Source organism: Bacillus rossius (genome assembly GCF_032445375.1).
Source record: "Bacillus rossius redtenbacheri isolate Brsri chromosome 9 unlocalized genomic scaffold, Brsri_v3 Brsri_v3_scf9_2, whole genome shotgun sequence".
Lineage (NCBI taxonomy): Eukaryota > Metazoa > Arthropoda > Insecta > Phasmatodea > Bacillidae > Bacillus > Bacillus rossius.
This window is the reverse complement of record NW_026962013.1, coordinates 7,111,269-7,399,626: the sequence shown is the minus strand read 5'-3', so window position 1 is coordinate 7,399,626 and position 288,358 is coordinate 7,111,269. Positions and strand designations below refer to the sequence as shown.

General features: G+C 39.9%; 8 protein-coding genes across 32 annotated transcripts in view; 4 read left to right on the top strand and 4 right to left on the bottom strand.

Annotated features, from left to right (window-relative positions):
- Positions 1-702, bottom strand: part of LOC134542783 (probable inactive peptidyl-prolyl cis-trans isomerase-like 6) — a 9,097-nt gene extending 8,395 nt beyond the window's left edge. Inside the window, exon 1 of the mRNA XM_063387301.1 lies at positions 362-702. Within this exon, the coding sequence (XP_063243371.1) occupies positions 362-448 (87 nt within the window). The 5' untranslated portion in view covers positions 449-702. The remainder of the gene's footprint in view (positions 1-361) is intronic.
- A 2,691-nt stretch (positions 703-3,393) lies between these two features.
- LOC134542782 (recQ-mediated genome instability protein 1-like) lies at positions 3,394-20,693 on the bottom strand. Of its 4 annotated transcripts, none has more exons than XM_063387297.1 (8): positions 20,398-20,693; positions 18,937-19,074; positions 16,929-17,153; positions 12,819-12,952; positions 10,561-10,702; positions 7,009-8,265; positions 5,444-5,539; positions 3,394-3,789 (listed from the first exon to the last, which is right to left on the bottom strand). In XM_063387297.1, exons 1-8 carry the CDS (start codon positions 20,509-20,511, stop codon positions 3,604-3,606), a joined length of 2,292 nt encoding a protein of 763 aa, XP_063243367.1. In that variant the 5' UTR covers positions 20,512-20,693; the 3' UTR covers positions 3,394-3,603. The 4 variants fall into 4 exon arrangements, with proteins under 4 accessions (XP_063243367.1, XP_063243368.1, XP_063243369.1 ...); XM_063387298.1 differs by lacking the exon at positions 20,398-20,693 and adding an exon at positions 19,923-20,391; XM_063387299.1 differs by lacking the exon at positions 16,929-17,153 and having other exon boundaries at positions 20,398-20,689.
- A 1,094-nt stretch (positions 20,694-21,787) lies between these two features.
- Positions 21,788-68,040, top strand: LOC134543110 (serine/arginine repetitive matrix protein 1-like). Of its 18 annotated transcripts, none has more exons than XM_063387922.1 (12): positions 21,788-21,873; positions 27,097-27,330; positions 28,116-28,277; positions 29,367-29,516; positions 32,121-32,323; positions 42,519-42,548; positions 61,082-61,225; positions 61,388-61,559; positions 61,872-61,991; positions 62,788-63,100; positions 64,845-65,022; positions 67,523-68,040. In XM_063387922.1, the coding sequence occupies exons 2-12, from the start codon at positions 27,107-27,109 to the stop codon at positions 67,612-67,614; spliced, it is 1,788 nt and encodes a 595-aa protein (XP_063243992.1). In that variant the 5' UTR covers positions 21,788-21,873; positions 27,097-27,106; the 3' UTR covers positions 67,615-68,040. The 18 variants fall into 18 exon arrangements, with proteins under 18 accessions (XP_063243992.1, XP_063243999.1, XP_063243984.1 ...); XM_063387929.1 differs by having other exon boundaries at positions 67,018-68,040; XM_063387914.1 differs by lacking the exon at positions 42,519-42,548 and adding an exon at positions 35,522-35,689 and having other exon boundaries at positions 21,789-21,873.
- A 6,291-nt stretch (positions 68,041-74,331) lies between these two features.
- On the top strand, positions 74,332-82,079 carry LOC134543163 (tRNA-splicing endonuclease subunit Sen2). 3 transcript variants are annotated; one of them, XM_063388032.1, is made up of 5 exons: positions 74,332-74,385; positions 75,420-75,613; positions 77,745-78,966; positions 80,683-80,843; positions 81,789-82,079. In XM_063388032.1, the coding sequence occupies exons 2-5, from the start codon at positions 75,425-75,427 to the stop codon at positions 81,954-81,956; spliced, it is 1,740 nt and encodes a 579-aa protein (XP_063244102.1). In that variant the 5' UTR covers positions 74,332-74,385; positions 75,420-75,424; the 3' UTR covers positions 81,957-82,079. The 3 variants fall into 3 exon arrangements, with proteins under 3 accessions (XP_063244102.1, XP_063244103.1, XP_063244104.1); XM_063388033.1 differs by having other exon boundaries at positions 74,342-74,583; XM_063388034.1 differs by having other exon boundaries at positions 74,350-74,587.
- Positions 82,080-83,065: 986 nt separating this feature from the next.
- Positions 83,066-88,709, bottom strand: LOC134543162 (COX assembly mitochondrial protein homolog). 3 transcript variants are annotated; one of them, XM_063388029.1, is made up of 3 exons: positions 88,537-88,678; positions 85,802-85,906; positions 83,066-83,435 (listed from the first exon to the last, which is right to left on the bottom strand). In XM_063388029.1, exons 1-3 carry the CDS (start codon positions 88,592-88,594, stop codon positions 83,236-83,238), a joined length of 363 nt encoding a protein of 120 aa, XP_063244099.1. In that variant the 5' UTR covers positions 88,595-88,678; the 3' UTR covers positions 83,066-83,235. The 3 variants fall into 3 exon arrangements, with proteins under 3 accessions (XP_063244099.1, XP_063244100.1, XP_063244101.1); XM_063388030.1 differs by lacking the exon at positions 88,537-88,678 and adding an exon at positions 88,275-88,296; XM_063388031.1 differs by lacking the exon at positions 85,802-85,906 and having other exon boundaries at positions 88,537-88,709.
- On the top strand, positions 88,614-100,546 carry LOC134543161 (26S proteasome non-ATPase regulatory subunit 14). Its single transcript, XM_063388028.1, has 6 exons — positions 88,614-88,769; positions 88,944-89,202; positions 92,271-92,487; positions 93,333-93,445; positions 95,812-96,012; positions 100,129-100,546. Exons 2-6 carry the CDS (start codon positions 88,960-88,962, stop codon positions 100,288-100,290), a joined length of 936 nt encoding a protein of 311 aa, XP_063244098.1. The 5' UTR covers positions 88,614-88,769; positions 88,944-88,959; the 3' UTR covers positions 100,291-100,546.
- Positions 100,547-113,256: 12,710 nt separating this feature from the next.
- LOC134542847 (nucleolar protein 58-like) lies at positions 113,257-284,939 on the top strand. Its single transcript, XM_063387415.1, has 6 exons — positions 113,257-113,498; positions 216,496-216,558; positions 257,163-257,535; positions 272,518-272,651; positions 277,404-277,549; positions 283,558-284,939. Exons 1-6 carry the CDS (start codon positions 113,334-113,336, stop codon positions 283,958-283,960), a joined length of 1,284 nt encoding a protein of 427 aa, XP_063243485.1. The 5' UTR covers positions 113,257-113,333; the 3' UTR covers positions 283,961-284,939.
- On the bottom strand, positions 178,528-197,751 carry LOC134542996 (lipase member H-A-like). The gene is made up of 7 exons (XM_063387650.1): positions 197,686-197,751; positions 196,778-196,877; positions 193,750-193,898; positions 191,150-191,398; positions 187,127-187,345; positions 180,456-180,612; positions 178,528-180,013 (listed from the first exon to the last, which is right to left on the bottom strand). Exons 1-7 carry the CDS (start codon positions 197,738-197,740, stop codon positions 179,869-179,871), a joined length of 1,074 nt encoding a protein of 357 aa, XP_063243720.1. The 5' UTR covers positions 197,741-197,751; the 3' UTR covers positions 178,528-179,868.
- Positions 284,940-288,358: the final 3,419 nt, after the last annotated feature.

Genomic DNA, 288,358 nt, shown 5'->3' with positions numbered 1-288,358 from the left:
AATAAAACGTCCATGCACAGGTACTGTAATGTAAGTTGAAAGGGTGATTTCTCATGAACTATTATATATTTATTAATACTGTTTTCGGGGTATATACTGAAACGTTTCTAGTGTTGGAAAATGGTATTTTCGTAATTTTATTTTAACTTTGCAGAAAAGCCACGACATAATATATTTATACAAGTGCTTATCACTAACTAACAGTATGTTGATACTATGTTAATTCTGTTCAGGCCTTTTGCAGAAATACTTTGTTTAGGCATTGCATTACTTTTATATTTTATACACTTTAATATGAATCATATTCATAGTAGCTTACCTTAAATAAGTATAGCACAATAAAATCACAAAAAATGTTTACCTGGAGATAGTATATTGCTTTTTGATATGCCACAGATGTGATTAAACCAACAATCTGAAGAGAGATTCTTTGTCCTGAATTTATCATTTTTAATGTAATGTAAATAAAAATATGTCTAAAAATCAAATCAAAAATTTGTTGTGCTATTAAAAAGACTATGGCTTAAGGAAGTTATTGAAATACAGTTATAAAAAACAATTAAAAGATTTTATTTTATTTAACAATAAAAGATTTCGAAAATACAATGATTAAATCACGGACATTACTATGGACTAAATAAACAACCAAAACCTAAAGTCCGTTTTCGGTTTTCCCCGTGCGTTTCCCGCTGATTTCTTTGTACCATAGAAAGCGAGTGAAGTAGACACATACTAATGCAAAAAATAATGTATTGTAGTTTAACCGTGCTCTAGACATTCCCTGCAAGAATTTCCGAAGAAACAATTTTGGAATTATATGTGCTATGCAATTAACTTTATTTATAAAAGAGCTATACAGAAGAAAACTTTAGATCTTAGAAACTAAAAGTTAGTTTGAGTAACGGATGAAACTGCATGTGATAAAGGTATTACTCGAGTTCTATAGTTATAGTACCAAAATTTGTTTGATTAGCAGTACTAGTTGCGCCCAGGCAAAAACCTATAAAGCAATTACTCTATGAAAATGTTTATCTTTCTTATAAGTATAACTACTGTCGAACCAATAGTAATTAAACACATAATATAATAATTGGTTGTAATGGATACACTTACGAGGTGCAATTCTCCCGGTCCCTTATACCTTTAAAACCACCCACCCTCAAAAATTATTTTAGTATTGAGTGGTGAATGATTGTTAACCAGATGGGCAGTATTTTAATAAAAAAAATCCCTTGATGAAGATCTGTCAAAAACAGGGGTTTAGAATTTTCAAAATATTTTTTCGCAGGGGTTCATTTTGGTCAAGACCTAACCAGTTGGCCACTTAATACATTACCTAGTACTACTCTGAGATGCTTTTTATTTTTCTGCAATTTAACTGCATGTTTTACTTGCTCCGGCCACGAACATAACACAGACTTTTCATATCGCAAAAACTTTGCCACTAGGATTTTCCAGCATTGCTCATGTGGGGCCACCTGCAGGCTAAATGTTTTGACAAACCTTTGTATAAGTCATTTGATTGGAACTTTGCAGTAAGGCATTACAACATCCATTTGGTGCACCACTTGTAGGGGCCCTCTGCACCTAGGTTTTACACCAGATTGTGTCAGAGTAGTGTAACTTCTTGCACTATATTTAACTTCCATTGTCACTCGTACAGCATACTTAAGGGCCCTCCACCCAGTTTTAACACCAGATGGTGTCCGCTCTAGAGAGCTCATGTACTTTCATGCATTTTGTAAGCACTGTGTACTTTTTGTGTAATTGCCGGTAATCTGTCATCCCACTTGTACAACCCGTACCACATCTCTAGTACGTCACGATGAGCACCTGCTCAAGCACACGACAGGCTAGGGATCTGGACAGCACCATATATGATTAAATATAGTAATTGCAAGTTTTCTTTAATTCTTGAATCAGGGCATCCTGAGCTGCCTTAACATCTCAAGAAGCCTGTACTGACTGCGAGCCATCGTTCCGGCCACATGGCCAACACCCACCCCATGAGAGACTTTTGTGTAGGTACCAGGGCATAGTAATTCTTTGTTTGGCGCTCTGGGCTAGCTCATTCAGCAAATCATTCCAGGAGGCAGCTGGACCGACATCAATCATTTCTGATAATAAAATAGGCACTTTTAATACACAGGTTGAGTTGTGCTTGTATAATTGAGAAAACTTAACTAAAACTTTTTCAAACAGTTCTGTTAATAAATTACCTGATTCATGCTGAATAGTCAAGTGAACGTGTTGAGTGTTTGTAGTCATAGTCAAATCTGACACAGTCTTGCCATCACCTAAGTCTCGTAGCTGAAACCCGGGGTGTGCTTAGAGGATGCTGACATGAATTTGAAGATAATATCCAAGCAGACTTACCATTTACTACGGGGAAAAAAAAATTCATAACAAAAATACACAGTAGATATGCCCTACATTATTTACGAGATAGTAAAAAAAAAAAAAAAAAAAATAACCATAGAATTTGTCCACTCTCTTACATTAATAATGTGTGGCGTTAGAATGAAGCACAGTCACGCAAATGCTTTATCATAAATAGTTCAGCTGGAGTGGTAATGGGGCTGAAGCTCCAAGACACCACGATGTTTGTCAGCAGTTTGTTTTTAACTCAACAAAAAGCATTGTATTACCATAATTCTAAAATCTATGCAGGAATTATGCATTGAATCAAACTAGACTGCGAATATTTTGCATACTTTTTTTTATACAGTTAAAATATTTAATGTGAACATTGTAAAAAATAATGTCCTCAAAACTGATCCAAATTATTCGGGGATCCGGATCGACGAGGACTGGATAAATGTCAGTTTACTGCGATATTAATTCATGTTAAGTAATAGGAATTTAAGTGATAGGGTTCGCTATGTTTCTACTGTCAAAACTGTGTCGGGGGCATATCGCTGGATGCAAGTTCTCCAGGAGCGAGATTCCTATATCAATCAGACTATTCATTGAATGGTTCAACAACGGCAGCTGAAATACCACGGCAGGTGAGTGACCAACTGGTGCTTGTTGGGCTCACGCAGAGGACAAGCCAAGGAAGAGTTTGAGACTATATAGATAGCTTCCTCTTGAGTGACCATGATACAACTAGTCAAAACAAGTTATAATTATGAATCCATACCTCACTTTTGACAAATTATCAGATAACCTGAACTGTATTAGCGAATACCTATCTAGCTACAATAATGTGCAAATTAATGACTTTGCGGTACTTATAAAGTGAAACTTCAGTAGGAATTGTCCTATAAGAAAAATTAATGACAGGCGATAGTCCAATTTGGTGGGAGAGGCCGTGCCGTAAGGTAAAAAATAAAATATATCAGGATCTTCAAAGGTAGATGGATGGAATGAATAAAAAACTGACAAAGTATATTCATTGGTTTCGAGTTAAGTGCCGTACTCATTTTCAATTTTACAGTACGTAAATTAAATAATTATCAAACAACTTACAAAACAAAATGATACAAAAAAGTACAAAAACATCTTCTTCTTCGCAGATGATGCGATCTGACAGGAACTGGCGCTCGACAAACACAGCAGTTGACAGTCCCTCTCGCGCTGACATGTCGCCTCATTCCCGCGTCACACCCTGTCTCTCCCCGCGCCAGCGGCGGCACTCAGCGCTGACAGCCGTCGGCCCAGCAGCTCGACGTGTTCCTGGCCGACTTCGCTGATGGCCGTGACCTCCGGCACGCTCGAGCCGCCCCGGAAAGTCAGATCCAGAAGACAGTTGAGGTTCACCAGCTTCTTCTGTGCGTCCGACAAGGCCTGGGCAACAGCGTTCATGTTCGATTAGTGGGGACAAGATTTTAATTTTTTATTTTCAGGACAATTACATTTTTGAAACAGGAGTTTTAGGTGTCATTGTATTTATTTTTACATATTCTTGGAAGTGTCATCAGTAGGAACAAGATTTTATGGTTTTATTTTTAGTCCAATTTCATTTTTAAAACAGGATTTCTGTGTTCTTGTTTTTATTTTTATAAAAGAGCTGTTTTGTAATACTTACTCCACCAAAATAAAGGTAAAATTTATATGCTGCTTTTTTTATGATAAAATATTTTGTAATAAAATGGTATAAAACAGATTGTCCGTAAATAAAAATAAATTAGATTTTTTTTCCTCATCCACACACTTTGGTACAATTTTTTCTTCTGGAAATAGTGACATTCCTTGAATTTAAAACACTTAAAGATTACTTTTTTTATGTGTTGAATCATGTTTTGTTTGAATGCTACTTAATTCCATGATATAACTTGCAATTCAGTGCTGTATGGTTTATTAACTTGCATTTTGGTGTACATCCTTTTCGGTGTTATTTCTGTTTTACCTCAATTCACCACATAATCTTGTTTCTATTCATAACTTATCATTTATCAGTATATTTGATATTACTGACTATTTTAAATCAAAATAATTTTTTACAAAATTAATTTTAATTTTATTTATGGCATAAACTTGCCAATTTCTTTTAATTTTCTTGAAAAAAAAAAAAACAACTTTATTTTCGCCAAGTTACAAACTTTTGTCTGAATGCCCATCATACAGGCAGCCCTAGACAGACGTATTATTTGCAACTGACATTAATTTTTATATGTATGAAGACTATTAAAACTTATCAATAAATATTTTCCTGTATATTTTACTTTAAGTTAAATACTGTTTAAGAAGTACATCTGTAGGTGTTTTCTCACCTTTAGTGCAAAGTTTAGAGTTTATGTTCTGTTCTATTACTACAACCCTAATTGAAAAAAAGTGTTAAGGTTTTATTGTGAACGGCACTCTGGTATTACTGAATATTTTTAACAGAAAAATTATTAACACTGATTGGTTAATTTTAAAACAGTTGTCAATAGAAAATAATTTTGAATGCAGGCAAGTTTTCAGAAATCCTGTGGGGTTTGTAGCAAGTATAAAATTAAAACAACTTTTGTTATTGCTTTTGTAAATAGTAGCAAGTTGTACCACAACTCTCTTTATGAATAAAAATAATATAAATAAAAATGATTATACTGAAATATTTTCTTTAAAAAATAAAATATATAAAAATAAAACTATCAAATCTTGTCTCTATTATAAATACCAATGGCATTTGATACATACTACAGGCCTAGAAACTTTAGCACATTACATCTAACTGAAACACTTTTGAATGGGTACTTGCTACACTTGCTACATACTTATTTACTTTTCAGAGTCAAGAAATTGTAAAAATTTAAAAATATGAAATGCACTACATACATATGCGATGAGTGTTCAATTACACCACAATGAGGAATGGAAGCACAATTTCACCAAAACATGTTACCTATTCATTATTTTCCATGCTTTGCTCACTCTTTCAGTAACATCTGCCAATCAGTGTTCACATTACTTAGTACAGCTACAGAAAGGGTTGCTTTCGTGTGTTTGTCAAACTCACCCCTTTTATCTTCTCTTTAACAGAAGGATTGGTTGCCATTTGCTGCCTAAGAACCCTAATTTCGGCTGGCGTGTATCCAATCAGCTTCTCCAGAACCTACAGTATATACATCTTTGATTAAATTCACACTTTGAATCTTTAGCCACTGAAAACTCATAAATAATAATAATAATAATAATAATAATAATAATAATAATACAAATTCTAGAAAAAATAACACAATTAAAACAATGCCAACAAAAAAACTGGGCTGTCTGTAAAATAAACATACCACTTTGAAGTCAGATCCTCACATAAGCTGGGGTGCCTAGTTGGTACTTCAAGTAGGACTTAGTATAACATTAAGTGTGACTGTTTTAACTTAGTAAATTTTCCAATGACTGATGATTAAAATAAATTGTAAAGGTCACCAAGTTTATCAGGAACAATAAAAAGAATTTTAAATTCCTGGTACATTACTTGAAGAATTTCGGTAAACTGAAATGCTTACGTTATTCTGGGTATAGCAGTATGCTTATCATAGGAGCGTATCCAGTCAAATGCACATTCTGTATTTTTTTTTATCACTAACGCAACTAAAATTTCTAAAAGTAAATTTTACTTCAGTGAAATTACAGAGACAAACTTGTTTTTTATTTGTGGGAATAAATGATGGTTTAAGCTGTCCAGTTGAAGCGAGACCTTCCTTCCCAAGATGTTACACTCATGTTCATTTAACCCCAGCTGCCTGCTGGTGGGAATGGAAGGAAAAAAGCAACAGATCAGGGCTACAAAAGTACACCCCTGATGAGCCAGGCAGTGAAAAGGTAGTGGTAAGGGAAAAAAAGAAGTACCTCACATGACATCATAGGTCTGCTTACTAATGACATCACTGCAAAAATGATATCGCAAAATCATGCAAAATGTTTTAATCACAGTTTTTTTGGTGACATTTTACCAATATCTTTATTATAAGTTAGCAAACCCCATTTTTCTTTAATTTTCCCAAGGGATTTCTTTATATTTTTTTCATAAAATTTTCTTTGAAATTTCTGTTTTTGCTAGGTCCAGGAAACCATAAATGTTGGATATAACTGAATAAATTAACTTTACCTTACAATCTCTATTCACATTCTCATATAAATAATATTAAAGTGTACTACACAATTAAGGCCTATTTCATAAAAAAAAACATGTGAAAAGCTGCAACTTCACGTCTACAGTTTTTTTTCAAGCCTAAACTGGTTAATCTTATTTCATAAATAAATTATCAGTAGCATTACAGACATTGCTGCTTAATTGTTTTCTCAGGATAAAACAATTTTATACCCGTAGTCACATCTAACCTTCCACATTTACCAGGTCAGCTGAGGTGTTTTAGCAGTAGTCAACTGGAACTAGGTACGTACCCTATTATTGCCTTAGTTTTAATACCATGACTTCAAACTGTATTGCTAACGTGAAAAGAGCGTGGCACAGAAGTTGCAATCTACCGGGTGTACCTGATGGGGCCCAGCTACCGGAGTAAAAGATAGTGACGCACATGGCGTCACCCGTCATGATGACGGAAAGCATGCATTACTCACTTCTGGCGAGAACGAAACCTCCATCAATGTTGAGCCATCGTTGATTTTGCATGTCATGTGCCAACCCTCCCTCTTGAGGACCAGTTGATTCACGAGCGTCAGGACGAAGGCTTTCACTGTGAAGGTGGCGACGCCAGTCCTCGCCTGACCCTCCAACTGACTCAAGTACACAAAAGGCTTGTGCTCCATGATCAGCGACGAACACAAAGCTTCGCTTGGGGCGCGGCACACAGCAGGAGCACCCAAATTCAAAACAGTTTCTTTCGCAACAACATCTGCAGTGCCATGCAAGTCCTGGGCATTTGACAAAATAAATGTTTTTTCAGGTCTTTTCGAGGCAGGTGTGCGACTGGTTTCGGCGTCGACAGATTTGTACTTTTTCTGTTCGGAAGACGCCTTCCCGCGCACTGCAGGAACCTTCTTCAAGGGACTCGAAGGTGGGCGTTTCACTGCAACCGGGGAAAAGGCCATCTTCTTCACACAACTATCTGCACTGCCAACACCAGTCGACCCTGTGTGGTTTTTGGTAATGAAGGATGTTATTTTCGACTGGTTTCGCTGGGCAGGTTTCTTACAAGGCTTCACGCTTTGCTTTGGGGATGATGGCTTGCTGACTGACAAAGTCTTTGTGTTGCTTGGAGGCGTGGTCTCAGTTTGGGCCGGCAGAATGGATGCATCCAGATCCTGCGATGAAATGTCGAGCAGTAACTCATCATCTTGTTCGAGCAAATCAACCGCGTGGACACTAGCGTCACCCGTAGCAACGCATGTTTTAGTCGAATAGCTGGACTTTTCGAAGAAATCATCAGTTTCAAATTCATCAAAGTCATTAAATGAGTTAGTTCTTGACTTCATTAAAGCAGTACCAGCATTAAGTAAATGTGGATTTTGATCAACACCACTATTTTTTCGAGCCACTGAAATTGTATTTTTTCTCATCACAGGCGACATTCTGTTACTGATGGAAGTATCACGATTGTCACCACGAAACTGTTCTAGTCCAGCAGAACTTCTGATGCCATTACAATGAGCAGTTGGCAACCTTACATTGCCAGTGCCACCATACGTTGCAGCCTGCCTACTACCAACATTCCACCCAGAGGGGGAATTAGCTTGGGGATTATCCACATCATCATTAAAAAACATGTCATCTGGAATATCATCCATCTCCTGTTGAAAACGCTTTTCAATTTCATCCAGCTCTGCACAGTGAAGAATGTCATCTTCGTTAAAATCATGAGCAGTCATAGGTAAAACCTGGAACAGACAATTTTCTGTAACTTTCCAAACTAACAAAATAATAATTAATTGTGAGCACCGCTGACAGCAATGCAATAAACCAAGCCAATTCTCTTTGAGTTAACTCATATATTCTACCACTATAATGAGGCAGAGGCAGTAGGAGATAATTATGGCCATACATGTGTATACCTAATAAACGTAAATAATAAACTGGCATTCAAGTCTAACATAAAAAGTGAGGAATTGTGAGCTGAAAACATAATATATAAAAAAAACTGACTTGCAACAATTGCAACATGTGTTAGCCTCAACTGTGAAAACAAGGCATCTCTTCTGCTGGAATAGCACAACTGTCATTTACGATCTTTTCTACCTGGAAATCACATGGCAGTGTTCAAATGAAGCACTAACCAGATTAATGTATACATCAGCAGATGGCTGGAGAGTACAACCTTATCCAGGGAATTTTAGAATAAAAACAAGAAATATTTCACATGTTCACAGACCAAGCACAGATTTCTGGAATTCTAAACGCAAAGAAGCACTTTTGAAGGTTTAGCTGCATTTTGTCACCAACTGACATCAGTGTTTTATTAAGAAAATTACAGACGTGTTTGGATAGTATGTAGTTGACGTTATGGTATTTAAATGAATTTATTTAAATACTGTATTTACCTGCACATTTTATGCTGATTTCTGTTTAAAACAATGTACTGCCACCCTGATACATATATATATTTTTTTTAATTTTGGGAAATAAACATTGCACTGTGTGGTTGAACATGTGCGTAAATAACAAGCCTGAGTTGGTTTATATAAATATTTTTGTAAAAATTGTTTGATTTAGTGGTGTTACGAATCCCAATGCAAGTGGCTCGATTCGTGCCAGACCACATACAGCGAAACCCCTTATTTACGTTACCGTTATTTACGTTTTCCCGTTATTTGCACTATATTCTTCAGGTCCCGTTTGGTTCCCATATAGTCCAATACAATACTTTCCCGCGAATTACGTCTCAAAAATCGAATCAATCCCGCTATTTACGTCACGTAACAACCATAAACAACCAGAAAATACCGTGGAGCTAGTAGGCAATGAACATTTTAAATAGCAAAATATACATATTTTATAACATGAAAAGTTGCTTTTATTTCTAAACATGTAATAATTTAAGCCTAGGCGTGTAAAAGTACGAGTAATTATAGCAGGAGACAATCTAAAATGCACGAGGGAAAAACGTAAACTCATGAATGTACAAACATGGCTGCTTGTAAGTTCTGATACTGTATTTATGTCACAACTTAGCCGAAATACTGGTACGAGACATAAACTTCACAAGATAAAATGAGCGGTGTCTTGGTAACTGTTTTATACGTCTTTTATAATTTGGGAAGTATTGTACAGTTGACGCCATATTTTTTAAACTAACCATTTATTTCTGGGGATCGTAAATAATTAATTATTGGTATCAAGACATCATGATAAACGTAAACTTGAACATGTCACGGCAGCGAGAAAACTGGTGCGTATACCAATAAATTGGTATTAGAACTGGATAAAATTGGTACACGGGAGGTGGAGCTTATATTTTTTTCCGCTAAGCTCGCATCTATTGGTTGGCGGCTGATGGCGTCATGAGTCTGGGCGGAGCATAGAGTGCGCATGCGCCGCCGCGTCGTTACAGCAGCTGACCAAGTACAATGACCTTTCTCCGCGTTTGGCGCGCTATTGACGGTAAATATTCATCAATTTGCGGCCTTTTCTTAAAAATTTTTTTACTGTGAGCAATGTGTATGTAGCCCGTATTTGTTATAAACCCTGCCGGTTGCAACTGTATTTATAATTTGGAGAGGCAAATAATCTCCTTGAACAGCTAAAAAAGCAAGCAGAAGAAAATTTCAAATTTATTTTTTAGGAAGTAATCAGAAAAACATTTTGGCTTTCATTCTTTTTTTATTTTTGTCAAATGTGGTAAATTAATAATTGATTAAATACTAAAGTAAAATTTGCTGTTAGTGTGTTTGTACCTGCATTGTAGTATGTGCTATTAAACAAAAGGAAAAAAATTCTAAATAAGGTAAACTGTACTCCTTTTTATACTTTTCCCTTTATTTACACTTTCCCGCTTTTTACACTTTTTTACTTTGTCCCCATGAAAAGTGCAAATAAGGGGTTTTGCTGTAATTATCCGAACGTTGAGTTTCTCGATTCGTGCCGGATTTACAGAATTCAAGACTTCTCCACCGTGCGTTGCAACGACATGCTAAATAGCAGGTAACAGGTAGTATCAGCTCGTGCACACACTGCACCTGAGCGACCGGCCTTCCAGAAGACACGGCGGCGGCGGCGGGATGATGGTGATGGTGATGCTGTCCCGTCACGTGGGGGGCAGCAGCCTCCTCCGGTGGAGGCAAGCCAGTCAGGTACGGCTGAGGGTTCTCCTCCAGGTTCCTGGAAGCCCCGTGCACCAGAGACGTGACACAGCGAGCTTCTGTTGTACATCCACGTGTATCGAATGAGTGAAGGATAGGCATATAGGCGACGACCATATGTGTGTGTGTATATATGCATCTGGAAACCATGGGCGTCGCAAGGATATATTTTTTGGGGGGGGGGGACTTCAATTGATTTAGTGGTTTGAGGAATATTCATCCCCTGGGAAAAAAAAGCGGGGGGTCCGGGGGTCCTCTCCCGGGAAAATCTAGGGTTTGAAGGTGCAAAAAGGTGGTTTTAAGGCATTTTCCTTTCCTAAATATTTTAACTATAGTTGGTTGCAATATATAATTCATTTTTTATAAAAAATATTTTCAGAGAACAAATTTGTAAAAACACAGTTAAAATATCTGCTGGTGCTATATTCACACAAAATCATTAATTTAAACAACAGGAGAAACTACGAAACTAAATATATTATTAGAGGGTCCCCCCCCCCCCCCCCCCCCATTGCGACGCCCATGTGGAAACCTTTACTTAACTTGGTTAAAATAAAGACTGCACGGATTGTTACGGGGAGTTCTGCATCCTTTTTTTCGTTTTCTTTTAACTCACACAACGTACATTACTTCTACTGTTTCCCGTGCAAGGCGACCACAAGCCACACAACTGGTCAAAGGCTTCAACTTATTATTAAACAAAATTAGTTTTTTCACCGCCCTTACAATTCTTGGGAGTTCTTTCTGCAAAGTGAAATCCATAGATATTGATCTGTATAGAAAACCTTATTCTCTCCAATTCCCTTTGCAGGAAAGTGTAAATTGAGGGAAAAACTCTTACTCTAATACATAAGTACCTCATTTCCTGTATGTATTCTTTCTTCAATAAATACCTATGTACTTTCACTTTATATTAAAGAAAAGTTGAATGTCTAATAGCCTTCTAATATACCATCAATACTCAAGCCATGGCCAAAATACATGACATAAAAAACAACAAAAAGTTAAAATTTATTTTTGATTAAATTATTCATCCTATTTTTGTATTATATGGTTAAATAAACATGTAGAAAAAATTTAGGCGTTTAAAAAGTTTTGAATGAAAATTTACACATAAAACCAATAACTCTACTTTTGTGTTTAATGTAAATTTTAGTTAACCCTTTATAACTAGTTTATAAATATTAAAAAAACAAAAATATTTTGTATCAACATAAAAAAAAAAAAAAAAAAGATGACCCAAATCCGAAACAACAAACATAGCGTACTGATAACTATTATTGTAGTACACACTAACCAAGAAAGGGTGAAGGCCTTTAAATTAATTCACTCGGCAAGAGACAGTCCGTGCGCTGAAAGCAATTGGTGAGCTATTAATATCTCAGCATTTTCAAAAGAAAGCCAAAACAAAAAAACAAAACAAAAAAAAAACATCATGCTTTCTCACACTCATGCTGAACCATAAAAATTATAACATCAAATAAATGAAGTCCAGCAAATCTCCACATCTGACTAGGACCTAACCACAGAAAGGGTATTTCCCCACAGGAAAAGTATTCTCCAAAGAATGGGTGTTTCCAACAGAATAAAGATTTACAGTCCAACATAACGGTAATTTTTTTTAATAATGAAAAATAATTAAAATATATTTATTTCCTCTTTTTTTTACACCTTGACTACAATTCACTAGTTCATTTAATTTTAGAGGAGAATTTAGCTTGGTATAATTTACAACTTTTTCAGATAATTTAAATGATAGTAATATCATGATCAGTACGTTATTTTTTTTTTGTTCCTGTAAATCACAAGAAATAATAATGAGCTAACATTTTTTTGCTAATAGACTAAATCAGCCCTCTCATTAAAAAAAAAAAAAGGGAATTCTATTTTAAAAAAAAAATGGGTGCGTGTACTTAGGTACGCACGTGAGAAGTTATACTTCTTTTGGCATCATTAAATAAAAAAAAGTTTTTAATTGCACGCAAATAATTCTCCGGTAGCGTTAAACGTTTAATGCAACCTTGTTGGAAGTCGCATTAGAACTTCAAAAACTCATTATATTTTTATATATAAACTTGGTTTAAATGATGTTTTGCCATCCGACTGCTAACAACTACAGGAACACACACACTCACAGCTTGCGGGCCAGCAGGTTCTCCAGGGCGTTGGGGACGAGCAGGGAGTCCACCTCCCCGCCCAGCAGCTGCAGACTGCGCTCCTGCAGCAGTGCCACGCCCCTGCGGCAATCCACCGGCCCGACCACCAGCACCTGCCACACACACACAGGGAGTACACCTCCCCGCCCAGCAGCTGCAGACTGCGCTCCTGCAGCAGTGCCACGCCCCTGCGGCACTCCACCGGGCCCACCACCAGCACCTGCCACACACACACAGGGAGTCCACCTCCCCGCCCAGCACTTACAGACTGCGCTCCTGCAGCAGTGCCACGCCCCTGCGGCACTCCACCGGGCCCACCACCAGCACCTGCCACACACACACAGGGAGTCCACCTCCCCGCCCAGCACTTACAGACTGCGCTCCTGCAGCAGTGCCACGCCCCTGCGGCACTCCACCGGGCCCACCACCAGCACCTGCCACACACACACAGGGAGTCCACCTCCCCGCCCAGCACTTACAGACTGCGCTCCTGCAGCAGTGCCACGCCCCTGCGGCACTCCACCGGGCCCACCACCAGCACCTGCCACACACACACAGGGAGTACACCTCCCCACCCAGCAGCTGCAGACTGCGCTCCTGCAGCAGCGCCACGCCCCTGCGGCACTCCACCGGGCCCACCACCAGCACCTGCCACACACACACAGGGAGTCCACCTCCCCGCCCAGCACTTACAGACTGCGCTCCTGCAGCAGTGCCACGCCCCTGCGGCACTCCACCGGGCCCACCACCAGCACCTGCCACACACACACAGGGAGTACACCTCCCCGCCCAGCACTTACAGACTGCGCTCCTGCAGCAGTGCCACGCCCCTGCGGCACTCCACCGGGCCCACCACCAGCACCTGCCACACACACACACAGGGAGTCCACCTCCCCGCCCAGCAGCTGCAGACTGCGCTCCTGCAGCAGTGCCACGCCCCTGCGGCACTCCACCGGGCCCACCACCAGCACCTGCCACACACACACAGGGAGTACACCTCCCCACCCAGCAGCTGCAGACTGTGCTCCTGCAGCAGCGCCACGCCCCTGCGGCACTCCACCGGGCCCACCACCAGCACCTGCCACACACACACAGGGAGTACACCTCCCCACCCAGCAGCTGCAGACTGCGCTCCTGCAGCAGCGCCACGCCCCTGCGGCACTCCACCGGGCCCACCACCAGCACCTGCCACACACACACAGGGAGTACACCTCCCCACCCAGCAGCTGCAGACTGCGCTCCTGCAGCAGCGCCACGCCCCTGCGGCACTCCACCGGGCCCACCACCAGCACCTGCCACACACACACAGGGAGTACACCTCCCCGCCCAGCAGCTGCAGACTGCGCTCCTGCAGCAGCGCCACGCCCCTGCGGCACTCCACCGGGCCCACCACCAGCACCTGCCACACACACACAGGGAGTACACCTCCCCACCCAGCAGCTGCAGACTGCGCTCCTGCAGCAGTGCCACGCCCCTGCGGCACTCCACCGGGCCCACCACCAGCACCTGCCACACACACACAGGGAGTACACCTCCCCACCCAGCAGCTGCAGACTGCGCTCCTGCAGCAGTGCCACGCCCCTGCGGCACTCCACCGGGCCCACCACCAGCACCTGCCACACACACACAGGGAGTACACCTCCCCACCCAGCAGCTGCAGACTGCGCTCCTGCAGCAGTGCCACGCCCCTGCGGCACTCCACCGGGCCCACCACCAGCACCTGCCACACACACACAGGGAGTACACCTCCCCGCCCAGCAGCTGCAGACTGCGCTCCTGCAGCAGTGCCACGCCCCTGCGGCACTCCACCGGGCCCACCACCAGCACCTGCCACACACACACAGGGAGTACACCTCCCCGCCCAGCAGCTGCAGACTGCGCTCCTGCAGCAGTGCCACGCCCCTGCGGCACTCCACCGGGCCCACCACCAGCACCTGCCACACACACACAGGGAGTACACCTCCCCACCCAGCAGCTGCAGACTGCGCTCCTGCAGCAGTGCCACGCCCCTGCGGCACTCCACCGGGCCCACCACCAGCACCTGCCACACACACACAGGGAGTACACCTCCCCACCCAGCAGCTGCAGACTGCGCTCCTGCAGCAGTGCCACGCCCCTGCGGCACTCCACCGGGCCCACCACCAGCACCTGCCACACACACACAGGGAGTACACCTCCCCGCCCAGCAGCTGCAGACTGCGCTCCTGCAGCAGTGCCACGCCCCTGCGGCACTCCACCGGGCCCACCACCAGCACCTGCCACACACACACACAGGGAGTCCACCTCCCCGCCCAGCAGCTGCAGACTGCGCTCCTGCAGCAGTGCCACGCCCCTGCGGCACTCCACCGGGCCCACCACCAGCACCTGCCACACACACACACAGGGAGTCCACCTCCCCGCCCAGCAGCTGCAGACTGCGCTCCTGCAGCAGTGCCACGCCCCTGCGGCACTCCACCGGGCCCACCACCAGCACCTGCCACACACACACACAGGGAGTCCACCTCCCCACCCAGCAGCTGCAGACTGCGCTCCTGCAGCAGTGCCACGCCCCTGCGGCACTCCACCGGGCCCACCACCAGCACCTGCCACACACACACACAGGGAGTCCACCTCCCCGCCCAGCAGCTGCAGACTGCGCTCCTGCAGCAGTGCCACGCCCCTGCGGCACTCCACCGGGCCCACCACCAGCACCTGCCACACACACACAGGGAGTACACCTCCCCACCCAGCAGCTGCAGACTGCGCTCCTGCAGCAGTGCCACGCCCCTGCGGCACTCCACCGGGCCCACCACCAGCACCTGCCACACGCCACAGCGACCTTCGAGACCGCGCCGTCGCACGCGGTCACGTGTAGAGCCGGGTAGGGACGGAGGCGACGCCCCTTTGGGAATTCAAACCTCGTCTCGTTAAGTGCTCTCTTTGTGTCTCTTTTGGCGTCTGAAACGTTTCCAAACAACATTTCACGGGAGAAGTTGCACTAAAACTCAGCCTTGAAACTGTAATTGAAATTTCACTCTCATCGCGCCCAAAGAAGTTTCACTTCAGAAATATTTGGTTACACCGCTGAAACAATACTCGTGTAAAACAGTTTAACAATCTTGATGTACACGAGTAGTTAAAATAACACAATTTTCTTGAGAACACGGCGAGTGATGTGGTGCACAACAGTAACCTCAAACCCTGCTGTGTTTGCTCTCTGCCCAAAGACTCCCTTGCCAGAAGCCAGCAAGTCTGGATGTCGTCAGGCGCAGGCGGGTCCCTACCGCCACAACACGCCTATCCCTGCAGCATGGCGGGGTTCAACCACGTGGAACACGCTCAAGGCATCAGGGCCCGACAATTTCTCTGCACCGTCCACAACCTATTCCCGTCCTTTTCGTGTCAGAAACGTTTCAGAACAACGTTTCACAAAAATGTTGCATTAAAATTTGACCTTGAAATTTTACTCCCATCGTCCCCACAGAAGTTTCACTTCAAAAACCAAAATTGTGGTCAAATCTGTATGCTGCATTTTTTTACAATAAAATAATTTGTAGTAAATTGGTCTAAAACAGAACAACAAAAAATAAATAGGAAAGCATTTGTGGTTTAGAAGTGATTCAATAAGGGATGCAGAGTAAAAAACAAATTTAAAATAATTTTTCTGATCAATGCAATTTGGTACAATATTGCGTATGGAAATGACATTCCTTGAATTTCAAACATTAAAAAATTACATTTCTTTTTTTAATGATTTGATTTAAGTTTTGGTTATACACTACTTTAATTCCACGTTGTAACTTGCACTTCGATGCTACGTGGTGTATTAACTTGTGTTTCGGCGTTATTCGGTGTTTTAACAGGCTTTTTGGAGTTATTTCGGTTTTATCGCAATTCGCTATTTAATCTTGTCTGTTGTTATTCCCCCCCTCCATCTCCACAATATAGTGCTCCACATTTTAACGTTGCATTCGTCGTTACGTTGCGATGAATCATTGTCTCATCTCACCCAGCTGGTTCTAAATAATTTTCACTTCAAAAAAAAAAACTCAGCAAAATACTTTGAAATTTCACACGATCAGTGAGTGGGTTCCCCGACTGAAACGTCACCTTGCAGCCTGGAACCAGAGGCAGGTCCAGCTTGCGGATTGGCCGGTACTCGATGCCTAGGATCTCCTGCACGCCGTCGCACAGCGACAGCCTGAGCATTCGGGTCGGCCGCGGCTCCCACGCCTGTGCCTTGGTCTCCGACACTTCCAGGTTCTCCGTCGCCTCCTTCCGTATCCTTTGCAGCTGGCCGTAGCACGGGGCCCCAATGTCCACCATCGACTCAACCTGCAACACGTTTCTCTTGAACCAGTCATTGACTCAACCTGCAACACGTTTCTCTTGAACCAATCATCGACTCAACCTGCAACACGTTTTTCTTGAATCAATCATCGACTCAACCTGCAACACGTTTCTCTTGAACCAATCATCGACTCAACCTGCAACACGTTTCTCTTGAACCAATCATCGACTCAACCTGCAACACGTTTCTCTTGAACCAATCATCGACTCAACCTGCAACACGTTTCTCTTGAACCAATCATCGACTCAACCTGCAACACGTTTCTCTCGAACCAATCATCGACTCAACCTGCAACACGTTTCTCTCGAACCAATCATCGACTCAACCTGCAACACGTTTCTCTCGAACCAATCATCGACTCAACCTGCAACACGTTTCTCTTGAACCAATCATCGACTCAACCTGCAACACGTTTCTCTCGAACCAATCATCGACTCAACTTGCAACACGTTTCTCTCGAACCAATCATCGACTCAACCTGCAACACGTTTCTCTCGAACCAATCATCGACTCAACTTGCAACACGTTTCTCTCGAACCAATCATCGACTCAACCTGCAACACGTTTCTCTCGAACCAATCATCGACTCAACCTGCAACACGTTTCTCTTGAACCAATCATCGACTCAACTTGCAACACGTTTCTCTCGAACCAATCATCGACTCAACCTGCAACACGTTTCTCTCGAACCAATCATCGACTCAACCTGCAACTCGTTTCTCTCGAACCAATCATCGACTCAACTTGCAACACGTTTCTCTCGAACCAATCATCGACTCAACCTGCAACACGTTTCTCTCGAACCAATCATTGACTCAACCTGCAACACGTTTCTCTTGAACCAATCATCAACTCAACGTGCAACACGTTTCTCTCGAACCAATCATCGACTCAACCTGCAACACGTTTCTCTCGAACCAATCATCGACTCAACCTGCAACACGTTTCTCTCGAACCAATCATCGACTCAACCTGCAACACGTTTCTCTCGAACCAATCATCGACTCAACCTGCAACACGTTTCTCTCGAACCAATCATCGACTCAACCTGCAACACGTTTCTCTCGAACCAATCATCGACTCAACCTGCAACACGTTTCTCTCGAACCAATCATCGACTCAACCTGCAACACGTTTCTCTCGAACCAATCATCGACTCAACCTGCAACACGTTTCTCTCGAACCAATCATCGACTCAACTTGCAACACGTTTCTCTCGAACCAATCATCGACTCAACCTGCAACACGTTTCTCTCGAACCAATCATCGACTCAACTTGCAACAAGTTTCTCTGGAACCAATCATCGACTCAACCTGCAACACGTTTCTCTGGAACCAATCATCGACTCAACCTGCAACACGTTTCTCTGGAACCAATCATCGACTCAACCTGCAACACGTTTCTCTGGAACCAATCATCGACTCAACCTGCAACACGTTTCTCTGGAACCAATCATCGACTCAACCTGCAACACGTTTCTCTGGAACCAATCATCGACTCAACCTGCAACACGTTTCTCTTGAACCAATCATAAAATAAAAAATAATAAGGATGATGATGACAAAAATACGAATTTTATATCTCTTTCCGCTATTTGAGAATAATTTAAAAAAATTAACTGTCATTGCTAATTATCAGCAGGAATTTTCAGACAAGATCAGGTGATTTCAGAGGAAATTATTTTCTTTCGATAGACTTGTGTGAGCAACCGGCATCTCGCTACAGCTTCGACGTGCCAGTTTAAAATGCCGGAGTTCGGAACCCACCTGCAGGCTGTACTTGCCCGGGAGTGTGACCCTCGTCTTGGCGGAGAGGTCGGGCGGCAGGCAGGCCTCGCCCATGTCCCGCAGGTCCGCCAACTTCCACTGCTCCAGCACAAACTCCTCCAGCTGGGCTCTGCCATACTGCGACAAGAAAACCTGCGCGCTGGTCGGAACTGCCACGTTCGCCCGACCGTCACCCTCTCCCACGCGTCTGCGTCAAACGACTTTAGAGCGAACACACCATGATGGTATGAAATTTTCTGTACTTTCGAACACACGTCACTATGTATGAGCTGCAAATCCAGCTTTAAATGCATAAATATGCTAACTTTATAACAAATAGTTAGGTTTCTTTACTTGCCACAAGTGTGCTGCAATATGCTGCTTTCCCGAGTGTAAAAAAAAACAAAAGCCCACAATATTCTGAAACTTGTATCATTTCCTTGGGTTAGGATAGCAAGGTTTCCTAACTCACTATGGTAAAATTTTAGCAGGTATGTGGGTGTGTAATTCATAATAACTCTGCCTGGCCTTGAAAAGCTAAAAAGTGCTTATTTGAGTTAAGGGTAAAAAAAAATTTACATTAGAAACTAAATTATGTAAAACAATGTTAATGGTTGGTTGGGTTAGGTCAGCTTTGTAAATTACAATTTTTGCTAACCTTAATAAGAATACAACCTATTTGTACAAAACCTTAACCAAACAAATCATTCAAAACATTTAACAGTATTATTAATGTTGCTAATCTCAGGGATTTATATGCCCACATAAAAAAATCCCTAAGAATTCCACCAAAAGTAAGAAATTGAAAGCAAAACAGCAAACAAAGTGAATCTGTACACCCCCTTCCCGCAGAAAATAAACTGTGCATACACTCCTGGCTAACATAACACAAATTAGATAAAAAAAATCACTTTTATTTATAATATACCTAACTTAACAAACCATAAACACAGTAAACTATTTGACATACTGAAAAAACCCCTTACAGAATGATAGGAAAACATGTCAGGAAGGAAGTAAATATACAAATCTATTCTGCTCCAGAATCACATTTTACAGTATTTTTAATGAAGCTAATTAAACTTAGTTAAATGGTAAAAATCTAGTAAACTAGTAGAAATATTGCAATGCCATTTTACACAAACATAGATAATATGACACGAAGACATAAAAGGTTTGTTTAAGTTTTAAATGTTTTTCTATGCATCCCTCACATAATTATTTACACAAGAGTACTTTAAATCTTACACCTTTGCTGTTAAAATTCCCCTTCCCCTTGCAAAAAAAAAAAAAAAGAAAAAAAATCATTAAGTTTGTGTACGATTAAAGAATGGAATAAGCTTCAAGCGAATGTATTTGTCGTCAGTGGGTGAGGAAACTAAGGAATAAGTATGGGAAAGGACTTCTTTCCACTGGGTGACAGTCCAATTGCCGGTTGAAGCATGTAACTAAACAACTTACACCGGTTGAGTTTTCCGATCGGAAGAAGTTGACACAACCCTCTAACCAATCATTTGAAACGTGCAAAAACCTAGATGATAAAAATAATTTAATTGCTGCGATTTCCTGAGCCATACTAGGTATTCCTCACAACATGGTTATAAGAGAATAAAATAACACGCTAAAAAATATAGATTTAGTTTTCTACTAATACGCATGCAAAACATTGTTAATTCCAAAATCTCTAAGCTCCGTTGAACTAACTACGAGAGATACAGATTGTGTACAACCATAATATAAAAACATAATTTTTTTTTGGGGGGGGGGGGGGGTATTTTTCGCGGGAAAAAAAGTTCTACCAACGTTCGAAAAATAAAATAAGGGATATATTTCGAGACATTCAAACAGGTGCTTAAAAGCAAAACTTTGTTAGGTTTCAACCGAAATTTAACTCGTAAACCTTACTCCTGAACGTGTCCATACCTAATCCCGATAGGTAACGAAAAACGTTCAAAATGTACTCCCGAATAGTTTTGCTAATATGAAGTTTCATTTGGCACACCAAAATATGTTGCTTAAAAATAACGAACTTACCTTGTCCTATCGTGGAATGGGAAAATGGTTAAAGTACAGGTGTATCATATTTCCTACTGAAACCCTTAATTTTTGTGGAATATCGAGCTTAAAATTTGAATATGAAGCTCAGATCAATAAATGGTTTTAGGCATGAAAAATGAAGTCCTGTATTCCAAGACACAAAATATTATGTCTATGTATGATATTTCAAGAAACTCTGGTAAGGTAACATATATATATTACCTTATTGGGATACAACCGCTACATAAATCGAGGACTGCACCCCAAAACCTGTCAAAAACCAAGCCATGTGAGGTACCTAACGAAAAAGCAACCGTTTTATTAAACTTTGCCATGCATGGGGTTAAAACTATCAGTGCATTCTAGCTGATATTTGGCAACAATATATGTTTTTTCTATGCCAAATATCCTACACATGGCTGTAAAATAACATATATATTACACTGAATCATATAACTCAGTTTACCTTGCTGGCTTAAGCATTAAACCAACATCTTTAAAATCAACACCTAACTGTTACTGTCAGTGTGCACTCAAAAAGCAACAGTTGGTACCTGGATTTAGGTTTCGCTTAGTGCTTTGGGGAGTACTTCGTCAATAACTCTTCTTCGAGAAGATGAACATCAAGAGCATTGGCATGACCTGAATGATCTTCAATTATCTTGTCTATACATGTAGAAAGACCTAATTCATACTTTTTTTTTTTTTATTTATTTATAAGCCTCCATTTCTCCAGGCAGCCTGCAATTAAAACGTGTAATGGCTTTCATAGAGTTTAAAAGTTTCAAAAGTGACTGCGAGTAAAACAAAATTCGTATGCCTTTAAGGTACTCTTATCGAAAAGCGATGTCATAGAATCTTAGAATCTTTATATGACTGGTGCAAAACTTTATAATTGTGGTAGGTTATCATTTGGGAGCTAACCATTTATTTGTTTTTAAATCTGTATTTTAGTTGCTTTTTAAATATGTTTCCTTTGTTCCCCGAAAAAACATTTTGTAACTGATAGAAGAATTTATCATACTTCCGGCAAGCTTCTATTGATTGTATGAAGACGCCATCTCGACATTGTGGTGCACGTCTGGTTATTCGTCTTGTGTAAAGGTGCCGAGCAAATATTCGTAATATTGTTTGATTGGCGAAGGAGGTTTATTTCTGTGTTTTGTAAGTTTTTATTATATTTTTTAATATATTTGGGTTAGGTATGTGTAAGTATTGCTTTGAAATAGGGCGGAATTTGTTCACCGGCCCTTCAAGGCCGCGTTATGATATTTGTAGATTAATGTACGTTATTGAGTTCGTGATATTTACATTAATGAATTTGTTTACCTATTATTTCGTGTAATAGGTTTATTAGAGAATGCGTTTCGTGCTTATGTTAAATTTTGCAACCCTGTACGTTTTCACACCGGCTTTGATGGCAAATAAAGTAATGATTCACAGGCTCAATATTTAGGTATTCCAATTTATTTTGATTTTTCTATCATACGTAGCGGTACTTTTGTTTTTTCGCTAAATATAGGATGCGGTTTTGGAACGAATTGCTGTTTTATGATGTGTTGCTGTTTTTATTACTGGAGATAAAATTGTGAATTTGCTAATTGAAACTGGTGCATGGTGGAAATAAGTTTTGTTTATAAGCACGGTAAATATGTAGTGTACGGATTAGCGCCAAAAAAAATTGTACAAATCTGAAATAACTTTCATTATATGCTCTTTTACGTCCTCTTTTCATAACCGCCTGCGGAGATAAGAAATTCCAATTACTTTTGGAGATATCGAATTTTTAAATTTTAATTATTGTAAAAAAAATTTTATAAAAATCTGAAATAACTTTTATTATATGCTCTTTTACGTCCTCTTTTCATTACAGCCTGCGGAGATAAGAAATTCCAATTACTTTTGGAGATATCGAATTTTTAAATTTTAATCACTATACCTGCACATTCACACGGCACCATTGTTTTTTGTTTACGAGTATCAATTTTGTTTTTTTTTTGGATAATGTTGTCACGTGATAGTTCGTGATAGGCCAATATTCAAATGAACCAATAGGCCGCCTTCAACTTAAGTGAGTTTTTAACGTTTCAAATTTTTATGCTTTAAAAAATTACGTTCGTTCCTACTGTTAATCATTTGTTCCGGTTTGTTAGGTTAGGTCAGCTACATTATAAATACTTTAAAACTAAACAACCATTAAAATTAATTTTATTATTTTTAATGTCCGGTTCACTTTCAAAGTATTTATAATGTAGCTGACCTGACCTAATCTACCTTTGTCCCGTTTTGTTAGTTCAGGTCAGTTACATCATAAATACTTAAAACTATACAACAAGTAAAATAAATTGATATTATTTTTAATTTCCATTTAATTTGAAGTATTTATAATATAACTAACCCTACCTAACGGAAAATTTCTGTTATTTAGGCATTCACGCGCACACGGCAAAATATAAAATGGCACCGGTCGAATTATTACATAGGTCTTGTATTGCAAAATAAGAACGGCGATATCTCCAAAAGTAATTGGAATTTTTTATCTCCGCAGGCGGTTATGAAAAGAGGACGTAAAAGAGCATATAATGAAAGTAATTCCAGATTTGTACGATTTTTTTTTGGTGCTAATCCGTACACTACATATTTACCCAGCTTTTTATAACGGAAGGAAAAAAATTGGATACCGTGGTATTTAATTTACACAATACACAGATCTTAATTTACTCCGAAGGTATGGTTTTGTAATTCCTACTAGTTTGTGATAAAATTAAATGGTAAATCTGTATTGTACGGATTAGCGCCAAAAAAAATCGTACAAATATGAAATAACTTTCATTATATGCTCTTTTACGTCCTCTTTTCAGAACCGCCTGCGGAGATTAAAAATTCCAATTACTTTTGGAGATATCGCCGTTCTTATTTTGCAATACAAGCCCTATGTAATCATTTAACAGACGCCATTTTATATTTTGCCGTGTGTGCGTGAATGCCTAAATAACAGAAATTTTCCATTAGGTAAGGTTAGTTACATGATAAATACTTCAAAATAAACGGAAATTAAAAATAATATCAAATAATTTTACTTGTATAGTTTTAAGTATTTATAATGTAACTGACCTGACCTAACAAAACGGGACAAAGGTAGATTAGGTCAGGTCAGCTACAGTATAAATACTTTGAAACTGAACGGACATTAAAAATAATAAAAATTAATTTTAATGGTTGTTTAGTTTTAAAGTATTTATAATGTAGCTGACCTGACCTAACAAACCGGGAAAAAGGATGAACAGTAGGAACTCACGTAATTTTCTTTTTACGTGATGTAGTCGTTCAACTACGTCGCGAAAAAAAAAAAATCATACTTGTAAACAAGCAACAATGGTGAACGCGGGAAGCCTACGATTCACTCATCCTTCTGGACATACCCGAATACTCACGTTGGCAAGCCTTCTTTCAACAGACGAGAGGCAAACGCCCGATCGTGCATCTTCGGTTGTTTTTTTTTTTGTTTATTGTAAATAAATATGCAACTAATGAAAACTAATGGTCAATTGATTATGTTAGCTACATTATAAATACTTCAAAACATTGTGGATGGTTGATTTGGTTAGGATAGCTACATTAAAAATACTGTGAACTCATGAAAACGGTTTCCTAGCGCTGGATAGCTACATATTAAAAAGTTACTTGCTTAGCAACCATAAAATGATTTTACAGTTTTTTTAATGTAGCTATACTTACCTTATATAACCAACCATCTACAATGTTTTAAAGTATTTTTAATTACTTCTTGCTAATTTTAAGAAAAGAAGGCTTGCCAACGTGAGTATTCGGGTATGTCCAGAAGGATGTGTGAATCGTAGGCTTCCCGCTGAAACGCCGCGTCAGTGCACAACGTGAAAATTAAAAAATTCCATATCTCCTAAAGTATTTGGAATTTCTGATCTCCGTCGGGTTTAATGAAATGAGGAAGTTAAAGAGCACAGAAAAAAGGTATTTTCGGATTTTTAATTTTTTTTTTTAAAAAAAATCACCAAAAAATGAATATTAAAAAATTCGATATCTCCAAAAGTAATTGGAATTTTTTATCTCCGCAGGCGGTTCTGAAAAGAGGACGTAAGATAGCATATAATGAAAGTTATTTCATATTTGTACGATTTTTTTTGGCGCTAATCCGTACAATACAGATTTACCAATTAAATTTTTATATAATACATTATGATACCTGTGCTTTTACGTTGTCACCGCAATTCATTGTTTACCCGTGATTATTAGGAATGTAAGTTTTCCATGTTCTTGAGAGACTTTACCGAATTGACCCTAGAGAAGGTTTCTTATTTCCTTCTGGTTTGTGAAAAGCTAATTAACAGCTTTCATTACAATACCACATTCACACAATCATCCAAATTTCTTGTCTACCTTTGTGGGTTTTTAAATTTTGTTTGTTGACTAGTCAATGTAGGTAGTGTTTCAATAATGAAATTTGTTAAAATGACTATTGCAATTGTAAAGAATATTTAATGTTTGTTTTATGAGAATAGGCAATTGTATTATGAAATGTTTGTTTTGTTAATGCAATTTAAAGTACATACTGTGTTGAGTCCCAAAATGGACGAGTCTTGATGGGAGGGAAAAATTTGTATTGTATTGTTAATGTCGTTTATTTTTTTTAAAAAGTTCATGCTGTGCACTGAAGTAGCTGACACATTGATTACAGCCATTATATATTCTGTGTTTGATATGGTCGGTGTTTCATGTATCCCAGTTTATCCCTGGGTCCTGATGGCATGATCCCGATGGCTTGATCCTGTGGTACATGATGCTTGCTGTTTCATTTCAGTACGTCAGAAGTTCTTGCACATGAAAGAAATTGCAAAATAAGAAAATTATGATTGTAGACGAAAAAAATCTTTTTATTCTACTTACAATCATAATTTGTTATTGGCTGACTTTAAATGTGTTTGAGAGCATAAACAAAAGGCTGCATTCGCATATTTTTCGCGTTTTTATTTTTAATTTTTTTTGTATTTAATTATCTTAGAATTTAGAGGTCTACCCATTAAAATTTTTTATTTTATAAATTGAAATGGCAATTTTATTAAAGCTTCTATTCACAAATAAAAATATGCAAGTATTTTGATGAGTGCATGAAAATGTACATAGACAATGTTTATTCACAAACTCGGGATCTGTATTAAGTAGAGCAGGAGTATATTAAATTTTTGCGTAGTTATCTTGAGTGGTTCTTGCCTACCATTGTTATCTTTGGTCTCAGCAATTATGTGTTATGGCAAACAACAAAATGTAAGATATAGTAGCTTAATTTCTAAATAAAACTATGAATCTTAATATATAATAATGCCTGCTAACACCATTTAAATATTTTCTGATAATTTAATGAGTATCTTATGTTTCAGTAATAAGCCAATAGAGGCACTTAAGAAATTTAACCTGCCACATGACTATCTATATAAATCATTTTTGGTTTGGTATATAGTTCGGGAACTATTTTATTATTGTATAATTTTTTTATTTTTTAAGTTCCAGCAGCTCAGAAACAATAATTAAATTGTTTATCCTGTCTTTTGTTGGAATAAAAGTATAGGACGTGTGTCGTTAGTACATAACTGATGTTGGGATGCTGACCAGACAGGAATTTATTGAGGTGTGGGAAAAAAAAATGTATATCATTGGGTGCGAGGTCCAGGTTGTAGGTGGAATGATAAACACCTCCTAGCTGAACTGCTATTAGAGACTTGCTGTCCTTTGAGCCATATGCGGTCCATGATTATCGTGCAGTAGAATAGTACCCTGCTGGTTCTAAAGAGTTTAGCTGTGATGATGCTATTGTGAGAATGCGGGGAGTACCGTTACTGCGTGCCCCAATCTTGTCATTTCTCTAGCCTGTGTGAAGTCGCTTTGGGCATTGTAAGGTTTTGTTAGTTGTGGGGTTAGTGGGACACTTACTTTGTGGACTGGTTTATCTGGATTTAAAAACACCTATTGGCTATTGATGAAAAAAAGGTTTCTGTTAGTCCTGAAATTGGATCACCAAATATTCGTAGACATCCTACGAATTGAATTCGATGTGTAGTGTAAGTTGGTTTTCAATGACGGTGTTGAAAGGTTACGTCTCATGCCAACTCGTTCACCGGCCAGAACTAGTCCGCCAGGAACTGGAAGGATGTCTTCTCGGCGGTCCCCTGGGTTCCGCCCCAGAGTCAGAGCCTCGCCGGAGAGGCGGCGGCGCATGCCACCCCCGCAGTCTGCGTCGCAGCCCAAGTACATCCCCGGGGGCCGCGGGGGCAGCCCTTCGAGGGGGCGAGAGCGAAGGGACTTCCGCAACTCTTCGCCGAGGCGGTAAGGAATTATCTGTTGCAGCGAACGCTGTTTAATCAGTCATGTTCGGGACCACTGCAATCCCGGATTAGTAGGGACAAGACTATACTGTGAATTGCGATAACACTGAAATAACACAGAAAAGCATGTCAACACATAGTGTCACTGCATCACACTGAAATGCAATTTGTGTACTGATTTAAGTTGCATTTAACTAAATCGTAATTCAAATTATAAAAAATAATCTCGTAATGTTTGAAATTCAAGGAATGTTATTCCTGGACCAAAAACTGTACAAAGTTCATGGATCAGGATAATTTAATAAATTTGTTTTTTATGCATCTCTTATTTGATCATTTTTAAGCCACAAATGCTTGCTACTTTATTTTATTTTTTGGGAATGTATCTATTTTATCAGTTTATTACAAATTATTTTATATCGATAACATGCAGCTTGTAAATTTTACTCCTATTCTGGTGGAGTAAGTATTACAAAACAGCTTTCATAAAAATTAAAACAATAACTTAATTTGGAGTAAAAGCCATGAAATCTTGTCTCTACAGATTATTTATTTTGCTGGATTATCAAAAATTAATTTGTATGGTACAACAATACCTGTTTATAACATGCATTGAAGGCTATTAACTGGTGCAGTCCCTTTCAGATATATTACATCTTATACTTGGGAATTTTCTTTAGAATGAAAGTGAAACTGCACTGATGATAATGGTAAGAAGTGGATATTGGAAGCTTGTAATTTAACTTTAATGCCAGCGGAAGTGTGTGTGGCCCGGGGTGTCTGCAGGAGCCGGTCTCCCCTGGCACGCCCGGTGGAGCCCAAGGGCAGAGGGTTCTCCCCGCCCAAGAGGAAGCTGTCGCCCAAAAGGGACCAGCCCCTCAGCCTGGAGCGGGAGCGGGAGAGGGACAGGATGGGCAGATCTGTGATGCCGTCCAGGAAGCGCTCCAGGTACTGTATAGCTCGTTCCAGCCGATGCAAGCTCTGCTGTCTTATTCTTACTCTGCCCTTACAGAGCAAGAACACTGTGGACGAAACTAATCACAGATTCGGCATGCTGTGTTTTTTCCACCCTTTGATCTCCTGATGGAAACTGTCAACCTTAACACCTGCATTGTGTGATTTTTTTTAGGGACACATAATTTATCCTTATCAGTATGCTGACAGTTGTAATCTATTTTCAAGGACCTGACTGACACTCTTCTCAGTCGAATATGTGGGTGTAATTAATGGTTTCCAGGGCCGGCGCGTCAATACAGGCGAAATAGGCAACTCCCTAGGGCGCCAAGTAGCTGGAGGCGGCGCAGCACGACACATAACAGCTGATATAATATGTCTAACAATTATTGAAACTAGATGAAAATGGATTTTTGTAACAGTTTGGAATGTTTATATTGATATAAGTAATTATTTAAAGTCCACGGTGAGCTGTTTATGATTTGTAATAAGTAAAAAAGTAAAAAAAAACACAAGCCTGCTTACATACGATTGTTGACAAAATCTTAGGCTTACGTGATGTATTTTAAGGCAAAAAAAAATTTTTGGGGTGTCCGGCTGGGTGGTGGGGGGGAATTGAGGTTTTTCGCCTAGGGCGCCAATTTACCTTGCACTGGCCCTGATGGTTTCATTACTGTATTAAATCAGGCTGTACTATATTAGTCTTCTCAGAATTTACATGGCCAAATGTAGTGAAAAAATTCCAAGTAAATAACCCAAAAACATTATGCATACGTTGTACTCTCTTGACAAGAAAAACCTTATCCTGATTTTTGGGATTCCACACAGCACTATTTGTAATTTACTGAATATTAATTTTTTCAAAGTGTAGGTAGTCATAATAGAATTGAATAAGAATTATAAATTATTCATTTTGATTTTAGAAAATCAAATATTTGCATGAGCCTAATATACTTGTATTGTATTATTTGTAAAGTTATTGAAGTTAAGTTGTAGCCAGGTGGGGTAGTTGATGAACATGTGAAACCAGACTTGGCTGGTTGCGGTCAGGAAAGTAGGGGAGGGTGGTGGTTGCGATTGCAGAAGCAAGAGCCCGCCGCTGGCGCCCGCGGGCAGAGAGGGCCACCTCAGCTACCTCGGGGGCTCGGTGGGGGGCGTGGACCTCTCGCCCGGGCGCTACCAGAACCCGTCGCAGGACATGGACATTCCCACCCGCAGGGTGCTCAGTGAAAGGTGAGAGACCTCCTCTTGATGCCTGCCATTACGTCCAGAGTGGTGGGTGGGGGAGTACCCGAGAAAACCCACCGGCTCACAGCAGAGTCATGAAGGTTGTGGGTTCAACCCCGTCTGGAATGGTGGGAGGGAAGTTATCCGTGCTATCACTAGACCTGGTAACTGGAGATGCAGTTTATTGATTAAAACTAATAATTTAATTTACTGATAACAGTTAAAACTATTGTAAATTTATCAAGGTTCAAATTTAATATAAATGTTAAAATTCCATTGTGTGAATAAAAATTTATAATCTTATATATAAAATTCTCGTGTCACAGTTTTCGTTGCCATACTCCTCTGAAACGGCTTGACCGATTTTTATCAAATTTTGTATGCATAATCAGTAGGTCTGAGAATCGGCTACTATCTATTTTTCATACCCCTAAGTGATAAGGGTTGTCCACCCCTAACATTTTTTTTTTAATTTTTGGACAAAAGATTTTTATAATTTTTTTTTATAATGTGGAATTAAAAAATACATACAACCCTAAATTTTCACCCTTCTATCACCAACCCCTAATTTTTAATAGAATTTTATATTTTTCAACCCCGGTCGATAGCTGATCAATTATCACTTACTTGATCAACCTTCCCCGCCTACAGCGAGCTCATTACCTGGATTAACACATAGTCCACATATTAATATGAAATTCCATCCCTAAGGGAGTGAAAAAGTGATAATTTCATTTTATAACAGAAAAATTCATAGGTCATAGACATACAAATAGTGAGTGAGTGTAATTTCTCTATGTCTGCCACACGATCATACACATAGTAAGGTCTGGCAAATTCATATTTTTCTCCTTGGTGAGACCAGCCCGCTTAGTGGAGCTCGCAGCGGCTAGCAAAATAAAGGCGCTCATAATAGTTTTGTTCTTAACTTCGTCAATAGATAGAGTTATTTGCCTTGAATTTTAAACGCACCATCGTTTTATGCGTTTGTCATGTCTTTAATTTTCGTTTGTTTGTTCCGTATGCGTTCCTATACCATTCATCCAATTGCAATGAAATTTTGGTGAGTTGTTATGCGCATGCCTGTGAAGGTTTCTGAGACGGTATAACTATTCTGCAATAGTTGGAGCACAAATCGTTTCAAAAAATGTGTTTATTTCATATCATATAGCGGCACTTCGTCTGTTTTGTTGTATAAGTGCGCACGCATGACACAATTTATTTAAATATAAAAGAGAGTCAGAGATAGAGTGATATATATAGAGTGAGATAGAGAGAGACAGAGAGATAAGTTGAGATGGAGCGAGGTATACAGAATGAAATGGGTTAGAAAAAGAGATATAGATGTATAGAGCTATATAGAGATTTATATATAGAAGAGATAGAGATAGTGTGAGGTATATATGTAAATATGTAGATATAAAGAGATAAATAGCGATAGAGATATACATAGATGTATAAAGATACAGATAGAGATAAATGTATGATTAGAGAGATGGATAGATGTTTTGTATACGTGTAACTACTTCAAACATATTACAAAACAAAACTGAATGAGGCATTACAATGCATGCCGAGCATTAGCTAGATAATGGAATCTTTTCAATGTTAGTAATCTCTTATTTTTAAGCTTTTTTCTATTGTGCTTTATAGAGTCTAGACCACATATAGGCCAACAATTTTGAGATATATACAGGTGAATAACTATACACTGGCAGAACGTGTCGGGATCTGAAAGTGATATAAATTATTTTGCACACTTGGCATTCAAATTAAGAAGACAATTACTAACTAAATCTGATTTCGAAAAAGGTACCCTTCACCCTGTGTTCAGCCCGGGCAACGCCGGGTACTGCAGCTAGAAATTTCCTAGAAATAATTGATATGGCAAAACAACGTTTGCCGGGTCAGCTAGTATGTGTATAAATATATTAAGTACAAATATATAGGACACTTGTAGACCAATTTTAACCAACTTTCCGAGTTAATATATTTTTTTTCCTCCCAGATATGAAGTTAGTGGAGTAATGTCCTTTGAATGACTCATTTAAGAGCAGGTTTTACTGTATATGATAATGAAGGATTTTTATTTTGTTTTTGTAATTAATTTAGGGTTTTCAATTTATTGAAGCTTTCATCTATTAATCAGTGTGCCAGGTCTATTTAATAAGATTTGTGTTTAATTGTATGATTTATATTAATGAGGGGGGAATTTTGGTGGTTGGAATAAGGATTGGCTTGTGGTTATTTTTTTTCTCAAAGCTGGGATCAGCTTGGCTAGAGTGTAGTGTAGGCTCACTAAGCTCCATAATTTACAACTGCAAAAATGTTTGGAAAAGTCTGCTGCTCTATCAGTTTTATTATTTTGCTGTTTGCTATGTTAATTAATGTTTCGTCCAGAGAACAACGTTGTTCTCAAGTCCTTTTCCGAAATATTACTCCAGAAATAACACCACATCTTGGTCTGCTGAAATTTTCTCTTGTTTTGGGTTTTAATTGCTCTTGATTTACGTTACTGTATATTTGTGTATTTTACTTTTTTTGTTATTTATTTTATAATATTTATGGTGGTAGGCCTGCACGTTCAGTTTCGCTGACTATTGTGTCTAGATTCCGTGGATCTAGATCCAGTTCTTTTGAGAAAGACCGTGGGGACCGCCCCGTGTTTCGGGGGCCGGAAGGTACGGCCTATGATATCAGTGAGTTGAAAAAGATATCGGTGGATATCCGGCGCACTCTGTCTGGTAACAGCAGTGCTGCTGTGGAGCGCTCTGCCATGAACCCAGACGAGCTGGTGATTGTTCGCCGTCCTGGTGAGTACCCGAGCGCCAACCGTGAAGTGCTGGTGTGCGTTTGTTGTGCGGAAAACACTTCTGGATGGCCCGAGGGCCAGGTCAAATCTCTTCTTGGATGCCCTTTGGTTGTTCTGAATTTAGTAATCAAAACTTTTCCCCGTTGGTCATTTGCACAAAATTTATGTATTGTCGTATTTTTTTCTTTCAATAATTTAATAATTGTATGGGACTCAAAAGAAATAAGTTGATAAATGTTGGAACAAGTAATTTGTGATAAGTTTTGCTTTACCATAGTTGCTAGAATTCTTTAAAAAAAATTGATTACTGGTTTTTGAAATAAAAAAATAACTTAACTTAGTCAGCCTTTTTAAAATTTGTTTATCTATTATTATGAAATGAACATAAATTTTTTTAAAACATGTCCAGAAGTATTTTCCATCTAGTTATTGAGTGAATGTAGGTTATATAGTGATAACGGTATGTTATGAGCCATGTTATTCTCTTAATGCAACACTTGAAGAAACTGGGTACGAGTGATGGCGTAGGTTTTGCTGGTAATATCATTGCTGTGAGGATCTGTAGCCAGGGTTTGCTGCAACAGCGTTCTTTTTTATTACCCGACCACTTTACACCGCAGAGATTTTGTGGGATACCTTTGGGTGGGTTTTACAGGATTGCATTTGCAAATCCTACTTCCAGAATATTTTCTGCATTATAAGTTTATAAAGGTTGGCACTTTACCCATAATCAATAAATACTTAAAATTTTAATCTTAATAAATTTTCCTTGTAAAAAAATTAAAATTTTTAAGAACTTTAACAAACTTCTTAACAGAATCAGAGTTTTATACTTATTTAATGGTCTAATGAACATTTGATTGTACCAAGTGTAGGGAGGTTGAGGTGAATTATTTTTATACACATTTACCACTTACCTTATTTACATTTACACACTTACCAGTTATAATATTTTAGTAGGCTTAATAAAGTTGTCCATAGTTTATTTTTGAACACTTGTATAGGGAACAGCAGAAGAGCTGAAGTTTTAGACTGGTGGGATTATCTGCAATCTGAAAAAATTTTTTTACGAGTTGCAAACAAAACACTGGGGAAAAAAACTTTAAAAAGTCATATTTGCAGTGGTTATTTTCTGATTAATATAATTAACTTGGAGTTTTGTTGTAAAATGAAGGGACATACATATTAATATTTAAATATAAAATGAAAAAAAAATTGTTAAAATAAATTGTATTTTATAATTGTACTCAAAAATATTTTTAAACTAAAAATAATATTTTCACGTGCTCAGTAATTAGGGATATGCTAGTATATACATATTAATTTTTTTTCTTGTTGTCACATGCCCACAAACAGCCGATGGCTTTAGCGGTGGGCACAGCATACACTTACAAGGATATTGGTCTCTGAAGGTACACACACACTCCCCTCGTGTCTGCCCCAAGAGCCAGCAAACACTTGCTGAGGAGAATCCGCAGTAGACCAGCATACGCAAGGAGAGAGCGTAACTAACGTACCTGCAGAGACGAGACTAACCAGAACAAAATACAAACACACATAATTTACGCAAAGTATACACACAAAAACACAGAAAAACAAACAAAGAACAATATACATAAAATAAAATAATCTGCTGATAAAATTATACAAAACTTTATATTATAGAAAGAAAGAATCTACCAATAAATTTAACACTAATTTTTCAATAGAAAAATTATTGCAATAATAATTAGACTGAGACAAGAAAGTATGGAATGATTCTTATAAGGACTTACCGAGATGTGTAATTTACTTCACAAGTTTGCTTGATAAGAGTTCAAGTATATTGAAATTTGAGATTAATCTATAAATGATATCCTTATTATGCAAAGTACATAATTTGGACATCAGACGGCTATGAAATTGAACTCTTAATTCCTGTATTATCAAGAATATATTGAGAAATAATTTTGGAGTTGTAGCAGTTGTTGATATAAATTGCATCAAGGTAGGCTTTACTATCTAAGAGAGAAATGTTTGAGCTTCAAGGAGAATCATGAATTTTGCAATGTTTGAAGAAAATCCTAGATGTGGTCCATTTCTGGTTATGAAAAGACAAGCCGTTTTAAATGCCAGTAAAATATCATTTGCAAAACATGCTTACAAGCCTTAATTTTTTTTTATGAATATCAACCCTATTTCTTGCCATGCTGACTGCTTTGTTAAGAAATTTGGTTTAATGGATTTCTGATTTTATCTTCCTGTATTTCACTATCTCTTTTTTCTTATGTCAAGATAAATACAATTAAATTATTGTAGCAGAGCTTGGAATGTAACTGACGAGCTGGCTCGACCCTGTGTTTGTTAATGGTTTTTTATTGCTCGACAGGGTTGCCATACAAAAGTTGAAAAGTCCGGAATTTTATAAATGGTTCGGGAAATCTGAAGGGAAAAAATTGTGGAAAATAATATATATCCTGTAATTTTTCGATTTAAATGTGTACATTATCTTTGAATGTGGTCCAAAGTGGTAAAACAGTCTCGTATCACTCTGTCAATCAGGGCTTTGTAATGTGCTAGGATTTATGTGAAATGGTTGCCAATGCACAGTAACAAAAAGTACTTTTGATGCACTAATTTCAGAACTTAATATACATTGTTTTATAGAGCAGTGTATTTTTCTTTGGTCAGGTCATATTTGTTAATTATAAGGATTGCTGTAGTATAACTTGCAGAAACTGCCTTGACGACAGCTAGATTGTCCCATAATGTTTCAATATATTTATTTTCTTGTTAAGCTTTAGTCAAGATCTGAAAAATATTTTTGAAAATATTTACTTCAACAATCCATTGATCTATTTGTAGTGAAGCCTGGCTTTAGCACACACATGATAGGTTTGAAGCTAGATTTTGTTGTATTACTCTATACATGTGGGCTTCTTATAAACTGTTTGAGGAGGGCTATGCTTCTGAAACAAGAGCTTTAATCATTTTCTTGAGAGTTGTTAAACATTTTTTGAAATCAAGTATCAATTTCAACATAAAATGTGATTTTCTCTTAGATGGCTTGCTTTTTAAATGACTCCCAACATACCTAAGTCATTTTCACGTGCTCTTTAATACTAGCCCAAAATTATCACAATTTGCCAGCCATCGTTTCTCATGGCATTGAAGTAGCAGTGGTGTTGAGTTGCAACGTTCAGGAATCCGTTACCTCTAGATTGCGGAGATCGCCCCGTGTTGCGGGGGACCGAGGGAAAGGACTTGAACATTGACGAGCCGAAAAAAGTTTCCGTGGATGTCCGTCGTAGTTTGCCGGGTAAAAGTAGCACCAAAATAGAGCGTAACTTAATCAACCCAGAGAAGCTGGTGATTGTCAGACGCCCTGGTGAGTATTCGAGGGTCGAAGTGAGTTGTTGCTGTTTGCACACTCTCAATATTTCTGGATGTCTAACTAATGCTCGGTCTTCCTTCAGTAGGTTCAGACTAGTGTTGTGTGAGTAATCAAACATCTTTATGCCAACATTAAGTTCTATAACTCCTTACCTGGAATCTTTTAAACCTCTGGAAAAGTGTTCCTTCTCACTCGTCCTTGCACCCCTTGAAAAAATTTTTTCTCTTGCTTGTATTTAACATTTTTTTTTATATGTGGACACACATACTACTATAGTTTTCGTATATTATAAAAAAAATTTTTACACTTGTCTGAATTTTGCAACATTTTCCTGGTCTTTTGAAAGATTTTTTGAAGTAGATAATGTATCCAAAGCTTGTATTGGGATATCGTTAATGGATCCAAGGGAAATAATTTGCTATCTGCTGAAAAATTTTAATGGAATTTAAGCTAGGCCACTGAAAAATGATGGAAAGTGCAGGAATGGAAAAAAAAAATTATTGTGTGATACAAGCCAAAGCCATTCTTATATATTTTTACCTTGATTTTTTTTTAATTTGTTACAAATAATTGAATAGTGTTAGTCCAGTTTCTCGTTCCCTTGTTTTGAGGTCTATCTTTGCAGCTGTAGGGAAGGTTTATTTTAACTCGATACTGTGTACATCCAGAAATGTTGCCTGTAGTGTGACACTCAGGAGATCCGTGTATCTGTGAGTGGCCGATATATTTGGGAATACAAATCCACAACTGTTGTTAATGCAACACTTGAAGTAACTGGGTACGAGTAGCTGTGATTCTGGCTGTTATTGCAGTAAATCCTGGCTTCAATTTTTGTGTGTGTTTCACTTCAATTATCAGCAAACTTTTTTTTTTTCATTGGTGTAGCTTTATGAAAAAATATATATTTTTTCCACCAAAGAAAGACCTATGCATTATTATAATTTTTTGGCAAGGCTCGCAAGTTTTTAATTTTTATTTTGTGGTTAGGTTCATTTGTGTGAATAAACTTTTCGTAGTAGTACAAATTAGTTTCTCATACTTTCTTTTGTACATACGTAAATACATTTTTTAATTTAATTAAGGGCAATAGTATGGAACCCTGAGGTAACAGCAATTGCTTAACTCTAAAAATTTATTTTCATTATTTTTTAAGAAAATAAGGTAATTAATTGTATTAATAATGACTGAAGTAAAGTTGTAATTTTTAAGTTCTACCATCCCTTTCCTTTGATTTACACTCTTGTAGAGAAATCATGGCACTGTATTTTTGGTGCATAGTTTAAAGAAAACCAGCTACATCTTACTTCTAACATGTATCTAAAATTTATCATATCAGAGATTAACCCAAAAGGTAAGTAAAACCACATTGACTATTTGACCATGAATGTACAGGGCAAAATTTGAGATTAAACCAATGACTTGTTTCTATGAACAAAGAAATCTAGAAAATTTTTTTGGTCCCCGTGATTTTAGAGGATGTTTTAACCTGATTTATGTATAATAGCATCAAACAATAATTCCTGTCACATTTATAGATTCTTATCAATACTTTTGGAAATCTTTTTAAAAAAAAATTTATTGGTTTTGATACACATGTGTGTATTTATATATGTTTGTAAGCTGTATGACAAAACATACAGATAACATGTTTTAACCACAACATTAAATAACCTGTCAAATGAGTTTTCAGTATTTGGGTGTGGTATATGGTCGCATAATAAACATGTACAGCGAAACCCCTTATTTACGTTACCGTTATTTACGTTTTCCCGTTATTTGCACTATATTCTTCAGGTCCCGTTTGGTTCCCATATAGTCCAATACAATACTTTCCCGCGAATTACGTCTCAAAAATCGAATCAATCCCGCTATTTACGTCACGTAACAACCATAAACAACCAGAAAATACCGTGGAGCTAGTAGGCAATGAACATTTTAAATAGCAAAATATACATATTTTATAACATGAAAAGTTGCTTTTATTTCTAAACATGTAATAATTTAAGCCTAGGCGTGTAAAAGTACGAGTAATTATAGCAGGAGACAATCTAAAATGCACGAGGGAAAAACGTAAACTCATGAATGTACAAACATGGCTGCTTGTAAGTTCTGATACTGTATTTATGTCACAACTTAGCCGAAATACTGGTACGAGACATAAACTTCACAAGATAAAATGAGCGGTGTCTTGGTAACTGTTTTATACGTCTTTTATAATTTGGGAAGTGTTGTACAGTTGACGCCATATTTTTTAAACTAACCATTTATTTCTGGGGATCGTAAATAATTAATTATTGGTATCAAGACATCATGATAAACGTAAACTTGAACATGTCACGGCAGCGAGAAAACTGGTGCGTATACCAATAAACTGGTATTAGAACTGGATAAAATTGGTACACGGGAGGTGGAGCTTATATTTTTTTCCGCTAAGCTCGCATCTATTGGTTGGCGGCTGATGGCGTCATGAGTCTGGGCGGAGCATAGAGTGCGCATGCGCCGCCGCGTCGTTACAGCAGCTGACCGAGTACAATGACCTTTCTCCGCGTTTGGCGCGCTATTGACGGTAAATATTCAACAATTTGCGGCCTTTTCTTAAAAAAATTTTTACTGTGAGCAATGTGTATGTAGCCCGTATTTGTTATAAACCCTGCCGGTTGCAACTGTATTTATAATTTGGAGAGGCAAATAATCTTGAACAGCCAAAAAAGCAAGCAGAAGAAAATTTCAAATTTATTTTTAGGAAGTAATCAGAAAAACATTTTGGCTTTCATTCTTTTTTTTTATTTTTGTCAAATGTGGTAAATTAATAATGGATTAAATACTAAAGTAAAATTTGTTGTTAGTGTGTTTGTACCTGCATTGTAGTATGTGCTATTAAACAAAAGGAAAAAAATTCTAAATAAGGTAAACTGTACTCCTTTTTATACTTTTCCCTTTATTTACACTTTCCCGCTTTTTACACTTTTTTACTTTGTCCCCATGAAAAGTGCAAATAAGGGGTTTTGCTGTATTTCAATTCTTGCCTTCTGAAGTACATACTTACATTTTTTTTATATAATACTGGCAGTAATTTAGTATCTAAACTTTTTCCTAAATTTTATTTTCTTTTTTACTTTTTATAAAAAATTTAATGTTTCAATTATAAAACTTAAGCTTCAAATAACGTGAACTTCGAACAGCCTTAAGTCCACTAATGCTCATAGGGTCTTTGTGGCCGTGATGGGTAGCGCATCATGATTACATAGTGAGACTCGACTCAAATTTACAAATACCAAGTTGGTGCCCGTGTAAGTCTTACAGTTTTAAGCTCCTATGCACAACTGGGCAATATAAAATTCTTGCCTGGTTATTTCCTAACACAGTTGCTGTCACGTTAAATTAAGTAGACTGGCAAAACTTTCATGTTTTTCATCAGGTAGGCTGAACGCACACGGAATTAGACATGATTCCTCGCAACAGCTTAAAATGGTATTTTCATCATTATTTCTTTTGACATCCTTGAAATTATCATTGTGATACTTCTACAAAAATGGATTATATAAAATGGTTCTTTCTTGTACTAAACTTACTAATTATTCTGCATCCAGATCAATATTGAGGAAAATTCAATTATAATACTTTACGAGTGATAATTTGCTCAAATTAAATCAACCATAGAAAACAGTCTTCAACGAGACAGCTATAAACACACTATATCATGCCTATGTTTAACAAATTTTTTTTATACTCGCGCATGCGCAGAATACTGCAGCCATCATACAGTCTGCTTGCGATCGAGTTGGAGCAGTCGTTCGATGTTGTCGCCTCGTGTCTGATCGAGACAGTTTTGTGGCGAGCTGCGTCTGATTCTGTTTGCATTGCTTGTATATAAATACAAGGAAGGCAACTACTATGAGAAAAAACAATGGGTCATGTTGTACCTCATGCTCATCTGAATTTCTATGATTTTGTGATTAAAATATATACAGTATATGTAATAATGCAACATTTATAAATTACATTTAAGAAAGAAGTTGCAGTTACCAGTAAATCATATTGCTCTTATGAAAGCTGGCAGATTGATCAAGAGTGCTGTGTAAAATTTCATTACCAAATTTGATTCGGCCACAATTTTGTTTCTTCTGGGTTTGTACACTACCTTAATTTCATTAAAAAGTTATTAATGTGTTGTTTATTGCTTTAGAGCCCCTTAAATGTCAAATTTCACCATGCATCCTATAAAACTCCGTGATGAACATGTTAATTGCATAAGAATTAAAAGTCCATTGTGTTTTGTGTTGTCTTCTATTATTTTGTTTTGTGCTTTGGCAGTAAAGGAATTTTTTTAACATGCCTTTGTGTGTTTCACAGTGGTATTAGCTCCTTAAATACTCTCTGCACCTGCATTTATCTTGTCAGTGGTAAAGCAGGGGAATTTTTTGGAATAGTATTTTATTCACATATGGTAAATTTTTATATACATTAAAGAGTTAAGATTTGAGTGACATAGATATGATTACATATTTGATACAGCTAAATTAAGTTTTTTTAAAAATCATTATTCCAGCATCACCTTAACAATTTCCCCACTTTTTCAAAAAAAAATAACATTCAATGAAGCTGGTAGTTACAGTGTTGAGCTGAACATACTAAACAAAAACTATTGAAACTGGGAAACCATGTAGTTTACCTGAATAGTTGGAATAAACATGTTACCACTGACAGTTCACCAGTAGAACTAATTTTGTGTTCTAACGTGTTACTGTCAAAAAAAAACTAAGAGTAAGGATTTGAAATTGTTTAGAATAGCAGGATATATTATTTTCTTAAAAGTGCTAATTGGAAAATGTTATAGTTAATTGTTCTAGTTTTCATGATAAAATTGGTTCTTTAGCTCACATTTTCTCGAAATTGAAATTTGCATAGGTCTTATAAAGGTTTTATACTTTTCATTTATTAAAATGTTGTTCTTAACTTCACTGGAAAAAAAATGATTACACCAATGGTGTGATTGTATTGAAAACAGCACTCGTGCCCAGGTTATATTTCTGTGTGTTTGTCCAGCGTCTAGGCGATTCATTCTGTGTGCAGAGTCCACAGTCGTGTTCATACCAGTTAATCTGTGCCAAAAGCTATGTTTAAACCTCTCTCATTTAAACCTCCAAATAAAATTTTTTGTACCACTTATGATTTGTTTACTTAATAAATTTAAGTCTTGAATACGTAGTTGTTAACTGTAGAGTCATAGGAATTATTGCTGCTACTTTAAAGAAACAATTTAAACTGTCCTCTATACAAAAAAATTAATCACTATTCAAAACACTATGGGGAAGAAAGTTTTTTTTTTTTCCCTTATTCACATTGATAATCATTGCAGTTGGCAATAATTTTTTTGGTTTCTACTTGCGGATTGAACATAGTTTTTTTTCTGTTGTGAACATGAATTCATTACCTTAACACTTATTTGGGTGTAGGCTGTTTTATTTCACTTGCCATGAACGCACATCATATATTTGCCTCGTGCAGGAAAATTGTAAAAAACTCAGTGTTGCAGAAATGAATATGAGGTATGATTATTTAGAAATACATCTTCAACGATTTGAGTTTCGCAGTTTCCTTGCATGTAACACTGTGCAAGTTTTTTTCTCCCATAATGTACTAATCAGCAAATGTTACTAGACAAAATCAAATGACAAAATTTGGCTGTAGCTAAAGAAGTAGTTTCCCTGGCAGTTTTTATAATTGCACATTCTATACTTGAGCAATTGTTGAAATGCAAAATTTGTAATGGAAAACATAATTACAACAGATTGTAGATTAAAAATTTACATAACTTCATAAAAAATGCTTCTGTAGTACAATAATTAGTTGCTTTCTAGAACAGTTAAAAATTGGGATTTCCTTTCTATCTAAATATGTACATGTTGGTAAGAAATTTTGTAGTGTGTAACATGTATGTGGTCTTTGATTTTTATATACATATGTAGCAGTAATTTTTGAGTACTGGTATTTAATATTGTTATTTCATTTTGTTAATTAATGTTATTACTAACCATTAGATATTTTTCAATTAATAAGATTAAAATCAGGTATATAAAACTACAGCAGTACGGTACATATATAGCATGGAATAGTGGTAGGCTCTAGATGTGGTTTTCCAACAAAAATTATTTTCTTTAATGTCACAACTTGTTAGAAAATGTTGTAGAACTTAACAGTAATGTATATGCTAACCTTTTAATTAAAACCTAATATAATTTAGGTTTTATGGAGGATAGAAAGCTTAATTTTAATATACACAAAGTGCGCTCATATTTGCACAAGTGTGCATGACAATATGATTTCTTAAGGATATTTAGTGGACTGTCACTTTGAAACTATTATGTGTTTTATTTCATGTAACTTATAGTTATTTTACCCCCTTCTATTTCTATCTTTTCATTTTGTAATTTTTTTCCTAAATTTTGATGTGCTAATTATGTATAAACACCTTCGAGGTCCCTGTCTTTTCGCCCTCTCACAGTTGAGTTATTACTTATTGAATACATAGCCAGATATTGTCACTGATGTTGCCTAGTATTTCCTGTGTCTTGCAGTGAAGAGTACATACCTGCCATTTGTTCTGTGCAATTCCATTTATGTACTTCCACTCATCAACTGTCTGGCTAATTATAGAATTTGCTTTCAAGTGTTGCATTTTATTTTCAGTTTTGGTCTTGGGCAAGTAATACTTGAGTGTTTATGTTCTGTGACTTAAAGGTTTTTTATTTTTATTTTGGTTCTGTGGTAATTATGTTTTATTGCAGCATAATGTTGTTGTTTATGTTTTTCTCCAAACTAGTGAAAGAAGATTACACATACATCAGAAAAGGTGATGAGACCAGAATTTTAAGGTGTTTTGCCTTATATGGTTTAGTTTAGAAATTGGAATGCATTAATTATGCTGAAAAACATAGCAATTGAAGAACTTATATCTCTGCGATTTATTACAACTGCAGCTTGATGAAATTTATGGGTTTTACCATTGACTTTTTTTATATAAAATTCACTGCATTATTATTACATGGCATTGCAGTAATATGCTGTAGTCAACTTTAACTTAATCGTACTCAAGAGAGTAGAATAATATATAATTTCACATGTTTTTTCATATAAGACCTTGAAAAGATATTTAAAAACGAAGTTATTGACAGTATTTAGTGTGAAAGCAATCTCGAGGTTTGATAAGTTTATTTATTGAAAAACTAAGAACTTTAACTACATGTACTGAAGAAAAATGTTGAGTATGCATACAAGAATATGATTTAAATTATACAAAGTTAGCAAAGTTTATTATTTCTGAAAAAGTTTTAGTACTGTTGACTGCAGAGCATGAAGAAGTGAAATTATGACCTGGAATAAAGCTGAAAAAAAAATGAACTATCAAGAGAAAAGCTTTCACTGTATAGTTTGCACTTCAAGATGGAATTATAATTACTTTGATTTAGGAATAATATCATTAATATTTTTAATTTTTGGTAAAAAAAAAATATTTTTATTAATGTTTCACATATTTGAAAAGGCTGAATTTGTCCATGCAAAGATTTAAAGTAAATAAACATTTTTTTGACCTTGGAACAGTTCTTAGTACTTTCAATATCATAAAAGTTTCAAAAATCAACATATTTTCTTAAAGTTTGCTTGTCACAGAAATCTTTTTTCATTTATTATTATTTGTATGTGAGTTACTAAGCAAATGAAATTTATGAAGAATTTACAGAAAAACTTAAGTATTCAGTAAACTATTAAGTGGTTGAAGTTAAAAATCTAATGATGTTCGGAGAAGAATAATAACCAAACAATTACATATATTTAATGTCATACCAGTCAAATATGAAAGTAACAATGGTGTTGCCATCGTATATATTGAATACAAAAAATAAATATTTGTTTAGAAGTATACAATAGTATATTTTTTGTTACAGTCAAATATGCAATTTAAAATTTTTCAGTTACAATATTTAGCCAGCTGTCCATAGTATATGTATTTTAAAACCCATGCAAAAAAAAATTATTTATTTATTTATTTGAAGCTTGAATATGCATGGCAAGAATAAATTATCCTGATTTTAGGTTCTGTTTTAAATATAAATACAAATAAAAAATAAAAATAAAAATTATCAGTATTTATACGCCATGGGAAAAAAAATTTTTTTGTTTGGTTGGAAAATTGACAGCAGCAAATGAGCTAAAATTTTAAATTGAAAGATTTCATGATAATTAAAAAAGCTGTTATTCAAGAGAGAAGACTATCAAAGAAGCTCATTTCAACGAAACAAAAAAAAAGCAGCCCACGTAGAGAACTTTTAAATATAACGTAAAACAAATTTAAAATAAAATTAGTATTGATTATTGAATGCTTTAATTACTCCTTAGTATTGAATCTCTCTTTGCTGACAGTGTGTTTTAAATTACCTGGTAAGATGTCACAGTGTATAATATACAAACTTATAAGTTCTTGTTGATGTTTTCATAATGCAGCCTTTCTCTCCGCTAGGTGAGTGGACTCTGGCGGAGTCTGTCGAACTTGTTGCGACGACCGTTCTTGTCTCAGGTGTATGTCTAATGATGGGAGGAGCTTGAAGAGTGTGAGGGGAGCGTCTGTGCTGCTACACCAGCTGTCAGTGTGATGGTATGTCAGCTCAGAGGCGCCACTGTAGGAGGGGCGGAACAGTCAGATGGCATGTTGGCTGTTTTGTGGAGGGCAGTCTTGTCTTTAGATTTTCTCCTATAGATATTTCATTTTCAATCCTATTAGCATCTTGTAAATTATTACTTCTATTCAATAAATACGTTTCCGCGCGGATAATTTCTAAACATATACTTTGAATGAAGGAAACTTTACGCTAGTTATTCTGTGAAATGTTTTGAAGATAATGGGTGTTGAGAGTTAAGGTTATATAAAATAATATTTTAGGTTTAAAATTTCACTTCAGCAGAGAAACAGCTTATAAGACGTTACTGTGAAGTTGTGGCTTGAAGAAAGAATAAAGAAAATGAGGTGGCTTTACGATTTCAGCATTGAATTAAAGCGTGGTGTTGCAAGTACACAAGTTTTATGTTTGCAAGTACATGTTTTTTTTTTTTTTTTTTTTCTGAAATGTAATTGATCAGGACAACGGTCAAAGTCGAAACCCTGCGGATACCTGCTGCAATTCAGAGTAGAACATTGTTACAATCTACCACTTCAGACCAGCTCAACCTTGATAGCCAAGATTGTCTACTGTCAACCAGACTTTTAATTTTCACTTGAAGATGTTCCTAATGTCAGCTAAATCTGCGTAAATACTGGACTGTCTTACCGTCAGATTTAATCTCCATTGAGTTTTTAAACAAGGAGATCTGGCTGGTGAAAAAACTGACATTCTAAATGAAGCATACTCGGCTGACGCCAGGAATGTCCATAGCAAATGATCTTTTTTAAGTGGCTGCTGTGAGAAGCAAGAATTAAACATGCATCACACATCTATTTGATATCATTACCTTATTAAAATGCAAATAGTGACATCATTCCAACAAAGTGCTTTCAGATTGTCTTGGATTGCAATCAAACAATGTTATCTAGTGAAAAAAACATTTTTGGTGGAAGGAATATTAAAAAAATAAAAATGTTATGCCTGTGGTTTTTTTTAATTTAGAAGTTTGTGTAAAAGTGAAAGTGATTTTTAGTGGTATTTTGGAGAGAGTGCACTTCAAGAATATAGTGAAATCTTTTTGTTTGTTAGTGTACTGAGAATTTTTTGGTAATTATTAAGTATTTGCTACAGTCTAAATATCGTCAAGAGAATAATACTGAAAAATGTTTTTATGTGGTGTTTAATATTTGATTTAAGGTTTTTTTTTATTCCTTAGCAAGAAAAATTATAAAAATAGATCTTTGTGGAAAACAGTGCGGTTTTTAAATTGCATATGTGATGTGAAAAAATTTGAAACTGCTTTACATTTACAGTTTGAAATTTGAAAGATAGAAATGTTGCTGTGATAATAATGAGAATTTGCTTATTTTCAACTTGTACTTTTTGTCCGTCCTAGAAACCCAACAGTATTATTACAAGATGCTCTACAAGTTCTAGAAGAACCTTGGCTGTGTAATTCACCTCAACTGCAAACAAATAATTGCTTCCAATATTTAGCATCATTTTATTTTATCTACTTGGAAATGTCTAAATTTCTTCACATGCATTTATCACGGCTGATGTGAGGTAACGTTTATATGCATTCTGTTTCTTTATCATTGAAGGAACGTTGTTAAGTTTTAACCATGTGTTTTAAGTAGGTGCTTTATGTAGGTTCATCTCGCCGGATTTTCCTGATGAAGATTCCAGCCGAAACTTGACGTGCAAAAAAAAATACTCTTTTTTCCCCCCACCCCTAGTTGGTGTGAACGTTAGTCTCACTGTTGCTGTTCCACAGACAGAAGAGAGGACGACGAAGAGGCTTTCGAAATGCACCAAGACACTCGTCGCTACGACATGCGCCCCAAGGAAGAGTGGGGCAACCACGTGGGGCACAGGCCCCGGAGGGGACGCGGGAGCATGGACGGGCCCCGGGTTATGAAAAGTTGGTATACCTTGTTCGCACTGCGTAGGGCATGGTTTTACCGCAGCATGAAGTGGCCGTTTTGACGTCGAGCTTTCCACAGATATCTTGCCACCTGGGGGTTTATGTTCTGCCAGTTTGGGTGTAATTATTTCGTTGCATGGTTAATGTGCGGTATTTCGCAAGTATCCAAGCCGAACGCCTGTTACTGCAGTAGCATAAATTCTGTGCTGGCAGCCACTCAAAAAAAGGTACAGACATCTCAAAAATATATAATGCTGCCCTATAATTTTTTTCCACCATTGACACATCTAGTATTGAATGTTGCAGAAAACTTTTCCGTTATTAAATTAGTGGGTCTCTTTTTTGAAGCAATGTTTGTGTGTCACGACAGTGTCAGAAATTGAGTATTGTACGTTTTTATTATACTCGAAGAATCCTCGGAACAGTAGTTCACTTTAAAGACGATCGTTGGTTACACATTTCACTTCTGGATCCTGTATGTGTGCGCAGACACTGATGTTAATCAGTAGTTTGTTTCCTGTCTGCAGGTAAATGATTAAACTTCAAGTAATCGAATGTGATTTTTGTGATTGCTGTACAAAAACATTAGCGTCAGTTTTCGGAGGATGTTGAGATTAGTTCTTATATGTTGATCAGTTAAACTTTCAGATCCGTATTTTTCCTGAAGCTTTACTTTCCATAAATAATGAAATCACCAGAATATGGACAGGTAGGCAGGCATGGATTCAGTTGGCGTAATTACTTTATTGTTAAAATGTTACGTTGCATTTATGCTGTACTAAAGAATTGGATCTCAGAACAGCTTGTTTTGCGGTATGCTGATGGTTGCTGTCTCAAGAGGAATGACATTAGAAAACTTATTTTTAGTGACAAAATTGCAGCATTGTAATTTCTTAGTTAAAAATAAAATTGGAAATATTCAAAATGTCCATGAAAAGAAGTGGCAAGAATCAAAGGAAAACTTTCCATTATTATTTTGTTAGTGCCGTTCTGGAGATATAATTATTATATTCAAACAAATATTAAATAAGTAGGGAATGGAAAATATTTTATACAATATACCTTATTTGGTGTACTTGCATTCATCTCGGAATTTCTTTATGCTGTAATGTACAGTTATCTATCAACAGAAGAATAATTACTTCAAAGAAATATTTCTCCTCTTGCTTTGGAACTTATCAATACTACTAAGAAGATATGAAACTAATATTTCTATTGCTCTAGTTTAGTAACTGCATTTTTCAATGTTTCATTCATCGTATATTTTTTTTTACGGCAGCAAAATGAAATATGTTTTATTATTTAAATATACCCCCCAGTCTGTAAAATAGAAGAGCAAGAAGATGCCATTTGGAATGAATTCCTTGTTACATTGTTCTTTGCATAAAGGAAACTGAAGAAAGTTTTGTTTCTGATATTTATACTACAAAGAAAATCTTATAAATTGGCAAATAAATAATTAATTTGGAAAGAGCAATGTTTTTCTCTTTTAAGAGTCAAAATGCAGACCAAACATTTTTCAATGCCTAGCTAACATGGATAATTTTCATTAATTTCTGTGGTTTGTAAAATTGGCAGTTAAGTCACAAGTTTCAATGCACACAAACAAAGGAAGTAAACCACACAATTAAAAGCATTGAAAAATAATTATCATTTATTTAAAGAAATAAATCAAGTTGATACAGCAAGAACATTCACAAAATATTTTTTTATGATTACTGCAAGTTTATGGTCTTCCTGTTGCTATAAAGAAAATAGAAGAAATTATAAAAAGAAACCTGATAAAATCATCTATATATCAGGAAATGCTTTAGCAACAGTATTTGTCATTTTTGTCAACTGTTGAAATAATTAAAACCCCACAAATAAACTATGAAAAATGTGTGGCTTAAAACATTTTTGAAGTAATCCACGATTGCTCTTCATGTCTTCGCCATCGCTGTATGTTTGAAAAGTGGTCATCAATATTGGACCGTGCTGAGGTCGTGATCAAGTGAGAAATCCTGGTTGAATCTGAAAAACTCAAGTCTGTCATGTTATCAATAAATAACATAAGACAAAATTATAACAAAAATAATACAATTAATATAATCTCGTAAATTAATGTGGAGGGCTTTAAAATATGACCTACGTCATAAATAGTCTCTCTGTCAACTGTATATGTCATTTATGAGACTAATATGTTCCTGTGCAAGAGTATTTTCGAAATTAAGTAATAGTGATTTATGAAACTAGCAAGAGTTGGAAATTCATAAGGTTGTCTTTGACCACAGTTAAACATTTGTATAATAACTTCTAGTTGGTTGTTTTGCAAGCAGTACGTCATATTTTTTCATGGTTTTCAAGTTTCATCCTAAGTACAAGAATCTTCATATGAAGCAATTGTTTCAAGTGCACTTTAATACAACTCCAGTAGCTGGTGGAAAGATTTTGTCAACACATGTACAAACACGGGTTCAGCCAACACTTCAGAGATGGTCATCTTTAATATATCAGCCCTTTTATGTCTTAACGAACCTGAAGACAAGGTACCCACACCATGTGGTCACAAGCAAATAGTATCCAGTATTAATTATTAAATTACATTTACTTGACAACTATTTAGAAAAATTCAATTTAAGATTTGTGTAAGTACGTGCAGACATACTCAGCAGTTTATTTTGATTAAAATTTGTACAGAAGTAAAGAAATGTATTTTGAACATATCAAAAAAAAAAAAACATTTTTGTGTAGGGTGCTACAGAGAAGAAGCTATAATTGCTATCCATTATCATCAAATGAAAACAATCTGAATGCATATTTTTGAACATACTGCGATACTGTAAAAAGGTTTGCCACTTCAAAACTCCAACTGAGAAAAGAAATTGGCTTTTAATGTCATAGGTAATGTCAAAGAGCAGAATGAAGTTGTTCTCAAGGGATTTCTCTGGTTTTCATTACAAGTTAAACTACGAACATAAATTAAATTTAGACCTGCAAGTAAATTATTTGCATGACTAAAAATTTACTATGGAAAAAATGTTGGATGTAAAAATTGTTCCAAAATAATTTTTCTACAATCTCCATTTTCATCCCAATGAAAAAACTAAGTATCATCAACAACAACACAAATGAAGAACTGATGCAAGTGTTTCTTTACACTTTATAATTAGTCATTGGTGTCTGAAGATTTTAATGGCCATTGTCAAGATGCCTAGTGTACAAAACTGCACGTTTGGCTTTTAAATTTTAGGTCAAGCCAAGATTCAAGAGAGTACATAATTACATAAGTCATAACATTTCAAATTTGTTTCAGACTGTTAATTGCCCAGACAAGCCTCAATTGCCAGACATAAGCCAACTTGTATTTTTTTACTACTATGAAGTTGGAAAATTAAGCATGTTTTGTAACCTGCCACTCCGAAGGTAAAGTAAAAATGTCTGGCACAGTGAGCAATAACTGAAGTTAGTGGCTGGACTAACTATTGAAACTGTGCTACCAAATAATTTTTTTTTTCCAGCGTGGCAAGCAAAATTTTGCTTGTGATATATTTGGGGATTTATTTTCAAACCAAGTCACTGCAAAGGAAATCGAGGTGTATTTGAGATAAATGTAATAGTTGAAGGGAGATTTTTTTTCCCCCGATTAGCAGGAAAGATTTTGCTGGTAATATATTTGGAAGGGAAATGTGTCAACCAAGCTTCTACAGAGAAATCAAAGGTGGATTTTGATGGATTGTCAAAAGTGGCTGGAGAGCAAAGGTAGGTTTTGCATTTTTTTTTTTGTGGAAAGCATTGACTGCAACACAAATGCATACTCCTTTCTGTTGCTTCGCAAGTCGCAGGTAAAGTACAAAATAATTTATTTTCAAGATGTTAAAAGAAATCATCTTGTGAGAGACCAAAGGATGTCAGAAGCAAATTATTTTGTTGTTTGTTGTTTTGTATGTTGGTTGTGGTGGCATGGTTAGTGTCTTGCTATTATTACTTCAAGTTTTTTTTTCAGCATATTTATATTTTCTGAAATGAAGAAAAGTTCCAGAACTTTTATGCGAAGTTATATGTGAACATTCTTTATTGCTCTAAATATACATTTACAGTAAACTTCTGACTACCTTGAAGAACAGAAGAATATTACAGGGAAATCTAACAAATATCGGAGAACTTGACATTAAACATGAACTTTTGATGAAACATGTAATAAGCATACTTTCCTGGCTACTTGGTACTGTGCGTAATTTTGTTTGGTTTTCATTTTCAATGTTGTTAAGGGTAATCTGTGCACATTTTTTGATTCTGTATCGGTTGAACGGAATAGCATCTGCATTTACAAACATTATTATTATTATTTTGAATAGTTTGGCAAACATATGTGAATTTTTAAGAAATAGTGATACATTAATGTTCAGCAGATTTTCACACTATTCTTATTATTTTATTAATATTCTAAGTAATTGAAATTCCCAATTGTTACAGAACAATGTTTTTTTATTTTTAAACAGTACATGAATAATTGTTCTAAGACAAACTTAATATTTTTTTTTTTTTTTAACTGCAGGGACTTTGAGTAAAATGATGTGTTACATGATTGTTTAGTAATGAAAGCATAATGTAATGAAATCCAGATATACCAAAAGATTGACATTCTCCTTTCAAGATGAAGTTATGCTTCAAAATCATTTGCGATGTCATGCTGTAGGCTTAAACTCTTAAAAAAATTTTCTAACAAAAATTTGGTAAAAATTATTATACATTCAATGCTCAGATACAGATCAAAGTATTCAATAATTTCTACTTTCTTTTACATCTGTTGCATGTAGCTTTCCCATTCAATACAGTAGCTCTCTCTGCTTGGTTTGTGTTGAGCAAATGAAAGTATGTATCACAAAAAATAAATAAATCAAAAAAGGAACAAACTTTCTTGGAATTTTATACATACATATTTTTTTCTTTATGAAAAAAAAATAATACAAAATGTTTTATATTTTGAATTGTATGTAATGAGTTTAAAGAAAAAACACCTATGTTATTTGAATATTTTTTTTTACATTAAATGGTGAGTAAATCATAACTAATGTCTGTAGTAATAATTACCAGTTTTGTAAAAAAAAAAAATACTAATTAATGGAAAGAAACAATATTAAAGCTCAAACTACATTTTATGCTTCAGCTGTCAGTCATGGGTAATGTACCTTTACCTGCTGTTGATTTGCATGGTAACGAGGTTACGACCTTTGTTCAGAGTTGCCGTCGACAGTCACTAGGACGCCACCTTCAGGCCTTTGATTGTGCTGCTGTTTCCTCCCCTGTTGTGTCGTCAGTGCCTGAGGTGGCTGGGTTGCTGCAAACTGTCAGGCTCACTTCAACATCCGTAGTCCTGCACTATTTCTATAGTCATACTGATTCAGTTTTACCATGCTTATTTTTTTGTTCATTAAATAATGTTCGTAAGTTGTAACAATTTAATAAGTTAGGTGTCATTAACCTTAGTGGGTTGGCAGTCATACGGTCTGAGGACTAAAATAATATAAATTGAAATTAATATATTCAAACATACATTTACTTACATGTTGATTTACAGTGTTAAGTCCTAATGGGGCCATTATCTGAACACCAAAACTATGAGATTAAATTATGAATATGAGATTTAAAAAAAAACCAAGATGGGCGGTGGCGAGTCTTCTCCGCTTTGAAGTTGAGAGAACATCGGATGGATCGGCACCAGTAATGGTGCCATCCGTGGTGGAGTTTCTTGTAAAGACAAAGATTCGTCGCACCATCCAGCCTCCTCGCATAACGTAACTCCGGTCCGGTGAAGACTGCCCGTCGACAGTTGAAGCACAGAAGCTACAATCCACTGCATTTATCGCTCTCCTGAAGTGGGTCTGTTAAAGGGGTGCAGGATTGAATCTAAACAGTCTGTACATAGGCAGAGTTGCTACTGGACGGTCTCTCGATATGGAGTAATACTGCTGGATTTTAAAGTGCTAGCAAAATATAGGGATGGAAAGTTCTGTTGTGGAATGCTGTAAGTCGACTGCCAGCAAATGTTGGCAAAATGTATGTGCAACTATGGTGGGGACGTTAAGTGATGTGACACTTGCTAATCTTATTAAGTTGCAGCTGAAGTTACTTTTCTTTCTCTACGCACTGTGGAGAGCTTTGCATAATTTTCTAGCCAGGTGGGCGGGAAAAAAACCCCTTGAAATATCATTAAGCTTTGTGGAATATGGATGGCTTTTTCCCATTGACCTTATCAAAGCATACTTTGTATCATGGTTTCAAGTTATTGCAACTTGGTTCATTTAAGGTGCAAGAATGGATGAAGTTAGTCAAGAGAATACAGTACACGGACAGAGCAGCTTAAGATGCGACTGTCTACCCTGAAGCTACAATGTGCAAGTTTGTGAAACCACGCAATAAACACAGCTATTCGTGAATGTTTGCAGGTTTAGGCTTCTGTTATTTTTTTTTTTGGCACATCAGGATAAATTCCCTAGGCTTTTAAGTTCATTGTCATGCTTTCATGTATTTCAATTACTGTGATTTTTTTTAAGCACCTATATAATTTTTCTTCTGATCATACAGTATTTGTTTCAGACATTAGAAGTCTGATGTTGCAATGTTGAAAATTTTTACGGAGTTATAAACATAAAGTTGTTTTAGTACAAGTAGCCAGGACTGTAACAATTCACTTTCCAGCTTTCTGGTTGTGAACACAACACACATCGAGAGATCAACACCTAAAACACAGCAGTACACTTTTTTCTTCTGCGCTAAATTTAATGCTGGAAGTTAAGTATGAAGAACATTTGAAGTAATGTTGGTGCATGCCTCAAACCTTTGAATATTCAGTCGCATACTGAGAAGATTTTCAATTTTATTGTGTTATAAACTCAAACAAATTGTTTGAGACAAGGTAAGGTGTTTCAGTCAGCTAGCTTGTGTATTACCAACCTTCAGAACCCTTCAGCAAGCCACAAAGCAGGGTGCACGTATCTTTTGTGTTGCATGTCGGCCGACTAAGGTAAGTGTGGATACGAGTAAGTACAGTAGTTACTCCACTCCGTGCTCCTAATGGTTAAGTGTTGTTGACTGCATACAGTTCCTCTGAGTGTCGTGTTAGTTTCGGAATTCACTGAAGAAACTTTTACAAGCTTGAGAGCGAACTACACTGCCTTCAGAATAGGACGTGAACTTAATTGCTATACTCAAGAACAAGCATTTCGCTATTTGTTTTATAATTCAAGCTTACTTAACCTGATTATTGTCATCGCAAAATTTTCGTTTTTACACTGTGTCCAAAAGATATGTTTTGAGGTTTTTTTTGGAAGGCTTGCTATCAGATAGAAAGCCAATATTTTCTAAACTAGAATTTTATATATTCCTCTTCCCTTCATTTCTGCAGTTTGCAACTGAGTAGATTTGAAACTGTTTCTTGTATTTGTATCTTTGTGTAATTTTTTTTTAAATTTAGGTGTGCTTGAAGAGAGTTTTTCAATGTTGTGGATTTTTTTGTGTTTGAAGGAAGAAAGTTAAAAAAAAATTTGGCACTTGAGAATTGCAAGACTTAACTGTCATTTGATAGGGAACGGTGAGAAGTTGCAAGAAAGATCTGTGGAATATTGCATTATTTTCAGCATCGTAACATTACGTTGAGAACATGATTAATGTTTAAGCCAAGCTTGTGTTTTAAATCCAACAAAATTAAGAAATAAAATGATTAAAATTAGAACAATCAATCCCAACAACTCAAGAACATAAAGTTTTCTCAATGATTTTTTGGTAATGTTTTATGGATGATGTAAGAATTGTGGTATGTTAACCATCAAGTTAATTTTGGAAGAAAATAATTGTAAATGCATTGAAGTTCAGAATTTTTTTTCTGGTACGAAGATGTGTTTAGTAATCATCAAACTACCACCAAGTATTAATGAAAATAACTTGTTTAAGTATATCCTGCAAATTGAATTGGCAATTATAGTATGATTATTTCATTTATCTCCATGTGGATAAATATTTGTATTGAAACACAATGAACTCATTTTTCAAATGGGTCAGAAGATGGACCTTACAAACATTAAACTACGAAGAAGACCAAACTATAATTGATTCTGAACCATGAGGTTCTAATTTGGCACCATGAAATTTTATTGATTTAAAAAAGAAGACCTTTAATTGAAGAAAGAATAGAAGAAACTTTTTAACTGAACGCTGGTAATTCAAATACGCAGTGGAAGTATACAAGATGTGGAAAATTTGTTGGTGTGTATGGGTTTGTGATGATGTGTTCTATTTTAGGAAAACAATATAACATTTTAAGTATCTTTAATACTGCTTTCATTTTCCAACTCTACTCTGTTTCTTCTTTTCCCGTGCTGCCTCTTTATTTTTTGGACACAGTGTTCAGTTATTTTTAATGATTTAAAAAAGTCTAGTGGGTAAATTTATATTTAATTTATTATGGTTGCAGGCTAACCAATGTTTTTAAGATCGAAAGTGATCAATGTGCAGTCTTTACAAGATTAGGTAGTCTCTGTGTAGTGCATTGTGCTGGGACATCAACAAAGTTCAGTTTTAATTTCATGCGGAGGGTGTGGTATTTTCTTCATTATGGTGTTTCATTGTTTTTTTTTTTTCTTTTTTTTTTTCCCCGGTTAGATGCGATAAAGCAGCTCATTGATACACTCATACTGTATGCCAATGTATAATTTGTTGAGAGAAGCATACATGTTTTTTGAAAACTCTTTACAAATTAGCCTTTACTGCTAATTTTTTTTTTTTGTTTTAGTTCATATATTTCATACTTGATAAATCTATAAAAAAAAATTGTGTATTTGCTAATGTTATAGAAGTTCTATTTTCAGTATGAGAGAATACATGAAAATAAAAATTTTGAATTTATCCTCTGTATGGATATTCTTAGCATGATTATTTTTAATTAGATCCATTCATATTGTTTTGAATAATATGAAGTGTTAAAATATGGCTAGTGTAAAAAAATGTACTTATGTTACAGTACTCAAAAACATCCTCAGCCTACTTGTAAAATATTTAATAGCTGCTGATAATAATGATTTAAAGCCAGAAGAATTACAAAATATGCAGCGGTGGTATTGAAATATTCATGATTCTTAATCCTCCAAACCTTTCGTCGGAGTCATTAATGCAATAAAACTTCTGAAATCAGCTTAGAACTATGCAAGTGTATTCTAAAGTATGAGGCAAAATGTGCTTAGTATTTACAAAACAAAAAACTGTTTAATTTGCTTCATAAGTGCCAGTGCATCAGTTAGTTTAAATGCTTAAAGTTCACATTTATTTTCGTGGTTATTGCATGTGTCGTCGGACTCCAGGTGGGCTTTATTAGTGCGTATTTTAATGGTTCATATGGTAATTATTACTTTATTTTTGCAGCCTTCTGATTTCTGTAGATTGCAGCTGTTAAAACTTGAAAAAGACAATGGTTAATGTCTGGGGGAATTTTAGAGTGCAACATGTTTACTTGAAAACAATTTTCTCTTCTGCATGCTCTTAGTGGAACTGTAATGAAGTGGGTTTGGCAAGAATGTGAGAGACGAGATGGAAAGGAAAATAACCTGTAAACATGGTTAATGGTCTGATGTTCAGGTGCCTGTTGCTTGTCGCTAGGATCTTGCGTGTGGGGCTCGTAATGAATAAGGAAGTGGCGTGATAGAATATCTGCTATGCCATCTTTGGAACGTGTTTTCCAGCCAACTCTTTATTATTTTCATTGGTCTCTGAAAAAAAAAAATTTAATTCTTAATGTATTACTTGGCTCGTGTTGGAAAATAAATAAAAATCTTTACCATTACTGTCTGGTCCAATCACCAAGGTATTGATTGCGTAGTTACAGAAAATATACATTTGCGTACACACTGATTCACCAAATCACCTGCAGCAAGATGCTAGGGAATAAAATATGTGGTTTACCCTACACTGTGAGTGAATTGTAAAGTTCAAATATTTTGTAATGCAAGCTTCGTTTTAAACCTTTATTTCACTTTCGTGATTGATACTTTCGCAAGCGCTTTACCCCGAAAAGCGCTGAAACACTGAACTTTCCCATCAAAGTCAAAACACATGTCTTGTAAAATAGAATATAAATAATAAAATAATATTTTTTTTTTTGTTAAATCTTAGTAAAATTATTTCTCCATGAATAGTTCTTTCTTGTGCAGGTTTTATATTAGGTTTTAGTGACATTATTTTCACATTGGTTTCTTTTTTAAATTTATTTGTACTGTAAAAATTGTTGACATTGGGGTAATTACCACCGGTTAGTTTGATATGAATGCCAAACTGTAGAGTTGGTTTTTCTGGGAACTGACACTGGTAGTCGTTTTTGGTTTGATAACTGTAAAATGTAGTGCTGACAATTTTTGTGTAGTAAATGTGCAGTGTAGCAGCTCAAAGGCAAGTCTTAAAAAAAATTAGTTTTTCTAGTAATATGGTTTACCACCTAAGGGAGAAAAATTGGTTGGCTGTAACAATTTTTTTTTTTTGCAAAGAAGCATCGTTTCTGCTTATACTGTGAAGCTGGATGTAATTTTTATAGCTGTGTCATTCATGGAAAATACCTCTTATTTGTGCTTCTTGTGCTCAGACTCAGGTTTTTCTTGTGCATGTCCATGATTCTGTATAAAATCAGTTAATGCAAGTTTGAAAACTCATCCGAAGCATGGATTAATCAAAGCAGCATGACTAAAGAGTTTCATGCCAATTTTTGGTTTTAAGGGACTCCCATACCTAGGCTCACAAACAGAAGAAACAATGCGATTTGTAAACTGCTCAAGGTATCCTAGTGGGGTCTGTTTAAGGAAAGCATTTAGGAATGTTTCTGTATTTTATCGACTGATTTCGAGGAGAATAAAAATTGCTAAAATGTGTGTGTTCAGAATAATGTTTAGGCATGACATATTCTTGAGAGCACATAAGGGACTTGTTTTACACCGTTATCTTAATTTCTCCGCCATATGATGTGGCAACAACCTTGAATCTCTTAGTTGTCGTATGCACGACAAGAAGACTGCCCACCAGTCCACAGCCTTGCACTCAGAGGCAACCGTGCTACCAACACGAGCATCCCGCCTCACTAACACAAATGCACCCAGGACTAGGCGATGCTGTAAGGAGTAACTTACAGCTGTCACATGATTGGACGAGCCAAAACTTCTTGTGTCTGAAATCCAGGCGTAAAGATACGTGATGTCGTTCGTCAAGACTTGCTTCAGTACATAACACCCCAGCAAGAAGTAAACAATCACTTGGCTTCTCTGCTGGAAATAAGACATAATGAAGTGATTCGTCATCATCATATTCAAATTTAGATATGCTGCAGAAGTGATTAATCAAACCGAAAATGGCAAGAAAGAAAATGCTTTCATCTTAGGATGAACAAAACATGTCTTCAAATACGTCGACAAAAGCAGAACTTATTGTGTGACTTGGGTTGGGGATTCGGAAACCCTTTTTCTGATAACTTGGAAAGGAATAGCTCGATTGGAAATTTTGAAAGAAAAATAAATATTTTAGTGGCAGTCCGGTTCATCTAATAGATGTTATTCTGCACATTTACTAGGAGCAGGATTTAAAAACAAATTGCCGCTTGAGTATTGGAGTGTTCTATGTCCACTTTTTAGGTTTTTTATGCTATGGACACGAAATTAATATTAGTATTCATTTGTACTATATCCACGCACGTCTACGCACATAAAAATGTTTGTTCTTAATTTAAGACCAATATTATTTTGTTCTATGTCATGATATTCATAGTTGTTTGAACTTTCAAATGCTTATATCTCAGTTCCGACTTCAATGGACATAGAACACTCCAATTCTCAGGCGATGAAATGCAGTCACATTTTTGGTGAAGGAAATGCATGTAAGAATCTTGAAAGTAAAATCTATACTTTGGTATACTTGAATGCAATATATTACTATGTAATTTCCAGTATTTTCTTGTTTTGGACTGTTGTGTTACTGACTGCTGTAGCTTATTTCTTACATTTTAATTGGATAACATGTATTAGGTGCTATCTTAGAAAATAGGGATATCTCCAAATAAATAATTGAAAAGATTGTGTTTTGTTGAAAAAGTTAGTTTGTGTCATCACTATTTACTAATTTTCATAACTTGCCTTTGAATATAATGTCAGCATTTTTCATTTTACCAAGATTATGGTTAAAATTATATTTTGAATATGATAACAGCACATTCCTATTTGATAAATTTATCCAAACTAAAAAATTAGACTTGGTATTAGATAAAAAAATGATTGGCCTGTAACACAAAAAATCAGTGCGTGTCTCATGAAAGTTGACAGCAAAATATGTTTTTGCAAGCTGCAGGTAGTGTGTTGATTGTGTTGCATCATTTTCTAAGTAACACTATTTATTTAATAAAACTTAAACACTTTATCCTTACGTTCAAATAGTCCAGAACAAGACCAGAACATCTTTTAATAACTTTTTAAACAGTACAATGTAAAAAAATGTAGTTACTATTTCATCTGGTCTTGTAAGTCTTGTGTGTGCTTGCTGGTGTTATTTCTCTTGTACAGTAACCAGTTTCTGTATGTTTTGGACCTTTTACTTAAATATTATGACTAATTAAAAGGGTAGGTAGTAAATGACTCAAATTTAGATTAATGTAATTTTAGTTTTGAGTCTATAACTAGTTTTTATTTATGTGAGACAGGTGGGACACACATTTCTGTGTCCTTATCCTGTGTACTATATTTCAATACATTTAATATTCAATGAATATGACTTATTTAGCATGAAGTTGGTAGCAAAATGCATATATTAACTAGATCTTGTATTTTCTGTTAGTAGCCTGCCTTTGACAGTGAAATTTTCAAACACACAAACATGCACATACATACTTGCCTATATTTATTGTTCTTAGTACTTCTTAGATATGCTTACTACATAATTTATTGTTTTTAAAGTACATATTTTATCAGTCAAAATAAGTAATTTTGGTGAAATTATCAATAAATATTAATGCATCATATTTTCTGAATAATACACTATACAAATTTAAAACCGTTTATGGAAATATACAAAAACTCTTGTATAAACAAAATTGGTCTTTAAATAGAACCCTAAAATCTTGTTTATACCCTTAAACTGTCACAGTATTAATATGTTATCGTTTGTTTTACTTTGGTTGTCATTTGAGATGCTCTTTCTTTATTTTCAGTTTTATTTCATTTTAGGGCTTTATCATATTTTGCCCAATTTTTTTTAACAGACCGCCATTCAGGATGATGGTAAGTTGGGGCAAGTTTCCTTTGATATGTTGCCTGTGTAAAGTGTTGAGAGGACGTGGTATTTTGTTTCTCTCTCGTAGTTGTGATCTGTTTGGTTGTCGCTGCATTGCCAGTGATCACTTTTGCGAAATGAAAATAAGCTGCTTCTGACATCTTTGGTTGTAAGACTTGTTTTACGAGTAGTTGTGGTGTCTGTGCGAAGCAACAGAAAGGACGCTCATCTGCGGATCGGGAACGACTTCTCTCGGGGTGAGTGTTGAAGGCAAGCCCTTCATTTCTCCAGCCACTCTTAGCAATAGTTACGATAATAGTAGCAAGGCACGTATCTTAAAATGTGGTAATGTCTGCTGCAGCACTTAACCTCATTGCTTTTATGCTTTTAGTTGTTTTTTTGGTTTGTGTGTATGGAGTATTGAATACGTGTGTGCACATCATATGTTGTGTGACACATTGTCTGGCCTGTTCGAACAGACCTAGTGCTTTTAGCTTGAAGCTTGATCTAACATGATTCCAGCTCTTCTGCAGTTCTGAAGTTTAGTTGTGCTTGCACAGGTATTTATTGCTTTTTATCAGCTTCGGTAAAAGAGTTCGGAGGGAGCTTGCATGAGGTTAACGTTATTTAACTTCTTGGGGAGGTGGAGGTATTGCTGATCGTCATCATTATAGGAGTTTTATTTTCCTCCCAGTTTTAATTATGCTATTGTCTGCATGTATAGTACAAAAATAATTTGGAATACAGGATAAAATGGTTCTCATTAATACTTTTTGTGCAGTTACAATTGTATATTTCAACTTACAAATGTGTCGTTTCTGTTTGCTTCTTAATGTTAAACATTTTTCTGCTCTGCATGAGTATTGAGTCAAATATTTCTTTTTCCTTTAATTTGGGAGTTTTACTTTTCTTTTGACTTACCTTCTTATTACTTTAATTATGGTGCTTATGCTTGTATTGGTGTACTTTTTATTTCCTTGTACCTTCTAATATACATGTTTGTTTTTTTCATATATTGTGAATACACTTTAGTTTGCAATATTTAAATTTCTGCAATTAACTGGTGCTGCTCATTTTAATTTTATATTTACTCTCTATCCAGTCAAAATTAGTTTTCTATATATCCAATTATTTGTATTAATTTACTTGCTGTACTCACAAATTTTATGGTTTTTGCAGCTTAAACGTCATAACATTTTTTTTTTTGTAAACTGAGTTCCATGAAAATTATAGTCTACAATATTTTTTTAGCTTAATAAAATGCAAAGCACAGTTAATTGGTGAATAAATGGGTTTCTGTTAACGCTCTCATGTGTAATGCTTGCTTGTTTGGTGTATTTTTTACACATTTCATTACCACATTTTATGTTATAAATGTATTTTAAAGCTAAAAAGCAATTGGGAATCTCGATTTTTCTGAAGTAATTTGAGTTCTAATGCTATAAAGATAAATCGATAAAGTAATGCATGCTAACATTAACAGATTTAAAACTTGTTATGGGAGGACTTGAATAACAAGTGTTGTGTGCATAGGTGAAGGTTCTCGGCCTATATTCGAGCGCGAGGAGATCGTGCAAGCTCGATCTGATCGAAGGAAGTACTCTCCGTCGTACGAGCGCCGCCCATCTGTGGAGGAACACCACCGCGTGGTTGCTATTGTGGGACGCTCGGGATCAGGTGAGGCAGTTACGTGTGTGAACCACATGGCTTCCAAAGTAATGTTACCTTAGTTATCCAGGGATATGCTATTGGCTGTGTGTGTGTGTGTGTGCAATAACCTGACTATCCGTGGCTGCAGCTCGATGCAGGTGTGTGTGAAGCGTCTGGTTCTGTGTCCAGGCCACCGCTACGCCTCCCCTCCGCCGCCGCCCCGCTACGCAGAGAGTCACAGGTCTCGCGAGACGTATCGCCCCCGCAGCCGCGAGCGTGAGCACTCCTCCAGAGAGTACGTCCACGAGTACGACAGGGGGTACGAGAGAGAGAAAGTGAGGGATGATTCACACTATGACAGGTTGGTCTCTTGTAATGTCGCTTGGCTGTTCCGTGCATTCATATCTGTGTGCAACGTATATGAAGTACGCTAATGTTGTAAAATCAGTCCCACAGGGGTCGGCAAGTAGTTTTAGGTGGGGTCCGGATACTGTAGGAAAATTTTAACTATGTCCAGGGGAAAAAAAAACTGATAATAATTAAGTGCTACCTATTTATTGTATGGTTTCAAATAAAATTCTGAATTATAGAAAAAAAGACTGAGGTTCGACCTTTTCCGGTCTGCCTGTTGCTGACGGTTTGTGTAGACGGTGAGCGAGGCTGGATGTTGCAGGCGTGGAGACGATGTTCGCCACGAAGTGGAGGTGCGTCACCACCGCGAGGAGCTCAAGTACTCGAGCCGGCGCGAGAGGTCTCGCAGCTACGAGCGACCGCGCGACTACGGCGATGACAGGTACGGCTAGTCGCTGTCGGTGCCCTCTTGTGGGGTTGTGTACTGTGCTGCGAGCCAGTTTTAGCTCGTGCACTCGACGTGAACAAGATCCTGTTCTTTTGGGTTGCCACTTTTTTTGTATTGCTAGATACGGTAATAATTGCATTTCTAGATTAACAAAAATATTATTGCTCTGGGGCATTATGTTGCTACTACTACAACATTGTTTAGCCATTTAGACAATTTATAAAATCTTTAAATGATTATCATTTGTGTAACTTTTTACAGACATTATATTAAACTAAACATTTGTGGCAGAACAACAAATCCAGGGGAGACAATGAGATAGAATGTTAAAACAATACTCCTCTAAAAAAATTAACTACCAAAAAAAATCAAGATGGCAATTGATAAGTAGTCTTGAGACTAAGGAACATCATGTCTTAAAGTTCAGACACACCAGTGTATTAATTTACTTTGAACGTGTAAATTTGTATCTTGTAGAGACTTTAACCCTTTGAGGCACACAAAAATATATTAAAAATTAATTATAATCTATTGTGTAACTTTTAGCAGACGTGGCGGAAGGAAAAATCAAATCAGCCAATGTGGCTCGTTCTTGTTTGGATCGCCAGATAGCAGCATGAGGCTTACTCACACTAGGTATTTCGGCAATACCACTGAAACATTGCGAATGGTAACATTTTTTTCAAAGTGGTACCATAGAACTACCACTACAAAACAAAGGGTTTTAAAAGGACGATGTCTGGACGGGACACGGGGAGTGTGGAGACTGAGGTAGTGTCGCCTGGCACAGGCTGGGCAGCGACCTGCGCATGCGCATCAACGAGAAGAAGGAGCGCCACGACGACCGGGACGGGCACCACCGCATGCTGGAGGAGCGGGACCACCGCGACCGGCACCACTCGATGGTGCAGCCGTCGCCCCCGGGCAGCGACCGGTACAAGCGGGACGACTCCCGCGTCATGCCCCCGGAGCGCTACTACCACAAGCAGCCCATGCCCCCGCCCCCCGAGTTCGCCTCCTCCACCCCTCGGCCCGACAAGTTCTACAAGTCCTGGGAGTCCTCCTCCCCGGAGTACGTGCCCAAAGGGAAGTTCTACTACGAGGTTGGTGGTGCAACGACATCCTTAAACTGATTGCTACCATTTCACAGAAACTGGGTGCTACAAACACACAGCTGTTGACAATAGCAATTTTTTTCTCAATTTGTGTTTTTTTGTCTTTTGGGTATTTTTATTTATTTATTTATTTTTATTTTAGTTTTTAGTTTCTCTTCGACAGAAAAAGTTCTTAGCAATGGCGTATGTCCAAAAACTTACATCAAGTCGAAGTTACAACACTCAGCTTTAAAAACTGATTATTCCCCCATTGTCACAAAAAATATGTTTGCAATAAAGACATAACCCCCAGAATTTTTGATGAAATCATTTTCCAACAGCTTTATAAAGTTGTTAATTGTATATAACTTTGGTTTAACGCTATCCAAACGCTGTGTGCCACCTCAAATATTTTCTCTATTATGCAATAATCCAGTTGTTAACTCAGACTTGAAAGGCATGCGTCAGCTTGTGAAGCTCTTTATATATCTTAAGTCCTATGTATAGTAAAATCTCGTACAAGAAACTCTTTTATAACCAAATATCCTCTGTATAATGACGTAGCTGTTAGGTCTCGCCAAAATGCTATATGATCTTATGTATTTGTGTCTTTAAATAATGAAGAATTTTTTCACAGTTCTGCCAAAAACACCTAAATGAAGGAATAATTTAAAATCTTTAAAATGTTTCTGTAGAATTGTCATATTTTTTTCCATTTGTTTTGTAACTATATTATGTTTCAGCACATACTGCCACCATCTTACAATTGATTGACCATATTGAAGTACTGAGACACACTTGGAAACTAGTAAAGTTTCACATGGTACCAACATTAAGTAAAAAAAAAGTGCACTTCAATTAATCATTGTTCCGAACATTGATTTGAAATTTCTCGCATATCCTACTTTCATACTTTACGTCTGTGTCCTGTGAAAATGCCCGATCGTTGTTATGAATGCCAATATGCAATCTAGATTCTGTGGAAGTGTTAAAAAACTTAACAAAAATTTGCAGGAGTTTTAGAGTTGTTTCCAAAATGTGGTTAAATATGCATTACTTAATTTGTTTTCTTGTTTGGAGTTCAATTTTTACGAATTAATTTTGTTTACTTACAAATTAGGTTATGGTTAGGTAAATCATGTGTGATAGTTTGTGAGGAGACGTAACTTTCGGTGATGTATTTTTCGTTTTCAGATAATTTATATATATATATATATATATATATATATATATATGTATGTATATATCTTTTACCACAAAGCTGAAAATTCTGTGTGCTGTTGATCAGGGAGGCTTTACTCAGTCATGACTTGAGGCAAAGTACCTAGATATTTCTCCATTTGATTGACCTGCAAAGTTTATGCTTAAGATTTTACTTACCTGACTCTGATGTCCGAATTCTACTCTATTAAGTATATTGCTATTTATTTTGTAGGTACAGATCACTTGTTGGATTTGAATCCACCTTGTTATAAAAAAAACCTCACTGTAACAAACGCACAGTTCCTTCAAGTTTGTTACACGGAGTTGTTGTATATATATATATATTAACAGCGTATTTTATCGTTTGGAACCTGCAGCCAAAGGAACTTACGAAAGAATTTTTATTTTATTTTTGGTAACCTTTTAAATTGGTTTCATTTCAATTCCTTTGCTGTTAAAAATCGTCAGTACGTAGGGGAAGTGCGTCGGTAGTGTTTTTGATCTGCGGCGTTGGTGTCTTGGGCACGTTGAAGCTATGCGATGTTTGCAGCATGACAACCGGGAGGACGGCTACATGCGCGGCGCGCCCCGCGGCAGGGGCATGATGAACCGCGGGATGCCTCGCGGCCGCGGCACCATGCGAGGGCGTCCCTTCCGAGGCATGGGCCCCACCCGGGGCGGCTTCATCCCCAACCGCGGGATGACTCGGCGTGGTGGATTCGCACCACGTAAGTGATTGCGGCGGGGTTGGTTTCCACCGCCCGGCCCGAGACGAAGCATGGTGAATGTGGGCCCGCGGTTTGTGGCTCCCGAGCAGATCGCAGCCTCCTGTGTTCTGCCGGGTCGCCGGTTGGTGTCGGGAGCGACGCATCCCACGGTGTCACGCACGTTTGCGAACCTGCGTCACACCGTGGGTGCGCTCGTCCCGACGCTGGTTGGCACGCCACCATTCCGTGCATTATTTTTTCCAGGACTTTTTATTTTTGACCGGCTCCTTCGCGGTGCATGCGTGTGTGAAGGGATTGAAAGAGGCAAATTTAGATTGTAACTGATCACACGTTTCATTTCATTGCATGCCTTGCTACAAATTGACGCTGCTCCAAATTTGTTATTTTGCTTCGGTCTGATGTTTCGAACCAATATTTTACAAATAGGAAGCTTCACTTTTACAAGTTTTGACTACATGTGGATGTGAAGTTGAAGACACTTGCAATACTAGCCAGATGGATGTCTAGTACAAATTTGCCTCTGCTCTGTCCCTAGTTATTTGTTATAATTTTATTTTTGCCAGGAGAATCTGTACAACATAATGTTTTGAAATTTTTGTTATTTGTGTATGAATCAGTTACTTTTTTTTTTTAATTTTGTTGAGAAGCCTCTAGGAGTATTTTTTAAATTATTGTTACCTTTAAGTGAGCACACTTGTGATAGACTGTATATAATTGTTAGTTATGTTTTAAGCATGTTATATAACATTAGAACATGTGATAGCAAGAATTATTTCTTTATTTGAAAGGAAATATATATACTTATGTCAGTACTTGTTAATATAATTGCTGTTATTATAATAATAAGTTAAGCAACTATAGCCAATTAATTATTATAAGGTAAAAAATGTAATTCAGTTTTTGTAACTAAAACTAGTTAATACATTCTGAAAGCTTTAAATTTGAATAACTTCAGTCAGATATACCGTATATACTCGTGTATAGTGCGCCCTTTTTTCCCTCAAGTAAAGGAAAAAAATCAAGGATGCGCGCTATACACGGAAAAAAAAAAGGGGTGGACGGGAAGGAGGAGTGGTAGTCGTTAACTGCCGGGTGTGTTTTTTTTCTGGCCAGCCCCCACGCATACACACAAGCAACAAGGCCTCTCTTTCACAAACACACACACACACACACACACGCGCGTGCGCGCACGAGGTGAGTCATCTAGTCGTCGGCGCCAGCTTAGCAACGGTGACGGGAGAGGTGGTGTTTAGTCCTGTCAACTGTCAAGTTACTTGATGGTTATAGTCCTGTTCCTGCCTGCCTCCCTCCCTTCCCACTCATCGTACCAGTTGTGACGATACAGCGCTTCATTATCTTTCGTCTACACAGCAGAGTTAGCTTGCCCTTGTCGTTTCAGATGGTACAGTATGCCACAAAAGTTTCGCTTTTTCAGGTGGAAGAGTATTTAATTTAAGTATTTTCCTGACACATCACCACACATCATTGTAAATAATCATTGTTTCATAAGTAATTACTTAACAGGTACCACAAAATTTTATTAAAATTTATTTATGGGGAAAAAAAAAATTTTTCTTTGGAATTTGTTCCAAAATTGTGGTGCGCGCTATACACGAGGGCGCGCTATACACGAGTAAATACGGTATATTTGTTGATGCTAAATAAGCTCACTTAAGTTTATGCGCTTCACGTTCATTTGTGTGTGGATAGTGCTGTTGTTTTTTGTTGGTTTTGGTTAATGTATTCTTGCCGTCATATGTGTCGAGTGTTTGCATAATAATTTTCCTATTTGTGTAGTTTAAGTTTCCTCATGTCCAACCCTATTTATTCCATCTAGCTGCAGTATCAGAATTAATTAATTCTCCCCCCTTCCTTTTTTTCCTCTTTTTTTTTTCCCCCTTTGCATTGTAATGTTGAGAATTTGGTGTTGTGGACGTTTGGATTGCTGGCTGGCTGTGATGTTTGTCTTAACGACGAAGTTTTCCGTTTTTTCAGGCGGCTTTTTCAATGCGTTCTGACGGGGATGGGATAGGGCCGTTTGCTAATTCCATCCTCCCATAACTCCTATTATTAGCAGACAGGTCTATCCTCGCGGTAGTGACATGCACACAGACTGAAGACTGGCTGGAAGAGAACTCCGTGAACATTTATCTGTATTTACGTTCCAAAGTGTGTTAGCAGTAATGTTGTATTATTATAATTATCATTATTTCTAAAGAAAATTTGCTTCTGTGTTTGTGACGAGTCCACTTACGGGGCTGCGGTTTGTGATGGAAAAATCTTGGGGTGATTTCTTTTGTTTCGCTTTTAAAATAGTTCTTGTTTTTGAGATTGATGGGGGATGACACACTAGGTTTTGTTTGCAACCATGAGAAAAGAAAAAGAAAAAAAAAATATTGTAGCTGTGATTTTTAATTATTTTAGGTAAACTCATTGTGTAGTGGCGGTGCAAGCGGACTCGACGCAGCGAGGCTGAAGTGGCAATGGGCTCTGGTTGCAGGGTTCCCTTCTGGGCGGGGGTCCCCTCCTTGGCAACATGATATGTTTAACAAGTTCTCGACAGATGACAACGTGGGGCGGCGCACCGACTAACTCGGCCGACTTCGTTCCGCCAGCGCTGGTGTCATTTGTCGCAGACTGTCAAACACATTGTGTTGCACCGGTACTGTGCAGTGGCCACATTCATTTTACATATTTTTATATAGTGGACGGGCGGGCGTGAGCTTGGCACCTCTTGGTTCAGGAGATGCCACTAATTCGGGGGTTCGGGCGGCCCAAGTATTTATAAGTTTTTGTACGTATGAAAATATGTAAAATAAAGTTTTAGTTGCCGTTTGTACAAAAAAAAATGTAAAAATATAAAATTGTAAAAAAAATTTATTTACAAGTATAAGGTAGGTTAAGAATGGGTTGTGCCCAGTACTCTAACGTACGTAACACTCTGATATGTTTGTCATAATATTTGTGTTTACAGATTGTAAATCAAGAAAACAAATAAAAAATATATATAGATATAAATTGTGTGTGTTTTATTCTCGTTGAGTTGTGACTGTTGGTTGCCATAGAAATTAAGAATTCTGTGATTTAGGGTAAATTTCTTCTGAAATTTAACATTTAGTGTAAGAGAGAGATTCTTTCAATTCCTTTGAATGTAAATTTCAATAGACTCAGTGTGATTTTTTGCCCTTTTTTTAAGGTATGAATTTTTTGCTCTATAAAATACTGAGAATTCCATTTTAAAAACTCTGTATACTGAGAATTTTATGTGTGAAAATATACTTAAATCAGTTTAAATGTTGGTGGGTAGGGACATTTTATGAATGCAGTGGAAAAAGTTGGAATGTTTTGTCAGTGCCGGCCTCGTGATAGAACTTCTACACACGCTTGCTGCCTAACCTGTTTGCGCGCAACGTCGGTGTGTTAAACCCACCATGTAGAGACGGTGTGACAGCAGACTCGGCCAGGGTTGGACCAGCATGTGTATCAAACGGTAATAAAGTGCAGTGTCTTTTCAGTCAGTTTCCTTTTATTTCAAGGTGTCCTCCTGGGTGGCCTGAACAGCCCAGGTAGTTCAAACTAACTACGCACTCCTGCCTGCAGCCACGAGGTCGAACAACCCCCCTCCACCACTCCTCGACCTTCCCCTCTCGGGCACTTCATTGAGATTTTCAATTCAACATTTATTCTAAACATAATCAGGCAGTGGGAGTGGCATCAAAGTCACTGACAAAGCTATTTTTTTTTTAATCACAAGTTATTGAATATAAATGTAGCTTTAAGAAAAAGTATTATTTTTTTTTTTGTTCATCTGATTGCTGTTAATATATTAAATTATAGTATAGCTAAGTCCATTGGTTTGATTATTTCATACTCGGTATGTCTGCTAACATGCATGTTTAACTTCTAATAAGATTAAATGATAGAAACACAATTAACTTAAACAAGAAAAATTAGCTAATAAGGAAATGAATGACCAATAAAATTGATAAATAAACTAACAATTAATGGGAGCTTAACTACACGACAGTTGGCCAAAATGGAAATATGAGATAGTGGTACATCACTTAGGATTTAAGTTTACTAAAAGAACTTGACCTTTCTTAAACAATGCTCGTTTCTTGATTATGCTTGGCAAAATATTTGTTAGATAAAATTTCTCAAAGTAGGAATTTTAAGTTGATAATTACTTATTTATGAAAGGTTACCTGCAAGCAATTTGAACACTTATGAAGAAGTTAGCATAATTATTGTTACTCCGAATTTCCACTGTGTGTTCATTAGTTAAGTATAAATGTATAAAAAAAATAAACTACATTAAAGCAAAACCGAATTCCCTTGAATTACTTCATTTTTATGTAAATAGAGTTTCAACTTCAATCTTGTTAAGCCTAAATCTACAAAAAAAAAAAAAATTGCATGTTGCATACAGAAGGTAAAAAAGTCAAAAATTATATATATTTTACATACTTTGTCGTCCCTCCGAAGGCTATAAAGCCCAGCCTCGACCCGCCAGTCTTAAACCCCGCTAATGGAAAGCACCCCTAGCACATTTCACGCAAGTCAAGCGAGCCGTCGATGCCGGTGAGTACCTACCCAGATACGTCCATATGCCAACACCGCCAACCAGTTCTCACGCATCATAAATTGCTGTGATTAAGTGATTTTTAATTAGCATAAAAACACATAATAGTGAAAGAGTGTTGTAGGGGTGCAGCGGTTTCCCCTGTGGGAAACCGCAATTAATAAATGTCCGGAATGTCCCTTGCAGCCTTCCACCAATAATTAACCACATTGTTGACCAACCTAATTTACTTCCTGTTTTTATTTTCAAATAGCCACTGGAGTAGTCAACAAGTGACAAGGCAGTCTCCAGCTTGACTTTTTATTTTAAGATATAATTAATCTAAATTTTTTTATGTACACTATTATTATTATTATTATTATAATAGGCCTTCCGCCAACTAATTCAGACAGATGTCATTGAGATACGAGTGTGCTATAAATAATAATGATTAATTATGATTATAAAATTGGAATAACGGCATATTAGAAAGTTTGGCGCGTCATGGCGCTTCCTCCCCTCCCACTTCGCGCCGGCACAAAGCAGGAGTAGAGTTTTACTCACGGGCCGGGGCGGACGTGTGATCCTGCGGGGAGACTTCAACCTTTGTGCTTCTGATTCGTCATGCTGGTAACTCTTTTAATTCGCTAAAACCTTTTCCTCTATTCTCTCCCCGCGTGTCCCCGCGACCTTTTCCGGTGCAGGGTTTATCCCGGCCGCTTTTATTTTTGCTCGTTGCGGAACAAAGGTTCGCGACGCAGTCATCTTACAGTCCGGGCCGACTCCCGCGAACAGAACTTCGCGTAATTCGGCGAACATACGCCCGCCGACTACAACCTTACAGACTTTGCCATGTAATATTATCTTCAGGGCCCCCACATGGCCGGTGCTACCGTTGCTATGGCAACGGGGCCCATGGGTCTAGGGGGTCTGCGAAGGAAAGAAAAAAAACTTAAAACAAAAAAAGTAGACAATTTTAAATAAATCATAGAAAAATTAAACAGTAAGGCCTAAATTTAGTTACCGATGAAATATCACACCCGAAAAATATTATTCGGAATATGCTGTGTGCGTACCGAATATGTCTGAATCTACAACTGTGAGTAACAAAACCACCACCAATTGACGTGACACCATGTTGACAGTGCAGAACACTTACACTCATTTATTTGCTATTATTCAAAATAAATTTACATTGACAATCGAAACACTGACTTAAAACTAGTTTTAATATGTTTTAAAAATAATTGTGAAAAGTTTTATATATATATATATATATATATATATATATATATATATATATATATATATATATATATATATATAAAACTAAAACAATGTACATAAAGGAAAAAAACACACTTTTTTTTTATCTCTGTTAGAAAAAAAGTGGGGGGAGGGGGCCATTATGACTTCTAGAAACGGGACCTACAGAATGATGTGGGGGGCTTGATTATCTTTGTGGTCCCGCGACTCACACAGGTGAGCCCAGGCACGAATCTATCTACAGCTTCTTAAGGGAGTGGCCGTTAATCCACCCAAACTCTTCGTCGACCCACAAATCAATGTAGGGACCTTGTTTGCGAGTGCCGCAACGTAACATCTATGAAGTACGTAATTAATTATAAGTGCGAGAGTATGTAGTGACGTGTTTTTGTCAAGTGTAATTGTGTAACTTGTGCCACCATCCACACTATGTGTAATACGAGATTAAAAACCAGCAACTAAATACAGTTTCTTTATTTCGTAAACGCCTCCTGGACAATTAGGAAACAGTCCTCTATACTGTTTAGGGCCAGTGCTTATTAGAAGAAGGGACTTCCTCCCACCATCAACAGCCGTCAAACACGCAGGAACACGCAGGGGCAAAAAACCCACGACCACCTCTGTTAATTCTCGAATTAACCTGGCGCCCACCGGAGATTTCCTTTAAAGCCACTGAAAACCACTAGGACCGCCCTGGGTCTCGATCCTAAGACCGCGGGTGACGGCAAATTTCATTATCATAAAGTTTCATTTGGCACACCAAATTCTTTATTACATTCTCCGATCATGACAAAAATTATTATATACAATTTAATTAAGCAGTGGTTTAACTATTTTGACGAAAACAATATTTTAAGTCCTGTGCATGCGATTAATTCGGGCAACAGAATGTCTTGGTATATTACATCAAAATTCTTTTCTTAAAACTATGGGACCAACGTTTCCTAAAGTTCACTAGGACGGTATTGTAAAACATTCTTTTGAAGAAGAGAATAAATACTACCTTATTGGGATACAACTGGCCCCTAATTCACAGAGAATTTTCTAGAAAGTGTCCAACCCAACCCCTGTGAGATAGCAAATAAAAAAAATCCTTGTTATGTATGACGTCGTACCGACCATGGCCGTTAAGTTCGTGCTCCGCACCGCCAGTACCGTATCCCGTTTTCGGAGCGCGCCCCTTGCCCACCCGGATTGAGTCAGGCGAGCGCCTCGGGCGTGACCCCAATAGACATAATGAAATTTAAAGGTACGGAACCCCAGAGGCTCGAACCCATAATTCAATTAAGGGAAAAGCCATTAGTACGAAATTACTAATTACCCGACATGTAATAAGTGCGTCGTAGCCACTCCGGGCGAGTACACCACGCACAGAGCAGACAACAAACCTCATTAACAGTCACCGCGGCCACTGGCCTTAATTAAAATGCCCGTTACTATGATCAAGTCAGAATAGGAGAAATCCCTCTAAAACAATTCACAGTGGGACAATATGTTAGTAAATTTACAGTCGCCAACTTGATGTCACAATTTAAATAATTAAATACATTAAAACCATTGTTAAGCCTTAAGCACCCAATTACCAGGTGCTACATTTTAATTGGGCACCTGGAACATGTTTTCACTGGTATTAGAGTAAATTCAATTAATATAAGTTTTTGACGCCGACTCACAAAGATGAGAAAGTTTCTCTTCCTTGCGAGGCGGCCATGTTCGGCAGTCTCCAACCACTCCGCGCCGGGAACAGACGTGTGTCCGTGGGCAGCATCCAAGTTTTCTTTCATTGATTATTTTCATTCTGTACTAAATCTTTAAATTGAAAACCTTTTGTTAATTCACCGCTGCCCACGTCGACTCGGCGCGTATTTTGCGGAGCCGGGTCTATCCCGACCGTCTTCAGTGTGATACCGCGCTACGTATCGCATCACAGAACGTACGGTACTGGCCGACTCCAGCGAAAGTTTTACTTAAGGACACTGTGCATATGCCTGCCGGCTGCACACACGTAAGTGTTTCGCCGAATTTAGCAGTCCGCTAATAGAGCCCCCCCTACACCCGTTAACTTTCGGCGCTGGCCGTCTCCAGCGAGTATCGACCCACGCCCCGCGAGACTGCCGCGGTAACCATTAGTGTGACGTAGTGTTATGTTTTTTCTTTTTGTGTTAATTGTGTAACGGCTAGACGTCGCCAAGTGTTGGTGAGAGTGTTTTGTAGCGGGACGAAATTAAAGGTAATTCTCACCAACTCGTGTACACTAATTTTCCGTAGTCTCCCGTCCTCTACGCGGCCGAGCGGCCTTCACAGTCAAGGTAGAACCATTCAGGTTACATTCAAGCCGTGTACCTGGCGGGGCACGCGGGGGCAGAGTTCCCACGACCCAACATCAACGGCCTAGCAGCCCGCTAGCCTGGCGCCCCTCCGGACAACAAGAGCATCGCGACGCCCGTAGCGCCCGTCAGGTACCCCCCGGGCCTTTCACAGAGGTCGGGTGACGGCATGTATTGTGTCTTGCATGAAACTCGTTACTGTTTTCAGTGCTTTCTGTTTGACTTTGGTAAACGCCAATGCATATGATAAACTATATATTTTACAGATAGCAGCACTATTGGGCTTTTCAAATTTTGTATCTAATTTTAATTTTTTCAAGTACTTTTGAAGTTGCGATTATTTATTTTTATGACTATAAAAGTTTAAAAAATGTATTCCAGAATATAATCGACAGCTTAAAATTAATTTGGGACACCAACCTGCTTTGTACATTCTACGTTGATACACACGAGTTAACTACGCTAGATTTGATTCAGTCCACTGGATGAAATCAACCAAAAAGTGAGCTCTGGGCTTGCGCGTAATTTGGAAAATAGAACAGCAAATTATAGGGCACAAATTGGCTGCCTAAAAATCAGGAATGGTACGAGTGATTTCGTGCACTAGGAATATGGTTATAGTTCAGGTGTAGCTAATTCAACATCCAAACCATTTTTTTATTGTATTTGAAATACAGGCCTAGGACAATGGTTAGGGTACAAGTATAGCACATTAATGCTAAAAGCCCTTTATTTTTAATTGGAATATTGGCATACGAAATGTTTATCTTAAATAGATTATTTATTTTTGAAATTCAATTTGTTATTTAACTAAGCTTAATTGTTTGAAAGTTTTTTTTTTAAATCTTATATGATATTATTGGCCATTAAGGAAAACACACAAACTAATAAAGTTTTGTTCGATTTGTAAATAATATTTAATAATATCCCATTACAGACTGGAAGCAGTTTGTCCTGTTTAATTTTTTTTTATCACTGTAGCTTACGCTTCTAGTTTAAAGTAAATTGACCTTAAATAACCGTCTTTAACCTAAGTAGCACAGTTGCTCTATTTATTTCTATCTTTTTGACCTTAAAATTTTTAAAACTATTTAAATTTTTTTAAATTTATATCTTTTACATTTGGATAATAGTTATTTTGTTAAGGTGATTCTACTTTATTCTTAACTCCATGGTTTCTCCAGTGTGAACTGTGTCTTTGAAAGCATGGTATTTGGTTTATTTGTGTTTTCATTCGTTGACAGGTCTTCCAAGTGTATCTTTTATAATATATTGAAATGTCATTGCCCATGCATATCGAATTACAAAATATTGGAAAAGTCTTTTTTAATCACTTACCTTTCACTGTGAAATTTGATTAAATATAGTAGCGTTAACTGGCTATCTTCAATTGCTACGCTGGGAGGCGTAAGTTAGTTAATTTTATATTAATGCTATATTATTAAACCATCGGTAAATGTTGAATGCTACTACCAGTTTTAAGCAAAATGTAAAAAAAAAAATTAAAAATTATTTTATAATTTTTATCAAGTTTTTAAATTATTCTCTAAAAGCCCATTTTCTTCAAACATGTAATGTTATTAATATCCATAGTAAGTAATGGTTAGGCAGGTTAAAAGAATATTGAAAAAAATTCACTTAAAATGGATAAGAAACATTTTATTAACTGTCTCGGATATGCCTTATTTCAAGGAATCTCTGGAGTACAATTCAACAATCAACAAATATCAAGTTGCGGTTAGAATCGAAAAAATTATTAGGGCCGCGAAAACAGGATCAGGACAAACTCTTGCGGGAATGCATTTGGCCACGCTATTAAAGCTCAACATAAAATTAGATAACTTTATTTTTAATTTACAGCTACCCGTAATCCTATCATTAACTATAACTGTAGTATACCATTAACGTGGAAATATTATTTTTCCCATAAGGGTAACCTAACCTAACCTATGCTTAAAATGGTTATTACCGAGGAACCATTTGTTCAAACGCAATGCTAGTTTATATAATGATTTTAAAGCTTGTTTGAAAGTAATGACATTTTTTAAACCGTCGACCATCTAAATGTTATCTACTTGAACATATAAATGTGAAATAAGCGAAATAATCTGAAACTATGCAAATGGTCATGAAAAAATTCCACATATACCCGAAATATGTCGGAAACCTAATACATCAAACTATATCACTCGATACATTACAAAAGAAGCAGTGCAAGTTGACGGCAATGGCGGGTGTTGCAGGAGCCATGAAGCTGCTGGAGCCCAGGCGGAAGCGGCGGGTGACCGCGGCGCCCCGCACGCCCTTCCCCGTGCAGATCGAGAGCGAGACGGGGATCCCGGCCAGCCGCGCCCTGTGGCAGGTCTACACCGGCGTCTTCAACGGCGACTGCGTCGTCGTGGACGACCCGGACGAGATGGACATTGTGTACAACATGGTCAGAGAGCTTTATCGTTGTATCCATGATCATGTTGGTTCATTCCGGCCAGTTCGAATTCATCCATGAAAAAAAAAAATGCATTTTTGAATGTTTTGAATTGATCATTGCCTGTTAACAGTTTCATTTCAATAACTAGCCAATAACTAAACGCAGTTTCATGTCTTTAAGCTGAACTCACAATTATCAGTTGTGTTTTGTCCGTTTCCCATCCGTCCGTAAATCTCGTGACCCCCAAGCCATTCAGAAGGCCCGTGAAACGCTGTCTCTCTGTACGTTCTTCTGTCTAAGAGCTGCCCAGTCTTTAACTTCAGATTGACTGATGGATGAAATTATAATTGTTTGCATGGTATTGCCGGGAAAGTTTGTTATTTTAAAAGGTTTTGAAGTTTGCTTAATTGTTAAACTGCTTCCATAAAATGGTTTTTGAACACTTTAAGTTTGATATTTGAAACAAAATATTGACTAATTCACATAAAGTTTAAAAAATAACACATGGTTACATTTAAAAAAAATTAAATAAATATCATAGGGGAAAAAAAAAGTGAGTGTAATGATTGAGTGCTTAGTTTACGTCTACCTTTAAAAGAAAAATTTTTAACCAAAATTTAAGAATTTTAGTCAGTTGGCATCATTTGGGTGGAAAAATCTTTTGGCGAATGTGCTGAGGTGTGTGAATTGGTCAGCCAGTTGATGGAAGGATGTGATGGATCATTTAGGTTGATAAGTTTTTAGTAATGTTTTCTTTTACTGCCGAAAAGAGTTCTTGAGCGATAAACAATTTTTTGAGATAGTGAGTGAGAGAGAAAGAGAGTGTGTGTGTGTGTGCATGCACGTGCATGTGTGTGTATGTTTGTTGGGGGAGGGGGGCTCTGCCTCAATGGCTGGGTCCTTAGCCATGCTATGCTGCTCCTAATACTGAAATATGGCTGGCCCATCAAAAAACTGATGTCACTTGGATCTGCTGTGACATGTCAGTCAAGATACCTAATTTTTTTAGTGTAGCCAGCAGTGTGTCAGTGGAAGCCTAGCAAGGAGTATGTGCTTTTTCACAGTTTGTCATCTGAGCCAATGTATATTATGACAGTAAAAATATTTTGCATACACACGAATACTTCTCAAAAATGATAAATAGCTGTTATTTAAATCATATCAGTAAACCTAGCTATAGTACAAAATATGACGAGACAACATAATAAAGTGTTTATAAAACTGTTTGACAAGTTGGTAGGTTAGTAATATGGGTTGTTGGATGTCATTTAAGTCAGTGCTAGTTAAAAAAAAAAATTTTAGCGGATTTTAATAAAATTTTGTACAGATTAAGTCATTTTAAATTGCCTGAATGAACAAGTTTGTACCTCTTTTCCCTTTATTTAATTGAATTAAATTTTTTGTTAGGATAATGTTAGCATTTTTAATAACGAACCCAGGGGAGATACAAATCTGAGATTCTAACCATGCATGTATACAACTTTTTTGATACCAAGATAAAGTTTTATGGTCACAAGTACAATAATTCTAATATAAAATAATTTAAATGTAACCCCCATTTAACATCAATGAGCAGTCTTATAGGGAAATTCATTAAAAAAAAAACTTAATGCTTCCAAAAAGATAATAATTAGACCATGATACACACAAATCATCATGGAATATTTGAATTTCCAACATCAATGTCTGCAATATCTGGGAATGCTGAAAGTTTTAAGTTAATAGCAACCAATTTTCATTTCCACTAAGTACAGAGTTCTGGAATATTGCTAATTTCGTAGCACGCGTACATGTTACATGACTGCTCATACAAATTAGTAACAGATGAAGTTATGCAAAAGTGTTTGAATCTTATCACACATCTGTGCAATTTCTGGAACTCTTAAACGTATTACAGAAAAAAGTCAAATTTTTTTTTTTCAAAGTCTTTCCTCTAGAGGAATTATTCTGACAGGCTGGAAATTTTTTAAATGCTAGTGATGTTAGCATGGGAATAAGAATTGTAAAATACAATGCTTTATCAACCTGTAAAACTTGTTGCTTCTCCATTGAAAATTTTTTCTATGTAAACTAAATTATTATTGTTTATTCTAAGTTAACATGCTCTTGCTATGTTAAGGAAATTTAATTTACTTTTCAGGGCTTCTTCGGCAAAGGTTCGCTGTCTCGGGGCAGCCCAGAGTTTGGCAAGGTGAAGAAAGGTTTGCCGCCATACCTCCGCAATCGCCAGTGGCTACGGAGGAAAGAGTGGGCGGAAGAGCAGGAGAAGTACGAAAGGGCAGCATTGAACAGCAAGTGCGATCAGAAGCACCAGATGGCGGTGGATGGTGGTGATGCCGATAAACCTACCGTAGAAATCGAAGAGCCGGCGGTGGAAATTGCCGAACCCGGCAACTCCGACATCACCGTATTAGCGACCGGCAAATCTGGTGAAAGTCCGCAGAGCACTAAAAACATGCCCGACAAGAAAGACAGCGTGCTAAGTGATGTTATAACTTTGGAGGCATCAGACACTGACAGCACGAGAACAAGTTCAGCTGGTCCCGTTTCTGATTCAGTTAAATCGGGTCTGAAAGAAGCTGATGTTGTAGTTTTGTCGGATGATGAAGCGCCGAAGAGGTATTTTAAGCAAAGATCTCAAGAGGAGATTGAGGTGATTGACGACAGTTCCTCGAACGATGTGGTCTGCAAGGCGGATGTGCACGCATCTGGAAGCGACGGAGGTCAGCAGTCCTCGACAGCACGCGGTGGGAATGTCACCAGCACCACAACCGACGTCCAGCAGATCGGAGAAGGCGAGCGTGACACTGAGCCGCGAGCGAAGAAGCGCCGTGTCGGCCCGGCAGAGGACGTCGTGGAGATAGAGGACGTCGAGAGGGAGGACGCTGAGGGCGGCGACAGCAGAGACAGCACGGCCGTGGTCACGCTGCAGGACGACAGCAGGAGCGGCAAGGACGACAGCAGGAGCGGCAAGGACGCGGGCGACGGCAGCGACGCGGAGGACAGCGACGCGGAAACGCCTGGTCCCAGACCGACGTCCCAAGTGCTCGTCCTCCCGGACTCGGACAGCGACGACGACGACCACCGGAACTACGCCAGGAACGTCAGCGCGAGGCTGGAGCAGGAGCAGTTTCCGGTGCGGGAGACGCTCCACTTGTCCTTGGAAGAGGCCTTCTTCCTCTCGTACGGACTGGGGTGTCTCCAGGTGCTGGATGTCTTCGGCAGCGCGCTCTCCCTGGTCGACCTGTGGAGGGCGTTTCGTGACTTGCAGAAGGACTTTGTACCCAAATACGTTGCGTATCACTACCTGCGAGCGAAGGGGTGGGTCGTCAGATCCGGCCTCAAGTACGGTGGTGATTTCAGTAAGTATAAAATTATTCTGCACTATAATGTGAATAGTGATTTATTTTTATTTTATTTGATAGTAAGTATAACATAATTCTGCACAGTAATGTGAATAGTGATATATTTTTATTTTATTTGATGAACATATTTAAAAACTTACTGAATAAATTGGGAACGCTAAACCAGATAACAGTCGTAAGGGGCCCGCCCAGTCAGGGGTTTGTGTTAATGTGGCGGGATGACAGATGCGACGACGCCCACTGGAGCTTCCAGCGCGGTGTCGCCTCTGAGCGGAAGGCTGTGGACCGGTGCAGTCTTCTTGTAATGCATGTAACTATGTAATTTGATTGGTAACCATAATGTCTTACAGTGGAGAAATGAAGATAAAAGTATGTTGCAGGTCTCGTCTGGAGTGCTTTCTATTATTTACAAACAACTAGTACTGGAAATTAAATAAATAAAAAGTTTGGCATTTTAATAAATTTAACAAGCCAGTTTCATTATTGATGTCAGTAATATATATTACACGCAAAACAACTTTAAGAATTCCTCTCTTGTTTTTAATGCTAGGAATGCTTTTTGTCACTATACATATTAATACGAAGGATGTACTGGATGTTTCATGCCTAGAAATTACTCTGAAAACATGCGTATTTATCCGTTTTCACCACCCTGAAAATAGTTTTAGTAAAAATATTGAAAGAGAACTAATCTTCAGCCTTCAGCGTATCCTTAAATGCTTTTCGTGAACAGACCCCATGCTGATATATTGAGCAGTTTTCAAATTGCTTGGTTTCTTCTGGAGCTCTGCACATCATGTGTGCCCTTAATTGTCACGCTGTGGTGAAGAGCCTAATGCAGGAGCACAGGATACTGAAGCTGTGTTAGCTACAATGCCTGTAATTCTGTAGTAGGTAACCTTTCCTGTACGTACTGTGGGATCAAGCAAGGAAGCACTTGGTAAAACATAAATTGAAAGCATGACAGGTTCAAGCCACATGTTTTATTTTAGAGTGACTGGTCGTAAACAGGGAGGGAAACATGCGATGATTTTCCGCGACCGGGAGAGGAACCAGCCCAGTAGGGGGTTGTCCATTAATCACATGATGTTCTTTTAGCAAATTTTTAACCTTCTCTCCCCCCTAGTGATTTGTGGTGAGGTTTTATACTTACCCCCCCCCCCCCCCCCCCCCCGCCCCTCCACCCATATAAATCACGTGTATTTTTTTGGTACAAAATATTTTTAAAAATTTCAGAATATTATCTTTAAATATAGGTATAATCTAATTTCATTCTGGAAAAATAATCACAGTGATAAAAATGTCCAGACACACATTAAGGTTGCAGGTTTATTCTCACTGGCATAAAAATAATAAAGGAAAGGCTTATATGTGATTTACGCATGTATTCGGCGCCAAAATCACAGTCTTACTGGCGACTGGCAAGCCGAGCCGGGTGGTTCATGTTGCGGCGGGCGGGGAATATTGTTGCCTGGCTACGGCGAGTCAAGGTCACGCGTCGCTTTTCGGTTTGGTAGAAATCGGGCGGAAAAAAAAATACATGTGATATCTCTCTACACCCCCGCCCCCCCCCCCCTCTTCCCTTGTGTTATTTCATGATTTTTCCCTCCCCCCTCCCCCCCTCCCTTTCGAGCCTCACGTGGTTAACGGACGATCCCTAGGTACTTGCGCGGGAGTGACCGGGGTGTGACAGTCGCACGCGTGTGGTTGCAGTGCTGTACAGGCAGGGACCGGTGTTCTACCATGCGTCGTACGTGGTGGTGGTGGAAGTGCTGCGAGCGGAGGACTGGTCGCGGCACCCTGCCCTCAACTCCCGCTCATTCTCCTGGGGCAGCATGACGACCCTCAACCGCGTCGTGACGGCAGCAGGGAAGGTGAGCGCGAGTGTGACGACTGTCCTTGTACAGTGTGTTGATTGGAATTCACCGTTATAGAATGGTATGATCGAGAGACGACTTGAGCTGCAACCAATGTAACCGGGGGGGGGGGGGGGGGGGGGGGGGGGGGTGTAAGTCACCAACTCATGTAGTACCTGTAGAAAAAGTTATCGCAAAAAATTTTTTTTTTTGTCGAGGACAAACGGTTTTGGGGTTGTGTTCTTTCGCCGGTTGGATCAGCTGCTTCGGTAGGTGAGGGACAAAGCAATAGACCTAGCGACGGACCATTGTCTTTCGCTGCAAGGTGCCTCGGTCCACTGACACAAAGTTTAACTACGTAGAGTACACCAGCCTAACAAAGTGTAAATCATCCTTTTAGTAACCAGATTATAAGAAAAATAAAATTTCCAAAAATAATTTAAAATTATAATAACAAATTAAAAACAGCGTGTCGAAATTCCTAATTTCCGGCACAAGGTTCATAAACGTATCAAAACATTTTTAGATTTGTTGTAAGAGGATAATAAAGTATCATTAATCACATGATTATTTGTTTGAATCCGTTGCACATCTTCAAAATTTGGTTTGCAAAAATAAGAATCCCATTACTGTGTGCAAGTGCATCCCCTCACACAGGAACACGGGCACAAGGGACATGAGTACCTTGACACAGGGGTTTCCCCTTCCTTTTCTTTTTCGACCCGGCGCTCTTAGCCGAGGCCCTGCCGCCCCGGGGCCCCCACGGGCGTGGATGCGGATCACGGGAAGGGCGTTAGAGCTTCTGGCTGTACACAGGGGCTGAGGCTACCCATCCCAGCATGTGTACCACCTTCGGCCCCCTTCCCCACTCGGCTGACCAGAGAGTTGGATGCTCCCTTAGCCCTCCGGAGTTGTCGCCACTCCTGGCGCATGGGCAGTGCTCCGAGCGTGTTGTTGCCGCAGGAGCTGCTGGCGTGCCAGGTGGTGTGGCCGGCGGGAGTCCCCGACGACGGGCCGGCCTCGCCCGCGTCGCTCCCCCAGTTCGCCGTCAACGAGGTGCTCACCAGGCGGTGGGTCCCTTCCGAGGAGCGCGAGAAGGACCGCGAGGGTGCGGACTGGGACGGCCAGTGAACTCCTCTGTGTCGCTCGTTGCTCGTTACAGAACTCCCACAACTGTTTTTGTGAGGACTTGAGTAAAGTGTGTAAGTTCAATGTGTTGAAAAATCTCAATAAATAATTTTGATTATAAAATTATCAATGAATAATGCTGAAAAGGGAAATCATGGAAATTTTCCCAAATTCCTTTAAGTACAGTGACACTGATTTTAAAACTTATATGTTCTTTCCCTTTGTACATGTCTTTCCTTATTTTTTTTTAAATTATTTTTTTTTTTTAAACCAGATATATAATTCCCTTAAAATACAATTGTTCAGATATCAACCCATTATAGTATATCACATTACGTTTTAAAATGCTCACGATAGACTGTTCCTGAGTGCAAGTTACAATGTATTTTTTTCTTCATTAAAATTGTGTTATACAGAATTGTAGTTCATTTTATTGCTGTTGAACAAATTACTTAAATTTAAAGATTATTTTTTACTTTTTAGTTCATATTGAAATACATTTTTTTATAAATTCCTTGAAATGCACCATAAAATAAATTTTCAAGGTCTCAAAAATTTCAAGGGCAATTGTCACCTCTCCTACCCCGAATGGTCCAATGGTGCCTGAAGGCCTCAGAGGCACACCGAAATCAACATACTTTAATTTTCCAGACTTTAAAAATATCGGAAGCAAATAACCTCCCCCCTGAGGGGGAGGGAGGTCGAGATCCTCGAATGAACAGGAAACACTCCAAATTAAAAGAAAATTGCTTTTCGAAATTTTTAAATTTTTGGGTGTTACTCTTCAAAGGTTGGAAAGAGGGGGTGGGGGGGGGGGGGGGCATTCCACCCCTGGGAAAATTTCCCACCATGGCCTCATGGATAGACTAAAAGTGAAGTTATTGCCCATAGCTTGAAATTAGTGGTTTTTTGTCCCTATGGTCCCCCCCCCCCCCTCTTTCTACAAGTCATAGTCATGAAATCATTGTATTGTCTTCTGGATTACATATATTGAAAAGTTTCAAATCAATACGGCAAATAATAAATAGTTGAAAATAGATTTCCTAGTTACAAGTAAAGCTAATAAAATCATGTTAAAAGAGTGAAGTGATGTTAACGACAAGGAACAAAAATGGACTAATGAAATGCATTTATGTTCAACTGTACATGGAATATACACACTGTTAATTTAATAATGTACAACAAAATAACTTTTAACTATCCCAAATGAAATCTTAGTTTTAATAACATTCAACATTTATAGCAAGCTACATACATAAATTATTAGATTCTACAAATTTTTTCAGTGCGCCTGTTGTATTTTTTTCCTGCTCACGCCGGTCCTGCGAAACTCATTGCGCTCGTTCAAGTACTCTTCTGTGCACTGTATTTTCAAGTCTTCGTCGTGGTACCACCTGCTGAGGCAGGCTTTCATCGCGTCGTTCTCCCGGCGACACTTCACCACCACCAGCAACCCGGCAGCTTTGCCGCACTCCGTGAACGCTGGAACAAATCGCAGAAGCTGCAGTGTACGGTTTAAACCCTCAACGTTCGAGAATACTGCAGAGAGCAGAATTAGCGATTTTGCCAGATTATCGAATGTCATCGTAGCTTGAATGGAAATGAATAATTAATACACAGTACATGGGTTTTCAAAACCAAGTTGTAATTAGCTGCTTTATAAAAAAAAAAATCATCATGGAAATGAACTTGTGAAATGTAACCAACCAGAAACAGGAAACACAGTACTGAAATGAAAACCGACAGTAACGATAAACTCAGAGCGGACTACAGAAAAAAGGAGCAGGCAGGGCAGTAGCGCGACCTGGTGTCAAGGCCAAAGACTGGAATCTGAACTCGAGCGACTTGATTGGGGCTAGCTTCAGAATGTGCTGCACCATGTCTTAACTGAAGACCTTTCACTATACTGCTTTGAGTGTTAGGTTTTGGGAGCTGTCTCGTGACAGTGAACGCGTCTCGATGTCAAATACTTGTGGACTGTATTCAAACATGCTCTTTAACTAATGACAGCCAATTTAACTGAATGAGAGACTTCAGTTATTTTTAGCAAATTTTTCAAAATCAAGATAATGGTATTTACTGTTTCACTATTTTTAAATTATTGTTGATTAATGATGATCATATTAGAAGTGGAATTAATAGTACAAATACAAATAAAATGTCTGAAGCAAGTACTTTCTCAAGAAAACATTTTTTGCAAGTAACTGTTAAAGAATATGGTTAATGCACTTAATACTTCCATTATGGTATAAGTACTAAAATTTAAACATTTATCAAATTGAAGATGTTTTTGGATAACATTTTGCAATATGAGTTCGTTTTTAAAAAAATATTTTTGGTGAATGATTTTAAATTTGGTTTCTATTCGTGCTTCATTATGCTTTATGGCATTTTGTTCCTTTCATTGTATCACATTTAAACATGAAATTTATCCTTGTGAATAAATAAGTCATGAACATTTAGAAGGGAGTATAAAATAAACATTTTACAGACATAAAAATTATATTTGTTTTCATCCAAATTATTTACCCTCCTTCCCTTCTTTTTTACGCACCCGGTACTTATCTCCCACTAGGGGTTCTATTCCCAGCAGAGTCAAAACTGAATTTCTCGCAAGTAGGAAACATGGCAGAGTTTGCTTCAAGCAGTGGGTTTGCTTAGGGTGTTCCCGATTCCCCCACCAATGCACTATCTATAGCACAATTCATTCATTCATTCTCTCCACTTGAGAGATCTTATAAAAACATTTCTCTTTGACTACTTCTAGAATAAAGCAGTGATGGTTAACTTCACTCATTGTGAGGGCCAAATAAAGGCCAGTAACATATGAGTAGAGACAAGATTTTTACGGTTTTATTTTCAGGCCAATTTCATTTTTGAAACGGGCAGTTTCAGTGTTAATGTTTTTATTTTATTATGAAATCTATTTATTAAAAAAATAGCATATTTTTTTCAGTAATATGTTAACTTCTCCAAAAGAGTTTAATTCTGACTGGTACATGCACTTTTTCAATAACCATGCATGCTTTTGTAATGAGCGTGTCTAACTTTTCGGAACAAATAAAAATGTTAAGTGTTTTTGTGTTTGATAAATATTTTAAGGTTGTAATGTAAAAATGAGTAACTAATAACGTTTGCAAGATTAGTAACAGGAAACTTTTACTAATCTTTTTTTAAAAATTAAATTGTGGTACAAACATCATCATAAATAAATTACTTCCATTGAATTTAATATTTCAAAGATTAGGTATTTGTCATTAGAATTAAGTTTTGATTAAAAATGCTGTTGATTTTAGTAGCTTTTCGGGGTTATTTGTTTTATTGCAATTCACCATTATCTTGTCCCTACTTGTGAGTTGAATTTGAATTTTTACATTTGGTGTATTTTTTGTTCTGTATAGTAACTAATAACAAAAGTAGCAAGTGATGAAATAACGAAAAATAAAACCTTAGAAAAAACTGTTTTTAGAAAGAAAAAACTCAATAGAAAAATCATTTTGACTGAACAATATATAGGTTACAGGAATTGAGTATTTCTGTATAAATACTGTGTCATAACACTTTCAGTTTACAACTGTAATTATACATTTATGCAAAATAAAAAGTACAGGCCAGATGTCACCATTCAGCCACCACTAGATAAAGCATTTCTGAAAATATTTTTTTTATGCCATGGTTTTCAAAAATTAAATTAAATGAAAATAAAATTTTAAGTATTTAATAGCACTCAACTTAAAACTGCTATGCCTCAGTTGTGTCACACATTTCATTATTCCACACAAAGATGAACTTGTACCGAATGAAATGACTTTTTGTAGTAAAAGCTTTACATAATACTACAGAATTACCTTTCACTACTTCCGTACATTTTTCAGTCCTTGATTTCTGTCTAATTTTCTCTGGTATCAACACCTCAAGTTCCACTTTCCTCAATGTCCTGTCATCTGGATCACCTGAAACCCTTCCATAAGGATTAATGTAGTAGTGTGAACATTTTCAAGATCACAGTACTATTTACACAGCTACTGCACAGGGAAATTTAGGAATGCAATGAAAAAAACAAAACAAGAATGGCTGGATCAAAATTTGTATCAGGGTTTTCTGAAGTATTGGTATATACCTACTCTCAGGGGTGCCACAAGGCAGTGTCATGGGACCCCTGCTCTTCCTGATCATGATGAATGATGTAGGGGAGGGGTTGAAAAGTAGACTGCGGTTGTTTGCGGACGATTGTGTGCTCTATGAAACTGTGGGGGAAGGGGCGCACCTGGCAGAGGACTTGCAGAAACTGGAGTGCTGGTCGAGGGAAAAGGAAATGGGTATAAATGTAGGGAAAACAAAGGTGGTGAGGTTCACGAGGAAGAGAAGGGTGGAGGGAAAAGTGTACTGCTGGAAGGGACAGGTGATCCAGGAAGCTGAGGAGTATAAGTACCTGGGAGTGATCTTGCAGAACGACTTGGGGTGGGGAAAGCAGGTCAAGAAGGTGGTGAAGAAGGGCAGAATGGGGTTAGGGCTGCTTAGCAGGACACTGAAAGGGACAGGTAGGAATGTAAAGGAAAAGGCGTACGTGACATTGGTACGGCCAGTGTTGGAGTATGCCGCGGCGGTGTGGGACCCCTATGTGGAGAAGGAAATTGAGGAGTTGGAGAGGGTGCAGCGCAAGGCAGCGAGATGGGTGATGAATATGTGGAGGAGAAGGGAAGGCGAAGGCAGGATGGGGGAAACACACAGACCATCGGTGATGATGAAGGAGCTGGGGTGGGCCACGCTGCAAGAAAGGAGAAAGGTGGAAAGGCTGGTGAGATTGAATAAGGTAATTCGTGGGGGGGAGGGGGGCTGGGGAAAGCTGGGAGCTAGGTTGCACAGAGGGCTGTATCGAGGAAGGAGGGATCATGAGTGGAAGATTCAGAGAGAATGGAGACGGACAGAGAGAGGAAGACAGGTATTCCTTGTGAGGACGGGGCGAGAGTGGAACGAACTTGAGGGGAGGACACTGGATCTGGGAGGAGGGAAGGGCTTACGAAGGAGGCTCCAGAGGGGGGAGGAGTGATGGTAGTTGGGGGGTGGGAACTCCTTGCCACCGGGCGGAAGCCCAATTGCAGGTGTAATTGTTATTATTATTATTATAGTGTATGAAGAAGCACACAATGAAATCTATCATCTGGTAAATAATTTGTCAAGTTTAAACAGAAAACTAAAAATTCAACTGATTTAAACGCTGAAAATATTAAAGCCAGGGGCAAATATTCCATGGAACAAAGACACAGTTGGTTCCCCTACTTTCAGAAGTAAAAATGAATATTTAATTAGATTCTTAATTTTTTATTCAAATACAGTTAAACCTCGTCTATCCGGACTAACTGGGATTAAGGGCAATCCGGATAATAGAAATAATACAGGTAATAAGCAAAACAAAATCCTTAACTAAGCGGACTTATCATTTATTACAATAAAAAACTTCGTTTTGTAACAAAAATACCTCATATAGGTGCTCTTTATTGTTTACAAGACATGGAAAACAGCCCAGTCTACAACTGTGTTGTCCGATGTCCGAATCACTGCCCGAATCAGTACATTTGGACATTGGACAAAGCGTTTGTAAACAGGGCTGTTTTCCATGTGACAATGTGACGACATTCCCATTAGGATAAGGACACGGACCACCCACAGGTTCGGACTATCATAAATGGGCCCACATTCGGGCCGATCAGTGTCCGACGGACACAGGTTAGGACATTGCAATTGTAGACGGCCCTAAACAGAGCCGGATCTACAGGAAAATTTCACTACTGCATCACAGAAACGTAACAAATGACAACCAATGAGATTCCATTTTAAGGTTATGAAATATTAATTAAACTAAAAAATATATTATGCTTTGAGATTATTACACAGGTAAAATTTACAATTATAATAAAAATAAAGCACAGTGTAATAATATAACACTGGATATTCTTATATTTGAAACAATTTTTAATATATTTAAACATAAACAAACATGGCTAACCCCCCCCCCCCCCCCCTAAGTTCGCAAAGCCAAATACTCGGCTTCTATTGGTCGGACGTAAAAACGTGAACGTCTTGTTGCGTGAGATCCGTCTCCGTTTACATGATCCGTTTCGTTGTCATTGTAGAACGATGTGATGCGTGACATACAAATAAACCAGCCAAATTATTAGGAAAATATTTCGAACTCCGTTTAAAACTTAATAGTGATGTTTAATGAATATCGACAACGTTTAAAATCGATAGGCATTTACCACCACGGAGCACAAAATCATACAAGTCTATAAGTACTGTATTATTCCCATTTTTGTTTACCATGCATATATATATTTTCCTAAACCTCAATTGCTTTCTGATAAAACGCCCTGTAAACTACCAAAATACACGCTGAATTCATGTTATCAATAAATTTCACTTTTGAAATAAAAAAAAAAGTGTTTATGAAAATACATAGTTGTTGGCTTGTCATCAATAAACGTTAATTTAACTTAGGCCCAAAATAAAATGTCTTTAAAATATTTTTTTAGGTTTATCTACTGAACGTTTACAAATGGTTTACATATTGATACTCACGTACCTAGCCCATGTGGTCCACCTCCTATTTCACTCCTCAATACACCCGTGTTTGTCGCCATTGCTCTTCCATAACACACCGCGGTCGTTTGTTCGTGAGCTTGCAAATTTGAGTGTTTCGTCTTCGTCGTTACCAATGCGTGTCTGTGTCGAGTTGTGAAGTCTACGTTTGACAGATGTTTGAATGTGGATAACGATTGCGTATCAGAATAAATTTTGTTACGAATAGTATTTACGGTAAGTCTTAAATTATATTAATTCGGTGTTTTACTTTGACGTCTGTTCGTGTGCTTGTAAGAACATGAACAAAAAATTAGCAGGATATAACGTGTGAAGAATCATTTTATCTAAATTACGAATATTATATTGGCACAGAGCAACTTTCATGTGTTAAATTTGATCTTTTTCTAGGTCTCAACTTGAAAAAATGGACCGTCTGTTGAGGTTAGGGGGCGGCATGCCAGGTCTCAGCCAGGCACCACCACCATCCGACGCCCCCGTGGTTGACACAGCTGAACAAGTGTACATTTCGTCTTTGGCGTTGTTGAAAATGTTGAAACATGGACGGGCAGGTGTGCCTATGGAAGTGATGGGTCTGATGCTGGGGGAGTTTGTGGATGACTACACTGTGAGGGTAATTGATGTGTTCGCGATGCCCCAAACAGGGACGGTAAGTTTCGCTTAAAATAACGGTAATCGTAGGCTGAGAGTGGCTTTTCCTTGAAAAAAAAATTAAAATATATGGGAGAGTTTTTTTCTTCGATTTCCAGTAGATTCTGAAATACTTTGCAGTAGGGATTTAATAAATTGTGCTCATTGCTTGTGCAGTCATTAACATTTGTCCAGAAAAATAAGTATTGCACCATAAGGGGGTGAAATATTAAATAAATATACTTTATCAAGCAAATTAATTGAATTGTTACTTTGTAAAATCATTTTAAAATGCACCATTGTCTATGACTGTATTCATTTGGAAAACTTAATTGGTACTATTTCAGACAATTGACAACAAAACAAGTAACTAAAACAACATACTACACAAAGTAAACAATATATAGAATTATTTAAGGTAAATATGTAGAGTAACGGTATATGCGAAAAAAAATGCTAAACATCAGAAAATACTTTTATTCTATGCTCTTCATTTCCTCTTTTAAAATCAACCGGCGGAGATAAGAAATTCCAAATACTTTAGGAGATACCGAATTTTTTAATTTTGAACATGTAGAGTAGCGGTATTTGCGAAAAAAAAATTCTAAAAATCCGAAATTACTTTTATTATATGCTCTTTCACTTCTTCTTTTCATTAAAACCGGCGGAGATAAGAAATTCCAAATACTTAAGGAGATTTCGAATTTTTTAATTTTGCAATACTAAATCTGTGTGTATTCATGCAGCGATCACAATTGTTTCTTGTTGACGAGTATCTATTATGTTTCTTATTGGACAATGTTGTCACGTGACAGTTACGTGATTGGCCAGTATTCAAATGAACCAATACGTGATTTGTTATTCATTTATTGTTCATTACGATGTTTAATTACAACGGTCAACTTCTGCCATTTGATCATTAAACGCTGTAGTCGTTCTGGGGAATCGTCTACCATTATTTCCTTCTAATGGCTAAGGAAATGTACCCGCCTCCAACTTAGGTGAGTTTTTTACGTTTCTAATTTTAAAGTGTTATTTTTTATTTGGATATTGTTGCGCAAGTAATAAGTAGCAAAAAAAATTTTACGCGAGTTGGTAATGTTCATCATTTGTATGGGTTTGTTAGGTCAGGTCAGTTACATTATAAATAATTTAAAACTTAAGAACCATTGAAATTAATTCATATTATTTTTATGTCTGCTTAGTTTGAAAGTATTAATAATGTAACTGACCTGACATAATTGACCATTTTATTTATTACGCATTCACAAACACACAGCAAAATAAAAAAAATGGCGGCGTTCAAATGGTTCTGCAGGTGTTGTATTGCAAAATTAAAAAATTTGATATCTCCTAAAGTATTTGGAATTTCTTATCTCCGCCGGTTGATTTGAAAAGAGGAAGTGAAAGAGCATAGAATAAAAGTATTTTCGGAATTTTAGCATTTTTTTTCGCATATACCGCGTATATATTTACCTTATTTAAAACACATGTTTCACCTCAAAAATTATGCTAATAAAGACATTAACGGTTAATGAATGTTTATTAAATTCATTGATATGAACAGTTCTAACCATTTAATACAGTCAGCAATTATTTATATTCCACAACACTAATTGTAATCGTATGAACTTCTTTTACCATCTTCAACATGACACTAATGGTACACTGATAAAAAAAATATTAAATTATTAGGTAATTTGCTAGAATAAGTTATCTTCTGAATAAATGAAAATAAAATTGTGAAATGTATTTTTGTGGCCCTCTTATCGTATTTGAAGATTCTGCAAAATATTTTTTGTTATATTTCAAGTAGTTTACCATTCAAACAGTTGGTAAGGTTAGGTTAGCTTCATTTAAAATACTCTTACAATTGGGAAAAACAGGTTTGTAGAGATAGTTCAATAAATTTTATACAGTTTTATTTGTTGCTTATATTTAAATTACTTATTAAACCATCACACTTTAAAATGTCTGTTCACAAATCACTAAATATGTGTAAAATTAAATTTAAAAATTTACGCACTGCATTGTTTACAAAATAGGGCTTGGACATAACATTTTTTTTCTATGTAGGCACTACTAACCTATCTGAGTTACAAAATAATAATGTTATGTATAGATGAGATGTATTTCAGTTCTAATAAGAATTTAAAAAGCATAAACTTAACATTTTCTATCATTAGATTATTTAACCTGTGTTAAAGTAATTCCCGACTCGGTTGTTTACTAAACGCGTGTCTGCCATGATTTGCGACTAGTGCATTTGCCATTAGCGCTTCCTAGTGTTGCAAGGTAAACTAGCCCTGAAATCTCCTGGCTTTTCTCTCCAGAGCTGCTGTTGACATGCAGGGGATGGCGGAATATAAACAAACATTTGCTGAACACTTGGGCGTCATCGAAAATAATTATGCAATGAAGGAAGCGATTAGCTATTGAGGGAAGGCAAAATATTGTTGTTTATTCGTCACATTAATTCGTTGCATTACTAATTCATGGCATTATATTTAATGCTACACAAGTGCCGTTTCCATTGTGCGTGCATGGAAATAAAAAGTAATATTTTTTTTTTGTTTGTGAAAGTGATATAGGGCACAGTTAATCTGCAAACCGGATAACCCGCACCCGGATAATCGGGAGTCTACTGTAGCTTTTTTTTTTTTGTATATGTAGTTCTTAATTTCTTAACACATTAAACATGTTTGCAGGATCTGTTGTATTAAATAATTTAAAAATTAAGTAGAGAGCCATATCCGCCCTTTTAGCTAGTGTTGTGACAGAAAGGAAATATCAGATTAGGGGACAATGGTTTCTCATACACTGTTCACAGTTTCTAAGCATGACAGAAAGGAAAAAGAAGATTGGGGACTATGGTTTCTCAGACAATGTTCACAGTTTCTGAGCCTGGCAGAAAGGAAAATGTAGACTAGGGGACAATGATTTCTCAGACAATGTTTACAGTTTCTAAGCCTGGCAGAAAGGAACATGTAGATTAGGGGACAATGGTATCTCTCTAAGCCAGGATCCACGTGGACTGGAGTGGTCGGGTAGCTGCCTCCGACCGAGGCCCTGTGCGTGTGTGGACAGGGCGTGAGCGTGGAGGCGGTGGACCCCGTGTTCCAAGCCAAGATGCTGGACATGCTGAAGCAGACGGGGCGGCCGGAGATGGTGGTCGGCTGGTACCACTCGCACCCGGGCTTCGGCTGCTGGCTGTCGGGCGTCGACATCAACACCCAGCAGAGCTTCGAGGCCCTGTCGGAGCGCGCCGTGGCCGTCGTCGTCGACCCCATACAGAGCGTCAAAGGTGGGGTTCGATAACCGGCGGAGTCTTGACACAGACCTCTATAATATCTGTGAAAATCTGGGGGTCCGTATTACAGCCTTCTGTTCATTCAACACACCTCACACAGTGGACAAGTAAACAACAGCTCATCGCCAGTGCAATTCCGTGCCGCCACGCTTGTCTGTTTTCCGGTAACACCTTTGTCTGATTGTAAATTTGCAGTGTTGCCAATCCATTCATTCGTGGTGAGTTCTTCCGACTTGCGGGATACTGGCGACCAATCTATTCCTGGTACTTTATTTATCTACGAGGTCATGCTGCGCACCACAGATAAAAATAGACGCTCACTAGTTAAGATACCATCCCTGTTTCTTGGACCCAGTCATTTCTGCACAAAAAAAAATAATAATGTTGGCATTTTAAAAACCACTGTTTAGTTATATCTCAGTATCTCAGCAAAAGTCAGTCGCCAGCAAGAAAAAGTTAGGTGACTTGGCACCCAAATTTATAGAGCCCTGGACTTTCCTGTATGTTTTGCAATTGAGAAGCGTGATGGACGTTGCAGTGAGCATGTGGGTTTTCAGGAACTCTCCCCATTTCCTCCCCCATCCCGGTTCTTTCTGTCAGTATTCCTTCCTCGAATCATCTCTGATAACCTCGATGTCGACAAGTCGTTAAAACTTAATTCATTCACTTGATTTGATTGAAGGTTAGAGAAAATCACATTACAAAACTAAAATAAATAAATTAAAAAAATATATTGCAGTATCCGTTTTAAGCCTAGTTAAAACTGTGTTTTTAACCATATTGATTTAAATCGGCCGACCCTGACCTACATTGCTGCAGCAGTTGTGTCGCGTGTGCAGGCAAGGTGGTGATCGACGCGTTCAGACTGATAAACCCCAACATGATGGTGCTGGGCCAGGAGCCGAGGCAGACTACGTCCAACCTGGGTCACCTGCAGAAGCCCTCTGTCCAGGTACAGCAGTTTACAAATCACTTGTTTATTTTATACTAGCGGTCGTGAGTTATGGTTGGACCAAAATATGGCTACTTCCTTTGCCTAGCTAGAACACTATCTTGGTGGGCGAGGCTTTGCCCCATTTTTGTTTTATATAGGTATATAATGTCCGTTTGTGTTTTAGCTAGGCATTGAGAACCTTATTTCCATATTTGAGCTTTAATTTTGAAGGGGAAGAACAGTGATTTAGTAGTGATAACTGCATGGATATATTTAGATTTATGCCCTGTTAATTCAGGGTTCATACGCCTCAAAAATAAACCTTTAATATGTCCTTAATTTGTCTTTAATTAAAGAAGGGTCTTCAAAAGTCCTTAAATTTCACTAAGAATCCTTAAAAACTCATCTATAAAGACTTACTCTATGGTGGGAGGGTGAAACAGGATGATGGGAACTCCAGCAGCCACGGTGAGGCGAAGCAGAAGGAACCTTGCACCGTCTCCTTCGTGCTGCATCTCTCGTCTGTTATACCCGTGTAGAGATTCTGGAAGCTCTGTCAGCGGTCTAAAGTGGCATAAGTGACAACATTTAACAGGCAGAGCCTGTAGTTTTTCTACTAAGCTGTTCACAAGGGCAGAATACAAGTTTGCGATTATAATTCAACCTCCCCCCCCCCCCCCTTTTATTTTCCATGATTTTGGTAAAAATCCAGGTAAATAAGGTATTTCATATCAGGTTTTAATATAACCATTATTGAATACTGCAGTGGAATCTCATTGGTTTATGTTTACTATAAGGTGTTCTTAAAATTTAAAACCTAAGAGTAAAACATAGTAAAAATGTAACTACCATATTTAATTGCATAATGTCCGCACATTTCTTTTTAAATACTTGAAATGGAATTTTTAAAAATCCGCATAAAGTCCGCACCAGACAAAGCAACTTTGGCCACCCCTGAAAGGCACAGTAACAGAATGGAAATTTACCGACGCTGTCAACAATGCTTTGACCTTGAATTGTTCACTTCTCTGGAGCGGTCGCTGAGAGGGTTTGTAGCGTGGTGAAACCGCCCGGACTCAGAAACTCGCACTCTACTGCGCAACTGCCTGCGACGTCACGCGAGTTGCAAGGGAATGGGCTATATATAGCACAAGCCAGTACACGTCCCACGCGCAGACGTGCGGACAAAGCAGCTGCAACTCACACTATGTCACAAAGTAAGAGATGATATGCAACGTAAAGAAAACGTTAGCTGTAACAGAATGGACATACATAAATTATTACATGTCAGGAAGACAAGGCTTTGCTTTGTTTTTGTTAAAAATTCCTGCTCAGCCTTTTCTACGCTCTGCATTCCCCCGCTTCAGTCAAGCAGGGCAGGAGGGGACTCGCATGCACAGACGTCTGCCGGTAACTTTTTTTATACACACTTAGGGCAAGGGACAGGGAGGGAGGCTCGCCGGCGCCGGCTAATGCAGACATTAGACATCTGCCCCGTGCCGTTAGTGGCCATCTCAATGAAACATTAAAAAAATATCTTTTCATGCAAAGCGTTTATTTTGTGTAGGCTGGCTGCGGCTTCTGAACGTAAGAGCGCACACGCGAGTGAGAGAAGAAAAAAATGAGTGGCGTTTTCCACTAATCGCCAGCACCCAATTATCTTGACACCTGTCACATTTCTCACGCTGCGGAGGGTCGCCAGTCACCAGCGCTCTGCGAAGTAGTGTGCCGCAGTTAATATTTTTCAACATCAGGGTACTAATAAACTAATTATGAGAGAACAATTTTTTTACTCTACACAAAACATGTAAAATTTTGAGGAAAAATTTTTTTTTCCGGTTTTCACCACATAATGTCCGCACCCCGTTTTTTTTTTTGTCAAAAATGTAGCCAAATTACTGCGGACATTATGCGAGTAAATATGGTATTTGAAAAAATTGGTGAAAATTTGTAGGTGCACAGTAGAGTCCCGCTTACCCAGACTAAATGGGATCAGATCCTGGACGGATCACCAAAAGTCCGGATTAAACTGAATTTGCCTTTAAAAAAAAGCACATAATATACAAGTTTTCAGTGGGTTTCATGTTACATTTATAATAAAAATTAATTTTATATTTTTCACATTTACATATTTTTTACTAGAACTTTTTTTTAGTTTTATTAATATTGTGTATGTAGGTGTAAGTTTTTATCCTACAAACTGATGTAGGGTTAACAAATTTTTATTTTTTTTTTAAATGCTGTCCGGTTTAACCAATGTCTGGATTAGCGGGACTTTACAGTATGTGTATTAAAAAAAAAAAAGTATTGTTTAGGTAGCCAGATGCTCACAAACATGTTGAGGAGTTTCGCCACGCGCGTGTGTGCGTGTGGTTGTGGCACAGGCGCTGATCCACGGGCTGAACCGACACTACTACTCCATCAGCATCAACTACCGCAAGAACGAGCTGGAGCAGAAGATGCTGCTGAACCTGCACAAGAAGTCGTGGATGGACGGGCTGATGCTGGCCGACTACTCGGACCACTGCAAGCTGAACGAGTCGGCGGTGGGCGACATGTTGGAGCTGGCGCGCAACTACAACAAGGTGCCGTGTTCAACACTCCAGACTATCCGCAACGTTAAATCGCAGGGCCGCCGCGGATAATTCGCAAAAGAGCCGAAAATGGGAAACAAAAAAAAGGAAACATTAATCAACTTAAAAATCTAAACATTTATGCACAGTAAAAGTTACAATTAACAGTAAAAAAATTTTTTTAATGTTGCTGAAATTGTAATATTTTACTGAATAATTTGACTAAAAATAAATTTCAGTAACGTGAACGTAAAAGTGCTCAACAATACGACTAGAAACAAAAGTGCGACAGAGACAAAAACAGCAACGCATGCCGGCCTACTGCAAAGAGTTCCGAGAAGGCCCGTGGCGTTTTACTGCGTACTGCACACAATACACTCGTTAGATAGAGTTCAAATTTGCTCACTTGTAATAAAATACAGATTTACGTATGTTAATGTATTTTTTCGTAGCATGCGCGGATAATCCGCACCGCGTATCATCCGCCAGTGGATAATAGGGAGTTTACTGTATACTCAATTATGTTGCTCCTAAGTTTTCAGGTTTTCGCACATTTCAACAAATTCGTAACATAACCATATTTAACTGTTTATGAATTGTGTTTTCTACGATACATATCCTTGTTTAATAGTTTTCATGAACTTAAAGGCACGTTTTTATGTCAATTGTATCATGTACTGTAAGCATGAAATCATACGTAGCCTTCGTCTTCAAATTATTTGTAATATATAATTAATAAAATCAATAATTATAGGTTTTTCCCCAAAACCGTGAACACTTTAGGTTACTGTGGTTTTGGAAAACCTAAATTTTATTGATTTATGAATACTAAAAATTAAAACACTCTGGTGTATGTTACAAAATTATATTCCTTCTATTGATTGTGTAATTTTCACTTGTTTAAACCATTCTAAACATGACTGTCTCAATGCAGTCTTAAACATTATGTATGTTTTAAAGTTGTACATTTTAAAGTTAACCATTTTATTTTAGCCAAAAAAAAATTGTTTTCTGATAACACTTTTTTTTTTCATCTTTAAATGTTTGCTGTAAAATGTTTTTAATTTTAATGTTTCAAAACTAATCACCTTTATCGTGCACATATACAAAAAAACTATTTGAAAGGGAGGTCACACTGTAACACTTAATTTTTTTTTTGTGGCTGTGTATACATAATTTTTTTTTTATATACATAACTTGAGAATTCTGATTGAATTTGTTTCAAAAATCGAAAATTGGCCAGAAAATATGTTGGTTATGAGTTATAAAAAAAAAACTTCTTGAAACTAGAGATTCTTGAGAAAATAATTCTATCTTTTCTAAAAAAAAAAAAAAAAAAATACATATCAACCCCCCTCTTTTTTTTTCCTTTTTGTTTGATTTTTTATTTACTGATGCTGATTCGTGTACAGACTACGATACCCACTCACCACCCCAGAAAGAGACTATCCAGTAAGGAAGTTATGCTGGCATGGGAGTGATGGTATGTGGCTCTCTCGCCTAGCGTGTGTTGGCCTGTTGGATGGATTCTCCTTGGGTAGCAGTGCTATCCTGCTGTTGGTAGCGATGTATCTGCAGGGACTGTCGTGTCCTCGTCTGTATGTGTCCTGTCCTCGTCTGTATTTGTCCTGTCCTCGTCTGTATTTGTCCTGTCCTCGTCTGTATGTGTCCTGTCCTCGTCTGTACGTGTCCTGTCCTCGTCTGTACGTGTCCTGTCCTCGTCTGTACGTGTCCTGTCCTCGTCTGTACATGTCCTGTCCTCGTGTGTTGGCCTGTTGGATGGATTCTCCTTGGGCAGCAGTGCTATCCTGCTGTTGGTAGCGATGTATCTGCAGGGACCGTCGTGTCCTCGTCTGTATTTGTCCTGTCCTCGTCTGTACGTGTCCTGTCCTCATCCGTACGTGTCCTGTATTCGTCCGTACGTGTCCTGTCCTCATCCGTACGTGTCCTGTATTCGTCCGTACGTGTCCTGTCTTCTTCCGTACGTGTCCTGTCCTCGTCCGTACGTGTCGTGTCCTCGTCCGTACGTGTCGTGTCCTCGTCCGTACGTGTCGTGTCCTCGTCCGTACGTGTCCTGTCCTCGTCCGTACGTGTCGTGTCGTGTCCTCGTCCGTACGTGTCGTGTCCTCGTCCGTACGTGTCGTGTCCTCGTCCGTACGTGTCCTGTCCTCGTCCGTACGTGTCCTGTCCTCGTCCGTACGTGTCCTGTCGTCGGTACGTGACTTGTCCTGTCGTCGGTACGTGACGTGTCCTCGTCCGTACGTGTCGTGTCCTCGTCCGTACGTGTCGTGTCCTCGTCCGTACGTGTCGTGTCCTCGTCCGTACGTGTCGTGTCCTCGTCCGTACGTGTCGTGTCCTCGTCCGTACGTGTCGTGTCCTCGTCCGTACGTGTCGTGTCCTCGTCCGTACGTGTCGTGTCCTCGTCCGTACGTGTCGTGTCCTCGTCCGTACGTGTCGTGTCCTCGTCCGTACGTGTCGTGTCCTCGTCCGTACGTGTCGTGTCCTCGTCCGTACGTGTCCTGTCCTCGTCCGTACGTGTCCTGTCCTCGTCCGTACGTGTCGTGTCCTCGTCCGTACGTGTCGTGTCCTCGTCCGTACGTGTCGTGTCCTCTTCCGTACGTGTCGTGTCCTCGTCCGTACGTGTCGTGTCCTCGTCCGTACGTGTCGTGTCCTCGTCCGTACGTGTCGTGTCCTCGTCCGTACGTGTCCTGTCCTCGTCCGTACGTGTCCTGTCCTCGTCCGTACGTGTCGTGTCCTCGTCCGTACGTGTCGTGTCCTCGTCCGTACGTGTCGTGTCCTCGTCCGTACGTGTCGTGTCCTCGTCCGTACGTGTCGTGTCCTCGTCCGTACGTGTCGTGTCCTCGTCCGTACGTGTCGTGTCCTCGTCCGTACGTGTCGTGTCCTCGTCCGTACGTGTCGTGTCCTCGTCCGTACGTGTCGTGTCGTGTCCTCGTCCGTACGTGTCGTGTCGTGTCCTCGTCCGTACGTGTCGTGTCCTCGTCCGTACGTGTCGTGTCCTCGTCCGTACGTGTCGTGTCCTCGTCCGTACGTGTCGTGTCCTCGTCCGTACGTGTCGTGTCCTCGTCCGTACGTGTCGTGTCCTCGTCCGTACGTGTCGTGTCCTCGTCCGTACGTGTCGTGTCCTCGTCCGTACGTGTCGTGTCCTCGTCCGTACGTGTCGTGTCCTCGTCCGTACGTGTCGTGTCCTCGTCCGTACGTGTCCTCTCCTCGTCCGTACGTGTCCTGTCCTCGTCCGTACGTGTCCTCTCCTCGTCCGTACGTGTCCTCTCCTCGTCCGTACGTGTCCTGTCCTCGTCCGTACGTGTCCTGTCCTCGTCCGTACGTGTCCTGTCCTCGTCCGTACGTGTCCTGTCCTCGTCCGTACGTGTCCTGTCCTCGTCCGTACGTGTCCTCTCCTCGTCCGTACGTGTCCTGTCCTCGTCCGTACGTGTCCTGTCCTCGTCATTACGTGTCCTGTCCTCGTCCGTACGTGTCCTGTCCTCGTCCGTACGTGTCCTGTCCTCGTCATTACGTGTCCTGTCCTCGTCATTACGTGTCCTCTCCTCGTCCGTACGTGTCCTCTCCTCGTCCGTACGTGTCCTGTCCTCGTCCGTACGTGTCCTGTCCTCGTCCGTACGTGTCCTCTCCTCGTCCGTACGTGTCCTCTCCTCGTCCGTACGTGTCCTGTCCTCGTCCGTACGTGTCCTGTCCTCGTCCGTACGTGTCCTGTCCTCGTCCGTACGTGTCCTGTCCTCTTCATTACGTGTCCTGTCCTCTTCATTACGTGTCCTCTCGTCATTACGTGTCCTCTCCTCGTCCGTACGTGTCCTCTCCTCGTCCGTACGTGTCCTGTCCTCGTCCGTACGTGTCCTCTCCTCGTCCGTACGTGTCCTCTCCTCGTCCGTACGTGTACTGTCCTCTCCTCGTCCGTACGTGTCCTGTCCTCGTCCGTACGTGTCCTGTCCTCGTCCGTACGTGTCCTGTCCTCGTCCGTACGTGTCCTGTCCTCGTCCGTACGTGTCCTGTCCTCGTCCGTACGTGTTCTGTCCTCCGTACGTGTTCTGTCCTCATCTGTATGTGTCCTGTCCTCGGCGGGCGGTGGTTGTGAACCCGGACGAACGTGTGCAGGCGCTGGAGGACGAGGAGAAGATGACGCCGGAGCAGCTGGCCATCAAGAACGTGGGCAAACAGGACCCCAAGAGGCACCTCGAGGAGAAGGTGGACCTGCTGATGACCACCAACATCGTGCAGTGCCTGGGCGCCATGCTGGACACCGTGGTCTTCAAGTGACTCTGAGGACCTCGCCCCCCTCCCCCCTCCCCGTGCGACCTGGGAGGCATGCTCGTCTTGTCTCGGTCTGAAGGGAAGTGTTCACGTGGGAAGTTTTCGACATTGAAGCCTCTTTCGTGTGTTTCGTCCTTGCATTTGTTTGGCTACGATATTTATTAATCGATGTCTTGAATTTAATGTTTTAAAATTCAAACGGATATGTTTTTTTCCTCCCGTGTTTGTTATGCTTCTGTGAACATTAAAACCATTGATCGTTCTCAGTTATACGTAATTGATTACCTTTTTATTATAATGAATTGTAATTGTGTTGAGTACTCCGTTTACTAAACTTCTATTAAACATGCTGTCATTTGTATACTGAATGAGTTTTTATTTTAAGGGTTAAAAAAAAATTTTAAGAATATAATTAATTTATTTTATTTTGCTAAAGCTATATGCCTGTCAGTATTGATGTGTGGGTTTTAAGAGGGATTAGGCCCGTCATCTAGGATGTTTCCATGTCTTTTTGCTCTAATTCTAATTTTGAACTATTTATACCAATTTTTGGCAGTTCAAGTCATAAATCATTTATCCCAGACCTTTTATGCCTTTTTGCAAACACATATTTAATAACAGGCCCTAGCCTATAAGCACAGCGAGTAAATAACGTACTGTTTGACATGGGTCACACCAGTGCACAAGTTTTCACTTCACAAGCTGACAAAGCTAAGTTCTTTGCCATTCTGACCCAAAAAAATGTAGCATGGAAGTTTTATTGCATTCATTATCATCATAGTATTTTAAATTGCAAGATGGCAATGCCTAATCCTCCTTAAAATGCAAACATTAATATGATTATATGAGTCATGGAATAATTTGTTTAATAGCATACTTTTTAGAAAGATCTTTTTTAAGGTTAGTTGAAGGTGAAATATTTCTTAATGTGAAAGTCTTTAATAAACATTTTTTTAAAAACTTTATTGTGTGTTCTGTATGATGTTGTTGCCAGTGGCAATAGACTCTGAGATTTCCTGTAAACCAACCCTGACAATGCTAAGAGTCCAGCTGAATACTGATATCTGTTCGGCCAGGAGTTCTAATCACCAGTTTATGGTTTTGATAGACAGTGACGTAGGTGTTCACTTAGTATCGCTACTTAAGAAAACATTCCAGCGTTTACCAGTAAGGAGGCAGGGTATGCATTGCCAGCTGTTAAGCATAAATTTGAGAAAGGACACCAGGGTAATGTAAAAATGAAGTTTTTTAAAATGGGTATAACTTGTATCCTCTCCTGTTGCAAAGCAGAGTATTTCAGTTCTAAAGGTCTCCAAAAAGGTTTTCATATGTGGCAAAAATAGAAATTATTTATTTCATCACATGTGTATTCTTAAAAGTTTTTATTTCTTTTAACATTTTTATGCATGTTAAAATAATAAAATCAAATAGGAAAATTGAAAAAATAAAAAAAACTGGTTTATTTTTATAGTGGTCAAATAGGGATTTCTTGTTTGTTTAAAGAAGAGTAAAGAGAAGCAATACTATTCCCAAATATTTCAGTAGTGTTGAATTTCCATTAATTTATAATTCAGAAAAAAAGGGGAATGATTAGCATGTAATTTATGTCAACATTTTACATGGTGGTAAAACTGATGTAAATTGGCACGTTAAATGGCGTTAAGCATATGAAAAACGTGGAATACTATGAAGACAACCTGAAGATTTAAAACTTATTTTTTGGGCCTGGAAGCACTCACTGATTTGGCTACAGGTGCTTGTTTGAAGCCTCAAGGCTTGAATTCAAGCTATGAGGTATGTATAACAGAATGTAGTGTGTGTTTTTATTCATGTACTAGCCGAAGTACTTACCGTTTCCCGGGCTAAACATCATAATGTAAGGAACAACACTACAGAGTTTCAAGTCTGTAGGACATAACACTTGAAAAATGGGACATTTTTATTTTAAAATCCCATTGATTGCACATTCTCAGTGCATAAAGGCTACGCATCAACAAAACCGGGAAGCAGGTAACTCCTAGGCGAGACATGACGGACGCATCAAACGATAAGGGCATTACAAATTCAAGGCAATGCCATCTATTGCTGAAGTTCTATTCTAAACTAAATGTGATTAGCGTCTTTAATTCATTAGCAGCCACGAGCTTCACTAAGAGGATGAGTTTCGCCAAGGAGGATAGGAAGATGCCAGACATTACTATATGACCGTGTGGTGGACATAGAGAAATGTCACAAGTCACAAACTTACTGTTTGGGTGTCTATGACCTATCTCCTATGATTTTTTATCATAAAGCTGAATTTAACCCTTTTTCACTTATTTAGGGATGAAATTTCATAATTATATATATTCCGTGTCACTCTTTGGCCCATCAATTATCTATATGCAAAAAAACTTATGTCAATCTATTGCTCCATTGCTGTGTAAAAGAAGATCAACAAACACACATTTGCATTAAAGTTTGAAGTTAAAATTTTTCAGGGAAAGTCAGGAAATTTGCTTGATATCTTGAAAAAGTCATGGAAATTCCACAATTATGGTAATTTGAGGGGAGATGTCATGCTCCCGTATGTTATCATGCAGACTGTAAAACTTTTTTGAAATGAAAATTCTTTCGGCATGATGATATTCAAATTTTAGGCCAAATTTTAATGCAACATTTTCGTGAAACATTGCTGTGAAGCGTTTCTGATGCTAGAAGGACAGAGAATATGTACTTGGCCAAAGAGATAATTAGAGAGCACTGTGCTATATATGTTGCTGGGCTAATTTTCTTTCTCCTTTTTGTGTGATGATTATTCCCCACCCAAAAAAATAGAACCGAGACACATACACGAATGAAAGAATAGAAAGTGTGCATGCACTTGTTTCAGAAAATAGATATAGGTATCCTATACAGTCAGCTGTGAATACCTTGAATTTTATATTTGCTATCAGCACGCTCATGTTCCTCCTTGTTCAACCAGCAGTGTAGAGGGAACTGCTGAGACAGTCCCTGCATTTCCCGCATAGATAGCGCTAGCTTATATGAATGTCATATTTCATTCAGAGATTTGGCATGTTCCATATATGTTAGAATTTTTTTTAAGAAATAGTTACATGTATAGTTTTTGCTATGGTGTATTTCAACAGTAAGTAATATTAATTTACTATTAATTAATCATTATTAGAAAATTGTCTTCTTTGTCCTCTCTGCTGTTTTACACCTTATGATTTACTTACGAGTTGAGGTTTGAATTACCAAAAAGTTTAACTTCTTTTACGTGTACATACTGAGTTACATTGCTTTTTTTTTTTTTTTTTTTTTTTTTTTTTTTTTTAAGTTCATAGTCAAATACAATATAAAATGGTGTATGTGAGGTTCTGTTTGAACTAGGCCAACTATGAGGGACACACAGATTTTCTTTAACAAAATTTGCAAAATAGGTTAATAATTTTTTTAAAAAAAGGGAAATTTTGTAAATTTGGTTTTGAAAAATCAGGGAAATTTTATACATATTTGTGTGGACACACTGGGGATGGATATAATAAATAAGCTCTCTGATCACCAGTGCTATTAACACCATTTTGTATTGGACACATTGCATTAGAGCCATGGCCCCCACAATGCCCAGCCCAGTTTATTTTTAAATGTTTAATTATTATAATTTATTACAAACTAAAAAAAAAAATTGAATATTTTTTTTATTTAATGTAATTTTAGAAGATTTTACACACACACGCCTACAACAAAATTTATATTTCTGTAACTACTTAAGTACATTTTTATCTTAGTGTGTGAAATAAATGTAAATACTTGCTGTGGTTATTTTAAAGTAAAATAATTTTACAAACAAAGCTTAGTTTGGACTTAATAAATAGTAACCATAATTATACCCGGCTTTTTCAGGTTAAATAACATTCTAAAAAGAGTGTAGGTAGGAAATAACCACGCAATTATAATGTAGCGCGTAACTGTAAGATTTGGGGGGGGGGGGGGGAAGGGGGGGGGGAGCTGTCTACGATCCTGGGTCCAGGGCCCGTAATCGAATGTGGGGGCCATGATACACATAGGTACAGACAGTGTACCTAAAAAACCGACTGCAGGACGGCAGAATGCCGCATTAGAGCGATGCTGTTGAACAGAGGCGCGAGTTAACAGGGGCAGATAGCCCTGGTGTGTCACAGCACGGCACAGGACCAGGAGTAGGGGAGAGGGGGGGATGACACTTTGCGCCTGCTCACGCGACCGCTATTGATCCGCTCTCCGCTCCGCGTGACGGCAGCAGTGACGTCATACCCGCAGCACCGTGACGTCATTCTCCCCGACACGCTCCGCCTACCTGCTAGACGACTCTTCACACAATCATTACTATTCAACGAAATATATATACATATATTTTTTTTTCAGTTAAAAAAAAAAACTTTTATACAGTTCAAACACTGAACTGAAAAAAAATATCTAATTGAAAGGCATTTCGTTCATTTTTTGTTTGTTTTAAAAATCTATTTATACCGAAAATAAAACTCCAATAATTTTTTTTTTTGTTGATTCGTTGTTTTTACTTATGTCTACACGTGTTGAGCTCACCATTCTATTCCAAGTTGCCGAATTCGCAGACTTGTAAGCATTTCAAAGAAATTAATGAAATTGTGTGTGTGTGTGGAGTGTGATTGTTGCCGTTCTTGATGGCGGATGGAAAAAAATTAATTCCAAGGAAGGAAAGGCGAGGGGGATTGCAAGACTGCGTATTGGCTGGTGATGCGGTGTTCTGGGTGACGTAATTCGCGATCCGGCGAATGAACTCAACAGTCGGTCGAGAGCGACTTGTATTCATAGAAAAGACAGCCCGTCAGCCGCCGAGCGCATTTACCAACTTTCCACCTCGCTCGGAACATTTTTGTTTCATAAACAAGCTTTTGAAATGTGTTCCAACGTAAGTAAAAAATAATAATTTTGGAAACAGTGACAAAAATAAACTTTAATAGGTACGTTTTAATATAATAAGATTTGACACGCAAACACCTGGATGACATTTGGAGGTTAGAATTCCACCCGTCCGTCCGTCCATCAAAAGTATAAAGTTATCAACCGTCCATCCGTCAAAAGTATAAAGTTACCAAGCTTTTGACGGACGGGCTAATGTAATTCCAGCCTGGGGACAGTTCCTGCCTGACGGCTGTGGGCGACGGCTGGGTTCGAGTCTCGCGCGGTGTGTGTGCGTGTGCGTGCATGCGCTCCAGTCAGACCATTTGAGGCCGCTTGTGTTTTTGAAGTTATACTTCTAATACGACTTCCAACAAGGTTGCGTTAAACGTTTAACGCTCCTGGGGAGGGGGAATAGAAAGAGAGAGCGAGAGTGAATGCTATTGTAAGGAACTAAGTAGAGAGTAAGAAAAAAATAAATATCCTGACAGTTTGTAGTGTCGCCATATTTGTTTCAATTTTCAATAGCCTTTTTGTATATTACAATTTAAATTGCAGAAAAAAAATCATGTTTCATAGACACATAAATAGTGAGTGTGTATTTCTCTATGTCCACGAGGTCTCGCAGCGTAAATTTTCTCCTTGGGGCGAACCCGTCCGCTTAATTAAATAAACAGCTTTTATCGTTGAATGATTTCATGATTTATTTCATGAAAATCTGCTCTCATAAATAAGTTTTATAGACATTCAATAGGTCTCTCTCTCTCTGAAAATCAATCTATGAATCGTTACAAATTTATTTCTTTTATTTTTTTAGTTTGATTTGATACAATATGATTTCACTAAAAATCAATTTCTACCCCTTCCTATTTTCATTTCCACTTTACGAAGTTTCACTTCTTCCGCGCGGAGGGACTCCACGCACTATTTTTGCATGCAATTAAAAACTATTTTTTAATGATGCCAAAGAAGTATAACTTCTCGCGCGCGTACCTAAGTACACGCACCCATTTTTCTTTACTATCGTAGTAATTTAACCTTTTTTTACTTTCATGATGAGAATTGGTTCATTAATTTGTTCGTATTCATGATGAAATAACTAATGAAATTGTGGAGTTCTCCCAGCAATCGCGCGCTGCTGTGGTTTTCTTCAAGAACACATGAGTGGTGTTTGTGTGACTTTGTAAAAGCTCCAATAAACATTTCGTGTCTGTGTCGGTGTTTCGCTCTAATCAACCCCTTCCTCTTGTTATGCCCTTTCCGAGAGGCAACACGTGTTCAATTTTTATCTTACAGGAAGAAAAGAAATGGATGACCTGTCAATATAAAGGTTCTGTAAGCCTTGTTTTAACACCACACTCTAATGTAAGTTTTAAGATCCAAGAAGGCGGAGTTAAGTTACTTGGACCTCAAGGTTGTCGGAGACGGGTTGCGGAGAGAAGATGGTGTGAGGGGGGAAAGGGAAGGGGGTGTTGTCGCCTTAACTCGGTAACTCAATATCTCGCGCCGCGATGGCTCCAGGCGCTCCAAATTAGATTCCGGTAATTGTGGCTGAGGCACGCCGAGCCCTCGTCCTCTCGGCAAGCCCCCCCCCCCCTCCCTCCTCCCGAGGCGGCCCGGGTTCTGGCCGTCAGCTGCGCCGAGGCCAACGCCTGAGGACACAACTCCCCTCCCGTCTCCTCCCTGCATTCAATGCTGGATGCATTCAGTTAATAAACATTCAAAATATTTTTGCTGCATGAAATATGAGAAAATGTTAAATCGAACATTATTTTTTTTAATATTAAATATGTTATGTAGGCTACGTTAAGTTCTTAAAATGTTCCATGAGTTTATAGAAGTTTAAAAAAAAAAAAAATCAGAATAAATACGTAGGCCTACTTTCGTAATCTACCTACGCGCGCCTGTAAGCTGTGCAGATTTTTTTTTTTTTTTTAAAAGGTTCCAATGGGTATTGTTTGGGTGGAAGGAGGGGCTGTTTCCCTCTATCGCCCCTCTAATTGGTAATTGGACCACCATTCGCCGCTCTCACGAATTTTGATTTTTCGCGCGACCATTATGTTCGCGAAGCTCTCCCGTCGAGGGCTTGTCCCGACCCGCATTTCGGGTTGGTTAGCTGGGGCTGGGAAACTGGCGAATCACCTTCGGTGCGCCGCCTTATGGCGCGATCTACATCCTCGCTCTGTGCACGAATATCACTGTTCTGTCATTCTGGTGGCTCAGCCGGACGAGAGCTCCCTGTTAACGTGTGCTTGTTCTACGTACTCGATGGAATATATATATATATATATATATATATATATATATATATATATATGTATATATATATATATATATACACATTTTCACAAGCACTAGTTTAAAAACTGGATTTCCAAATAATTTTATGTAGCTCTACAAATAAAATTTTGTACAATTTACTTTTTCCGACTAAATTTACCGAACCGATGCTGCTTTTCATCAGACTTAATAATAAACGAGCGTAACTACAAATTAATTTATTTCTTGCTTAATCAGATTAAGCATTAGTTCGTATATTTCGCAGTGAGGTGCAGTAAAATTCACACTTATCGCTTAAAGCGTTACGACAAATACATATGCAAATAGTTACCGTAATTATTTACCATGTACGTGATTATATAAAATCATGTTCTGTCGTTATCTGTACGATGTATGTACGAGGGTGCGTTACAGGATGTTACAAGTTTTTTTTTTAAACACAAAACGCGCGTTATAAATATCAGGTTTGACCCGAATGCTGATATTTTTTTAACTAATTTATTTTGTGTGTTCGTACATTGCCACTGAAATAAACTGGTATTATTGTCTGAAACAAAATACTTGTAAGTACTGGAAATGTTGGTCCAGCCTTGTTTGAAAACCAAGCCATTTTCTCTCTCGCCACTCCTGCGACGAACGGGGAAGAAAGAGAAAAGAAGAAATGGCTAAATAGAGAGAGAGAGGCGAAGACCCTGTAATGTTTCTTTTTCCCTGCTTTTACGGCTCACGGCCGGGACGTGTGTGTGTGTGTGTGTGAGAGAGAGAGAGAGAGTGAGAGAGAGAGAGAGAGAGAGAGAGAGAGAGAGAGAGAGAGAGAGCAATCTGCGAGCCCCTGCAGTTCCCGGAGATAGACTGCCCGCTCAGCGAAACGGTGTCTCCGGCTGCGCGCGTCCCAGGCGCTATTTTTCATCTCACTCTGTCTCGCTCAGACGTCCGAGTTTGAGGTGGAAGACGGGTGAAGACATTCCCGCGCGTGCTTCACTTGAAGCTGACAGACGTGATTCAGGAGCACATACAAGTGATCGCTAATAATTGTAATTTCGAGCATCACGATACTTTGGAAAAATTTAACCGACAGAGAAACCGAATCAGTTCTCAGGAGGTTCAGAATCCACTTAAATCTTGGGGGAAAAAAAATATGAAACCAACGTGGCACTAATAAATTAGAGAAAAAAAAGATGAATTGATCTTCAGAGGCTGCACTGTACAACTCGTTTCACGCTTATTTCAACATTTTTGAAGTCAACCGTTGTAAACTACGTGTAACTTAAAGCCAACTCTACTGGACGTACACACCCTGACAAGTTGTGAGCAAGTCAAGAACAGTACGTGGCTGGACAGTTTGGACGGGCCAAGACGTCTGAAGGGTCAGGTCACCCACCTTACACTCAGGTGATCCGAGTTCAACTCAAATTGTTATTAGTTTTTAATACGAGAAACATAATTTTTTATTAATTTTTATCACATGCTACACGTTTTGAACATGGCGGGGTGAAAGCTGCAAGGAATATCATTCAGTGATGGGAATTTTGGTGAAGTATGCGTGAAAAAAAATTGATGTGTAAGTCTACTATGTGTGAGTACAGAAGACTAAGTATTTAATATGCATTTCTTCATGACCCAGCTAAATAAAATGAAACAAAGCCCTATAAATAAATTACAGGGTTGCCACTCCACATGCCTGGTTTCGTCATCCTGATTTTATAATTATTTTGACTAATTGTGTTTATTGTATATATATACATAGAAGTATAGCAGTTACATGTATCGTTTATGAATAACACACATCATCTATACATTTGTGACCCGTTTATTTTAAATTAAAAGCGTGACAACGCCGTATTCGTGTCTGTCAAGTTTGCGATCATGTAGCACAATTACGTAGGAAAAACGCGGGGGGGGGGGAGGGGAGGTTTTCCCACAGTTGGCAAACATGGCAAGCGTTGCCGCGAGCCGGGTGGGTTATCTCGGGATACTCCTATTTCCCTCCGCCGATTCATTCCTTCTCTGCCGCATCAACGTCACTTCACCTCTCATCGCCTCTTACGTCGTCAGAGGACCCCCCCCCCCCCCAATTCATTCATTAGTTCTTCGGTTCAAAGTCTTAACCGGGACCCCATCTTTAAAGAAGCCTGAACAGTGAAATACGTTTCATTTTCTTTGATGATCATCGGAGTAATAATATATTTATATTAACACGAATAGCTCAAGTAGCCGAGCTTCGCTAAGCCAGGATACAAGCGGAACTTTCTCGTACTGCTCAAAAGGACACGCAGAAGGCATCAACAATGCAATATCCCTCTGACATGGATACGAATAAAGCTGTCATAATATATACTCATACATATTATCCTATATGACTCGTGCGCCACCTATTTTACGTTCATGGTACTATGTCGGAAACTTTCGTGAAAGCGCCACAGGGGAAAGGTTGACGCACCATCTTGGCTCTCGCTTTATTGCCTGAAGTTGACGTGACTGCTCGCTTCAGATTGTTTCCCCCCCGAGAAGTCGGCGTTTAGTATTGAAGCAATTTTTTTTGACGTGATAACGTCTTGTAAATCGATGAACGCCGGCTGCACGCACGAAAAAAGCATGACTCATTGTCACGTTCCACCTGAGCCGAGCGTGCAAGAACCGGCCAACCACCGTGCGAGAAAATCGTCTATAATATCAAAACAGGTTAAGGCGGGATTTTTAAAAGCAGCAATTTAATTATTTTTATTTATTTGTCCAATTTCGTCATTTCAAATCAACAATTTATTGACATTGATTTGATTTCAGTTTATTTCTATAACTAATTGTTCGTGATTATATTTAAACAAATTATTTAAATTAAATTTAAAAAAAAAAAACTGTAAATAATATTTGAAAATGAAAAAGTATGCAATTTTTCATCAATGTTTTCTTATGACGTTATCACGTAAAATTATCGTCCGTTAACCGACTTTACAAACAACCCCCGCCCCCCTTTTTTTTTTTAGAATGGCTGCAATTGTAATACGGCAAAACCTCTTTATCCGGCAATCGTTGATCCGTACCTCCGGATAATTCGGATCAGATTTGTAGACATTTTATTTAATCTAAATAAATAAAAATGTAAATGTTCGTTCATTCAGAATCTTAAATCTCAGAAAGTGTTTTATAGATTGCTTTGAAATTTTGTCACAACGTTGCATTCGAATACGCACGTGTTTTTATATACCTATATCACATCTGTGACAGGTAAAACGACAGATACATAGTAATATAGATAGGAAAAACATAGATTGTTAATATTATTTTTTCTATAGAGTGATATATATAGATATAAACGTATATAGATATAGGTTTAACGAGGAGAGGCATAGAGAAATATAGAGGGATATAGAGAAGTGTATATATAGAGTTAAAGAGAATAAAGAGTTATAGATATACATATATATAGATATATAGAGAGATTTAGAGATATACACAGATATATATATAATGATATACATTGAGAGATAGAGAATGATATGTATATAGAGAGATAAAGAGGGATAAATAAATATATATGAAGAAAGATATATTTATATATAAAATTAAAGCGAGAGAGATTTGATATGTATATGTGTACCTACTTCAAAACAAATTACAAAAAAAAAAAAATGTTTCTGACATTGCGTTCACATAAAATGGAAAATTCAGCGTAGTTTGTATGCAGCTTTAGGAAGGGAGGAAAGCTACACTCGACAGTAACGCCTCGAAGCAGTGAGTTTATTAGATCAACGCTATATGAAACCCTGGAGAAGAAGTAATTACAAAATTCCCCAGTTATTTTAATGTACTTATACTCACGACACCAGGAATTTTATTACCCATACTTAGTTTCAACTTTATAAAAACCTCAAATTGTTATTAGTTTTTAATACGAGAAACATAATTTTTTATTAATTTTTATCACATGCTGCACGTTTTGAACATGGCGAGGCGAAAGTTGCAAGGAATATAATTCAGTGATGGGAATTTTGGTGAAGTATGCGTGAAAAAAATTGATGTGTAAGTCTACTATGTGTGAGTACAGAAGACTACGCATTTAATATGCATTAGTACTTCATGTCCTAGCTAAATAAAATGTAACAAAGCCCTATAAATAAATGACAGGGTTGCCACTCCACATGCCTGGCTTTGTCATCCTGATTTTATACATATTTTGACTAATTGTGTTTGTTGTACATCTACATATAAATATGGCATTTACTTGGATCGTTTATGAATAATACACATCATTTATATATTTGAGACCCGTTTATTTTAAATTAAAAGCGTGACAACACCGTAATCATGTCTGTCAAGTTTGCGATCATGTAGCACAATTACGTAGGCAAAACGCGAATATTGGATAACTGTGCAGTATTTACTCTGCGGCCTCGTGTGTTTCCCCGAGGCACTTGTCCAGAGGCCGCTAGTTCCGCGTCTCGCCGCACATCGACCGCGGCGGCGCTGCCGTCGGGTCTGCGCGCGCAGCTCCGTCCGCGCAGCCACACCACTCCCTCCACCAATCATTCGCACGACGTGCTCCAGCGGCGGGGTTGCCAGACGTACCATTACCACGGCACGCATTCCGTAATCGACTCCCGCGTACCATGACGTAGCAGTCACCGTACTGAAAGTAGTTAATTTCACTGTAGTGTAAATTAACAGATAAATAGGTACGTTTGTAAAATATTTTTATGTAATATTGGCAGTAAACTAACTGAACAAAATAGTTTTCCACACTTTTAGTTAAGTATATATTTTTGTTTTACTTTTTAATTATAACTGACACCATTAAATAATTAAACTTTTACTTCGACTATTTAAGAATAAATATATTAAGCAGCATTGCACGTAGCTAGGTGGCTCAGTGGTAAGGCGCTGTCCGAAGCTATTATTATTTTTTTGTCGATATTTCGTTTGAAGGCGGTACGTCAATTTTTGGCGAGGGTAAGCCGTCGCAAAGCCCGGAACAACAAGCCACACCGGAAGTGACTCATGTCGATGTTCATGATGTGACAGTCCAAACCCATTGTTGTTAGACAGCAATTCAAATTGTGTTTTTTTTATAACTTTTCCTGTATCTTTCAAATCGCCGTCGGCGAAACGTGAGGTAAGAGAAAACAAAAAAAGGTAGTGGTTCAAGTTTAACTTTTCGACGACATCGAGGTTGTGGGTCGTTACCACAACGCCGAAATACCATAACGCCGAATGTCAAAATTGACCACAACGCCGACAGCTAGAAAACTGCTGTGTACCACAACGCCGAAATAACAACTGAATGAATTTGTGTGTGTTTCTTAAATGTACCTTAACGCCGAAATACCACAATCAAACCTAACTTAACCTAGCGTAATATAACCTAACCTAACCTAACCTAGCCTATCCTAACCTAGCCTATCCTAACCTAACCTAGTCTAACCTAACCTAGTCTAACCTAACCTAGTCTAACCTAACCTAACCTTTGTGGCAGTCCTGCAATGACATTTTTCGGCGTTTGTGTATTTCGGCGTTGTGGTAATTCGGCGTTGTGGTAATTCGGCGTTGTGGTACACATCAGTTTTCTAGCTGTCGGCGTTGTAGTGCGTCCCCGAGGTCGTTGGAGATGAAGAGGTGTTGAGATGCTAACAGCAGGGGGGAGGATGGTTGTCCTGAGAACCCTCCAGCCCTAGGTAACGTCACGGAGGAAGGGTCGGCACCGTAGTCGCGGCAGTTTGTCGCGCGCGTGCCGATGTTTCGGGACGGCGCCGCGCCGGGCCGTGGGCGCTGGCGGCGCTCGCCGGGGCAGAGCGCGGCTGGTCGCGGGGGCGGGAGGGTCATGTCGCCGTGAAGTGGGAGGAAGGGGGGGTCCGCCCCGAGCAGCAGCCATGCCGCGCGGGCTGTCCTCGGCCACCTTCATGAAGCCCTTCGTGGTGCTGGCTCTGCCGGGCATGTACCTGTTCTACAAGTACAACCAGTACCGGCGGCGGCAGCAGGAGCAGGACCGGCGCAAGGTGACGGAGCGAGAGCTGGCGCACCTCAACCACAAGATCGTGAGTACCTACCCCTCGCATCCCTCGTCCTCCTGTCCGGCGGCCTGGTGACGTCACCGAGGGCCCCCGTCTTGTTTACAACCGCAGCGCCAGTTTCTGAGGATCCCACGTGGGGGGGGGGGGGGGGGGGGGGGGAAATATGACAAAAAAATTCGATAGACGGGGAAAAAAAAAAAATATATATATATATATATTTTTATTTGCGAGAACGCATGTCAATGGAATTTTTGTTTTGTTTACACTAACTATTGCAGAGCGCGTAAATACCAAATATGTACTTTCAGAAATGGAGTTGAAACTCGTTTATTACAGTGTTGCCGTAGCTATGACAGCCGTATATAAAATACTGCAACATGTTACCTTTGTAGGTATTTAGTTGCAGAATGTGCTGTTTTGTAAACTGATGATAAATAAGCTTGACTTTTTTTTTTTTTTTTTTAATTTTTCATTATGTTTTGGGGGGAAGTGGAAAAGGAAAGATGATCGGCCCAGAGCGCTAGCTGAGGCCCAGAGGGCAACTGTCGGTACCTAGTGGGCGCTGCGTGGCAAGTTTGCGTATATTTGCATACAATCTTACAAGCACATTCTTATAGCTCTATCTGCGAAGTTTCACTTCAAACGCTCGTGGTGGCTGCGCACCCATGTGATTTTTTTTAAAATGATTATCAAATTTAGAGATGGTCTGTATTCAAAACACTTTTTTGTCAGTGGCTTGATCGGCGTAAGAAACTCGCGCCACATTGAACTCAGCCAATGCGGACACACACACACTGCAATTTATATACCACGGATATTCGTAAAGTCAGCCCCGTCTGGTCGTCAAAAAATTTAATTCGCGGGAAAAAGTTTTTTCTAGTGGGAGTTTTAGTCTACTGCAGATCTACTTTACATTTTAACATAATCGCCATTCTGTATACAGTTCCAAGGACCTTTCGCAACGTTGTTGCAGTAGTTACTTCAACCCTTCTGCATAGGAGTTCGTCTGCTGGAAATTAAACCAGTTGACAATCGTAAATTTCGTAATTTTTGCCGCGGTTGTTGACCCACGTTTAATTAATTCAACCAAAATGACGACCATTTCGTTCCAACAAACGATAGCCATCATTTCTCGACTCGAGTCCGAAGATTACTTAAACTTTTTCCGCAGATGTTTACTTAGGTTACACGCAGCGTTACGAGAAGTGTTTGGAACTGAATAGCGATTATGTGAAAATGTGAAGTAGATATGTAGTCATCTAATATTGTCAATAAAACCTTTTTCTCACGAGTTTATTTTTATTTAGTTTTTACAGATAACGGAGCTTACTTTACGAATAGCCCTCGTAAAACGTTTGTGATTCGCCTTAAAATAACTATGATATGTAAAAATGTATTTCTTCCTATCATAAGAGTTAGAAGCCACGGTGGATTGTATACTGTGCTGAAGAAAACTTTTTTTTACGATCAATCATCACTAATTTACTGCATTAAAATATCTTAATTTCATAAATTTGAGCGAATAAACTCTAATTATACAGAACATAATGTTCACAAATTCACACTTGAGAGTGAACGCTACTTTTTTCTCATTCCAGCTAGACTGTGCACTTTGGGCATAACTTCTGACAGTCACTCCTGCCAACTGCAAGGACTGTGCCTTGAACTTGGCTTTTCCTGCAACTGTTCCATTTGACGACACGCCGAGACACATTTGAAATGGCTTTCGACTGAGAGAAAACGCTTGGAGTTAAACCTGAAGTTTTCCGCTTAGTTGCAACGTGGAACGTTTATTTTTGAGAGCGTTATTTTTTTTATATATATAAAAAAATTTTTTTCTCGCATAAATGAAATTCAAAAAATTAAAACACTTAACTAGCCTTCAGCGAGTTTACTAGTTACTCGCCTGTGAATAGACTCGTTTACAACAAACTTGCTCGACGTAAGAATGGAAACTCGCCTCTCGCTTTGCAACATCGAGTGATATACATTTTCCGCAACTTTATTGCCATTGCTATGTTTTTGGTTGGTTAAACCAAATCACGATAAACAATTTTTAGGTACGAAATCATTAAAAACTAGGGTGGGGGGGGGGAGTCTTTCAGAACTCGTCAATGATGTCAACATCTAACCTCTATAAAGAGTAAATTCATGCGTTCTCATGATGCAAATAAACTTATAATACGAAAATCAGACATAAAATTGAATGTATAATTATTTAAAGTAATGCCGAGCGTGATAAATATACGAAAAATATTCATTTTAGGAAAATAACGAGAAAAATTGTTTTCCCGATTGAAAACGTAACTATTCCTAATTCTTACAATATGGTACTATTGATTTCCTTCCTCGCATCTTCGACTCGAACAAGTGAAATACCCTCGGCCAGATGGGACCCAGAAGCCTGCTCCACATCTTCCAGATGATTGTTTAGCATTCACCTCGAACAGTGATCAGTTATTTTTTAAATTATTTTTTCTTACACATCCACACAAGCACACGAAGTTTTTTTCCCCAGGAAATCCAAAACTCACGAAAGCAAGCTTGCGCCGGAGTGCTACTGGTCTCTTTATGCTACCTGCGATATTTTAAATATGTTATTCATATAATGAAAATAATTGTTTAAAAAATTACAAAAAAAAAAACCTTGGCAGATTCTGATGTAACGCAATTTTCATAAAATATAAGAAAAAAAAATGCTCCGTCACAAATTTTATTGTGCAGATACCAAAGTTTAATTGTTAAAATTCTGGACTCATGTCTACAACAACAAAACTTAAAAAAATAAATTGCAGAGCTAAAAGTTTTAAAGTTTAAGGTGGACACTACTTGCTTCTTCGATACAATATTATAATTAATTATACAAAAATTTATTTTGAGACCTTGTCGTTATTCAAAAAGGTGTACATACTCTCTCTGCCACACTCTGGTCCACTTTCCAGTGAGTTCGGACTCCTAACCTCGGCTCTGCCCATGACAATGTTCGCAGGCTTTCACGGCCATTGTCTGAAGTAGCTTGGCTTCTGGGTTGTAGCCGCGTCCTTGGCGAATAACTCACCAATTGGTGAATTATTCGCCAAAGACGCGGCCACAACCCAGAAGCCAAGCTACTGCTGCCCATGTCTCCGGATGCTAACGCATTCTTGCGGCGGAAATAGAAATCTGAAAGAACAAACGACACACGACACTACTACACACGACCCAAGAAGCCGTAATACGTTCTGACGAAAGACGTTAAAATCTTTTTAATTTTTTTATTTTTAATTTTAACATTTCTGGTCACGGAATTGAAGATATTTTTTCTTATAACAGAAACTATAGAAACCAAGATGATTGCCAAATGACGCAAGAGGTGCGGCGAATGTAACTAATTACATATCCCTTTGAGATCTGACAGCGAGATGACTCACTCTTTGATGCCATTAGTTAGGACACGGGCCTATTCAGGTTTAGTTATACTCAAACTTGTTGAGAATTATTATACTTAAAAATTATAATTAGGGTAAGGTTGGGTTGAATTAATGATCACATTGTTGAAATTTTTCCAAATATAAAAATTTGTTTAGTGAGAGAACACACTAATGTATCAAATCAACATTAATTGGAACATTAAAATGAGTTGAATATATGTTGATGGGATGGTAAGTATTTGAACAGAAATGTATTTTTACTGTTGCCAAGTTCATAAGAAGTAGTAAAAATTTGCGAGAAAAAATAATGAAAATTTTACATGCAATCTACTTTACCACCGAGTGAACCTATATTACCCTAGGTGTTTGTAGCATTGAAAGTAAACGTTTTGTAATAGGTCTCCAAAATTTTCGAAATGGCACTTAGCTAGTTGTGCAAATATGTTGATTTCATGAAGATTACGTCACGAGCTGAGAGATTACGGAGATCTGCGACTGAAGCTCTTCTCGCGTGAAGACGAAGGTGTGACGCGGAAGCTACTGTCGTCCTCACGGGGAAGAGCTCGGAACCGAAAAAAAAAAATGACATATTGGTTTTAGCACGTTTACTTTGGCCACAATCAATTTCTGTGGTCAAAATTTCGAAATTTGAATTCGGTGAGCAAATTTCAAAGTTAAGTATTATTAAGGGGCTCGCCGACTGTAGTCTACGTCACGATACGGCTGAAGGATTAGGGCAAAAATTCTCAATTTCACCTAATTAAATACCGGTACCTATTTCACCTATCATCGCAAATGAAACGCACACAACACATCTCTCACCTAACACATCCAACGAAATGAAAAAGAAAAAAAACCAAAAAAACCTGCAAATAACAAACATTTAAAAGCCATAAGAATCCCACTTTTATTTCTAGGCTTTATAGCAATAATAGTTTACCGTCTATATATCTCTTGTAGATGTTAAAATTACGCAAAACGTTTTTTACCATTTCTACATTTAATTTATTCTACGTCGCGAAACAAGAACCGTCACTTTCCTATGTACTACCGCAATCACACAAACACACATTCTTTCTCTACACTGCACCGTTATATTAATTCAATATAAACAAACACAATCTGGCTCTTTTCTCATGACTAATTATTTCCACACATACAATAAATTTGTATACTTATTTATTCCCTTTATAAACATATTTAGGGTAAAGTTCAAAATATGATACCGGTCTTGGAAATAATTAGGGGAAATATATGACGTCATGGAGTTGTCCAATGTAAAAAAAAAAATTGAATTGCAGAATGAAGGAAAATTTAGTATGTAATATTAGCAACAGCGAAAGACAAAATAGCGCCGCCGAAAGAAAAAAAAATGTGATAGTGATACTGGGAGTGAATTAGAAAGTAGAATTTAATATTCGGTCTAGTCTATTTTGCGATACTGATATTTCATTCCTCATAATTCACCACTTTTTTTCGGCAACTTTTATTTTTCAGTATCATGAAATTTTCTAATAAACAGGGCACGATGTTATATATTTCACTATACCGCCGTAAGTTGTAATTCATACAGACATCATTTGTTTGATAAAAGAAATATTAGTATCGCAAAATAGACTAGTTTGTGAAAAAAAGGGGCCGGGGGGGGGGGGGGGTGGGAGGGAATCATTGTCTAGTATACAATACAGAAATTTTTTCTTTTCAAAAAAAAAATGAAATCCGTGAAAAATAGCGTGTTTGTGGTTAGTTCCTCGCTCGAAATCCCCATATTCCCGTTAAGAATGTAGGGGTGGTAATGACGTAAGCGACGCCATATTGGTGACGTTATCAGCATTGTTATTGAATCTGGTTCTAGACTACTTTCCCGATATTAAATTGTTACGGGAACTGTTGTTTGCCAATAAGATGTTTTTGACGTGACAACGTCTAATAAATCGATGAACGCCGGCTCCACGCACGAAAAAGTGTCCCGTTACGCTCATTGTTCCGTTACGCTGTGTTCCGTTACGCTGTCGGCGAGTGCAGTAATAATAGGTTATGTTACAATTGACTAAAATATTATGGTGATTCATATAATTGATGATAGATATTTGATTACAGTTTATTTATATGAAAACTTGTTCATAATTATTTTTAAACTTTATAGCTAAAAGCCAGTTTTTAAAATTAATTACAAGTCATCTGCACGTGAACTGTTTCGTCGACTGTTTATAAAGTGAAGTGAAAAGTTAATGTGGTTTTCATTGCTTAATACAACAACAATTTCGGCAATAAAGGTTAATTATTCTTGCATTTTTAAAAATCTGATTACTAGTATAATTTCAAGTATTAATTCTTTTATTATTTAAAATAAAAATGATTCAATTTAATTCATAAAAGTATGCAATAATTTCATCAATGTTTTGTTATGACGTTGTCACGTTAAACTGTCGTCCGTAAACCGACTTTACAGACAACAAATTTTTTTTTTCTTTCCGTTTCCCATCTTCCCTCCTAGACGTGACCTGCGCTCCCAGGCCAGGCCGTGTTGCACGAGCGAGGTCACGTGGTAGCGTGTCCGGGTCTCGTTCTGGGGTCGCGGCTTCGATCCCCGCCGTCTGCCAACCCCCGAGGAGCTACCACCCCATCCCCATCCCAATACCAACTACATTTACTTAAAAAAAAATTGATTGTCTGTAAAGTTGGTTTACGGACGATAGTTTAACGTGACAACGTCATAACAAAACATTGATGAAATGATTGCATACTTTTATGAATTAAATTGAATAATTTTTATTGAATTATCACTATTTTGTATGGATACAAAGAAGGAGTGAAATGAAATATACAATTTAATTGATAAATTTACTTTTATTTTGCACTCATTAATTCAAATATGTTTATTACTTTAACGAACAGATTATTTTAACTATAACTTTTATACATGTTTGCTTTTTAACTTCTTCCAATCGGTATTATTCTGTTAAGGATAGGACGATGATAGGAAAAGTAGGAAATGAATGGGAGTGTTTCAAGTTTAATGTGCCTCGAAAAAGTCAAATCGATGGTTGTTCCAATCGAATGGAAGAGATATAGATGCGGCGCAAGCGTACAATGAGCGTAACGGGACAATGTGCTTTACGGGACACTTTTTCGTGCGTGCAGCCGGCGTTCGTCGATTTATTAGACGTTGTCACGTCAATAAATAATATATAGGTAACGTATTGATTTCACTTTTTTTCAGATCCACACCTAGAGTTCGATTCTTTAAGGGGGTTTAGACCCCGCCATGTTGGATTTTCCCATATTTTTTGCAATAATTCTTATTATTAACATTCATTACAATTTTTGGCATGTCAAGGAGTCGCACCTGTGTTTTCGTACCATGTGCGTCTCTGCCTGAGGACGGGAGCAGATGGCAGTTCCCGAAACGTCGCTTGTTTCTGTTTTAGAAAACGGTTGTGTTTGTTTCGTCATTTCGTTTTGTTGTGTTTTTGTCTCGTTTTGACTGTTGTGCTGAATTTTTTTTTTTTGGTTCAATATTTTTGTGCTGTCATCATTTGTGGAGGTTTTTTCGTTCTCTTCTGTTTTTTGGGAAAACTGTTGTGTTTGTTTCGTATTTTCGTTTTGCTGTGTTTTTGTCTCGTTTCAACTGTTGTGCTGAATTTTTTGGGTTCGGTATTTTTGTGCTGTCATCATTTGTGGGTTTTTATTTCGTTCTGTTAGTCTATTTTTCTTTGTTTTTCTTTGTTTGTTGACCATATTTCTGTTGTGGTGTATTGTGTGGTGTTTATATCCTGACAACAGCAATTTTTTGCTTAATTTGTGTTTTTGTCATTTGTGTTTTTTTGTAGTTTTCTTCTACAGACATACATGTGCTTAGCAATGGCGTATGTCCAAAAGCTTACATCAAGTCATGCACCCCCATTGCACAAATCTTTCAAAGATAATATTAATCATATATCCCAGATCTTCTGTACCATGTTGCAACCACGTGTTTGCTTACAGGCTGCAGTCTGTAAGCGCCGTGTGGAAATAACTTATTATTCGACGCGGGAGACTACAACTATCGTGAATATCGCACCAGATCACGTGTGTTGACTTCAACGAGTAGCCAAAGCCTAGTTCTATACCACGTCAAACCAAGAAAAAATTAGCATGGGAGCTTTATTGCAAGAAGTATCAAAATATTTCATATTTGCAGCAATAGAATCTAGATCTCAAGAGTCAGAGTGAACAATTACATAGAAATGTCATTTCGAAAAAAAAAGTCAACCAACAGTATTTTAAACTTTTTATAACGAAAAACCACATTTATATGTCCAGTATACCAACAATCTCTTTTTTGGGACAATTATTTTCCCTGAAGTGCCAAACAAAACATTCCCAGATTATCGTAGCTAGTGGCTGACACGGACATTTCTTTTATATCTTCTGTAGCGATAAGTAACGTAATCATTACCAACTGCACGGGTTCTAGTGTTTGAATTCCTGACTTTTCCTTCCTCAGATATCTTTCTCCGAATATCTTCCGCCAAATATCAAAGACTTTCAGGTTTAAAAATTTTGTGGTATTTTAAAATTTCAATATTCGAGGATTTGATTAGCCCACGCCTATAAACGTAATGAGCATCGGGTAGTAAACCAGGTGGTTGGGGGGGTGGGTGGTGGTTAGTTATAATATTGTGCATGATCACGCGTCGCTAAACTCAAACTTTAAATACGTGTGCAGTGATATGACTAAGCTGGTCACGTAACAGTTTGACGGAGTTTGAGCACCATTGTTCGCAGACTTCGCTATAGCGCAAAGGCCTCGCGCCCCTCAGCGAATTAATGAAAATGCAAAGTAGAAAGCATTATTCCCCACACGTCAGCTGAATATTTATGAACGGGGAGTAAAATGGCAGTTTGACGAAATTTAAACCCACATAAAAAAAAAAAAGCGAAGCCAGCGTTTTAACAACTTTTTTTTTATTTTTATCGCTGACCCAGCTTAACCCGAGTCATGATTGCATTATTTTGTTACGCACGAAACAACGTTCCATTTGTGGGTTGTTGGGGGTTGGAAGGGGTGGAAGGTAATCGCTTCAGTTTATGACGCAACACGTCGCAGTGGCAAATTAAATACCTCTGGTCTGCAAGGGGAAGAGCTATCATTCGTGAGATGTGGCTGAAAAAACAACAACATGTAATTGGTCCTCGTTAGTCTTCAAAGTAAACACAAAATGAAGTTTAAGAGAATCTGTCCCAGGAAGCCTTTTAAGGAAATTGCCCCAGGTACAAAGGAGCATTTGCAGGTACGGGGTTGCGCTGATTTCGTGGAAAATTCCAAAGGTTCGTGGAAACAACGAAATCACGATGCCCGTTGTGCGGGCGCGCGCAGATTTTCCGCGTGCGTGATAGTACGTGATTTACTATCTGACTAGTTGCGCCCACCGCTTAGTTCGCGTGGAATAGTTGTGGAGCTACGAGCGCAGAAACAAATTGTATTGTCCTGTTAGAAACAGTTTGTCTTATGGGGAGAAAAATGTCACAAATATTACTTTACGTCTTATCAGAATTAATTTCATTTTTTTTTTGCGTGAAGCTGTAACAATTTAACAGAATATAGAAAAAAATATATTTTCATCAATTTATTTTTTGGCCTATGTATCACCGCCATTTTGAAAATACATTCAGTGTACAGGAACGACTACGTTACAGTTGTATTTTATGAATATGTACAGGTCAAATTTGAATTCAAAAGGCAAACTTTGGCTGCAAACCTAATACGACTCAGGGTCTTAAAGGTCTTCCCATGACTGGTATATACTTTTGAAGTCTCCGCTGAAACGGTCGGTTATTGAAAATAATTAAGTATTCATGATGCATCGCCAAGCGCCCGCAACTGATCGTACGAATTTTCCAAATGTTTATTTCTTCACCATCGCTGTCATCTTCTGACAAAGAATAAATAGTGTTGTAAAGTTTATCTGGAACAAAGACGGTATATTTGTCTGAACCATCATCAACAAGATCATTATGCAGACTCTTCAGCTAAAATCTGAGCAATTTCACAGTCTTTAAATGGTAGCACCTGTAATTACGTTGAAATGTTGCTCGCGATTTGACTAAGCTTGGACTAAGCTTTAGTTTAGTTGTTTATTAACTGTTAGTTATTGTAATAACGAATTTGATTATTTCATTCATTTACACATTATTAAGTTAATAGTGTTCATCCTCAGTAAATGCTCTTAACAAATATCAATACGACGGTAGCCATTTGAGACTATAGTTATATTTGTGTTATATTATGTGTTTGTAGGTAATCATCTTGTTTTTTGGAATTGTCCAGGATAAGTAATTCTTCGTCATATTAAAGGATCATTGGCACACATAACTTTTACCTTTTATCAGATAACATGACTCTGTGTAAAATTTAATTCATTTTGTCCATCAGAATTGTAATTGTCTTTAAATTTTGGTTTAGTAAGTAAACCTGGCCCCCACTCTAACTGATGTTTAGAGTTCTTTCTTCGAATGAATCAATATTGAGATAACTAAACTCATAGGGTCGGTTTTCCTAGAGAGAAGCCATTAAATAAATACCACAACGTCAAGGGTTTCCGTGGACGACGTCGATCTAAGTCGTCGGTGTCCGGCGCGGGGAGGGTGAAGGAGGGAAGAGGGGGGGGGGAGACAAGAGGTCTGCTGCTGCATAATTCGTGTCGCCGGACGACGGGGCAGGTCAATGAGAGTCACGTGACCTCCTGGGGCACGTGGCCACACCCCTCCTCCCCTACAAGAGCCACTGCTCTTCGCTGGAGCCTCCAGCCAGCTCCGAGTCCCTGGATAGATGCTGGTGTCAGGGTTCTGCCGGGGGAGCTGAATTGTTGCCCGTTGGATGGGCAGCCCTTCAGGATTTTTCTGGCAATGGTTTGTTTGTACAGCGACTGGAAGGGCAGCCCATCCAATTTCTGAAAACATGTTTCTTTAAGTGTTTAAATAATCCTGAAAACGTGCCCCTTGGAAAGGCAGCCCATCAGGATTTTTCTTACAGTAGTGTTTTTGAAAGGTTGTCTGAATTGTTGCCCCTTGGATGGGCAGCCCATCAGGATTTTTCTGACAGTGGTGTTTTTGAAAGGTTGTCTGAATTGTTGTCCATTGGATGGGCAGCCCATCAGGATTTTTCTGACAGTGGTGTTTTTGAAAGGTTGTCTGAATTGTTGCCCCTTGGATGGGCAGCCCTTCAGGATTTTTCTGACAGTGGTTAGGTAAGGTTAGGTTAGGTTAGTTTAGGTTAGGTTAGTTTAGGTTAGGTTAGTTTAGGTTAGGTTAGGTTAGATTAGGTTTGGTTAGGTCACTTTACAAACTAACCACTGTTAGACAAATCCTGAAGGGCTGCCCATCCAAGGGGGCAACAATTCAGACAAGCTTTCAAAAACACCACTGTCAGAAAAATCCTGATGGGCTGCCTTTCCAAGGGGCAACAATTCAGACAACCTTTCAAAAACACCACTCTGAGAAAAATCCTGATGGGCTACCCTTCCAAGGGGCAATAATTCAGACAACCTTTCAAAAACACTACTTTTAGAAAAATCCTGATGGGCTGCCTATCCAAGGGGCAAGTTTTCAGGATTATTTAAACTCTTAAAGGAGCGTGTTTTCAGAAATTGGATGGGCTGCCCTTCCAGTCTCTGTACAAATAAACTACTGTCAGAAAAATCCTGAAGGGCTGCCCTTCCAATGGGCAACAATTCAGTCGCCCCGTTCTGCCAACGGTGAGCTGGATAATTACGCTAAGTGCCGACAGCTCCATCCGTTCTGGAGCGAGATCCGATGTGCCAGATCGCGATTATTCAACGTAATTAAATCAACACACACACATGTTATACGCGTAGAGTATCGGTTCAAGGTCACTATTAAAGAGTGTCTCATTAGATGGGCGCATGCGCGGGTACTGCTTTGTTGTTTTCTCGCTTGCTGCTCCATTTACGCCAAAATGGCGAGTCCTGATCGTAATTTGTAGAGGGTGAACCAGTAAATTTTATTTGGCAACAGGATGGAGCCCCTCCCCATTGTACGAGAGTGGTTGAACGTCGAGGTCCCTGACAGTTGGATTGGTCGTAATGGTCGAGACGACAGAGCTCTTTTTTGCTGGCCTCCGCGTTCACCTGACATAACGCCATGCGATTTGGTCCTTTGGGGCTTGATAAAAGATCGTGTCTACGTTCCGCCGCTACCTAATGATTTCCCAGAGTTGAGACACAGAATTGAAGAGGCTATTACTTCCGTTACTAAGGACGTGTTAACCAAAGTGTGGGGAGAATTGGGCATAGGTTGGATGTGTGCCGTATAGCTAAATTTTGAACATTTGTAAGAAAAAAACTAGGTTATCTTACCTTCAATTTTATGTTTGATTTGTTGTAAATAGTCTAAATCCAACTATTATAAAATATCTACCATTGAAACTGGGACATTGTTGTATGGACACTCCGTATGTTAAACATAATGGTATTTCAAGTGCGGCGAGTGTGGCCCGATAGTTTCAAGTTACATTTTGTAACATTGCATACATGTATGACCTTGAGAATGGAATCCAAATGTGACGGAGGTGTGTCCAGACAGAACTAGAAGTCGACCACTTCCGCACTCGCTCGCGGCGACGCGAAGGCAGTTTTGTTATTTTATTCCTCTCGGAGGTGGGGATCCGAGCGGCATGCAGGCAGCACGGCATGCTAATGCTGTTGGGGCAGGACTCGGGCTCGCAAGGCCGCGTCGGACAGTCGATACCTGCGCCCTATCGATCGCTCGACTCGCGAAGATATCACGCCACGTTCCGTGAGTGCTTATCGCGCCGACACAATCAGCGGGCCAGCGCAACGCCGCTAGCGGTGCGGCGCTCTCTGGCGTCGGAGGGCCGGCACGCCTGCCAGGGCGTCCACATTCCGGCGAGTTAGTGGAGTCAGGGAGTAGCCGGGTTAGTTCAGGGAGTCAGGGAGAAGTCAGGAATGTTCAGGGAGTCAGGGAAGAGTCAGGAATGTTCAGGGAGTCAGGGAAAAGTTAGGAATGTTCAGGGAAAAGGTACGCATGTTCATGATAAATTCAGGGAAGTTCAGGAATGTTCAGGAAAAAAGTCAGGAATGTTCAGGGAGTCAGGGATAAAGTTAGGAATGTTCAGAGAAAAGGTACGCATGTTCATGATAAAGTCAGGGAAGTTCAGGAAAATACAGGGAAAAGTCAGGAATTTTCAGGGAGTCAGGGAGAAAGTTAGGAATGTTCAGGGAAAAGGTACTCATGTTCATGATAAATTCAGGGAAGTTCAGGAAAAGACAGGAAAAAGTCAGGAGTGTTCAGGGAAAAGGTACGCATGTTCATGATAAATTCAGGGAAGTTCAGGAATGTTCAGGGAGTTAGGGAAAAGTTAGGAATGTTCAGGGAAAAGGTACGCATGTTCATGATAAAGTCAGGGAAGTTCAGGAAAAGACAGGGAAAAGTCAGGAATGTTCAGGAAAAAAGTCAGGAATGTTTAGGGAAAAGTCAAGGAAGTTCGGGGTAAGACAGGTAAAAGTCAAGAATGTTCAGGGAAAAAGTCAGGGAATTTAAGAAATAGTCAGGGAAGTCCAGAGAAGGAGCAAGGGAAGTTGGAATTGGTCACTGAAATCCCAGATAAGCAAGGGCCATCACGTTTTTTTTATCACGAAAAGATTTCCAGAGCAGCTGCGTGTTAAAGTTTTGCATCATTGTTTGTGTTTTCGTGGTTGGCTGGGTTTATTTCAGGTACTGTACATGCCGACTGTCAGCGCACCAATCACAGCCGTCCAGCGCGGAAGCAAATGCGTCCATGATGCGGCCTAATAGGGCAGTGGCTTGTCTTGCAGACGGCCGCCAATTACGAGGGAACAATCGCTAGCGCAGGCATGCCTTGTTTGGGAACTACACAGTGACCGCAACTCGAGGACAATTGAATTATTTATCTCTGCAAACAAAGACTGTTAGCACACGGTAATTTACCTGACCGAGCTTCATTCAAACGTCATACATGTTTGAAACAGAAGAAAGTTGACGAATTATTTGTTAATAAATTATGTGAAACTAGGTTTAACGCTGGTTATTTCAGCAAGTAATAATAATATTAACTAGATGCCTTTAGTATCCAAATTTAAATATCAATAATAAAATAACTTTTTGAATAATTCAAATTGGCGTTTTCAACAAATCAAAACTTTCGTAGGTTCTTAGTGTCTACTTTATCTAGTTTAACTTATAAATATATTGTTATTTTTACCCAATAAGGAGACTATGATTTTTTTAATAAGCATAGACATTCATTCATTTATTTTGTGTAAAATCTCCTATACTAAAAAATTGAAGTTTGTTTCTTTGATTCTTACTGAGTTTTTTAGTGATCATAAACTATTGTCTGGTTTGAAAAATGCCATCAATACTTCATTAAAATGAATAAAATGGAAACATTTATAACATTTCCTGTCTACGATACGTAAAGGTTGAAAGTAAACATCCTAAAAAAACATACAGAATATCTTAAATGTAATGCTATAGATTGATGCATAAACATTCCACTTTAAATTTAAAATGAAGTTCAGGTTATGAATATTCTGCTTGTATAATATAATTGAGATTTTTTTTTACAAAGTGTAGTCCTACATCCAGACAAAATTGACATTTCGTGTGGACATTTGCATGTTTTTGTTATTTCAAACTGCCTATTTCTTGCAGGCTATGCCTCTACTTCAGATATGAGTGTGCCGGTATTGCAAAACGTTTAAAAATTGCGCTATTCAATGTAACGCAGATAAATGTACATTTGTATCGTTCAAAGAAATTTCTTTTAATGTTTCTTGAAAAAACAGTTATTAAGTTTTGAAATCTCCACTACACAGTTAATCATGAATATTTTAGAAGAAAAAGGGAGGACATAACTGCCATTCCAACATCAGAATCTTCTTAAAAGCTTTTTTTAACAGATACCACTAGCGAATTTCTAATGTCACGTTTCCATTCGAATCTGGGCTATGCCAAAACTTGGTTCCGGCTTTGCAATTAATGGGTTAATGCAATTTTTACGTAATTATTTTTTGAGTGCAATTATTACGACTGTTTCTTTGCACAAAAATTACACATAATTTCGTTGTTAATTTTTGCGGCTTATATAGTCTGCACGTTATATGATATTTGTAACAATCCAGGCATATGTTAATGACTGAAACTGTTGTCCGACTTATGGCACCACGATTTCTCACTTATTAAATTTCTTTTTTCCTCACAAGTTTTGGTAACGCAAACGATAGTTCAGTTTTCATAATGTTTCTTCACAAATATCTGTTAATAGAAAAATATCAAAATAAATATATATGGCTGCTGAAGCTGCAATAAGTATTATGTATAGAACTAAAATGAGTTAATTCACCGTCTTTATCTTTCAGATTTGGTTGAAAAATATGAGTAATTCGTGAATTTAATTTTAATTTTAATTTAACTTTTAATTTAACTTTAATTTTGCATGCAAATAATTAATATAAATACAATAATTATAGAACTGGAGTGATAGTATAAGTACGGTTTGTAAATTAAAAATTACATCAAACTAAATATAAAATTTAAATAAGTACTAAGTATTCGATATTACTATAAACACGCGTGTAAAATTATAAATTTTAATAAATAATGCAAAACAATAAATATCCCGTGTTTAATTTTAGTTTTTAAATAAACAACATTTAATAATTTTTAATGCAAATAAATTATACCTACGCGAACATACCCTCACTTGTACGTAAATAAACTTAAAAAGTTTAAACATGATTTTTTTTAAATTATACGGACCAGTATTTAATATCAATCACCAAAAATATATGTTATGTTCTAAAAGCACATATGTGTCATTTTTGTTTGAATGTAGCTTTTTTTTTTTAAAAAAAATATCCTGTCAATTTTTTTTATCGTATGCCGCGCGCGGGCGGTAACAATTTATTCTCGTCATTTGTTTTTCTCCGTGACACGCCTTGAGGAGGGGAAGCGTTCATTTCACAGACGAGAGAGCCACACCCGAAGTTCCCCGAAGTTCATGCTCGCTTTTTTTTTCCGTTCTATCTCATTGTATAAACCGGCGTGGCATTAAATTATGCGGTCGATTAGGATAGGTTAGCTACATTATAAATACTTTAAAAAATTGTGGATGGTTGGTTATATTAGGTAAGTATAGCTACATTAAAAATACTGTAAAAAAATTTATGGTTGCTTAGCAAATAACTTTTTAATATGTAGCTATCCAGGGCTAGGAAACCGTTTACATGATTTCACAGTGTCTTTAATGTAGCTATCCTAACCAAATCAACCGTCCACAATGTTTTAAAGTATTTATAATGTAGCTAACCTAACATAATATACCATTAGTTATCATGAGTTACAATGAGAAAAAAAAAAAAAAAAAAAAAAAACGAAGATGCACGATCGAGCGTTTGACTCTCTCGTCTGTTGAAAGAAGGCTTGCCAACGTGAGTATTCGGGTATGTCCAGAAGGACGAGTGAATCGTAGGCTTCGCGTTGGGGAAACCTAAGATGTACATCGAGCTCTGTCCCTGCCCGAATATTCACATTCGGCCAACCTCGGGATTTGTTTTATTTTTTCGCAGGAAAAAAGAATTCAAATATTAAAAGTGGTCGGTTAGGTTACGGTTAGTGAGGTTAGTATAGCTACATTAGAATAAACAGATATATATATATATATATATATATATATATATATATAAACCCGAGGTTGGCCAAAGGTGAATATTCGGGCGTGTTCGGGCAGGGACAGAACTTGATTGATGTACATCTTAGGCTTCTCTGCAAGTGGACGCGTGTCGCGTGACCACCGCCAGGGCGGCGCAGCTGTCGCGCAAGAGCAGCAGCTGTCGCACGTGTCGACCCAGCCGCACACCTGCTCAGACCTGCATGCACGCTGATTGGCTGGTTCGGGCCTCCGGCAGCTAGCGACCCACACTCCCGGAGCAGAGAGCAGCACAGGACAGGCAGCCCCACTGAACCTTTTTGACGTGATAACGTCTTATAAATAGGGACCGGAAAAATTCGCGGACAGCCTCCATTATCCTCTGCACTTCTCAAGTAAACACGCGTGTTCATTGGTTACTAAATTGTGAGTCGTCTCCACTGGGTTAGCTTGTGATTCGACGCTTCTTTGATTGGTCGATAGTCTCTCATTGGCCCAGAGAGCTCCAGTTAAACAGCTAGCCAATAGCAGAACCAGCAGAATTATACACATGTTTCGATTTCAGCCTATCATGAAATGAATCCGCGAATTTTTCCGGTCTCTACTTATAAATCTATGAACGCAGGCTGCACGCACGAAAAAGCATGACTCATTGTCACGTTCCGCCTGAGCCGGAGCGTGCAAGAACCGGCCAAACACCGCGCGAGAAAATCTTCTATAATAACAAACAGGTTAAGGCGGGCTTTTTAAAAGCAGCAATTTAAAAAAAAAAATTATTTATTTGCTCAATTTCGTCATTTAAAATTAACAATTTATTGACATTGATTTCATTCTGGTTAATTTCTATAACTAATTGTTCGTGATTATATTTAAACAAAATATTTAAATGAAATTGGCAAAAAACTCTAAATAATATTTGAAAATTAAAAAAGTATGCAATTTTTCTTCAATGTTTTCTTATGACGTAATCACGTAAAATTATCTTCGGTAAACCGACTTTACAGACAACCTCCTTTTTTTTCCACTGGGATTCGAACCCACGAACCCCAAATCAAACTCACACATATTCTCCCACCGTGCTCCTGACATCGCCCTCAGAACAGTCACGGGTTCGAGTCCTGACTGCGAACCCCCGCCAAAACCACCCAACTCAACAACACACCTCAGGGTCACCAGACATCCGTTATCTACATCGCCATTAAAACCTAATATCTATCTTCACAACTAGAGGTAGTGGGTGGTCTGGAACTCCACCCGGGGGCCTGTGGTTCGATGCCCGGATCTTGCACTCGGACCTCGAGGCCCGCAATGGCTGTGATGACAGTACAGTTGCAGCTTACCCTGCGGCGGTGTTGCCTGATTAAGGGGGTGCCTCTCATTTCAAGTCAAGATTTTATATCTACAGTAATTACTGATAAACGTGTAGACTTTTTCAATCGTTTAACTTTCTCGAAATGAATATATATATATATATATATATATATATATATATACAGCTCATACTTTTTGCATGATTAGCTGCCAAAGTTACATTTTTAACATTTTTTGGTTGTACAAATAAGGAGAATTTTATTTATTGCAGAACTGAAACTTTTTTTTTTTTGGTTTAACTGAAATGCCACTGGCTAATTCAAGAAATGGTTTGAATTTATTTCAGAAAATATTAATTTTACCTGGCATTTCAAAATTTTCAAAATTTTTACGATTTTGACAGCCAAGAAACATGCAAATGAGTTTTGGTGATAGAAATGGCGCGGCGATCCGTCACCGTTTTTATAAAAAAAAATTCAAGATTAATTTTCCGTGAAAGGATCGACTTGCTTTAACTTTAACGAACAGTATTTGAAATTAAACAGCTCTTAAATGTGAAAAAGCAGCCTAATCGAAGACTACTTTTCAATACCGACGACAACTTCCAAATGAACAATCGTTTTCAGGAGGTCATGGCTATAAAAGATGTAATTGTAAAACAAAATGTGCTGCAAAAGAAGTGTAAATACAAGGTTGCAGGAAAATTTTGCAGTTTGAAGTGTCACGGCAGTTTGACTTGCGTAAATAAATATAAATTTATTTGTAATTAATAACGAACGATTTAAGTACTATTATGTGAACTATTATCATAAATATAATTTTGATATCATTTCATCATGAATTTTCGTATTAAAAATACTTTAAATAGGTACCTATGTGTAGTTAAGGTATCAATGCTTTGTCGGTAGTTATATTAATTACATTACACTAACGTTATCAATTATTTCGTTTTTTCTAATACTACCCAGTTAGCGTTCGGTATATCTAGGTGTTCACGGGTGAACGCAGAATTCAAATTTATTGTAGTGATTATTCGGACTTTACCCAACAAACTTGGATAATGCTAAGTAACCCCGTGTAAACCCAGGTTTCCTTGATCTTCTTCTAGTAGTACCCGTAATATATCCGTGAGTTCGCAGAAATATTTCATTCTTCTTCGGTTCTGAATATAATTATTATGCATATAATGAAAATAAAATTAAATGAGTGTACTAATTTTTTTAATTTATTTATTTATCTCTTACTACTCAAAATTCGCCAGATTTTTCGTCCCGTTAATTACGCAGTAATTATAAAAATATATTTTAAGTACTGTAATTGCCACGAATGGAATTAAATATTCTATGCACATATATAAAAGAAGCGGTAATTATAAGTACGTTGGCATTAAAAAAAAATGTTCTCTTTGCGGAGAGATGTAATTTATCCGCGCGAAAATTACGTTTTTGCCACACGTACAGAGTGTTCATGCCGGCGGCGTCAGACACCAGGCTGCCATAATTAAAGAGAAACCACTCGCTCTGTCTCTCTCTCAGTATCTCGTCAATCTGTTGAATGGGACACCGAAGGCACAGAATAGCCAAGTGTTCAGAAGACATAGCGAAAACTTCAACAAAACATTGTTTTTACGGGATTTTTATATATATATATTTTCACTCCAGGTTAGATTGAACTTTAGAGCTGTGAATTGCGAAAAATTTCCTTTTTTTTCCATTACAAACATAGATATACATAATTTAAAATAGTTTGATGTGTGCTACACAATTAATTTTTTTCCGAAGTTTGGTTGGTACTGTTTAAACAACAATAATTGTTTGATCCTATAAATTACTCTCAAATGTTAGGTCAGCCATTAAGTTGTAAAAAAACAAACCATATCTGTATATGTTTGAATTGTTTCCGTTTGTGTAAAGAAAATGTTGATGAAATGTATTTGTGTGTTTCTCTAAAAAATTATAACCATATGATAAATTTTTTGATTTCGCAAAAAAAATTTTCCTTGTAAGTTGGTAATTAAGCTGCTGCTCTATTGGTTGAAATCTCTACAGTTGGGACCGCTCTTTGCCTATAGTTTCCCGTCGGTTCATAGTCAAGCGGGCTGTGTCATGACTAGAGACCGGAAAAATTCGCGGGTTCAATGACCTCCAGGATATACTACAATATCCTCTACACACTCGGGCAAATGCCAACTGTTCATTGGCTGCTGACTTGTGAATCGTCTCGACTGGGTGGCCTGTGATTCGACACGTCTACGAGTGAGGGTCTCAAATTGGCCCTCAGTCCTCCAGATCAACAGTGAACCAATGACAGAAGCAGCACTAAGGTATAATTATTTGAATTTTAGCATAACACCAAATGAACCCGCGAATTTTTCAGGTCTCTAGTCATGTCCAACGACGGTCCAGCCGCGCAGAGAGAAGAAATGCGTGGAATGATTCCCATTGGGCAAGCTCGCCAGAATTCAACGCGAGATCGCAATCAGTCTTGTACCAAGATGGAGCCAGTCAGGAACTTGAATATGTACTCGTGGGTAGACCCAGTAAAGTGTGTTTTCCTGCCACGGACGCCCGCCACACACTCAATGAACGGTGCCCACACCGTCGACTGTAAATCTTAATACAGATATAAATCCAGTGTCCTGATGTTTGTTTCCAGTGAACTCTTCACCAAGTCAACCGATTTCGATGAAAATTGGCGTTTATGTGTAACTTTTTCCAACTTGAGAGATAGGATAGTTTTTATTTCGATTAATGGTCTTAATAATTTATAACTAATACTAAACTGATTATCAATGTTGATTGGTGTTTAAGCCCGGGAAACAGTGGGTACTTCGTCTCCATGACAACGTTGCGTGTATTGTTGTATTAAGTTTTTTGTCAAAATTAATTAATTTTAATTTTATTTCATTTATTATAACTGTAAATAAGAGATTTGGTCTCATTTTCCCCCCATTAATACAACCGTGCGAAGCCGGGTCGGGCAGCTAGTAATGTATATATTTCACATAGTCCCATCTTGTTATTACTATAGTACATAATGCATGTAATACCGAATAAACTTCTATCTACTGCTTTCTACAACTAGTGACCTGGCAAAGAAAAAAAAAAACATTGAGCCCTGGGCTCCAAACAGTGCAGAAGGTTTTTTTGAGGTGATAACGTCTTATAAATCGATGAACGCCGGCTGCACGCACGAAAAAGCATGACTAGAGACCGGAAAAATTCGTGGATTCATTTCGTGATAGGCTGAAATTCAAACATGTGTATAATTCTGCTGGTTCTGCTATTGGCTCACGGTTTAACTGGAGCTCTCTGGGCCAATGAGAGACTATCGACCAAAGAAGCGTCGAATCACAAGCTACCCAGTGGAGACGACTCACAATTTAGTAACCAATGAACATGCGTGTTTACTTGAGAAGTGCAGAAGATAATGGAGGCTATCCTAGAGGTCATTGATTCCGCGAATTTTTCCGGCCCCTAAGCATGACTGATTGTCGCGTTCCGCCTGAGCCGATCGTGCAAGAACCGGCCAACCACCGTGCGAGAAAATCTTCTATAATATCAAACAGGTTAAGGCGGGCTTTTTAACTAATTTTTCGTGATTATGTTTAAACAAATTATTTAAATTAAATTTGCAAAAACTGTAAACAATATTTGAAAATTGAAAAGTATGCAATTTTTCATCAATGTTTTCTTATGACTTTATCGACTTTACAGACAACCCCCCCCCCCCCCTTTTAATTTTCCTTCAAGATTATCTTGTAAAACATGTAAATATTGTAAATGTATGTATATGTGAGAATAGTTTAATGTTAACACAATATGTTATGTCCTTTGGTAAAAAAGCACTGAGTGTTGGAGTACCAACTATTATTGTGAAACTAGTGTAAAAAAATGCACACATAAAAACTTTAGAATTTGAAATTTGTGGGTTGACGCTCTGTTTCGCTTCTGGCGTCTCAGCCTATTCTGGTACCCGGCCCTACGGTGCGACCTCGTGTTGACCTTGCCGCTGAGGTGTGCCTTTGGTGCAATCACTGCAGGATCTAGGTCACTTGCTATCCGGGTCATGGGTCTACACTGCTGTCGTGTCAGCCCTTGCGCCTATACGGGGATCACTAAAATATACGACAGGGCATTGGCGCAAGCGCCCGTTATGTACTACGCTGGCGGTGCAGTGCCCTTTGCTGTTGGGTTGATAGCCCGTAGCACCTCCGGTCGTTCGGTCACGTGACCTGCGACCAATCGGGAGGGCCCGAAAAATTCTGTCCGTCCGTACGTCGAAAGCTTGGCAAGCTCTAACTTTTGCCGGACGGACGGACGGATTATAACTAGAGACCGGAAAAATTCGCGGATTCATTTCGTGATAGGCTGAAATTCAAACATGTGTATAATTTTGCTGGTTCTGCTATTGGTTCGCTGTTTAACTGGAGCTCTCTGGGCCAATGAGAGACTATCGACCAAAGAAGCGTCGAATCACAAGCTACCCAGTGGAGAGACGACTCACAATTTAGTAACCAATGAACACGCGTGTTCACTTGAGAAGTGCAGAGGATAATGGAGGCTATCCTAGAGGTAATTGAATCCGCGAATTTTTCCGGACTCTATTTATTAGTATGTCTGCAGACGTGATCCTTGTCATATGTAGCAGTTAAACAATAAAATACTGCGTTAAAATATAGCAAATATATATTATTTCTGGGTGTTCTAGCCAAGTCACAATCAAGGTGGCGACCACGCTAAGTTAGCCTATTTCCCATGAGTCAGTTCTGAGACTCGCAAAGTCCTACGCTAGGGGAGGAAACACGATTCCTAAACTTGGAGGGGCGTGGCTATCCTCTCTCCCCCCCTCCACTATCCCCGGGGGAAAAATATGGGATTAGAGCTGCGGGAAGAAAAGTTATCCCCCACTCTTTTCCCTGCCGGCTGCTCGCTGGTTGGCTAACACCGGCCATTCATAACCCTGGCTTACCCGTCGGGGGTTGTTTTCCTTCCCGATCAGGCTATCCGCACGAAGATCCACAGCCGCGAGAAACTTTCGCGCGAGGTTCGAAATTATTCCGTGAGATGAATAAGCTCAGCTCCTAATCCCGCCAGCCCCACGCGCTTAGAAAAATAGAAGGAAAAGAAGACGGAGCTGTAAATCGCGAGTTGGATTTATGAAACATCGGAGAGGCGCCAAAGTTGCCTTTCGAGAAACATGCAGGGGCGCGGGGGTGGAGAAGGAAATACAGTATGTCCATAAAAGAATGTCCCAGTTATAGATTTGTATTAGTATATAATTTGTCTGCAGGACATCTTGTACAAAATTTGTTAATATTTCACCAATTGGTAGGGACCGGAAAAATTCGCGGATTCAACGACCTCTAGGATAGCCTCCATTATCCTCTGCATTTCTGAAGTCAACACGCGTGTTCATTGGGTAATAAATTGTGAGTCGTCTCCACTGGGTAGCTTGTGATTGGACGCTTCTTTGGTCGATGGTCCCTCTTTGGTCCAGAGAACTCCAGTTGAACTGCGAGCCAATAGCAGAACCAGCATAATTGTACACACGTTTGAATTTCAGCCTATCACGAAATGAATCCGCGAATTTTGCCGGTCTCTACCAATTGGTCGATTAATATATTTCATCTTTTGTCAGCTCTTTATAATTTCGTGTAAGGTGGGGGCAAGTATATTTCTCGAATAAACATGACCGCTCTGTAGCGATTGTTCCCTTGTGATTGGCGGTCTGCAAGATAAGCCACTGCCTTATATGGCCGGGCCATTCAGGACGCGTTCTGCTTCCGCAATGGACGGCTGTGATTGGTGTGCCGACAAGGAACTTCAACCAATCGCGAAGTACAGACGATGCCACAGTGTTTTAACAACACGGTTTTGTCTCTGATCTATTTTCGCAACAAATGCACGGCCCTACTTACAAGTCGCACGATGGACGATTCCATGGAAGTTTCGTTTGCAGGGATGCGTTCGAACTGCCTTGAAAGTTGTAGCGATTCTGAAGGAAGGTTTTGAACAACGGTCCGGTGCAATTTTCTGTGGAAGGTTTGGTTTGTGAGCCAGTCAGGTGGCAGCCGTTGGGCACTCCTAGTCATGCATATACGAATGGTCTAATCAAAGTGGGAAATATGTGGACTCTTGAAGCTGTTGCTGGTAATGCGATGAACATGGAGGGTATACGTGTTTATTTAACACAAAATCGGCGAACCACCACAATAAAGACCAACAGAAAGAGTTTTTTGACGGATTACAGCAAAACAACGCGTGCGAATCGCATCCGGAAACCACAGTTTCGGACGTTGAATCAAAAACTCGTTTAATTTTTCTTTTTTGCTGCGATGATTATTGCAGCTGCACTTAAAAGTAATTTACTTCGAGCGGGATACACATTTCAGCATTTGTTTACAATCTCGCCTCGCACACGATTAGCTTTGCAAGTGTGATAGCTTCTCTCGTAGAAACGTCTACCGCGACCTGCATGCAAGGCCACGTCGGAGGTTTCGTAAAGTGTTTTTTTTTTTTTTTCGCAGCCTGTGTGGAACCACGGATCGCGTGTTACAGGCTCCAGCAGCGAAAGTGCATCACATACGCCGCCCCCAACTTACGCGAGTACTTGGGATCAAAATCGGGGAAACATGGCCAGAAAAAAGTTCAAATAGCTTTGGTTCACCACATGCCACAACTTAAAAATTCAGAAAATTTTGTAAAAAAAATGTCACTGAAGTCTTTTCACCATCGCAAAATTACGTAGAAAAAAAAATCATTATTATATATTTTTTTCTTCTTCTTTTTGAAACAACAGATTTGTCGTTACGTAGTTGTACTCACTCCACGAACTATTTTTTGTTGTTTAAAATGCAGAAAATAGACGAGTGGCACTTAACCAAACGTAGAATATACATAATTCATATTTAATTTGTTAATAAGATATTTATCGCTAATTTTGTCACACAGACACCAGTTATAAATTAATTGTTTGCTATAAGTAGCTAGTGCATGAATGTAGCAAGAACGAATTATGTTTCAGGATTTAAAAAATAAATAAATTCTGTGTGCACTTTAAGGCTAAGTCTCGCACGCCATATTGGTAGGAACCAGCAAAATTCGCGGATTCAATGACCTCTAGGATAGCCTCCATTATCCTCTGCACTTCTCAAGTAAACACGCGTGTTCATTGGTTACTAAATTGTGAGGCTTCTCCACTGGGTAGCTTGTGATTCGACGCTTCTTTGGTCGATGGTCTCTCATTGGCCCAGAGAGTTCCAGTTAAACCGCGAGCCAATAGCAGAACCAGCAGAATTATACACATGTTTGAATTTCAGCCTATCACGAAATGAATCCGCGAATTTTTCCGGTCTCTACATATTGGTTATTTCATCTTGTTGTAACCACGTGCAAAAGTGTTGCACCCTGGTACACAATCAGGCAAGACTGTGGTGGTAGCCAAAAATACCAGAAAACGCGAACAAATGCAGAGGCAAGCTTCCGAGCTTATAAATGTTGCAGCGGAAAAACCCAAACATGGTTCGAAGGTACTAGAAGTAAAAGTCACCAAGTTCAAGCCACCAAGCAATAGACCCATAAGAAACATATCCTGCATAAAAAAAACCTGTACTTTTACAAAAGATTTCTTTGGAAACCAGCTGTAAAGAAGTTGATTGTAATGCTACAATAAATATATTTTAACTTTGTACCACACTTGGTTATCGTAATAATGCGTATAGGAAATACATTTTTCGAGATAATACTGAGTATTTCTTTCGAAAATTGGATGCATAAATTTATATTTTAATTAATGTTTCATCCAAGAATATATATATTTTAAATCATGATAAACAATAATCTGATATTCAATAATTGGCCATCGTTTTGTTTTACCTTGCCTTATTATGTGCGCAATAATACTGGGAAGCTAATCAGGTAAAGGTTTACAAACAACTTTAACTATCGGTAGGGACTGGAAAAATTCGCGGTTTCAGTGACCTCTAGGATAGACTCCATAATCCCGTACATGCCCGGGCAAATGCCACCTGCTCATTGGCTACTGACTTGTGAGACCTGTCAACTGGGATGCTTGCGGTTCGATACTTCTGTGGTTGAAGGTTTTTCGTTGGCTCAGATTCCTTCAGATAAACTGTGAGCCAATCATAGAAGCAATATGAAAGTAAATGCGTTTGAATTCTAGCATAACAAGAAATGAATCCGCGAATTTTTCCGGTCTGTTCTAATCAGGTAAAGGTTTAAAAACAACTTCAACTGTCGGAGGTACTGGGACAACACAAAGCATAAATGCCCTGGTAAGAATCCGAACCCAGTGTCACTGCGACCACTATTTGTATAGTGATACATTTGTTTTCATGTACATGAAATTGTTTTTTACAAATGTCAGTAATTTTACGTGTGAATATTTCTGTTCAATTTGCAAAGAAATCGACAGTTGTCTTAAACTGCAAATAAAAGCTGTGAAGTACTGTTGGTGACAACTCTAGGCGCATGAGTTATTTGCAGTATATTTCTGTGCTTGTTGCTTAAAGGGGGTTAAGTCGCAAATGGTTAAAATACGTAGTGATATTGAATTATTTACTTTTAAAATTGATAAGGGAGATTATAGACAATATTTTAAAACACTTAATGAGTTTCCAAAGTTCTAAAGCAGTTAATAAAGCTAAAAAAACAAAAACAAAAAAAAACTGACTTCAACTGATAATTTATATCGTCATTTTGATTGTTAAATAAGGTTTAGATTCATTTCGGTATACGTAGTTGTATTTCATTTCCATTGGTATCGTTTCAGATTATTTCGGTTATTTCACATTAATATGTAGATACAGTAAGGTAACATTTCCACTCATTTCAGTTCTTTCCTTTGTTTTATTTCGTTACAATTGAAGCATTTAATAATTTAAATTCGATTTAATTAAAGTACTTTTATTTCATTAGAAAACTGATAATTTTCAATCGCGATTTTCTCAAAACTATGATTTTGGACTTAACCCCTTTTACGCAACAAGCACAGATTTGTTGTTTATTTAGCGACTTATAGATAGAGACTGGAAAAATTCGCGAGTTCAATGACCTCCAGGATAGATTACACGATCCTCTGCCTACTTAGGCAAACGGCGCCCGTTCATTGGGTACTGAATTTTGAGGCGTCTCAAGTGGGTAACTTGTGGTTGGATACTTCTTTGATTGATTGTATCTAATTGGCCAAGAGTCCTACATATTAACAATGAACCAATAGCAGAAGCAGCACAACGGTATAATTATTTGAATTTTAGCATATCAGGAAATGAACCCGCAAATTTTTCCGGTCTCTATACTGACAGACACCGGGGCTGACCCACTGGGTTTCCGGAGCAGTAGTCCTCATGGACAGCGGTCAGGGACTGCGATGGAGCGTGTCGAAGGCAGAAATTGGGAAGTCGAGGGTGGACTAGGCCAGGGAAGGAGGAGGAAGGCAATATCGAGGCAGACATTCGCGATAACGGCTCCCGGACGGATTGCGCGCGGCAGGAAATCGAACGAGAGATACATACATGGGGGAAAAAAGGGGGTGCGGGTGGGGGTAAACGGTAAGTGTAGAGGGGGGAAGTAGTGTATGGACGTGGGCTGGCGATGGGGGGACGACAGAATTGTATCCCCTTGGAAAGGGTACCTTTCAGGATTTTCTGTACAATGACACAGCATAAAATAAACTGGAAAGGTACCCTTTCCGATATCTTAAAATGCATATTATTTTCTGCTTTAAAATCGTGAAAGTTATCCCCTCTAACCTAACCTAACCTAATCTAACCTAAACTAACCTAAACTAAACTAACCTAACCTAAACTAAACTAACCTAAACTAACCTAACCTAACCTAACCTAACCTAACCATTCCGAACACAAACATGTCGCAAACTGGAAAGGTTGCCTTTCGAAGGGGATAACTTTCAGGATTTTAAAGCAGAAAATAATATGCATTTTAAGAAATCGGAAAGTGTACCTTTCCAGTTTATTTTCTGCTGTGTCGTTGTACAGAAAATCCTGAAAGGTACCCTTTCCGAGGGGATACCTTTCCAGTGCATATTTTCATTAAAACCGAAACATTTTAAGAAATCGGAAAGGGTACCTTTCAGACTTATGGTGGCGGTAGTGTAGCTGGGTAGGTACTGGAAAGGTACCCTTTCCAAGGAGATACAATTCAGCTCCCCCGCGATGGGTGCCTTCGTACACCAGCACACGCTACGGTCTCAGCATCGCCATTGGCGGACACAGAACAAATAGTGTTTGCCCAATTTTTTTTTAAATTTAATTTTTTCCAGTTTAATTTTATTACTAGTTTTAATATTATCGTTATTTTTCTAGCTTGTGCAGTAATTGTTTGCAGAATATCTTAGTAAAAAAATTAGTTAATTTTTTTTGTTAGCTATTATAATATCCTACAAGTAGAAGTAGGCACTTTTCTCGAATAAACCTGACCGCTCATTAGACTTCCTGCTATAGCGATTGTTCCCGTGTCATAGAGACGCCATTGATCTATTTCGCCGCGCCATTCAGGAAGCGTTTACCTTCCACTAACCAATCACGAAACACAGACGAATGTTACAGTGTTCTAACGATACAGCTGGTCTCGAAGAAATATTTTCGTGATAAATACATGGCCCTACTTGTAAGTCATATTTATTCGCGTCTGCGTTCGGCTTGCTTGTTCTGTAGAGTCTGCCCTTACTGTTTCTGGTTTGCATGCGTAGTGTCTGCCTTCTGTGAAAGTTTGAGAGAACATTTTTTGCTAGCGCTTTAACATACTAATGAAATATTATTAATTGGAGCTTAAAGTATACAACGACAGTGACAGTGTATTTGGGGGGGGGGGGGGGGTAACCCCCACAGCTTGGGCCTGGAGTGAGTCTGGGGAAACCACAAACCAGATGGAATCTCTTTGTACGAGAGTGGTGACCGTTGGATTGATAGGTCGTATAATGGTCGAGACGACAGAGCTCTTTTCCGCTGGCCTCCACGTTCACCAGACATAACGACATGCTATATTTTTTTCTTTTGGGGTTTTACAAAATATCGTGTCTACGTTCAGCCGCTACCTAATGATTTGCCAGAGTTGAGACACCGGATTGAAGAGACTATTGCTTCCATTATTCAAACATTTTTTCTTTGTGGCTAGATATCTAAATGGTTATAATCTCATTAATAATGTAAATATTATCTAAGAAATAAATAAAACTGTTTTACATTAATTAAGTTATCCTTTTCGAGCCTTTTTTCCCCAATCGTAACATATGTTTTTTCAAAGAAGAAATTTTTAACATTTGGCTGTGAGCAGCACACATCGAACACTAATGTGTGACACAGAAACGATGCCCAAGAATTGGTATCGTCAATAGGCAACGGCTAATTGACGTCAAGTTGGCAAACACATTAAAATCAACTGTAACCTTTTATTTAATATATCACATATTCCGTTCTACGGCAAAAATTAGCATTGAACACTAATGACAATTTTGTGTTAGAAATTCCAAAAGTGCGGTGGCCAACTTGTAAAAATTTTCTAACGCAGGTTATGTACGGCTACTCTGAATTGTGGATTATAAATTTTTACGCCTCGTTTGTCTCGTGTATTCAGCTGGCATAAGTCTATAATGTGAAACTGTGTTACTCAAAAAGAAAGTACCCCCGCCTTTTATCTTTTACAACTGGTTGTTTTCTTTCTCCCTGCGAGGGGAAGTCAGGAAAGGCAAGATCTCGCGATAAGCGACATCGAAGCACGAATGAAGAGAAGGCAAGAAGAGGGAATGTTAGTAGAGGGAGAAGGGTAGTTCTGCCGCACGCTTCCTACCCCGCGCTCCCCCCCCCCCCTTCTCCACCACCAGCATGCCAGCTCGTCGCAGCGACGCCAGGCAGGCGGGAGCATGTTAGTAGAGGGAGAAGGGTTGTTCTGCCGCACCCACCACCTTCTGCATTCCAACTCGTCGCGGCGACACCGTAAAGGTGCGAACAAACATGGCGTCGCCTTAGAAATGCTGAAACCAACCCTGACCCACGAATACAAAAGTTCAAGATATATTATTTCCAGTCTACACATAATAATTTCTAAGGCGACCGCCTAGTCTTGGGTGTATTGTGTTTAAGTGTGAGGAAGGATGATAAGTGCGACGCTCTCTGGTGTTTCTAGTGCGGTATCGCCTCTAAGCGCAAGGCTCTGAACTGGCGCGCAGTCTTCTTGTCGTGCATGGGGCAGCTCTGAGACTTGAGCGGTAAGCATAACATTATATGGAGAAGAAATGAAGATAGAGGTGTGATACAAGGCCTTTCAGTGCTTTAGATAATCTGTACCGGGCATTTAATTTCTGATAATTAGTCTGAAAACTCCTGGTTTAGCCATTATCACTCTTCTTAAAAAAAAAGAAGTTTAAATCAAAATACGGAAACACAATTACTCATTAACCTTTAGCTTATTCTTAAATTCTTTTAGTAAAACGACGCCACTCGGGTAACTTCAGCATTTTTCAAGTCACGTGTTTTTTTTCCTGAAGCTCTGTACATCGTATGTGTGCGCAAGTAAGAAGGGGGCCTTAACAAAAGTAACTAGTAAAAGTCAACAATGTAGGCCACTACAGGATAATTATGCGATCACTTGAAAACAAAACCTTCAACTGAATGATTTTTAATGGTTATTTTGTAATTGTACCAAAATTATTTTTATGTATTTTATGTTAAAACATTTTTTTTGGAAAACAAGGAACTTAAAAAAAAACCTATCTAGAGATTTTAAATAAAATGTGTTGTGTTGAATCTCCGCTGGCTATAGATGAAGTCATGGAACGAATAGGCAAGTGCAATATGTCGTAAATGCCTTTCGTAATCGGACACCTTTCACAAATATGTAGCGGTTTGTAAATGGCGCGTTAAGGCCCCTGCCTACCCGAGCACACAAACACGGTGCGCAGAGCTTCAGGAAAACCAACGCGATTGAAAACTGCTCAAGCTATGCGATTGGGGTATGTTTACGAAAAATACTTAAGAATACGTACAGGGCGGATGGGTAGTTCTGTTTCCGGATTTTATTTTTAAAATTATTTTTAGAAATGTTCAAATGGCTAAAAGGCGTGTTTTCAGAGAAATTTGTAAGCGTAAAAAAATTACCGGTACAGATTCTTGAAAGCACTTAAGAGGCCACTCCAGTGTTTCAGGGGCACTACGCAACCCGCGTTAACCTCATAAGATTCAATATTTTCATTTTGCTTATAACTAATTAACTAATATAGATTTCGAAATGATGCTTGCTTTACATGTAAGACATCGATGCTCTTATCAAAGCCCCTTTCTTCAAAAACGTGCATAAATTATGGTTTTATACTAATCTTTACTAATATGCATAAGTGTATTGTCTAGGTTTGAACCATAATTTATGCACGTTTTTGAAGAAAGGGGCTTTGATAAGAGCATCGTTGTCTTACATATCATCCAAGCATCATTTCTAAATCTATATTAGTTAATTAGTTATAAGCAAAATGAAAATAGCATTGAATCTTATGAGGTTAACGCGGGTTGCGTGGTGCCCCTGAAACACTGGAGTGGCCTCTTAAGTAACTTGCATTACACCTTTATCTTTATTTTTCCGCCATATAATCTTATAGTCATCGCATAAATTTCATAGTTGCGCTTAGAGGCGACAGCGCGCTAGAAGCACCAGCGAGCTTCGAGCTTATCATCCCGCCTCACCAGCACAGATACGCCCCTGTCTAGCGCGGTAACCTTGGGGGCGCGGAAAATTACGATAGTGGGAAAAAAAAAGACCATAAGTTAAAAACACGAGGGGGAATTCTGCATAATTTTTTTACGTATCAGAATACATTGCTGCTCACTATAAAAAATCTTTTTTTGGACACATTTGTTTCTTCTCGTGCGCGATCTTTTTAGTTTATATATGACTGGAACTACAGAAAGTCGCCGTCAGAATTGTTATCTGTAGTATTTGAACGTTATCCAAAGAAATATCTGGGGTTGACAGCGCTACCTACCGACGTATTCTATACACTACTATACTCATTCCATGGAGTGTGTAAGATAAATATGGAATTCCTCACTTGTCCTTTTTTAACATACGTTACTTCCCCCCCACCCCCCCTTTTTCTCTTCATACGATACCTGGAGCTCTGCACTGTTCGGCTGGTTGCATCCGGCGGCCGCCAGGCGCGGGCCAGTCGGAGCGATGCGCGATGACGTCAGCGACCCCTCTTCCCCCTCCACTACCCTCGTGTGACGGTTGGACGGTTGACACGTGTAACCCCGCACGGCGAGTTAGTGGAGGGGCTGTCAGACCCGGGCTCCGAGTGACAGCTACCGGCAGCTGTCGGCGCTCTTTGTCGGCGATACGTCCATCTGCCTGCCCCGCTGCAGGGCTCCCGCGGACACGCGAAATTAGTAGAGACTGGAAAAATTCGCGCTTTCGATGACCTCTAGGATAGACTCCACAACCCCCTGCAACTCAGGCAAATGCCACTTGCTCATTGGTAGAGACCTGCAAAATTCGCGGTTTCGATGGCCTTCAGGATAGACTGCACATACCCCTGTACACTCGAGCAAATAACGCAAGTTTATTGGCTGCCGACTTGTAAGTCGTCTCAGCTGGTTTGTCTGTGATTCGATCCTACTTTGGTTGAGGGTTTATAACTGTTTGAGATTCGTCCAGATGAACAGTAAACCAATAGCAAAATTATCTAAGAGGTATGTGTGTTTGAATTCTAGCCTATCACCGAATGAATCCGCGAATTTTGCAGGCCTCTACTCATTGGCTATTGACTCGTGACACCCGTCAACTGGGACGCTTGCGATTCGATACTTTTTTGGTTGAAGGTTTTCCATTGGCTCAAAGTCCTTCAGATAAACTGTAAGCCAATCACAGAAGCAATATAAAGGTACAGTTGTTTGGATTCTAGCATATCGTGAAATGAATTTCGCGAATTTTTCCGGTTTCTAGAAATTAGAAGTTATACTTGGCGTAATAAAAAAAAACTATCTGTAATTTTGCATGCAAATAATTAATAGATATAAATAGGGGCATGCACATTTGGCACATTTCACGTGAAGATTCCGAGACCAGCTGAAAGTCAAAACTATGTAGCATTTTTTGTGTGTCATGATTGGGTAGGTTTCTTTCAGGTGCATGTCGATTGCCAAACCACCAATCACAGCTGTTCAGTGCGGAAGCAAACGCGTCCTGAGTGGCTCGGCCAAATGAGGCAACGACTTGTCTCGCCGACGGCCGCCAATCACAATGAGGAAACAGCTGCTGCGTGTAGGCCTATACCTTGTTGAAGTCTAACAGGCGTTCTGATTTATTCGCGAAAAATGCTTGAACCTGGATATAAATTAATAAACGTACTGGAGAATATTGTAAATACGGTTTCGGTATTTACATAGCACACACTTCTTAAATTCAACGTAATTTTCACATGCGTGTCACCAAAGTTTTTGGTTTATGTCTTTAAGGTTTACCGTGGCACATAAAATAAAAAAGTATAACGTAACCTCATTTATATAAAATAAAATTGAAAAATATCCCTTTCGGGACAGCCTAAAGGCACAGGTATATTTCAAAGTACTTATTTTTTCTGGGAATATTTTGGACACTTCTATAAACTTCTGGAATAAATAAAAAACTTAATGTACGTAATATTTATGATCTTCAGTATTACATAATGATCGATTAAATATTTGCTAATTCTCAATGTAAGCGAAGATATTAAGACTATTTTTAACTCAATGTATCCACCATTGAATAACTTAGAACGAATTATATTGCATACTAAAGTTATTATTTAATTATTTTTTCCTCCAAACACCATTTTTCATCACTTTCACTAAAAACGTGCTCGTATAAAAATTTGCTTTCCACCAAGGTTTAAGATAATATTATGATTGTTTAATATAATTCGAATGATTTTAAAAATAAGAAATTTTGAATTCGTTAAAAATAAACCCATGTTTTTACAGTAACAATTCGTTTCATCAAATATGGTTTCAGCCAAAGTATTATATAAAGTTTAGGTTTCATACAATAAATTATAATGGATTTGATAGTAAATCTATTAAAAAATAATGTTCATTTTTTCTTTCAAACGTTATTTCCACCCCTTGATATAATGGTTGGTATGATAAAAACTTAATTTAACAATAGTGTTAGTCAATGTTTAAAAATCTAAACAAAAATAAGAATGTATTTGGTAGTGTACATGATAGGAAAGTTTTTTTTTAACACCTTGCAATAATGGTTTGTTTTATCAAAACTTTTTACAAAAAAGAGTTTTAGATAAAAATTATTAGGTTCAAAACAATTTGAACGGATTCGATTGTGTCCTTACTAAGGTAGTTACGATTTTTTTTTGTCTTCCAACCCTTGTGTTTTCCACACGTTTCAGTTATGGTTGGTCGTATAAAATTTACTTCAGACAAAAGTTTTAGATAATATTTATACGGTTTACAAACTATTCGAACGGATTTAAGGGCGTTATGATTTTTTTCGTCTTTAGACCCCTGTTATTTTCCACCCCTTGCAGTAATGGTTGTCATATAAAAAATATTTTCGGACGAAAGTTGTAGATATTTTTTTAAATTAAAAATAAATAGAAATGTATTTAATAGTGTACAAGGTACGTATTTTTATGAATTTTTTGTTTTTTAGAAACCCCTTTTTTCACCCCTTGCAGTAATCGTTCACCTTATCAAAAATTGTTAAATACAAAAGTTTCAGATAAAAATTATAAGATTTACAAACACTTTTAACGAATACGATGTTGCGAATTCGATGTTGTTCCTATGAAGGGAGTTATGATTCTTTTGTCCTCCAACCTTTGTTTTTTTTTCAACCTCTTGCAGTTATGGTTGGTCGTATCAAAAACGTATTCAGACAAAATATTATGGTATTACTCTTAGGGGTTATAATTAGGGACCGGAAAAAATCGCGGATTCAATGACTTCTAGAATAGCCTCAATTATCGTCTGCACTTCTGAAGTAAACACGCATGTTCATTGGTTACTGAATTGTGAGTCGTCTCCACTGGGTAGCTTGTGATTCGACGCTTCTTTGGTCGATAGTCTCTCATTGGCCAGAGAGCTCCAGTTAAACCGCGAACCAATAGCAGAACCAGCAGAATTATACACATGTTTGAATTTCAGCCTATCACGAAATGAATCCGCGAATTTTTTCCAGTCTCTACGTATTTGTTTTGTTACTGGGTGCAAATTTTCCAGGCACATGTATAATTTTAGCGCACCAATCACAGTGATTCAGTGCGGCAGCACTGACCGAGTGGCTCAGTCAAACAAGGCAACGACTTCTCTCTCAAACGGCCGCCAATCACAAGGAAGAAAACGCTGCTACGAGTATACCTTGTTGCAGTCTAATAGGCGTTCAGATTTATTCGCGAAAAATGCCTGCCCCTAATTATTGCGAATACAGTTGATATTTTTTTTATTTATATGTCCAAATTTACAAATATCTAAGTTTACGTGAATCTGTATATAGTTCTGTTCCATTTACAAAAAAAAAAACAAATTACAATTTGAAACCCACCACAGAATTTTTTTTTTTACCTCTCGGCTATTGTCTGATGAACTGTCTTGACCTTGGAGTGTACCGACATTTCGGTCTTGCTTTTGCGACAGACATCTTCAGGGCAGAGGAATCGACAAGGTAGTTAGGGCCAGGGGCGTAGCCAGAGGGGGGTTTTAGAGGTTCAAACACCCCCCCCCCCCTTAGAACCAAATCTTTAATTAATTTCTTATTCATCACTCAAACAAATTTCATATTAAAATTAATAAAATTTTTACCATTACAATATTTAAATTTAAGTACCGAAAACTGCTAAAATAGCACTATTTTACACCTTAAAATCCAAATTTTCCCGGGGGAGGACCCCCGGCCCCCCCGCTTTAATACGGGGCGGGGGGCATGCTTCTTAACACCCCCCATACACAAATCCTGGCTACGCCACTGGTCAGGGCTATTCCGTCGTTGGTTTGTTCCCCGGCTCGAGGCCCATGCTTATCGATCACCAATCGGGGAAGCCGCCTCGGACCGCTCGTCAAACTTTGAAGCGCGTGTCGCGGCGTTTACCCCCGAACACCCTCCCCCCCTACCGCCCCTCCTCCACCCCACCAATCATCCCTCTTCACCGAACAAACACGAGTGTGTGTGTTCCTGGTAAAGCGGGCCGGCAGAGATTGCGGCCTGCGATATGCCCGCCAATCACAGCCTGCTCCCGCGCGACACCTGCGTGCAGCGAAGAGAACCAACCCGCCCCCCCCCTTGTCTTGCTCGGTTAGAGACCACCGAGGAACTTAAACAAAAAAAATTGGTTGTCTGTAAAGTCGGTTTACGGACGATAGTTTAACGTGACAACGTCATAACAAAACATTGATGAAATGATTGCATATTTTTATGAATAAAATTGAATAATTTTTATTGAATTATCACTATTTTGTATGGATACAAAGAAGGAGTGAAATGAAATCTATAATTTAATTGAAAATTTTACTTTTATTTTCACTCGTTAATTCAAATATGTTTATTACTTTAACGAACAGATTATTTTAACTATAACTTTTATACATGTTTGCTATTTAACTACTTCCAATCTGTGTTGTTCTGTTAAGGATAGGACGATGATAGGAAAAGTAGAAAACGAATGGGAGTGTTTCAAGTTTAATGTGCCTCGAAAAAGTCAAATCGATGTTTGTTCCAATTGAGTGGAAGAGAGATAGATGCGGCGCAAGCGTACAATAAGCGTAACGGGATACTTTTTCTTGCGTGCAGCCGGCGTTCATCGATTTATTAGACGTCACGTCACAAAAAAAAAAAAAAAAATTCTACAAAAGATTCCTCTGGAAACCAGTTTGCCGAGAAATAGTTTGTAATACTACAAGAAGGATATCATAACTCTGTACAACACATGGCTATGCTTTTTTCAAGATAATAATGATGTGCATTTCTTTCGAAAATTGGCCCATAATATTATTTTTTTCACTGATGTTTCATTCAGGCATATTAAAAAAAACATGGTTGAGATAATAGAATATTCAAACATTTGACTTTATTTGGTTTTACCGTGCTTATTAATGTGCGCAGTTATTACTGGAAAGATATCCAGAGAACCGTTTACAAATAACTTGGCACAAAGAAATTCATAAATGCCCGGGTAAAAATTCAAAACCAGTATAACTGCGAATAACACTTTGTAGTGATAGTTGTTTAAAAAAAAATGTAAAAATGTACAAATATCTGTAATTTTATATGAATATTTCTGTTCGATTTACAAAAAAGAAAATTTACAATTTATACATACGCAGTTCAAATTAATTAGAGCACATATGTCAACAAAAAGGCACGTTTTTGAACTGATAGTCCCTACGCAATAAATGTGATTGAATGGACATTTCTTTATATTCATGAAACTTGACAGAAAAAAATATTAAAACGTCTGCCCTTTAATACGCGGATTCTTACAGATTATTTTAGGTACAAGTTCACAGATTTATCAGTGATTTTCACTGATTTAGCAATGTATTCCCGTACATTAAATACATATTGATAGTGAATCCCACTGATTTACCAGCCAGAAACTAAAATCTGATCCGGCTTTAATGACCTTGTGGAAGAATGTCCACACTTTAAAAGAACAATTTTATATTTGCCAACATATATTACTGATTATTTTAGTAACGGTGTTTTTCTGATTTGACGGGTACATATGTATTAGCATTCACAGTGAATTACTCAGCCATGAGAAGTGACTGCCAGTGGCTATTCAGTAGTCAATAACATATGAAGTTAACGTTTTACTGACGGAATAACTGTTTAGCCTTTAGAGTTGGCCATTTTTTTCCCTGAAATAATTTGTTTTTAGTAAGTAGGTATTACTCGTATTAAAAACATAGAAAAATATGCAGTAAAACCACATTTATCGAAGTTAGAGTAAAAAAAAAAGTAAATAAATTTTAATCATTGTAATTTTTATTTTTAACAAAACAATCGCACACCAAATACTTAAAACATATTTGATTAGTCAATTATTTATTAGTCGGAAGGAATACTTGTTAGTAAATATAGGTACCGTAAATCTCTGTAAGAGCGTTTCTCAAGAGACTTTAAGTTTACTCATTAATTTACAAATATAATTAAATTTACTATGCTTTTGTAGGTTAAAAACAAATTCTTTAACAGTATTGAGCAGGAAAAGTTCGTAAGTGGAAACTTCTTCTTCAAAGGGTATTACTGTATTTGAGGTTCCCAGAAAATGAATTTTGTAGCACTAAAACATTTGACTCAAGAGTAATTATCAGAAAATATCTTGTGAACATTATTTAATTTCCCGTAGCAGATGGTTCTCGCGCAACACACCCATGCTCGGACGTCTTGTGGTTATAGTTTGGTGCCGGTAGAAAATGGGGAAGACTGCCTATAACGAGCAGAAGCAGGCTAACCACGTGACCTAGTAACGCCCATTGCTTCCGTATCGAAGCCTGGAATTCATCACGAAAGCATTGGGCGTGGCCCGTTCTGGTATTTGGCAACCCATTTCTCATTCTTATCTGCAACATCCTATTTCGACAAAAAAAAAAACTAAAGATTTTTTCGTGTTTTAAAAATTATTTTATCTATTCTACTGACGTCATTGGAAGTAGATTGGAACAGCAGAGTTTGTTTAGATGGACATATGAGCCGAAAGCCGCCATGCTGATTTCAACCGTTTTTAAGTCGTAATTATTTTTTGGTATGCAACATATTAACTCTCGTTATACGGGATTTGATAGGAGTAATGTATTAAATTTAACGGAAGTCGCCATGAAACGGAAATGTGTAACCACGGTGCTGCCATCTGTGACTGATGGCGCGAACAAAAGTTCACAAAGACGAAAATAAAGTTTATAGTAAAAACTGTTTAAAGAATGTTAACAGGATGAACAGTACATTAATAAAATTCCTTGTCAGAAATTATGTTTAAAGCCGGGGTTTAGTGTTTTTGCAAGTATTTTTCTCTTTTGTCGGAGCCGTTTCATTATAAAGTTGAAAATTTCGCTCTGCAAATCTAATAATTCTATAGTCGACGTATAGTTGATTCGGAAACGAATTATAATGCTGGGTGCGGAAACTGCATGTAATTAGCTTTATGAAATGTAGTTGAAAACACGGTTGGCATTATTTGAAAGTACTCTTCTTATTTAGCGTCTAAGTTTCGTATTATAAATTATAAGTGTATTTGTAACATGAGAACACATGAATTCGCTCGTTTCCTTTCGTCTGGAAAGCTGTGATTGGCCCACAACTGCAGCCAATCGGCAAACACTTCTCTCAGGCGAGAGTATTAAAGGCAGAAGAACTTGTAATAATCTCAGTAGGTAACTCTACCCTGATGATGACGACGACTGCAATGTCGACCGAAACGTCGGTGATATATTCTCCTTGGACGCGGCTATACAACCCAGAAAGTCAAGCTTCTTCAGACATTGACCGCGAAAGCCGACGATCTTTATCAAAGATGCACACATTGAACATTTGTAAGAAAAGCTAGTTTAGTTCACCTTTAATTCGATGTACGATTTTTCGTAAATAGTCTTTAAGTAATCTTTTATAATACACCATTACAACTGGAACATTCTTTTGAGGTGCATCATGCATTATATATGCCAATAGCTAGCTTCTCTGAGTTTTCCCCTCTCGTATTCCGGAGTAGGGGAATTCAATTAGCCCTTGTAACATTTCTCGTCCGTGTACGAAGGGTTGCTATGGAAAAGGTTGGGGGGGGGGGGGGGGGGGTGAAAGGACTTGGTTGTGTTTGCACGGAGTTTCCGTTGAGTGCTGAAGGACTTCGTGCGGGGAGGGGGTGAGGGTACAGAAGGAGAAAGGCACCATTTGTTGCAAAGGTGATCGATAGCGGCGAAGCGGTCGATTAAAAAAAAATAGTCAAGTTTTGCCCAACACCACGAGTTTTTGTGCAAATATTTCGTGACAGGCTGTATAAAAAAAGTTATGTTACCTTTTTTTTGTTGCTCGGGCGACGTTTTTGTTTGTTCGTTAATGAATCCGGGATATCTTATTTTTTCTTCGTACAGTTGTTGAAGCTTGCTATACATTATGCATATTTATTTATATACATAGTCAAAAACCGTTTTACACCATAGTTTGGATTTCGATCTCCTTCAAAACCGCATTAATATATAAATAATATATAGCCAAAAAAAAAAAAAAATTGGAAGTTCGTCAACAGCGTTAAAAACATTTGGGCAGCAGAAATTTCATAAATGAGGCTTTGGAGTAAGTGGCCCTGCTTTAAGTTGCTAAGCCAGGAATTACGGACTGGTCAATCCAATTCTGTCTCAAAGCTTTATCAATTAAAAAATGGCTTGGCACGCACGTACCGGAAGTTTTTAAATCCAGCCTGAATGCAGCTTAAACATTTTAGCAAAGTTTTTGGATTCAAAGGTGACCGGGGCTTGATCCTCAAATATTTGAATTACTTTTTTTGATATTTTATGTTCATGTGAGTTACACGAGATTAAAATTTATCGATCACTTTATAATATTGAATGATTTACTTTCATTTATATTTGAGAAAATTATATATCCTGAGCAGGGCTAAGGATAAGCGACACCGCGGCGAATGGAGAGAGAGTTGGGAGCGAGGCGGGTTGCCGTCCCACGAGCAGACAGGCGCTAATGAAGAGGCCAGTCGTCGGAACACGTGTAGCGATGCATGCTTGATGGCGTATCGACCGCGCGTCTGTCTCCGGGCAGGCAGAGGACAGGAGCCACAGCATTGCCAACCTCGGTGACTGAATGAACTGCAGCTCAACATCCCTGCGAGGCAGCAGGACGACGAGTAAGTGCAGTGTTGTAGTGCACCGGGAGCGGGAGAACCCCGAGAAAAATCCACCGGCTCATGACAACGTCTGCCGTCGAGCTTGAACCAGTCCAACGGAGCTGCCACAAAAATCTCGTTTCTCAGATCTTACTTTAGACCGCAAATAACGCGACAGACTGTATAAAAACGTGAACTCATAGCGAATTAAAGTTAAAAAAAAAAAAAAATTGTAAGACTAATTATCCCTAACACACCCGGAAGGAATCAAACTAACGTTACCCCATCCCCCTCCTCGAGAACGCGAATGAGAAAAAAAATGGCAAGGATAGGACACCCGGCATATTTCAAAATAGTGAACTTGAAAGCAACCAAATTAAAGCTTAGGCACGATGGCGGATAGCTCCCAGCCAACGCGCTGTAAGTGTGCAGAAATAAAGACATGGCGGTAGCGTTTTTTTCACAGGTTTTCTTTTGTCCCGCTTTCTAGGAAGAACCTTTTTTTGTGAACTTACGAAGTATATAGTTTGAGTTACCAGTATAAGGTTCCTGATCCCAGCTATAAGTAACGGCTGGAATAATATGTGGTTGTTTTGATGGAACAGTATCATGCCGGGGATGAATGGTGTAAACAATAAAAATAAATTATATTTTATGAGATAAAAATCTTGAATTAAAAAAAAATACTTAAAGCAGTTACGTCGCGTTAAAAGGGTTTCTGGATTAATTATTATGTTCTAATGGGTTCTGCTTTATACATAGTATATATATATATTAGGTATATAAATGCAAAGTCGGAGTCAAATAAACAGGACATGGGCAAGTTTGTTTAAGATAAACGCAAACGCGTGGATAAACGCAAACACGTGGATACGAATACGATCAAAATTAATGTTTTATACCATCAGTGATTCAAAAGATCATAAGTCATGACCTGTTATTTGGTATATAAATATCAAGTTATGACCTACGAACTGCGTGTGAAAAGGTCATACGCTCGTCAAAATTATTTCGCGTAGCCTTAAGGCATGTAATCAATAAACTCGTTTCAGTTATGATTCATTTAATTACTATTTTCTGTAATAAATAATGTTATGTGGTTCACAAATAATTACCCTCGAATGCCACGATTGGTACCGCGCTGATTTTAATCTGTCAGAGATAACTGTGCACCGTTTTGAATAAGGACCGCGCACTTATTTACGAACATTATTCACGACCACGTACATTATTTTCCTTAAAAATAAAAAAAGACAATGTTGCTTACACGACGTTTTCAAATGTAATGAAACTAATAGTGCACTGTAAAACCTTTACAATCTTTGCACAATCTGACTTTCAAAGACTTCATCTCCTAAACCGTAAACCTATACAGCTGTATAAATAACTGACCGTACGTTTGGCAGCCTTGCGTAACAAGCACACTAGAGAGAGTTTTAAGGGGCTTATATAACTGGCTGTCAAACCATTCGCCAAACCTAAACGGACATTACTTCACTAAAAACGTACTTAATTAATCTGAATGGTGTCTTGTTACGAATGTAATTTAAGATGCATATATACATATCTAGGAGCATTTATTTTATAGCTTCCTGAAGTGAATATTTTTCGAGAGACAAAATTGCTTAAATGCACGTTGTCAGTAAAACAGTTTTCGGTTTTAAAAAAAATTGGTTGTCTGTAAAGTCGGTTTACGGACTATAGTTTAACGTGACAACGTCATAACAAAACATTGATGAAATGATTGCATACTTTTATGAATAAAATTGAATCATTTTATTGAATTATCACTATTTTGTATGGATACAAAGAAGGAGTGAAATGAAATCTACAATTTGATTGATAAATTTACTTTTATTTGCACTCATTAATTCAAATATGTTTATTACTTTAACGAAGAGATTATTTTAACTATAACTTTTATACATGTTTGCTATTTAACTTCTTCCAATCTGTGTTTTATCTGTTAAGGATAGGACGATGATAGGAAAAGTAAGAAACGAATGGGAGCGTTTCAAGTTTAATGTGCCTCGAAAAAGTCAAATCTATGGTTGTTTCAATCGAGTGGAAGAGAGATAGTTGCGGCGCAAGCGTACAACGAACGTAACGGGACACAGCGTAACGGGACAATACGTGTAACGGGACACAGCATAACGGGACAATATGTGTAACGGGACACAGCGTAACGGGACAATGCGCGTAACGGAACACTTTTTCGTGCGTGCAGCCGGCGTTCATCGATTTATTAGACGTTGTCACGTCAAAAAATTCGTCTACCATGCACGCAATGAAACTGTAACGTGTCCAAGTTTAACGACATTTTTCTGGCGCGTAGAACACAAAGCGTTTCGTTAAAGTGGCGAGGGGAAACTTACTTGGTCAGTTGCGTCGGTTATCTCCACCTTGGTCGAACGGACACGATGCCATGTACACGTGTCTTCCCCACTCGGGCACAAACTAGCCGAAGGCAAATCTTGGTAAAGTGCCCAGCCGTAGTCACTGGCGTAGATCCAAACGGCCTCCTACTGGACGACGAACAGTGGCTTGCATTGCTCGCCGAAATCACTCGATACACCACTGTCTCGAACACGACACCTTATCCGGGCAACGCGCAACTACCGAGAAACCTTACAGCCAGGCGACAAGTGCGAAGATCACGAATTCAGCGCCATCATTTCTCCCCTTCCCTTTCTCCACTCATCTCCTCTTTGACCAGTTAACATTGGCGCAAGATATCTCGTTGCATGAAATGAATGAATGAATGCTATTTAATGCAACAAAATATCTGGCGCCAATTTTAACTGGACAAAGAGGGGATGAGGGGAAAAGGGAAGGGGAGAAATGAAGTTGCTGAGAAATAATGATTGCATTAAATAACATTCAGGTCTTTTTGGCTCTGATTAGCGGAAGAAGTTCGTACCAAAGCCGATTAGGAAACGCATACTTAGAAACAGAACCTCCGCTTTTTTGCTCTGAAATAACTTCACAATTTAGAAATTATGTATTCAAACTGTAAGAGTAAGGAATGGCTACAGTGTATTGTAGACGAGATCTTGGCGCGAAACATTTCCACTGTGAAAACGGCTCGGCCCGAATGTGAAATCGTCGTCACCATTGGGTCGAGATGCAAGGAACGCCTGCGTATCTCCCGTGCCGGCTTCGCGCATGGTCGCTGTGTGCTGCGGGTTGCGCACTCGCTCGACGCAAGGCGGCGCCCACCCGGGCACACACGCGGTGTTGCAGGGCTTCAGGAGAGACCACTCCATTTGAAAACTGCTCAAGACACCCCACTGGTGTCTGTTGACAAAAAAAAACATTTGAGAATACGCTGAGTGAGGGTGAGTGGTTCTGTTCCCGAACTTCGTTTTTGAACTGCATTCCTTAGGAGATTAAAAATAGCTAAAACGCATGTTTTCAGAAGAATATGAACATTAACCAAATAAGTTATTTTGTTGCTTCAAACAAACCAATTATATAAAGTAGAAAAAATTATAAAATGCATAATCAATTGAGTCGTGTCAAGACATACATTTATACGGAAAAAAAATGTTTAAGTTGAATAAATTACTTGTCAAAAGATTTGTGCGTGATGAGTGTTAGTCGGAGAGAGTTTGGTCAGCGAGTCTGCAGAACAGCTACTGTGCGAGAAGACCGGCCGTGAACCAGACAAGTGGCCGGTACAGGTTCTTGAAAACCCTCAAGGGATCAGCATCACGCCTTTATATTCGTTTCTCCACCATATGTGGCATGGAACTTCACAACTCCCTTATGCACGACGAGTAGACCGCTCTAGGAGCACCAGCATCCGCCTCACCAACACAAATTGACCCCTATGCACAAAGCAAGGGAGATAAAAGAGTGGCAACTCAATGATATAACTAACGGTCTTTTTTTTTATTTGAAAACATAACAATCTGAAAGTCGTTAAGTCTTCGAAAATAATTGTCGGCAACCTTGATATTATTTTTGATGTTGTTCGCTGCAGGGAATACTAATCGTCAATGCGGAACAACCAAAAATACCATGTTAATATGCTTTATCGTTTGTTTCAAATACAGAAATCTGCATAGCCGCAAGGTTTGAGTGCTAAAATTCATAACCTCAGTTTCTTATGCAAAAATAAATACACACGAACACACACAAAGGAAAGTACATACAAGAAACATTATGCAGCCATGCTACCAACGTAATTTAACTTTGGCTAAAATTATTTCAAAGTATAATATTTTGTCACTTAGTTTCAATTCCCATTCCATAAATTCTGAATCAAGGAAAGTTCTTAAAATTTACCTTTTCGATCATGGTACTATGTTTGAGAAATTTCTACGTTTTACCTCGTATTTGAAACTTAATTCCTGATGTTGTCAGTTTGTCACCCGCACAGTTGATGTTAGCGGCTACATCCCGCATACAGTCGCGGCCGCTGTCCCTCGGGGCCCGTGAAGAGGGGGGGGGTAGGGGGGAGGGAGGAGCGGGTCACGCGACTGCAGCGGGGGCGCCGCTTTGTCGCGCGCTGCGCCGCCTCCCGCCGCCTCCCGCCGCCTCCGAACAGCTGGAGGCTGAAGGGGCGCATGTCTTATCTCCTTACCGAGCACTCTAACTCACTGTGCACACACACACACACACACACTCTCTCTCTCTCTCAGATAAATACACGTTTCTGTTCAAACTATTATTTATTAAGTAACAGTTACAAAACTACATTACCCGTTCGACACACACACTAAGTGTGTATGGGGGGGGGGGGAGGGGAGTGTCCAGGTTAGGTGAGGGCCTGAGTGTGTCTCAGGCCGAAGCCTATACACTCTGCCATGCGGGGTATCAACCATGCAGAACAAGGGCGCGTGCATCGTGTGCTAGTTGGAGTTTAATGGCCAGTCATGGCTGCGATTGGACAACCATAGCTGGCGTCCCTTTTGTTGCCTAGCCTAAAAGCTAACTGAAGTAACCCAGGCAAAACTCGCATTGACACAGGGAAAACACTGGGCCGGGTCATGAGGGAAATAGTGTTGGTGGTTTTCATAGATATTTAACTCAAGTAAAATATACGAGGGCTGTTTTTTTCAACCTCGAATGGGCTATAAAAAAGTAAAAAAATGTACAAAAACATTATTTTATCACCAGGAGTTCAGTAGGGTCTTACTCCTTTTTTATACATAATCGCCAAAACGGTTGAGGCATTTGTCATATCGTGACACAAGCTTCTCGACGCCTTCTTCGAAGGAGTTAGCAGCAAGTGAGTAGAGACACAGAGCCAGCGCATGAATGAATTGTAACGAAATAAATCAAAGGAAAGAACTGAAATGTGTGGTAATGTTTCCTAACTGTACATTTTAATGTGAATTAACCGAAATAATCTTAATAATCTTAATTTCTCTCTCTCTCTCTCTCACTCTCTCTCTCTCTCTCTCTCACGACGCCGCTGTGAGGCGGAGGGAGAGGGAATTTAATCTTTAACGCTCCCGCAAACCCTTTTCATGAGCTCCGTTCTTAAAGAATGCCTATGTAGAATAAATAAGAGTTAAAAAAAACTAAAAAACACGCTTTTATAGAAAATCCAACTAAAAAATAGAAAATAAATTTTTATAAATTTAATTTAAAAATAGTGTAAAATAAAAAAAATGTATTTTATTTAAAAAAAAACCGTGGGGTGCATGGTGTCAATAGTTATAATTATTTTACTGACAGATATGAGTGGAAGGATTATCATTTTGATAATATCTTACAAAGCACCCCACGCTTTTTTTTAAATAAAATACATTTTTTTATTTTACACTATTTTTAAATTAAATTTATTAAAACTTATTTTCTATTTTTTTAGTTGGATTTTCTATAAAAGCGTGTTTTTTAGTTTTTTTAAACTCTTATTTATTTTTTACTTTTTAGTTTTGTTTATTTATAAAATCGTGTTTTTTTAATTTTTTTAAACTGTTATTTGTTCTAATCTACTATTAATTCCGTGATAACTATAAGTAACTGTAATTATTTTACAAATTATTAGTGTGTACAGCTGTATTGATAGTCAAATCTCGAATTTAAGGGCCATTCAAAAATTTTAACGTTATCAATATATACAGTGAGACTTAATGGTATAAGGTTATTGACGAACAAGTGATATCGACCAGTCTTACATACTGTACGAAATTAATGCTGTGAAGCAGGAAAGGATGGGAGTTACGGATTAATTATTACGTGAAGCGTTCCACATTTACGTAGCAGGAATTTTGGGAAGGATAAGGATTGATAAAGGATGAGGAAAGGACCTGCTCAATGAGAGTGTATACAATATGTGAGAAAAATTCGGATAGACCGGACTGGGATTCGAACCCAGAGCCTTCCGATGACATGTCGGCTGCTCTACCATCGGGCGCTCGATATACGATAAATATGAACCAAAGCGCCCCACGCCTTTTTCACAATAATACTAGTATTTTTCATTCATTAATGTTTTAAGCTTATTTTAAAAATTATTTCCTCAATTTCTTCCAGGTAAAAATACTTAAACTGTAAGTTTTGCTCTCTATCCAAATATGTTTTTTGAATTATCATTTGTCAAACTTATACATATTTTCCGTGTTTGATGTCTTTTATTTAATGAGTTACTGACCTTGGCATAGTTTGGAGTATTTGTAACTGCTTGGTGTAGATTTTCAGGTTGGTGTTCGAGTGGAATTTCAAAAATCTGCCCATCAGGTGTTGCTATTGAGGTTATGCATAATGGTGTTTGATTTCCCATCTGCTGTTGGTTTCACAGCAAAATCAAACTTCAATTTTTCCATGTTTCGTGAAATATTTGCATAAAATGTTGTTTTATAATAATGTTTCACTCTTGGTTAATTGGTAAAATGAAACAAAGACGTAATTGTGTTTCTCTATTTAACGAAAGAAACAACATTTAAAGCCCTTATTTCAGGTTTTTTTTTTTTTTTTTTTTCATATTTTTACAAATATAGATAAAATTCTCTTCAAGAAAGTATATTGCTCACAATAAACATAACCCATTCTCACTTTTCATTTAATTAAATGTCACAATATTTAGTAGGTTTTGTTTATATCGCGCCAAAGACAAACTGAAAGAAAAAAGTTCGCACATTGTAAAGAAAACCGTATTGCTCATGTGTGAACTCTTTCTTGTGAACTTATATAAATTGACAAAAATCTTATTTTGCAAATTGAATAATGGAATAATCTTATCAAATTAGTGTATTGTCATCGGTCCTCGATAAATCAAAAAAGTTTGAATGAAATATGGCCGTTTAAAGTGGGTCAAAATCGCACCCAAAGGAGTCGGTTACAAACATACAAACAAAAAAACATGTGAAGCTAATATAAAGCGTGTAAAAAGGAAATGTGGGCCAAATTTCAAATATGTAGTCCTTATAGTTCCGGAGCCAGTATGTGGTACTTTGCTTATATAAACTCTATTATTAGTAAAATATATGTATAGATGGATATTGGTAAAATTGTTTTTTCTAACAGTAATTTGCGTAGGGCGAATATGGTTATTACTTTAATTATTGAATTTAATTTTTTATTGATTTTCGACTACATTTGTTTCGATAATCTCCATAGCAAAGGCCATTGCTGAATTTTGTTTTCTTAATTTTTTTGGCAACAACTATTGCACAGTTATTTCATTCTTAGTCTCCTGAAAACGGTTATAGCATTGTGGATTCCTGATTGATTTTTGGATTATGATCCAGTATCTTAGTACCTCTGCAATCATACTACCATAATATTGACAGAGTATTGCTGTAATAAATGCAAATTCGAAGGCTTTCAAAATTCTTTAAATCCAAGATGACTTCTTTGGTTTATAATTCTTCCCGTTTATCTTGGTTTATAAGAGTTGTTTTTGTTTGTTTGATGAGTTTATTTTCAAAATTTGATTAATTTAAATTATTTGTTCAAGGCACGACAGTTGCCTACCTACGAGGGGCACGTATATAACGAGCAGTGCGAGTGTGTTTATATAAAACTCTGAATGAACTAAAATTATTGATATACATAATTCGAAAATACAATTTCCTAAATAATTGATAATCATTATTGTTTCGTTATTTATTTTAATTTTGATCAAATTATTTCAAATTATCGTACACGAGTGCCTTATTTCTGGTACGGTGGATCCAGGGCCTTAATTACGGTGCAAGCACCATGGTACTGGTACGTCTGACATCCCTGCAGGCGGACGGGAGGTCCAGCGCTTACCACGTCAATAAGGTTGGAAAAGGGGGGGGGGAAGGGGTATGTCGTAGAAAAAAAAATAGGGGCATTGTTTTATCGCGATGTCGAGAGGAGAGAAGATGTTCTCATCCATTTAGCCGCTTGCGGGGAGGGGGTAATGGAAGGGGTGTCAGCTCCGGGCATCTCGTAGATCCACTTAGGCCTCGGAGGACGGCGAGTGCTTGCAGATAGAACAACCCCCCCCCCCTCCTACCAATCGGGCCGCTGCTGCGAGGAGGCCTCGTGCGATGAGACCACGTGGCGTGGTAGGAAGTGAAGCCGGAGGCAATCACTCTTTACACCCCCTACCCCGACACCACACGAGTAACTATTTTCTAGAATTCGTCAAATTAATTTTTAATCATCCTCCTGTATCTTTTCGTCGCTTAAGAAACAATTAGTTCTTTGTTTCTCCGTGGAAACGTAAGCATTTAGTTGTCTTCTCACCACGTCTTTCGCAGAAAATCCAACAGAATGCGCTGATATGGTCTTTTGACGTGACAACGTCTAATAAATCGATGAACGACGGCTGCACGCACGAAAAAGTGTCCCGTTACGCACATTGTCCCGTTACGCGGTGTCCCGTTTCGCTCATTGTACGCTTGCGCCGCATCTATCTCTCTTCCACTCGATTGGAACAACCATCGATTTTACTTTTTCCAGGCACATTAAACTGAAACACTCCCATTAGTTTCCTACTTTTCCTATCATCGTCCTATCCTTAACAGAATAACACAGATTGGTAGAAGTTAAATAGCAAACATGTATAAAAGTTATAGTTAAAATAATCTCTTCGTTAAAGCAATAAACATATTTGAATTAATGAGTGCAAATGAAGGTAAATTGATCAATTAAATTGTAGATTTCATTTCACTCCTTCTTTGTATCCATACAAAATAGTGATAATTCAATAAAAATTATTCAATTTTATTGATAAAAGTATGCAATCATTTCATCAATGTTTTGTTATGACGTGACGTTAAACTATCGTCCATAAACCGACTTTACAGACAACCAATATTTTTTAGTAACATCGGCTATCATTCAGTTATAGAATGACGCATAAAGTTACTAAGCTTTCCCGAACATTTTGCTTTTTGTCACACATGTGGGGTTGTTTCTTAAGCGACGATTTATATGGGTGACTTAACAGGGTTAACGGTTACTTTCCAAGAGTTCTGAAGTTGTTTGTATTTTGCAATTACTAAAAAAAAAAATTCTACCTGGTAGTCGTTAGCTTGAATTAGTTTCTTGCTCATGCGGTTTATAAAAAATGTAAACAAATAATCAAGTTAGTCGATGGTTAATAAGTGTTTAAAAATTTTTTACTGCAAGTTGTGGATGTGAACTGGCTAAAGGTTTGATTCCACCGCAAGTTTGTTTGTAGTATAGCGGTGGTTTGTCTCCAGAGTAAACAAGAGTAAAATACGCTCCAATGAATTGGCGCAAATCTTAATAGTTGTCAGCCAGGTGAGCTGTTGTTTTGCATATCGATCGTGAAATTTGTATTATATAGTTGCTTGCGATTTATTTTATGTTCGTAATTAAGAAGAATATATATTATGACTTCAAATTCAGTCCAGTAAAAAAATGACATCTAGTACTTTTGCGCTATTGTTTTAGTTTTATTTTCAGCCTTTCCCACCTATTTGTCACCAAAGGCTACAACACTATTTGACAGTAAAAAAAAATTGGTTGTCTGTAAAGTCGGTTTACGGACGATAGTTTAACGTGACAACGTCATAACAAAACATTGATGAAATGGGAGTGCGTCGTTTGCCCTACAGGCGTTTGCCCTAAACGCATTTTCGAAGCATATTCTCGCATTCCTCATTCCAAACAGGCGTTTGCCCTAAAAGCGTTTGCCCTAAAGGCGTTTGTCCTAAAGTCGTTTGCTCTACAGGCGTTTGCCCTACAGGCGTTTGCCCTACAGGCGTTTGCCCTAAAGGCGTATGCACAAAATTTTTGATAATCACATTCGGACCAAGCTCCGGCATTTGCCCTAAAGACGTTTGCCCTAAAAGAAGTTTTTCGACAGTCGTTTGCCCTACAGGCGTTTGCCCTACAGGCCTTTGTCCTAAAAGTTTGCGAATTTTCAATAATCCGAAAATGAATGCTTGCCGGCGTTTGCCCTAAAGTCGTTTGCCCTACAGGCGTTTGCCCTACAAACCGTTTCGAAGATAGATGTCCTTACGTGTGTCGCCCCTGTTTACAAATGTTGGAACCATTCTCCAAATGAGTACAAAGTACAAAATTCACAAATTAGATGGCAGCACATACGGTTTGCTTTCCCAACGTTGAAGTCTAAGAATGCAGCTGGTAATTGAACCTTACTTACAATAGATGGTGCGCCAATCTCAGTGACTGGATTGTATTTTTTAAATCATTTCTTAACAGAGATGTTGATGATTTAATATTTTCCATTGTTGGGGGGGGGGGGGGGGGGTAACTAGCGAACAAATTAACTTAATTTAATATTGCTGCTATATATAAAAAACGCGTTAGCAAAAGGAGCTTAGAAAATTTTATTATCCTTGCCTGCTGGAATTTTCACTTGAAGTCGTCCAAAAAACGATGACCCTAAAATAATTTAAGGCAGAGGATTATACATATGCATTTATAAAAACATTTTCAGTGTTTAAAAGTTACTGTTAAAATAGCCTTTGAGACCTTCATGCCTATTTTCAATTTTTATATAACATGTGCCCAACTGAATCTGTCGTTTTATTAATATGTTTGTAGAATGCGGTGAAAATACTTCCATCGAGAGTGTGCATATTTTGCTAATTCGTCCAGACCATCTATAGCTTAACCCCTAATAAGTTTTATGGGAACAAGTGAAGTATAATAAAAGACTGATTTAATGTGTGACAGCCAATGAAATGTACAACTTTTCAAAATGCATTTAATCAATTCATCCATATTGCCACAATATTTGAATGAATGTCATAGGTATGAGTGTAAACTAGGAACGATTTTGATATGTCGTGGAATGTACAATAATGAATTACGTAAAAGTATAATACACAAAGAAAGATCATTAATTATAACTCTGTTTCAGATGCTAATGAATTAAACTTTTTTTTCCAAAAATTGTGCAATTTTAGTTAATATATTTTCAAAACAATTAAACAAACAGAATTTACTGGAAAATATGTTATTCATTACTTAGTAGGAGCAAGTGACGTCTTTTCACCATCACCTATCTATATATATAAAAATGAAACCCGTTTTCCTTGGTCACGGCATCACGCGTGAACGGCTGGACCGATTTCACTATTTTTTTTTGTTGTGTTTGCTATGGTCAGGAGAAGGTTCTTATGAAAGAAAAAATTAAGAAAATTGTGCGGAAAATTATAAAATTTAAGAATAATGAATTCCTATTTCCCTTGGTCACGCCATCACGCGTAAATGACTGAACCGATTTCACTAATTCTTTTTTTGTTGTGTTTGTTATTGTCACGAGAAGGTTCTTATGAAAGAAAAAATTTAACGGAAAATTAGAAAATTTAAGAATACTGAACCACCATATATAAAATTATTTCCAAAATAACCCAATACTTTGTACAATATAAATATTTTTAAAGTAACCTTATGACATTCAGCTTTAAGCGTTTACAGTTTCCAGTGCGGCTTGCATTTGCAATGTCAATAAATAAATCGCAAGGGCAGTCGCTAAGTGTATGTGGCATCAACCTAGAAAATCCATGTTTTTCACATGGCCAATTATATGTCGCCTGTTCCCGTGTCGGAAAACCATCAACATTATTTATTTACGCGCCAGAACATAAAACTAAAAATATAGTTTATCAAAAAGCATTAGAGTAGAGAGAAGCAGTGAGGGGTACAGAGACTATTAGTTGATTTATAGAGCGCGCGTGGTATTGAGCTCATTGTTTACTTAAAAATGCCAAGTTGTTCAATAGCAATTTGTAAAAACATTAGTGGAATTATTGAATCCTATGGAATAAACACTATTTTGACAATATATATTTTGTTTTTTATTTAATTAAATTAGTAAGGTCCTTTTCAGTTATAGTGATACCAGGGAATTATGGATTCATTTTTATATGGAGGATATTATAGATTCCAGTTCAAATTGAATAGGTACTCATACCTAAGATAGGTCAGCTATACAAAATAAAGTAGTGCATCATTGCTACGCTAAGGCGGTACGAAGTTCGCCGGGTCAGCTAGTGTTTAATAAATAAATACGTTATTTGTTATTTTTGTTTTGTCTCATTGCTATGTTCATGCTGTGCTGGAAAGACTTCTAGACTTCTAGATTGCAATGACAGTTTTATTTTTGAGCGCGCATTGTATGCCATGTTGTCTACGTGTCGTCTTTGAAATCGTACAAATGACTTGTAGTTTTTATTAGTTTAGTTGCATATTTTGACATGGTTTATGAATCAAAACAAAACATCAATTTGTATACAACCTTAGTACACATAACATGGTAATTGTATGGTTTCTCAGCCGTATTTATAGTGATATGCGATTACGTAATAGAAAAGGTGTTTTCGTGTATGCTGCTGAAAGAGTTCACTCCTTAAAATTTTATTTATGTGCTATGTGATGAATGCCCTATTGCGATACTTATGTAGGCACTACCCGGCAGCCTAGTATTGAGAGCTAGGGCGGTTTAGCATTGAGCTTGAAACCATTGTCATCAAATCCCACTCGCAGAAAGCAGTGCTTCACTTGTTTTTTATTTCGTTATTATTCATGGACACTATTACTAAAATTATTTATTACCGCGATTTGTAATTTTTTTTATAAGAATATATGTATAAAGTTACACAAATGTTTCAAATTAATAGTTTTTAGGGTATTCCTTAGTAGGTATACTAGGCAGAGATTTGCTTAATTAAGTGTGGTAGGGACGACATTTGGAAATTTCTGTGATTGTTCGGAAAATGTCTTATATATAACATAATATTATTTGTTTATATTTATATATATGCAAGTGATTGATTACTATCATGTGTTGAATATTATTATTACTAATTGCGTGGACTAGTTTCAAAATTTCCCGATATTTTATAAAATTTATTTTAATTTGTAACTTATGTTTTAATATTTGTTATTAAATATGAATATATTTTGTCGCATATAAGGCAGGTTTGCTACTAACAAACTCAACATTTTCGGTTAATTGGAAGACAGTACCCTTCCCCCTCCTTTTACCCATGTATGTGAAGTATAATTACTACAGTTCATACTAGGTAACTTATTATCCATCTCAAGTTTCTTTCGACACATAAATAGCGTGACTTAGATAAATCGAAAGTAATTAACCTCACAAAAGCTTTGAAGTTAAAGGCTGTATTTTTTTTGTCCTTTTACATTTTGTTTCCGTGTCATACTCATTTGAATCGTAAACAATATGGATCGGTATAAACTGATAGACTGTAGTTGATACCGGCCCAACAATATGTCACATTCATATGAAAGCAGTTAACATTTTTGCATTGTTGCAACGAAAGTATTTGTATGAGGAATTCAAATATGCGCTTTTTTCTTTTTTATGTGCCTTCTTTTCTTCCCCTTCCCCTTCTCCCTCTAAGGACATAATGTAACGCATTAAATAACAATACAACGGAGTTGACAGTTGTCTTTCTCGGAACATAACCGTCAAATATCGAGTAAAAAATATATTTAACAATATATAAAGTATTAATATTGTATAAACGAACATATAATTTAACGCTTTGAGTTTATTATTCGCACATTAACCATCATCACTACTAATGCATTTTGACAATTCAGATAGGCGCTATATGCGTAAGTAATTACTTATTATGTTTTTCTTATTTTTATTATTAATAACGTATGCTTCACAATTAATACTTAACTTAGTAATTTTGTTTAATTTTTCTTTTCAGGTATCAATATTATTTATTTATTTTTGTTTTGTGTCTGTCAGGTTACACAGCTTGTTTACCTCTTGTAACATGGGAAATTACCTCGGCTACCAAATCTATAGATTATATATTTTCGAGATGAAACGTCTATACAAACGTACTGACGAAACAACTATTAAACGCCTATTTACGTTATTGTGAACTGGAAAATATAGTTTTTTATTTTTTTTTTTATGTTTGTCTATTTGTCTGTATTTCTGTTCCGGCATCAATTGAAAACTACTGGTGATATTTTGATAATTTTTTTTCAAACAAAGGTCTTCGAATATCGTATATACTATGCTATATGAAATTGCGGAATTCCACCCCTAAAGGGGTGAAAAAAGGGTAAATATGGTTTTAAGAATAACAATTGAATCTCCAAATTTAATGTAGCAAAATGAAAGATATTTGGTACCAATAATAAACGTAACTTACTGGAACTAATAACCGCAAATTTTAATTACTAAATTCAACCCCTAAGCGGTTAAAAAGGGGTGAAAATTGTGTTCATGATTATAATCATATCTTTGAATTTAATAAAGTTTTACAAAATATAATGGGAACCAATAATAAACACACAAAAACTATAAACAACAAAATCATCATATTTCGAAATTCAACCCCAATGGGTGAAAAAGGGATAAATATGGTTTGAAAATTGAAAAATTATATCTCCGAATCTAATAACGCGCAGTAAAATACCATGGGTACCTACTAATAATAAACATTCAAAAACTACCAACAAAAATTTTATCATTTTGCAAATTTCAACCCCTAAAGAGGTGAAAGGGGTACCTATATATGGTTTTAAAATAAAAGTTTTATCTGTGAAAATAATTTATTATAAGAAAAAATATTGACCACCAATAATAAACATACTAATTCTACCAACCACAATTTTTCCATTTAGTGGAATTCAAGCCATAAGCTGTGAAAAAGGGTTATAAGTAGGTATATATATTTTTTAAAATAACTAAATATAAAGAAAAGAAATGTTAGTAATAATAAAGACTTAAACACTACTAATCAAACTATAATCATTTAGTGAAATGCAATCGCTAAGAGGTTAAAAAGGGGTGAATATGATTTTGAGGTAATTAATGCAAATTATGGAAACCCCAGAACAAAACGAACTGGAATACTTCTTCATTGTGTACTTCAGCTGTATGTTGTGTACACATTACGGAATAAAATAGTATGAACAATATGTAGGAGTTTATCCGCATTAATACTATTATGCTAATTAAGAAAATGTTTAACAGCTAGTATTCGCATTATTTACCTATATGCTCGTAATATTTTAAGTAATGATAGCGTAATGCACGTCTGACAGCTGAAATTGAAATAAGCAAAGCCCCGGGAAAAAAGTTGAACCTTTTTCCAGCGATATTTTTGTTAAATCGCCAATACTGTTTTTTTTTATCATACGATTTTTTTTTGGTCGAAGACCTTACATCACCTTATGTTCCGAAATATTTTACAGAAAAAATATTCGATAACATTGAACTTAGCGCAGGGAACCATCTGTTGGTGAATCTAGGAAGTTCATACCAAACGAATTCCCACCAAACCTCGATAAAGGCTTACATAAGTGCCATCTAGCGACTTTTTTGTAAACTTTGCATTTAGAGGGAAAACATTTATTGAGGTACTGCCACCTGCGGAGGAAATATAAACTAAAGAACACTTTTTGAATCGATACATAATTGAAAAAACCTACATTACCCAAAATAACCTAAACTTCATTTACCCTAAAGTCATTTGCCCTACAGGCGTTTGCCCTAAAGGCATTTGCCCTACAGGCGTTTGCCCTACAGGCATTTGCCCTAAAGGCGTTTACACAAAATGTTTGATAATCCCATTCCGACCAGGCTCCGGCATTTGCCCTACAGGCGTTTGCCCTAAAAGAAGTTTTTCGACAGTCGTTTGCCCTACAGGCATTTGCCCTACAGGCATCTGCCCTAAAAGTTGGTGTGGTTTCGTTAATCCAAAACATAAGTGCTTGCCGGCGTTTGCCCTACAGTCGTTTGCACTAAACGGCATTTGCCCTAAAGTCGTTTGCCCTACAGGCATTTGCCCTACGTTTAGGGCAAACGCCTGTAGGGCAAACGATGTGTACCCGATGAAATGATTGCATACTTTTATGAATAAAATTGAATCACTTTTATTGAATTATCACTATTTTGTATGGATACAAAGAAGGAGTGAAATGAAATCTACAATTTAATTGATAAATGTACTTTTATTTACACTCATTAATTCAAATATGTTTGTTACTTAAACGAAGATATTATTATAACTTTTATACATGTTTGCTATTTAACTTCTTCAAATCTGTGTTATTCTGTTAAGGATAGGACGATGATAGGAAAAGTAGGAAACGAATGTGAGTGTTTCAAGTTTAATGTGCCTCGAAAAAAAGTCAAATCGATGGTTGTTCCGATCGAGTGGAAGAGAGATATATGCGGCGCAAGCGTACAATGAGCGTAACGGGACACTTTTTCGTGCGTGCAGCCGGCGTTCATCGATTTATCAGACGTTGTCACGTCAAAAAAAAAAAGTAGCTTGGAGGTGTGTACGTGCTGAATGTTAGCCCCGTCGCTAGGTAAATCCGGTGGAAATTGTCCGGGGAACTATGCCAGTCGCCTCGGGCTGGCTCGTCGTCGCCCCAAGTGGGTGCGTGTCACCCTGGGGAGGGGGGTGCACGGAGAGAGCAGAAGAGGTGGGACGTGTTCCTACATCGTCAGTCGTCACCGCTAGGGCGGCTCCGTGATACCGGGCACGTTCTCGTGTCTTGGGTAGGAGGGGGGGGGGGGTTATACCTCGCCTTCCCCTTCCCCTCCACGGTCACGTGACTCGACGATTTCTCCCCCTCCCTCCCCCCTCCCAAGAGGATTCTCCCCGCGCTGCTTGAGGATCTAGGGTCGGGAACCCCCTGCGAAGGGGCGAAAAGGCGACACGCGATGACAGGGGAAGCCATCTTTTCACAGACGAGAGAGCCACACCCGAAGTTCATGCTCGCCTTTTTTTCTCTTTCCGTTCTATCTCATTGTATAAACCGGCGTGGCATTAAATTTTTGCGGTCGATTAGGATAGGTTAGCTACATTATAAATACTTTAAAACATTGCGGATGGTTGGTTATATTAGGTAAGTATAGCTACATTAAAAAATACTGTAAAATCTTTTCATGGTTGCTTAGCAAATAACTTTTTAATATGTAGCTATCCAGGGCTAGGAAACCGTTTACATGATTTCACACTATCTTCAATGTAGCTATCCTAACCAAATCAACCGTCCACAATGTTTTAAAGTATTTATAATGTAGCTAACCTAACCTTTTACAATGAACAAAAAAAAAAAACCGAAGCTGCACGATCGGGCGTTTGGCTCTCTCGTCTGTGAAAAGAAGGCTTCCCCGAGGACAGAAGAGAAACAACATAGTTACTGCAGACCGCGGCGACCACCTAACAACTCCGCCCTGCTGACATTCAAAAACATTCTACCCGCCAGCCGTTAGCTCGATGTGTGGTCACTTGCGCCGCGCGAACGTAAACAAACAATTTCGTCAGTCAGTGGTTTAAAAAAAAGTGTTGAAAAATCTGCGCTGCAAGTCGTGGATGCATATTTTTTAAATATGAGAACTTGCTGTAGTAGTCTTAATTCCATTGCGAGTTTAATTGTAATTATTTTTTTCCCTAGACTAATTTAAACTATATATAAATCCAGTGTCCTGATGTTTGTTTCCAGTGAACTGTTCACCAAGTCAACCGATTTCGATGAAAATTGGTATTTATGTGTAATTTTTTTCCAACTTGAGAGATAGGATAGTTTTTATTTCGATTAATGGTCTTAATAATTTATAATTAATAATAAACTGATTATCAATGTTGATTGGTGTTTAAGCCCGGGAAACAGTGGTTACTTCGTCTCCATGACGACGTTGCGTGCTCGAGTGTCGGGAAACCATCGGTGCTATTCGTTTTTTCTTCGGTACATTACAAAGCATTGTCAAAATTAATTAATTTTCATTTTATTTCATTTATTATAACTGTAAATAAGAGATTTGGTCTCATTTTTTCCCCCATTAATACAACCGTGCGAAGCCTTGTCGGGCAGCTAGTTTAAACTAAGTGTCCAGGTTAGGGGAGGACCTAAGTGTGTCTCAGGCCGAAGTCTATACACTCTACCATGCGGGGTATTAACCATGCAGAACAAGGGTGCGTGCATCGTGTGCTTATTTGTGGTTTACTGGCCAGCCATGGCAGCGATTGGACAACCATGGCTGGCGACCCTTTTGTTGCCTAGCCTTAAAAGCTAACTGAAGTGACCCAGGGAAAACCTGCATAGCCACAGGGGAAAACCCTGGGCCGGGTCATGCGGGGAGTGTAGCATGGTTTCCATACATATTTAACTAAAGTAAAATAAACTCAAATTTTGCGCAAATTTGAATAGCTTCCATCCAGGAAAGCTATTGTTTCGCATATTGTTTAAAATTGGCATTACCCATATTTGTTTGTGATGTATTTTAAGTTTGTAACTAAGAAAATTTATATTCTTACTTCAAAATAAGTGCAGTAAAAAAAATTTGTCTAGTAGATACTTTTACGCCTTTGCCACTCATTACCATCCTTAATTATGATAAATTTTATCTCTAATTTATTTCAGTATTTGTTGATTTTTCTTAGGCCATAAAATAGTTAATATTGACAGTGATAAAAATACACCAATTATTTAGTATTTTACAGGAGAAAGTATTCCTAACGGTTGGTCACTATTAATAATATGGAATTACATAAATTTTTGTTCTAAAATTTAAAGAGCAAAAAAATTAACGATATAAAAATGATTTTGCCAAACACAGTTGAAACCAACATGGCGTCTTTCAATAACGTCTCTTAGAAAAAAAAATATTAAACGATATAAAATGTTTTTGCCGAAACCATTTGAAACCAAAATGGCGTCTTTTAATTACGTTTCTTAGAAAAAATATATTAAACTATATAAAAATTAATTTGCCAAACAAAAGTTGAAACCAACATGGCGTCTTTCAATTACGTCTCTTAGAAAAAAAATTAAAATTATCAGACGATGTTTTACACCCCTTCATGTTTGTCTATTACTACCAATTAATTTACTTGTAAGTGCATAAATTCCCAAATATCTTGAAATTACAGCGTGGAAAAATTCGTAAACGCCAATAAATCACTGTTTATATTCCAGGTTGTGTTCGCGTCGAAAGATCCCGTATAACCTTTGATGGCTGATTTCTCATAGGAAACTTCATGGGTAAAAGACATATCTATAGTACTCGGAAAAAGGCGGAGTCTTCGAAGGAAGAAACTAGTCGAGATATGGCTAATGGGAAGTAGAGTCGTGAGTGGGAAAAATTTCTGTTTGGGCAATTTTCTGGAAAATCATAATCACATATTTTTTTCCCCTGATGTTTCCTTCATTACCAGCATACGTTTTAAAAACTAAAGACATGTTGATATACACTGTACAATAATTTATCTGCTGGAGTTTGGCAGGCACTGTTTGAACAACAATAATTGTTTGTTCCTGTCAGTTGGTAGAGGGTAGTGTGAGTCCTACCCAAATCTCAAATGTTAGGCGAGCCATTAAGTAAGTGGCAAAGAAAGACGAAATTGACGTTTAATTAGGTTCCTTTCGCACAAAAAAAGTTTGTGTGTTTTTGTCAGAAAGTATAATTCAGTTGAAAATTTTCCTGATTCGCAGAAAAAATACTTTCCGGAGCGCTGAAATTTCTGATGGGACGTATCATGTTTCGTTCTTCGTTCGGACGGCTGAAAAATATATTTTTTTTTGGGTAAGTTAAATATATTTAATAAGATTGGTGAGTAAGGTCAGGTTTGGAAGAGAGTCTTTCCTCCTTTCCTTTTGTCCCCACGGGCCTCTGTCGGCGCTCTCAAAGAGCTTTTGGCGAGGAGGTGGTGGTGGAGAGAGGGGGGGGGGTACTCGAGGCTAATGGCGCTGCCGGACCCCTCCAGGGACTCCCTCAGGGACTCCTCCAAGGACTATTTCTGGGACACGCGGCGAGTACCCGTGTGCCGGCGCCTGCCCTGTTAGAAATTACAGTCTGTTCACGGAATTACCAACAGATTATTTAACCCGAATAAACGACGAATTCTTCATAGTTTCAAATAAATGAATCTTCGTATGAACTACGCCGTTTATTTTTTCTTCTTTCGACTTCAGTGTTGCATGTTTAATGATTATCAGATGAAGTAGATGGTGAAAAAATTGGTTGTCGTAAAGTCGGTTTACGGACGATAGTTTAACGTGACAACGTCATAACAAAACACTGATGAAATGATTGCATACTTTTATGAATAAAATTGAATCATTTTTATTTTAATAATACTTGAAATTATACTAGTATTCAGATTTTTGAAATGCAAGGATAATTAACCTTTATTGCCGAAATTGTTGTTGTAATAAGCAATGAAAACCACATTAACTTTACACTTCACTTTATAAACAATCGACGAAACAGTTCACGTGTGGATGACTTGTAATTAATTTTAAAAACTGGCGTTTAGCTATAAAGTTTAAATATAATTATGAACAAGTTTTCATATAAATAAATTGTAAACAAATATCTATCATCAATTATATGAATAATTTTTTAGTCAATTGTAACATAACCTATTATTACTGCACTCGCCGACAGCGTAACGGAACACAGCGTAACGGAACAATGAGCGTAACGGGACACAGCGTAACGGAACAATGTGCGTAACGGGACAATTTTTCGTCCGTGCAGCCGGCGTTCATCGATTTACTAGACGTTGTCACGTCAAATATAAGTTTTTTTTTTTTTTCACGATCACTGGTCAATCTTTGTGTGCGTTAATCATTAGTTTCGTTCGTAAGTAATTCAGTATGAGTTTCACGATTCTTAAGTCATTCGTTTTGTGCTTTGTTCAATAGTCTCATCCAGACGCGATTGAGAATGAAGGTCCACGGTCATTAGCTAATCGTTTTATTCGATGTTCATCTGATTCAATAGAACGTGCAGAAATAGGTTGCTCGCGACCACTGATCAATCACGTACAATAATCTTCTAGAGACTCGTTCCTTCTACGCTGTACGTGTCTTGAACGGTCCTATTGCAGAATTGGAATTAGTGAGTCATAAAATTATTATTTCACAAAAAAATTCGTAAAATTACTCAAACGAACAGATAGACGCTACGTGTATATATATATATTAGCATAGATTATTCCTTAAGAGTTTGTTTTCTATATAAAATTTACATTTTATATAACATTTAGCTGGAGTTATTAGTACCAAACTACAGCTGTTTTAGTTAAGAAAAATTCAGAATTTAATTCTTTTGTGAACTTTTCGGTTATGTCTTAGGTTCGCATGATTATAAGGCGCGCGCGCGCGCGCGCGCACACACACACACACACACACACACACACACACAGTGTTATCTGTAGGGACCGGAAAAATTCGCGGATTCAATGACCGCTAGGATGAACTCCACAGCTCTATGTATACTCGGGAAAATATCATCCACTCATTGGCTGCTGTCGTGTGAGACGTCCCAACGTAGTAGCCTGTGATCCGTTACAGATTTGGTTACGTGTTTCTTATTGGCCCAGAGTCCTGAAGATGAGTTGTGAGCCGATGGCAGAAGCAGCATTGGTGTATAACTATTTCAATTTTAGGATATCGCGAATTGAATCCACGATTTTTTCGGGTCTCTACCTATACGTCGTATCACGCTGAGCTTCAGCCATACAGGAAGGTTAGCATGCAACGAGTGCTTTGTTCGGGGATTGGCCAGTCGTGGCTGCGATTGACGCCGTGCGCAACTCCCCTATCTCTTGTAACTAGTTGAATTGGGCACAGTGGAAACCAAGTGGAATTGCAATTTGGCCCCACCATCTTGGAATTTTTCCATCTTTTTTTTTTGTTGTAATGATGTTTTTGAACTATAAAATCCCAATTTTTGACATATCAAGGCAGAAATCATATCTCCCAGACCTTCTATACATTGTTGCAGCTACATATTTAACTATCAGCTCTAGTCTGTAAGCGCCGCGAGGAAACAACTTATTATTAGGGGCATACATATTTCGCTAAAAGATTCCGAGACTCGCTGAAAGTTAAAACACTATAGCATTGTCTGTCTCATGTGATTGGTAGAGACCGGAAAAATTCGCGGATTAATTACACGACAGCCTAAAATTCAAATAGTTATACCTCAGTGCTGCCTCTGCTATTGGCTCACAACTCACCTGGACGACTCTGGGCCAGTGAGAAACACTCAACTGAACCTGTATCGAATCACAGGCCGCTACGTTGGGACGCCTTAACAAGACAGCAGCCAATGAGAGGGTGACATTTGACAGAGTGTACGCAGAACTATAAAGTTCATCCTAGAGGTCATTGAACCCGCGAATTTTTCCGGTCCCTAGTGATTGGGTGGGTTTATTTCAGGGACAGGTCTAATGTTAGAACACCAATCACAACAGTTCAGTGCGAAAGCAAGTGCGTCCTGAGTGGCTCGGTAAAATAAGGCAACGACTTCTCTCGCACACGGCCACCAACCACAAGGAAGGATCCGCTGGTGTGAGTATGCCATGTTGCAGTCTAATAGGCATTTAAGTCTTTTCGCGAAAAATGCCTGCCCCTACTTATTATTTCACGCGGGCGACTACAACTGCCGTGATAATCGCACCAGATCACATGTGTTGACTTCAACGAGTAGCCAAAGACAAGTACCACCATAGGTTTTTTTTTTGCAGGCGGTATCAGAATATTCGTAACTGCACATATGGCGAGGCCCAATAGGAGCGCAGGTAAGGGCCCGCCCTGACCCGGCCGGGAACAACCGGCGCGCCAGTGGCCATGCGACGACAACAGGTCGATGTGTTTGGTCGAGGCTCTTGGGCTCGGGGTACGGTGGGTAAGGGGGGAGGGGTGTTGCCCCACTCCAGCGACGCCTGGCGCGCGCTCGGTCGATATCCCTGCGCGCGGCGCCCGGGGAGGGGGGTTGGTTTTGGGCACTGGGCCAAGCGAGCCCCTGGCCCGTGACGTCACAGAGGTGCCGCAGAGGCTGCAGAGGACCGCTCCCCCCTCCACCCCTCCCCAAACCACTCCTTCACCACTCAAGGACACCCGGGATTCGCTAGCTACTCTGCAGTTATATATAAATTTTTTTCCATTCTAAATGGAACAAAAATATTCACGTAAGATTAAAGACGTGTTTGTAACTATGTACACGAAAAAAAAAAAAATTATCACTAGAGACTGGAAAAATTCGCGGTTTCAGTGACCTCCAGGATGGACTCCATAATCCCGCACATGCCCGGGCAAATGCCACCTGCTCATTGGCTACTGACTTGTGAAACCTGTCAACTGGGAGGCTTGCGGTTCGATACTTCTGTGGTTGGAGGTTTTTCGTTTGGCTCAGATTCCTTCAGATAAACTGTGAGCCAAATCACAGAAGCGATATGAAAGAAATGCGTTTGAATTCTAGCATAACAAGAAATTAATCCGCTAATTTTTCCGGTCTCTATTTATCACTAAAAAAATCGTGTTCGCAGTAGTACTGGTTTCAGAGATTCTTTACCCGGGCATTTATTCTGTGTGTTGACCCAGTACCACCAATAGTTTTTTTTATAAGTAAGTCAAATTGTTGAAAGTTCGATTTTCTTTTCCATGGCTTATAAAACATTATGCTTGAATCAAACATAAATTCAAATGTAAGATCATGCGCCAATTTTTGTGTTATCTCGAAAAAAACGTATTTCATACATGCAATAATTAACCATAGTCATGAGTTGTACAAAGTTACAATATATAACTCGTAGTACTACAAATTATTTCTTGGCGTCTGGTTTCCAAAAGAATGTCTTTTTTTTTGTTAAAGTACAGAAACTGTGTTTCCGTGGGTCAAAGCAGACTTGAAGCTTCTCTGACGCTTTTGACAGTTGTTTCGACACTCCTGCGCACAGTCGAGTACGTCTTGAAGTTCCGTCTCACTCGCCATGGGGATTTTTTTGTTTTCATTTTTTCCCTCATTTATTTTACCTAAGGGCTATTTCTAAAAAAAATTAATTCTATACCTTCCTTTGCATTTCCTGTTTTGCCACAAATGTTTTAGACAGGTATTGCACTAAGTAGATGCAAGGAAGATATCGCTATTTTACATTTGTGGATTTGCCACAAATATTTTCAAGTATTACACTTAGTAAATTAAAATAATATATCACGTTAAATTTTTTGAAATAACTCTGAACACAAATTATAGACGATAAAAAACAAAAAAAAATCATGTGCCATTTGCTGAGTTGGTATCTATTCTTGTCGTTAATATTATTCAAGGGATTTTCCTGTAAATTAATTTCATCAGCTTAAAGAACCTCTTTGCAGTGGAATCTTACAGCGTTGCAGAGTGAGTCAAGGAGTCATTGATGAGCGCAGTTAAATTATATATAATAGTGACTGTTACGCCGTAAACATATTATATAACTGTTCTATTGTTTGTATATTTTTTTCAGTGTATAGTTTCCAAAAAAAAAATATTTCCCTCCCCAACCTCTTTCTTTCGTGTCATCGGCGGTTGTGGACGGTGTTAATAATTCCTTGATAATTAAAAATCCTCACATGTCGCGACAATCACAAACATTTTACTGTTTCTGCCTGTTAATAGTACCAGGTATAAAAGGATAGAACGCTGAATTAAAATTTATTCCAACCAGGTCACAGTTAAAAATTATATTTCCACCTTAAAAACACACACACTGGTAATAACAAAAGTAAAAATAATAAATATCTAGAAATACAATTAAAAGCAGTACAAAACAACTAGCAAATCTCTGTATGCTATCTGAATAACTATAAATACAAAAGTTAGGAATTTTGTAGGTCATCTTGTGGGAGATTGACATGGGCCCATTATGCCTATATTTTCAACATTTTTACAACAAATAAATTGTTAGTTTCTGTTTTGGTCATGGATAACTACAAAAGATACAGTAGCTTTGCATTTTCTGGACTATCTGTTTTAAAATCGTGTGTTTTGCCACATATGTGCATACCACCTAAGCAATGTAGATATGTTTTAGAAATAGTTCACAGATTAAAAAAAAAATCGATGTGATTTTGAAGTGACTTTCGGTCTCGACAGTGTTCGCTACATTCGATTACATTTTTATCACTAATATTATAATGTTATAAGTAAAAGCTTGCAGCTTTTTATCACACTATCGGCTATATTTGATCACTTGGAATGCATTTTAAGATGTGTTATTTAAATTTTTTCAACATGGTACAAAATACGAGGTCAAGTCAACCATGCCTCCGAAATTAAATACTTTAACGGAAGTTCAAAGGGCATACAACTATAAATAGCTTTTTACAAGCACGTGCGTTTGAACCCGCATAAAAATTATGCTCTTTCTTCGTACTTGCTATAGTCAGGTTGTATACGTGTAACGTCGCCGGACCTTAAAACAAATAAATATTAAAACTTTTAAGGGGTACAAAAAATCGTGCTATAAGAGATCCAACAAGGCTGCTTGAGGGAATTGAGTTTTGGCCTCTCCCTATTTTTTCTTTGGCGACTGCATTACCTGATCGCAACTTACAACGCAATTAATTTTTTTTGAAAGCCCCAACCAAAAAACCCGAACATTTCCGAAGTTTACCGAAGTAAAATGTTAGGATAAGATTGGTTCGGTGTGTGTAAACAGGTCCAAAGTTTATACCCAAGTATAAGGTTAGGTTAGGTTTGGTCAGTGTAATAAATAATAGCTTTTTTATTTTTTTCCCCGAGAGGTTAGGTTATGTTAGGCTATCGAAACTGAAATGAAATGTTTGTTAGGTTAGGTTTGCGTTATTCGAAATACTCTAAGACAGTAATTAATATATATATATATATATATATATATATATATATATATATAAATCCTTGCGATATGGCGTATTTCCAAACTTCGGAGAACTTCGGAACTCATCCCCGCGAGCGGGCACGGGAGGACCGAGTCCGGCCGAAGCGCGGCGGAGACGCCCGAAGCGGCCCCTGCTGCTCGCAGGGCCCCTCGCTCAGGCCGAAGGGCGGGCGGTCCCTCGTGCGCAGGAAGTACTTGCCCCGCGCCCTGCAACGTCCGACACGACCGAGTCAGCAGTGGCGGGTGCAGGATTCATTTCGTGCGGGGGGGTCCTTTGAATTAAAAATAAATAAATAAACGGGCGCGTGTACTTAGGTACGCGCCTATGAAGTTATTTTACTTGGCGTCATAAAAGAAAACTAACTTTAATTTTAAATGCAAATAATCAATATAAATAAAATAATAAAAGGGAGTGCTGATGATGTAATTACGGTTGGTAAAATATGAAATCAAGCAAAATAAATATTTAATAAATACTATTATTGCAATATTAATATTAACAAGTGCATAAAAGAATTTATTCAATATAAAAACTAAGTGCAAGTTGGTGCAGAGCAGAGTGCAGCTGTGTAACGGCCTCTGCTCTATAGGAGCTACGTGCAAGCTGGTGCAGAACAGAGCGCAGCTGTGGAAGGGCGGGTGTACTCACCTGGGCGACGCGGCGAGGCCCATGTATGCGCGGTCGCCGTCTGCGCACAGCCCCAGCACGTGGGCGAACCAGTGGTGGCACCTGGTGGCGCGGAAACTGCACTCACTGCGCACCGACTCCGCGTACAGCTTCCACGCCCTCTGGTGGCTGCAGCTCACTGCCGACAACCGCGACACGCGGACCACGCGCTGTTTCACAATACTTGTCAAGTACAGCGTGTCCATGAAAGAATGTCCCAGTGGAATATTATAACTGTTTAATTTAGACCATTTACAACTAACCGTACATCAAATTAAAAGTTAAACTGACCTAGGTTTTTTGAAAAGAAACTTCTTTGGGCGCGATGAGAGTAAAAAAACGTGTTCGCGATACATTTTAGTGAAACGTTTCTGAAGCGAAAAGGACAGAGAATACGTACTTGGCCAAAGAGACATACAGAGAGAACTATTTTATTAATTAAATTTATAATACGTACAAAAAAATGTTACGATTGTTAAAATCTTAAAAATGAAATGAAAGCAAAATAAAAGTGATGTGTTATTTTGTTTCGAATAGTTGTGTAAAATGGCTGGAATGATAATGCTACAGTTACTAAAAACTAAAACGCTACAAAACTACAAAAAATATTTTTGCAAAACTCCGTTCCCCCGGAGAAACCCCCGGAATGGCCACCGCATGGGGAGCCCAAGAAAAGAAACGGGCTCCCCATTTGGAAGCCACCTGGAAGGTTTTTTTCTGTTCCACCCACCGTTTCTTTGGTAGCCTGACTTGTTACAAGGGATTGTATTCCTACCAGAGAAAATGCCATCATTTCGTCTGGGCAATCCGGCTTGGAGGAGCCGGGGCGCGAACCCGGGTCCTACAAGTCACAAGGCAGGCGCTCTACCCCAGAACCAGAGTGGTAGAGCGGATACTTGCAGTCTTCTTAACATTGACATGATGTTATTCCACGAGTTTACTGTAGTTTCGTGTGTCATTAACACGTGCAGTACGTGCAGTAATATGTAACCTCGGTAACGAACAAATTTATGTGTTCTTATGTTGTTCGTTCAGCATGAATTGTGTAATTTCATTACAGTGAAATATAATTTGTATAACTAGCCTGGCAATTTTTTTAGTTGATTTCCTGCAAACAAACTTACAGTCCCGCTGTGCAATAATAATATAGAAATATAGACTGGTAATAAAAAATTTAAGATCTTGCCCTGTCGACGATAAAGTTATTTTGAAATAAATGTTTGATATTAAAAGAGTGTGTTTAGTTAAAATATGTGTGTACTTTCGAGCATGCACTTATTGTATACACATTTTATTTATTTGGTTTTAAAGCCACAGAAAAGTTAACTTTATCACTTTGGGCTTTCTTTAGTTTTACCGTCCTTAATATGCGCAACTAATACTGGAAAGCTATTCAAACAACTGTTTGCAAATAATTTTAAAAATTGGAGGTACTGGGGCAACACTAAGTATAAATGGTAAAACTATTTTGTAGTGATACAATTATTTTCATGTAATTGTACAAATAAACAAATATGTAAGTTTACATGGATATTTCTGTTCCATTTACAAAGGACATTTACGGTGCACAACGTCAAACAGAATAACTCAAAGATGAAACTTAACAGATAAAAATTGAAAAAAACCGGCTATACAGAGACGCACAGGTGAACCCAGCGATGTGAATAAACAGTGACGACAGCTCAGACGAACACCGTAAGCAACAATTTTAGCGAAAAAACAAAACAATAGCTATTCTGAAAACCACAACGATGATAGCGCAGACTAACACAGTATATGATTCCTAAGAGAACAGCTGTGACGTTTCGGGAAAGAGTTTCATTCCCTTCTTTAGGCACAAACAGACTGAGGTTTGTCATGACATACAGTTTAATGAGTAATGGCGTATGTCCGAAACTACATCTTGAATTAATTTACCTATTATTTAAAATGTTGTTTGTCAGTTAAATTTCATTTAATGAACTACACTGAATTTGTTGAAATTCACATAGATACTGATTTTCTTTAAACAGATTTGTGTTTTGTTTGTTTTATGTGTATATTTGTTTTCATTTCTGTTAACAAGGCACAGGCATTAGTGCAGAGAAGCTTACTCAAAAGAGGAACCTTTCACGAGCGTAGTAAAAAAAAAAAAGGGGGGGGGGGGGGTGTTGGAATAGGGTTGCAAGATTTTTATTAAAAAAAATTACAATAGCTAGAATTTCAAAAACACTTAAGGGGTCGTTAACTAGCCTAAAAATGTATTTTCAAGCATTATCTAATACTGAGTTCATTTTTAATTGTGATCTTGAACAAACACTCTACAACACTTACAGTTGATGCTATTAAATTTTATAACTGGAACATGGTTTTATGGACATACTGTACTACTAATTACCTATGAACTAATGGGAGACAGAGAGAGAGAGAGAGAGAGAGAGAGAGAGAGAGAGAAAATTAACGACTTAACCTTTATTTCAACAGTTTTTAGGTAATTTGACTTTCAAAATTTGTCTTCGTTAAAGCATAGTATATAATTTTTAAGGCATTCTTGGACTTTAAAATTTATTGGCTGCTAAAATTAGTTTCCCCTGTTAAGTCACTGGTGATTATAGTGTTTAATTTATTCATGGAGCATGACTACAACCACAAAATTTTGATGAAGAAAAGAATTATTTACATTCTATGATTTATCTAAGGCCATTTTTCAATATTAAAAGACATAAAACTTACGGCCTAAATATCTGAAACCAATATGGCGTCCATATAGTTCCTATTTGTCCCAATAAACTGTACTTTACTCATTGCCTAAAATGAATCAACGAGAAACGACAAACGCGTGTCAGCAGTGGAGAAGGAAATGCAACGACTGATATTAAGGTACTAAGTTCGTTTCCCTGTAAAGGCACTTTCACGTCTAAACATGTGGGAAACGGGGTGATTATTATTTTTTTTTAATTTCACCAAGTGGGCACAGAGCCGTTAGCTAATCTTGACACACTTAAAAATTCTCAGTAAATAAAGTTCTTAAATAAAAAAATTCTTTTTCAATTTCACGTTTTGAAAATTCAAAATTATTTTCCCCAATACTTTTGTCAGTTGCAAAAGGTGCAAAGCGGAACGTTCTTTTTTGACGTGATGTCTGATAACTCGATGAACACCGGCTGCACGCACGAAAAAATTGTCACGTTCCGCCTGAGCCGAGCGTGCAAGAACCGGCCAACAACCTTGGGAGAAAATCTTCTATAATATCAAACAAGTTAAGGCGGGCTTTTTAAAAACTAATTGTTCCTGATTAAATTCAAGCAAATTATTTACATTAAATTTGCAAAAAACTGTAAATATTATTTGAAATTTTTAAAAAAAAGTATGCAATTTTTCATCGATGTTTTCTTATGACGTTATCACGTAAAATTATCGTCCGTAAACCGACTTCACAGACAACCCCATTTTTTTTTTCACCTGTAAAAATACATTTCTTGATCTCTGTGGGCGGAACTCGGCCTTAGAATCGCTGATCTCGAAAAAAGTGTCCGGATTGCAGCTGGTGTGATGGGACCATGCCAAGCACGTTTCTTGTGCTCGATAAGGTTTTTTTTTTCTTATATAAGCAAACTTTCCTCCAGTTCCTCGTCGGGACGACCGCAGCTGCAGCTGCCCCCCGGGGGGCCGGAGGCAAGATGTTAAAAGTTTCTCCGTGGTTTTTCCCTCCCTCTTTGACCCCCCCCCCCCCCCCACCGCGAGGGCACTCGGATTAACTGCGCTAGGGGGATCGCGCGCGAGGGCTATACGACGCTGATCAAATATTGATCAACGCGCCAGGGCTGCAGTGTTGCCCGTGTAGGGAAGGGTTATTGAGGAGGAGGGGGGGGGGAGGTGGGTTGAATGAAGCCCCTGATCGTGCCGCATGGAAGCACACTTCCCCTCCCCTTCTCTACCACGAAACACATTTACAAGGCCGCGCGGAGCAACAACGTTTGTTACGGCCAATCCCTTCCACCACCCCTCGCGCGACAACAATCGGGTTAGCCGGGGCGCTCCACCCCCTTCTCCGCCGGCGACTGACCACCCTTCACCCCCTCCACTATCCCTGCAGAGGGAAACTGCGGTTGTTAGGACGCGTGTATTCCCCCGCGCGCGCTCTGCCTGTCGTGATATGCCGACACGGGTCTGGGCTGAAGGCGCCCCGCACACACGCGGTCAGTCGGAACTTAGGTACCAGTGGTGACTGCCGGGCGCGAGCAAGGGCGATGGGCTGATCAGTGATCAGTCGGAGCTGATGGCTTACCATTAGAGACCGGAAAAATTCGCGGATTCATTTCGTGATAAGGCTGAAATCCAAACATGTGTACAATTCTGCCGGTTCTGCTATTGGATCGCGGTTTAACTGGAGCTCTCTGGGCCAATGAGAGACAATCGACCAAAGAAGCGTCGAATCACAAGCTACCCAGTGGAGACGCCTCACAATTTAGTACCCAATGAACACGCGTGTTTACTTGAGAAGTGCAGAGGATAATGGAGGTTATCCTAGAGGTCATTGAATCCGCGAATTTTTCCGGTCCCTAAGTCCATCAGATCAAGAGCCCTCGGTCCGAACTGCTATTTGAGTGTGGGGACTGCGTCTCGCCAGTCCAAACAATCAGTCCATCATAGTCCCCATCAGCTGGGTGTCGTGCCAGACATCTTTGCTTGTGCTCTTTAGTCGCTTTGCCATTTCCCCCTCTCCTTTTCCACCTAGAAGTTCAATTGCAATTGCAGCATCCAAAGTGTCTTCCATATTCTGCGATGAAACGATTCATCCAATAGCAACAGAAACCACAAGACATGGTGTGTGCTGATCATACCGAATTGGGAACTTCATTGATCATGTGTGGGGGGGACTTAAGGGCTACACTGGCTTGACGCATCACACGCCACATGACACCGAAATGGCGTGCAGATGATTCGGTGAATCCATTCCGCTTGCTTTATTCGTTACACGCCAATCAATCCCTTGTGGGACCAGCATTCACCCCCTTATGGAGCAGGCCTGATTTGGCAATGGCTCATGAGCCATAGAGAAACGATTACGCCGTTTCATCGCGATCTGGAGGTGTGTGTCTACCAGCTGTCCAGACTAGTGCTGCAGATATAGCCAGCCTCTACCAGCTGTCCAGACTAGTGCTGCAGATATAGCCAGCCTCTACAAGCTGTCCAGACTAGTGCTGGAGACACAGCCAGCCTCTACCAGCTGTCCAGACTAGTGCTGGAGACAAGGCCAGCCTCTACAAGCTGTCCAGACTAGTGCTGCAGATATAGCCAGCCTCTACAAGCTGTCCAGACTAGTGCTGCAGATATAGCCAGCCTCTACAAGCTGTCCAGACTAGTGCTGGAGACAAGGCCAGCCTCTACAAGCTGTCCAGACTAGTGCTGCAGATATAGCCAGCCTGTACGAGCTGTCCAGACTAGTGCTGCAGATATAGCCAGCCTCTACCAGCTGACCAGACTAGTGCTGGAGACAAGGCCAGCCTCTACAAGCTGTCCAGACTAGTGCTGCAGATATAGCCAGCCTCTACAAGCTGTCCAGACTAGTGCTGCAGATATAGCCAGCCTCTACAAGCTGTCCAGACTAGTGCTGGAGACACAGCCAGCCTCTACCAGCTGTCCAGACTAGTGTCGGGGACACAGAAAGCCTCTACCAGCTGTCCAGACTAGTGCTGCAGATATAGCCAGCCTCTACCAGCTGTCCAGACTAGTGCTGCAGACATAGCCAGCCTCTGCCAGCAATCCAGAATCGTGCCGGAGACATAGCCAGCCTCTACCAGCTGTGCAGGAAAGTTCCGGAGACATAGCCAGCTTCTATCAGCTATCCAGACTAGTGTCGGGGACACAGAGAGCCTCTACCAGCTGTCCAGGATAGTGCCGGAGACATAGCCAGCCTTTACCAGCTGTCCAAGATAGTGTCGGAGACAAATCCAGACACTACCAGCTGTCCAGTATAATGCCGGAGACATAGCCAGAATCTTCCAGCAATCCAGAATCGTGCCGGAGACATAGCCAGCCTCTACCAGCTGTGCAGGAAAGTTCCGGAGACATAGCCAGCCTCTATCAGCTATCCAGACTAGTGTCGGGGACACAGAGAGCCTCTACAAGCTGTCCAGGATAGTGCCGGAGACATAGCCAGCCTTTACCAGCTGTCCAAGATAGTGTCGGAGACAAATCCAGACACTACCAGCTGTCCAGGATAATGCCGGAGACATAGCCAGCCTCTACCAGCTGTCCAGGTTCGTGCCGGAGACAGCCAGCCTCTACCAGCTGTCCAGGATAGTGCCGGAGACACAGCCAGCCTCTACCAGCTGTCCAGGATCGTTCCGGAGACACAGCCAGCCTCTACCAGCTGTCCGACAAGTGCCGGAGACAAATCCAGCCTCTACCAGCTGTCCAGGATAGTGCCGGAGACAAATCCAGCCTCTACCAGCTTTCCAGGATAGTGCCGGAGACAAATCTAGCCTCTACCAGCTGTCCAGACTAGTGCCAGCCTCTCCTTCCGGCCGATACATCTAGCATCTAGCATGCTATGCTACGTATCTATCCCCGTCTTCCCATTCGACCGCTAGCGCGTGCGCTGGAGTGGCGTCGCCGCGGACGCACCCCCCCTCGTGTGAGCGGGATGAAGCAGCCCCCTCGGCACTCACCGATGTCCTGAAGCTGGCCACTCGCGAGGTGCTGCGCCAGTCGGCAGCCGGGCTGCGGCGCCGTGCCGCCGTTGGGGTAGAAGTCGGCGTGCCCCAGCGCGCCCGGGAACCCGAAGGCGCCGCCGTCCGTGTGGATCACGTCCACGAAGTCGGCGTCGCCGCGGCTCAGGCGGTTGCGCGACGTGCGCAGCACGAACAGCGGGAAGGCCGGGTCCAGACCTGCGGGAACAAATCACGTAACAAGCGGCCGTCCGGACGGTTCTCAACTCCGTGCTGGCGGCCGTCCAGACGGTTCTCAACTCCGTGCTAGCGGCCGTCCAGACGGTTCTCAACTCCTTGACTGGCGGCCGTCCAGACGGTTCTCAACTCCGTGACTGGCGGCCGTCCAGACGGTTCTCAACTCCGTGCTAGCGGCCGTCCAGACGGTTCTCAACTCCGTGCTAGCGGCCGTCCAGACGGTTCTCAACTCCGTGACTGGCGTCCGTCCAGACGGTTCTCAACTCCGTGCTAGCGGCTGTCCAGACGGTTCTCAACGCCGTGCTGGCGGCCGTCGAGACGGTTCTCAACTCCGTGACTGGCGTCCGTCCAGACGGTTCTCAACTCCGTGCTAGCGGCCGTCCAGACGGTTCTCAACTCCGTGACTGGCGGCCGTCCAGACGGTTCTCAACTCCGTGCTAGCGGCCGTCCAGACGGTTCTCAACTCCGACTGGCGGCCCTCCAGACGGTTGTCAACTCCGTGACTGGCGGCCCTCCAGACGGTTCTCAACTCCGTGACTGGCGGCCGTCCAGACGGTTCTCAACTCCGTGACTGGCGTCCGTCCAGACGGTTCTCAACTCCGTGACTGGCGTCCGTCCAGACGGTTCTCAACTCCGTGCTAGCGGCTGTCCAGACGGTTCTCAACGCCGTGCTGGCGGCCGTCGAGACGGTTCTCAACTCCGTGACTGGCGGCCGTCCAGACGGTTCTCAACTCCGTGACTGGCGGCCGTCCAGACGGTTCTCAACTCCGTGCTAGCGGCCGTCCAGACGGTTCTCAACTCCGTGACTGGCGTCCGTCCAGACGGTTCTCAACTCCGTGACTGGCGGCCGTCCAGACGGTTCTCAACTCCGTGACTGGCGGCCGTCCAGACGGTTCTCAACTCCGTGACTGGCGGCCGTCCAGACGGTTCTCAACTCCGTGACTGGCGGCCGTCCAGATGGTTCTCAACTCCGTGACTGGCGGCCGTCCAGACGGTTCTCAACTCCGTGCTAGCGGCCGTCCAGACGGTTCTCAACTCCTTGACTGGCGGCCGTCCAGACGGTTCTCAACTCCGTGCTAGCGGCCGTCCAGACGGTTCTCAACTCCTTGACTGGCGGCCGTCCAGACGGTTCTCAACTCCGTGACTGGCGGCCGTACAGACGGTTCTCAACTCCGTGACTGGCGTCCGTCCAGACGGTTCTCAACTCCGTGCTAGCGGCAATCCAGACGGTTCTCAACTCCGTGCTGGCGGCCGTCGAGACGGTTCTCAACTCCGTGCTAGCGGCCGTCCAGACGGTTCTCAACTCCTTGACTGGCGGCCGTCCAGACGGTTCTCAACTCCGTGACTGGCGTCCGTCCAGACGGTTCTCAACTCCGTGCTGGCGGCCGTCGAGACGGTTCTCAACTCCGTGACTGGCGGCCGTCCAGACGGTTCTCAACTCCGTGACTGGCGGCCGTCCAGACGGTTCTCAACTCCGTGACTGGCGGCCGTCCAGACGGTTCTCAACTCCGTGACTGGCGGCCGTCCAGACGGTTCTCAACTCCGTGACTGGCGGCCGTCCAGACGGTTCTCAACTCCGTGACTGGCGGCCGTCCAGACGGTTCTCAACTCCGTGACTGGCGGCCGTCCAGACGGTTCTCAACTCCGTCACTGGCGGCCGTCCAGACGGTTCTCAACTCCGTGACTGGCGGCCGTCCAGACGGTTCTCAACTCCGTGACTGGCGGCCGTCCAGACGGTTCTCAACTCCGTGCTAGCGGCCGTCCAGACGGTTCTCAACTCCGTGACTGGCGTCCGTCCAGACGGTTCTCAACTCCGTGCTAGCGGCTGTCCAGACGGTTCTCAACGCCGTGCTGGCGGCCGTCGAGACGGTTCTCAACTCCGTGACTGGCGTCCGTCCAGACGGTTCTCAACTCCGTGCTAGCGGCCGTCCAGACGGTTCTCAACTCCGTGACTGGCGGCCGTCCAGACGGTTCTCAACTCCGTGCTAGCGGCCGTCCAGACGGTTCTCAACTCCGACTGGCGGCCCTCCAGACGGTTGTCAACTCCGTGACTGGCGGCCCTCCAGACGGTTCTCAACTCCGTGACTGGCGGCCGTCCAGACGGTTCTCAACTCCGTGACTGGCGTCCGTCCAGACGGTTCTCAACTCCGTGACTGGCGTCCGTCCAGACGGTTCTCAACTCCGTGCTAGCGGCTGTCCAGACGGTTCTCAACGCCGTGCTGGCGGCCGTCGAGACGGTTCTCAACTCCGTGACTGGCGGCCGTCCAGACGGTTCTCAACTCCGTGACTGGCGGCCGTCCAGACGGTTCTCAACTCCGTGCTAGCGGCCGTCCAGACGGTTCTCAACTCCGTGACTGGCGTCCGTCCAGACGGTTCTCAACTCCGTGACTGGCGGCCGTCCAGACGGTTCTCAACTCCGTGACTGGCGGCCGTCCAGACGGTTCTCAACTCCGTGACTGGCGGCCGTCCAGACGGTTCTCAACTCCGTGACTGGCGGCCGTCCAGATGGTTCTCAACTCCGTGACTGGCGGCCGTCCAGACGGTTCTCAACTCCGTGCTAGCGGCCGTCCAGACGGTTCTCAACTCCTTGACTGGCGGCCGTCCAGACGGTTCTCAACTCCGTGCTAGCGGCCGTCCAGACGGTTCTCAACTCCTTGACTGGCGGCCGTCCAGACGGTTCTCAACTCCGTGACTGGCGGCCGTACAGACGGTTCTCAACTCCGTGACTGGCGTCCGTCCAGACGGTTCTCAACTCCGTGCTAGCGGCAATCCAGACGGTTCTCAACTCCGTGCTGGCGGCCGTCGAGACGGTTCTCAACTCCGTGCTAGCGGCCGTCCAGACGGTTCTCAACTCCTTGACTGGCGGCCGTCCAGACGGTTCTCAACTCCGTGACTGGCGTCCGTCCAGACGGTTCTCAACTCCGTGCTGGCGGCCGTCGAGACGGTTCTCAACTCCGTGACTGGCGGCCGTCCAGACGGTTCTCAACTCCGTGACTGGCGGCCGTCCAGACGGTTCTCAACTCCGTGACTGGCGGCCGTCCAGACGGTTCTCAACTCCGTGACTGGCGGCCGTCCAGACGGTTCTCAACTCCGTGACTGGCGGCCGTCCAGACGGTTCTCAACTCCGTGACTGGCGGCCGTCCAGACGGTTCTCAACTCCGTGACTGGCGGCCGTCCAGACGGTTCTCAACTCCGTGACTGGCGGCCGTCCAGACGGTTCTCAACTCCGTGACTGGCGGCCGTCCAGACGGTTCTCAACTCCGTGACTGGCGGCCGTCCAGACGGTTCTCAACTCCGTGCTGGCGGCCGTCCAGACGGTTCTCAACTCCGTGCTGGCGGCCGTCCAGACGGTTCTCAACTCCGTGACTGGCGGCCGTCCAGACGGTTCTCAACTCCGTGACTGGCGGCCGTCCAGACGGTTCTCAACTCCGTGACTGGCGGCCGTCCAGACGGTTCTCAACTCCGTGCTGGCGGCCGTCCAGACGGTTCTCAACTCCGTGACTGGCGTACGTCCAGACGGTTCTCAACTCCGTGACTAGCGGCCGTCCAGACGGTTCTCAACTCCGTGACTAGCGGCCGTCCAGACGGTTCTCAACTCCGTGAATGGCGGCCGTCCAGACGGTTCTCAACTCCGTGACTGACGGCCGTCCAGACGGTTCTCAACTCCGTGACTGGCGGCCCTCCAGACGGTTCTCAACTCCGTGACTAGCGGCCGTCCAGACGGTTCTCAACTCCGGGACTAGCGGGTGCAGTGGAGTGGAGGGTGAAGAGGTAGAGGACGCCCACCTGTGACGCGCGGCAGGCGGCCGGACGCCAGGAACCCGCCCACGTAGCCGGCCACCTCGGCGCCCAGGCTGAAGCCGACCACGTGCAGCGAGGCGAGGTCCAGGCCGCGCGACACCAGGTAGTCCAGGAAGGTTGCCGTGTGCCGCCCGCAGACCTTGCAGTTGGCGACGGCGCGGGCGTACCACGGGCCGGCCGCCATGGTCTGCCACGCCACCACCACCACGTTGTAGTGGCCGCGCTCCAGGTAGGCTGCGGGGGGTCACACTCCGCCTCAAGCCTTGACCCTTGGTCCCTTGCCCTCAAGTGGCAGCGAACAGTCTGCTTAACACTGACCGTTGTGGTATATACGAGGAGTCTATGAGTAATATATGAATACTCTACAACAGTAAGGATTTACATATTTTTTTAGGATGTGAAGGACACGAGTGAGGGTAATTATTCTGTCTTTCCTTCTGTCCTTCCGACGCCATAACCGAAAGGAACGCTCTTGACTCTTGCAGACGCACGCCGGTGGAGGGACTGAAGAGTTCCTCTGGTTTTGGTCTTGTTTACTCCTTAATTTTGTTCTCTGACCGCGAGTTTACCCTCCAGCTTACACAGTCCTCAGGTTTCACCTCGCAATAAACCTTAACAGTACAAATAAACTATAATAAAGAAATAATTAAAATTAATACTAAAAGTAAAAATAATAATAAAACTCAATTTAAAAATAAAAACAAAATAATAGAAATAAATATATTAAAATCTAATGATTGTACTCTAGCTTCAGTCCTTGGCTTTGGCCTAAGCATAGGAATCTTATTTCACCTCGTATTGACTAAGACTTTCACCCTAGCGTAGTCCGTGACTTTGGCCTAAACTTTGGAATCTTATTTCACCTCGTACTGACTTAAGACTTTCACCCTAGCGTAGTCCTTGGCTTTGGCCTAAGCTTTGGACTCTTATTTCACTCTGTATTGACTTTGAATATGACCCTAGCTTCAGTCCTGGGCTTTGGCCTAAGCTTCGGACTACTCTTATTTCACCTTGTACTGACTTAGACTTTCATCCTAGCGTAGTCCTTGGCTTTGGCCTAAGCTTTGGACTCTTATTTCACCTTGTACTTTCTTTGAATATGACATTAGCTTCAGTCCTGGGCTTTGACCTAAGCTTTGGACTACTCTTATTTCACCTTGTACTGGCTTAGACTTTCACCCTAGCGTAGTCCTTGGCTTTGGCCTAAGCTTTGGACTCTTATTTCACTCTGTATTGACTTTGAATATGACCTTAGCTTCAGTCCTGGGCTTTGGCCTAAGCTTCGGACTACTCTTATTTCACCTTGTACTGACTTAGACTTTCACCCTAGCGTAGTCCGTGGCTTTGGCCTAAGCACTGGACTCATATCTGACTGATACTTGTTTTGGATTGGGCTCCACCTTTGTCTTTGGATTTAACTTTGGTTTTGTCGTAGTTTAGTCCTCTTTTTAATCCGTCCTGTTCTTTCAATTTGTTCCTGACTTTGTCTTTGGAGTTAATACAATTTTCTTGAACATACGCCATTTTTGCACTGCTTGTCATGAAAAAAAAAAAATCCAAGAATGAAAAATAAGAAAAAAATTAAACAAAAACCCCTCAGACAACAAAACCTAAATAATCTTTTGTCAAACAGATGGACATCATCAGACTGTTTGTGCCAGATCCCGAAACGTCGCAACTTTTTTGAGACAGTAAACACACACCGTGTACTACTTTTTCTTCATGACCAAATTCCTTCCATGGAATTCTTGTGCTGTTTTATATTTTTGAAGTTTGAATGTGTTCGTGGTGCTGTCGTCGTTGTGTAGTCCATAATAGGCTGTGTGGTCCATATTAGGCATCTTTTTAAACCTGTTGTGTTCATCAGTTCAAAGTCAGATTATTTAGACTTGTTCTCTGTGGGATAATTCTTACTTTTTGACGTGATAACGTCTTATAAATCGATGAACGCCGGCAGCACGCACGAAAAATTGTCACGTTACGCCTGAGCCGAGCATGCGAGAACCGGCCAAAGCACCGTGCGAGAAAACCTTCTATAATATCAAACAGGTTAAGGCGGGTATTTTTAACTAATTGTTCGTTGATTATATTTAAACAATGATTTAAATTAAATTTTGCAAAAACCTGTAAAAATATTTGAAAATTAAAAAAAAGTATGCAATTTTTTCATCGATGTTTTCTTATGACGTTATCACGTAAAATTATCGTCCGTAAACCGACTATACAGACAATCCCCCTTTATTTTCCCGTGACAAACAGTGGGCTGCCCCAGGGGCGCAACAACTAAATTTCCAAAGGTGGGGGGGGGGGGGAATTTACCTTTTTATAAAGAATCATCAATCCCCCCTATTGAAGCGGGGGGTCCGGGGGTCCTCCCCAGGGAAATTTTTTTTTTTCAAGGTGGAAAATACAGCTGTTTAAGTAGTTTTATTATCTAACAATTGATTACACAGCACTTTCTTTGTCCCCGTTTGCCCCCACTTCAAGGTTTCAGAGGGGGAGGATACCCTTGCCCCCCCTGTTGTTGCGCCCCTGCGCTGCCCCACTGCACGGGTGATTGAGAGAAGGCTGGTGTCGGAGCTCACCGTCCCGGATGGCGGATGCGCCCAGCCCCGCCCAGTGCTCCGAGAAGCCGTGGATGTAGACGACGGTGGGCGCGCGCAGGTCAAAGGGCGAGCTCCGCAGGCGGGCGTCGTCCCCCGCCAGCAGCCGGTGCGGGCTCCTGGGGTTCTGCCTGCAAACAAACAACGAACAAGCGGACACCCTCGCCTGCTCTGCACGTCTCGGCCCGTCTCAGTCCGGGGTTCATGGTTCCCGCCACCCCCATAGCAAGGGGTGCGGAGTCTCTAGTCTCAGAGTCCGTCTCAGTCCGGACTCAGGGTTCCCCCTCCACACGCAAGGAGTGCTGAGTCTCTAAGTCTCAGAGTCTCAGAGTCCTCAGAGTCCGTCTCAGTCCGGGGCTCAGCCCCCCCCCCTCCACACGCAAGGGGTGCAGAGTCTCTAAGTCTCAGAGTCTCAGAGTCCTCAGAGTCCGTCTCAGTCCGGGGCTCAGCCCCCCCCCCTCCACACGCAAGGGGTGCAGAGTCTCTAAGTCTCAGAGTCTCAGAGTCCTCAGAGTCCGTCTCAGTCCGGGGCTCAGCCCCCCCCCCTCCACACGCAAGGGGTGCAGAGTCTCTAAGTCTCAGAGTCCGTCTCAGCCCGTCTTAGCTCGGGGCTCAGGGCCCCCCCCTCCACACGCAAGGGGTGCAGTCTCTCTAAGTATCAGAGTCTCAGAGTCCGTCTCAGTCCGTCTCAGTCCGGGGCTCAGGGCCCCCCCCTCCACACACAAGGGGTGCAGTCTCTCTAAGTCTCAGAGTCTCAGAGTCTCAGAGTCTCAGAGTACCAGGACACCAGAGTACCAGAGTGAGGTCTGTTTGCGAGAAGCATCCAAGAATGTGCCGAGGTCGCGTGAGTATAGTTCTGTTATCGGTAGTTTGGTTCTAACATACTTTTTTTTAGAAGAATGAAAATTGCTAAAACGGACGTTTTAAGAATAATATTTATGCATGAAACATCCGGTACAGATTGATGAAAGCATTCTCCGCCATTTAATGTTATGGTTGAAGTTAAAAAAACAACAACGTGAAATTGTTGGGAGTTAATTCTCGTAAAATCCGTTCTTATTGGCTGCCCATGTAGTGAAAGGAATATACGTCACAATTTTCAAGTATTTGGGTTTTATAATTCCGTAGAATACGTGATGAGTCAGTGAATCAATGATTGGGTTTTTCGTTTTTTTTGTGTACTACAGTTATGTATATTTTATCCTTCGCATAATTTTTACACAGTTAGCTATCAAAGAACATTATTAAACACCTTGGCGACATAGGCATAAGAAAAAAATTAAACTTATTATAGACCTATAACTTTTAAATTTAAGGAAGACGTTGTACTGGCTCAGTACTTCTTTTGAGTGTTTATGTTTTCCCGTCACACCAAGCGCTCGAGAATTGTACGGATGAAGATTCTCTCAAGGGCATCGGGTAAAATATTTTACTGCGACAAGAAAGTAAACCAAAATATAATGTTTCTCGGATCCACACGAAACTCACGTTACGCTTATAAAACAATGCTCATCCTTTCCGGCACGTGTAACTCAAGCATTAGCCACGTGTGTTTGGTAAAAGTTACGCCTCAATTAAACATTTTACAGTTCTTTAACTTTAAGCAAATTCGATATGAAATGATACAAATAGTTTTCAACGTTAATTTGAGCATGGAATTACTGGAAAATTGAAACCGTAATTTTTTTTATGACTCTTCTCTTTGTAATTAGAGAACGGGTTATTTGTTACATCCTCAAGGGCTAGACGTCAGAAGGCCCATTTCAGACGAGGTGGTTTGGTCTATTCAACTGACTTGCCTGGTTGATTCTCGACTAGTTTACTGCCGTTTGAAGATTCTTTTTGTCCTGGCTTCACACCAGGCAACTTGTGGAATCAGCTTCTCTTCCCAACGGGAGGTCAGCACGATGTTGATACGCGAGGAAGCAGGAGTTGAGTCTACTAGTGGGGATGAGAAACCCGAGGAAGCTGGAGTTGAGTCTACTAGTGGGGATGAGATTGCGAGCGGCACAGGGGTGCTACATAGTTACACTCCTCGACACCCGTGCGTTCAACTAGTGTAATAAACTAGTCACCTCGTCTGAAAGGAGTCTAAAAATCTTGAGGAAACCTACCAAGAACGACGATGCAATGTGCAGGGACTGAAAAAATTCTCGTGTTCAGAGACCTCCAAGTTACTTAGCGTCTCAGACGGGTAACTTGTGATCTGGTAGTTCTTTGATATAGAGTCTCCAGATTAACAGCGAACCAATAGCTATAGACCGGAAATTTCGCGGATTTATTCGGCGATAGGCTAAAATTAAAATACATATACCTCTTATATGATTTTGCTATTGGCTTACTGTTCATCTGGACGAATCTCAACCAATTACAAACCCTCAACCAAACAAGGATCGAATCACAGACAAACCAGCCGAGATGACTCACAAGTCGGCAGCCAATGAACTTGCGTTATTTGCCAGAATGTACAGGGGAATGTGCAGTCTATCCTGAAGGCCATCGAAACCGCGAATTTTGCAGGTCTCTAGTGATTTGTTAGTTCGTTGATATAGAGTCTCCAGATTAACAGTGAACCAATAGCAGAAACAACGCAAGCGTATAATTAGAGACCCGTAAAATTCGCGGGTTCATTTCGTGTTATGCTAAAATTCAAATAAATATACCTTAGTGTTGCTTCTGCCATTGGTTCACTGTTGATCTGGAGGACTGAGAGCCAATTAGAGACCCTCGCCCATAGAAGTGTCGAATCACAGGCCACCCAGTCGAGACGACTCACAAGTCAGCAGCCAGTGAACAGTTGGCATTTTCCCGAGTGTGTAGAGGATATTGGAGTCTATCCTGGAGGTCATTGAACCCGCGAATTTGTTGGATCCCTACGTATAATTATTTAATTCCTGTCTCTGGTGAGGTGGCGCCACCTAGTCGACATAACGACACCGTCCAGAGCACGCACAGTACTGCGGAGTCCACCCTGAACCCGGCTATCACCGGCGCCTGCGCGGCGACTGACCTGGTGAACAGCAGGAAGCCGATGTCCTCCGTGAGGTTGAGCCGCACGCAGTGAGAGCATTCGCCCTTGGGCCGCGTGGTCAGGGTGAAGCGGTCGTCGCCTGTAGCCAAACACACGACCGCGGTTAGTCATGTTAGTTAAGTTTGTATAAAAACCGGCTGACGAAAGTTATTTGTGTGATTCTGCGAAAGTAAAACTCAATGAAAATCTTCCCGAAATTACTTCCCCGCAAAACCACCACCTCCTGTAGCAAGTAAAGGTCTGTTCCGCCGCGAAGTAACACCGGCAGGCGTTTTTTTTTAATAGTAATTTAGTAGAATTTTTTTTAGTAATTATTGGAAAATTCTGCACAGGATATCCAGAAACAAATAACGGTCACTTTTACCCCAACGTGCCTTGGAACACCAAAGAAAGAATGCATGCTCCAGCAACACAGTGTTTCGACATGCGTAATGCGGCAATGGAAAGTAAAAAAAAAAAAACAAATCAAAATAGAAGATTTAAAGCCGCACATGAGATTACAAGGAAAGCACTGGCGGAGACTCACGCACAATAACGCCGAATGCCAAATTGACCACAAAAGCCGACAGCTTAGAAAAGTGCTGTGTACCACAACGCCGAAATATAGTAACGCCGAAAAAATGTTGCTGCGGGGAGGGGGAGAAGGGGGGGGGGGGCACAGGAGCAAAAAAAAAAAAAAAAACTGAATGAATTTGTGTGCTAATCTTACCTAACCTAACCTTTGTGGCAGTCCTGCAATGACATTTTTTTCGGCTTTAATGTATTTCGGCGTTGTGGTACACAGCAGTTTTCTAGCTGTCGGCGTTGTAGTCAATTTGGCAATCGGCGTTATTGTACGTTCGGCGTTTTGGTATTTCGGCGTTGTGGTGCGGTCCCGAGACACTCACCCAGGTAGACGGCGAGCACCGCGTAGGGCAGCAGGCTGCTGGCGGCCGGACACATGGCGTCGACGACTGTCCGACGGAGTGTCGGACACGCCGACACAGCGGCGAGCCGGCCTCAACTTGCCGAGCTCAGCATCGGCCGGCCCTCCCCTCTCCCCCCGAGACACAGAGCAGACACGCCCGCAGAAGCGGAGCGAGCCGCCCGCGCCCGCTGGTGCCGTGATTGGTCGAGTTTCTTTCATGACACGATCTTTCACGTTTCGCAGGAATATTGTGCGGGTTCAAACGTATTATAAATGGCCCGGCCAAATCAACACATATAATAAATGTAAGCGTTTTTCCTCCGTGCGTGCCGCTATACCTCGCAACCCCACGGGAGTATTATGGCATGGTAGCTCTCCATCCCCCATCCATGAAGAAGGTTTCGGTTTGGAACTGCGGGTGTTCGGTTAGAAGATGTGGGTGTCCAAAGAGGGCGTCGCACCAATGGACTTCTTATTGGAAGTCGGTGAAGCAGCGGGGAATAAAGTGCCGAAGTGGCCGAGACTCGCCAGAATGTTCCAGAAGGTTGTGCACCTTCGAAAGGAATTCCTGTTCAGGAACGTTCGAGAACATTATAGAACGTTCGAGAACATTATAGAATGTTCTAGAAATCTTCTGGAACGTTCTCGAATGTACCATTATCCTGTTTTGGTGGGGATACATTCCAGCTCAGTTTATCTTTACAATTTTTGTATTTAAATGTTCATTTTTTTTTCAAATTTCACATTTGATAATAACTGGCTGACTTTGTCTGAGCGAAGCGAGGGTAACTCCGGCTAGTGAGGCAATGATTTCTGCTCTTGCAGACGGCCGCCAGTCCCAAGGGAAAAAACCACTAGCGTACCTTATTGCAGTCTTAAGGCTCTGTCTCAGACGCCATGTTTTTTGAAGTGAAACTTCTTTGACCGCGAAGAGAGTAAAATTTAAAAGCCGAATTTCAATGCAACGTTTTCGTGAAACACTGTTGTGAAACTTGATGTAAGTTTTTGGACATACGCCATTGCTAAAAACTTTTTCTGTTGAAGAGTAAAAAAATAAAAATAAAGAAATATATAAATAAAACCCAAAAAAAGACAAAAAACACAAAATTAAGCAAAAAAATTGCTGTTGTCAACAAGGATATAAACACCACAAAATATTCCGGGACAGGAATATGGTCAACAAAACAAAGAAAAACAAAGAAAAATGTACTAAGAGAACGAAAAAACCCCAAAAATAATGACGACACAGAAATATTGAACCCAAAAATTCAGCACAACGGTTGAAACGAAACAAAACACGACAAAACGAAAAGACGAAACAAACACAATAGTTTCCCAAAACAGAATAGAACGATAAAAAAAACCACAAATGATGACAGCACAAAAATATTGAACCCAAAAGAATTCAGCACAACAGTTGAGACGAGACAAAAAACACGACAAAACGGAAAAGACGAAACTAACACAATAGTTTTACCAAAACAGAAACAAGCGACGTTTCGGGAACTGCAATCTGCTCCCGTCCTCAGGCAGAGACGCACATGGTACGAAAACACAGGTGCGACTCGTACCAAATTGTTTTTCTCTCTTTCTTCACCATTATACCACTTACGATATAGGCTACTTACGGGTCGAGGTTTGATTTGCGAAAGAAGTTTCACTTCTATTAGGTACATGTACTGAGTTACACGTGCTCACACACACACACACACACACACACACACACACACACACATATATATATATATACATTGTTTTAGGGAAAGAGTAAGTATATTTTCGTCCATGCTGTAGACGGATGAACCCGAAAATCCCCGAAGTTACACCACGTAGCAGCCCGTCGGGAAGCCTTCTTTTCACAGACGAGAGAGCCAAAACCCGAAGTTCACCGAAGTTCATGTTTTTTCCCCCCGTATCTTTAATGTAGCTATCCTAACCAAATCAACCGTCCACAATATGTTTTAAAGTATTTCTGATGTAGCTAACCTAACCTAATTGACCATTAGTATCATTTTATCAACACCGCCATATTTATTTACAATGAAGCAAAAAAAAAAAAAAGACCCGAAGATGCACGATTGGGCGTTTGGCTCTCTCGTCTGTGAAGAAAAAAAAAAGGCTTCCCCAGCCCGTCTGGAAGGCACCTTTCGGATATCTGCCCATCACACCCAGGCAGTGGCGTAGCCAGGATCTGTGTATGGGGGGTGTTAAGAAGCATGCCCCCCCCCCTATCCCCTGGATTAAATCGGGGGGTCCTTTCCCGGGAAAATTTGGATTTTAAGGTGTAAAATAGTGCTATTTTAGCAATTTTCGGTACTTAAATTTAAATATTGTAAAGGTAAAATTTTTTATTAATTTTAATATGAAATTTGTTTGAGTAATGAATAAGAAATTAATTAAAGATTTGGAGCTAAGGGGGGGGGGGGGTGAACCCCTAAACCCCCCCTGGCTACGCCCCTGCACCCAGGCCCGCGGAGCTCTGCGCGAGCGAATTACGTGCCGGGGAGACCAGGGGATGCTGGGGAGAGAGGAGGACATCATTCCAGGAACTCCCGACGTCCTGTAGTGCAACCCATGCGAGGGGCACGCGACCTCATCCCGGTCCCGCTCTTCAGGAGGGGTTGGGGGGGGGGGGGGGTTGGTTTTCCCGAGGGAGAGGAAGGAGAACACCGCGGTTCAATACCGAAGCCATAATATCCGGGCCCCTTGTTCCTCCCCCGCCTGTCCCCGCGTCACGGAACACCGGCAGAGAGATTTCATTCCGTTCCCTCGGCACGAAGACGAGATTAGGACACGCGCAGCGGTGCGTTCCTGGGAGGCACAAGGATTTGTGCGAGTTCATTGATACACTGGGGAAAAAAATGGGAGTTCATTGATACACTGGAAAAAAAATGGGAGTTCATTGATACACTGGAAAAGAATGGGAGTTCATTGATACACTGGAAAAAAAAATGGACGAGTGTACTATGTATGCGCGTTAGAAGTTATACTTACTTGGCGTAGTAAAAAAAAAAAAAGCATGCTAATAATTAATGGAAATAAAATTAGACTTAACTACCAAAGCGTACATTTGTGTGTAATTTTAAAGTGTCATTTATAATGGTTCAGAGACTAAACGGGTACACGATAAATATGTTTTTCATCATCATCATCATTCACTATAAGTAGTTTATTGTTTCTGATTATTTTCTGAGTCTAAAATATATTTGAAATTTCATGAGTCTGAAGATTGTGTTTATTATTCGTAGAACCAGTATTAAAATTCCTCCTTTTAATTTGTGAAGTTAACATGGCACCCGAAAGAGCTAGTTCTTTCTTATATCAGAATAAAAATTTTAATCTTCTCCAAGTGAGGCATTCTTCATACAAGAATCAACCAAAGAACATAAAAAAAACATTACCGAATCACGTGCGATCAGAAGAGAAAGTGAACTATGGGAGCAGCCAATGAACACCTTGGGTTGAATAGATGATTGTGCACAGGTTTGGGGATTCTTACACAACACCAGAAAATAATGCTGTTTGGTAGGTTTCTAGTTATTTGTGGTGTAAGCGATTCACATGCAGCGCAAACGAAAAAAAATACAAGAAGTCTTTCACAAAGAAATGTACCAATGGAAAAGTATGGATATAGCATAAACAGGACTCCAAAGAATATGCGGAGATTCCGAGTCTCTAATTATGATTACGTCCTTAATTTGCCAAGAACTTAGCATTTTAACATGGAACTTTCCAGTTGTATCCATTACATATGAGTTATTGGAGATTGTACAGAACACACGGGACATGGTTTCTATTTAAATGTAATATTAATTCATACGCGTGGGGCCCACGGATTAGTTTCAGAATTCAGAAATGATACGGGTGATCCCCGTGCTCCCGCCACGACACCTGCCCGACGGGCGACCTGTTGTTCGACTGGCCAACTCGTCGAAACTTCCACCTCCCACTCCCCCACTACCCACTATCCCCACCCCACCGCTGATCAGCCAGGCAATCCCCCCTCCAAGTCAACTCCCACTGCTGCGCCTCCGCACCCCTCCAAGCTGAAGAGAGGCGAGGACGTGGGTATGACGCGAGATGACACCAGTCCAAGGTCCGCGGGTCCAATTTCACGGCCCGTCGCGCTCCGTCAGTCGCCTGCGAGGCGACCTGTGAGTGGCTGATCGGCTGTGGCTCCACCCCTTCTCAGCCCCTTCCCCCCCGCACCCTCACCACTGCTACAGACTAGCAGCGAGCATGTCAACGTCGCGCTTGTGCAGCCCTTGGCAAGGGGGAAGGGGGTGAGAGACAGATAAGGAAAGGATCCAGATGAAGAATATTTTTTAGGTTTAGGGGAGGGGGGTGAAGACAAAGGGAAAATGGGGGAATCACACTATAGGGTGGGGCAAAAGGTGTGTATTGAGTTTGAAGGGATATATTAAAAAAAAAAAAAAACAGCAACTTAAAGAAATAAAGTTTATTTTATTGGGACCAGGGTACATCTGACATTTTCTTTTGTCAAGACCTGACGATCACATCAGGAAGACGGTGGCCATCAGCAGCGATGCGTTGATGAAGGCGATTTCGGAACTCTTCGGCCGCTTCTCGGCACGTGTTTCGAGGCGTGTAGCGGTGATTCCCTCCCGAATTCGCATCTTAATTTCTTCCAAGGTGTGAGAAGGATGATTGAAATCATTTTCCTTGCGGTAACCCCACATGAAGAAGTCACATACCTCCAATCCGGTCAGCGCGGGCCGCCCCACGTCACCTCAGAGCGTTGTATTTATTTAACAATAATGATTCAAAATTAAATAAATATTGTTGATTTATTCGTTAAAACCCCCTCCTAAACAATATTTCTGTATACACCACTAAAAAAGTACAATAAATTTGATAATATAACAAACAGTCTGATCTACTCCCGACAAATCAGTGGCTGTAAAAATCATTGATAAAAATTTAGAAATGTTGCCCAATGTGGACCGCGTATGTATTAACTCATTTCTACGGCACACCCAATAATTATGGTATACAGTACTTGAATTATGGCACGATAAGGTGATAATAATTATACGCAGGCGGGGTTTTCGGGATAAAAATGTACGTGCTGCAGACACAAATTATGGTACAGCCTCCTAACCACACAACCTCCTCTTCTCTTCCCTCATCCAGTTTCGCCTGCAGCGATCGTCATATGTCGACGAACATGTATGACGTCCCGACCGCCATTTTGATTCAATTTTTCGCTGCCAGGCGGCGCTAGTGTCGACTGCAGATGTCCGCAACCTTGGCTGACGTCACGGATCACAGCTAGTTCTAGGTTCTGTCGTGGGGAAGCGCTAGTGTAGCAGTGTGTTATATATTTTATTTAAAGTTGTATAAATAGGGACTGGAAAAATTCCATAATCCCGTACATGCTCATTGGTTATTTATTGACTTGTGAAACCTGTCAACTGGGATGCTTGCGATTCGATACTTCTGTGGTTGAAGGTTTTTCGTTGGCTCAGATTCGTTCAGATAAACTGTGAGCCAATCACAGAAGCAATATGAAAGTACATGCTTTGAATTCTATGCATGCCAAGAAATGAATCCGCGAATTATTCCGGTCTCTATGTATAAATAAAACCCATGAGCACCGAAGTGATGTTTAGAGACCGGAAAAATTCGCGGATTAATTTCGTGATTAGTCTAGAATCCAAAAACGTTTGCCCTTTTGCTGCATAAGTGATTGGGCCACAGTTTATCTGAATGATACTCGGCCAATGAAAAACCTTTAAAAAAATAAGTATCGAATCACTAGCGTCCCAGTTAACAGGTGTCACGAGTCAGTAGCCAATGAGCAAGTGTAATTTTCCCGCGTGCATGGAGGATCATGCAGTATATCCTACAGGTCATTGAAATCGCGAATTTTTCCGGTCTCAATGTGATGTTGCTGGTCCAAGAAACATTCGAGGCCCAACGGGTAGTCACGTTACTTTGGTTTTCGGCCTGCTGCCGAACAACAACGCGATTTCCGCACGTCTGGAAATCACTTTTGCGAACCCCTGCGCGGATTTGTCAGGTCCAGGAGTGCTCGGCTCTGGAAAGAAGCGGTGACGGGCACAGAGATAAGTGTCCCCGTAAGTGCTGTGTGCTCTGGGCGGCCGTGATAAATGGACAGTTTGCAGCAGAAGCCGTCGTGAGGTGCGGTTGTTGGCCGCGGTTAGAGGGGAGGTTGAAGGCTGGCAAAAGGAGGAGGCAGGATTCAGTGCGACGCAAGGTGATGATGAATGGCCTCTGCATATCTGGAGTGCAAATCTCTCCCGCCCCTCCCCCCACACCAACTCTCCCGTACATTCCACGCCCCCCCTCCTCCTGTCCTGCTCCCGAGGTCACTCCCAGCAAAAAAAAAAAAAAAAGGTGCCGTTGTTAGAATGATTAACTAAAAAATTGGTTGTCTATAAAGTCGGTTTACGGACGATAGTTTAACGTGACAACGTCATAACAAAACATTTATGAAATGATTGCATACTTTTATGAATAAAATTTAATCATTTTTATTTTAATAATAAAAGAATAAATACTTGAAATTATACTAGTAATCAGATTTTTAAAATGCAAGATTAATTAAACTTTATTGCCGAAATTGTTGTTTGTAATAAGCAATGAAAACCACATTGACTTTTCACTTCACTTTATAAACAGTCGAGTGGAAGAGAGATAGACGCGGCGCAAGCGTACAATGAGCGTAACGGGACACAGCGTAACGGAACAGTGTGCGTAACGGGACACTTTTTAGTGCGTGCAGCCGGCGTTCGTCGATTTATTAGACGTTGTCACGTCAAAAAACCTGAAGGGAACATGGAGCCGGTTTTCCCAGTGGCTACACGTCCAATTGAACTCGGAAAAAAAAAATCCATACTTTAAAAGTTACTTTATGTTACTTTATATTGACATAAAGAATTTTATTTAATTCTTGCAGTCTATTCGCCCCGGGTCTCGATCCTGAACTCCAGAATACAACACACTCCTCACTGTCGGGCAAGAATTAGTAAAAAGACTGTACAGTGCTGCATTTTCCGTTGCGGTGGCAACTACAGCATTTTGAAGTGAAAACTTCCATGGAAAGGTTTGGTTAGGGAGTAAATTCATGTAGGTAAGTCGTCATCGACATGGTCAAGTGACCTGTTTTGTTGTGTAGTAATTTTTTTGATACGTCTCTGATTTTTTTCAAAAAATATTTTCGTATGTTACACAATTATATTTTACAAAGTTAGTATTTCTTATTTCAAATTATATTTGTATTTTCTTAATTCTATTATTAATATTAATAATAGTTACTTTGATTTACAAGTTTTATTTTAAGGCTATCCACTGTAATTAAATAAGGAAAATACGTTTGTAGGTATATATTTACAATAGTGTAAGTATGATTTTAAATATTTTATTGTGTACTTTATTGTTTCGTGTTACCGTTAAAGTGGATGACTGAAGTGTTGAATTTTACATCTAAGGTGCATGACGTTCACGCATGCATTTTAATTTTATTTTTAAAAATAAGATTACATTTCAGTTGTACAATGTGACGGACGAATGATACTACTGTCGGTTACACTGCCCTCAATAATTCAACTCGCCACCTAGCAGTCTTTTATTCGCCATTCCCATTTCTCTTCCCCTTCATCAACTTCTTCCAATTCCGGGCTTGTAATGGACATCGTATGCAATTTCCCGTGTCGCTGGAAATTCACGGTTCAGTAATTAAAGTGGCGGGAAAAAATGAAAAGGTGACAATTATTTTTATGTGACACTTCTTTTTTTTTAAAGTAGAGATAATTTTTTTTAAGTAAGATTTTAAGCTACAGATTGTTCCCTTGTAATTGGCGGCCGTCTGCAAGAGAAGCCATTGCCCTATTCGGCCGGTCCAATCAGGACGCGTTTTCTTGGTGTGTTGACATTAGACATGCACTATGAAATAAACCCAGTCAACCCCAAGGAACACAGAAAAAACCTCAATGTTGTAATTCATTGATTGTTTGAAAATGTTTGGAAAAAAAAACCTGGACCTATACGAAATGCACTATCCACCGGAAAAGCAAAATCCAAACGACCTTTTCAGTAGCGTCTAGTTGGCAACGCGATGGAAATAGAAAAAAATCTTTACCAATCGGGAACTCTTCTCACGTTCGTTAAGTTTATCACGCTGACGTCATAGATTTGTCGAACTTGATTGGTTAGAAAAAAAAATTGGTTGTCTGCAAAGTCGGTTTACGGACGATAGTTTAACGTGACATAACACAACATTGATGAAACGATTGCATACTATATGAATAAAATTTAATCATTTTTATTTTAGTAATAAAAAATAAATACTTGAAATTATACTAGTAATCAGATTTTTAAAATGCAAGAATAATTAACCTTCATTGCCGAAATTGTTGTTGTAATAAGCAAAGAAAACCAAATTAACTTTTCACTTCACTTTATAAACAGTCGAGTGGAAGAGAGATAGATGCGGCACAAGCGTACAATGAGCGTAACGGGATTCAGCGTAACGGAACAAAGTGTGTAACGGGACACAGCGTAACGGAACAATGTGCGCAACGGGACACTTTTTCGTGCGTGCAGCCGGCGTTCATCGATTTATTAAACGTTGTCACGTCAAAAAAAAAAAATTAATTCACGACGTGTTAATCGCGTGGCGCCTGCTCCATGACAGTGGTTCCAACTCCAGAAGACATGGGCTCAAACGAGGACCACGCTTTGATGGAAAAACGCAGGAAACAATATCTGTACTTCTGCAAAACATTCCTTTGGAAACCAGTATCCTAGAAATAGTTCGTAACACCACAAGAAATATATTGTCAATTTGTACAACACAAGGCTACGGTTATTTTTTTTCTTTTAATAAATACGTTATTCGAAATAATACTGAGTATTTATTTCGAAAATTGGCGCATAAAATTATATTTCAATTGATTTTTCATTCAAGCATATTTTTTTTCCTCTCAAACCACGGAAAAGATAATCGAAAATTCAACCGTTTGACTTTATTTTGTTTTGTTATGCTTATTTATGTGCGCAGTTAATACTGGAGAGAATCTATTTACAAATAACATTTACTATTGGAGGTACCGGGACGACATAAAGCGTAAATGACCGAGTGGGAATCCGAAGCCAGTATTTCTGCGAATACTATTTTAAAGTGATCCATTCTTTAATGTACAAATATATGTTATTTTACTTGAATACTTCTGTTCCATTTACAAAAAACAAATTGGTTGTCTGTAAAGTCGGTTTACGGACGATAGTTTAACGTGACAACGTCATAACAAAACATTGATGAAATGATTGCATACTTTTATGAATAAAATTGAATCATTTTTATTGAATTATCACTATTTTGTATGGATACAAAGAAGGAGTGAAATGAAATCTACAATTTAATTGATAAATTTACTTTTATTTGCACTCATTAATTCAAATATGTTTATTACTTTAACGAAGAGATTATTTTAACTATAACTTTTATACATGTTTGCTATTTAACTTCTTCCAATCTGTGTTATTCTGTTAACTAAGGATAGGACGATGATAGGAAAAGTGGGAAACGAATGGGAGTGTTTCAAGTTTAATGTGCCTCGAAAAAGTCAAATCGATGGTTGTTCCAATCGAGTGGAAGAGAGATAGATGCGGCGCAAGCGTACAATGAGCGTAACGGGACAATGTGCGTAACTGGACAATGAGTCATCCTTTTTCGTGCGTGCAGCCGGCGTTCATCGATTTATTAGACGCTGTCACGTCAAAAAAACTTACACAGTAGCACGGTTGACGGCGAGGCAGCGGAAACCTCAAGATAATGCGCGCGCACGCGAGAAAGTGTTTCATGTGATCCGTCTCCACGCGACGGGAGCAATTCCGCTGTCGGGGCGGTGCGGTGGTCAGGCGACAAAATGAAAACCGTTACAAATTTATCACTTGGCCTTTTTTTTTTCCTCCGATGGCGACATTCCCGAATGCCAAAACGTTGTAGGCAGCTGCAAAAGGCAATTTTTGACACGAAATGTCACTACGAGTTTTAGACCAAACCACGTGGCGTGCATTGAAAAAAGAAAAACGTTTTATGAACGCCGAAAAATATTTTTTTTTGCAAATACAGACTCTGTGGAATATATATATTTTTTTACGGCAACATAAAAAAAACCTTAATAGTGACAGAAATATTTTACCAACGCAAATAGGTTTTTGATGGGGAAAAAAATGATTCCCAGGACATTTGCATGTTAAAACTTTGTAGCATTCTTCCATGTTTCGTTGTTACATTTCTACTGTCAGAACACCAATCACAGCCGTTCAGTGCGGAAGCGAACGCGTCCTGATTGGCCCGGCCAAACCGGGCAATGCACGTTTCTTGCAGTCAACCCTTACTTCGGTCTAATGGGTATAGAGACCGGAAAAAATTCGCGGATTCATTTCGTGATAGGCTGAAATTCAAACATGTGTATAATTCTGCTGGTTCTGCTATTGGCTCGCGGTTTAACTGGAGCTCTCTGGGCAAATGAGAGACTATCGACCAAAGAAGCGTCGAATCACAAGCTACCCAGTGGAGACGACTCACAATTTAGTAACCAATGAACACGCGTGTTCACTTGAGAAGTGCAGAGGATAATGGAGGCTATCCTAGAGGTCATTGAATCCGCGAATTATTCCGGTCCCTACCCTAGGTCACTTTGTGGACACTACGACAAGCCAAAAAAATTGCATGTAAAACATGGTTATGTGCCCTGAAAAAAATTTTAAGGTCATGGAAATCAAATTTTGAGCCCCTAAACTCATGAAGTATGTTTAAGGGCATCGTGTACTGGGGTAAACACACACGATGCGTTAGAACTTCAAAAGAAACTACGCGATTTGTAAACTGCTCTAGATATCCGAGTGGTGTTTATTTACGAAAATATTTTAATGATACGCGGACGGTGGAAAGTAGTTCTGTTTCCGTATTTATTTTTTAAACTGTATTTTTATGAGAGTGAAAATGGCTATAGAGCGCGAGTTTCAAAGAGTAATTTTAGGGGCATAGAACTCCTGCTAAAGATTTTCAAAGCACTCAAGTGACTTGCATTACACCTTCATCTTCATCTACGCACCACAAAAAAATTTTGAACACCTTCTCATGCACGACGAGAAGACTGCCCTGCGCTTAGAGACGATACTGTGCTGAAAGCACCAGCGAGCGTCGCACTTATCATCCCGCCTCGCCAACACAACTTCACACACTTTTCCATCGCCCCCGGCGGAATTATTCGATTATGGTAGTCTTCCAGTATGGCAGTCTTCCGTCGAACCCCGTCAAAACAGGAAGAAATGTGCCATAATGGAAAACTACCATATTTTTATTTTTACTGATCGTAGTGATAAGTATACAGTGCTGCTACCTATAACCCATTTTTGTAAATATTTGTTTCTATTAGTGCGCGATCTGTTGAGTTAATTTATGACTGGAACTACAGAAAGTCACCGTCAGAAGCGCTATCTGTAACTTTTTAAGTTTACCTAAGAAACAACTAGGGGTTTTAAAGCGCTACCTAGCAATGTAGCCTATTCTTCACACTACTTCGAGAGAAAAGCAGCTATAATCATTCCATGGAGTGTATAAGAAAATATGGCAGAATTCCATCTAGTCCTTTAAAATTATGGCAGTTTTCAGTTGTGGTACTTTTACACCTTTTTCGAAGAGGCCAGGCGGAATACTGTCATTAGGGTAGTTTTCCAGTATGGTAGTCTTCCGTCGCCCCTAAAACATGTATTTCATTTATGCAAAAATAACCATAGCCATGCACAGCGTTACAATATATTTCTTGAAGTATTACAAACAATTTCTTGGAAAATGGTTTCCAAAAGAATTCTTTGTGAAAGTATAGAATTTTTTCCCCCCTCTTTAACGTATACCTAACAGTTGGGGATCTATTATTCCGAAGCTGAGGCGCCTACAAACTACCAGCCCGCGGCCAGCTCGGATAACGGCCGGGCCAGCCCGCGAACCTCGCTTACGGAACACGACCTGAAAGACAGACTCTGCGGGGCTTAAGCCCCTCGTCACCATCCGGCATCAGCCCGACGATGCCACTCAGCCAGCCAAGCAATTCACGACATGATTTCATCCGTCCGTCGAAATATTATTCCCAAGTAAGGGATATACGAACAATCGATGTTGATCTCTAAGAGACTTATTTCGATTTTTTTTACTATTAATATCGTGATTTTTGTACGTACGTATTGTATTAGCATATTCTCGGGAAAATAGCACAGTCGTGAGCGAGTTGCTTGGACATAAGGACCGCAATGTTATTATACGAAACATCCGAACCGCACCGCAGGCCAGTGTTCCAGCAACAATTGACACTCGCGGCTAAAACCACAGATGTAATCCATCCGTCCGTCCGCCAGAAGTACGTATGAGTTTTACCAAACCTGCGAGGGGCCTGACGGATGAAATTATTTCGGGCCCTCCGACCGCCTTCAGGTCACGTGACCAACGGTTTATTGTAACTCCGCCCTTCAAATGTGTTCGATGGAGGGTTCCGTGTCAGGGAAGAAGCTGGGTGCGTCCCTGGTCGAAGTCCACTCGTCCAACCACGCCGGGAACTAAGTCTTGCATCGCGTGCTCTGATAAGGGCAACTCACGTATCTTAAAAAGTACAATCTTAAGTTTCGGTCTCACACACCACGTCTGCTGCATCATGTTTATATAATTACTTTTCAAGTTAATTGATCACCCTCTCTTGCATTTTATTTATCGTCTGAAATTTCCTCAACATATATTTGTCTGAATATTACATAATAACGGTAAAACTTCACTCGTATTCATAATTATGATTTTTTACAGCTTGATAATAACTTTTACTATATAGATACATATATGTGTGTGTGTGACTTAACAACAAATGCAAGAGAGCCGGTGGAATAAATATTCTTATGAGTGGGGAAAAACGGGTTCGTAATGATAGCCCGATTCGTTTTATACAGTTTTATTTGCTACTAATATTCACATTACTAATAAATCACTCGCACTTAAAAATGTCGGGTCGAAACGACGCTCGAAGCATCCAGAACAGCGGCGCTTATCCACGCCCTTCCACGCGGTTGGCCTCAATAAGCCCGCGTTATTCCCAGCCCGCCAAGGGGTAGACGACAGCGCCGAGGATGATATGGCGCGGGGGCAGGGGGTTGGCGAGGCCGTACCGCTCTAATCCCGGAAGGTATGCGCGCGTGACGTCATTGGCCGTGCAGGTACCTGGCGCGTCGCGCCCTTGCCTCCCGCGTTCGTAACAATATACAGAAAAAGTCCCTTAATTAATAGTAATGACAAAGGGGAGGGGGGAAACTAACTGCAAAGGCACAGGCAAAACCTCGGGCTTACTCGTGCGGGGCTCAATTGCCGTGCATTAAGCAAGCAGGTAAGTTACAGGACAGGAGAAAAGTTTGGGCGGGCAGAAAGAATACCTACAGCGAGAGAGTTGGTAGCTTTGGAGCCAGGGGTTTCGAATTATTTATTTCACCCGGTCTTTTGTTCCCGCGCGCGCCAACGCAGCGTTGCGGACCGGCGAGAGAACACAAAAGACTTGGATGCGGTGGAGGGGTTGGGGGGTGGGGGCACATCTCCGCGGGAATTGTGTGTTTCCTGGAATGAAAAAGCATCCTCTCGATACCATTAACGAGCTATCGATTGTGCGCGCGCGCGGAGTGGGCGTTGGGCGCTGGAGTATAGAGGTGTAGGCAGAGCCTTGTCCGGGTGTATTGTGCTTTTCCCCAACACCACCTACCACCCTCCACCTCTTTCCCCGTACGTCGACCGGAAGCGGCGGTCTGTATCTCCTCCTGTGGCAGAGTGTGGGCCGGAAGCACTTAGACATTCTCTCTCTCCACATACACACACAGAGAGAGAGAGAGAGAGAGAGAGAGAGAGAGAGAGAGAGAGAGAGAGGTTAGAAGAGAAATATATAACATAAAAAGGGGGTTGTCTGTAAAGTCGGTTTACGGACGATAATTTTACGTGATAACGTCATAAGAAACCATTGATGAAAAAAATTGCATACTTTTTTAATTTTCAAATATTATTTACAGTTTTTTTGCAAATTTAATTTAAATAATTTGTTTAAATATAATCACGAACAATTAGTTAAAAAGCCCGTCTTAACCTGTTTGATATTATAGAAGATTTTCTCGGACGGTGGTTGGCCGGTTCTTAAAATCTCGGCGGAACGTGACAATGAGTCATGATTTTTCGAGCGTGCAGCCGGCGTTCATCGATTTATAAGACGTTATCACATCAAAAAAAAAAAAGGGGGTAGCTAAATCACGTGAGATACACTTTCAGAAGGAAAAAAAGTAATTAAAAAAAGAATAGCGGCTGGAATAATCCCGGGCAATCCAGGGGAAACATTTTTTTCATGTCTGGTTCTTCTGAGCAGGATTAAAAACCCATCCCGTGAGAAACGTGAGAGAAAACGGATTTCAGCCGCGCGGGAGAGCAGACCCCATTTCTACTTTCGGGACGCTGTTTTGTTCCCTGTGGTGAAACTGTTCGGAGCTCTTTGTTTGAGACGACCCACAACCCCCCTTCACCCTCACGCACGCTTTGTCTTCGACAGTTCATTGTGGCATCGACAATGAAGCGCTTATCATAACGTAATTCTCTAAATGTTACGTTTGTGTATTCGAAAATTAAAAAAATAATAATAATAATGTCACTTCGCTTTCGTTTTTGTTTTGTCCGCGACAGTTATATTTCGTCCAAATTGTTCGTTTAAGAATGTGTTACACGATGCGTAAGTATTCCGTTCTTTTTTATATACGTAGGAAGAACCAAAAACAAAAGTGGAAAAATGACGGTTATGTGACTTATTGTAGCACACATGTCTATTGTCAGAACCCGGAAAAAAAAGATTACACTTTTTCACTGCGCAATATGCAAGAATTCAAAGAATTTTGACGTTTGCGTTGCTTCTGCTATTGGTTCTCTGTTAATCTAAGGGCATTCTGGGCCAATCAGAGACCCTCGATCAAAAAACGTACCGAATCACGTTACCCAGTTGAGACTCTTCACAAGTCAAGTAGTAGCCAATGAACAGATTACGTTTTGCCCGAGTATCCAGAGGAACCCGGAGTCTAACCTGGAGGTCATTGAACCCGCGAATAGAATTTTGAAATGTTGTTATTGGTTTCCTGACTTTTAGGGCGTGTCAGATTTGCACGTGGTCCAATGAGAACGCAGTTAAAATGTACAATGGTATGCATTCCATCCTCTCTCCAAATAATAACTAGAGACCAGAAAAATTCGCGGATTCATTTCGTGATAGGCTGAAATTCAAACATGTGTATAATTCTGCTGGTTCTGCTATTGGCTCGCGGTTTAACTGGAGCTCTCTGGGCCAATGAGAGACCATCGACCAAAGAAGCGTCGAATCACAAGCTACCCAGTGGAGACGACTCCAAATTTAGTAACCAATGAACACGCGTGTTTACTTGAGAAGTGCAGAGGTTAATGGAGGCTATCCTAGAGGCCATTGAATCCGGGAATTTTTACGGTCCCTAATAATAACTATTAATTATGTAGGTTTCTACTTAGCGACTGAAAAAAATTCGCGGTTTCAATGACCTCTAGGATAGACCTGCACATTGGCTACTGACTCGTTACAACTGTTAACTGGGGATGCTTGTGACTTGATACATCTTTTGTTGAGGTTTTTTTTTAATAGGCTCAGAGTCTTTCAGATAAACTGTGGTCCAATCACTAAAGTAGTATGAATGTGAACGAGTTAGTAGTCCGGCCTATCGTGAAACGAATCTTCGAATTTTTTTTCCGGTCTCTACTTAATTGTGTGTTTACAAAGGACTGTCGATGCTGCTAACGTCGTAGTAATTTTTCTCTCCCCCTCCCCCCCTCCTCTTGCTGGTCCTTCTGTGCTTGATGAATATCTTCGCGGATCTTTTTTTCTTTCTTTTTTTTTGCACTGCCCGCGACGGAGTACGGCGCCGTAAATCACAAGTCGTGTTTATCGAACAGTGCTGATGGAGGTAACATTCCTACACGCGACATTCCTACATTGCTGCTTCGCTGTGCTTCCCTACTCAGCTTGTCTGCACGGCAGAAAAAAAAAGAGCTAGACTCACCGTTAAACGACTTTCTTTGTGCGAACAAAAAAAAAGATCTTCCAAGCGCAAAATCTTCTGGCCTAATTCAATTAATCTAACTTTAAATCATTGATTTAAAGATAGATTATTTGAATTGAAAAATTCGCGGGTTCATTTCGTGTTATGCTAAAACTCAAATAATTATACCTTAGTGCTGCTTCTGCCACTGGTTCACTGTTAATCTGGAGGACTGAGGGCCAATTAGAGACCCTCACTCGTAGAAGTGTCGAATCACAGGCCACCCAGTCGAGACGACTCACAAGTCACCAGCCAATGGACAGATGGCATTTGCCCGAGTGTGTAGAGGATATTGGAGTCTATCCTGGAGGTCATTGAACCCGCGAATTTTTCCAGTCTATAATCAATAATGATTTAGCTGTTGCTAGCAAAACATTCTTAGATATGTTAAGTTTATTTTAACATTAGTATATATTTCAGGCAGAATTAAAATTTTTTAAAGTAGATAATCGGTAGCCAATGCCACAGTTGTTGAAGGAAAAAAAAATTGTTTCTTTTTCCTATCATTTCAGGTGTTTTCTTTAATATAAATTATATATTGTACGATAAGTAAAGCAATTTAAAAAATAAACGAAAATATTAAGTTTTAAGTGATAATCACATACAAAAGCCAAAATTCCTTGAAAAAACATGCTAATGGAATTAATTGTCATGAGACGGCATGCTGTCACTATCCCTATAGGTACTGTTCGCCCCCCAAAAATGCTAAAATTGTGTTCGATAACGCCCGATGATAGTAAGTTCTAATTATAATCTCCAACTTTAAAAACAGTCACTTAAATGAAAAAAAGACGTTTAGAACTGTTCCTACAATGCAAACAATTTACTTGAGCCAATTATTTGGACGTGTAACCAAATTGGCGCAGCAATTAACTTGAGAAAAAAAAACATAGGCTGAATAAAAAAAAAAATTGGCTGTCTTTAAAGTCGGTTTACGGTCGATAGTTTAACCTGAAAACGTCATAACAAAACATTGATGAAGTGATAGATGCGGCGAAAGCGTACAATGAGCGAAACGGGACACAGAGTAACGGGACAATGTGCGTAACGGGACACTTTTGTGCGTGCAGCCGGCGTTTATCGATTTATTCGACGTTGTCACGTCAAAAAAAGGCTCCACACAATCGTGCAGACGCGGCCAACGCCTGCCTTCATTGTTGCAGTCTAATGAGAGATCAGGGTTTTTTTTTACACGCCCCCGTCGATTATTCAGGGTAATTAGATCCTGCCGTGGCTCGGTGGCGGGGCGGAGCGTCGACGCGTGTGGATGCAGTCTCACGGCCAGCGAGCCGGAAGAGTGATTACCCCGCGCGAGCTGGCGCGCTCCATTAGGGCCCGGAGCAGGGGCGGTGGCGCGGGGTTCAGTGACTAGCAGGCCCCCGCCTAGCAGGCCCCCTGCTGGCCTAACCTGCCTGGCAGGCCCCATAGCAGGCCCCCTGCTAGCCTAACCTGCCTGGCAGGCCCCCTCATAGCAGGCCCCCTGCTGGCCTAACCTGCCTGGCAGGCCCCCCATAGCATGCCTCCACCTAACACATCCTGCTGGCCTAACCTGCCTAGCAGGCCCCCGCCTGGCAGGCCCCCACCTAACAGACACCCTTCTAGCCTAACCTGCACCTGCCTGGCAGGCCCCACCATAGCAGGCCCCCACCTAACAGACACCCTGCTAGCCTAACCTGCCTAGCAGACCTCCCCCACATAGCAGGCGCCCGCCTAACAGGTTCAGCGCCTAGCAGACTCCTGTATAGCAGGCCCCGCGCCTAGCAGACGCCGCGCCTAGCAGACCCCGGGCCTAGCAGGCCCCCCTATAGCAGGCCTCCACATAGCAGGCTCCCGCCTAGCAGGCCCCATGCCTAGCTGAAGTTGCACTTAAAAGCCCATGTGCCTAGCAGGCGCTGCGCCTAACAGACCCCCGCCTAGCAGACCCCCCGTCTAGCAGACCCCCACATAGCTTGTCGGTCGAATTCAAACTCAGTGGCGTGTTACTACCCACAATCATTTCAACGAAATATTTTTTCTACATCGAAAAATTTGCTGTAAGTTTTAAATTTCTTACATATTTACAGTAGAAATGTTCAGCCTCAAATTCAAAGACGTACACCGGTCTTGGGATGCACTTTATACCATAAGACGTATAGAGGTTTCTAAGCTATTTTGTCGTAATGAATGTGCAGCCGAAGATTGTGTGTCGAATAGAGACTCGTGCTGTATATATATGTGTGTTTTTATATCGAAATAAATTTCCAGCAACGCTAGTATCTGCAAACTGTATATTTTGCACTGACAATTCTTTTTTATTATTATTACATCGTCGCTACTGCAGAGAAACGAATTCAGTGTGATGGATTTATATCTTTGTTCTTTACATTTAAAAGCCACCTCCATTAGCCTAAATGCGTACAGGTTTGGGGAGGGGGGGGTGTGTGTTTGAGTGTTTGTGAACATGCCCAACAAAATAATACCAAAGAGCCGAAAAACCCAAAAACAAAAAAAAATTCTCGAAGTTATAAACATTACTTTTCAAGTTAAATCAAGTCGGTTGTGAGGGTTTGTTTCTGTTATATCTTGTGCTGTGAAGTAATACTAATTGCGTGTTTTTTTGTTTTTGTGTGTGTTGCAGGACAAGCTGTTGAACAAGTTGGAGGAGAACGAGCCAGAGCTGGCAACGTCGCAGGAAGATGAGGTGAATATTTTCCTTCTCTGTAGCTCGTTAGTAACCCGTTACCAAGGTTTGGGGAAAAAAAACTCAGTCCAATGATTAAATATTCGATTAAATTTTCCATTGATCTTAAAAGATTTTTCTTGAATGAGACATCAATTAAAATATGTATAAAATATGTGTCAATTTTCATTTTAAAAAAATGCTCAGTATTATCTCGAGGGAAAAAAAAAACGTATCTATAGGGGCAGGCATTTTTCGCAGTAGTTTCGCTGCCATGAAGTTTCATTTGGCACACAAACACGCTTGGTGCGTCCCCCGATGATCGCAAAAATGACTCTTAATGGCACCAGACGAGGGTGCGCCATCTGGACGAAATCAACGGAAAAAGTGAGCTCTGCGCATGCGCGGAATTTGGGCAACAGATCGGCAGCGGATAGCACACTGAAATCCGTTCCCTAAAATAAGGGACTGGCCGAGATCTTTCGTGCACCAGGAATATGGTTAAGGTACAATAGTAGCATATTCAACACATAAACCCCTATTTTTGCGTGTTAGAACACCGGCCTAAAAAAAATATACTCTACGTAATATAAATGCGTTGAATAACACTCAACTATAAATATGTCACACCATTTATCTTTACACCTATCCCTCACTTAGCACGGATTCAGATTGTGCGAATTCATATAGCGCGATTTTAATTTCACTGCCCCAGGCTCAAATAGCACGTCTGTAAACTTCAGTTAGCACGAAATCTCGGCAGGCAAAAAAAAAAAAGTCGAGCATGACGCCACGAAGCCTGTTTAAACTTCTGTGAACATGTGCTGTGGGATACATTTAGCCGAACATTGGGTGGAAGAGAATCGCGCGCAGGTCTGTCTACGCTATCGGCTGTTGTACAAACATCATCTGTGGCAAGTTAAATTACGGCTATGGAGTGTAAAGGTCGCTCCCCCCCCCCCTTCCTTCATTCCTTGCCGACGTACTTCACACGGAATGTCCGACGACGGTGTAAGTCGCCGTTTGTTATCGCCGTGACTGATTCTCCCGAGGCTTATTATAGCTGACGTTTCCGACAAAACTAGGTCCTCGAAGTAATTTTTTTACGTAGACATGATGGTTTCTTCGACCGGAAAACCAAGAACACGGTTTCAAACAACCGTTAAACTAATTGCATGAAATGTAAAAAGTTATGAAATATTTCTTAGCATAATTTTTAGAACTATTAATAGATAGGGACACCTGTATTTCGCGAATACATTTCGTGTCAAGGTATGTCACAAAACACTGTAGCCTTTTCTTAGAGTAATAGCGAATCGTGTACGTGCAGCAGTACGGTATCCACATTCCCATTGGCCCCGTCAAGTGCGGGAAAACACCTCTCGCCGACCACAGCCAATAACTACAAGAAAAAAAACAACGGTGTTTTGCGATGTACCTAGACATGAAATGTACTTATTCGCGAAATACAGGTGTCCCTATTAATAGAGGCTGTTTTGGTTTAATTAAGACATGTTTGCAAATAATCATCCTTAGCAAATACTTAGTCATCATTTACCTTTAAAAGCCACCTCCATTGGCCGAAATGCTTACAGTGTTTGGGGCGGAGGGAAAGGGGGTTTGTGTGTTTGTGAACATGCCAAACAAAATAATACCTAAGAGTCTAAAAACAAAAACAAAAAAAATTCTCGAAGTTATAAACATTATTTTTTTCAAGTTAAATATTTAAGTTTAGTGATTAAAATAAAGCTTGATCTTTGCTCTGATGGTAAATGAACCAGTTAACTATCAAAAAGTTACCGAAGTCCTTGAACTACACACACACACATTCGTTCATTCAAGCACACATGCCTTAGTTAAGGATGTGGTGAGTTAAGCTATTCCTGCAATCATTGTGCTCATTATGTGTAGAGACCGGAAATTTCGCGAATTCGTTTCGCGATATGCTAACATGCAAACAATTGTATTTTTATGCAACTTCTGCCATTGGTTCACTGTTAACCTGGAGGACTGTGGGCCAATTATAGACCCTCAGTCAAAGCAGTATCGAATCACGAGTCTCCCAAAAGAGACGCCTCACAAGTCAGCAGCCAATGAACAGGCGAAGTTTGCCCGAGTATGCACAGGATCGTGGAGTCTATCCTGGAGGTCATTGCATACGCGAATTTTTCCAGTCCCTAATTATGTGCGTTATCTCATTCCTTTAAGGCTACGCTTACAGTGGATGTGTGTTCTGGCAAGAAGAGGGTTCTGAAGAGTTCTTCAGGACAATCAAACAACGCGAATGAAGTGGAAGTGTTTACACTGCCTGCAACCGCCTCTGCAGATTACTTACGAACATATAAGATTTGGTTTGTCGTTCAAAACAGTTCATTTAGTTGTGACTTCCACGTGCTTGTTGTAGGTTATCATTAGGGACCGGAAAAATTTGCGAATTCAATGACCTCTAGGATAGTCTCCATTATCCTCTGCACTTCTCAAGTAAACACGCGTGTTCATTGGTTATTAAATTGTGAGCCGTCTCCACTAGGTAGCTTGTGATTCGACGCTTCTTTGGTGGATAGTCTCTCATTGGCCCAGAGAGCTCCAGTTAAACCGCGAGCCAATAGCAGAACCAGCATAATTATACACATGTTTGAATTTCAGCCTATCATGAAATGAATCCGCGAATTTTCCCGGTCTCTAGTTATCATTAAGTCATAACAATGGATGTACAAAAATAAATATATCTTGTATCTGAAACCGCGTGTCTTTTGGATATGCAAGAAAATAAATTACAACAGAGATCTGTCTCGAAAAGAGTGGGATATATTTGAACGATGTAGGTGTCATTCTGAAATATGTACTCATAAAACTTCATTGGCTGACTTAAAATATCTAGAAATAACATTTGATACTTTCCTTTATCGTCTCTTGCATCCAACAATCCGTTAATATATTCGATTTTTTTTAGTACTCATTAGTAAATTAGTAAAGTTAATCCCGGACTTTCAAGGAAATACGCATCGTCTATGGGTTCCATCTTCGTTGGTGGATAGAAGCAAACTGACATAAGAACACGCCTGCAATGAAAACACTTGTTGTGACCAACAAATCCGAGCTATTCTGACGAATTCATTTTCGTCAGAACACGCATCTACTGTAATCCGTAGCCTATTTCAACAATATTCTTCCGTATTTAAATTGCGACTTAAGAAATAGAGGATAAACCGTGTAAATAGATCACGTAAACTCAGAGCTTTTCCCTCCTTATCCATGCACGCGATACACGTTTCGCTTGTTTATATTACATATTTATTTTTTGGTTCGAGATCCTTATTTGGTATGTTAAACGACTTATTCCGCAAGAACGCGCTCATATATAAAAGCGCATGGAAGATGTTTATGTATATTTCAAGAAGAAACATTCCGTTTTCACATTTCACTTTTGTATTACCTAAAAATTTCCCCCCGTTATCATTTCAACTTCTCAAAGCATTATTATTCGCGCGCGGCTCTTAGCCGGAGGAAGAGCTACCCTCGCTGCTATCTCATCTCTTATTTCTGACACGGCGGCGTGAAGTATGGCCTGCTCTGGTTTTTTAGAAGCTTCTGGAACTCATTCTCGTCTCGTGTGTTCAGGGAGCTAGCTTCATGGTGACTCCGCGGGACGAGTTGCGACAATGTTCCGCGAGGTATCCTTCACACTCTATCTCTCTCTCTCTCGCCCCATCTCTATCCTTCTCTCTCTCCTCCCTTCCTCTCTCTGTCTCCCTCACTCTCTCCTTCTCTCCCTCCCTCTCTCTTCCCTTCTTCTCTATGTCTCCCTCACACTCTCTCGCCCCATCTCTCCTCCCTTCCTCTCTTTCTGTCTCCCTCACTCTCTCTCTTGCCCCATCTCTCTCCTTCTCTCTCCTCCCTTCCTCTCTCTGTCTCTCTCACTCTCTCTCGCACCATATATCTCTATCTCTCTCTCGCCCTCCTCTCTCTCGCCCTCCTCTCTCCCTCTCTCTTCCCTTCCTCTCTCTGTCTCCCTCACTCTCTCTCCCCCATCTCTCTCCTCCCTTCCTCTCTCTGTCTCTCTCACTCTCTCTCGCACCATATCTCTCTATCTCTCTCTCGCCCTCCTCTCTCTCCCTCTCTCTTCCCTTCCTCTCTCTATGTCTCCCTCACTCTCTCTCCCCATCACTCTCTCCTCCCTTCCTCTCTCTGTCTCTCTCACTCTCTCTCGCTCCATCTCTCTCGCTCTATCTCTCTCCTTCTATCCCTCCCTATCTCTTCCTTTCCTCTCTCTGTCTCCCTCACTCTCTACTTCTCTCCCTCCCTCTCTCTTCCCTTCTTCTCTATGTCTCCCTCACTCACTCTCTCGCCCTCCTCTCTCCCTCTCTCTTCCCTTCCTCTCTCTGTCTCCCTCACTCTCTCTCTCCCCCTCATCACTCTCCCTCTCTCCCCCTCCACTCTCTTCCTCTCTCGAACCTGGATCCCTGTGACCCTCCAGCCAGACACGCTAGCCTCTGGACCAAGTGGACAAGGGGATTGTTTGAGGGTCTCTGCATCCTTTCATTCCAGCGACCGGACTGTGTCCCAGGAGGGGTGGGGGGGGGAGAAAGACAGGGTTTTCGTTGGAGCAGTTCCAAGGAAGCGTGGAGCCTAGCGCGTCTCCCGTGCGGCAGACCCCTGGGGGCAGTGTTCCGCACTGCGCACACCTCGGCGCGGGGGGACGTGTAGCGGCAAGTAGGTCGCAATTACTACATCTCCTCTAGCCCCTCCGGCCGCGCTGGACCAGCGTGGAGGGGGAGGGGGGCGGGTAGACCCGGGGCGCCTCTCTCCGCGGCTTCATCGACGTCTCGGACCGTCTCTCTCCCTTCCGTCGTCCGCCGTGTCGCGTCTGGGTCTGTCATCAGAGCGCAACGAAAAGTGCGACGCACAGGAGTGGGGAGGTCGATGGCTAGGGACTGGAAAAATTCGCGGTTTCAATGGCCACTAGGATAGACTCCACGATTCTCTCTATGTACTCGGGCAACTATCGCCTGGTCATTGGCTATACCGACTCGGGACACCTGTTTACTGCGATTCTTGTTATTCGACAAGTACTTCTTTTGTTGAGTGTTTGCCATTGGCTCAGAGTCCTTCAGGTAAATTGCGGTCCAATCATACTGACGCAGCATTAAGCTAAACGAGTTTAAATTCCAGCCTGTCTCGAAAGGAATCCGCGAATTTTTCCGGTCTCTATCGATGGCTCACTCCCGGGTCATGCGTTAGCGAAAACAACGCTACAGTGCTGCATTTTTCGTTATTTTGAAATAAAACAAAGAGCTTTCTCTTTAAAATTTAAATTAAATTAAATTATAATTATGAAAATATGTTCATAAATTTCCAGTAGTACTAGTTTTTTTCAAGTGTACTTTATTGTTTTTTTTATATCGTATCTTTTAAGTAAACTAATTGAACATTGTTTTTTTTATCGTTCAAGTGAAAATTTAGAATTATGAAGTTTCATTACGATCACACGGTTTCCAGAACCCCGTCACGTGAAGTGGCGTAACTAGTACGCCATTGTTCTCGCACCTTCGAGTGTTAAGTCGGAGTCTTCTGAGGGCTACGGGACCTGTTCTTGGTTTGAATCCAGAAGTATACAGAATGTCCAAAAAAGAATGTTCCAGTTTCAACGGTATATTATAACAGTTTAATTTAGACTATTTACAAAATCACATGCATTGAATTGAAGGTTAAATAACATTTTTTTTGTCTTACAACTGTTCAATATGCGCACATTTAGTTATACGCCACGCACATCCAAATTAAAGTTCAATTCTTCTCACACTTTGGTTAACACGTCCGAAGTAATGGCTGCAATAGCCTCTTCAGTTCTCCGTCTCATTTCTGGAAAATCATTATAGGTAGCGGTACGTAGACAAAATTTTTCACAAACCCCCAAAATTAAAAAAAAAAAATTGCATGGCGTTACGTCTGGTGAACGCGAAGGCCAGCGAAAAAGAGCTTATCGTCTCGACAATTACGGCCGATCAAACGGTGATGGACTTAGACGTTAAACCACCCTTGTACAAAGATATTTCAATGGGGAGGGCTGAAATTACAGATTCACTCTAAGCAAAGATCCGCGAATCTGGTCTCTTCCCCTGATGTAGAAATATCCTTTAAAGCAAAGACATTGAGCCACGGAGGTACCCCAAAAAAAACAGCACTAAAGCTTTTTTTTTTTTTAATTTTCCTTTAAACCAACTCATGTTTTTACAATTACCAAATTAGAAATGTAAATATTTGTCAACATAGATTAGGCAAAAAAGCACCGAGTGCTGCAGTGTCTTGATGTAAACACCGACGCTGTAAAGTAATAAATGTGCAAATAAAAAAATTTTTAATCAGTAATGAGGACTGCCGACAGAAGTGAAAACAAAACTATAAACAAACAGTTGTTATTTTTGGATATCCAAATAAATTGTTTGATTTTAAATTAAAACTTGCAAATCAAAGTAAATATTATTATTAATACGTAATACCTATTAATAATATAATTAAGAAAATACAAATATAATTTGAAATAATATTTACAAACTTTGTAAAATATAATTGTGTAACATAAGAAAATATTTTTTGATAAAAATCAGATACTTTTTCGCAATTTTTAAGAAAAAATATTAATAACACAACAAATTTGTTTTATCACGTTAGTAAAATAAATCCTAAATTACCATAAAATACGCATTGCATAGTAATAATTGTAGGTATTAAAAACAAATAATGATGTTCTTAATTTTTAGGTAATATTGGTACAAAGACTCAGTTTTCTTCGTTATTCAAACTATAGGTATCTTTATATGAGAATATTAATATATTTTATACTCACTTTTTACTGCACAGTAATCGTATACTTAAGATTTAAAATAATAAAAATTGAACAAAAACACAATTTGAACACTAATAGGAACAGATATAGTGTTATCGTTAACACGTCACGTGACCATGTCGATGACAACTTGCATTGAATTATTTACTCCCTATCCAAACCTTCCCATAGATGTTTTCACTTCAAAAAAACATATTGAATTTAACTGAATTGTAGGGACCGGAAAAATTCGCGGGTTCAATGACCGCTAGGATGAACTCCACAGCTCTATGTATACTCGGGAAAATGTCACCCACTCATTAGCTGCTGTCGTGTGAGACGTCCCAACGTAGTAGCCTGTGATTCGTTACAGATTTGGTTACGTGTTTCTTATTGGCCCAGAGTCCTGAAGATGAGTTGTGAGCCAATGGCAGAAGCAGCATTGGTGTATAACTATTTCAATTTTAGGATATCGCGAATTGAATCCGCGATTTTTTCGGGTCTCTACTGATGATATAATACCAAAATTATTTTCTTATGAACATTTGACGTAGAAATGATGTAATATTACACATTTAAAAACAAAGTTTTTAAGTTTTCACTACTTCTGTTGACAGTCCCCATGACAGGCTATTTTTTTTTCTCTCGAGGGTACGATTATCGTCTCGTCACCTTTCATCGTCTCCAACCACCCCCTCCGAGGTCGTTCATTCGCTCGCGGATCAGCGCAGTGATTTCGCGCGGCGGTCAGACGGGCGCCGTGATCAAGGACTGTTTGTTTGGTCGGCCGCCGTTACAAATTCGAGTGCTTGCGCCTCGATCTATTTCTGCCGCTGGAGAGAGGGAGGGGGGGAGGAGGGGATGAGCGATATCCTTCATCCACCCCCCACCACTTACTCTCGACCCCCCCCCCCCCACCCCACCACTATAGTTCCAGTGGTCCTCCGGCAAATGGCGGGCCGTCGCTAACAAGACCTAACGACCGGCTGTAAAGCCGGAGCCAGGCGCGGCTCCGAGAGAAGAGAGTCCTGGAGTGTTCCTCCGACGGGAATATACGATCCTCGACGGCCCAGAGACAGAGACCGGGCGGATGAATAGGGCCGGTGATTGGTCCTTCCAGCGGGGGAAATGGGCTACTCTCATTGGCCTAGAGACTGGAAAAATTCGCGTATTCATTCCGCGATATGCTGAAATGTTAATAATTGTACTTTTATGCAACTTCTGCTATTGGTGCACTGTTAACCTGGAGAACTGTAGACCCTCAGTCAAAGCAGTATCGAGTCACGAGACTCCCAATTGAGACGCCTCACAAGTCAGCAGCCAATGGACAGGCGACGTTTGCCCGAGTATGCACAGGATCGTGGAGTCTATCCTGGAGGTCATTGGACGCGCGAATTTTTCAGGTCCCTACAGTCATTGCTAGAATTAAATTATATAAAACATTTTTGATGTTAAAGCTGTTTGAAAATTAGATACGTTATCTCGTAATGAAATAGGACAATTCTCATTCCAAATTTTCCTTTAATTATTTAAAAAAAAACAATAATAAATTAAATAATAATAAATTAAAAATTAATATAATTTTTTCAAAAATAATTATTTGTTACATTAAAATAGTCATGTGTAGGACTTGTGTTCCCTTTGGGCGTGTCTGATTAAAAGAGCGCAATGATTAGGGGCAGGCATTTTTCGCGAATAAATCTGAACGCCTGTTAGACTGCAACAAGGTATACCCGCACCAACGGTTTCTTCCTTGCGATTGGGGGCCATCGGCGAGAGAAGTTGTTGCCTCATTTGGCCGAGCCACTCAGGACGCGTTTGCTTCCGCACTGAACAGCTGTGATTGGTGGTCCAGCAATCGACATGTACATTTAAAGATACCCGCCCAATCATGACACACAAAAACGATGCTACATTGTTTTAACTCCCAGCTAGTCTCAGAATCTTTTCGCGAAATACGCATGCCCCTTAGCAATGATGCAAGGACGGCGCTATCGGCGGTTATCGGTAGAGACCGGAAAAAATTCGCGGGTTCAATGACCTTCAGGATAGACTCCAATATCCTCTCCACACTCGGGTAAATGCCAACTGTTCATTTGCTGCTGACTTGTGAGTGGTCTCGACTGGGTGGCCTGTGATTCGACACTTCCATGAGTGAGGGTCTCTAATTGGCCCTCAGTCCTCCAGATTAACAGTGGACCAATGGCAGAAGCAGCACTAAAGTATAATTATTTGAATGTTAGCATAACACGAAATGAATCCGCGAATTTTTCAGGTCTCTAGTTATCGGGCGCGGGGAAGAGAGAGCAGTCAGCCGGGGAATTTTTTTTTCCCCCTAACCTAACTAAAACTAAGTGTATTTTGTTTGGGAGGGATCTGGGTTAGGGAAGACTCTAGGTGCGTCCCAGGCCGAAGCCCTTACGCCTAATCATGCTGGGTTTAAGCCATGCAGAAAGGGAGACATGCATCGTGTGCTTTGCTCGGGGATTGGCCAGCCATGGCAGCAATTGGCGCCATGACTAACTCCCCTATCTTAATTCTAGACTAATTACTAGGTAAGTTGGGCCCAGGTAAAACCTCCATAGACAGAGGGAAAACCCTGGGCACTTTCATGCTGGATGCAAAAATATCATGCATTATTAGCAGGCAGGTTGAGTACAGGAAAAGAAGGATGGTCCTGGAAGAAGAGTTGGGCAGATAGAAAAATTCTACTAAGCAATTTGGGGCCGGGGATGAGAAGCGCCGCACAGCTATGTAGTTCCCCCGCCCGCCGCGACGCAGCGCCAGCAGCGCGCGCAGTGCGGCGGCCGCCATTAATTATTCCACTCGCCCCCCATCACGCGGTGGCGAAACTGCAGCGGCTCCGCTCGACGGGGTGTGATTGATGGCGTCTTTCCCCTCCCCCCTCCTTCCCTGTTGCCGAAATATTGTGTCCGGCTTCAGCCATCCGCCGCCAGTAATAAATATTAATAGCTCGGCGTGAACCCGCCCTGGAGAGATGCAAAGTTATGGCGGCTGGAGAAGGGGAATAATTTAAAACCCATCCCTTCGAAACTCTCTGGCGAAGTAGGGCAGCGTGACGTTACTCGATGAATGTTTCATCGAAGGGCGAGCGGATCCGCTGCGATATCTATTGCCGATTTCGGGTAGTAAAATACGTCGTCGTGGTTATTCGATTCGCACCACGTAGCCAGCGGTGTCTGAAATATTTTAAAAAAAATTACGTTACGATTTTTTTTACATGTACATGTCTGTAAGTAAGAAGCGAAAAGAACTAATAATTCAGTTCATAATTTTTTAAGTTATTATTATTTTTTTAGATGCATGGAAGGACTTATACTGTTGACAATCATTAGAGACCCGTAAATTTAGTGCATTCGTCGGGCCTCATAATAAAATACAAAGTTATTGGTAGGGGCAGGCATTTTTCGCGAATAAAGCTGAACGCCTGTTAGACTGCAACAAGGTATACGCGCATCAGCTGTTTCTTCCTTGTGATTGGCGACCGTCTGCGAGAGAAGTCGTAGCCTTGTTTGACCGAGCCACTCAGGACGCGTTTGCTTCCGCACTGAATTACTGTGATTGGTGTGCTCAAATTATACATGTGCCTGAAAGATTTACACCCAGTCACAAAACAAAGACGATGTTACAGTTTTTTTAACTTATAACTAGACTAGAAATCTTTTCGCGAAATATGCATGGCCCTACTAATGAGCATTCAGATCTTTCCGCGAAAATTACGTGTCCCTAGTGATAGCATATCACAAAAAAAAATTTTTTTTGGCGTTTAAACTGACAATAATTTATTTTTGAGGCCAGAAAAATGGTTTTGTTTTTCATTACTGCGGGAAAGCAAAAGTTTTTTTTTTAAATTCTAGCCTGGGCCGAAAGGAACCGCTCATTATCCTATCTATAGGTGTAAACGCAGCAGTTTGCGCTGATGACTACACTGTTAGAAATTGCAGTAAATTTAAGGACTTTCCAAGGAATAATTCACCTGAAATAAACTTAGAGTTTTTCGTAATTTCAGATAACTGGATCTTCGTAGAAACTATGACGTATTCCGAGTCGTATGTTTCATTTTAATCAAAGGTAAACACACAAGTGTAGACTTAAGCATTTTTTTGAATGTATTGTTAACATACCAAAAATAGTCTTTTGGATTTATCTTCAGTGTAAGTAAACTCAGTGTTCGTAGATCTATGAAGATAGCAGTAAATTTACGAAGATACCTGGATAAGCTGTTCTTCGTAAATTGAAGGTGAAAAATTTCAACAGTGTAGAGACCGGAACGATTCGCGTATTCATTTCGTGATAAGCGCAGTTCAAATAATTTACATTTGTGCTGTTCCTGCTGTTGAATCGCCTTTTGGTCCGGTTGGCTCTGGGTCAACCAAAGGAGCATAGAAACCCAAGTAACCCGGTGAAGAGACGCCTAGTCAGCAGCCAAAGAACAGGCGCCGTTTGCCCGAGCGTGCAGAGGGCCGTAGTGGAGTCCAACCTGGAGGTCGTTGAACCCTCGACCTTTTGCTGGCCCTATTGATAGGGACCGGAAAAATTCGCGGGTTCAATGACCGCTAGGATGAACTCCACAGCTCTATGTATACTCGGGAAATTGTCACCCATTTCATTGGCTGCTGCCGTGTGAGACGTCCCAACGTAGTAGCCTGTGATTCGTTACAGATTTGGTTACGTGTTTCTTATTGGCTCAGAGTCCTGAAGATGAGTTGTGAGCCAATGGCAGAAGCAGCATTTGTGTATAACTATTTCAATTTTTAGGATATCGCGAATTGAATCCGCGATTTTTTTTTCGGGTGTCTACCTTTTGACGGCCTGGCTGCCAGGGGGTGAAGCAGAAGATGCTGATGTATCACGGCTGGTTATGCTACTGTCATAATCTCCCGGCAGGCCGCTCTTTCCCTTGTTACAACACCCCCCCTCCCTTCCTCGGGTTCCCTCATCACCACCGGCGCATAACCACGTCGCCTCGCCGCCCCATGAATATTAACCCTCCAATAAGCATGCCCCTGTCGGCGTGGTCGCCTGGATGGAGCGCGCCAGGGCAAGTGTTGGGAGGACCGTGAGCTCCCATTTCAGGTCATGATTTTATATTCATACTAATGACTAGGGACCGGAAAAATAGACTCCATGATCCTCTATGTACTTGTGCAGATTTTCACCTGCTGATTGGCTACTGACTCGTGACACCTGTTGACTGGAATGCTTGTGATTCGCTGTTTCTTTTGACGAGCGTTTTTCATTGGTCCAGAGTCCTTCAGATAAACTGTGGCCCAATCACTGAAGCAGCAAGAAAGGCAAATGTATTTGGATTCTAGCCTATCGTGAAATGAACCCGCGAATTTTTAAGGTCTCTACTAATCACTGATCAAATTTCAGACTTTTTAAATTGTTTTACTTTCACGAAATGAAAGAAAACTATACAGCGCATACGTTTTGCCTAATCAGCTGCCACAATTACATTTTTTCTTTAACGTTTATGGGTTGTACAATTAATGAGAATTTAAATTTATTGCAGAACTGAAACTTTTTAGGTTCAACTGCAATGCCACTGGCTACTTCATGATATGGTTTGCATTTCTGTCGCAAAAACTCATTTCATATGATTCTTGGCTGTCAAAATCGTAACAAATTTGAGAATTTAAATGCCGGGTAAAATTAATAAATATTTTCTGAAATAAATTCAAACAATTTCTTGAAGTGCATTGCAGTTAAACATAAACAGTTTCATTTTTTCAATAAATTAAATTATCCTTATTTTTACGACCCAAAAACGTTAAAAAAATGTAACTTTGTCAGCTAATTATGCAGAAAGCATGCGCTGTATATATATATACATACATATATATATATATATATATATATATATATATATATATATATATATATATACACTTCATCTCGTGAAAGTTAAACAATTGTAAAAAGTGTACAAGTTTATGTTTAATTACTGTAAATATAAAATCTTGACCTGAATTGGGAGGCACTCCCTTAAGGCTCGTGCTACAACGGCACGCAAACGTAGACGGCTCTCACGGAACATTTCACCATCGCTTCTGCCGCTTCCACAATCCAACGGAAACGTAACAAATGACAACCAATGATATCGCATTTCAAGGTACACCATATTAATATAATTAAAAAATATATTATTATGCATCGAGATCATAGCACGGGTAGATTTTACGAATATAATATTTAAAAAAAATTGGTTGTCTGTAAAGTCGGTTTATGGACGATAGTTTAACGTGACTACGTCAGAACAAAACATTGATGAAATGATTGCATACTTTTATGAATAAAATTGAATCATTTTTATTGAATTATCACTATTTTGTATGGATACAAAGGAGTGAAATGAAATCTACAATTTAATCGATAAATTTACTTTTATTTGCACTCATTAATTAAAATATGTTTATTCTGTTAAGGATAGGACGATGATAGGAAAAGTAGGAAACGAATGGGAGTGTTTCAAGTTTAATGTGCCTCGAAAAAGTCAAATCGATGGTTGTTCCAATCGAGTGGAAGAGATATAGATGCGGCGCAAGCGTACAATGAGTGCAACGGAACAATGCGCGTAACGGGACAATGTGCGTAACGGGACAATGAGTCATCCTTTTTCGTGCGTGCAGCCGGCGTTCATCGATTTATTAGACGTTGTCACGTAAAAAAAAAATTAGCTAAAGTACCCGGCGTTGCCCGGGCTAAAAACACTAAAATATAATGAACATCACTACCGAGTTTCATGTCTGTAGGACATACACTTTGAAAAAGCGAGAAAATTTGTTTTTGAAGTCCCATTGATTGCACAGTCTCGATGCATCAAGGCTACGCATCGGCAAAACCGGGACGCCAATCTTCAGCTTCATTATGTGGGAAGGCAGATAACTCCTAGGCAAGACGTGACGGACGATACCAAACGTTGGCACCTGTTTGGCTGGGCCATTCAGAACGCGTTTGCTTCCTCACTGGATGGCTGCGATTGGTGTGGCGACAGTGGTCAAGTGCCTGGAAGATACCCATCCAACGACGAAACACAGACGATGCTGCAAAGTTTTTAACACGCCGCTGGTCTGGAAATATCTTCGCGAGAAATAATTACACGGCCCTGCCTCTTAATCATTCTCGTCGCTCATTAAATAAGAGATGCTGAAATTTCGCGGATTCAGTTGGTCGCAAGCTAGAATGAAAAACTTTCATGTTCTCGCACTGTTGTTGACGTTGGAGCTCTGTTGCTGAGATGCGCCTTTCGGCGCCCGTGGGGTCAGCGATTCCCAGCTAGGCGAGAAGTAAACAAGATCAGAATAGTTCTCGCCAGTAAAACAGCCAATGGGGAAAGCCAACACGGGGCTTTGAATCAATCTACCGACGCCAGACAAATTCGCGAAATTCCCGGGATCTTTATTTATTGACCTTTAAAACGGTCAGTTTTTCCATCCTTCTGGACGAGACCGCACGTGATTGGTTTCGAAATGGGGACGCACCACAACGCCGAAACACCACAACGCCGAAATACCACAACGCCGAAAACCTTAACGCCGAATGCCAAATTGACCTCAACGCCGACAGCTAGAAAAATGCTGTGTACCACAACGCCGAAATACAATAACGCCAAAAATGTCATTGCAGGATTGCCACAAAGGTTAGGTTAGGTAAGGTTAGCACACAAATTCATTCAGTTGTTTTTCATTTTGCTCCTGTGCCACCCCCCCTCCCCGCAGCAACATTTTTCGGCGTTACTGTATTTCGGCGTTGTGGTACACAGCAGTTTACTAGCTGTCGGCGTTGCGGTCAATTTGGCATTTCGGCGTTATGGTATTCGGCGTTATTGTACGTTCGGCGTTGTGGTAACGACCCTTTCGACCCTCTTGTAACGACCCTCTTGTGTCCATGGCCCCCAGAAGGTGGACCCCAGTCCTGTTTATTTTTCTGTAATTATTTTTTATTTTCATCTCAGTATCTGAAATAAATACATGATCGCTGTGGTTATTTTAAAGTAAAATAATTTTATAAATGAAACTCATAAAATAGTAACCATAATTTTAACCACGTATTTTCAGGTTAAATAACGTTCTAAAAAAGAGTGTTGGTAAGAAATAACCATGCGATTATAATGTAGCACGTGACTGTAAAATTTGGAAAGGGGGGGGGGGGTGTTGGGGTCTCAGATCTTGGGCCCAGGGCCCGTAATCGAATGCGGGGGCCATGCTTAGCCTATGTCTATAATTTGCCTGAGGGCAGCGGAGGGCGAATCGACAGGACCGCGAAGGAAAGGATGCGCCCGTGGTGCGAGTCTACTTCGCCTCCAGAGCGAACCTCCCGGGGATTCTCGCCGGCACGTCCAGCGAGCCGACCCCAGCCAATCCTACGGGGCGGGCGCGCGAGGCATGCGCCCAATCCCGGGCCCAGCTTTCGGAGCGCGGCATCCCATTGGCTGCGGGGGCGCGGCCGATAAACAACAACCCCCCACCCGCCGCTCCGCGGACGCCGTCATGAATATTAAACGAAAGTGGCTGCAGCGGTGGGGCCACTTCCGAGAGACTGCCCGGGGGAGGGGGAGGGGGATATTGAGGGATGGAGTGGAGTGGGGGGTGGGGGAATCGCCCATGCGCCAATGTTCGACACCGCGGGTGAAGGAATCCCTGGAAGCAGGAAGGGGGGATGGGGCGGGGGGTTGTAACAGGAATCGATGATCATGCGGCAGCTTTGCCCTTTCACTGAAAGGTTCCCCAGCTCCTGGTCCGCAAGTGGTGCACTTCATTCCCCCTCCCTCCTTCCCCCATGAGCGCACTCGGGGAGAGCGCACTCGGCCGTCAGCCAGGCGGGGACGAGACCGCTCTAGTTTACACCCGGGTCCCCTATTTGGTTCTCGAACCAACCAGACAAACCCTTCATCGACAACACCTCACGCTTAGAGACCGGAAAAATTCGCGGATTCATTTCGTGATAGGCTGAAATTCAAACATGTGTATAATTCTGCTGGTTCTGCTATTTGGCTCGCGGTTTAACTGGAGCTCTCTGGGCCAATGAGAGACTATCGACCAAAGAAGCGTCGAATCACAAGCTACCCAGTGGAGACGACTCGCAATTTAGTAACCAGTGAACACGCGTGTTTACTTGAGAAGTGCAGAGGATAATGGAGGCTATCCTAGAGGTCATTGAATCCGCGAATTTTTCCGGTCCCTAGACATATCCCTTTAAAGCACCGTAGCTTCGTCGCTGTGTCTCGTGATAGGCTCTATATCTTACCGGCACACGTCTGCTGATGGTACACGAGCCACAGTCGTTAAGTGTGGAAGCAAACGCGTCCGGAATGGCCTGGTCAGACAGGACTGTGGCTTCCCTTGTAGACAGCCGCCGATGTCAAGGAATAAACCACTGGAGCGGACATGCCTCACTGCAGCATAATGGGCGCTCCGTATTTTTCGCGAAAAATACATGGCCCCGTGGAACTTTTGGTGAAAAAAAAAAATTGTCTGACACAATTTTTTTTTAATATTATTAATTAATGTTAATGCATAAAGTATTTAATTTTCAGTTAAACTTATTTTTTGTTGGTTCACAAGTGGTCATTTTCTTCGTGGGCAGATCCATCCCAAGTGAAGATAGTCCGATCAATTACTGAATGTAGGCAATTGAAAACTTTCCTTGAAATTTTACTAACAATAATTCACTAAGTCTTGAGCATGATTATTTTCCCCCACTTCTGTTTTCATATTCTGTCTCTAAAATTACAGAAATTACAAAATATATCTGTGGGTATTTTTGCCAGAAAGATATAAAGCAGTTTTAACGGTGACATTTTTGTTGGCTCACAGTAATAACTAAGGAGAAGAACATTTCGCGATTCCAGTGACCTCCAGGACATGATTCACTGTCCTCTTCATACTTGAGCGAATACTTGTGTGGTGTCTCAATTGGGTGACTTGTGATTCGGTAACTCTTTGATCGAGGGTCTCTAATTGGCCCGGAGGCATCCAGGCTTACAATGAACCAATAGCAGAAGCAGCACAAAGGTAGAGTTATTATATAGAGATGATCACTAAATGAAATCGCGGAATTTTTCCGGTCTCTAGTACCTAATAACCACTCTATCAAGTTCAAACACACACACACACACACACACACACACACGAAGTATGTAAACCCAGTATATCTCAGAAATGGTTTTCTGAGTATAAAAAAAAACTATTTTCAGGTGGGGAAATAAAAGAAAGGTCGCTGATGCAAACGGCGCTGTCGGAGCGGAAAATGTCACGAATCAGCGAGCGACATAAAGAAGTTCTGCCATTAACATTTCTTATTCTTACTTCGCGATCTTTCCTTCTTTCGCGCCATTTGTTTCCTGATTGCATCATGCCTCGTGCTCTTGGAACAGTTTCATTATTAATTATATGCTTGACCGAAAATTCTCAGCTTTAAATTATAGCGAACGATATAATTTCTCAGCGAACTGTCTAAACTATATTCCAGAGGTCATAAAGTACACTGCAAAGTTTGTTTTTTTACAGAAGGTTTGCCTTTTATTTCAGTACGATTTTTTTTTGTGGTTTCTGTTCCAAGACTTTCCAGTTATAATTCATGCGTGCTTCATTCTTGAGAAAAAACCTCTTTAAGATAATTTAAGTAAAGAGCCACATTATTTAGAAGATTTATTTCACTTCTGGAAGAACTAAAATTGCCTGCATATCATCAAGACCTTTTAGAATGAATGTTCTTTGGTCAATAGCATGATCACATTTTTTTTTAAGTTTACACATTATCGCACTGCAATTTTTTTTTTTGTAAATGGAACAAAATATTAATGTAAACTTACATATATTTCTAAATTTGTGCATTCACATGAATATACTGTAGCCTATCAATACAAAGTAGTATTTGCAGTAATGCATTATGTTGTCCAGTAGTAACTCCAATAATAAAAGTTATTGGTCAACCGTTCTCTGAATACATTTAGACCGATAACCTCAAATATTTTTAATACCGTGTTACACTTTCAAAGTTTATTTATGGTCTGAGCTATCTCGATCTTTTCAAATTTTTTTCTCGATTTCGATATTAAACAATACATCCTTGAGCTGGATGGATTTTTTTTTTCAAATTTGTTATTATGTTCGTGCATTTATAAAATTTTTGATTATGAATAAATTTAAGTCACAATAATATTCGCTATATAACGAAATAAATTTTCAGCGTTTTTTTTTTAAGTTATAGAAACATAATTTCATTTTTACGCATAAAATGTTTTTGTATACGACATTCATATTAAAAATTTTTTTCAGTTATTTAACTTTTTTAGCTTCTTTAAACAGCCGTGTGCTCTTCGGCATTTCGTTGAGACGGAAACGAATGTCATTCCCGTTTACGCTAGGCACGATTTTGAATGGCCGATCGCATCCAACATCCAACTTATTCTAGGACCCGTCCTCTGTGCAAAATATCTGATGGAATCTCAAGTCATCGAACTTGTCAAATGAGGGACGACAGAATTGTATCCCCTTGGAAAGGGTACCTTTCATACTTATGGTGGCGATAGTGTAGCTGGGTAGAAACTGGAAAGGTACCCTTTCCGATTTATTAAAATGCATATTATTTTCTGCTTTAAAATCGTGAAAGTTATCCCCTCTAACCTAACCTAACATAATCTAACCTAACCTAACCTAACTTAACCTAAACTAACCTAAACTAACCTAACCTAAACTAATCTAACCTAAACTAACCTAAACTAACCTAACCTAACCTAAACTAACCTAAAATAACCTAACCTAAACTAAACTAACCTAACCTAACCATTCCGAGCACAAACATGTCGCAAACTGGAAAGGTTACCTTTCCAAGGGGATAACTTTCAGGATTTTAAAGCAGAAAATAATATGCATTTTAAGAAATCGGAAAGGTTACCTTTCCAGTTCCTACCCAGCTACACTACCGCCACCACAAGTCTGAAAGGTACCCTTTGCAAGGGGATACAATTCAGCCCCCCCCCCCCCCTCAAATAAACATTGGCTGTGCTATTGAAGTTTTCCGGTGACGTCGTAATCCTCCAACGCGTTGGAAGGTTTTTGGAAAGTTTTGACAGTGTTGGCAGGGCCTTCGCCGGAGATACCACGACTTCGTGTGACACCCCCCACCACGAGAACTAATAACCTCCATAGTCACGGACCTGGCTGTTCGCCCCGAGGGATCAACGGACCCCCAACCGCGGATTAATCATCGCGTAACTCCTGCTGCCTCCAGCAGACGGCGCCGCTGTCGCCGGCAGTGCAGTGACGTCACGGGCAGTCTCTCCCCCCCCCCCCGGCAGCTCTGTGCCAGGGAGGGAGGGGGGAAGGCACAGTCACGTGGGCGGACAGCAGGGTGGCAGAGGAGAGGGCTTATCGCGGCCGGTAACCCCCCTGCGTGGGTCGCAGCACCGGGGAATAACGGAAGCCTCTCCTACCGACAGTTTGAATGCGCTTGAAATGACAATTAGTCCTTCCCCTAGTCCCCTAACCCTCCTTCATTCGCTCATCTCCTCTCAGCCCCGGCCAGCTGTTGAGACAAAAGCCCTCTCTCTCTCTCTCTCTTTCACTCTCTCCCACTCTCTGGCTGTAACAACCGCGTCACACACAGAGGGTCGGGAAGAATAAACAAATTGAAAAATAAAATAGTAGCGGTACATATAATTCAGAGTGTCCAAAAAATAATGTCCCAGCTTCACTGGTATATTATAACTAGGGACCGGAAAAATTTGCGGGTTTAATGACCGCTAGAATGAACTCCGCGGCTCTGTGTATACTCGGGAAAATGTCACCCACTCATTGGCTGCTGTCGTGTGAGACGTCCCAACGTACTAGTCTGTGATTCGTTACAGATTTGGTTACGTGTTTCTTATTGGCCCAGAGTCCTGAAGATGAGTTGTGAGCCAATGGCAGAAGCAGCATTGGTGTATAACTATTTCAATTTTAGGATATCGCGAATTGAATCCGCGATTTTTTCGGGTCTCTGATTATAACCGTTTAATTTGGACTATTTATAACAAATCATACATCAAATTAAAGGTAAACCAACCTATTTTTTTTATTTACAAATGTTCAATATGTGCCCCTTTATTTAAACGGCACACATACAACCCAAAGTCCCATTATTCCCACACTTTGGTCAATTCTGTGTTTCAGCTCTGGAAAATCATTAGGTAGCGGAGGAACGTAGACAAAAACGTTTTTAAAGGCCCGAAGGAAAAAAAAATGGAATGGCGTTATGTCAGGTGAACGTGGAGGCCAGCGAAAAAGAGCTCTGTCGTCTCTACCATTCGAACCAATCCAACGGTCAGGGACTTAGACGTTCAACCACTCACGAACAAAGAGATTACAAATGGGAAGGGATTCCATCTTGTTAAATAAAGTTTACAGGCTCACCTTCTACTAATTGGGGAAAGAGCCATTTTTTCGCGCTGCAAGCGAGAAAATATCAAAGCAGTATTCGCGCATGCGCTTATCTCAAACTGTTCGAGTTACTCTTTAATTGTGACCATGAAACGACACTCTAAAACGTTTTCAGTTGATACCATAAAATTTCATAACTGGGACATTTTATGGAGACACAGTATATAATAAATTGCAATTCGCTCTAAAGAAATGTTTTGCACGGGTACTGTAACTATCTAGTATGAAACGCCTCGAAATGCTGTACAAGAATTTTCATCTCCAAATTATCGTCTTCTATTTTTTGAGACATTTTACAAATTATAATTCACCCAGATTGATAACGAAAATTTTATTTTTAGTTAAATCACTCTTCAAAGTCAGATCCAACAAGCATTCTTTTGACACAGTGATAAATATATCATAATAGTATAAAATAGTTACAACATGCACTACTCTTGGAGCGCAATAATAATTTTAACATATCCCCCCCCCCCAACCCATTCAGTGAAACTATATACCCTAGCGGGCGAAAAAAATGTATTCCGTAAACAAGATCATCTATAAAAAGGTCTCGCAATATATTTTATTGAACTAACAGTCACAGCTTCTCAATAGTTGAAAAAAAAAACTTAACATATTTATAATATTTTAGAGAATCAACAAAATGTTAAATATCTTTGACGCCATGTTTGTTCAAAACAATTTTTCTGGCTACTTAATTATATGGTATATATTTTAGGTTGCGATATATCGTTTTATGACTATTCAAGTTTACAAAATGTTTTTCAGAATAGTTTCACTACCATAAAGTTTACTTTGGCATACTAACACGCTTATTACATCCCTCGATGTACGCAAAAGTTAATATAAACGGGTGTATGTTGCCACACGTGGGTCCGTCATCTTGAAGACTTCGGCTCATGGCTATAGCTAGAGACCGGAAACATTCGCGGATTCATTTCGTGATAGTCTAGAATCCAAAAACGTTTGCCCTTTTGCTGCATCAGTGATTGGGCCACAGTTTATCTGAATGATACTCGGCCAATGAAAAACCTTTAACAAAAGAAGTATCGAATCACTAGCGTCCCAGTTAACAGGTGTCACGAGTCAGTAGCCAATGAGCAAATGTAATTTTCCCGCGTGCATAGAGGATCATGCAGTATATCCTACAGGTCATTGATATCGCGAATTTTTCCGGTCTCTAGCTATAGCAGTTTCTGCATGCATGCGCATTAGACTTTCAACCTGGTAGTGATTGTTTCCCAACCTATCGTTCTCTATCTTACGTTTATCTGTGAATACAGAAGGCTTATTTAATAATAACATTGAGTGAAACATACTGTTTTGGTAACCTTAACTATCTTCAGACTTAACCTATTGAATTTTAACTCCTGGCATAATTACTTATTATTTTTGTAAGATCATGCCTTATATATTTTATTTAAAGCCAACTGTTTTGTTTATTCATATAAAATTGAAGACAGATGTAATATGTGGAAAAAATTTGTAATGTTTCTATTCCAATTTATATATCTATAAAGCAATATAAAAACCTGATTTTGAACAATTTCCTTTGCAGTATTAAGGTTTTGCAACCCATTGATTTGTGCTGCATCAAATTGTTTGAAATTATAATTTTCGGTAACAAAGCACAGTGTTGTGAGAACAATAATTTAATTTGTAATCCCGCCGCTAGCTTATGTAAAAGTATTCTTCACTAACCCTGTCCACAATAGCAAGTATGAACAGAGAGAACTACAAAAGTGTGTGTGTAGGTGTACATGTACAACATGGACAAGTATTCAGTATTATTCACCAAAGTATATGATTTAAAAAAACGTATATAATTTCTATTTGTTTGTTGCTTTTTTCATCATGTCAATTTTACTTTGCATGCTGCGCGATCATTGTAAAAAAATCATTCTCATTATTTTTTTTCTTCACAATATGCCTAAATAATTATAACATAACCTCACTTTATAAGCACAATTAATATCATTAATATTCACAAAATATAAATATTTATAATGATATAGTTATTAATATCAGCCACTAAAATGTAAGTTTAAAAGCACATAAATAATTATTGTTATTTTTATGTAGTCTATTTTTGTCATCCTGTGAAAATTTCGTTGGTGCGCGCGCTCCGTAAAAATCCACTTTCATCTTTTTTTTTCCTTCATGACTCCTTCGGTCGGCCATAGAGCACACGGAGCGAGGAGGCGCGACTTGAGTGAAGCTGCGAAGTTCGCAGCTCATCCGCCGGGCGCGCCAGTGTTCCCGAGGGGGGGAAGAGCCGAAGAGCGCGCGCGCTATTCTCGTTCCGGGGCCGCCAAGACCCGCGCCGCGCCTCGCCGCGCAGACACTCTTTTTGACAAACTGCTCCCGGTGGTCGGCCCCACGGCCCCACAGAGGGGCGCGCCCCGAGCGGGCGAGGCCCCGGGTCCGACAGGAATCCTTCAAAGGAGCCGCCCACGCGAGCGGAGCGGGCGGGGCATCTCAAAGGGCAGGGCCCGTCCTTTCGGCCCGCGCGTCCGCCTTCAGCGCCAGGCTCGCTTTTCACGTCTTTTTTTTCTCCTCGAAAAATGAAACTAACAAAATCAGTAAACGCATAAACTTAAAAAAAAATTGGTTGTCTGTAAAGTCGGTTTACGGACGATAGTTTAACGTGACAACGTCATAACAAAACATTGATGAAATGATCGCATACTACTTTTATGAATAAAATTGAATCATTTTTATTGTATTATCACTATTTCGTATGGATACAAAGAAGGAGTGAAATGAAATCTACAATTTAATTGATAAATTTACTTTTATTTGCACTCATTTATTCAAATACGTTTATTACTTTAACGAAGAGATTATTTTAACTATAACTTTTATACATGTTTGCTATTTAACTTCTTCCAATCTGTGTTATTCTGTTAAGGATAGGACGATGATAGGAAAAGTAGGAAACGAATGGGAGTGTTTGAAGTTTAATGTGCCTCGTAAACGTCAAATCGATGGTTGTTCCAATCGATTGGAAGAGAGATATATGCGGCGCAAGCGTACAATGAGCGTAACGGGACACTTTTTCGTGCGTGCAGTCGGCGTTCAACGATTTATTAGACGTCACGTCAAAAAAAAAAATATGTCCCCAAACACATCTCTAAATAATATAAAAACATGTCGCTGCCCGCGTCTGTCTGTACGCTAACTTCTAAACCAAACAACGGAAATTCAAGCGGTTTTCACCTTCATATAAAGAATATCTTCCAAAATATTTGTATGTGTATAATACACTCGTATTAAATTTAAAGATAGTAGAGGAATCTCGATGTTTTTGTGATCAAGTCGTAAAAAGACGCTTTTAAGGCGTTTACATGTCTTAAACGTCAAATTAAAGTGCAAAATAACTTTAGCTCTTAAAAAGGGCGTACAGAAAAGTACATAATAGTGACGTGGTTTTTTTTTTTCAATTTCTGAAGCTCTGCACACCGCGTGTGTGCTCGGGTAGTGAAATCACGTGTGCCGGTCACCAGGCAGTGATGCGTCATTGATCGATGCCCGAATGTTCGGTTCACAACCCCCCTTCTCCCCCTACACCCTCCGGCGTGCGTACATGGGTCGGGGGACCAGTTAGTCCTCGCATTGTGCGTCCTCTCTGGACCCCGCGCGCTAATTGGATCAGATAGTCGATGGCACCTATGTTATCGCCGCTACAGGCACGTGTTTTGAAATCTCCGCTAGAGAGAGAGAGAGAGAGAGAGAGAGAGAGAGAGAGAGAGAGTTCGGTGATTCTTCTCGTCGCGGCAAACATGACACGTTTATTTCACTGAACTTCCTATTCCGACGTAAGTTACACCGAGGGGGAGGGGAACTTAGCAATGTAGGTTGTAATCAACAGTGAAATAATTAAAATCAATTTACTCTTTTTTTATTTATCTTTCCAATAAAAATACAACTTTTTTATCGTAAATTAACAATCTTAAATGCCCCTCTACATAAGTCAAAATTTATTTTACTTAACAGTATGGTATCCACAGCCACAATTGCACATCAGTCTCACATCAACAAAGTAAGGTTTTTTGTTTTAATTTTTTTTGGTAACTTTCCTTACCATGAAATGGAAATGTTTTAAACTGTATTATTGTACGAAAAATCTACCACCAAATATAACACGTTTCCTAAGCACTATAATTTAAAAAAAAATTGTAAAAAAGAAAATACATGTATATGTTTAACACTCGCTTCGTTAGGATAAAACCATCCAGCCTCTATAAAATGTGAATTTAAAAAAAAGGATCTTCAACCACAGATATTATAAAGCTAAACTAAATCATAATAATTCTCAACACAGTGGCATTTAATTTAACGAAAGAAAATCTTGTTTATTATTTAATTTAGTATTCACTTTATTTCATAACATTCTGGAACATTATGACACATTATAGAACTTTCTAGAAGATTCTGTAGCATTCTAGAACATTCTCAATATTCCAGAACATTCTAGAAAATTCTGGAACCTTCTGGAACGTTCAGGAACATTCTAACCAGTCTCAGCCACTTCGGCACTCGATTCCCAGTTGCTTCGGTGATCTCCCATAAGAAGTCCATTGGTGCGATGCCTTATTTTGACACCCATATCTTGGAACCCAACCCCTGCAGTTCCAAACCGAAACCTTCATCGATAGGGGATGGAGGGCTACCATGCCATATACAACCCCCATGGAGCTGTGGGGGTGGATTACGGGGTTATAGCGGCACGCACACAGAAACCACGCTTACATTTATTATACGTGTTGATCTTCTATAACTTATATCACACGGTTGAGAACGCTTCTAAAATACTCGCCAAGCCAACGTCATAATCAATGGGCGAAAATCTATAGATTTCCCCTGGTGAGGGGGGGGGGGGTGTCACGGGTTAAAGTTTATCATTCCCACTTCACAGTTACATTTTTGCAAGCGCAAGCAGGCCCCCCCAGAGTGTGGTGTTTGGTTTCCGGAGTAGGGGGGGGGGTGGGTTTCACCCCTGTTCCCCCCGGGTCTTACGCCCATGCTATAAACTATCACTTCGCTAGGGGGACGCACCACAACGCCGAAATACCACAACGCCGAACGTACAATAACGCCGAAAACCATAACGCCGAACGTACAATAACGCCGAAAACCATAACGCCGAAATGCCAAATTGACCACAACGCCGACAGCTAGAAAACTGCTGTGTACCACAACGCCGTACTACCACAACGCCGAAATACATTAACCCCGAAAAATGTCATTGCAGGACTGCCACAAAAGTTAGTTTAGGTAAGGTTAGCACACAAATTCATTCAGTTGTTTTTCATTTTGCTCCTGTGCCCCCCCCCCCCCTCCCCGCAGCAACATTTTTCGGCGTTACTGTATTTTGGCGTTGTGGTACACAGCAGTTTTCTAGCTGTCGGCGTTGCGGTCAATTTAGCATTCGGCGTTATGGTATTCGGCGTTATTGTACGTTCGGCGTTGTGGTATTTCGGCGTTGTGGTAACGACCCCTTCGCTAGATCCTTGTTTTGTCTTAAACCTCAACGCTGTCTCGCAACTCGACACAATCACTCTCTCTCTCAGAACGGTGACCTCGATCTCACGAGAACACCAACTCGTGCTCGCTGACCAACTCGCCGAACTCACACACCAACTCACTCCCCGGCAACTGTCTGGCCACGCATCACCCAGGGCCCGTCTAGAATGTTCCCCGTGAGTCTCACCAGGTGATAACCCCTCCGATAAGGACTCGGTTCTCTGTAGCTGAAGCCCCGTGGCGGCTCAAAAATCACCTGTCACTCTGTCAAAATCTTCGTCTCCAACTACATTTGGCAATAGAGTCGGAAGGAAAAGATTTATAGTTAGCGGAATGCATTTTTCGCGAAAAGATCTGAACACTTATTCGACTGCAACAAAGTATACCCGCACCTGTGGATTCTGCCTTGTGATTGGCGGTCGTCTGCGAGAGAAGTCGTTGCCTTATTTGACCGAGCCACTCAGGACGCGTTTGCTTCCGCACTGGATTATCGTGATTGGTGTTGTTACGAAATACGCGTACCTGAAAGAAACTCACCCAATCACGAAACACAGCCGATGCTACAGTGTTTTAACTTTCAGCTAGTCTCGAAATCTTTTCGCGAAATCTGCACGCCGCTATTGATAGTTTATCCCGCGGGTTGCTAGACGCGTCTGAAGGACTGGAAGCAGACGAAGAACACTTAAGGAAACATCCAACTGATAAAAGGTGCAATGTGCCAGCGGCAAATGGACGTAACACATCGACCAGGTTATGCACATGCTTGTGGATTCCAGCCTCACACCAACCAGTCTCTAACAATTGCCCATGTACTTGCAGTCCAGCTTGCTATGTGTCACGCTGTGCGGTTGAACCGTCTCGACATCTCGATGATTGTGTTCGGTATCGACGAAACAAAGAATGAATTAACTGTCCCCGATATATAGGGACCGGAAAAAAATTCGCGGATTCAATGACCTCTAGGATAGCCTCCATTATCCTCTGCACTTCTCAAGTAAACACGCGTGTTCAATGATTACTAAATTATGAGTCGTCTCCACTGGGTAGCTTGTGATTCGACGCTTTTTTGGTCGATAGTCTCTCCAGTTAAAACCGCGAGCCAATAGCAGAACCAGCAGAATTATACACATGTTTGAATTTCAGCCTATCACGAAATGAATCCGCGAATTTTTCCGGTCTCTACCGATATACATATAATTTTTTTTTTTGACACTGTGGGTGCGTGTTTCGGCCACAAGGGAACTAACTGCCCTGGAGGCGCGACGGTTATCAGAAATTCGCGAGAACTGATGATCGACGGAACGCGAAGAATAAAAAAAAATTCACCAAGGGGACAGGGGGTAAAAGTTATTTTCACTTCTTCTTCGGGAGGGTTGGGGGGGGGGGGAAGACGCCGACGGGAGGGCGTGACTTCTTAATTAAAAAACTTTTTTTTCCTGTCGTCGGGTGCCGAAAAAGATTTTAATTAAAAAAATCTGGCGAAGTTTCTGTCGTCAGGCGCGCCCCCTTGCGCGTCAACAAAAAATGGGCCGGTGTCGGTGAAGGGGGGGGGGGGGTCTCTCTGGTCTCGTCGGCGGGTCGGCCGATGACAGACCCGCGATGGACCCGCCTACGCAGCGCGCACTCACTGTCTCTCTCCAATGCACCTCTTCTGCCGTTAGCGCCGTCCTTGTCTCGCAGTGCGCTGTTGCCGGGCGCAAGCCATAGAGCAGAAAACGTCTCTAGACACAACTTTTCAATGCAATGGAATTATTATTATTTTTTTTGACGTGACAACGTCTAATAAATCGATGAACGCCGGGACACCAGTGAGAGTGCATGGGGCTGCTGGTTGAAGCGCCCACTCTGCCAGCTGTGGCCAAAGTTACCACAACCTACACTTAACTGAAATTACTTTTCTAGGAAAAAAATTTTAGTTTCTGAACATAAGCCCCCTTCTAAATCCCACATTTTTTTTTTGCTGTTATTTGCCGGGGAATTGTTTAGAGGAACCATGGCAAGCTGAAAACAAGATGGCCGTGTGGATTATAACCTTCCATCCCCTACCTGGCCTTCTTCAGCCCTTCCATCCCCTACCTGCTCTCTTCAGCACAACAGTTGTTCCAACCCCCTCTCCCCTCCGGTTCCCCAGGACACACACCAGCCGTCTGGCGTCTCTGAACACGCCCTGCTTCCCGCCAGACGCCCGCCGAGGAAAGGATTCCGGATTAATTTCCGTTTCCTCCTCCCACCCTGCTCGAGGGCAAGGAGGAAGGTGTTTCGAGGAAACGGAGGAAACTCCAACAACGGCGATGCACGGGGGGGGGGGCAAAAAGAAAAAAAAAAAGCTTAGACGCAAGTTTATCTTCCCCCCAAGTCGCGGATAAGTCTTAAAGAATCGATCCGAGAGTTCGGCTGAAGCCGCGCGCGGGAGGTAGGTATTAGGAAATACTGGCGGGAGCTGGATGAAACAACAAACGGGCTTTCAAGAAGCAGAAGGGGCGTAAACTGGGGAGGAGTTTGGAAGCGTCTGGGGTATTCGGTCCCCCCCCCCCCCCCCTTCTTTTGCCGCAGCCGCGAAACAATAGCCGCTCGCTCTCGACTCGTAATGAAGTTCCGGGTGAGTTGTGGAGTTGGTAAGTCCATACGTCCCTCCCCCCTCCTTTTTTCCAACAAATAGTAAAGAATAAAAACAATCGATTGCGAAAGACGAGATGAGGGTTTTTAGTGCACGTGCCCACCTTGACGTAGAATATTCGACAGTACAGAAGCAGAGATGCTGGGTGCGTTCCGAATAACCCGAGAAATTAGCCAAGTTCTCTGCCAATGAGAAGGAACGCTCCTTTCGCTCATATGTGACAACCTCTATATATACTAGCTGCCCGACCCGGCTTCGCACGGTTGTATTAATTGGGGGGGGGGGGGAATGAGACGAAATCTCTTATTTACAGTTATAATAAATGAAATAAAATTCAAATTAATTAATTTTGACAAAAACTTAATACAATGCTTTGTAATGTACCGAAGAAAAAACGAATAGCACCGATGGTTTCCCGACTCTCGAGCACGCAACGTTGTCATGGAGACGAAGTGCCCACTGTTTCCCGGGCTTAAACACCAATCAACATTGATAATCAGTTTATTATTAATTATAAATTATTAAGACCATTAATCGAAATAAAAACAATCCTATCTCTCAAGTTGGAAATAATTACACATAAATTCCAATTTTCATCGGAATAGGTTGACTTGGTGAAGAGTTCACTGGAAAAAAAATCAGGACACTGGGTATATATATATTAATTATTTAATTAATATATTTAAATCTCGCTGTGACAATTAGGTTTCAAGCGCGCTGCAACAGAGTAGGTACATGAATGTTGAGTCTTTTTATTTAAATTTTAATGCATTCATTTTTTCACTGCAAAGAATTGAAAACGTTAAAAAAAAAACAATTTGGTGAATTTTTCGGAACTACTTTTATCATCAATAGATGACAAATTATTTAATACAAACTCAAATTAATTTCTTTAATGTTTTCCAAAATAATCAATTAAAATATACCTCTGTAAACTTACTTTTGGCAGAGCTCCGAGTGAGAAAGCTTGCATGCATGATCCTACATTGTTAGAACTAAGAACAATTAACAATGTATGTGCTATTTGTAGTGAAAAACATACCAGTGGTGTCCAACGCAAATATTCAAGGGTTTTATTATGTAATGTTTTCATTATTAGGGTGACTGAACACAAAAAAAACTCAGATATTAAGGTTTTTAATGTCTATAATAAATTATTTAATATGCTGAAATGCGAGGGAAATATTTTTGTGTAGTGTAGTTTGTTGGCTCATGGCAAGCAGCACAGGCGCTCTAGGGAAGACATAGGCAAGTACATGGAATGTTAATAGGCTTTGCACAGGCTCTGCTGAAATTTAAGTATTTTTTATTTTAAGAAATAAAAATTACTATGCGTAACATATTATCTAGCTTCATTAAAACTGCCAGATCAAACTGAGATTCAGTTTTTTGTGCCTTACAGCACCTATAAACGAATTATGAGATAAAATAACAACAAAAGCACAAGACATACACATCAATGCGACAAAACACGAAACAACACAACACAAGATAGACAAAGATCGATAAAGTTCATGTTAACCTGTTGGTTACTTTGGTTTTCACAAATATCTTAAACCGAAACTAAAAAATGTATACAAAATAAATATAAGATTACAAAAGTTTTACCAATGAATATTAGTAGAATATTAAAAGGAGTTATAAGTACATTTTTACACAATTTATAGTTACTAATAGTTTTAAAAGTGTCACTAGTTATGTCTCTATCAACAAAAATTGTAATAAAATGTATATAATGAGAACTGCATCACTGATCGAACGTCTAATAAATAGAAAATGCAAAAAGGTTATATAGGAATGTAGCATATTCAAAATAATTTAAATGCCTGAAAATTTTAAAAATTAATTTCAAATCATTTCATAAGACCTAAAGATCTTCATGTGTTGCTAATAGTATTATCTACGTGTTGGTGAAAAAATAAAACTTGGCATTAATATAACTCGAAGTCTTAAAAAAGGACACCACGTTTAATGTCATTACTATGTGATGATTCTGATTAATTAAATAAGTTTCTTTTGACTAAAGGTTATGCAGTAAATGCTATTGTAATTCAGAGACGTTTGTTAACTTGATAATGAGATCCGGACAGCTGAAATATCTTACTGAATAGTTTTACAAAAATATTTACCAATTATATTTTTTATAAGCATCTTTTCTTGATCAATTCTGATTACAGTTGGAATATCATTTATTAAATATTAAAGAGTAGTTGAAATAAACTACTACTTTGCGGAACACCTAATACTATGAAATTGAATTTGCAAATTTGACTGAAAAGTGTCTATTTATAAGATAATTAAAACATAACGCACTCATTGCATGACGAGGCCTAAAATTGATAATTTATTAATCATAAGTTTATGTTGGAAAGTATCAAAGGCTTCCCTCATGTAGATATAAATTTAATATTTTATTTACATCTGGATTTATACTGGTACACACACACACACATATAAATGGCGTGTGTTAAAAACGATATTCCTGATTGAAAACTATATGGTTTTACAGAAATAATATTATTAGGAATAAAATTCATGTGCCTATAAATATTTTTTTGACAAAAACTTATAAAATACTACAAAACAATGGTTTCTGACTAAAATTTAACCGTCAATATACCGATAAATGGTTGTACACACAACCACTCACTGACTGATGCACACTTAGTTAAAATATTTTTGTACAAAAGCAAATTTTTTAAAAATGTTTTAAATGTTTCTTTGAGCTTTATTTATAACATGTTGGAATGATAATGCTACAGTTACTAAAAACTAAAACGCTACAAAACTACAAAAAATATTTTTGCAAAACTCCGTTCCCCCGGAGAAACCCCCGGAATGGCCACCGCATGGGGAGCCCAAGAAAAGAAACGGGCTCCCCATTTGGAAGCCACCTGGAAGGTTTTTTTCTGTTCCACCCACCGTTTCTTTGGTAGCCTGACTTGTTACAAGGGATTGTATTCCTACCAGAGAAAATGCCGCCATTCTCTCTGTGCAATCCGCCTTGGAGGAGCCGGGGCGCGAACCCGGGTCCTACAAGTCACAAGGCAGGCGCTCTACCCCAGAACCAGAGTGGTAGAGCGGATACTTGCAGTCTTCTTAACACTGACATGATGTTATTCCACGAGTTTACTGTAGTTTCGTGTGTCATTAACACGTGCAGTAACATATAACTTCGGTGACGAACAAATTTATGTGTTCTTATGTTGTTCGTTCAGCATGAATGATGTAATTTCATAACAGTGAAATATAATTTTTATAATTTGTCTGGCAATTTTTTAGTTAATTTCCTGCAAAAAAACTTACATTCCAGCTGTACAATAATTATATAGAAATATAGACTAGCAAAAAAAAAAAATGCAAGAGCTTGCATTGTCGATGGTAAAGTTATTTTGAAATAAATGTTAGATATTATAAGAGTGTGTTTAGTTAAAATTTGTGTGCTTACAACCACAGAAAAGTTAACTTTTTTGACGTGACAACGTCTAATAAATCGATGAACGCCGGCTGCACTCACGAAAAAGTGTCCCACTACGGATGTGTCCTGTTTGCTCATTGTACGCATGCGTGGCATCTTTCTTCCACTCGATTGGAACAACCATCGATAGGACTTTTCAATCATATTTTCGTCGTTTGAATTATTTATATTATGTAATTTAACTATCGTCCACCCTTTTTCAGCACAATCGGTATGAATGTTGAATATTCAAATACGTTTTGAACCAACAATGGTGTTTTACAGTTACACATAATAATCAAATTACACCCGGGATCTGTTGCACAATGTTTTAAAAAATATTGTAACACATTATAAATAAGTTTGGGATGCGTATTTGTTATAAAATCGTGTTATAAAAACGAAATAATATTATTCCCCTACTGTGAACAAAATTTTTATAAATATGTATATAACATCTGAAACTTATATTTTTCAAGTATGGTCTCGTTGCCGTGCGGTCAGCATCACTACCTTCGGTTCGAATCCCGGCAGCTGCGAAATTTTTGTACTTGTAAAAATAAATACGGCGCACGCAACATTTCAAAAGTAATAAATATATTTGAATTAATGAATACAAATAAAAGTACATTTATAAATTAAATTGTACATTTCATTTCACTCCTTCTTTGTATCCATACAAAATAGTGATAATTCAATAATAATGATTCAATTTTATTCATAAATTATGCAGAGGTAGATTTTATCATACAAAAGATAGAAAAATTAAAAAAAAAATTCTTCCTCAAAGAATATAATATTTTTAATGCCTAAATGGTTTGGTTGCAAAAACCTATTACGGCTCAGTCTCAGGCCGAATATGATATTTCCTTTTCTTCTGGATCAATCATTTCATCAATGTTTTGTTATGACGTTGTCACGTTAAACTATCGTCCGTAAACCGACTTTACAGACAACCAATTTTTTTTATATAACTTTTGGCTTTCTTTATTTTTACCGTGCTTAATATGTGCAACTAATACTGGAAAGATATTCAACAACTGTTTGCATATAACTTTAAATATTGGAGGTACTGGGGCAACACTAAGTATAAATGGTAAAACTATTTTGTAGTGATACAGTTATTTTCATGTAATTGTACAAATAAACAAATATGTAAGTTTACAGGGATATTTCTGTTCCATTTGAAAAGGACTTTTACGGTGCACAACGGCAAAAAAGAATTACTAAAATATGAAACTTAACAGATAAAAATTAAAAAAAAAACGGCTATACAGAGACGCACAGGTGAACCCAGCGATGTGAATAAACAGTGATGACAGCACAGACAAATACCGTAAGCAAAGGTTGAGCGAAAAAACATATATTTTGAAAACCACGATTATAGCACATAATAACACAGTATATGATTTCGGGAAAGAGATCTATTCCCTTCTTAAGGAAAAAAAACAGACTGAGGTTTGTCATGACATACAGTTTAATGAGTAATGGCGTATGTCACAAACTACATCATCTTGAATTACTTATCCTATTATTTAAAATGTTGTTTGTCAGTGGAAATTTTATTTAGTGAACTACACTGAATTAGTTTATATTCACATACATACTGACTTTCTTTAAACAGATTTGTGTTTTGTTTGTTTTATGTGTATATTTGTTTACCCTTCTGTTAACAAGGCACAGGTATTAGTGCAGAGAAGCTTATTCAAAAGAGGAACCGGTTTCTGTAACAATAAGTGTTAAGAGCGTAGGAAAAAGGGGGGGGGGGAGTAGGGTTGCCAGATTTATTTAGACAATGAATTTTTTTTTACAAAAATTACAATTTCTGGAATTTCAAAAAGTTCTTAAGGGATCGTCAACTAACCTAAAAATGTGTTTTCAAGCATTATATTTGTAAAAGAGTTTCCGGAGGAGGGACTGGCTTCTGCCCTCCCCTTCCACAAACACTATCTACACCCATGGCAAATGTGTAAACAAAATCACATGTAGTTACACGCACTAGTACACGATATACTCAAAAGACGTGAATTAAAATTTTGGAGACCGTAATGTTTGATAGTTGTACTTATAATATTAGATGTCAATAATTTTTAAAGACATGTGATGATAGCCTTCATGGATTACTATAGTCTGAAACTATGTATTTGTACTATTATGCAGTAATCGTACACTCACGCCTGTAGCATAAGGAATCACTACAAGGCAATCTGAAGATGAGAAAAGATACACTATCGAAGTTTATGGACCGAGTCGTAAGGCACTATATCCGTATTCCAAAGAACATAGGTTCAAATCCCGACTGGTAATTGTCATATTATTTTGACGTGAAACGTCTAAAAAATCACAGCGAAACATATGGGTAGGTACCAGAAAAAGTCTGACGAAAAGGTGTGTATCATCTCGCTTTAACATTTTCCTAACTATATAGACTTCGGCTAGAAACGCACTTAATTCTTCCTTACCTAGACCTCCCAAATACACTTAGTTTTAATTTAGGTTCGGAAAAAATTTTCTGTTCAGTGTAGCTCACGACTAAGATGTGATAGTGCGGTGATTCGTGTGATTGTGTTTGGAGAACTGACAACACTGGTCAATACAGAGTGTACGTTCACCAAAAAACATTAATTTTAATATTATGCCTTCGGTATCTCATTTATAGGGACCGGAAAAATTGGTGTTCAAGTTCCTGTAGGATGAACTCCATAGTTATACGTACACTCGGTCAAATGTCACCCACTCATTGGCTGCTCTCTTGATATGCGTTCCAACATAGAAGCCTGAGATTCGATAAAGCTTTGGTCGGGTGTTTCTCATTGGCCCAGAGTCAGGTGAGTTGTGAGCCAATAGCAGAGGCAGCACTGAGGTATAACTATTTGTATTTTAGCCTATCGCGAAATGAATTCGCGAATTTTTCCGGTCTCTACTCATTTATCATATCACAGGTCATTGTTAAACAGAATTTTCGTCGAATATTAATTGAAATGAATAGTAAGCTACCATTTAGAGTCTGTTTTGAATTAAAATTTTTAGTACGTATTCAATTTCTCGTTTTTATTATTTTAATTTTAAACCATTACGCTAAACGTGACTCACTGACGTAGAAGTTTCACGTGAAAGCAACGACCGTGAGTCTCGGTACAGACCTACCGATTTTTTCTAGAAAATTGGTTCCGTACTGTAGGTCATGGCTAATTCCTTCACATTGTCGCTCTACTGTGGCGTTGTGTTTTGCCGTCTGCATTGATTTTGCTGTTAATATGTTTACGGACAAGCAAGCATTTCAGAATAAGAAGAAAAATAATATCGGAAAAAGGCTATTCCCCTGGTAAACATACATAAAAATGATTTCAAGGCTTTCATAAATTAATATTGTTACGATTTTCCTGCGGTTTCGTAAAGGATAGCCCAATTAAAGATTTTTATCACACACACAGTTTTATTTATTACCACTACTTGTCACTTACAAATAATCTTCTAAATTGGCAGATAATTAATTACAGGTAAAGAAATGTAAATTCCCCAGTCACTCGTTTCACACACCTCGCTGGGACGCACTTCCGGTGCAACTCTCGCCGCAGCACCCCTCGTGGGTCTCCGCCGCGGGACTCCGTCGCCGCACTCCGCCGCCGCCGTCACACTCTTCGCCGAGATCCCACACGACGACTCGCTCGCAACTTCACTCGGGACTCCACCGCGCCCGCTACTCTATCGCCCAGAACCTCCCGACTCCACTGAACTCACTCACTCCCTGCCCTGGAACCTTCGTCCAGGGACTTCGCCACTCTGCCGCACCCGCGGCACTATCGCCTGGAAACTCCGCCGCAGGAGAACTCCCCACTGAACTCTCCTAACTCCACTCAGACTGACTCGAAGGTCGGCCCAACCTCCTTATATAGCCTTTGGGTTCCCGTCCAGAACAATCGGGCATGTCTCCGAGATATCGCGCGACCTTCGCCGTCGAAATGTCCAGAAACGCGTCGTGAGTCCTGTCGAAGGACGCGGCGGCTGCTCAAAGAACGCCGATAAACGCAACAAGCATCGGGTTCCCACAAAACGCGCCGATAAACATGTCTGAGTCCTTTTATTCCGCAGTGCGGCCTCTTTCAAGTAACTCGATCTGAGGCAGGTGCGCGCTGCGACGGTCAGGATGTCGCGGGATAGTATGACACGAGATACCAGGGAGAGGATGCGGGTGGAAGGGGGGCGCAGACAGGCCGAACGAGCGCGGCGACGCCAAGCACTGCAGCCAAGCGCGATCGAAACAATATTATGAAATGTTTTCACTTAACAGCTCATTACAGTATTTTTAAATGATTTCTTAGTCATTGAGGCAGTTAAAATTTAGGTCTAATTTCAAAACTACTTAATCAGTAAAACTTAAACAGCAAACGTAAATCGTTCTCAAGTAACGTATAACAAATATTCCGTATTCACAGTTCACAGGTTGGAAATGCTGTGATTGTTTATATCTATTCTTAGAGACCTGAAAAATTCACGGGTTATTTCGTGTAATGATAAAATTCAAATAATTATACCTTAGTGCTGCTTCTGTCATTGATTCACTGTTAATCTGGAGGACTGAGGGCCAATTAGAGATCCTCACTCATAGAAGTGTCGAATCACAGACCACCCAGTCGAGACGACTCACAAGTCAGCAGCCAATGAACAGTTGGCATTTGCCCGAGTGTGTAGAGGATATTGGAGTCTATCCTGGAGGTCATTGAACCCGCGAATTTTTCCGGTCTCTATCTATTCTTAATGGCAATTGTTTTTTTTTTCTGTACGCCTATGTGTTAAAATACTCTTCTAACGGTTTTCAAAGCATATGCTAAAAACATAATACTGGAATCACAATACCCTCTAACATCCCCAACATGACAAAAACAACACCACAGCCATTAAGAAGTAAGGCAGTAGTTACGTCAGCCCACAAAATGTGAACCCCAATAGCCTATCAGAAACATAATGTGGGTATTATTAATGATGCAGTAACGTAAAAATATATGTTTTTGTGAAATCATTAATGCTTAAGTTTATTTTACTGTTCTTTTGATAGACATTACATAAAATAAACTCAATTGATTGGCCACCTCAGTAGTATAGATGACTATACACCTGATGGTGATAATCTGTTGCGGCATTTTAAACATATCATATAAATAATGCAATATTTTACTTAGTACTTAACCGTCGGTTGTCACGAAATTGTGATTTTCGGTCACTAGATTGCATTTAATTTCAACTAGTGGCCTGGAGTTAAAACATTAATTAGAATCAAAAGACTTTGTATGCTGATTATTTATAATAATTCTATCTAAGTTAATAGACATAATTTACTCATGTCTTTCGAGTATTAGGACTGTATGGTCACGTTTTAACTTATGGTAGTTTTCCGTCGCCCCCAGGCTAAATTATTCCATTATGGTAGTCTTCCAGTATGGCAGTCTTCCGTCGCCCCCCGTCAAAACAGAAGGAAAAGTGCCATAATTGAAAACTACCATATTTTTATTTTTACAGATCGCGGTTGTAAGTATACACTGTTGCTTCCTATAGGGTAAATCCAGGAGAGATGCCGCGGCAGGGAAGATGCCGCACCCGTCGTAGTTACTACACTTCCACACAGATCGCAGCACGGGTCGAGCAGAACGTGCGTTTTGTATCCACGAAGCGACGCCATGTTAGTAATCCGGGATAGCTGCTACATTACGCTTGTAACAGTCGATGTTTTATGTAAAGCAAGGGGTTTTGACTCGAAAAACTTCAATGAAGGTATGTGAAAAGCTTTGTTACTACGTGTGTTTATAAGTTTATTTCTTAATATGGTTTTATTAACTTCTCTATTGTGTTGTGAATCTTGTGATGTACAAGCATGGTAAAAAAAACCGTTTCCTTACTGCAGTTCGTGAGTGCGGCATCTCTCCTTGAACATTTGAAAAGATGCCGCGCAAAAATAAAGGAGAGATGCCGCAGTGTCAAAAGTATATTTCTTAAGTCTATTTACTCACGAATAGCTACAGAATGATTTATTTACAGTATTTTTATATATATTTGCCGTGGTTTAATAAATTTGAAAACTGTATAATTTTTTGGATTTATAATTACAAAAACTTCATACAAGATACATATGTTATGTCATAATAAGTAGATCAAAATAAACGAATTTTATATGCTATAAAATAAAATAGACCAAATTACATTATCACTTATGTATTTAATTTTATTTCAGATAAGGATATAACTTATATCCTAATAAATATTTTGTATTTGTTTCAGGAAAATGCCTAATTACTACCGAAGGAAGTCAGAACGAGCAAGTTGGTCAGAAGAAACTTTGAAAGAAGCCGTTTCCAGAGTGAAGGCAGGGGACATAGGCAAGAGAGAGGCAGAGCGATATTATGGCATTCCAGCCCGGACCATATCTCGGAGGATTGAGAGGAACGACTGCACAAAGAAAGGTCTTGGACCAGAAGGTACATTGGGTACAGAAAATGAGAAAAGACTTGTTCGTCACATCAAAAATCTTTGCAAAGTTGGATTTGCTCCTGACAGACAAACCGTCCGTGTTTTAGCCTACATGTTCGCCGAAAAATTGAACATTAAACATAAATTTTCTAGGGAATCTCAAATGGCAGGGTATGCTTGGTTGAACTCCTTTCTCAAGAGAAATCCGGAACTAACAATAAGACAAGCCGAAGGTCTTTCTATTGCAAGAGGTGTAGGGATGAATCGTGACGAGACATGCCATTTTTTCAGAATGCTACAGTCAGTGTTAGAGGAGTATAATCTGATGGACAAACCAGGGCACATTTTTAACGTTGACGAATCGGGATTCCCTCTCATTAACAAACCAGGGAAAGTGTTAGCAAGTAAAGGTTCCAGAAATGTCCACACATTGACACCTAAAGAAAGGGGAGAAAACATCACTTTGATAGGATGTTTTAATGCAGAAGGAAGGTACTTACCACCTGTCCTTATAATGAAAGGTGTAAACAAAAAACAGGAGTTCTGTGATGGGCTACCTGCTGGTTCAGATGTGTACATGAATCCAAAATCCTCCTACATAAGTGCTGAATTATTTCTTCGGTGGTTTGTAGAACATTTTGTACCAAGAAAACCAACAGGAAAAACAGTGCTCATTTTCGATGGACATGCTTCTCATGTAAGTGCCCTAGATCTTTTGGAAATCGCTGAAAAGGAAGATGTTGTTATCATGTGTTTGCCCAGCCATACAACTCAAGCACTCCAACCACTAGATCGTTCGTTTTTTGGGCCTTTGAAAGGAATGTACAACAAAGAGGCTAGTATGTGGATGCGAGAGCACCCAAGCCGGAATATAACCAGATACCAAGCTGGGCAGCTCATTGGTAATGCATGGAGAAAAGCTGCCAGTGTTGGTAATGCTGTTTCAGGATTTGAGGCGACTGGGATCTTTCCTTTTAATCCTGATGCGATTCCTGACCATTTCTATTCAATTTCTGATGCATCTTCGGCTTATGTGAAAACGGGATGTAGTCACGCTTCTCCTGAGAATTTTGAAGTACTTGTGGGACATAGGCCTACTAATGCTCATATCTACCAAAATAAGGTTATTCAGTCACAGGAGTCATCTACAGTTCCAATTGAAATCTCATTCCACAGTACAAATCAAAGTAAAACAGATCCTACACCATCCACATCTAAAGAAACTCCAACAAAGCATCTCCATGATATTAGTCCACTCCCACAACTACCTCCTCTTCAGAAAAGAAGATTCAAACAATGTGCACAAATTCTTACCTCAAGAGAAAATTTAGAAAGATTGAAAGAGAAAAAGAAAAACAAACCCATGCCAGCATCACTCGAGATAACCCAACCTGTGACTTCAGCTAAAGGATTGAAGAGAAAGAAAACATCTCGTAAAGAATTTAACAAGAAAAATGAAAGTGTTTCTGTTTCTCAAACTGGTAATGACATTGATAATATTTGTTGTGAATGTTGGGAGAACTATTACAAAACTACTTCCAAGGTGGACTGGATTCAGTGCAGCATGTGTGCAAAGTGGCTTCATGAGACGTGTACTTTGTACAACACATTATGTAATGAATGCGGAAGAGAAGAAAAGAGAAAACTTAACTTACAACAAAAAAAATAAAGTGCGGCATCTATCCTCATTGGTGTGGCATCTCTCCTGTAGGAAGTGTTATGCTGAGAAAAAACAAGCCCCAGAAAACATTCACTTATTTCGAGACATCTTGTAATTACAATAACTATATGTTTTTTTTCTGATAAAGAACAAAATGTAGTCTATGTAACATTGTGTATGTAAAATTTAATTCAATATATTTTTTTCTGTAGATTTTTTTCAAAATGTGCGGCATCTCTCCTGGAATTACCCTAACCCATTTTTGGAAACTTTTTTTTCTATTAGTGCGCAATCGTTTATGTTGATTTATGACTGGAACTACAGAAAGTAACCGTCAGAAGCGCTATCTGTAATCCTTTTAAGCTAATCTAAGAAACAGCTAGAGGGTTAACAGTGCTACCTAGCGATGTATTCTATACACTACTTCAAGAGCAAAGCAGCTGTACTCATTCCATGGAGTGTATAAGGAAATATGGTAGAAATCCGCCCGTACTTTGAACTTAATGGCAGATTTCCGTTATGGTACTTTTCCGCCTTTTTCGAAGAGGCCAGGAGGAATTCTGTCATTATGGAAGTCTTCCTATATGGTAGTTTTCCTCGCCCCCACACAAGGTCGTCGCTTGTTGCAGTGCGTGATCTGCGTGAACGCCAAGGCGACGATGCAGACATCGCCGTGCGGGCACCGGGTCGTGTGCCGCAAATGCTTCGTGAAGACGATCCAGATGGCGGTGTCGCAGCGCCTGCTGCCCCTGCGCTGCGTCATCTGCCGGGCCAAGATCCTCCGGCTGAAGCAGAGCGGAGGCGGCGCACCCGTGCTGCTTCACCAGTCCGCCTCGCAGTACGCCGTCAAGTCGTGGGCGGTGCCCAGCTCCGCCTCCAGCTACTCGGTGGGCGCGGCGGGCAAGTGGGCGGTGCCCAGCTCCGCCTCTCAGTACTCCATGGGCAGCGTGCCGCCCTCCGCCTCGCTCTACTCCATGAGCTCTGGCTCCTCGTCGCTCTCAGGTGAGGCAGGTAGTTGCTTCAAGTCTCCCTCTCCCTTCCACTTCTCTTGTCTTCATGTGGGCGGGGCCTAGCTCCGCCTCCAGCTACCTAATGGGCGGGCAAGTGGGCGGGGCCCAGCTCCGCCTCTCAGTACTCCATGGGCAGCGTGCCGCCCTCCGCCTCGCTCTACTCCATGAGCTCTGGCTCCTCGTCGCTCTCAGGTGAGGCAGGTAGTTGCTCCAAGTCTCCCTCTCCCTTCCACTTCTCTTGTCTTAATGTGGGCGGGGCCTAGCTCCGCCTCCAGCTACCTAATGGGCGGGCAAGTGGGCGGGGCCCAGCTCCGCCTCTCAGTACTCCATGGGCAGCGTGCCGCCCTCCGCCTCGCTCTACTCCATGAGCTCTGGCTCCTCGTCGCTCTCAGGTGAGGCAGGTAGTTGCTCCAAGTCTCCCCCTCCCTTCCACTTCTCTTGTCTTCATGTGGGCGGGGTATAGCTCCGCCTCCAGCTAACTGATGGGCGGGCAAGTGGGCGGGGCCTAGCTCCCCTCTCAGTACTCCATGGGCAGCGTGCCGCCATCCGCCTCGCTCTACTCCATGAGCTCTGGCTCCTCGTCGCTCTCAGGTGAGGCAGGTAGTTGCTCCAAGTCTCCCTCTCCCTTCCACTTCTCTTGTCTTAATGTGGGCGGGGCCTAGCTCCGCCTCCAGCTACCTAATGGGCGGGCAAGTGGGCGGGGCCCAGCTCCGCCTCTTAGTACTCCATGGGCAGCGTGCCGCCCTCCGCCTCGCTCTACTCCATGAGCTCTGGCTCCTCGTCGCTCTCAGGTGAGGCAGGTAGTTGCTCCAAGTCTCCCTCTCCCTTCCACTTCTCTTGTCTTCATGTGGGCGGGGCCTAGCTCCGCCTCCAGCTACCTAATGGGCGGGCAAGTGGGCGGGGCCCAGCTCCGCCTCTCAGTACTCCATGGGCAGCGTGCCGCCCTCCGCCTCGCTCTACTCCATGAGCTCTGGCTCCTCGTCGCTCTCAGGTGAGGCAGGTAGTTGCTCCAAGTCTCCCTCTCCCTTCCACTTCTCTTGTCTTCATGTGGGCGGGGCCTAGCTCCGCCTCCAGCTACCTGATGGGCGGGCAAGTGGGCGGGGCCTAGCTCCCCTCTCAGTACTCCATGGGCAGCGTGCCGCCATCCGCCTCGCTCTACTCCATGAGCTCTGGCTCCTCGTCGCTCTCAGGTGAGGCAGGTAGTTGCTCCAAGTCTCCCCCTCCCTTCCACTTCTCTTGTCTTCATGTGGGCGGGGTCTAGCTCCGCCTCCAGCTAACTGATGGGCGGGCAAGTGGGCGGGGCCTAGCTCCCCTCTCAGTACTCCATGGGCAGCGTGCCGCCATCCGCCTCGCTCTACTCCATGAGCTCTGTCTCCTCGTCGCTCTCAGGTGAGGCAGGTAGTTGCTCCAAGTCTCCCTCTCCCTTCCACTTCTCTTGTCTTAATGTGGGCGGGGCCTAGCTCCGCCTCCAGCTACCTAATGGGCGGGCAAGTGGGCGGGGCCCAGCTCCGCCTCTCAGTACTCCATGGGCAGCGTGCCGCCATCCGCCTCGCTCTACTCCATGAGCTCTGGCTCCTCGTCGCTCTCAGGTGAGGCAGGTAGTTGCTTCAAGTCTCCCTCTCCCTTCCACTTCTCTTGTCTTCATGTGGGCGGGGTCTAGCTCCGCCTCCAGCTAACTGATGGGCGGGCAAGTGGGCGGGGCCTAGCTCCCCTCTCAGTACTCCATGGGCAGCGTGCCGCCCTCCGCCTCGCTCTACTCCATGAGCTCTGGCTCCTCGTCGCTCTCAGGTGAGGCAGGTAGTTGCTCCAAGTCTCCCCCTCCCTTCCACTTCTCTTGTCTTCATGTGGGCGGTGCCCAGCTTCGCTTCCAGCTACTCGGGGTGTGCCGCGGGCAAGTGGGCGGGGCTTAGCTCCAACCTCCAGTCCTTCATGGACAGCGTGCACCCTCCATTTTGCTATACTTCATGAGGTCTGGCTCCTCAGGCTAAATGCTTCTCATAATTTCTACTAACGTCAATAACACCTACCTTTTCCTTTAATTTTAGGGTTTAAGGTAAATTTGCTATTAATTAATAATTTCTTGCACTTGACAACATTTTTTAAATGTTGTTATTGGAACAAACAAAAACCGAAAGGCAATGCAATATAATTTAGAAATAATTTTTTCCTTCTTTAAATTTGGTTTCGTTAAAATTTAAGAAAGGAAAAACATCTTTGCCCCCTCCCCTTTTTTTTTCTTTCTTGTAATTATTTAGTCTTGTACAGCACAGTTAGAGGAGCCGCTAGAATACCTGACTGACCTCTTGGTTCATTTCGTGTCTTTTAAGGCTTCCATGCACGATCAGTTCAAACTGTCATTCGGACGAGTAACAGGCGATTTGCCTAAATTTAATTCGTTAGGGTGATTTGCCTAAAGTCATTTCACCTAAAGGCGATTTGCCTAACGTCGAATTGCCTAACGGCTATTTGCCTAAAGCCGATTTGCCTAAAGGCGATTTACCTAACGGCGTTTTCCCTAACGGAGTTCTACCTGACGGAGATTTGCCTAACGGCGTTTTGCCTAACTCCGATTTGCCAAACGGCGTTTTGCCTTACGGAGATTTGCCAAACGTCGTTTTGCCTAAAATGTTACAGTGATGACAAAACCTCGTTTTGCCTAACGGCGTTTTGCTAAACGGCGGTTTGCCTAAAATTAGGCACAACGCCTTTAGGCAAAACGACACATGCCCATTCGGACGTGTGAGTGGTGACTGAACAGTTGGAACAGTCGTGTGTGAGCAAGGAAGGTGGACTGATCAGTCGGCACTGATGGACTTGCGAACTGATGGCTTTCCAAAAAATCTGACTGTTGGCTCGAGAAGACCAGTCCGAACTGCCGTGTGTGGGAACAGCGTCTCGTCAGTCCAAAAAAACCAATCTTTCAGTCCATTAGCTGAGTGTCGTGGCAGACATGTTTGTTTATAGTCTTTGGTTGCTTTGTTATTTCCCCCCCCCCCTCAATTTTCTAACTAAACATATAACTGCAATTGCAACATCATAAGTTCTTTCCATGTTCTACAATGAAACGATGCATCTAACATCTACGGAAACGCCAAGACTGATCATGTTTAGGGAGGTTTCAGTTCAGTCCAAACTATCAGTTCGGACTGAGCAGTCCGAACGGAGCTGGACCTAGCGTGTGTGTGTGTGTGGGGGGGGGGGGGAGCCTTAACAATATCTCATTCAGAATTTTACTTTTCAAATTATAATGTTTCATATACATAAAAAAAAAAATTAATTGCATTGAAAGGTTGTGTCTGAAACGTTTTTGCTCTATGGCCCGTGTCTGGCAACAGAGCACTGCGAGACAAGGACAGCGCTAATGACAGAAGTGGTGTATTGGAAAGAGAGAGTAAGTGCCGGGGACGCACCACAATGCCGAAATACCACAACGCCGAAATACACTAACGCCGAAAAATGTCATTGTAGGACTGCCACAAGGTTAGGTTAGGTTAGACTAGGTTAGGTTAGACTAGGTTAGGTTAGGCTAGGTTAGGTTAGGCTAGGCTAGGATAGGCTTGGTTAAGTTATGTTAGGTTATATTACGCTAGGTTATGTAAGTTTAGGTTTAATTGTGGTATTTCGGCGTTAAGGTACATTTAAGAAACACACACAAATTCATTCAGTTGTTATTTCGGCGTTGTGGTACACAGCAGTTTTCTAGCTGTCGGCGTTGTGGTCTATTTTGACATTCGGCGTTATGGTATTTCGGCGTTGTGGTGACGACCCGTAAGTGCCCTTCCAAATGCACGCTGCGAGCCTAGGACGAAGCGGGGCGAAAATTAATATTTGCTGCATGAGGTTAGCGGCGTAATTTCGCATCCGGATTCCTCATTTGTTCCGGGAGACGCAGAGCTGAGGCAGAGTTGACTCCGGGTACGCAGGGAGGGAGTTTGCAACTCGCGCTTTGTTTGTCTTCGGTGTTCAGTTCTGGCGCGGGCCCTGCCGCGCCGTGCCCCGGCCAAGGAGGATGTATATGCTGGGTGGGTCAGTGCTCGCCCGACCAACTTTGGCTGCAGGTAGGGACCGGAAAAATTCGCGGATTCAATGACCTCTAGGATAGCCTCCATTATCCTCTGCACTTCTCAACTAAACACGCGTGTTCATTGGGTGCTAAATTGTGAGGCGTCTCCACTGGGTAGCTTGTGATTCGACGCTTCTTCGGTCGATAGTCTCTCATTGGCCCAGAGAGCTCCAGTTAAACCGCGAGCCAATAGCAGAACCGGCAGAATTGTACACGTGTTTGAATTTTTCCCTATCACGTAATGAATCCGCGAATTTTTCCGGTCTCTAGTTGCAGGTTCCATCGCGGGTGCTAAAGAACGTCCGTGGAATTTTTTTTCGCCGCGGCTGTGTGATGAAACATTTAGCATCGTTTGCGTTTCATTGCAAATACATGTCTACTGTCGGCACAACAATCACAGCCGTCAGGTGCAGAAGCAAACGCGTCCTGCCTGGTCTAGTCAAACAGAGCAATGGCTTCTCTTGCAGACGGACGCCAAATACGAGGGAGCAATCGCTAGAGACCGGAAAAATTCGCGGATTCATTTATTGTTATGCTAGAATTCAAACGCATTTACTTTCATACTGCGTCTGTGATTGGCACACAGTTTATCTGAAGGAATCTGAGCCAACGAAAAACCTTCAACCACAGAATTATCGAACCGCAAGCATCCCAGTTGACAGGTTTCACAAGTCAGTAGCCAATGAGCAGGTGGCATTTGCCCGGGCATGTACGGGATTATGGAGTCTATCCTAGAGGTCACTGAAACCGCGAATTTTTCCAGTCCCTAGCAATCGCTGGCGCAGGCATACGTTATTGAGTCTAATAAGCGATCAATTTTTTTTTCGCAAAAGAAACGAATATTTCTAGCAAAAGTTGAAACATATAAATTACCACTTGTCTCCAGGACAGGTCTTATAATTTGCAGCTGAACAATTTATTTTTAGTTGCATATAATAGAGTGAAAATTAATTAAGAAAAAAAAAACCAAAAGTGTCTGGATCGTTATTAATTGAAGAAAAAAAATACAGCCACCTTTCACGTCTGTTTGTACGTCATTATTTAATGAATTTCCTATCTGCACAGAAAAAAAAAATATTTGTACTTTTACAAATGATTCCTTTGGAAACCAGTTCCAAGAAATAGTTTGTAATACTACAAGAACGATAAAGTAAATTTGTACAAACGCATGACTATGGTTATTTTGGCATCTATGAAATACGTTTTTAGAGATAATACTGAGTATTTCTTACAAAAAATTGGCGAATAATTTTACATTTTAGTTGATGTTTCATTCAAGCATAATTTTTATAAAACATGGGGAAAAAAAAGAATATTCAACCACATGTTTGACTTTATTTTGTTTTACCGTTCTTATTAATATGCACAATTAATAGTGAAACGATATTCAGGGAACGGTTTTACAAATAACTTTAATAATTGGGGGTAGTGGGGCAACACAAAGCATAAATGTCAGGGTAAGAATTCGAACCGTATTTTGGCTGATTATTTACGTACGTTGAGTTTTGTCCGTTCTATGCCAGCTGCATTTTTTTTACAATAATCTCTCCTTTTCTGGTCCTTAATGACCCAAATTTCTAGGACATGAATTACATTTTAGGATATTTAGACATTTTTTGGACGCTTTCGAATGAAGTCTAGGACTAAGAGATGATTCATTCGTTCCTTTTAATATAAAATTGTTTTATTTTGGGTTCCATTTTAAATATTTATCCGAATTGTTGATGTGATCGGATTTAAATAAAAATTGTTTTTTTCTATATAGGTCGACAATGTAAAACAATTTGGCAATATTTCTGAAAATGTAATGTCAGATATTAACCTATCAAATAGTTTGGACTATTTACCAAACAAATATGGTTAAGTTCATTTTGCATTCTACGTTTTCTTACACACGTGTGGGAGAGACACCGTGTATGTATTGAAAATGACTTCCGTTAGCTAACATGTTTGGGTAATCCCGCAAATAATTTCGGGGAAAAAAAAACTGGTTGTTTATCGCTGGCGAATACAAGTGTCGTTTGTTTACGCTAATCCTCAACATTCACTTCAAACAATAATTTGTCAATAGCCAGGTGGATGTCTTTTAGTTCCGTGGAGTTTAATAAGAACTCCGCACTGCAAGTTATTAATAAATAAACGACGGGCGTCCATCCCCTTCAACCCTGAGATTTTTTTTTGCTTCTGCGCCTCGAGTGTTCCTTTTTGTTCCGCGCCATGGCAGACGCGACAGCCAATCACCACTCGCCCCGCGAGTTGTTCCTCCGTGGGCGGAAAGGGCGGGCGAGGGGCGTAATTAAACCGCACTCCACGGGAAGGGCCGGGGGGGGGGGTTGCCTCGAGAGGGGGGAGAAGGGAGGTCTCGGGCACAGAACAGGCACGGATACAGACGCGCTCGTGCGTAGGCCGATTTACACGGTACGCTTCTTTTTAACAGCTCTCCTACTACGGCCATGTACTTTTCGCGGAAAGATTTCCAGACCATGCGTATTTGACACTTTTGTAGCATTGTCTGTTTTTCTTGGCACATGTACGAGGGCTGTTTTTTTCCTTCCAACTTCTTATGGGCTGTATAAAAAAAGACAAATTTACATAACATTAAGTATAAATTTACGCCCAAACGTTCAGCAGGGTCTTACTTATTTTTCTACACAATCGCCAAAACGACTGAGGCATTAGTCATATCGTGACACAAGCTTCTCGATGCCTTGTTAGAAGAAGTTAGCTGCCAGTGAATAGAGATACATAGGGACACATGTATTTCGCGATTTCATTTCATGTCAAGGTATTTCACAAAACACTGTAGCTTTTCTCTTGTGGTTATTGGCTGAGGTCGGTGAGATGTGTAGTCCCGCTCTTGACGGGGCCAATGAGAATGTGGTCACCGTATGTACTGTACCCTCACAATTTGCCATGACTCTTAGAAAAACCTACAGTGTTTTGTGAAATACCTTGACATGAAATGAAATCGCGAAATACAGGTGTGTCTAGAGATACAGGGCCAGCGCCTGGACTGCCTCTCTCTCTCCCTCACAACGCCGCTGTGAGGCGGGTGGACTAATCACAAGGCGCATTCTGCCCCACTGTTCGCATCTCTTGTGATAGGTATTGATGCGGGAGCCAGTGCGTGTACAAGAGAAGGGTTGTATGGAGCTATTATATAATATTTTTGGACAAGCCTGTTTTTGAGGGTAGCCTCTAGGCTAACCTTCTACGGAATATTTTTTTTTTAAAACGATGCTTGATAACTTATATTTAGGCTATCTGAAACCCTTAAATGTGTATTTTAAATTCCTAGATAAAAATTGCAAAAATAAAATCTACTGCTGAAAGATCCTAGATAGTTTATAATTACTATCTAAGATTTGTTTAAAGAGAAGACTAGTCTTTAATTTGGCAAATCCAGTGGCAATAAATAGAGTCATTCTTTAGACATTTTGTGCTAGTTAATGAGGTTAATGATGATGATGATTATTATTATTATTATTATTATTATTATTATTATTATTATAGGGGAAGTGTCCTGTGTTTCTCTGACTTCGCCCTTGATTTATCAGCCACCGTTTTGACTCAGCATTTCTCGTTTATCTTTTGATGATAGTAGCCGACCAATCTCTTGACGCGAGCTTTAAAGTTAGACATGTTCAGCTTCATCGTACAATTTTTTTTTGTTTGTAAATGGAACATAAATGTTCATGTAAAATTACAGATATTTGTACATTTGTACATTTACACCAAAACAACTGTATCATTACAAAATAGTGTTCGCAGTAATACTGGGTCGGATTTTTACCCGGACATTTTGCTTTGTGTTGTTCCAGTACCTCCAATAGTTATTTATTTGTAAACAACTCCTTGATTAGATTTCCAGTATTAAATGCGCAAATTATTAAGCATGATGCAAACGAATAAAGTCAAGTGGTTGAAAATTTGATTATATTATTTTTTCCAAGGTTTAAAAAAATGCTTGGACGAAACATCAATTAAAATAATAAAAATTATGCACCAATTTCTCGTAAGAAATACTCGGTATTATCTCGAAAAACGTATTTCATACGCATATTGTACAAAGTTACAATATCTTTTTTTGTAGTATTACATATAAATTATTTCTTGGCAACTGGTTTCCAACGGAATATTATCTTTGAAAGATTTGTGCAATAGGAGTGCATGACTTGATGTAAGCTTTTGGACATACGCCATTGCTAAGCACATGTATGTCTGTAGAAGAAAACTACAAAAAAACCCAAAAGACAAAAACACAAATCAAGCAAAAAATTGCTGTTGTCAACAGGATATAAACACCACATAATATTCCATAACAGGAATATGGTCAACAAACATAAAAAAAACAAAGAAAAGTGGACTAAGAGAACGAAAAAAAAAACCACAAATGATGACAGCACAAAAATATTGAACCCAAAAAAAATTCAGCACGACAGTTAAAACGAGACAAAAACACGACAAAACGAGAAAGACGAAACAAACACAATAGTTTTACAAAACAGAAACAAACGACGTTTCGGGAACTGCTATCTGATATTCCAACGGAATCTTTTGTGAAATTACAGAATTTTTCCCCCCCGTGTATTGACCACTGAACGCCATGGAATAAAAGAAGCGAATTAAGAAGCCTGCCCAAAGCCAACAAAAGCAGCATCGAGTAAATCACCCTCCCCCCTAACCATCACTCCCACTACGTCAGATGTACGAAGCACGCTCCTAAGACGAGCGTGAACAGTGATCTACATTCTTCACCAAGCTTGTAGTTACGTGCGTACGCGTCAAAGTTAAAACAATCGCGTCCCACACTGACATTCACAATCGATCACAAAAAGCGTGCGCGCGTGGACCACGTATGAGTTAATAGCTAGAGACCCGATAAAATCGCGGAATCAATTCGCGATATCATAAAATTGAAATAGTTGTACACCAATGCTGCTTCTGCCATTGGCTCACAACTCATCTTCAGGACTCTGGGCCAATAAGAAACACGTAACCAAATATGTAACGAATCACAGGCTACTACGTTGGAACGTCTCACAAGACAGCAGCCAATGAGTGGGTGACATTTTTCCGAGTATACATAGAGCTGTGGAGTTCATCCTAGTGGTCATTGAACCCTCGAATTTTTCCGGTCCCTATTAATAGCTTAATATTCATGCATGTGCATTGTGATACTCTTCTCTTCCACTTATTGAGTATATTTATCGCAGAGGTCATTTTGACATGAAAACTTTGTACAAGAAACGATTAACATTATTCGAGTTGAAACTTTGATGATGTAGTAAAAACGCAAAGTTAGTATTTAATAGTTTATTTATAACTTTTTAAATAAGCTAGTTTATAGGTTCAACAGTAAGTCTATCTGTATTTGATGGTTCACAGTGTAGTCCTGGGTTCGGTCGAAGAAGCGAAATAATGATAAAACATCTCTCTGTCGGCAACGAACCGTAAAACGCTGTAAATAAAATCAGTCTGCTCAAAAAATCTTTATGAATAAAATAATTAATTTAATTTTTTTTTTTTTTTTGCTATTTGAAAAGTTATTTGCCAGCATTATTAAGTTTGATTCATATTGAAGAGTCGGTTTATTTTTCTTTTTAAATTCTCTGAACGGACTGTTTCTATTCACCCCGTTTTACGGAACCCCGTTACTTCCCACGCGGCTTGGCCGTCTCACGAAGAAAGAGAGAGTGGGAGAGAGAGAGGGATAGTAGTCGAACGTGCCTCCGCCTGATTGGTTCATATTTCCAGTTTGTTTGATCGAGAGATTCTCGGCGTTCCGGGATTGGATCGGCGGCGCCGTGGTTGCATTGCGACGACGAGGGGTGAAAAACGTGAAAATCTCTCTCTCTTTCTCTCTCTCTCTCTTCCTTTCATCCCGATCTCCTCGACCCTTGTCCTTCCGGTTCCAGCGTGCAAAGAGAAACGTTCGGCGAAAGGTCACGCCCACTTCCCCCCCCCCCCCCCCCTTACCAACTCCCATCATCTCCGAGAAAATAATTCATTTCGCTGGAGATTTCGTTCCGCTGAGTAGCGCGAGAGAAGTGCCAGGCAGCCGTCTGCGAATGTATTTTTTGTATATAATTTTTGTTCCCCTTTTTCCCCCTTTCGAACGCCTTGTTCTGTGTGGATTCAAAGGGAGGAGGAAAAAAAAACACCAGCTTTCGTTCGGCATTTTTCACCCGCCATCTTCCTCGCGGAATATCTCTCGCTCTCTCTCTCTCTCTCTCTCTCTCTCTCTCTCTTCATCTTTCTTCACCGCTCCCTCGGGGCGGACTCTACTCTCGGCATAAAGGTCGCACGGGCCGCCTCGAATGGCCTTCCCCGACGAGATAAAAGCCTCGGCGGGGAAATAAAAAATTTCTCGTCACGAATTATGAATCCCCGAGTCTACCTCGCTCTTGTTGAGTTCTCGTGCGTTGTAGAGGGGGCTTGGGAATTAACGGCTCATTTGGAGCGCGGGAGATTCGAATACTTTTTTGGTATTTACATTTTTAACCTATACACAGAGACCGGAAAAATTCGCGATTTGAATTACCTATGGGATAGACTCCATGAGCCTCTATGCACTCGTTACTTATTTTTTTGAAGGTTTTTAATTGGCCCAGAGTCTTTCAGATAAACTGTGGCCCAATCAGTCAAGCAGCAAAAAGGCAGACGTATTTGGATTCTAGTCTATCGCGAAATGAATCCGCGAATTTTTCAGGTGTCTACATACATCTAAAATAAATATTCGAATTTTTTTTTAATATACCAAGTTTTTAAAACGGAATAAAAAATAATTTCTCCTAGCCCCATACAGATTTTGAACCCATATAGATTCCTAGCCCTATACAGATAGTCCTGAAAATTTGTGATCGTGAATTTTTAATACCTATGAAAATACTAATTTGTAAAAAATATTAAAAATAAGAAAAGCGTGGGACGCATGCATGTTAGGAGTGTAGGGATAAGCTGTCCGTTCAGTAAAACTCACAACCACATTAGTTACATGAAAGCTGGTTTGAATAAATTGCTGTTTTTACGACCCCCTCCTCTTTTTCAAGTGAAACTCCTTTGCAGCAGGTATAACAAGATCGCAGCCCTCAGAGGGGAAAAAACTAAAAAAAATATTAAAGTGCAACGACAAGAAGTGGGGCACTCGATGGAATCACAGCACACTTGCATACTTGCATACTCGCCTACTATACTGTCTCCCTCGCACACTTGCACACATTGATTTAAGTCCTGTGACGCGCGTGGCGGCCACAAAACTAAACTAAACAGTTCAACCAGATAGCCGCAAACATAATCGTTTTTTTTTTTGACTTGACAACGTCTAATAAATCAATGAACGCCGGCTGCACGCACGAAAAAGTGTCCCGTAACGCATATTGTCCCTTTACGCTGTGTCCCGTTACGCTAATTGTACGCTTGCCCCGCATCTATCTCTCTTCCACTCGATTGGAACAACCATCGACTTGACTTTTTTGAGGCACATTAAACTTGAAACACTCCCATTCGTTTCCTTCTTTTCCTATCATCGTCCTATCCTTAACAGAATAACACAGATTGGAAGAAGCTAAATAGCAAACATGTACCTATAAAAGTTATAGTTAAAATAATCTCTTCGTTAAAGTAATAAACATATAATTAATTAATGAGTGCAAATAAAAGTAAATTTATCAATTAAATTGTAGATTTCATTTCACTCCTTTGTATCCTTACAAAATAGTGATAATTCAATAAAAATGATTCAATTTTATTCATAAAAGTATGCAATCATTTCATCAATGTTTTGTTATGACGTCACGTTAAACTATCGTCCGTAAACAACTTTACAGACAACCACTTTTTTATATGTTTAACATCTTATCCTCCTGGTATGCGGCATTCGGCAGGAGAGATTAAATGAATTCGACGAAAGTCGCGGGAAACGGAAATGTGTAACAACCGCGGTGCTGCCATCCGTGGCGGATGATGTGCGGACCAAAGTTCACAAAAAAAAAAAAAGGAAAAACTGCGTAGTAATTACTCTTGAATGAATTTTAACAAGATGGGCAGTATTTTAGTGAAATTCATTGTCGCAAATCAGGTCAAAAATCAAAGGTTTAGTATTTTTTTTTCCAAGAATTTTTAGCTTTTATCGTAGCCGTTTCATTATGTGATTTAAAATGTCGCTCTGCTAATCAAATGATTCGATAGTCGACAGCGTACTCGGCATTATTTTTAAGATTTCTACGTAAAAATTTCGTGTCCGAATTTCGTATTATAAAGTGTATTCGTAACATGACAACACATGAATTTTTATTCGTTACCGATGTTACAGAAGCTACACATATCTGGCGAGTACTGAAAGACTCACAATTTTATCCTATAATATTTTTAAAAATCTTCCTCCGTTGAAGAAGAAATAATGCACTAAGAGATTTTTGTAGAACATGACATGATGCCACCGATCTAAATATTACTGTTGAAGTCATCCCCCAAAAAAAAAATGTGTACCATACTAAATTACAGTGACTTCACAGAGGAAATTATTTGTAGAAGCCAGTGACTGTTAAATTCAGGCACTGGATTGAATTAAAAACTATGCGTTAGCAGAGCCAAATTAGAAGATAATTTTTAGGTAAATAATTAATGGCTGATAATTTTTTTTAAATTGCTATGTCGTGTTTCAGCTCCTATTCCAATCCCTTAAAATACAATTTTTTCAAAACCCTAGCGGACTTATGAGACGTCCTGTAGGTACATCTCCTGTGTCAGGGCGGCGAATAAGAATATAATATCTAGAGACTGGAAAAATTCGCGAGTTCAATGACCTCCAGGATAGATTACACGATCCTCTGCCTAATTTGGCAAACGGCGCCCGTTCATTGAGTACTGAATTTTGAGGCGTCTCAATTGGGTAACTTGTGATTGTATACTTTGATTGATTGTCTCTAATTGGCCAAAAGTCCTACATATTAACAGTGAACCAATAGCAGAAACAGCACAACGGTATAATTATTTGAATTTTAGCATTTCACGAAATGAACCCGCGAATTCTTCCGGTCTCTAATAATATCCCATTGACGTCCTGTCAGTCAGGTTGCAAGTTAACTGCTGGCACCCGTGTACTCTGCGTGCTATCGACACAACAACACGCCACGTACACCACGGGACACGCGCGCGCCAATGAAAAGGCCTGATTGTTGCCCCTCCCCCCCCCCCCCCCCGAGGGTGTTCGGAAATCAAGTCTGGCGTCATTGGTCTCCCGGTAGCGCCTGGTGCTTTCTCCCGCGCTGTCTGCCGCGGGGACCATTAATCTTCCTTCGCGAACATTCCCGGCCTCTTCACGGGCGTTGACTGACTACCCGTGCGAAACTCATCCGCGTACTGTGTTTCGCTCGTTGTAGTCAGCCGCAGAAGGAAAAAAAAAAAAAAATCGCAGGTGAAGGTGGAATATTTATCTGATGAGAAAGTGTTTGCAAATGCAAAAAAAAAAGAAACCTACCGAAGGAAGTTTGACCCCCGTAATCTAGTATCTATAATAATGAACAGAAAAACAAAATCGCGGATTAAATTAAAATTTACGATAGACTCCACCGTCATAAGCGTACATGAGAAAATACCCCCCCTCCCCCCCGTGGTGGGGGGGGGGGGAATGTTTAGGAGGAATGAAAAAAATTCTAAATTGGAAAATGTGTATTAAAAAGATATTTTATTACTTCCTTACTAATTTCATAATGTCTGGTACCCTAATATTTTTCGACGTCTGGTACCCTTATTCTTTTAGTCTAACCCTCTAATACTTTTAGTTTATTTTCCTATTCTTCATCTATGATACAATAAATCTTTTTTTTTTGATACCCTAGTTTTTTGTTTGATCCCATTAATCTATTTCCCTATAATTATTTTTGGCAGATAGGTACCCTATTTTAGTCCGAGCCACTAATTATTTTTATTTTATTTTATTTTATTTCTAGATTATATTTTTAGTAACTATAATAATTTTTGTCTTATCCCCTAATTATTTTTTTTGCTGATCATCTAATTCTTTTTGTTTAATCCTCAGATCTTTTAGTCCTAACTGCTTATTCTTTTTCTCAAATATTGCAATTATTTGACTAAAACCTTTATTATTTATTTCTGATCCCTTATTCCTTTCGTATGATCCTTCAATTATTTGTGTCTGGTTCCCTAATTCGTTCTGTCTTAATACCCCTGATTATTTTTGTCTGATCTAATAATTTTTGTTTATACCACGAATTATTTTGGTCTGATCCCTAATTATTTTTGTATAATTTCCATACTATTTTTGTCTGACCTCTTTTTTTTTTGTTTGCCTGATCGTTTGAATTTTTTGTTAGATTTATTAATTCATTTTGTCTGAACCCCCCCCCCCTTTTTTTTTCTTACCCCTTAAATGTTTTGTTTGATTCCCTGATTCTTTTTGCCCGATTACATAATTATTTTTTCTGCTTTTCTAATTGTTTAGAATGATCCACTATTTGTTTATCTGATCCCTTAAATATATTGTCTGATCCCTTAAGTATATTGTCTGATCCCTTAAGTATATTGTCTGATCCCTTAAGTATATTGTCTGATCCATTAAGTATATTGTCTCATCCATTAAGTATATTGTTTGATACATTACGTATACTGTCTAATCCTTTAAATATATTGTCTGATCCCTTAAGTATATTGTCTGATCCCTTAAGTATATTGTCTGATCCCTTAAGTATATTGTCTGATCCATTAAGTATATTGTCTCATCCATTAAGTATATTGTTTGATACATTACGTATACTGTCTAATCCTTTAAGTATATTGTCTGATCCCTAAAGTACCTTGTGTGATCCCTCAAGTGTTTGGTCTGATCCAACAACGATGGTCGCCTGCTACGTGAACGAGGCGCCGAGGCTGGACGTGTGTGTGTTGCAGGCGTGTCTTCCGTCAGCTCGGCCACCAGCTGCAGCCAGGCCTCGGGCAAGTCGCGCTGCGCTGGGGGGTCCCGCCTCGGCTGCCCGCGCCAGCCCACGGGGTCCCTGCGCCGCTCCCAGGCGCAGGCCATGAAGGTACTCTCTCCTCCTCCTCGCTCCAGGTCGCTGTTGGTGTTGCTGCGCCGACAACCAACCAGCTCTCTCCTCCTCCTCCCCGCTCCAGATCGCTGTTGGTGTTGCTGCGCCGACAACCAACCAGCTCTTTCCTCCTCCTCGCCGCTCCAGGTCGCTGTTGATGATACTGCGCCGACAACCAACCAGCTCTCTCCTCCTCCTCCCCGCTCCAGATCGCTGTCGGTGTTGCTGCGCCGACAACCAACCAGCTCTTTCCTCCTCCTCGCCGCTCCAGGTCGCTGTTGATGATACTGCGCCGACAACCAACCAGCTCTCTCCTCACCTCCCCGCTCCAGGTCGCTGTCGGTGTTGCTGCGCCGACAACCAACCAGCTCTCTCCTCCTCCTCCCCGCTCCAGGTCGCTGTTGGTGTTGCTGCGCCGACAACCAACCAGCTCTCTCCTCCTCCTCCCCGCTCCAGGTCGCTGTTGGTGTTGCTGTGCCGACAACCAACCAGCTCTCTCCTCCTCCTCCCCGCTCCAGGTCGCTGTTGGTGTTGCTGCGCCGACAACCAACCAGCTCTCTCCTCCTCCTCCACGCTCCAGGTCGCTGTCGGTGTTGCTGCGCCGACAACCAACCAGCTCTTTCCTCCTCCTCGCCGCTCCAGGTCGCTGTTGATTATGCTGCGCCGACAACCAACCAGCTCTCTCCTCCTCCTCCTCGCTCCAGGTCGCTGTCGGTGTTGCTGCGCCGACAACCAACCAGCTCTTTCCTCCTCCTCCACGCTCCAGGTCGCTGTCGGTGTTGCTGCGCCGACAACCAACCAGCTCTTTCCTCCTCCTCGCCGCTCCAGGTCGCTGTTGGTGTTGCTGCGCCGACAACCAACCAGCTCTCTCCTCCTCCTCCACGCTCCAGGTCGCTGTCGGTGTTGCTGCGCCGACAACCAACCAGCTCTTTCCTCCTCCTCGCCGCTCCAGGTCGCTGTTGATGATACTGCGCCGACAACCAACCAGCTCTCTCCTCCTCCTCCTCGCTCCAGGTCGCTGTCGGTGTTGCTGCGCCGACAACCAACCAGCTAGATTTGTTTTTAACCAGAAATCCCCTTCCTTTTTCCTGAATCAGGGACCGTTCCAGGAACACTTTTCGGGGTGCAGTTTCAAACCACGATAGTTCAGAGCCTTGGACCAGGTTTTTCCGTTACAAATTTGTGGTCTCAAATGCCGAGCTTTGGTATCTTCCTGCAACTGTTGACGGAACGATACTTTTAACACTTGAATTTCAGTACTGAGGAAAATATGAATTTAAACTCCGAAATAAAAAAAAAAACGTAATTAATAAAATTCAGGCTCGGGACTACAGATTCATAACCCCCGCCTTCTTGTTTTTTTGTAACCGCGCTTGACCTGGACACGCGCTGTCCACATGTCCTCGCTGCCGTTCTTCACGTTGTCGTCAGTGTTCGCGCGATGCTCTGCGCAGGGTGTCCACAAGGAAAAAAATATTTCATACCAACTTAGGCGAGAAAAAGTACTAGATTTGAAAAAAAAAAAGTATTAAATTATAATTTGTTATGGTTTTAACAATTTAGGAAGGTATTATGAAATTGCAATGCTCTAACCTAAATATCACACCATACACACATACAATAAATAGTTTTTAAAAATAATTACGCCTAATAATAAAACATACTGGAGTTACTGTAATATTATTATAAGTATTAAAGAAAACAGTACTAGATCTGAGCGTAAATGTACTAGACCACTAAAAAAACTTCTAAAAGTACTAGATATAGTACGAAAGTACTAATTGTTGACACCCTGACTCTGCGGGCGATAGCTGCGACTGCTCTCCAGAGCTGTGTCCGATCCGAGGCGGAAGCAATATGTCGGATCCAAGATGGCGGCCCCCGGCAGAGAAAACAAGATGGCCACCATCACGTCATACTAGCCGATGTAGTAACTTATCTACCTTGGAATTAGTGTTTGGCAGGTCAGTCTGTCGGTAGCTTCCGTGGAAGAAGGATCTGTCGCCATTTTTAATCGAATGATCTCACCGGGTTCGAGAAAAAAAACACTCCTTGACAAAAGTACGTTTTTATCAAAATTTTATTTAGTAATTGTTTTATAAATTTAAATTTTTTTCCCATTAAAATCAGATAATAATTACGAATTTTCAATATGGCGAATAATTTTCCAAAATGGTGGAATCTTATTTTTGTCAAAAATTTAAGTTTTTATTTTTTAATTTGGGATTATTCCTGAATTTCTAACTTAATATTTACTGATTTTCATGTTGGCGGCGAAAATTTCAATGATGGCGGTTGAGTTTAAAGTCATTATCTAAGCAGCTTAGGGTGGTTTGCTCATGGGGAATTTTAGCCGCTTTGGGGGATTTTCAAGCCTCTGGCTGTTTGGAAGAATAAAACGGGAAATGTTCCTTCAAAACGGGAATTTTTCCATCAAAATAGGGAAATTTATAGAAATTTTGAGTCAATTTTGAGAAAATATGACACCAAACATGGCCGCCATGACGTCACAAATGGCGGTCGGCACCACAGGCACTGGACCCAGGACCCAGCAGTATATACTACTCTCGTCTAATATGTTCTATTCATATGTGTTCCATGTGCACACAAAAATACATCGTATAAGCATAAAAAGAAAGTAGATAAGTTTATTTTTTGAAAATACTATTGGTAATGTTAATATTTCGTTTTTACTGCTAGTCTACTCGACTTAAACGAGTAACATCGTAATAAGAAGTAAAAATCTGATAGGCCGTAGAAAAATCGATCATTCTCACCTAAATAATAATAATAATAATGAAAATTGATTTAAAAGCAAATAGAGAGTAAAGTCAGTCTTCCCCCCCCCCCCCAACTCCCCCACCCGTACAAACACCCACATACACTCCGAAATGAAATTCTGCGCGTGCTCTTGCTACTGAGGTTCTGTTATTTTCAAAACCTCAGAAGCCTCGTTTAACTGGGAGGCACGAGATAACCCCTCCCCTGAATTCGCATCCGGGGCCGTTACGGCTTAAATGAAAATATTCTCCGGAGCGTCAATGTGTGGAATATGTATAGTATCTCTTATCAAAGAAAAGTAATGACAACGCTAGTATCGGCTACATTCAACGATAGTTACTGTCGAATCAGTGAACTTCATTCCTTAAATAACCGTGGTTTCGTTTACTCTATAAAACAGTGTTATACTTTGTAGTTTATTTCGTCATAGTTTAGTAATTTTAAGCGTTTTTTATCTTTTTTTTTTCAAAAAATAAATTTGGCACTGTTGTTTGATTTTACTGTTGAAATTACATTCTAAATGAACATGTAAGTATGAAGACAGGAAACAAACTCCTTTCTTTTGCTTTCCTCATAAATTGAAAGTTTATCATCGCGGGTGAAAGACCACAAACTATTGTTTGCTTCAAACCGACGTTAAAAGTTTTGCTCCCTGGAAGTTGTTCCTGCGAATGGTGTTTGAAATCCGCGCAGGCTGTAGTTACTCGGAAGTTCAAACTCGCGCTAATGGACGGGGCGGCGGCACAAATATTAACTTATTGCGTCGCGTCGCGAGAAAACCCACACTGTCACTTGCCGTTTCGGCCGGTGGTTTATCCATTCATCAGAATGCTCCGGAAACGCAAATAAAACTCTGCATCGAGTGATCAGTAGATACCTGCAAAATTCGCGGATTCATTCGGTGATAGGCTAGAATTCAAACACATATACCTCTTAGATAATTTTGCTATTGGCTTAGCTACTGTTCATCTGGACGAATCTCAACCAGTTATAAACCCTCAACCAAAGAAGGATCGAATCACAGACAAACCAGCTGAAACGACTTACAAGTCGGCAGCCAATGAACTTGCGTTATTTGCCCAAGTGTACAGTGGTATGTGCAGTTGATCCTGAAGGCCATCGAAACCGCGAATTTTGCAGGTCTCTAGTGATCAGTTATTTCAATTTAAATTCAGAGATCTTAACTATTCAAGGTAACGGTTTTTCAACAAAATGCAAAAATGACACCAAACACGTTAACAATTATTCCCTGAGATGTTTCCCCATTATTTAGACGGTGCAAACGTACTCTGAAAAAAAAAAATGTTAACCCGTAAAATTACGAAATGTATCGGCTTCAAATGACTTTCTACAATGACACGGAAACAGAGATGATCACGTAAACGGAGACGGAATTCACAAAACGGAGTAACTACAATGGCACGCAAGCATACATGGATCTGTACGGATCAGTTCGGCAATGCTCAGCTATTCCGTTTACGTCAATCCGTGTGACCAACAGAAGCCCCATAGTATTTGTCCGCGGTTGTAGCCATGTTTGTTTACGTTCTAAACAAGTGAAATATTGGGTCAAAAAAAAAAAACTTCTAGTGTCCTATCATTACTTTGTGTTTGTTCGCGGATCTCAATTTTTTTTTTGTCGTAACCGTGAAGTTCAATCACATTGGTTGCCGGCTGAAGAATTTACGTAATATTTCGGTTAAATGTTACATCATGCTATTGAAACTTTTAAAAGGCCTGGAGCAGTCGGTGACGTAGGCACCGCCTGCGGGGTGCTGCGTTATGCATCCCGCAACACTGAGCTGTTCTGCGCGTAGCCTACACGCCACGAATCCGGGGGCAATGCCCGAACAACCAGACGGGCGATGAAGCGAGTGGTGTAAGCTGTCCAGCTCTTCAGGGGCAGTCAGCTCGACTAGCACGGCCCAGACGAGGAGGAACTGACGGGCCGGGGTCTCGTGTCCGCAGCTGCGGCTGCAGGAGTACAAGGAGCCGGTGCGCAGCTGCAGAGACCCGCCGCCGGAGAAGCCCCGCCTGCCGCCCATCAAGGAGTTCCAGCGGGAGTTCCGCGCGGGCAAGGAGCGCACCAGCTCGTCCTCCTCCACCAGGATACGGTGAGCGCCTCTCTCTCTCTCTCTCTCTCTCTCTCTCTCCCTCCCCATACAAGCTCGTATTCCTCCACCAGGCTTTGAATATATATATATACTGTATAGAAGTCGCGAGTGGATAGGATTTACTCTACGTTTTTCAGGAGCGTATGATGAGCAGCTTGGGAACTTCACCGCTGCAGTGCGCTGCCGTAACGCCCTGTATCGTCTTTAGGTTGTTATTTGCACGTTAGAGCGCAGCACTGTCGCCCGCTGTCATTCCCCCGCACCCCCTACTCATCATTCACTGCAGCTCAAGGTCGTTCAACGGGAGTTTGTGCGTCACAAAACTGTAGGGATGAGAGGTGGGGTGGAGGGTGGGTGGAGGACAACGCATGTTTGAGGGAGGGTGGGGAAGGGGTGTTTGAAGAGTTCGACACTTGTCCGCTAGGAACCACCACAAGTAGATGCCCTAGAGATGGTGGCGATTGCGGCGGTGAATTAACCAACTACCTCAAACCGTATTAGAAATTTTAACCTGGACTGGCGACTTCTAACCAGGATATGGTGAGCATCTGTCTCTTTCTCCCCTTATCCCTCCCTCTTTCTCTCTCCCCCTCCTCTACCTTCCACACACAACAACATGGCAACAAGAAATTCGCTGTAACTCCAATAATATGACGAATATTACAACCGTTTGAACGTGTTATAACTCGCAGGAGTAATACCAAAATTTTTGTCTGAATACATTGTTGATACGACCAACCATGACTGCAAGGGGTTTAATAAACAGGGGTTGATTGACAAAAAAAATATTCATAATCCCCTTAGTGGGCACACTATCAAATCCATTCAAATAGTTAGTTAACCTTATAAATATTATCAAATCTTCTGTCAGAAATAATTTTTGTTACAACCAACCATTTGTGCAAGAGTTGGATAAAGAAGGGTTACAATACAAAAAGAAATTAATTATTCCGTTAGTAGGAATACCATTAAATCTGTTCACATTGTATATCTTAAAATTTTTATCCAAAAACTTGTATCTGAAACAATTCTTGCTAAAACAAACAATTACTTCAAGGGTTTGAAAAACCTGGGGTTTGGAAGAAGAAAATAAATAAAACTTTACTACCATGTATTATATCGAATTATTGTTTATTTATCTTCCACTTTTTAAATATTGTTGATAACTTTTGTTTAAAGTAAATTTTTTGTAACAAACCATTACTGCAAGTGGTGAAAATAACAAGGGTAGAAACACAAAATGTCATTACTTTTTAAAATAGATATTACTATCAAATCCGTTATATATTGTAAAACTTCTAAACTGTATCTAAAACATTTGGCTCAAACAATTTATATTGAAACGAACTATTAAAGTGAAAAATTAAATCTTCTGTAGTATCAAATTCATCGGAATTTATTTTTAACCATTTTAATATTACCTTAAAACCTTTGTCCAAAATAAATTTTTATACAACCAAGTATTAGTGCAAAGGATGAAAAATAGTGTTTGAAGGTCAAAAATAATTACATAATTACCTAAGTAGGCATAATATGAAATTCGTTAAGACATTCAATGCTGGAAACATTGAGTTAAAAACATTCAGAATATTTTCACTGCATGGAATTTTTAAAAATGTTTAATCGATCTTTTTTGAATAATTGTTGTACATATAGGATTTTTATGAACATTCAGTTCTTACAATGTTCCAGAAGTTTATAGAAGTTTTTAAAAACGTTTTCAGAGGAAATAAGGTACTTCGAAATCTATCTACGCCTGTAGGCTGTGCCGAAAAAAGTTTTTTTTTTAAATTCAAACGCGACCCAACTATACGTATTTATACCTAAATTAAGACATTTTTGACGTGTGAACGTCTAATAAATCGATGAACGCCGGCTGCACGCACGAAAAAGGTTTCCCGAAACGCACATTATTCCTTTACGCTGTGTCCCGTTACGCTCATTGTACGCTTGCGCCACATCTATCTCTCTTCCACTGTTTCGTCGACTGTTTATAAAGTGAAGTGAAAAGTTAATGTGGTTTTCATTGCTTATTACAACAACAATTGCGGCAATAAAGGTTAATTATTCTTGCATTTTAAAAATCTGATTACTAGTATAATTTCAAGTATTTATTCTTTTATTATTAAAATAAAAATGATTCAATTTTATTATGCAATAATATGCAATCATTTCAATAATGTTTTGTTATGACGTTGTCACGTTAAACTATCGTCCGTAAACCGACTTTACAGACAACCAATTTTTATTTTTATTTTTGTAGGTTATCAAGCGAACAAACAGGCTTTGTCAGCTGAGGTAATTTTGAGACGTAATAAACCAAACAAACCTATCGTGCGGATATATTTCCAGGTGGTTTTATACGTGGCGTCGAGGAACTTGTGGGTAGGTGCTTGTAACGGAACCGGAAGCCATTCAAAGGCTCCGTGCTGTTCCGACGAGCTTGCAGCGGCTGTCAAAACACCGATGAAGCCGTAGGCGTGATTGTGTTGGCGAGTGGGTGAAGGGAGGGTGGAGGGGGTAATGGCCTTGCGGCGCCCTATCACGTTTCAGAGAAGGCGGGAGCGACCTGGAAGTTCCTCTGACGCCCTGAGGGGAAGTGCCGTACACGCTTCACCGCCGGTATCCGTTCCCCGGTATAGCGTGTGGCGAGTTAACTTGTCCCAGATTCCACAGCTCTCAACACATCGCACGAAACATTCCGCGTATCTTTCTGCCACTCTGATGTTCCATCATCTAGAGGTGTAAATGTAACAATTAGTATTACTATCGTATCGTTACGTTACTCGTTACTTCTGATACCGCATAACATGCTATGTTATGTTGCAGCAACGAATCGAGGCGTATTGCGTACGCGTACGGTATGACGTCGCGTAAATAATAATAAATAGAATATAAACAATTAAAAATATTTGATAATTAACAGTTTTTGTTAACCAAGAAACAATTAAATCTCATTAGAGCGGCTTTATTATATTATCTATTTTAAGATAAGAACAAAAAACGTAAAAATACGCGATAATAAAAAAAAACAAAAACGTACATATTTCTAATTTGTAAAAAATACTTTCTTACGTTGTTTCTGTTCCAATCTCAAACTTTGTCTACACATATAATACCTTTAATAAACAGTAAAAAACTTGGACGACGAATTTCCAAATTATACTTTACTTAATAAACAAACATCGTTCTTTGTAACGTAAATTCATCGAATATGCGCGCGCATGCGTAAAACATACGAAAAATGCGAGTAACGAAATGTAGCCGTGTGTAAGGTTTCGTTACTCGGTACTAGATGGCGCACCCGTTACTCAGTACCGAATACATACGGTTTGCTATAGCTCTACCATCATCAGCACTGGCAAGAGACTTCATTTGAGTGTCAAGTGTCCGGCAAACAGACATCACGTGACATTTGGGAAATGGGTTTCACTTCTGAGGCCTGTTACAAGTTCTATGAGACAGAGCATATGTACATATTTCTAGTATTGACTCGCATAACTGAGGGTCCTTTGGTTTCACGAAGTCTGCCCATTTATATTTATGTTTTTTAAATAAATGAAACCTACTATACATAGGCTATACTTACACATATTCGTTGGGGCATTTTTCTTTGGACAATTTATTACAAAATACTGTTTGCTAACCGGTTAAAGAGAGGTTTAGAGGTTTCTTTTAAGCAGGTTGAACGACATTTGTACTTCAAAGATAATATGTATACACAGCCTTTGTAAGATTAACGTTTGCTTGAAGTCCTACACTATAGAATGTTTAGGAATATTGTAGAAGGAAAATTGATGGAAGCCAACTGGATCACCAAATCACGGAACCAGCAGTTATACCTACAAGTAAAAAAAAAAGGCAGTAACTCAATTAGAGGGACTGCCAATGCTTTCGGTCTTGACTTTAAAATTCTTGCTGCTTATTATTGCAAAAACATTAACGCTCAACGCTCTCAGGAACGTGAGAATGTCAAAGTATCAAGTTATAAATGTGACATAGTCCTAGATTATGTGGTGGCACTACTCAATGAAGCAGCACCACATCCTGCTGTGGCACCACACCATGATGACGCAGCACCACATTCTAATAAGCTGCCTGACCACCATGAGTCAGCGCTGATGATTCACATTTCAGCAACATTTTTTTTTTTTTGGAATGGCACATTCCGCTATTAAGTTTATAGATGTCAACCCTTCAGGGTGGGCGATTGAATAAAACTTTTGTATATGTACTACACATTTCATTACGTGTTTACTTATTATAAATTAAACTAAAAGTTGTATAAAGCTTCCATAAAAAAGAGAACCGATTATCTAGTGATTATAATATTTTTATTTTTATTAATCTAATTCACTAAATTGCATATTAAATGTAGTATGGCTTGTATCATAAAATTTGTTCACAATATGTCATCGTAGAAATTGTGTTTTTTTTCTTTCACAGCTCCAAATAAAGATTATATATAAGATTGTGTATACTTGCCCCGTAATTTGTGTAAACTTACCCGGCAAGTTTTATTCCACTATTAGAGGTAATATTAATGGAAATTCAAAATTTGTCTATAATATCCTAGAGGATACTTAATATCTGCGAATAGTTTCAGGATGAAATGTTGTAGGAAAAAATTTAAAACAACGTAAATCCGTGTTAAAACGCCCCGGTCTCCACTACGTAGCAAAGTGTTTTTTTTTTATATATATATTTATAAGCTGTAGTGTAACTTGTTTAATATTGTTGTCAGGTTGTCACCACCGCACCTGGGGAGGAAAATATTCTGGAAAATAATCTGGTTAGTTCTGTAAATTAGTCTGAGTTACTCGAATTTTCCGTCTGGGAGCATTCCCACTCGAATCGAGTCGTCCCCGCTCGGCCGGCGACAGTCATACTTGTGGAATTGCTTATTTCGCGCTTCATTTCCCGCGGCTGGGCTTATCTCAACCGTCACCCGAGACTGCCGCCTACTAGTCATCCGGGTGATTATATTTCTCACGGCGGTCCGAGGGTTCGAGGCGCTGTCTGGCGGAGATAAACCGCACTAACGGTGCAACGCGCGAAGGACTCACCACCTGCAGCAGCAGCTTGTCGAATTGAATTAAGATTCTATTTCATTTGTGCCTGATGACGGGAACAGATGTCAGTTCCCGAAACGTCGCGTGTGTTTGACTTGGTCAGCCTAATGTGTTTGTTTCGTCTTTTCGTTTTTACTTGTGTTTTTGTCTCGTTTCAACTGTTGTGCTGGCTTGTTTCTGTTTTGGAAAACTATTGTGTTTGTTTCGTCGTTTCGTTTTGTTGTGTTTTTGTCTTGTGCTGAATTTTTTTTGGGGGTTCAATTCATCATTTTTTTTTTTTGTTCTCTTAGTCCATTTTTGTTTGTTTTTCTTTGTTTGTTGACCATATTCCTATTATATGGTGCAGGGACGTCGGAACAGAAGGGGGGGGGGGGGGCAGCAGGGGCGAGTCGCCCCGTGCTGTTATGCATGGGGGGCGAGAGTAGCTTTTAGTAGCTTTAGTAGTTTTTCCCAGAATAAATGTTTGGTCCTAGTAGTATTTTTCTCAACCAGTAACAAACGTTGCATTGGTGATCACATTGATTAGAATATCAAATTTATGATTGTCAATATACTGTAAAATGATTGCAAATCCCTAGATGGTATTTTATTTAAATTGTACTACATCTGCTGTCAGAGTAGTATTTAATACAAACTACGTCATCAAATTCTTGGAATGGTATATTTAATATTTTGGTTGGGTAACTCATTAAAGGCACAATTTTGCATCTAAAATCCCAAATTTTTCCGGGGGAGAATTTTTGCTTAGTTTGTGTTTTTTGTAGTTTTCTTCTACAGACATACATGTGCTTAAGCAATGGCGTATGTCCCAAAGCTTACATCAAGTCACTTGATACCGTGATGTTTCCCAGGAAAGCCCCCTCTCTCTGCCATAACCAGCCACCAAGGCATCACCGCGGGTCCCCGTTCATGCAGCATCGGTGTTGTTTGTTCCAGATGCGCGCAGAAGATAGTGACCCAGTTGGAAACCACGTCGCCCCTGCAGAAGCCCACCACTTCATCCAGCTACTTCCGGTCGCCTCTGAAGCCGGTCAACAAGGACGAGAAGAGGAAAGGAGACAAGCGTAAGGAAGAAAAGAAGGAAGAGAAGGAGCAGCTCATCGAGAAGAAGAAAGAAGAAAAACAGAACAAGAAGCTGGAGAAGAAGGAAGCAAAGAAAGAGGCAAAAGCCGAGAAGAAGGAAGAGAAGAAGGATGCCAAAATAGAGAAGAAAGAAAGCAAGGCTGAGAAGAAGGAAGCGAAAAAAGAAGCGAAAGCTGAAAGGAAGGAAAGCAAAAAGGAGGCAAAAGCTGAAAAGAAAAAGGAGAAAAAAGAAGCAAAAGCAGAAAAGAAAGATTAAGAACAAGTTGTTATGAAACCCAAGAGTGAAAACTCTGAGAGTTACTATTTCAAAAATTGTACATATGTGGATAGGATGGTCTGTAACAGTAACCGATATAAATAGAATAGCGCAAATGGTTTGTCATAAATCACTCATCGGTGTGCGTTAACCTGTGGAATGACACAGTGGACAGCGAACTATGCGACAAGAGTAATTTTGTACGAACGGCACTCATTCCTCATCTCACATATGATCACAGGTTTGTCTGTTTCCTTTTGCATGCAATTTGTCCTCCAGAGATTTACATACCTTGCATAATTTGTGACTGGGTTGACTCGTTTGAAATATACATGTACACACACAGCTTATATGCCAGACAATTCACTACCCACATTTTTATACATTCCTGTAAGTCCAAAGACTACTTTGATTATTACATTTGAGTAATTTTCATCAAACCGTGCACAAGTACGAAACTGTGTTAAAGTTGTTTACGTGCTGGCTGTTATAAAAAAAACTTTTTCAGTTTTTTTTTTTTTAAAAAAACTATTACCATTTGGACAACAATTGTGGACTGGTGTAATATTTAAGAAGGTTGAAGTTTTTCCCATGAAATGTTCATTCATTTTCTCATTTTGGTTACCTGATAACAATAATCTGTCTTAATCGAGGTATAAAATCATGAGAAGACAGCGATGTGTGAGGGGAGGGGGGGAGTCCAATTCATAAACAATTGGTTACAAAAGCTGGTAGTTAGACAGGTGTACCTGTTGTTTCACTGGTTAGAAGCAGGGTCGTCAAGAGGCAAATGACATTGTCGGATCCCCTCCCTGTTATTTAACATACATCTTTTCCATATCCATAATTTTAAAATCGTCTATAACAATCAAATAAATGTTACTGTGGCCATAACTGTAAATGTTATCTGCGTGAATTATATTAATCTCGAAAATCAGCCAAGAGGTCTGGCTCCTGGGTCCCCCCCCCCCCCCCCTCCTTCCTCCTTCTCAATCAACTTCTGAAATCTCGACAACCTTGCGTTAGAGCTTCTGAATAGTGAGAAAAAGGTCCGGCCGGTGGGAAAGATTTCCTTTCCTGAGTTCAGGACTGGGTTTCGTGTTTTCCCTCCAAGCCCATACTGCGGAAGGCAGTTGCGTACCACCGCCTAGTGAGCCCGTCACAGTGTGTCACCCCTCCAGGGTGCTCTGGGAATCTGAAACAGCCTCCAACCCATCATCAACATCAACTGGTAGACATATGTTCTTTGAATCATTCTTGCAATGGGGGAGATCGATTTAAAACATATTTATGCACATACATACGCCGTTGCTGGCTATCACCGTACATCATAGAGAAACCACAAGAATGGGCAAGAAAGATGAATACACAAAAACACACAGAAAAAGAATCCAATATCAGTCAATGTCAAATGTTAAATAAATAGGCAAGGAGAATCATGTTGAAGGAATTCTCCGAGATGCCTATTCATTTAACATTCGACGTTGACTGATTTTGGCTTGTTTTACTGTGTATTTACCTTCCTTGTCCATTTTTGTGGTTTCTCCAAGACATACCAGCAATGCCGTATGTCCATAGAAATGTTTTAAATCAGCTGGTAGACAGTTGAAAAGTGAAAATACGCCTAACATGATGCACCTTTCTAGCACTGGACAAGATATGCTCTAAGGGGTGTAAAATGATCTCATATTGATAAAATTGATGGCATGACCAGTTATTTTGATAAAAATATCACAAACTGGCTGAAGAAAACAAAAATTTAAGGAAGGAAGCTTCACACATGCAAAAATTTGGTTATTTAAACATGTAACAAATAAAAACCAGGGGGCAATCTTTGTAATAATTTATTATTTTTGTTATTTTAACACTTTTATAGCAGGTTTTAATTTTGTTAATGCTGGTCCTGTACAAACAATAATTTCATTTCTGTTTTATGATATATTTTTTTTCTGGACTGGATACTTGCAAACTCAGTCGTGAGTACAGTCAATCTTGGAGGGGACACCCCTACTTAAGCATAAGCGAATCAGGCAAACCTATTCTGAATCATCAGTATTTCCATAGTTTTCTTTAGTAGTGTTGTGAATAGTCTGTGAAAGTAGTTTTGGACTAAAAAGTTTTAAACTATTGGACATTGTTGTTACACTCGCCAACTGTGTGAAGACAGTTTACGTGAATCTCACATTAGCTTGCTGCAACCTCTTAAACACATTCATTTGTTTATGTCTGGTTTAAAGATTTTTTTTTTCAGGGTACTGTTAAGTTTTTGAATTCAGATGGTATTGTTAAACAAATTTTTTAATTAATTACAACTTATATTGGTTTAATTGTATAATATAGTACCTACCTTGCTTGCATTTAAAAAAACCTACTTAAATGATTGTTAAAAAAACTGTGTTCTTTTATTTCTGATGAAAGGTTATAACTATAAAGGTTATTTCTTACCTTAGGCATGATGCTGGTAGCTACAATTATATTTATATATAATAAAACAGTTAATACACTTTAAGCATTTTCTTCTGCTACTGTCTGACTTTAAAGTGTGATTTACCTGAGTTCTGTTAAGAAAAAAATTGTGATTTTTAATAGATGTGATATTTAGTTGGCAGGCAGTTACAAAGTTTAGAAAAGAATAAAATATTACAATGAAAGCTATTTTTAAGAATAAAGCTTATTTTTTACTAATGTGAATATTTTTTTATGTATATTTATATGTGATTTCCCGAGCAAGTCAAATTATGAAACTCAAAATACAGTGCATCCATTTCTTTTGTAACTGGAAAATTGGCTGTTGAAAAGCATGTTCAGTTGCAGCTTATAAGCATAGTAGAACTCATAATAAAATTTAAATAATGGTGATACTTTTAATCAGAATGTCAACTCATTCATACAGTTATTATTAAATTGACAAATAAAAATTCAGGAAAAAAATTTGACAAATATGAAATTACAAAAGCATACGTTAAATAAAATTGTTATATTTAAACTTAAGTTAGTAAGTTTTGAACTAATGGAGGCAATCTTTACAATGACTCATATGCATTTGTGTTAAGTTTTACTTTGCTGATTGTTTTATGCAAAATATTTTATTATTTTCAGTGGAAACTCAAATATTTATATTAATACTCATTAATTTTAGATTCTTCTTGAATGTTTGAGCATTCAGTACAAGGAACTTAAAACGTAAAATGGAACACGTTCCAAGATCAGTTACTTAATGAAACTACTGAAATTGGCTTTCATCATCTATGTAATGGCCAGAGCACAGAAAGAACTTTAAGTTGGTAGAGGCTTCAAGGAATTTTGTGGGCATGGAAGTGCTCGAATGAAAAAAAAAAACTATATTTTACATTTCAAATCAATTTCAGTTTTGTATAATACAGCTGTATTAACAATTTTCCAATTGAATGACTGTAAAGATACATTATTCTCATATTGAGAATATAGCTATGAAAATATTGTAATAAAACTAATGCACTGTGTAACATGCAACACTATACACGTTACACAAATCTTGAGTGATAATCCACACTTGGAATAATGTATTTATATTTCTGCATTTTACTTAACACACATTTTTTTTTTGGTAGAAATCATTACTTACAAACTAGTACTACTGTAACCTGGATTAAGAAACACTAATTTAAGCAGAACCATTTAAAAATAAATAAAACATTAATTTGATTCCAATTTCTTAGCATTCACTTTCATTAACTTTTCAGTACTGCACATCCCAGAAGAAAAAAGAAACTATAAGTTAATAATGCTGATATAATGATGCAGACATGACTCAAACAAATTTGTAAAATATATATTTTTTTTTGAATGACAATATTTAATCTGATGTTAAGTTTGATGATGTACAGAAGGTCTTAGTTTACACAAAAATTTATTTGTTGCTGCAAAAAGAAAAGCCATTAATAGAATATCACTACAAATTTTGAAAATGTATTTAGAGTCTAGCTACAAAAATAAAGATATTAAAAGAGAAATATTTGATAAGATGTAAGATGACAGATATATGTTTCTTCAAACAAAGCCACATTTCACATTACTTAAGCCTGGATGCACTATATTTTTTATAGTTTATATATCTTTTTTATCTCTAAATATTATATGTAAATCATGTTACAGAGCTTTTTCTCACAAAACTAGCATTGTTTCAGTTTTGCTGATTGGCAGTCTTGAGTCTTGACTCCTATTATACTGATGTCAGATTTATAACAGGAGTTGCAATCGCGGTAGCAAACTAGAATAATTTTATAAATGCAAGGTATGTTTGTTGGTTTGTTCTTCTTCAAGCAGCAATGGAGCACCGGATCATTATTTTTTCTTGCATAGAGATAGTTTATAGGCCAGAGTGTGACACAGGCAACTCTTTATCCCAAGAAAATGCAA

Coding starts and splice junctions, on each gene's coding strand:
- LOC134542782 (XM_063387297.1), bottom strand. CDS start 20,511: ATGGCTCAGGAAATCGCAGCAATTAAATTATTTTTATCATCTAGGTTT. Junction 12,953..16,928: donor CTCTGGTTCCAGGCTGCAAG/GTGACGTTTCAG, acceptor TGTGTGTGGCAG/GTGCTGGTGGTCGGGCCGGT. Junction 5,540..7,008: donor AGGTTTCGTTCTCGCCAGAA/GTGAGTAATGCA, acceptor TATATACTGTAG/GTTCTGGAGAAGCTGATTGG.
- LOC134543110 (XM_063387914.1), top strand. CDS start 27,107: ATGCCAACTCGTTCACCGGCCAGAACTAGTCCGCCAGGAACTGGAAGG. Junction 27,331..28,115: donor CGCAACTCTTCGCCGAGGCG/GTAAGGAATTAT, acceptor GGGTGTCTGCAG/GAGCCGGTCTCCCCTGGCAC. Junction 61,560..61,871: donor GATGATTCACACTATGACAG/GTTGGTCTCTTG, acceptor TGGATGTTGCAG/GCGTGGAGACGATGTTCGCC.
- LOC134543163 (XM_063388032.1), top strand. CDS start 75,425: ATGAAGCTGCTGGAGCCCAGGCGGAAGCGGCGGGTGACCGCGGCGCCC. Junction 75,614..77,744: donor TGGACATTGTGTACAACATG/GTCAGAGAGCTT, acceptor TTTACTTTTCAG/GGCTTCTTCGGCAAAGGTTC. Junction 80,844..81,788: donor TCGTGACGGCAGCAGGGAAG/GTGAGCGCGAGT, acceptor TTGTTGCCGCAG/GAGCTGCTGGCGTGCCAGGT.
- LOC134543162 (XM_063388029.1), bottom strand. CDS start 88,594: ATGGCGACAAACACGGGTGTATTGAGGAGTGAAATAGGAGGTGGACCA. Junction 85,907..88,536: donor AGGTGGACCACATGGGCTAG/GTACGTGAGTAT, acceptor GAAGGGTTTCAG/GTGATCCAGATGACAGGACA. Junction 83,436..85,801: donor ATGTACGGAAGTAGTGAAAG/GTAATTCTGTAG, acceptor GATTTGTTCCAG/CGTTCACGGAGTGCGGCAAA.
- LOC134543161 (XM_063388028.1), top strand. CDS start 88,960: ATGGACCGTCTGTTGAGGTTAGGGGGCGGCATGCCAGGTCTCAGCCAG. Junction 93,446..95,811: donor TGCAGAAGCCCTCTGTCCAG/GTACAGCAGTTT, acceptor GTTGTGGCACAG/GCGCTGATCCACGGGCTGAA. Junction 96,013..100,128: donor TGGCGCGCAACTACAACAAG/GTGCCGTGTTCA, acceptor GAACGTGTGCAG/GCGCTGGAGGACGAGGAGAA.
- LOC134542847 (XM_063387415.1), top strand. CDS start 113,334: ATGCCGCGCGGGCTGTCCTCGGCCACCTTCATGAAGCCCTTCGTGGTG. Junction 272,652..277,403: donor CCCAGGCGCAGGCCATGAAG/GTACTCTCTCCT, acceptor TCGTGTCCGCAG/CTGCGGCTGCAGGAGTACAA. Junction 277,550..283,557: donor TCCTCCTCCACCAGGATACG/GTGAGCGCCTCT, acceptor TGTTTGTTCCAG/ATGCGCGCAGAAGATAGTGA.
- LOC134542996 (XM_063387650.1), bottom strand. CDS start 197,740: ATGTGTCCGGCCGCCAGCAGCCTGCTGCCCTACGCGGTGCTCGCCGTC. Junction 196,878..197,685: donor GGTGCTCGCCGTCTACCTGG/GTGAGTGTCTCG, acceptor GTTTGGCTACAG/GCGACGACCGCTTCACCCTG. Junction 180,014..180,455: donor GGCCTCGCCGCGTCGCCCAG/GTGAGTACACCC, acceptor CGGACGTTGCAG/GGCGCGGGGCAAGTACTTCC.